We start from the raw sequence: 288,358 nt of genomic DNA, 5'->3' as shown, positions 1-288,358 counted from the left end.
TCTTTTCCCCAGCTCACAACCATATTCATTCCTTAGCCACCATAGCAGACACAATTCCAGGAAATAGTCAAGTGATGGCTGGATGGTTCAATGGGTAGAGTGCTGGACTTCAAGTCAGGGGGAGGGGCAGAGCCAAGATGGCGGAGTGAAAGCATCGACTCACCTAAGCTCCTGGACAAATTCCTCTGGATACCTCTGAAAGGAGAATCTGACCAAACTTTGGAGGTGAGGAATCCAGTGGGTGACAGGCTTTGACGGATTCGGAGCCCAGGTTAGACTGGAAGGTCCACGGGAAGGATCTGTTCCGCGGGGGTGAGCCCCCAGCGCACAGCGCAGCGCGGTCAGCACAGCAGGGCGGAAGGGACCTGAGAAGCCCGAGAGTGGTGGGTGAAACCAGCGGAGCAGGAGACAAGCCAAACCGAGCCGGTGAGAGCCGCTGAGCGCCAGATATCAGCACAGCAGACCTTGAAACCTTCAGCCTGAAGACTAAACTTCGGTAAGTCACCTACTTGAACTTCCAGGAGCCAGGATGGTGGAGTGATCAGTAAATGCTCTCTCCTCCCCACTGATGACCGTGAAAGAACCATAAAATATTTCCCCAGAAAAATCCTGGATCAGCGGGAACAGCAGAAGGGGGCAAATAGTCTCATAACACCAGAGGCTAGGAAAATAGCAAAAGGGGATTTTTCCTACTGTGGCGGAGGCAATCTGAAAGGACAGAGGACCCAGGGCAGAGAAAATTCAAACTGAGACCCAGGCAAGCCTCAGCGCCAGGAGACAAGCCCCAGGAGGGGTGGGAACACGCATTAGCATCTAGGCATGCCTCAGCCCTCCAGTGGAAAAGGGAAGACAATAGGGAAGCTGGGATCACCATCCCCTGACCTTGCCTTTGCCTCAGGTCAGCTGAGGAGATCTCTTGTGACCAGACCACTCCTTCCACACACCTAACAAGCTAACCCCAGGGTTGATCTGGGAAACAAAAAACAAAAACCTGCTTTTAGCTTCTTCACACATCAGCTCAACACAAAGTTCTGTACCTTCTGACTGAAAGAACCAGAAGCTACAACACTCAGCCAACATCATGAATCGGCAAAAGCAGACGAAAAGTGAAAAAACCATAGAATCTTTCTATGGGGATAAGGACCAAAACACAAACACCAAAGAGGTCAGAGCTGAGACTGTACTTCCATCTGAAACTTCAGAAGGGACTATGAATTTCTCACAAGCACAACTAGCTTACCTGGAACATCTGAAGAAGGAAATAGAAGAAAAACTGGCCAATGATTTTAAAATTATAAAAAAAGAATTCACTGATGAGAACATCACTTTGAAAAGGAAAATTGAACAAATGGAAAAGGAAGTTCAAAAATTAACTGGAGAAAATAATTCCCTAAAAGGAAGAGTTAATCAAACGGAAAAGGAAACCCAAAACCTAACTGGGAAAATTGGTCGAATGGAAAAAGAAGTACAAAAATTAAATGGAGAAAATAGCTCCTTAAAGGGAAAAATTGGTCAGATGGAAAAGGAGATGCAAAAGTTAACTGAAGAAAACAATACGATGAAGATTAGAATTGGGCAAGTAGAAACTAATGACTCAATGAGGCAACAAGAATCAGTCAAACAAAATCTAAAGAATGAAAAGATAGAAGAAAATGTAAAATATTTAATTGGAAAAACAACTGACCTGGAAAATAGATCCAGGAGAGAAAATTTAAGAATTATTGGCCTGCCAGAAACCCATGATGAAGAAAAGAGTCTGGACAATATCTTCCAGGAAATCATCAAGGAAAACTGCCCAGAGGTACTAGACTCAGAGGGCAAAATAGTCATCGAAGGAATCCACCGTTCCCCTCCCGAAAGGGATCCCAAACTCAAAACCCCAAGAAATATTGTTGCCAAATTCCAGAGCTATCAAGTGAAGGAGAAAATACTACAAGCAGCCAGAAAGAAACAATTCAAATATCAAGGACATACAGTCAAGATCACACAGGACCTTGCAGCTTCTACATTAAAAGATCGAAAGAATTGGAACCCAATATTCCGTAAGGCAAAGGAGTTGGGACTTCAACCAAGGATCAACTACCCAGCAAAGTTCAGCATAACATTTCAGTAAAGGAGAAAGTCATTCAATGAAATAAGGGATTTCCAGAGCTTCCTGACCAAAACACCAGAACTCAATAGACAATTTGATCTTCAAATGCAGGTCTCAAGAGAATCATAAAAAGGTAAACAGGGGGGAAAAAACAAAAACAAAAACTTGCTACTCCATTAGGGCAAACTGTTTACTTCCCTATAAGGGAAGATGATACCTGTTAATCTTGAGAACTGTGCAGCTATTATGATAAAAGGGATATACGTAGAGGGAACGGGTATAAAGTAAATGATGTCATGTCAAAAATATGATTTAAGTATGAGAAGGGAATGTAATAGGAGGTGTGGAAAGGGGGAAGCAGAAAATGGCAAATTATATCACAGGAAGAAGTACAAAACTATAGTAGAGGGAAGGAGGGGAGGGAGATGAGCATTGTTTAAGAGGTACTCTCATCTGATTTGTTCAAAGGAGGGAACAATAATCTTAAGTAGATAATCCTAACTAGCTCTATAGGTAGTAGGAGGGGAAGGGGGAAGAAAGGGGAGGGTGGCTAAAAGGGAGGAAAGAAGCAATAAGAGTAAAGGGGACTAAAAGGGAGGGGGGCTAAAAGAAGGAGGGGAAGGCTGCAGGAGGAGGGGGAGAAAAGTGAATACTATTGAGGAGGGGAAGGGAGACGGGAGAGTTAAAAGCACAAATGGTGGGAAAGAGGGTGGAGGGAAATACACAGATTGTAATCATAACTGTGAATGTGAATGGGATGAACTCTCCCATAAAATGGAGACAGATAGCAGAATGGATTAAAAGCCATAATCCAACAATATGCTGCTTACAAGAAACACATTTGAAACGGGGGGATACACATAGGATAAAGGTCAAAGGATGGAGCAGAATATATTGTGCCTCAGCTCATGTAAGAAAGGCAGGAGTAGCAATCCTAATCTCAGACAAAGCAAAAGCAGAAATAGATCTAATCAAAAGGGATAAGGATGGAAACTATATCCTGCTAAAAGGCACCATAGACAATGAAGCAATATCATTACTAAACATGTATGCTCCAAGTGATATAGCATCCAGATTCTTAGAGGAGAGGTTGGGGGAGTTGAAGGAAGAAATTGATAGCAAAACTATACTAGTGGGGGACCTCAACCTCCCCCTCTCTGAACTCGATAAATCCAACCTCAAAATAAACAAGAAAGAGGTTAAGGAGGTAAATAAAACTCTGGATAAGGTAGATATGATAGATCTTTGGAGAAAATTAAATGGGAATAGAAAGGAATATACCTTTTTCTCAGCAGTACATGGAACATTTACAAAAATTGACCATGTACTAGGACATAAAAATCTCACAATCCAGTGCAGAAAGGTAGAGATAATCAATGCATCCTTCTCAGATCATAATGCATTAAAAATTACATGTAATAAAAGGCCATGGAAAGAGAAACCAAAAATCAATAGAAAACTAAATAATCTAATTCTAAAGAAGGATTGGGTTAAAGAAGAAATCATAGAAACAATCAACAATTTCATTCAAGAGAATGACAATAGTGAGACAACATACCAAAACTTATGGGACACTGCAAAAGCAGTTATTAGGGGAAGTTTTATATCTCTGAATGCTTACATAAATAAAATAGAGAAAGAGGAGATCAATGACTTAGGCTTGCAGTTGAAAAAGCTAGAAAAAGAACAAATTGAAAATCCCCAAGTAAATACCAAATTAGAAATACTGAAAACCAAAGGAGAGATTAATAAAATTGAAATTAAGAAAACTATTGAATTAATAAATAAAACCAATAGTTGGTTTTATGAAAAAACAAATAAAATTGATAAACCTTTGGTTAATCTGATCAAAAAAAAGAAAGAAGAAAACCAAATTACTAACATTAAAAATGAAAGGGGTGAACTCACCTCCAATGAGGAGGAAATTAAAACAATAATTAGAAACTACTTTGCCCAACTTTATGCCCACAAATTCGATAACCTAAACGAGATGGATGAATATTTTAAAAAATACAAATTGCCCAGATTAACAGAAGAGGAAGTTGAATACTTAAACAACCCTATCTCAGAAAAAGAAATTGAACAAGCCATCAATGAACTCCCTAGGAAAAAATCTCCAGGGCCAGATGGATTCACAAGTGAATTCTATCAAACATTTAAAGAACAGTTAATTCCAATACTACATACACTATTCTTGAAAATTGGGGAAGAAGGAGTCCTCCCAAATTCTTTCTATGATACAAATATGGTTTTGATACCCAAACCAGGAAGAGACAAAACAGAGAAAGAAAATTATAGACCAATTTCCCTAATGAATATAGATGCAAAAATTTTAAATAAGATTTTAGCAAAACGAATACAGAATCTTATCATGAGATTAATACATTATGATCAGGTAGGATTCATACCAGGACTACAGGGCTGGTTCAATATTAGGAAAACTATTAGCATTATCGATCACATCAACAACAAAGCTAACAAAAACCACATGATTATCTCAATAGATGCAGAAAAAGCTTTTGACAAAATACAACACCCATTCCTACTAAAAACACTGGAGAACGTAGGAATAAAGGGAACTTTCCATAAAATAATAAGCAGTATCTATCTAAAACCTTCAGCAAGCATTATATGCAATGGGGATAAGCTAGATGCATTCCCAATAAGATCAGGGGTGAAACAAGGTTGTCCATTATCACCACTATTATTCAATATGGTACTAGAAATGTTAGCTGTAGCAATTAGACAAGATAAAGATATTCAAGGAATTAGAATAGCCAAAGAAGAAACTAAGTTATCACTCTTTGCAGATGATATGATGATCTACTTAGAGAATTCCAGAGATTCAAGTAAAAAATTACTTGAAATAATAAACAACTTTTGCAAAGTTGCAGGTTACAAAATAAACCCACACAAATCCTCTGTGTTCCTATATATTAGCAACAAAGTCCAACAGCAAGAGATAGAAAGAGAAATCCCATTTAAAGCTAGGGTAGACAGTATAAAATACTTAGGAGTTTACCTGCCAAAACAAACCCAGGGATTATATGAACACAATTACAAGACACTTTTTGCACAAATAAAGTCAGAGTTAAGTAAGTGGAAAAACATTAGTTGCTCATGGGTAGGCCGTGCTAATATAATAAAAATGACAATTCTACCTAAATTAATTTGCTTATTTAGTGCCATACCAATTAAACTATCAGACAATTATTTTCTAGAGCTGGATAAAATAATATCAAAATTCATTTGGAAAAACAAAAGGTCCAGAATATCAAAGGGACTAATGAAAAGAAATGCTTGGGAAGGTGGCCTAGCGCTACCAGACTTCAAACTGTACTATAAAGCAGCAATTATCAAAACCACTTGGTATTGGCTAAGAAACAGAGAGGTAGACAAGTGGAATAGACTTGGCACTCAAGATGCAGTAGGCAAGGAATATAGCAACCTTCTGTTTGATAAACCCAAGGACCCCAGCTTCTGGGATAAGAACTCATTGTTTGACAAAAATTGCTGGGAAAACTGGATAACAGTGTGGCGGAAATTAGGCATAGACCCATACCTGACACCGTACACAAGAATAAAGTCCAAATGGGTACATGATTTAGGTATAAAGATTGATACCATGAATAAACTGGAGAAGCAAGGAATAGTGTATTTATCAGATCTATGGAGAAGGGAAGAATTCTTTACTAAAGGAGAGATAGAATGCATTATGAAATGCAAAATGGATAACTTTGATTACATTAAACTGAGAAGTTTTTGCACAACCAAACCCAATGCAACCAAAATCCGGAGGGATGTAGTAAATTGGGAAAGAATTTTTATAGCTAAGTTCGGGGATAAAGGCCTCATTTCTAGAATATATAGAGAACTGACTCAAATGTATAATCATACAAGTCATTCCCCAATTGATAAATGGTCAAAGGATATGAACAGGCAATTTTCAGAGGAAGAAATTGAAGATATCTATAATCATATGAAAAAATGCTCTAAATCACTATTGATTAGAGAGATGCAAATCAAAACAACTCTGAGGTGCCACATCACACCTATAAGATTGGCAAACATGACAGAACAAGAAAATGATAAATGCTGGAGAGGATGTGGGAGAATTGGAACACTAATTCATTGTTGGTGGAGCTGCGAGCGCATCCAACCATTCTGGAGAGCAATTTGGAACTATGCCCAAAGGGCTACAAAAATGTGCATACCCTTTGACCCAGTAATATCGCTACTAGGACTGTATCCCCAAGAGATCATAAAAATGGGAAAGGGTCCCACATGTACAAAAATATTTATAGCAGCACTTTTTGTAGTTGCCAAAAACTGGAAGTCAAGGGGATGTCCATCAATTGGGGAATGGCTGAATAAATTATGGTATATGAATGTAATGGAGTACTATTGTGCCATAAGAAATGATGAACAAGAAGACTTCAGAGAGGCCTGGAAGGACTTATATGACCTGATGCTGAGTGAAAGGAGCAGAACCAGGAGAATTTTGTGCACAGCAACGACCACAGTGTGAGAGAGTTTTTTCTGGTAGACTTGGAATTTCGTAATAACGCAAGAACTTCTTAAAAAAAAAAAATTCCCAATGGTGGTTCTCAAGGCAAAATGCCTTCCACACTCAGAGAAAGAAATATGGAAGTCATTCGCAAAATGTAGCAGATCATGTTTGTGTATGTGTATGTTTTTATGTATCATGTTTTGATTTGTTATATGATTTCTTTCATTTATTTTAGTCTGACTCCATAGCATGACTACAGTGAAAATATACTCAATAGGAAAGTATATGTAGAACCTATACAGAATTGTATGCAGTCGTGGGGAGGGAGGGGGGTAGTGGGGGGTAGGTGTGGGGGGGATAAAATCTCAATTGTATGGCAGTGATTGTTAAACATTAAAAAATAATAAAAAATTAAAAAAAAGAAAAAAAAAAAAAAGAAATATGGACTTCAAGTCAGAAAGACCTTAGTTTACATCTGGTCTCAGATACTTCCTCGTTGTGTGACCTTGGATAAGTTACTTAATTTCTCAGCCTCAGTTTTCTTATCTGTAAAACAGGGACAATAGCACATCTCTCATGGGGTTAAGATGAGGATCAAATAAACCATAAAGTGCTATGTAAGTGCTAGCTATCAATATTTGGCACCAGAGCTATTGAGTAAGGTACATAGTCAACTTGATAATGCCAGTTTTGTCTTAAGACAAGATGTGACATTAAAGTAATGAGACTAACCCCAAATGACAAAAATACACTTACCCATCCAAATGATTGTTATTTCTTTAGAGAAAGTTCCTTGGAAAACCCTATATTATTTGCAACAATAAGGCCTTCATGATGCATCTAAGTGGCTCGTGTATAGAGCACTGGCCCTGGAGTCAGAAGGACTTGATTTGAAATCTGATGCTTGACACTTACTAGTTCTGTGACCCTGGTCAAGTCACTTAACCCAGATTGCGTTGAAAAAAAAACAAAACAAAAAACCAGTAAGGCCCTCACTTAAAGTCTTTTATTGGGGGGAGAAGGAGAGACCAACTTCTGAACCAATGACACGTCCCTTTGAATTCTTTGATTCATTTGGAGTCATGCGTAGCATGGGTGGTCAAAATGAAATGCATTTGGGATCTGCAAAAAGATGTGACTATAAGGTCCGGAGTAGACTTATAAGGGGAATTCCTCTGATGTTCATGAATAAATGTAGTTAAGTGGAGGCAGTAAGGCAAAGGAGGAGGACAAAGCTGGGGGTGGGGACAAGAAGTGAAAGAGCAACCTTGGTAGTTCACCTTAGGGACAAACCATGCTGTGCTTTAAGGGGAAATTGAGATGCCACATTTCCTCTCTATGAGCAGGAAGAATTCACAAGTTTCTGCCATGAAAGGCTCATGTCACTAGGATGGTTTGATCCAAGTGGGCACAATCATAACTCAGAGAAAAGGTGGCCCCAGACAGTGTATGGGGGTGTGAAGGCTACCCAGGACTGTTAACAGACAGGAAGCTCAGACCTCTGATGTCTGGCAGAGCATTCCATCATAACTGTAGCATGAGTTATTAGCAGTTCTCACTGAGAAGTTCTACTATGTTTGAAACAATGGCCACATCACTGGAATAGTTTATAACCTCCCAAAATATGCAGGACCACATGAGTTTCAGCAGTAAGCTGTGGTTTCTAAAAAGTAAAAAAATATGTATTATTTGATAGTCATACTTCATATGAAAAAGATAATAATCTTTTTCCTAGACCATAAGTTCATACAAGTGTTTATTAAGTTCCTACTAAGTGACAGGCTATGGGCATACAAATACAGAAAAAGAAATAGCCCCTGCCCTTGAGGACATTACATTCCACTGGGTGTTTCTATAATGTTTAAGGACATTCTGAAGCACGTTATTTTTTAATCAATTTAAACATTGCCTCTATAAATTGTGTTTATGTACTCTACTGCAAATTCACCCTTGGCCTTAGAAAATTCCAGATTTTTTGAATGTATTTTGCAGATTCATTTTTATCATGTTCTAGCTTCAAATAGAAGCATTTTATGGAAAGGACTTTCTGTAGTTCGGGATGTTCCCAAAGGTACAAAATAATAGAGAAGTCAAGATTCATCATTCAAGCAAGAACAAATGATTTCCTCCTTCAATTTTGCAGTAAGAAAACTTTCTGAGGATAATTCTTTCCTTTCCAGATCAATCTGATATATTTTAATCTCTTCAAACTATATCATAGTTATGGAGATTTTAAAAAGAAGACAGAAATTGGCCACAGGTAACTTCTAAGTAACTACATTCAAGGCATAAATAGGCAAATTAAAGCAGCATGTTCTTCCCCTTAATGTAAGACAAATCCTGAGAACTGTGCATGAAAGTAACAAACAGGCAAAATTTCTAAAAGCAGCTAAGGTCATGAATTCATTTTTGTAATTGGCTTCAAGTTTTACACTAATTGTACATATTTCCATTTGAAAATTCCAGTTAAATTTTCACATCTAGAAGAGTTTTCTTTATGTGTACCTGCCCAAACTCTCTCTCCTCCTGACTGGAGAAAGTCTCCAGGAAAGAAAGAACCGTCCAAAACAAAAAGTCTGCAGCCATTTCAAAGTTATTAAACTTGAGTGGTACTTACTGTTTCATTTATATAAATGAATTACTACTGTAAAAATTAATTTTCATGTCAGAAGTAGTTGATATCAGATAGTTTTTACCCAATTGTTTTGTTCAGCTATTATTTTCAACAAAATATTCCTTTGGTCAACATGTTTTCAGATGTAATTTATTCATAGGGAGTGACTTTTATCAGATTGGGCACACTCTGGAATTAGACTAAAAATGTAAAAATACTGGGTCAAACCTCTCAGAAATATGTAACCATCTGGTTGATGAAGTGAGGCTTGGGGGCAAAATATGGACTTAATTATAGGTAACTCATGTGGAAGTATTATTTTAATGCAAAACATTTTGAAAAACATGGAAGTTTTGTTTTGTTTTGGATTATTTTTTAAATAGTGCCTATGCTGCAGGGTATTAAAGCCCTCATACAGAGACAGCAGCTATTACTGTTCAGGTTAAAAAAAATTCAACATTTTAAAACTGTATTTATTTTTCAACAATATGTATCCAAGAAAGAAAAAACTTAACCAAGTAAGGTATTTATTTGTGGAGTGTGTGAAAATGAATTAGATACTAATGAAGAGCATTAGAAAAAACTGGATCTTGCAATTGACTTAATAACTTGGCTTCTCATGAATTCTGTCATCCAGAATGAGAGCCTAGGAGCTACTAAGGGATAGTATACCTGAAATAATTGTGCACTCACAGACTTGGCTGAATGTTATTGCCTTGGCTCATGTTGGCAATTGGATGGAAAGATAGATGTTTTAAATGCTTTAAAAAGAATCAATGAGGATATTTATTTTCTTTTAAATAATGTGTTAAATCTTGAAGGAAAACAAAATACACTGCAATGGCTGCCAACTTATTTTTCCTTGAATGAAGGGAAGAGAAAGTGAGGCTGGTGACTCTGCACAGCCTTCCCTCACTTAAATCCAATTGACTTCCATGCCATGGCATCAACTCCCTGATATCATGGTCCCCTTTAAAAACAAAGGACAAACAACACCTGTGAATGAGTCAGCTAGGGGTGGCATGGGTGGGGGTGGTGGACAGTGAGGAGGACATCAGAGTTGGATGAGACTCCAGAAGCTGAATGAACAGAAAGGACAACATGTTAGACTTAACATCAGGAAAACCTAAATTCAGACCTTGATTCTGAACTTACTAGCTGTGTGATCTTGGAGACATCATTTAACTATTCTCAGTCTCTGTTTCCTTACCTGTGAAAAATAATAGCACCTAACTCACAGGGTTGCTATGAGGACCAAATGAGATTATATAAATGAGCTTTTGCAAACTTGAAAGCGCTATGGAAATGCTTAATATTGTCATTATTAAGTCATCTTGTTCAACCCACACTTGAAGTATGAATCCCCTATACAAATGCCGAAAAAGTGGTTATCTCCTCTACTGGAAGCTTTCCAGTAACTCACTCCTAAGACAAACATTCCATTTTCAGATACCTCCAGTTCTTAAGAAGACCTTTGGACTTATTCTAAACCTACCAGTCTGTAGCCTCCATGCATTAATACCACACCATAGCTTCAAAAATACATGAAATATGCAACCAGTATCATCTTTGTGTGGTGTGATGGGCTCTTCTTGGTTATCTCCTCACTTCCCTGCAATCTTACAAAACCAGCCTTGCTGGCTCTCTGGTCATGAAAGTCAGGTGCTTCATATTGGAGCCTTCCATCCTCGGTGTGTAGGTGAGTTTTTGCCTTTTCTTGCTAGCGTCTAGGCTTCCAGGTCACTTTCTAGTCCAGTGTGAGTAAATCTCACCTTCCCAACTGCTTTCTAGTATTCCTTTATGTATTATCTTTTCCCATTAAAACAAACTCCTTGAGAGCAGAAACTCTCTTGCTTGCTTTCTTGCTTACATTTGATTTCTCAGAACGCAGAGTGTCTGGAACATGGAAAACTCTAAAACGTTCTTTGTATTTATCCCAAGGCTACCTTCCTATAGCTCTGTGCATTGGTACCATGTACCATGACTTTAAAAATATATGAAATAGGCAATCATCATCAGCTTGTTGTGACTTGATAGGCTTTGGGGAAGATTTCCTTACCCCCAAAATATCACCCACATCGTTCATTCAGATACAATTTGATGTTGTCTTGGAAGGAGGTGTGTGTGTGTAGGGGGGAATTCACTAAGCCATAATTTATCCGAATTAATTTTCTAGATTAAGTAGCATCATAGAAAAGAAAAGGGCCTTGAAGAAATGGGGAGTTAATTTTGATGAAGTTGAAGGAGACATCTGATGGAGGAGTCCTTGATTTAAGGAGGGAATGATTGCATGCAAGGATGCAGTAATACTAACAGCTAACATTTATGTATTGCTTACTATATGCCAGGCACATTGCTCAGCACTTTACAAACATTATCTCACCTCATTTGATCTTCATAACAGCCCTGGAAAGGAAGTTTATTATTATACCCATTTTACAGATGGAGAAACTGAGACAAACAGAGGTTAAGTGACTTTCCAAGAGTCACACAACTAGTACATGTCAGAGGGCAGATTTGAACTCAGGTCTTCATAACTCCAGGCCTGTTGTTCTTTCTACCATGCCAATAGCTACTCCAGTAAATAGAGTACTCTCAGCATCAGAAGAGGGGCATGAAAGCACTGGATGCCTGTTTGGGGGATAGCAGTACCTAAGAGGATAAAGAAAATGTTTAGCAAAGTGCTGAAAATAAATTTCATTTGCCAATTCTGCCAAAACTGTGAAAGATACTATGTTGTTGTTGAGTCATTTTTCATTTGTATCCAACTCTTCATGACCCCATTTGGAGTTTTCATGGCAAAAGTACTGGAGTGGTGTGCCATTTCCTTCTCCAGTTCTTGTTACAGATGAGGAAACTGAAGCAAACAGTCTTAAAATGACTTGCCTAGAGTCACACAGCTAGTAAGTGGATTTAAACTCACAGATATGAGTCTTCTTGACTCCAGTCCTGGGCCCTATCCACTGCAGCACCTAGCTGACTGTAAGATACAATAATGTGGTCCCTAACTACACAGAACATATACTTACATCCAGTGACATTGGCTTCCTTACTATTTCTTGTACCAGCCCCTCCATTTCCTTACTTTGGACAGTCTCATCAGAATCTCCATTCCTGGAATTATCTTCCTTTTCCTTTCATCTCCTATTCTCCATGGCTTCCTTCAAGTCCCAGATAAAATCCCACATTCTAATTTTCCTGATACCTATTACTACTAGTACCTTCCCTCTGTTGATTATTCCCAACTTATCCTGTATGTGTCTTGTTTGTATGTAGTTATTTACATATTGTCTCCCCATTAGATTGTGAGCTCCTTGAGAACAGAGGCTATTTTTTTTCTTTTCTTTGTATCTCCAGTGCTTTGGAAAGTACTTTGGAAAGACACACAGGAAGAACATAATAACTGTTTGTTGACTAATTGACTTACTTTCCAACATCTCTTCAATAGGCATCTACTAAGTGAAAGTCACTACGCCAAGCTCAGAAATCTTTTTTTGCAAACACACACACACACACACATACACAGAGGCTATGCCTTTAAAAATAAATCACACTCTACTTTGTGCTATCCTTATTTGTATACCTATAGTATTTCCTGTATTAGATTGTAAGCACAACCTATACAGATAGCTTTGCATCCTTAATTCTGATCAACTTTTTGTATTCAGTAGGCATTTAATGTTTCTAAATTGAATTGAGTAACAAAATCAATAGGTGATATTTCAGGATAAAAAAAAAAAAAGCCCCATGAGAAAACACTGGGGAGTGAGAGAAAAGAAACTGAAAGAAGTGAATCACTTTTGTCTCAGCACCTGGGACAGCGCTTGGCACAAAACTAAATACTTAAGAAATACTTTCTTGATTGATGCAATCTTCCATTAAGACCCAGCTATGTCATTTTCTGTCTCTGAAGGATCTGGAAAAACAAACAAACAAAGCCACCTTCTCTTCCCATGAGATTCATGGTTCACTTTCCCCCTCTCAACAATCAGAGTGGCATGAAGAAAAAACTGGAGAGGAGAGAGTTAAATTACCCAAGGCCTGATTTCCCAGACTAAAGTAGACTGCAGGAGCAATTTCTGCATGATGTCTGGGAGCAAAAGCCATTTGTTGCTCTGACAGTGACAGTTTAAGCCCATTGAAATGGCCAGATAAAAGTGAATCCTGTTCCAGCAATTTGAATGAGATGCCAATCCTGTTTTTCAGGGTTAAGTTAGGCTCCATACATATTTTTTTAAAGACACATAAAAGAGCTCTTTAACCTGTCACTGAAGCAAATCTTAATAGATTTAGACTTAGGTATTCATTTATTCCTCCCTTCACCTCCTCTTAAACATATTCTATTGAAATGGAGATTTTGACTTTTAGAAGAATAGCGCATATAAAAAAAGTCTTTATAAAAGAAATTAGCAGATTAATAAAATGGTATCTCTCTATTTTCATCAGGAGAGTGTATTTTTAAATGTTTCAAGCCAAATTGTAGTGCACTTGCTTTCATCAGTAATGCAGCTTATCTCTTGGGGGTTGTTCCTTAAAAATATGCCTTTATTTTATTCTCCATTAATCACTAATTAATTATAGTCATAATTGTATGATTCTTGAACTCAGGAGAAACTTTGAAGCTTTCCTTTGTCTTGGGTTAAAATAGAGTTGGCATTGCATTTCTGCTACTTTAAACAGGCTCATTCCTTGCCCCCATTTTCCATCTCTACCAGGAACTCTTTCTATCTATAAAATGAGGAAAATACATAATTAGCTATATAAATTCAGAACTTTTTGTTTAACTAGTGTATCACAAATCCTTCTAACATCATCAGAGAAATGTTTGCTTTCTTGTGGCACTCTGACTAGAAAACCCTAGGAAGCAAATGATTTATTTAGTCTTCTGTAAAAAGATTTTTGTGACCACAGCCCAGTACAAAGAATTCTGGGCATACCTTGCCTTCCTCTTGGTCTGCTCCAATGCCTCATTCCCTCATGCACCTCATTACCAAAAGGCATCATGGCATCCCTGCTATGTCCTCATCACAGTGTATCAATACCCAACCTCAAATGTTGTAGATCTCATCCATCCATGAGCCTTGGTCAATTGATTTTTTTTGTGGGAATTCAGGGGTGATGATACGTTAGTTTCATGACCCAAATTTCCCTAGGATCATCTTACCAAAGAAGTTTTAACATAAGTCAATTTTTTTCAGCTTCAAATGAAAATAGTAATACTCTGAGAAAATAAGGGAGTTTTTTCTGTGCCTTTTCTTGCACTCAACATTCCTTTTCTAGGAAACACAATGTCTTCCCAAGAAGGAATTATACAATATAAGTTATCCAAAATATTCATGTCCTTTGATCCTGCAATTCCATTTGTAGGTAGATACTCTAAGGAAGTTACTAACAAGGAAAAGACCCATTTGAAGAAAAATATTCATAATAGCACTACATGTAATAACTCCCAAAAGAGAAACTAGGTGCTCAGTGACTGGAATATCAATGGGTAAGTGGACTGTCACACATAAATATAAAGAAATATTATTGTACCATAAGGAAAGGCAAATATGAGGAAAACAAAAAATGTTGAAAGACTTAGAAATATAAGAAGTGGTGAAGAAGGTGGCATTGGACAAATTGATGGCTCTTCTAGTGCCTCTTTCCTCTGGAATCAGAAGATCTGGATACAAATCACCACTATGTAACATACTACCCAAGTAATCTTGATTAAGCCACTTCCCTTAGCCTCCTTGGGATTCAATTTCCTTACTTGCAAGATGATGTTATTGGAATGGGTGGTTTTTCAGTTCCTTCTAGCTCAAGATCTACATACATACATATATACATACATGCATACATACAAACATATGCAAGCATTTATCAAGCACTTATATGGCGAGCTCTGTGCTAAGTACTAGGGATATGAATGCCAGAAAACAATATAGGATAAATAAAGGGAGTGGAGGTTCAAAAAAAGAGTACCTGCATTTTGTGATGAGAAGGTGGAGCAATTTGGAGAGTAAGTTGAGCTGGGCATGTGAATGTGACTGGGGTCTCTTATGAAATGGAAATCCCAGCCAGGAATTCACCAGTCAGGAGTTCGAGCCCCAGAATTGAGGCATTTCAAGTTGTGTAGATCTGTGATTCTAAGTAATTGTCGGGAGTGTGTGTGGTGGTGGAAGGGCTAGGGGCAGGGGGATGAGAATCCAAAGAGTAATACAAAATCTGACTTGTAGCCATATAAATGAATACAACATCAGCCAGCAGCAAAACACTCAGGAAATACGATGGCTTCTTAGTAGTACTCCGTTTAAATTACTTGGTTCCTGCCCATATATTTTGGAGATATTATGCATTAGTAGAAATTAAAATAGAATTTATCAATAAAAATTATTTTGAAAAAAAGAAATTTGAGGTGCCTTCTCAATAAAGCCAGCTCAGTGAGAAGCCCTGATTTACTGTCACCCTCTGCTTCCCAAACTAAATACAGTCTAGTTTTGCTTTGAACAAAACAGGTGCACCAGCTTTTCTGTTGTACATCTGTTGTGGAACATAATTGTAGCATCTGATGTCGATTTAATCTGATTGGTTTCCATTGTGAAATTGGCTGTACTCATCAGAGATCTGGTCCCTAATTATTTTACTAGTCAGTCAACCCTGCTCCATTTCAGTGACAAAAGTTTGCTTTATTTTCTCCATTCCTTGGTCTTGCTTTTTATCAGATGACATGATAATACTTCACTATAATTTCTTTCTATTTTGTGATAAAAAGAGGTCTAATTTTTTTTCTCAATTTAGTTGAAACTCAGAAGGTATAATTGGGGTTAATCTGTCAGGCTCTTTTAAGTGTATCTCAAATGGAACCAGTTTCCTAAACCAAAAATAAGAAGAAGAGATTATAATTGGAAATAAAATTATAGTTACTCAGTGACCCTTTTTTTTTTTTTTTTTTTACAATGACATTGCTAGAGAATAGTCATTTGAGTGACTGGTATATAATTTGGTAATCATAACATACTTGTACTACTGTGCCATACCCTGCCCCTACAAGTAAGAGAAAAATTCCATTGATATGCACTTCCTGGTTATAAGTGAACCACTTCTAATAGAAACAGGGAGGCATACCATGGGGTTGACAGGTCTTGGAAACATAACTTGATATTAGCTATGGGATCCCCAGTATATAAGAAGATCAAAGATGAGTAAACCTAAAACCTTGGGTCATCAATGCATAGATCCCTTCTTGACCAGAAGAGAACCCAAAGGATTTCAGTTTAAGTACAGTGAAGAAAGAACAGTTGGACAGTGGGGTGGGGAGCTACATAGGGACTCTGGGAAGAGAGAGCATGCTGGGAGAAAGAGAGAGAAAAGCCAGGCTCAAGGAGTGGGGTCACAGAAGGTGAGCCTCATGATCACAGACCCCAGGACCAATACTAATCTAGAGTAGCAAGTAGAATAGGAAATCTCACTACATAAAGCAGAATCAGCTGCAACAATATGGACATGGAATTTGTTTTTGTTAGACTGAACAGAGAGAAAGAATTTGTAGGATAGGGTCACAGTGGGAGTATTAATATGACCCAAGAAGGATGAAGGAGGCAAAAATCACAAAATTACAGACTCTCTATGAGTTGGAGGAGACTTCTTTGGTCATCTAGTAATTAGTCCAGCTAGTAACTGCAAAAATACCCCTTTGATAATAAAAGTAACAAGTGGACATCCAGCCTTTGTGCAAAGACCTCAAGTGAGGGAGAACCCACTACTTCCCATGGTAATCCATTATACTCTCAGACAGTTCTAATTGGTAGAAAGTAATTTCATTCTATCCAACCTAAGTTTGTCTCTTTGCAGCCTCCAGGCATTGCTTCTAACTCTGTGTTCTGCTCCTTGAGAGAATAAGTCTAATCCCTCTTCAGATTCTGGAAGACAGCTCTTGAGTCCCCACTAACTGAACATTCTCATTCCCTTCAACTACCCCTCCTTTGGCATGCACTCAAAGCTCTTCATCATCCTGATTACACTTCTTTAGATATTCTTTGGATTCTCAATATCCTTTGTGATAAGCCAGAATGCTGGAACCTTAGGGGCAGAGAGCTTGGAAGATCACATGGGAAAGAGGCTCTCTCACCAAGAGAAGGAGAGAGCAGGAACAGGGCTTCTTGAGTTGTTAGTGAATTTAGGGGTGAGATAAGTACTGCTAAATCTGGGCAGAATTTCTGAAGCCAAGTTGCCTATATCTGGACTCAGAGATTGGGGAGACAATCTGTAAGGATAAGACACCAAACATACTTATCAAACTGAATGCATTAGTGAAAGAACCAGAAATAACCTAATGTGAAGGAGAAGACCTGGTGGAAAGGGGTAAGTCAAGAAGAAAGATGGTACTGAGAAAGAAAGTGGCACTAGTTCTCTACAATTGGCACACAGGACCAGAATTAACTCTGAGCATCATAGTAAGCCTCTTGTTTTATTTATGCATTCTCCTTAATAGATGTTATCATTCACAAAATCCCTAAAAAAAGAACCTGAAGGAACTGTTTGCTATTGTCACGAGTAGAGTAAGGGAAAAAAGGGGAAAATGACTATGTCATCATCTGTAGTCAAAACTAGAAAATGGGAACCCATTCAGTCAGTCAACACATGTGGTAAGTGTCTGGTATGTGTGAGGCACTACCCTGGCCCCTGAAAATAAGTGAGGTAGGCCCTACTTTCAAAGATCTTGTAATACTATGGGAGGAGGAGACAGGACAAGGCACAAAGAACCCTGATACAAAGGAAAATGAGATAAAGAAAGGCCCAGGAAAAAGGTTTTAAGAAATTTGAAGAGGGAATTATTACTTTCATCTAAGGAAGGGGTTCATAGAGGGGGGATGAGGAGAAATTGGTTGGGGAAAGTTCTATGACAGAGACAGTATCTAAGGTGGGCCTTGAAAAAGAGAGGTGGGCTTCAATAGATGGTGAAGGGAAGCAAGAGAATGGAATGAAAAGAAAGGTGGTAACAAAAAAAATAGGCAAAAAAACCAACAACAACCAAGCAAATAACCAGCCAATTAGGGTTTGCAATTAGATTTAAGAATGGTGATAAGCATGTTGCAAAATTGTAATGAACAAGCTTGGCTCTAAAAAAGAGATATGAAAAGATACCAGGCATGTAGAACATTGAATTTATTATCAAATATTAATATATATATATGTTGATAGGTTTTGTGCGTTTTTCCCCTCTTGTTCTTTTTTTAAAAATTTTATTATATATGAGATGACTCACAGCAAGGGACAAGGGAGATGAATATGGGGAACCTTTAAGAGATACAAAACCTAAAGATATCAATAAAATTTTATATAAAATGGCATCAATCAGTTAGTAATTCTGCAAATGTGTCTCTGTACCAAAATTATCTTTGCCCCCATTCTGCAACAATATCTGTTTGAATGAAGCGTAATATATTTTCTGGTACCATAAAACTCTCTTCTGCTAATTCTGATATAAGATAATATTGCCAATAACAATTACTCTGTTTTGTTCCTTGGTTTTTGTTTTCTCTTTTCTTACAATCCAGACCCCAGAACCAACTTTAATGAGATTTTATCCCCCAATACATGGCACCAACTATTTGTCTAGAGCTTCTATGTGGAGTGGTTTTGGGGTTTCCTATCATTTGGCTCATATTCGGCTCAGAGCTGGAAATACAGCACTCGAAAACCTCAAGCACGTTAGATTTCAGGCACACTTTTTTTTTAAGCAAGGACCTGACTATCTAAACTGCACATGCCCACAACAACAATACATGCTACAAACTACTGGTAAGACCCAGGTTTTCAGATTTGTCTTTATGTATTCATTTGAATACAGCATTCTTTCTGAACAGAAAAGAAAAAGATGCTGTGGTTTGTTTCCTTGTGATCTTTGCCACACACTCTGAAAAGACAGGCTTCCTCTTATGAGCTAATACAGCGGACAGCTGAGTAATTTATAAACCTAACAAACCCTGCCAACGCTCCACAGTAACTGAGTTTTCTGATTTCTGTAAAGCAAAAAGGTCAGAAGACAGATACAAATAACCTGCAGGTAATTTGGCTGAAGAGAGTTTGGCTGGTAGAAGAAAGTAAACAGCTCCTCTGCTAATGTAGACCATTGGGCTACCACCTCAATAAATTTAACACGTGAGTTGGGTTGAACAAATGGGATAAGGATTAATGTTTAGAAAGAAACATGATTTTCACATTAAAAAGATTAGGGAAATCCCAACCTTTATTATAAAATACCCGTGAACCTATAAAGATGATTTATATTACTGAAAAAGTCTTAGCCATTGCTTTTGGCTAATGCTCATGGGAGCCTCTGAAAACATAATCCAATTTACTAGGGGTGTACAAAAGAAACATGTTTTAAAATAATTGCTGTTTAAAACTGTAACTTTCAGGGGGCTATTGGCATCTCACCACAATAGAGGGATTAACGCAAATTGTGAAAATGCTAATTGTCTCTGATGGCATTTCTGTGTCGTGCCTTCTATAGTCTACGGCGTGAAAGAAAGAACAAATAGAGTAAAATAATTTTTTCAAGTAATGCCCAAACTGTACTAAGGCTGAGTCACCATGGAGGGGAGAAAAACTAATGCGAAATCAGAGAGCACCTGAATTATTAATTAAACTTTTTGAAATCCTCAAACTGACATTATCAGGAAAACAAGCTAGACAGCATACACAATTTTATGTTTCTTTCAAGCATGCTTTTTTCCTCCGGCATTTTCCTCTCAAGGACCTTAAGGAAATTTGGAGTCACTATGGTCCCAGGATTAATTTTAGGACTATACCAGAGCAATATGGGAGATGTATTTACCTGTCTGGCTCTTCAGACAGTCTTATTTATTTCTTAAGCAGTGGGATCACAGGTTTCTTGGAGACTTTTTTAAGCTATGAATTATGTCTTAGGGAGAAGGGAGCTCCCAGAACTTGACTTACATCTGCTTTGGTTCTAACTTCTTATCAGTCCTTGGGGTATTTTCTTCTTTGCCAATGGCTGCTCAGATAGCTTAGTCTACCATCCCAGACCAAAGCATTTGATTTACACAATAAAGGGGGATCATAAAATGGTAGATTTAGAATTGGGCAGGACCTTAGAGGTCAATGAGTCCAACGCCCTCAAATTACAGTGGAGGAATCTAAACTCCAAGTTGGAGCCAGGTCATTCTTGTATCATCTCACCCTTAGTAGGAATGACTTTTTCATATCCAATTTACAGCATGATCAAGCAAGTGCCCTGTGAGACCATTACAGCCACTATATTTACCAAGACAGAATACCACCATGATTAAATCAGAGTATTCAAGAGCTAGGAGGGGCTGTTAGAGGTCACTTAGTCCAACCTTTCCATGAGTGGGTTGAGGAAATCAGAGCCCCCAAAGATTCTGTGATTTGCGGAAGGTCATACAACCAGCAAGAGGCAATACTGGGCGTCCTCTCCAGGTCCATTGACTCTCTGTCCAGTGCTCTTTGGCTTTTGTATCCAAATGAGCTCCAGACAGAAAATCCTGGCAAGCATTCATCTGTTGCTAATTGTTCCAATATTCAATGACATCTAATTTCATTGGGGAAGGTTCTCTCTCCACAGATGCAGGGTTGAACTTAGTAGAAATCACTGAGAATTAATATGGGCAAAAAAATCACCACCCTAAGGATAATCTGGTGAGAGGATTCAATGAATTTAACTAGGCTGGGCCTTGGAGGGCAGATACATAATCTTTCAGTGAATCTGTATGCTCTGCCTTCCTAGCCCAGGATCACCTCTATACTACAATGGTTGCAGCAGAATTGGAATTCAACTGTGGCTGGTATTTATTAGCTTAAAGGCCATTAGGTTGTGTAGGGGATAGAGAGTGTTGACTTGGATTGGAATTCTGCCCCAGATACTATTTATATGTCCTCCTGTAAAACAGGGATCATAATAACATCTGCCTTCTAGAATTGTTGTGAGGATCAAATGAGATGTCATAAATAAGGCATTTTGCAAACCTTCAAGTTCTCAGTCACTACCGTCATGATTTTTATTATCCTTAAAGTATTGTTATTTTTAATGACATTTTAACACAATGGGTAGAAAGAAGATTCCAATGCAAAAGTTAATAATATTCTCATTTGAATTTACTAAAAAGGTTGCCCTCAGCAGACTTCCTGACTCAAAATAACAGCCTGGTTTGAGAATAGAGTGGAATGTAGATATAAACTAGGAATATGGAAGGCACAAAAGCAGCATCGAGTGTGGGATTTAGGTCCCTGAGACCTGGGTTCAGATCTCAGCTCAGACTTTTGTGTGACCCGGACATGTTCGCTTCTTTCAGTTTTCTAATATATAAAATGAGGTTAGTAATACCTCTATTCCTAATCCCATAGGATAATTGCAAGGCTCAAGTGAGAAAAAATATATAAAGCACTTTGCAAACCACTGAGAAAACTGTGAATATGAACGTTAGCTATTATTATCAACATCACAGAAGTTTTGAATCATAGAGCTTGAAGACAAGGATTATTTGGTCTCTCCCTTTTCCTGAATTTAAGCCATTCCAGACGACTGGAAATCTATCTATCCATGAAACAAGATGAAAAGACCAAGGTTTATTAAGCCAAGAAAACAGAAAGTTAAAGACAAGACAATTTAATGTCTTTAAGTATAGGAAGGACTTATAGGATGAAAATCAATTCTCGATGTCTGCAACAAAGAGAAGACAGGGTTAAGAACTTTGAGGTGAATTAAGGAAGACTTCCTTGACCATTGGATTAATAAACTAGTACAATGGGCATCTCTGTGGAGACTGAGTGAAGGACAGTGAAAAGAATCTTGGTTCTGGAGTCAGAGGTTCATATATATTCAGTTGTTTTCAACTCTTTTCAGTTGTTTTCAACCCCATTTGAGGTTTTATTGGCAAAGATATTAGAGTAACTTGCAATTTCCTTCTCTATCTCATTTTACACAAAAAGGCAAACAGGGTAAAGTGACTTGGCTAGGGTCACACAACTAGTAAGTATCTGAAGTCAGATTTGAACTCATGAAGATGAGTCTTTTCCACTCCAGGCCCAGCACTACCCACTGCACCAAATAGAAGCCCAGAGTCAGAGGACCTGTGTTAAAATTTAGACTCTAAGGCTTACTTCCTGTGTGAGCTTGGACAAATTATTTCCCTTCCTCAGACCTGTTTTCTTGATTTTAAAATGAGGGGTTTGAACTAAATGGCCTCTGAGGACAATTATCTGGGCAAGAATAGAGCTTTAGGAGAAAAGGAGACCATCTGTCTGGGACAGTTTAAACATTCACTCCCCAAAAAGGGGCTGGGGAACGGATATGAGGGAATGATCTGCCTCTATCCTCTTAACTGTTTATTTCTTCAGGTTTTAGCATGTGTCTTCTATGTCTCTCCTGAAGGGAGAGTACATCCTTATGCCTTTACAAAATAATCCCGCACAGACCCAGGAATCCAAGGCATCAGAAGAACCAGAAGGTGGCTTAAAAGTAACTGATCAGATTCTGAAGGAAGGAGTGAAGGTAAGAGAGATGATTTCTTAAAGTGTATATCTGTGATTAAGCCTTTCTTTCTCCCTTCTCCCTTTCCCCCCCCCCCCCCCCGCCCCAGCCTCTGTTATGTCCCAGCCAGAAAGATTTACCTGGGGAACAAGAGGAAGATTTACAAAGGATCTGAAAGCTTTGGAAGTTTGCCATCCCTTGTCTATGAAAGGTCTGAATGGACACTCCCACGTTTCATCAAATAGAAAATGTAATTGGCTATCATCATCCATATGCGTACAATTTGCTGCTAAGATGTTCTTCCTCCAATGGAGAAAAAATTTTGAGGATAGCATTAAATTTGATCCTCTCTCTCTCTCTCTCTCTCTCTCTCTCTCTCTCTCTCAATGTGCTGCATTGTTTCTGCCCACAGCTTTAGTCCCAGCAATTCTCCTGAGCTTAAGTGTGGAAAATCTTAGAAAAAATTTTTTTAGACTGTTCTAGCTGGGCACTCCATGTTACCAGGAGACCTTCAAGCTGGAAGGAGCCTCCAAATTCATTCCATTCATTCTGTCTCTCTGATTTTGCTTACTTCAGTCTAGACTGATTTAAGTGTAACTTTGGGGGCATTTACTTGGAGGAACATTTTGAGATTTATTTCTATACTGTCTGACAAGTTGGACATTCGTGAGTGAAGTCTTATGAACAGGCAGCTCTCTGTCCTGGCAAGTGTAGACATTCACTTGCCCAGAGGTGAGAAGCACACCACATGATCTCAACAGGTCCCTTTTAAATCTGTTACACTGTAATTTAGTAAACTAGCTACCTTTGCAAGAGCAGCTGATTTCTGAGCTGGAACAGACTTCAATAGAAAGAAGCTCAGAAAATATTTTTCAGGAATATCATCGATGAAACAAAGTTCATGCCAATATCTGGCCAACTTTTCCCCATATTCTTGTTTAAAACTGATTAAAATCTTTTTAGGAAAATAGTACTGTTTAAAAATCATCACTACCACCTTTGCAAAAGTCTAAAATACATTTTCAGTTTAAAGATTATTGTCTTTTAACTATTAATCAAATTCTCTCCTTTTGATTATTACTGATCTTAATATAGAAGGCTATGTAATCAGAAAAGTTTAATAGCAGAAAAATGATTAAATCCCCTAAATATTGCTGTTGCTAAGATACACTGATACTTCCGAGCATGTGCTAAAGACATGTAATAGTTAAATCAAAATTAAACACATGAAGTAATTCAGACTTTTAAAAAATGACAAAACTATTAAAACAAATTTCAAGTGCCATTAAAATCCTTTATTCTAAAATTCAGTAATCACTTATTAATCACTGACCATATGCAAAAAAGTATCTTAAACACAGTAGGTGCTTAAGAAATGTTGGTTAGATTTGTTGTTATTTTTCAGTCCTGTCTTGACTATTTGTGATCCCATTTGGGGTTTTCTCGCCAAAGATACTGGAGTAGCTTACCATTTCCTTCTCCAGGTCATTTTATAGATGACCAAACTGAGGCAAACAGAGTTAAGTGATTTGCTCAGGGTCACCCAACTAATAAGGATATGAAGTTGGATTTGAACTTAGGAAGATGAATCCTCCTGACTCAAGGCCCAGCACCCCATCCACTGTGCCACCTAGATGCCCTGTAGGTTGGATTACATTTTTTAAAATGTGCTAGACTTTGGGCGAAACAGAAAGTAGGAAATTATGTTTAACCTCATACTCCTTACTATGTGGTAGGAAAATAAAGACTCTCACAAATATCTTCACAATTAATCAGTTCCCTGGTTGTGTATATTTCTTCCACCAATGCAGATCGTTGGACTTAGTAGATACTATCATGAGTTGTTGAGACCTGAAAAGTTATCACTTGATGGTGATGAGCCTCTATGAACTTATAAACCTGGTCCTCAGACAAGAGATAATCCTGACTTTCTAGCTTGGAATGATCAATCTGCCTTCTGGAATTTATATTCTGATGACATAACATATACTTCAGAAATGAAGAATTCCCCTCATGCCACAATGAGAAAGCAGAATAGGACCTTAGTGAAAACTGAGTATGAAAAAAATACATCCCAGGTAAATATGATAAAAAACGGCTAAATAAGTTGTAGCATATGGTTGTGATGGAATACCACTGTGCTATAAAAAATGATAAGCTCAATGACTTTAGAAAAACATGCAAGGCTTGCACAAAATAATGAAGAGGGAAATAGTCAGAACCAAGAGGATGTTGTATACAGTAAAAGGAATATTGCTTTAAGAAAAACTTTGAGAGATTAAGTCATTTTGACTATTCTAAATACTCAAATTAACTACAAAGGACATATGAAGAAAAACACTACCTGCATCCAGAGAAAGAACTGATAAATAGATGTATAGAAAAATTTTACATGAATATACCTATTTGTGTCTAATTGTAGTCATTTCTAGGCCAGGGGGAAAGAAGAAAAAAAAGGAAATTTACATGATAGCTTTATTATATAATTAAAAGGAATAGCAAATTGTGCATAATAGATTTGCAGTTTCATGTGCAATCATCTTTTTTTAATTATACTATATTAGGGAAAAGCTTGTTTTATTCCTCAAATTAAAAAAAAAATTTAAAATAACACATAATAAACAGATAAGATGCCCAAACAAAATGCAAAAGAGATATGCTGGTAAAGTTTATTTTTTAGGGAAATTAGTAAGACTTTTTTTGTTAAAGACTGGAATGATCATTCTACACAAGAGGAATTTTCCAGATAACTGAAGTTCCCTCATAGTAAGCTTTTTCATTTCTTTTCTCATTTTCTTTTCTTTTTCTTCCTTCCTTCCTTCCTTCCTTTCTTTCTTTGTCTTTTTCTTTCTTCCTTTTTTCATTTCTTTTTTTTTCCATTTTAACCATTCTGGCTAGAACTGTTTCTTATGTGTAGCAACACTTTCTCACTAGTGCATTATGTAGTATTTATTATGTAACTTTCTTGAAATAGAATTTTATTGCTATATATTTTGAATCCTTTACCTTCTGCTATGCACATGACATGCTTTTTTTCTTCTCTTATTTTGTATTGAAACTGCAATATTTAAGTTTATGTTTCTTTTTTCTTATTGTATATTTAAACATTAGTATTTAAGTCCAAAATAATTTTTAAAAATATTTTATCATCTGAAATAGAGTAGACTGAACATTAAGCCATTAAATTCCAAGTCGTTATTTTGAACATCATACAGATATAATACAGTGATACCTGATGAGAGAAGTGGGGCTGTTTGTCTCATTAAAACTGCCCTCCAGACAACTGGGTTTTTGGAGCTCTCCATCTGATTTTTTAAGTCTTTTTCCCCATGCCTTCTCTGTGTTAGCTGCCATTTTGAGTTGAGGAAAGAACACAAACTGAAACTTTTCATAACTGTATGCAAATTGAGAATAAATAGGTTTAAATGAGGGTGTAAGGATCTTCTATCAGTAAAGTTCCTGAGTTTTATTCGGTGCATTGCAAACAGTAGATACTTAATATATGTTTGCTAAGTGACTAAATAGCGCCCAATGCTTAGCACAGTGCCTAGTACATAGTAGGCATTTAATAAACGTTTACTGAATGAATGAACGAATGAATGAATGACTGTGTGAAACATACTTTCCTGCTTAGAGTTAGGTATTTTTTTTAATTAATTGTTTCTGGCTGACCTTTGGAATTCTGGCTGTATTCTACATAGATGAGGTTGCCATATAAATAGTGCTCTATTTTAATTTATGAAGCACCTTCAATTTAATAACCTCAGCATGCCTTACAGGCAGAGATATATAGACCCACACATTGTTCCCCACCCACCCTCCCAACATAATAACAAGAATGGGTTTTTCAGATTGACAAACAGAGGCATGGAAAAGTTAAATGACCGCCCAACACATAAGACCGTTCAATTTGTCCAAAAAATGCACATAAATTGATGCTAGCCAAAAGCAAGCAGCTGCTTGACAGTGGGGAGTTTCCAGTGGAGCTAATGTAGCCTATAGTTCTGCTAATTAAGACTCTGTCCTTGGTGAGAGCACAGCTACGCTTGGCTACCACTTCTCTACACTGTTGAATCCAGTTTCCATCAACAATAGGGATGAGGATTTTATTCAGGCTTCATAGGGACCAAAAAGTTGAGTCCTTCCTTCTTCCACCCCATCCACATAGTTTGTAATAAACTTCTTCTGGGAGATCTCCGAATCCTTACCTCTAAGATTAACCTCCAGTCTACCCTACATTTATATGTATGTAACACTTGCATGTTGTCTCTCTCAGAAAGCAAATTCATGGGCAGGAATTCTTAGCTTTTTTTATATTCCTAGTGTTCACCCATGTTTAGCAGGACAGTGGCATGTGGTAAGTACTTAATAAATGCTTATTGATCTAATTTGACTTGACTTTCCTGATGATGTCCAAGTTAGGAAAGTAGATGGTGATAGATTAGTCCTCAAAACCTTGGGAAAGAAACTAGCATCCCATGGTATACAGTATCCCTTCTTTTGAATAATGAACAAAGAATAGTTGTTAATTACCAAATTGTATAAGTCAATTACTGTGCTCATTCCTTGATGGCCTAAGAAGCCACAAAGAAGATTCCTTTTGTGCCTTTGCTGAACTGTTTGTTGGGGATTGAGCTACCATCCCTGAATCAGCAGATATTTTTCTACAGAGTGGATTTGTGGGCTCCTATTGTCCCAGCTTATGTTGTAATTCATCTTATGCACACGTTCAATTACTTATCAGAGAAAAGGTTCCAGAAAGTTCATAGAAGGTCAAAAACAAAGCCGTGAATTTAGAAACAACGTACACTCTGGTTTTGTTCATTTCCTTTCTAAATTGAGTGATAGAGGAAGAAAGCTCAGCCATGCTACAGTAACCATATTTGTTCAGGCTTAATGGTAGTTGTATAATCATTGTTTTAAAAGTTAAGCATTGGACTGGATATCTTTGTCCCACATTTGTGGAACTGTATAATACCTTTCAGGAAAAAAATATTTATTGTGTAAAAGAATCATAGAATGCTGGAGATGGAAAGGAACTGGAAAATCAAAAGATATGCCAATATACTTTACAGCTACAACAATCTACTTTACAACTAAGGATAAACAGAGGCCCAGATGAAATAATATATCCAAGGTCACACACCTACTAAGCAGTAGTTGTCCTTCCATGTCACTTTAATATATTATTTTGCTGAATATTTCCTACCCAAAAAAAAAAAAAAAGTAAGGTCTTGATTTAGTATGAAGTAGTCAGAGGTTATGTCAGGGACCTGAAGAATGAATTACCATTTCCTAGTAACTGGGTAATCGGGATTTAGGTTAGAGTAATAAACTATAGATTATTATAGGGGTCAGCAGCCCATTTATCCTTGAATGTTAACAGCATTGCAACAGGTCTGAGGTATAAGGGATAAGGAAGGAGGAATGAAGAATAGAAAAAAGAATAATTCTAAGAGGTTGAGAAAGGAAATAAGAAAAGGGAAGTAGCAGGAGGGGTGAGATGGTGAAATACTATAGGAGAAGATAACCCTCATGATTTCAGGGCTGACAGTTACCTAGACTGAAGTCAAATAAGGCTTACATAGCAGAGAGAGTTTGCGGCTCAGTGTTCTCAAGCACCTCCAAGCCTACAGTCAGAAAGACCTAAGTTCAAATCTGACCCCAGATACTTACTAGCTGTGTGACCCTAGGTAAGTCACTCAACATTTATTTGCCTCAGTTTACTCAGCTGTAAAATAGAAGAAATAATAGCACCTACCTTGAAGGGTTGTTGTAGGAGTGAGAGGAGATGAGATTTGTAAAGTACTTAGTGCTGGCGCATAGTAGGTGCTATGTATAAATGCATATTTCCCCTAAGATCCTTTGTGCAAATATACTAAGTCTTTCAGAGTGATCAATTTGTAAGCTGTAGGTTGTCCTACGATGCTGCCTGACACCATTAAAATGTCATTGGAACTCCTTGTCTAATTGCTTTCTGAATGTATGGCACATTTTTTAAAAGATCATCAGTAGGATCAAATCAATTATCTTCAGGAATGTCTTGTAATTAACTACTTTATATTTATTCCGCATATTCTTATATATGTTGTTGCTTCTCCCATTAGAATATAAGCTCCTTGAGAGTAGGATTTTTTTTTTCTTTCTTTGTCTTTTTATATCTAGTGCCCAGCACAGAGCCTGGCATATAGTAGGAACTTTATAAATTATTCTTGATTGATTAATTGAATTTTATGATTTTTGGAAATAGTCAAAAGTAAATTTGTTTCTAGGATGGATGAATAAGATGGATGACCAAGCATGCATCAGGTTGGGAATATTAAAAGCAAAGTATAATTATAAAATAAAGTGATTTTCCCAGACCAGTTGGAACTTTTCTCTGAAGGCAATTATTACAAAGTAAGAATTCTAATAATATAGCTCAGCTTCCTTGCTGGTAAACTAAAGGTGCGGGACCAGAGGATATCTGAAGCTCTCTCCAGTTCTAAGGTGCTACTCTCTGAGGGTAGGAGTAGGGACATGGTGGTGGTAAGAGATGCCTCAGTGAAACAGGGATCTAAATGCACTGAGCACAATGGAGGGAAATAGGGAGGCTGGAGTCACAGAGTCCCATGGAAATGTTCAGAAGTAGTGGGACTCAGTGCCTCTACATGGTCATGGAATTTCATAGTTAAGAAAAGGGACCTCAGAAGCCATTGTAAAGCTAATGGGATTAAAGATTTTCCCCACCCATTAATGGGCCTGCCCATTAAGGTGAGTTGGATTAGGAGAGATTTGTGGAAAAGTCCACACCTTTTGTTAGGAAGGCACTGGTTCTCCAGGGTTGTGATGCCCTCTGGCTCTGAAAAATGTATAAAAATCTGAGGTGAGGTTTTACTTTGGGGCTCTCTCATTGGAAGTGTTTGGCCAGAGGAGACACTGAGTAGCTGCTAAGGGGCTCCCCAGCTTTGAAAACCCAGAGGTTGGTGCTTCTCTCTCTGGTAACTATGTATGTATGGTCAGACAGCTGTCTCTCTGTTGATCTGTGATGTATGTATTGCTTATGTCTGACAGTTCGAAGCCTGTCTGCTGATGCTGATTTCTCTGTATTTTCTCTGAAGTTGAGTGCCCACTTTTTCCCCTGAACTAAGTGAATGATACATGTGCTTGATTAAAATGATTGTTGACCCCTCAAAAACTGCTTTGCTTTTAGAAAAGCAGATCTAAGAACCTGTACAGCAGGTCATCCTAGATGTGTCAGGGTACTTGCTTATACAGCCATTCAGCCCAGCCACAAAGTGATTAATTCCCTCTATAATATACCTGACAACTTAAAAACAACTAGAAAAGGTTAATGCAGAGCATAAATGCAGAGCAGCCCTTTCTGCTCTCAGACCAGTGGAATTGTTAGGAAGCAGTTCCTTACATCAAAATGAAATCTGTTTTTTCAGCTTCTCTTCATTGTTCCTAGTTCTGCCCAGTTAGGCCAACTAGAATTTACCTAAAACAGCTGTAATTCCCATCTAACCTCCTTCAATCCCACCAAGTCTTCTTCTCTAGGCTAAATGTTCCCAGGTCCTACAACTAAATGTTTATGTGGCAAGATTTAAAGTCCTCACCCTCCTGGTCACCCTCTCCAGGATGACCTCAAGTTTACCAATATATGTATACACACTCACACATGCACACAGATAGACTGTCCCAAAAGTCTTAGTACAGTTCAAAATTTTAATAGGGAAGGGAATAAGTACTTATATAGTATTTACTATGTACTGGGTGCTGTGCTAAGCACTTTATAAATACTGTCTTGCTTGATCCTCACAAAAATCCTGTGAGGTAGGTGCTATTATTACTCCCATTTTACATTTGAAGAAACTGAGTCAAACAGAGATTGAATGATTTGCACAAGGTTACACAGCTAGTAAGGTTTTTTTTTGCACAGCTTGAGTTCAGGTTTGAACTCATGTCTGCCTAACTCCAAGCTAGCACTTTATCCATTACACCATCTAGCTGTGTTAATATTAATATTATTAATAGCTTTTAATATTAATAATAATAGCTATTAATTAATAGCTATTAATATTAATAATTAATAATATTAATAGCTTAAGTAAACTTTAAAAGCTAAAAACTATACTAAGAATTTCAGAATACTGTGTGTTTGTGTTTCTGTGTATATATACACATATATTATATATACACACGTGTGTGTGTGTGTGTGTGTGTGTGTGTGTGTGTGTGTGGTCTTACCTGCAGGTTAAAAAAAACTTTACAAGTAGAAGACAGGGAGATGAGTATATGAATATATATATATATATATATATATATATATATATATACACATACACACACATATATAATGTATATATATACATATGTATGTATATATACACACATTCATATATGTACATATGTGTGTATATATGTGTGTGTATAGCTGCATATACACATACACACACACATACTCTTACCCTTCAGTTAAAAACATCAACTTTACATGTAGAAGATAGGAGAGATGTGTGTGTATATATACATTTATTTGTGTTTACATATATATGTATATGTGTATGTGTATAAACATATACAAACCTACACATATACATATATACATACACACATTACTCCTACCGGTTGGTTGAAAAAAACCAACTTTACGTGTAGAAGCTAGTGGAGGCTTAGCTAAATAACAGTCTATCTGAAAATGATCTGGGGATTTGAGTGATCGTCAAGTTAAATATTAATCCACAGACTGATAGGGCAGCCAAAAAAGAGCTAATAAGAATTTAGGCAAATTTAATTGAGTTGTCAAATCCAGCCCCAGAGAGGTGGTAGATAAACCCAGTGAACTCTAACCTTGTCAGACTAGAGTATTTTATGTTCAGTTCATGGGGCCATAGATTTGAAAGTACAGACAGGGTCAGGGAATCCCACAGGTGAATCAAATGATGGAAAACACCTGCTATAGCTCCTAAATCTCTTCTCATGACTGAGTCTTAGTCAGCAGTGCCAGGAACTAGTTTTTAAACAATCTCTTTTCTAGATATTCTCATATTAACCCTGATAGAGTACAGGTTCTACCAGCATCTCATTTTTCTTTGGGAATTACTCCATCCATAAAATCCAACATGAGACTGTAGAGGATGGAAAGTTCTATCCTTCTCTTTTGGGGGGGGTGCATTCTGACATACTACCAAATATCAGCAGTCCTCTGATAAGTACTTAATTAACAACAACTTCATTAAAAACCAACAACTGCAAACCCTTCCACAACCTTCAGAGATACTTCCAAAGCACATTATTCTTACTTACAGAGGGTGTTCCTACTGATGAAAAACTGTAAAAAATCAAGCAAGAAATACACATTATAATAATATGATATAATAATACGATAAATACACATTACCCAATTAAGAAACACAAATTACCCAATGGTTTCATTACATATCTTCACAGATAATAATCAAAAGGATAAACTCCAGAATGCCATTTGGAAAAGCAAAATTATTCAGAAACTAAATTTTAAATGGGTAAGTTGATAAGTAACTGAGTCAGTGCTACTGACCACAGCCAAACTCAGCTAAGTCTGAACTGGGGGGGTCATCACCACGTTCGCCTCAGGATGATCAATTTTGAAGCACAGTAATTTTAAAGACCAGTTACCAAGTCATGGAAAGATTGTGATAAATGAAGTAGCCACAGCAGTGAAATAAAAGATTCTTCTTCTCTTTTCTCTAAGAGAATTTTATATATCATCATCTAATGAATAAGGAAGTTATAAACAGTTTTGAGCTATTAACATGGAGATTCTGATAAAACTCCTGATGACCTAAAAGGAATAGTTTATATGGGGACAGTGATGGAAAATTAATCAATAAACATTTGTTAAGTGTCAACCTACTATGTGCTAGGCACTATGCTAAGTACTGGGGATATAAAAAGAGGCAAAAGACAGTCCCTCCTCTCAATCTAATGGAAAATTAGGTGTTGGTTTGACTAATACAACTTCAAGGACCAAAGTTTTTTGAGACTCTCAGAGCTTCTCTTTCCTTTTTTACTAGTTTCTTGCATCGCAAAAAACAGCATCCAGAAAAGCATGACCTTATTTATACAAAAGAGATAGCTTTTCTCAGGCACAAGAATTACAACAGTAAGTTGTTTTTGCAACTAAGATACTAGGGAGCCTTCTGGTACTCCCTATTCTGTCCTCCTGCCATTATCATCACCCTCCTCCTATTCACACACCTCCCCCAAGCACCCCTATCATTTTTGCTATTATCTCTCCCACTATAGCCAATCCCTGGCTTTGATTGCCACACCCAAGGAAACCGTTGGTACCAGTACTGGTGGCAACCTGTCCCCCACTCCCACCCCTGCTCACTGTACTCCAGAAGATGAGGCTATATCTAGCTTCAGCCATTTTCATCTTGATAAAGTGTGGTAGGATTTCTTTCCTACCTGGTTATATTCTCTGCTTCTCCAGTTCAATCTTTTGTTATAATTACATTCATTCTTTCACAATATGGGGGACAGGACAGGAGGGGAATCCATTCTATGAAAACTATTCCTAAGGTGAAACTCCAGATAACACAAACCTTATTTCCACTCTTGTGAAAGAGGAAAAATATGGCATGTACTTGAACCACCTAAAAGCCACTCCTTTCACACAAGTTTGCCCAAATAGTAAACATCCGAGTAACTGTCCAGCTCATTGCAACTGGTAAAAGAAGAAAGAGATTGTATGTCGGGTTGGCGAGGGGAAGAAAGCTGAGTGAGATTCAGTCTACTACCTGTGGTGAGGTGCACTGCTTTCCAAGGAAAACTCCATAGAATCATCATCTTCAGTTAATTCCAGTTATAACAGGTAAAAACTGAATGAAAATAAGACATAAATAAGACATAAGTTCATATTTTATCAAGTAAATGAATTAGCAGCAGACTGAGAAACAGAGGTACTCGGCAAGGTGTGCTATGTTCCTACTTGTAATGTGTCTTGTGCCTTCTGTACAGAGGAATTTAGCCATAACCAAACAATCCACAATCATTTATAAAGTACTTACCATATGCCTGGTACAATACATACTAAATGCTGGGGACAGCAAAAAGACAGCGAAAGTCTCTGCCCTCTGCCCTTAGTGGGAGAGACTACATGGGGATAGTCAGACGCATAGAATAGATGGAAGGTAACCTTGGAAGCATTGCAGGCATGGTAGACAGTTAGTGTAAAGGTGTAGAAATGGGAGATTAACAGCAAGAAGGCCAACATGGCTGGGTTATAGAGTATGTAAAGAGGAAATGTAGGAAAACTGGAAAGGTAGAAAGGGACCAAGTTGCAAAGAGCTCTAAATGCCAGACAAAGGACTTCATATCTGATTCTTTCTTTTCCTTTTTTTTGAAAGAAATCAGGATTAAGTGAGTCATCCTCACACTCATAGCTAGTAGGTCTCTGAGGCTGGATTTGAATTCAGGTCCTCTTGACTCCAGGGCTGGTGCTCTATCCTCTGTACCATCTACCATGTCTAACCCAACTTTTATATTTGATTCTAGAAGTAATTGGAAGTCACTGGAGTTTTTTGAGTAAGCACCCAGTCACTTACAGATCTCAGGATGAAGTGCCATTGCTTCTCCTCTTAGGCAAGTTATTTAATCTGAGATTGAATTTCCTCTTTAAGAGTGGAGGGAAGTGGTGGAGGTGGGCATATGGGATAGTGGGTAGTGGTGGAGTATCTTTCAGTCTATATGATTTTTCCTTATCTACAAACCAGAATTCCTGGTTATACTACAAAATCAACACATTCTCACCATCTTCCTTTACTCCATCCCAATAATAAAGGAATGGGTCATTTTATGACAAAGATGCTAATTAGCATTATTATGAAGCAATGACAGAAAGGGAGAAAACTGGAGAGAAAGAATGGGAATAGCATGTTAAATCAAGGGGAGGGTCAGTTACTTCCCACCCTTAAATTCACACCCACCCACCAAATTCATTCATCCCTGAAATATTTAATGTTCCTTTGACTCCAGGAAAACAACACATCCCCAAGCAGCTTCAAAAATTTCATTTGGTGGACCAGGCTGTCTCTATACTTGACTCAATAAAAGTCCTGACCATGAAAAATGGGTCTGTTGGGGTTCAGACTCTGGGAGCCTCCTTGAGCTCCCCTTGAATCTTCCCACTTAGTCTGGCCTTTCTTACTCAAATCTAATCTTCCCATTTGTTCCGGCAGTCTCAGGAAGCCCATGGGCTTTTCATTATCATTCTACTCAGGTCTCTGTTGCACCCACCACCCTTGATCCCATCAAAACCCCATTCCCTAGGCTGCCAACCACTCCCATCAAGATCTGTATCCATTCCCATACTGCCAATATCAAGATCTCTGGATTGCCCCACCTGCTTCCCACCCAAACCCTCCATTGTCTCATATCTCCTGATAGCTTCCAGCTGCTTCCAGCCTTGGACCCTCCTTGGATTCCCTCCTTGGACTTCTCCTCCAGACCCTTCCTAAACCCCTCCTCCCATCACCCTGGACTACCAGACCACCACCCCCCCCCCACCCCCCCCCCCACCCCCAATCCCTCCTATACTCTTTTCTGTATTGAAGTTCCATCTTGCCTCCATGAAGGCGCTCAGATGCAATCCAGATCAGTCAGGCTCTGTATAGCTGAGATTCTATCTGGCCGGCTTGTGAATACAAGTGTTACAAATGCTTAGGCTCCTTAAGAGGCAACCCAATTTGGCAAATCTTTAATAAACTTTGTTTTCTTTGGCTTTAAGAAGGCTTGAGTCAAATTCATTCGAGCACGACCCGGACTGTTGGTATTTTGGGGTCCACCATTACCCCTGAACCTTGTCAAGTCCAGCATATTCCTCTGTGGTAGTCTCATCCTGATAACACATGATATTAAAATTATGAAAAGAACTGGAAAACATGATTGTTTAGGGGGTTTTGTGTGCCGTATTTGTTTGCCATGGGTTGGGTGACTGTGAAAGGAATTCAAATCCCTTGAAGTAGCAGACTAGCTACTGAATCTTCCAGACCATAGGTCTGCAGCCCTGCAATAAAAATAATCACAAACATACTTGAAAACTCTGTTGACATTTTTAATTATAAAAATGCACAACTGAATTATGAATACTTTAACTATACTGAATCCTAGACAAGAAAACTCTTATTGGATGATCTTATTATGTATAATAATAATAAATCACAGAAGGTAATGATGGAGATCTTATATTTTCGAGAGACTTGGTTGTTTTCCTTAACCTTCCTCTCCAAAAAAAGACCTTTTAAATTTTAATTATTACTTTAATGCTGTTTGGGTCCTACAGTTATTGGTAGGATAAAACCAAAGTGATTGGAGAGAGAGCAGGAGGGTGGAGGTGAACAAAACAAAAGGTTTAATGATGTCTAAACTTTAGCCCAAAAGAATGGTTTCATTCTTTGCATCTGCTCAAGAATACTTCCTTTCTTCAACTAAAGGCACAAATAGACACGCGATTTCCTTTTTGAGTGACTTAACATAATAGAAATTTATAGGCAAGAATAAATGTTTCTTTCTGCTTTATTTCACCCTGCAATATTCCTTGTATGAAATTGCTACTTCTTGTCTAAATGCTCAATTTGTGATTGAAACCTGAATAAGAGTAAAGGCATTTTAGACTGCATAATAATAAAATTGCCTCCATTTTATATGGTGCTTTATAATTTTTGAAGCTCTTTTATACATCTTATTCTCTCCCAAAAACCAATACTATGAGATAGTTATAATTATCCCCATTTGACAGGTGAGGAAAGTGAGCCAGGAAGAGGTTGAGTGATGTCTCAAGGGTTACACTGAGATAGCGAGAGGCCAGGGACCATAACTAAGGTCTCTTAATTCATAATCCAATTCTCTCTCCACTCTAACAAGCTAGCAGCATAATATAAGGAAAAGAGGATGGCTCTCTGGGAAGGGAAGGAAGAATACAAGGAGAAATTTAAGTAAAAATAAAAGATATCCATAAAAATATTGTTTAAAAAAAGGAATAGGGCATAGTGGAACACTCTCTGCTCCTAGGGAGGCTACGGATGATAAATCTCTTGAGCTAAGGAGCTCTGAGCTGCACTGGGACTGAAGCTGAGGGTCTACACTAAATCCACCACCCTTATGGTGAACTCCTGGGAGCAGAGGGTCACCAGGCTGCCAAAGAGGGGAAAACTGATCAGGTTGGGAAAATGGCATTCATTAAGGCATTTGCATTGATCACTATTGGGGTGGGCTCACCCATGAGTGAAGATCTGGGTTCTACTTCAGGGTCCTTCACTTGTCCCTCAATGTGTGACAATGGGCAAGCTTTAACTTTCATAAGCCTTTTGTTTCTTTTTCTGCAAAATGGAGATATTAATGCTTACCTCAGAGAGTTATTATGAGGGTCAGAATAAACTATTACAGTACTAAATAAATGTAAGCTGTCTCACTATCTTGTGAAATGTTACCTTTTTTAAAAAATGGAATTTTGAAAAAGAAAGTTTCAAAGGAATATGGTTCAAAGATACAAATGAATGAACATTTTTGTAGTACCAAGGTAAAGGAGGCTAGCTGAAACAACAAAATTTAATGTTTAATAAACAGTATTGTAAATGGGTTATCAAATACTTAAAAAATTAAAAGCCATCTCTGGAGAGGGAGGAAAGAAAAGAGGAAAAAAATTACATGATAATTTAGTTATGTATTGAAAAGGAATAGCAAGTTGTGCTAATATCTTTTTTATTATATTACACTATATAAATGCTTGCTTTATTCCATAAATTAAAAATAAAATAAATGAAAATTGAAAAAAATCACTATCAGTCATAATTTTACCATCAGAATCTTCTGTCCTCTGTAGCATTTCTTATTATAATCCCATCTCTTTAGTCATCAAGACATTCCAGTCACAGAAACAGGGATATGCTTTGCTTAACCTGCCAGTCCCATTCACCACAGAATTTAGTACCTACCATACCTTGCTGAACCTAGTTTTACCTGGCTCAAGTCCAACCCTACAATCATACAATAATTTTTTAATATATACCACATTAATAGCTAATATTCCTATATGGCTTAAGGTTTACAAAGTTATTTTCTCACAACCCTGTGAGGCAGGTAGTACAACTAAAGGCAGAAACTGAGATACGAAGAGGTTATGAGCTGTCCAAGGTCCTACTCGCCAAAAGTGACAGAGCTGGGTTTTGAACCCAACTCCCTTCCCTCTAAATTCAGCATTCTTTCTGCTGTAACACACTTTGTCTAAATGGGAAAGAACAACTGTGAGAACAACAAATGTGATCTCTCTGGGTGATGTAATTGAATGGCTCACAAATTCTAAATGCTCACCGCCAGTATAAGATTTCAAATTAAATGCAGCTTTCACTTACAGGCTCAACAAATTTTCATTGAAGATCTTCCCATGAAAGGCTTCATGATTAGTGCCCCAAAGATAAAAATTCTTAACTAGGGTCCGACCTATTTCATTGTCTTTTGTATGATGAGATGTGAGGGGTAGATATCCCAAGCCCCACTGCCTATGATATCAACCTCTACCATTACTCACATAATTGATTAAAATAATAATAGTGGGATAATTATCTCCAGACTGCTTTGCTTAGTTGGAAGGGAAGAGAGGTTATTTGGAAAGGGAATTATCTAGCTTCTTCACCTCAACAAACTAATTTATTAGTTAAGTTCAGTACCAAGATGAGATACAAAAGATACAAATACTAATGTAGAGGTAAATCAGGGGAGTCACAACTTAGGGGCCATTTATTAAGAGCAATCCTGAGGATCATAAGATCTTAGACCTTACAAGTCCAATATCTTCATTTTATGGATTAAGAAACTGAGGCCTAGGGAGAGTAAGTGATTTGTCCAGGTTCATACAGTATCACAGGCAAGATCTGAACCTAAGTTTTCCTGGCTATAACTAGTAATAGTAGCTAGCATTTACATAGTGTTTTAAAGCTAGCAAGAGTCTTTATATATGTTATCTCACTTTATCCTCACAACAACTCATGAGATAAGACAGTCAGTCAATAGGCATTTATTAGGAGCTCTTAGAGTTTGATCAGACATCAAAGACACCAAGGTCATCCACTGTACTTTGGGCATTGCCAGTAATCTTGACTTTTTCTTGCCACAGGACTCTGATGGCTCTGGAAGAGAGAATGATGACTTTGCACGGCTCTGCCTCACTTAAATCCAATTCATGAGCAAGTCATCATCTATGATGTCATTGTTTCTCTTCAAAAACAAAGGGTGAACAACAACTACATCCTAGGCACTGTGCTAAGCACTGGGAATACAAAGACAGATAGTCCCTGCTCTCATGGAACTCATAGTCTAATGGGGGAGACCTGAAAATAACTATGGGCAAACAAGGTATATGCAGGATAAATAGGAGATTTGTACTAGCATCACCATTTGTTGTTGTTTGGTCATTTCAGTCATGACTGACTCTTTGTGATCCTTTTTTTTTCTTGGTGGGGAGGTTGGTTTCTTGGCAAAAATACTGGAGTGTTCGCTATTTCCTTCTCCAATTTATTTTACAGATGAGGAAACTGAGTTAAATGACTTGCCCAGGGTCACACAGCTAATAAGTGTCTGAGGCTGGATTTGAACTCAGGAAGATGAGTCTTCTGACTTCAGGCCTAGCACTCTATCCGTTTCATCACTTAGTTGCTCATACTACCAAACTAGCATCACCATACCATTTTATAAAAGAGAAACTGAGGCTGAAATAGGTTGAGTGACTTGCCCAGGGCCACATGACTTCTAAGTATCAGAGTCATGATATGAACTATGGTCTTCCTGACTCTAAGGCCGAGGCTCTATTTACCAACCTTTCCGCCTCTAGGTGAGGCAGAAGTCACAATTCACTGGAGACGCTGTGTGTTTCCTTGGGGCAGCATAGATTAGGCTAGATGGATTAGGCTAGACCCAAAAGGCACAAAATTATGGGAGAATGCAGTCCTCCCTTGAAAAGAGGAAAGAACAGTGAAGACCAACTTGGAATATTTTGCAATTTTATCCAGGGCCAGCCTTACTATCAGCAAAAAAGGACTGGGGCAAGTATGAAAAACAGGATTTTAAAAAAAACCTTACCACTTCCTTCTGAGGCCACTGTAGGAGAAAAGATAAGACTAACAACCACTTTGTAATGCCTAGATTAGGATATCACATGCATTGTGCTGGAGGTTGGCTAGCATGAATTGGCTACTTGATTCTATTGAACAATAGCCTCTAAATTCTCCAACTATCATAGGCTGGTTCCACTTGTTAAAGTCAGTGGGAGGCCCAGGAATCCACAGGTGCCCTGGAAATGGTTGTTGGATTTAGGGAAAGTGCAGCCACCTGAGAGCAATGCTATAAGCAATCAGTCCTGAAGAGAAGACTGGTGTGGGGAGTGGGTGGACAAAGATGGGTTAGGTGCATGCAGGCTTACTAATGAGCAAAAGTCTCCCAATCCCCCAGAGTGCAGGAAAAAAAACACTAAGTACTGTACATTAAGTAGAGACATGTGAACAGATGATGTCCTTTGTCTCACTGACTGAGGGTGCTTCCTTGTCTCATATTAGATGCAAAGTAGGCTGATGTCTTTTTCTGTGACTAGCACTCAGGTTTAGTCAAGAATTACCCTTGAATTTTCTTTTAACATTTAGTAAGAGTTATTTAGCCTCTCAAACATCCAGTTTTCTCATCCATAAAATGGAGATAATCCAGATGTAGTGCAGAAAGTGTTGAGCCTGAAGTCAGAAGAAAGCCAGGTTCAAATACCACATCCACTATTACTAGCTCTGTGACTAGAGGCAAGTGAATGAATCTCTCTTAAGCTTCGGTATGGCAGCTGGGTGGATCACCGATAGAGTACCTAATCTGGAATCAGGAAGACTCACCTTCCTGAGCTGAAATGTGATTTCAGACACTTAACTAGTTGGGTGGTCCTGGGCGAGTCACTTAACCTTATTTGCCTCAGTTTCCCCATTTATAAAATGAGTTGAAGAAGAAAATGGCAAACCACTCCAGTGTCTTTTCCAAGAAAATCCCAAATGTGATCACCAAGTCAGGTACAACTGAACAACAAAGCCTCAATATATGCAGTGAAAGGGGAATCCTTCACTAGGTTGTTGTGAAGATCAAATAAGACAATGTATGTAAAACATTTTATAAAACTAAATGAACATGTCAGATTTATTACCTTAAATGTCAATATTCTTTTCATGAATAAATGTGACCATTTATTATACTAGTAATATGTATATTACGAGGACACATATATATGTATAGTATATGTGAGTACTTATTACAGTAATCTTTATTATACTAACATTTAATCTTGAAGATGTACATTACAAACACACAGATAATTTACAAATACACAGATAATCAATTCTGCATTAAGAGGAGGACCATTTAATGGTGACTGATTTGTAAACTGCCGCAGGAGAGATGATCAAATTAATTGAAAATGTTTAATTTGGAAAGGGGAGCAAGAGGATATGTCAGTTCTCTACAAATAGGAAGGAACAAGGCATATTAAACAGAGAGAAGACAATGATGACATGAGAGCTGTCTTCAAGTATTTGAAGGTCTCGCGTAAAAAAAGAATTAGAATTTTCCATTTGGCCCCCCAGAGAGCAGAACGAGGTGAACACTGCAAAAATTGCAGCTGCTTTAAGCTTGATGGTCAAGACAAAACTTCCTAATAATTAGCGATGTGCAAAACTGAAACGGACTGCCTCCAGAGGTAATGGACATTCATTCTTTTGAGGTCTTCAAGCAGAGACTGGACAACCATTGCTTGGGCATTTGTGATAGTGAGTATTCCTTTCATGAATGAATTGGACCAGAGAGCTTTTGTTATCCCTCCCAGATCTCAAATTTTTTGATTCTATAGTAGTCAAGCTGCTTCCCACATGTAGCTTGGGGTTGTCATTGTGTAACTCTGAGGGAAGCAGAATAGATACCTCTAACAGAATAGATAACTCCAAAGGATAGCTTTAATTCCTGCCTGAAGGGGAAGCATGAGATCAGGGCAGGAGGCTACCACTTTATTCTCCTCAGAGAGATGGACACTGGGTTAGAATTATTTGTATCTGTTCCCTTAAACGTTATTAGTCAGAGGAATGTAGTTTTCAGATTCACGGTAACTTCTAATCATTATTCATTAACACTGAGAGGATGGCCTCAAGTTTTATTGCCAAAGCTTGACTCACCACTAATGAACACAAAGAACAAATAGCAAAGAAACCTATTCATCCAAGTTGATGGCAAAATAGAAACCAGGGAAAGTATACATAGGAGAATATATACCAGAAAATTCAGAGTGAAAGAGTTCTCCCATTTGGAGTGAGGTAACTCAGTTCAACCAAGAAGAGAGACCTGAATCTCATTCAAGGGGAAAATTCCATGAAGTCTCTAGTGCAGCAAGCTGGGACGTGATAGAGACTGTCAGCTCCTCTCATGTCAGCTTTTTCCCAGAGTCTTTTTTTCCCCCTTTTTTGGCTAAAGAGAGAATGTGGCATCATACATATTTCTCTTAAAATGAGTAGCCATAAGAAACCAAAGAAGGATGAACTCAAAGCAACTAAAGAGTCAATCCTGTCCTGACAACGTCTTCCAGTATTGATCACCAATGAAGTGAGTCTCCCACCAATGGGCTTTGGAACTCAGTCCCCAAAGTCTTAGTGCAGGGTTAAGCCCCTACAGTTTGGGGTTCTAATAGCTTCAACCTTCAATGAGACTTTGGGGAATCATTGTATTATAAGAGTTATTCTAAAGAAGAGGAAGTAGACTTCTATGCAGCTCCAAGAAGACAGAATTAGGAATATTGTCTAGTGGTTGGAAGAATTTGCCCACAACTGAAGTTGGTGCAGGACAAAGTGAAAACTGACTTCTTTAAAGTCTATCTGGACTCACTTCTTACTAGAGGAGTTTTTAAGCAAATCCAAGAGACAATGGCTTGCCTGTCAGAAATGCATAGAGAAGATTACTAAATGTAGTAGAGGCATAGGATCTATGAGATCTAGCAAGAATAGGGACCTTAAGAAATCTAATTGAAGCTCTTCATTTTGCAGACAAGAAAACAATGTAAGTGACTTGTTCAAGATCACACAGGTAGTAAGTGGTAGTGCCTGTGATTTAAACTCAGTTGCTATGACTCCAAAGTCATTTACTGGAGAGGATCTTGAAGGGTGACTTTTAATTCTGGGGTTTAGTTTCTAAAACATTATCATTCCTGAGCTGGCCTTCTTGGTCCTTTGTGAAATGAAGGTTCTGAAGTCTTGTCTCAGTGTGCTCCTCCCAAGATCCAACCTGTAAAATTTCAGTATTTAATAGGGTTCCCTAACCTATTACCCTTCTCCCTATCCTCCCACATGGGTTGGGCTAGATTTTCCCAAAGGATGACAAAGGTTGGACTTCATCGTCTTAGCCTTGTCTCCCTCAACACAGCCTTCTAGTAGCTTCTGATTGTATTGATAAGGTTTCCTGGTCACCTAAGGCCCACCCACATGAGGTCAGTAGAGGCAGCCTGAGTTCAAATACATCCTCAGACACTTACTAGCTGGGTGATCCTGGACAAGTCACTTCTACCTCTGTTTGCCTCAGTTTCTTCAACTGTAGAAAAGGGAATAATAATGTCACCTGTTGCTGTAGGTCACTCATTTCAGTACCGTCCTACTCTTCATGACCCCATTGGGGGTTTTCTAGGCAAAGATACTGGAGTGGTTTGCCATTTCCTTCTCCAGTTCATTTTACAGATGAGGAAACTGAGTTAAGTGACTTGACCAGGATCACACAGCTAGTAAGAGTCTAGGTCACATTTGAACTCAGGTCCTCCTGACTCCAAGTCTGGAGTTCTATCCACCTAGCTGCAATAAAACCTTCTAGGATTGTTGTGAGGATCAAATGAGAGCATATTTGTAGAGTGCCCAGCACAGTGCCTGGCACATTAATAAACACTTAATAAGTGTTTATTTCCTTCCTTCAGACTTCTTAGATGTCCCAAGATCATGTAAGTTTCCATATCCTGCCCTGCCAATTAAATGCATTTCCATCTAGAGACTACCCAAGCTAAATGCTATTGTATAGCCTTTCTCTGTTAAAGATGAGGAAACCTCCTTTGGTTAACTGTTCAATGAATTATATGAGTGCATTATTTCATCCCAACATTAAATCTGAACTAACAGGGTATAGGCCTCCAGCCTCTAACACAGCCCTATTCAATAAGACACATTATTCCAATTTGCTGGTGAGTATCCCACAGGAAGATTAGATCTAATGCCAAGATAGATTCATTCCTCTGACATAAATTAGCCTCTGCCTATCAGGTCTCATGAGGTCAGGACTTGGTCCCAGTCCAGGTTGGACTAGGTGATGTTGAAGGCCTTTCCAATCCTGCAGTTCCATGACTTTCCATCACTGTTATTCTAATAAAAGCATGTACTTGTATTCAATTCCTTGAGACAGGACCCTTTTCTTAGTAAATCTCAGCATCAGCACAGCAGTGACAGGCACGCGCACTCTCACTCAAAACTCTTGATGCATACCATGAGGGAAAAAAAATCACAGTAATGAAGCTTAAGTAATCTTTAGAAGTTGAGACAAGCAAGATCTTACCAAAGCAAGCTGTATAAATCAACGTATTGCCGGTAGAGAGGCAATATTTTCCCCTCGTGGTTTCATGACTAGATGCAGACAGGTATGTTTTCACTTTTTAAAAAATCCAATGTAAAAAATCTCAAACTTACAAAATAGGTCAATTAAGCCATAATTTACAAAATGCAAATTATTACTTGGGAAAAAAAGTACTTCTTTTGGTGCAGGCTTCCCTCCTTTGGATGGGACTTGTGATTTCATTGGCATAGGATATTCCCTTTAAGAAACTTCCTTCCCATACATAAGATATGCACCTGTTCCAAATTTGCCTTGGATATTGAGAGGTTATACAACTTTTCCAGAGTCATGCAACCAATATGTGTCATAGATAGGATTTAAACCCAGGTTTTTCTGACTCTGACATCAGTTATCTGTCCACTATGCCATGGTGATTTTCTCTTGGGGTACTTAAAATATAATTTAAGTTTTTAAAAAATTAGTTTACATTCAAGTTTTCAGGAATTAATCTATTAAAATAAAAATGTAAATAAGGTGACCTGACCCATTGGGTCCTTATCAAAACTGATTATAAGGCCAAAAGGGGTGTGATTTCCCCTTTTCCTACACAAGTTAATCATAGGAAGCAAAGAGTGGATAACAGATGCAATGACATGTTAATAGACAAGTACCAATCATTCCTAGAAAGTATGAATACTCCTCTGATTAAATTAGAAGGGAACAAAGAGATTAGCTGAGGAAACAAATTATCCATCCCTCTAGGAGATTTAACTAGCCAAAGTCTAGGGGCAGGTAGGTGGCATGTGGTTAGGGTTATCAGACCTGCAGTCAGGAAGACCTGAATTCAAATCCAGCCTTAGTCACTTCTTAGCTGTGTGACCCCAGGGAAAGTCACTTAACCCTGTTTGCCTCAGTGTCCTCATCTGTAAAATGAGTTGGAAAAGGAAATGACAAACCACTCCAGTATCTCTGACAAGAAAGCCCTAAATGGGGTGAAGAGGAGCCAGACAGGCAGAACACAAATAATAACAAAGTTTAGGTATGCAGGCTTAAGATCATTGTGAAAGAGAAGTGAGCAAGCAATAACATGGTGTCTTACAGAGATTTAAGTCCTCAGTTCTCAAGAGTACAAGATGCAATTGAGCAAGCAAAGACATAGTCCAGATAGATATGTTTACAGAAATGTAGGAAGTCAAGAAAAGAAGAAACTTGAAGAAATGGGACTCCTTGGCAACAGAGAAGAGAGAAAATATGGATTCAAGACAGAATTAACCCCGGAAGACAAGAGTCAAGCTATGGAGACAAGCAGACCCTTTATAGCCCAACTAAGAAACATACCCAGCAGAGATGTGAGGAGTAAAAGAACCAAGCCTTCCACTACCAGGAGTGGTGAGTTGCTCAGCCACATTCCAAATTGTGGGGCTAACTAGTATTGTACTTTCCATTCTTCAGTGTAGTTGCTATATTTGTGGGAGGGCACAAAATTTTAAACAGGACTTAGAATGACTTATAGCTACTGGTTTTTGTTTGTTTTTCCATCTTAGTAAACACTTTTTCTAATAGCTAATTGGGTCTACTGGTTGATTATTAATTATAAGAACACAGATAAGGGTTTGTCTGTAAGCTATTGTATTGGGGGTGTAACCTCACAAATTTGTTCCTACACTTCAAGAACAGTAGTGCTATGTATAAATTGAGTCTACTTTGTTTTCATCAGCCAATCATAAACTCCTTGAGAAAAGAGACCATCAAGTTGGTTTTTGTCTCCTCCCACACCAAACACATTGTTGGGAACATAGTGGTCCTTAATAAAAAGCTCTACTATCAATAATTTACAATTTGTCACTGTCCAGCTTTCTCAGAGGGTAGCTACATGGCACAGTAGTTAGTATGCCAAGCCGGAAATCAGAAAGACCCATTTTCTTGAGTTCAAATCTGGCCTCAAACACTACTAAGTATGGGACTTGGGCAAGTCACTTAACCCTGTTTGCCTTGGTTCCTCATCTGTAAAATGAGCTTGGGAAGGAAATGGCACACCATTCCAGTATCTTGGCCAAGAAAATCCCAAATGGCATTGTAAAGAGCCAGACTTTACTGAAAAATGACTGAACAAGTGCCCCAAATTACAGGCACTTTAAACTTGTAAAATAAAAGTCTGTTTCATGCAGGCGATGGGAAATTATCTTGCCTTACAAGAAATAGAGGGGAAAGGGATAAGAGAGAAGGGGTTGTGATAGAAAGGAGGGCAGATTGGGGGAAGGGGTAATCAGAATGCATACTGTCTTGGGGTGGGGGAAGGGGAGAGATGGGGAGAAAATTTGGAACTCAAAATCTTGTGGAAGTGAATGATGAAAACTAAAAATAAATTAGTTTTTAAAAATAAAAAAATAAATAAAAGTCTGTCTCTTCCTAAGAGGATTTCGGATTCTAGTCAGCTAGCAAAGAAAAGGTTTTTGTTTGTTTTTCAACAACTTGTTCCTAAATAAACTTTTTCAGTTAGAGGACTATTCTCTTGCAGGCCCATCTATTGCTAATATATCAATTAGCCCCCTGGTGATGATTCCTCTGCAGTATATTCTGAATTAAGGAGAGGTTACAGTTTTTGCTCCTCTTCTGGGATAGTTGATTAGTTCATAAAATAAGTGAGTGAGCAAGCATTTTCTTATTCCAAGTAAAGAGGCACATGGGTCTTTCAATGATTTCAAAGTGGGTGACTTGTATTTTTTTGCATTCATTTGAAGAGGTATCTCCTGAGTCTCTCTGTCTTGTGCCTTGAGCAGGCATTTTATTTTTCAAGGAATATAGGACTTTTTTCAGACCAACTCAGGGATTGATATTAGCCTCTTCAGTTAGCTATGACATTTATTTATTAGAATTTTTTGCTGCCTGCATTCTGTCACTGCCATTAATTTTTAAAAATATGATTTATTATTAATTAGAAAAAATATTTTTACTTTCTGTCATAGGTGAATTATATAATTATTCAGCTGCATAATTCACACATATCACTGCATCTTTTTCCTTTGATCAAGTATTAAAAATTTGCATGATTAAAATCGCTAGACACAATTTTACATTTGTCAAAATATTGCAAGAATTTTAAATATCCAGTTGAAAGTCTATTGCATTTCCTTCTCTATTCATAATCATAGAATTATCTAAAATGGTATGTAATGAATTCTACTAAGGTAATTTTTAAGGAAAAAAATCAATCTTTTAACTTATTTTCTAGTCTAGTAATATACAGTGTGTGTATTGGGGGAGAAAGGAGTATGATCACTTAGCTGACAAGAAACAGAGGTGATTTTCAAGCAAAAAATGGAACAGTTCTATGAGGAAGTGTGTGGGATGGTGAGACCCCTACTCAAATTAACTACTTGGAGGTGTCTCAAGGTACAAACAGAAAGTCCTTTATTTGGTTCTCTCGAGAAGCAGGTGTCACCTTCACTAGGTAGTCTAGAGAAGGGAGGCACAGTATAGAAGCAGAAGCATGGTTATATAGCCCAAAATCACAAACCTACCGCCCCCTTACCCTTTTGGTCAAGAGCCTGAGCAAGCAACTTATTTTCAGAAATTTGCCCCAGATACAAGGAATAAGGAAATGGAACTAAGCAAACAATGCAAGAGAGATGGTAAGGTGGTTTCACAATTTCAAGTTCCCCCATGTCACTTGATTCCCAAGAAATTGAAATTTAGCCTAGGGTCAGATCTATTTTAGACTTATGTCCCTGAGAAGTCTTCAGTATCACATTCAAAAGGTATGTGATAATGTAGAGAGGATCAGAGTATCTAGGCTGAGGCAAAAAGAGGAGAAGGGAAGTCAATAAAAATATGGAAATTGTGAGAACAAGAGGAGAAAAAATGAATGGTAGGACTGGCCATTGGTGTCAAAACCAATGGAAAAGTTAGTAAAGATCAGACCAAATATAAAGCCTGCTGTACAGCAACCTCAGTTAAATAGAGCTTCAGAGATCTTCTGGTCCAATCCATACCTGAGTTGGAATACCTTCTACAATAATTCTGACAACAGGTCATCTGTCCTATGCTTAAAGACCCTTAATGGAACTACTCCTTCCTAAGGTAGTTCATTATACTTTCAGACAGTCTTAATTGTTAGTCATTCTTTCTTTCTTTCTTTGAGCTAAAACCTACCTTTCTGTACTCTATTTAAATGGAAGATCACTCAATAATGAAATAGATTTCATTAATTACAGATTAAGTTATCTTAAGTTAGGAGAAGAGTACTTATATGTAATAAATATTTATGGCAGTATTTTTATAATAACAAAGAACTGGAAGCAGAGTTGTTTCCCAGAGATTGAGAAAATGTCCAAGCAAAGCAGGGTGCATACTTATAATAGAATATCATTTAGTACAGAAAAGTATGGGAAGACTCAGAGTTGGAAAGCACCACCATACCAAATTTACACATAAAAAAGGAATGCTTGGCAACATACTGAACAAATGGTCAACCAGTATTTGCTTAAGAACCTCAAATAGGGGGTAAACACACTTAACTCAAACATTGTTCATTTGCTTAAAGAGCTCAGATTTCCATATACCTTCAAGAAATGACCCAAATCTTAATTACTAGCATACTTTATCATAACCAATAGTTGAGGTTACTAAATTCATTTTTGTTTAGATTTAACTGAACCCCACAAAAGTCACTATAGCTGGAATAAAAATAGTACAGTCTGGCTAGGTGTCTAAGGTAACTTGGATGTTTGCCCAAGTCACCTAGCTCCTCTATCCTCCATCACTCAAGGGTGTACTGGAGCCAATTGTTAAATTTTCAGTGTGAGTGTTTACAGCTTGAAAATAAGCAAATGTTACAAATAAGAGCTTGATTTATTGTTTTCTTGATTGTCAAGACTTAAGAAAGTGACAGAGAACATGTTAATGTTGTTGTTCAGCTGCTGCAGTCATATCCAACTCTTCATGACCACATTTGGGGTTTTCTTGGCAAAGATATTGAAGTGGTTTGCTATTTACTTTTCCAGCTCATTTTACAGATGAGGAAACTAAGGCAAACAGGGTGAAGTGACTTGCCCAGGTCACACAGCTAGTAAGTGTCAGAGGCCATATAACATGTATTAACATACATGTTAATAATGTAGATTAAACTTAAATGGTGTGTCTTGCATAGACTAGTTATTAAATCAGCTCACCCCCTGATCTTGCTCTCCAGATATCCCCTTGGGACCATGTTCTCTTGCTTGGTAGGAATTTACTTTAGCCACCCATCCTGACGTCATTACACCCCAATCATCTTTCTACCACACTGTCACAGACCCACTCTCCATCTCTTATCCGTGGAATAACAATCAATCAACACTACCATTTAGGGAAAGGTTATGTCAATCATCCTATGAATCCACTCATTCTTGTGACTTTCTATTCTAAAACACTTTTTTCTGGCTACCACTCCCCTTTATTTATATGTTGTATTTCCCTATTAGAATATAAGCCCCTTGAGGTCAGGGACTAAGAGACTATTTTGCTTTTGTATTTATATCCATGGCACCTAGCACAGTACCTGGCACATAGCAGGTGTTTAATAAACACTTTTTTATTCATTTATCTGTTCATTCATTCATTCACTTATTTCTATGAGTACTTCAACAAAGGTAACAAATAGCTACTCCATCTTATCTGGAAACAGTCGTCATTAAAAATGAGAAAAAGAAACTGTATCTGTATGCACAGGCTGACTTATATTCCTGTTCCAACCACTTTTTAGTCATTTCCTATTGGCCAGTAATAGGAACAACCACCAATACGTTTACATCTAAATGCAAAACAATTTGAGTAATGAAGATACTCCATCCAAATGCAGCTATTTTTGTGAAGCCAAGTGCTATGTGATATGAATGGGCCCATACAATGCATCATAATGATTCTCCTACTTTGGTGGTAAAGACGCATTATGTGAATCCCAAAGTGTGAACAGAATTTTACCAGATTCCTTAGTCATAATTACCACTTGGGGGAAAAAAAGAAATCAACTTAAGCCTGATATTCATTTTTATTATCTCAATTCACAGTGTAAGCTCAATATAAAAATTCTAACTAATAAAGACAAAGTTTCAGAGTAAATGGATACTTCTTTTTAGTAGAGTATTTCCAGAAATCCTGAGGAAGAGAGCTAGTTTAAATTATGATAGGTCAGGAGCTTCTCATCTCCTAGCAACAAGTCTGGGGCCAGTGCTCTCCTGAAAGCTGTAAATATGTATTACGTTACAAGAATAGAGTGAAATTTTAAATAGATGGAATTTATTGGTTTAATAGTTTGATTTTCTTTTTTACTTAAATTCATAGCAAAACCAAGTTTAACAATATACTAACTAGAAATTCTCACCAAATTTAGCCATGGTTTCAAGAGTAATTATTTTAACTGAGAAAAAAGCAATTAAAGTGGGAAGAATATTTTCTTTCTTGCCAAGAATTTATCTATTAAGCAACCACAAGCAGGAAAGAGGAAGCCAATTATTTACTCAGTTTTGCTTTTGTATTTAACATTTCAAAAGTATATTTATGCATAATATAATGACCTAGTGAAAAGGTGATTTGGAGTAAGAAGACTTAATTTTGAGATTGTGCTCTGATATTTAATTTGGTATCTGATCTCAAGTAGGTCCTTTCAGTCTTCTCCCCCTTAGTTTTTTCATCTACAAAATGGGGACAATAATGATTATTCCACCCACCTCATAGGGTTTTTATGAAGATCAAATGAGATCATTGGCTCTTGCCCCCTCTTGTAATTGCCCCAGAGATGCAGAATAACTCAGATAGTTTCTTACAAGCTTTTGGCTCACAGCTTTACTTGACTCTAGATGTACTTAAAGGGTAGGTTAGGTGACCTGGTGGAAGGAGCAGTGGGTTAAGAGACAATAAGTTATGTATTTGAGTCCTTCCTCTGGCACTTATTAACTGTGTGACCATGGGAAAGTTTCTTAACCTCTACTTGACACAGTTTCCTCATCTATTAAATGGATATAATAATAGCACCTACCTTAAAAGGTTATTGTGAGGAACAATTGAAATAATATGGGTGAAGCAGTCTGAAAATCTTGAAAAACTACATAATGGTTAGCAATTCTTATTTTCCTCAAGCCCAGTTCAATAGAGGAAATGTTAAATATGTTAGGAATCTCTGAAAAACATATATAAATTCCCCTACCCTTTTCTCTTCAAATGACCCAAACTTTGTCATCAAAATCATATTTTCTTTTCTAAAGATGTTAGGTTAAGCATTAAGACCTATACCCACATTTGGTCAGGTAAATTCTTTGTCAATGACTCAGTATTTATTTAGTGCTAAGAGTTGGATTTATATATCAGTTTCTGATATAGTCAAATTGGAAGATCAATGACCATCTTACAAGTGTAGTACTTGGTATGGACATGGCCACTATTCTGTCTCAGGGGCAGCTGACTTACCCCAGTTTGTACTCATATCATCACATATGGGTTCCAGATCTGAAATACCACCAAGGGGCTACACCTGAAACAATTCAAACTTTCTCAGGGTCATAGGAGTAACCCTATGGTGGTAAAACACATGCATGTGATAGGCAGGAGAAGGCATGCCTATTATTTGCCAGTCTAGCTCATGAGCCCCCATTGAGATAATTGCCATTTACACAAAATCAGTCACTATGACATCAGATCTTAAATATGAAATATTTATTAAGCAAGGCAAAAGCAAAAATAATTGTAATATTATAGGTACTTAAGATAAAGCAAGTGCAGTAGTAATCAAAACATCACAATCCACATGAAAGAATGTGTCATACTCTCCTACCATTATACCTATTGTCTGTGGGCGAGAATAAACATACACTTACAGAAGCCTAGAAGGAAGGTACATGAATAAGGAAAACCCAGACAGGCTTTGATGTCTTTGGTGTGTACAAGAACTGACAGTATGTGAAGCTCCTTCTTTACTAGCTGCTCACCCCAGTGGTCCTCATTCCCTCCTGCCGGACAACTCTTTTCCTCTTTTCCTTTCAAGTTGATGAAACAGGGACAAGCTCTTTTTACTCACATTTGTCCTTAAAAGGCCACTGAGAAAGTGTTATGACATTATAATGACAAGCAATTTCCCTAAACCAGAAAACTGCAAAGCTCCTCAAGTTGGCTCTCTCTCAATAAGTAACCCCAAACAACCAGTGAATTTGTCCAATCAGTTTCAGACTTTTGTGTATGACAATGTAGGTACTAAGCCTGTCTTCTCTCACTCTTTTTACTCTCAAATAAGAGAGAGTAGTAAAGAACAACCAGTCACCTCAGAGAAGTTTTACCTCTCTTATATTGTAAATGGGGTAAAAACATCTGCAGATTTTCCCAATCAGTAGGCTCCCAGTCCTTTCTTTTGCTCATCTGCAAAGCAGTGTTTCTCTTCTAATCAGTAGCCTTCAGACACAGCAGTTGAAGCTTTCCTATCAGTCTATTCTTTCTTCTAGTAATTTCTTAATTCCACTCCTCCTGGCTTCTTCACTGACTCTAATGGCTCAAATCAGAAACTCCTGGTGGGTGGTCTATGACTTATCTTTCCCTTATAAGTTAAAACTCACAGAATCCAAATTTCTGTCAGTTATGAAACCAAATTTTATTTAACCTTCCCACGGTCTCCAAACATCAACCACAAAATCACATTTAAAAGTCAGAAAATATGCAATAATCAATGTGGGCATTAAAATATATGAATCTTATTGACCCAAGCAGTTGTATTCTGATCTGGATCTATCTATCTATCTATCTATCTATCTATCTATCTATCTATCTATCTATCTATCTGTCTGTCTATCTATCTATCTAGAGATATCTATCAATCTACATACACATGTATATATATGTATCTATATATACACATTACAATCCACACATAAAAATTATATATATATATATATATATATATATATATATATATATATATGTATACACACACATACACACAGATATAGCCATTTCTCTTATTTCTTCTGAAACATCATAAATTGGTCATAGGTCAATGCTGCTAACTCTTTGGTGAGCTACTTCCTTTTAGGCACCTATGCCTGATCTACTTTATGCTATCAGCTGATTTTCAGTGTCATGAGACCTACTTGACTGTTTTCCCAAACCTGAGTTTGCAGATAGCAAGAACTGACTATCAGCATTTTCATACATCATAGATTGGCTTTGCTTCTGGTTCTCCTTAATCACAGATACACAAGCAAAAGCATTTTGTGGGTTAACTATAGCAATATAGTTCTTTACAAGAGGGAAAGATCAAGTTATATAGTTATATGTAAGGTGAATTTGTTTTCAAACACAGTGAGATAAAATGATGGATAATATAAACATTTGAGTTTAACTTGTAAACAGCTCATTGTGCTTACACTATGTTGAATCATCATGATATTTTTATTGCTAAAATTAATGTAAATTTGTGAGGCTCTTGCTGGCAAATTGCCTTCTTTGTGTGTTCATCTATAAATCAAGTAAACGCTGGTCAGTAAGTGGGGAATATGAATACTGTCCTTGCCTCTACCAGCCCCCACCAAGGCTTAGGGGGATTTGTGGAATGTGCATGCTTATCTCAAGTGGCCCCTATGGAGACTTAGGGGAATGCTGCAGGAGTTGGTACTCCCATTATCAGCAACCCCCTTAAGAAGAATAAAGAAATTAATTCCAATCAGGTCTCCACTGCTGTCCTGCTGGCTGCCCAGATCAAGAGTGAACCTTTTAGAGGTCAGAGCTTAAAAGCTCTGGTGTAACAATAGTCCTGTATATACTAAGTTCCACTCCACCCCTATACACACAAACATTATAGCCATAAAGCATTCAGATTTGTTCTGTAAAACTTGGACTCAGTGAAAGGGCTGCACTCAAGAATCTAGAGGGTCACATGTGGCTTTGAGGTCACAGGTTCTCCACCCCTATTCTAGACACTATGCTTAGACAGGGGAGAAAAAGAAAGACAAAAGACATTCCATGCTGGCAAGGAAATCATACTCTATTGGGGGAGACAAGGAACAATTATGTACAAACAATATATAACTATATATAAGCATATATATATATATACATACATATATATGGGATAAATTAGAGCTAATCAAGAAAGATGGCATTAGCATCAATAAGGATTGGGAAAAGCTTTGTGCAGAAGGTGGTATGTTAGTTGAGGACCTGAAGGAATCAAGGAGGAGAAGATGAGGAGGGAGAGTATTCCAGGAATGGAGGACAGCCAGGGGAAAAGTTTGGAATAAAGAGATGGAGTGAAGAGACATGTGCAAGGCTCAAGAAGGAAGTCAGTGTTATTGGATTGGAGAGTGTATGGGGATGAGGGGGAGGAGAAGATGTAAGAAGACTAGAAAAGCAGGAAGAGTTTTGCATGCCCAAGGATTTTAGATTTAAGCCTGAAGGTGATAGGGAATGACTGAAGTTTATTGAATATGGAAGTGACATGGTCAAACTTGTGCTTTAGGAAGCTGAGTGGAAGATGGATTGGAGTGAGGAGAGACTTGAAACAGGGAGACCAATCAGCAAGCTATTGCAATAATCCAAATGTGGAGTGATGGGGGCCTTCAATGGGATGGTGGCAGTGTCAAAGGAGAGAATGGAGTGTATGTAAAATGTCACAAAGGACTTATGACAAATTGACTCTGGGAGGTGAGAATGTGGATTCAAGGATTTGGAGTTGTGAGCCTGTGGGATTAGGAGGTTAGCAAATCCCTAAACAGTAATAGGAAAGTTTGGAAGAGGAGAAGGCTTGGGGATAAAAATGATGAGTTTAGTTTTAGACTGAACTGAACATGTAAATAATGAGTTTAATATGTTTATAGGCCATCCAGTTCAAGATGTCTAATAGGCAGCTAAAGATTAAAATCTGGAAGTTAAAAGGGAAGTCAAGGCTGGATACATAGATCTGATAATCTTTGACATAGAGATAATAGTAAAATTTGTGGGAGCTACTGAAGTCACCAAAAGAAATAGTATCAAGGAAGCATAGGCTAGCCCAGAATAGAACTGTGGGAGACACTCACCATTAGCCAGTGACCTGGAGCAAGATCCAGAAAAAGATAGTAAGCAGAAGTGGTCAGATAAGTAGGAGGAGATCCAGGATAGAGCAGTCTCATAAAAACTTAGAAGAGGATATCAAGTAGGAAAGGGTGAATGACAGCATCAAAGGTTGAAGTCAAGTCAAGAGCAATGAGGAATGGGAAAAGACCATTAGATTCAGCAATTAAGAGATTATTGCTAACCTTGGAGAGAGTAATTTCAGTTGAATGATGAGGTTGGAAGCAAGACTGTGGAAAGTAAAAAAGAGTCTTGAAAGGAAATAGAGACAGTTGTTGTGGATGGTCTTTTCAAGGAGGTTAGCCACAAAAGTGAAGAATGATATGGAATAATTGCCAGCAGGGATGATTGGATCAAATTGGGGGTTTTTGAAGAAAGGGGTGATGTGGGCATATTTGTGGGCAATAGAAAAGCAGTCATTAGACAGGGAGTGACAGAAGATTAGTGAGAATAAAGATAATGGGATCTGGGGAATGAGGGTAATCTCCTGGAAAAAGACAGGATGGAGTGGGATCATTTGTGAGGGTAGGGGGCTTGGCAAGGGGAAGGACCTCTAATATCTTTGGGATAACCTCTAATATCTTTGCAAGCTCTTAGATTCCATAATTCTTTTTTTTAAAATTTTTTATAATTAATTTATTTGTTTTCAGTTTTCAATAATCACTTCCATAAGTTTTAAACTTTTCTCCCCTTCCTTCCCCCAAGATTCTATAATTCTGTAAAGCCTGCATAGGCCACATCTATATAACTATGGTGAACTCCAACCAGGACAGTAAAATTTACTCAGCTCAGTTCACCTCAAGCCATCTAACACTATGAAAGTTGTAAAATAACTGCTCCTAGGTGCCCACCACACCAACTACAGCAAACCTGGTTGATCCAATTTTATAACCTTAGACCAGTCTGTTTTTTTCTTGGCACTGAAAGTAAGGTTTCATGAGCTAGTGGGCAATTTTTATGTCTACTAAGAGATAATCCTGGGAACAGAGGAGAGAATACAAAAGGAGATAGCATATTAAATATATTCCCCTTTCTAACCAAAAACAAAACAAAACAAAACTGTATAATTAAGGTTCACAAACAAAATGGGGAAAAATAAAGCTCACAATTTGTTTTTTCTTCCATTTACAGTAATTAACTCTGTTTAATGGTTCCCCCATCAGAGTTGAAGCTAAGCATGACCTACTTGTCTACCCTAATTGGATCTCGATCTTAAAAGGTTACAAGGCCATGAATATTATACAAGAATAAAGAAATGGAATTGGGTTGTGCAAATTACCTCTCTCAATTTCAGGAGCTGGGGATGTTGTGAGATGGAAGGGAAAGGCAGCTGTGTCCTGAAGCTGCAGGGGATACAGCTGCTCCCAGTTCTGTGGACTCATTTAATGTCAGGACAGAGCCTCAGGGCTGGTGTTGGTCAAGGGATTGGTTAGAGACCAGCGCTGATGCTGATTGAGAGACTCAGTAGAAGGACCTGGAAGGAGAGGGGTCTAGCTGAATGCTGCAGCAAGAACTGCAAAAGAGAAAAAAAGCAGAAAACAAGTCCTTGGTAATATTGGGGCTTTCAGGGGCTATACATGCAGAAGTGTGAACAGAGAGCTTGTATTTGTGGTCAGAGTACAATAATACTTGCTGGGCCATCTCCAGTCATCCTGATGAATATCTGATCACTGGACTGAGATGGCTCAGGAGGAGAAAGTGAAGCTGGTGACCTTGAACAGCCCTCCCTCACTCAAAACAAAGTCAAGTGCAAGCCATGTCATCATTTCCCTGATGTCATGGTCTTCTTTGAAAACAAAGAATGAACACAACCTGTGAGTAGACTGAGCTGCCAGAGTGGGGATCCAGCTAGCCAGGTACCCAGCTCATCCTCTCCCTTCTGTCCTCCTCCCCCCTTCCTTTGAGGTAAACTGACTAGATGTGTTTCCTTTTTTCCTTCCTTCCTTCCTTCCTTCCTTCCTTCCTTCCTTCCTTCCTTCCTTCCTTCCTTCCTTCTTTCTTTTCTTCCTTCCCTGTCGTTTCCAAAACCTTAAACCCAGAGCACACTGAAGGCCACAGGTTGGACACCAATAGGTCCCTGCCCAAGCTCCACTCAATGGCTGGCTTAGAGTGATTTTCAACAGTAACAGTTTCTCTTTCCCTCCCAGCATGATTTATTTCTTTTTCTTCTTTTGCTCATTAAAAGGGTCATTCCCTAACTACTTCTTAAAGAGGCCTATTCACTCCATGGACATTACCTCCCTCTAAGTCAGCACCTGAAAAGGCCAAGGTCTTCCATTGCATCCTGGGCCATCTCCAGTCATCCTGATGAATATCTAGTCATTGGATCCGGATGGCTCAGGAGGAGAAAGTGAGACTTGTGACTTTGCACAGCCCTCCCTCACTCAAAACAAAGTCAAATGCAAGCCATGTCATCATTTCTCTGATGTTATGGTCTTCTTCAAAAATGAAGGATGAACACAACAATAATACTAGAGGTTTCGACAACAATACATTTGAGGAGTGGGCTCAGTGTGAATCATAGTCAGAGATCTAAAGCCAGAAGTCATTTATCCCACCTCACTCATTTTACAGATGAGACAGTTGAGGCCCAGAAAAATCAAATGACATGCCCATGATCACTCAGTGTCAGAATAGGTCATGTAAACCTAGGTCCTTGGACTCCAGAGCTGGGTGCTTTTCCCTCCCCTGAATATGGTGATTTCAGTAAGTGTAGGAAAGAGAGTTAGTGATGGGTGCCAAGGTAAGTGCTAATCCAGGGAGCCTTGGCTCTTAATTTTGACCTGGCTCTGAGAAATATTGCATTTATGTATTTTTTTCTGCCTCATCTGGTATGAATTATCTGACATGGCTATCTCTATTGTTATATCTTTTAGGGGATATTATATTTATGTATATATTTGTATGTATATAAACGTATATATGTAAACACATACATGCATACATACCCACACATATATATGTGTGTATATATATATATATACATATATATATATACACAATAATAATAATAATTAAGGGATAAGGGCAATGGACAGAGTGCCAGGCCTAAAATCAGGAAGACTCATCTTCTTGAGTTCAAATTCAGCCTCAGACACTTACTAGCTGTGTGACCCTGGGCTAGTCACTTCACCATGTTTACCTCAGTTTCCTCATCTCTAAAATGAGCTAGAGAAGAAAATGGCAGACCATTCTAGTATATTTGCCAAGAAAACCCCAAAAGCAGTCATGAAGAGTTGGGACACATCTAAAACAACTGCACAAGAACATTAAGAGATCTTGAATATTTTTGATACATGAGGGAGGGAGAGGGAGAAAGAGAGGAAGAGAGATCTTGTTAGAAGAGAGAATGTAAGTTAGTGACCTCCTGAATCAAATGTATTTTTATAATCAATGAACATTAGGCTGCAGAAGAATTCCTTATTTGATAATAATTACTAGAGACCCTGAAAATCAGTTTGCTTGAAATTAGGGGTAGATCAGTAGCTTACACCATATAGTGCAATAAGTTGAAAATAAATACATGACCTAAATATAAAGGGTCACATCATTAAAAGAGAAACAGAGAGACAGAGACAGAGACAGAGAGAGACAGGGAGACAGAGAGAGAGACAGAGACAGAGACACAGAGAGAGAGACAGACAGAGAGAGACACACAGAGAGAGAGACAGAGACACGGAGAGAGAGACAGACAGAGGGAGAGAGAGACAGACAGAGAGAGAGACACACAGAGAGAAAGACAGAGGCAGAGAGAGAGAGAGACAGAGAGAGAGAGAGAAAGAGAGAGAGAGAATCGGATCCCTTTACAGCTATGTCTGGGAAAGAATTCTTAACTAAGCAAATAGAGAAGACATTGCAAACAAAGAGGTTATTTCAATTACACGAAATTAAAAGATTTTTGCATGAAGAAAATCAATATAGATAGAATTAAAAGAAAATTTGTCTATTGAGAGGAAAAATGTTCTATCAAATATTTCTGATAAAGGTATGATAATCAAGATATATAAGGATATAACCTAAACCTATTAGATTGAGTCATTCCCCACTGGACAATTGGTCAAAGGATATGAACAAATGGTTCTAAAAAGACTAAATTGCAAACTGTTAAGAATCATATGAAAGACTGCTCCAGATCATTAATAATAATAATAATATGATTTAAAATAATTCTGAGGGTTTACTTCATATTTAGGAAATTGACAAAGTTGAAAAAAAAGATGAAAAAATGCTGAAGAGATTGTGGAGGGAAACAGCCATGCTAATTTGCTGTTGATGGAACCATGAATTGTGACAACCATGCTGAAAAACAATTCAGATTTATACTTTAAAAAAAGTAATTGAAATGTCCATACCTTTTGACCCAGACTTCCTATTTCTAGTCATGTGCTCAAAGAAATCATTCAATTAATCAACAAACATTTACTAAGTGCCTACCATGTACTAGGCACAAGGGATACAAAGAAAAAAGTGATAGTTCTCGACCACAAAGAGCATACAGTCTAGCTAGGGAAGACAATATATACATAGATAGGTCTTTTAAAAATAATCAAAATAGATCGAAAGTGATTTGGGGGTGTTGCCCTAGAAACTGTCAGGAATCAAGAAAGGCTTCATATACCAGATAGTATCTGAGTTAAGCCTTGCAAGGATTCTAAGAAACTAAAGTGAGGAGGGAGTACAGTACATTTGAGTCTTGGGGGACAGACAAGGCAAAAGCATAGAGGTAGGAGTGTCATTAAAGGCATAGTAAGTAGAGCCTATCATATCCATTTACTATCATCTTATATCTTCCTCTCCTCAACTCCTTAAAAATTTCCTCTGCAATCTGGTTTCTGACATCAGCATCAATTGAAACTATCCTCTCCAAAGTGACCAATGATCTATTAAATGTGAAAATGGCCTTTTCTTAACACTCATCCTTGAATCCCCCCCAACATTTGGCAATGTTGACCAACTTCCCCTACCAGAAATTTCATTCTCTGTTGGTTTTCATGACAATGCTCTACCTCAGTTCACTTGTTACCTCTCTAACAATTCCTTCTCAGTCTTCCCTGCTGGATTTTCATCCATCTCATGACCACTAACTGTGGATACTCCCCATCATTATGTCCTCATCCTCTTCCCTTTGTGGTCTTTAGCAGATGGCAACCTACATGGATCAAATCAAGCCCACCACTTTTTTTTGTATGCCACGGGAGTATAAATGATTTTTACAATTTTAAATAATGTTTTATTGTATTTTTTAAAAATGTAAAAGTCATTCTTATCTCATAACTCTACTAAAACAGGTAGTGAGTGTGATTTAGCCCTTGGGATGTAGTTTGTAAAACCTTGCTCTCGCTTATTGATCTCATCAGCTCCTGTAGGTTTACTTGTCATCTTACTGAGATGATGCACAAATCTATATGTCCAGCCCTAGCATGACAGGAGCATTGGTCTACCTACATCCCATTCCATCTCTTACTTCTCCTTCCCCAACCCCATCCCAAACCAGATTCCTTGAAAGGTGAGATGTTGCTAAGGCTGGCTGAAACCATACCTTCTTTGAAGTTGTTTCCTGATAGTCTTTGGCCATAATGTGGCTTCCTGGTCACTGGGGAGCATTCCAAAGGCCCATTCACATGGTGTTATGGCTCTTTAGACTTGGTGGATATTCCAAGACCACATGAGTCATCACATTCTGCCATGCTAACCAGATTTATGTTTCCACATGAAAGTGAAGGAGGAAGGAGTCCCCTCTACCTAACAAACTTTCCATGTAAAGGCTAAACAAACTTGTTTTTCTTAGCTATTGAATGACAAGCTGTTGAGTGTCTCCTTTTGTTCCTACACCAAAATTAAAGTAAAAGAGCACATTCTTGTCTCAAGACTGCTCAATTATATCTAATTTTTCTCTTCATCTCCAGTCCTACATGACCACCTGTTTATCAAACTTTCAAACTGGATGTCCTGGAGGTATTTCTACCTCTCCATGTCCAAAGCAGAATTCATTATCTTTTTCCCACAAATCCAGTCATTATCTGACTTCCTTATATCTGTCAAGATTCCCACCATCTTTCTAGTCATCATCTTAGGGTCATCCTCAACTTCTAACTCTCATCCCACATATTCAATCCATTACTAATTCTTGTCATTCTCATATATGTTCCCTTCTCTCCATTCATGTAGCCACCACCCCAGTTCAAGCCCTTATTACTTCTCCCCTACATTATTTCAATAGCCTTTTGATCTCTTTGCCTTAAGTCTTAATCTTCCTTTGATTTGAAGTGCAATGGAAAGAGAACCAGGCCAGAAGTTAGGAAGACTCATGTTCCTGAGTTAAAATCCAACCTCAGAGACTTACTAGCTGGATGACTCTGGGCAAGTCAGTTAAACCTGTTTGCCTCAGTTTCCTTGTCTGGAAAATGAACTGGAGAAGGAAAAAGCAAATACCTCCAGTATCTTTCCCAAGAAAACCCCTAAATGGGCTCATGAAGAACTGGATATGACTGAAATGACTGAACAACAAGTTGCCAAATTGATTTTCCTAAAGTCCACGTGACATTGTATCTCTCATATCCTTTGTACTAACTATTTCCCATCATTCTCCATCTCTTCAAATCCTCAGCTTTCTTCAGTATTCAGCTCAGTTGACACCTTCTGCAAGAGGCCATTCCTGGTTGTCCTATTTGCAATTAACCTTCCCCTTCAAAATTACTTTGTAAGTACTTTATATTTATTTTGCGTATATATACGTACATGTGTGTGTATCACATTGTGTCATGATATTAGAAGACACCCTGTTTTCCAGAGCTATGGTCCAGCAAGCAAGCTACGCCCTGAGCTTGGCATAACAACAATCCTTTATGTTCAACCTCTAGGTGATCTGGCAAAATGTAATACTTTGACCAAGCACCAGGTGTTCCCTGAGGGATTTATGATTTTACTAGCTTCCCTATTTCCCAGGGACCTGAGAGCCAGAAGCAGTGGACATTCTGCAACAGAAAGACTTCAGTCAAACCTCTTGACATACTAATAATTTCTGTACTTGTAACTACTAAGTGAACAGAGGCAGGGGCTGCACTCTTGTTCCTGCTATGCTAACTCTGGTTCTGTACCCTGTTGAATAATCACGAGGCTCAACAACCCTAAATGCTTGATACAGTTACGAGGCTCAATGATTCTAATAGTTTGGAGACTGTTCCCACAGGACTCAGCAATGCCTGTATTGTCCCAAAGATGCCTGCACAGGTGGGCCTGCTGTGGCAACTGTTTACTCAAGATCTAAGAATGATGGTGTTGGATCCTACCTTTTTATGGATAAGGTTTAAATACCCTACCCCTGCCACAATGCCTTCTCAGGAAGGTAGACTTCCACTTGCAAGCATTTTCATCACTTTGAAATTAGACTTCTGTTTGATCCCTGTCTCTTCTGTCTCTGATCTGCTCTGGCCACCCACAGGTTGGAGACCTATTCTGGTCCAGCTGACAATTGTATTACATTACATTACATTATATTACATTATATTATATTATATTATATCATTATTATTATTATTATATTATGTATCTTGTATATATAAGCATACACATTTTCTCCCATGGTTAAAACAAACTCCTTGATGGCAGAGAAGGAACTGTCTTTGGTGTGTGTGTGTATGTGTATGCATGTGCATGTGTGTGTATACACACAGGGTCCTCCTCACTGCACTAGAAGTGCCTAATTTACATGTAATTTTTAGATGACTATAGCAATGTAAATATGCAGAATAATACAAAGAAACAATGCTGTCTGCTTGTAATAACCAAAGCTAACCCTTGTGAAGAACTGGGAAAAACATTTTTCATCCTTTCATTGCAAAGCTAAGAACAGGGGGGTTTGGTATACACTATGCTGCCAGGCACAGCTAACATGCTGATTTGGTAAATTTTTTCCCTCTTTAAAAGTTTTTATAACAAAGATTTAAAGAGATGTAAGACATGGTCCACTGCATGGGAAGAAGGAAAAGATAGTCAGAAATGAATGCGATATGGCAAAAAAAGACATGAATAAAAATAACATTAAAAATGGTCACGGTGGGGTCTTGTATTCTCTACATCTTTAAATTAATTATGTCTTGACTCAGTCTGTGATCTGCTGTGGAATATCACAAAAGTCTGCCTGAGCCCTACTAACACTCTCATTAAAAATAGTTTATTATTTTAGATGAGTCTCATCTATGGGAAAAGATTAACAGTTGTTGATTTTCCATGATCATTTCTTTTTGTATTTATAATGTCCCAGATTTTTTTTCACATCTTTAGTATCTTTCCCTCCTTGATCCCTCAATGTCCTCACAATTCTGTCACTCCCAGCACTGATCTCTCTAATATATATTTGGTTGAATCCAGATGCTTTTCTCCTCTTAGTTCTTTTAAGTGTTATTTATATCCACTCTAAAAGTAAATCGTGTACTATAATGTTAGAATCTGTGTGATGGTTCTACTGTCCTTGATAGTTGAAAAAAATGTGTTGTAAAAATATTTGCTATATAATAAAAATGACAATATTATCTAAATTATTTTATTCATTCAGTGTTATAGTAATCCAACTACAAAAGGATTACTTTAGTGAGGAAAAAAAACAATTCATTTAGGAATACAAAAAGGTAAAAAAATCTCAAAGGAAATAATAAATTTTAAAATGTAGAAAGAAAACAGGTCTGTCTGGCATTACCAGATCTTAAACTATACTACAAATCAGTAAGCATTGAAAAATTTAATACTGGTTAAAAATTGGAAAGGTTGATCGATGGAATATATTAGGTATACAACATACTGAAGCAAATGAATCTAATAGCTGAATGTTCAGTAAATCTAAAGACTACAGCAATTAAGGTAAGGACTCACTATCTGACAAAAAAAAGCTACTGGGAAAACTAGTCAGCAATCTGGCGGAAATTAAATTTAGACCAACACCTTACACCATTTACCAAGATGAACTCCAACTAGATACATGACCTAGATATAAAAAGTCACATCATCAAATTAGAGGAACAAGGAAGACATTATCTTGCAGAACTACTTAGGTAAATAATTTGTCACCAAACAAAGCATACCAAGGATTACAGAAGTTAACTAGACAGTTTTGATAGCATAAAATACAAAAAGATTTTGCACAAGTAAATTCAATGCTGCTAAGATTAGAAGACAAACAATTAACTGGGAGGAAAATCTTTGTATGAAGTTTCTCTAATAAAATCATTTCCAAGCCATAATGTAAGGAATAAAGTCAAGATTATAATCACAAGATCTGTCCCCCAATAATAAATGGTCAAAAATATGAATATGTAGTGTTCAACAGAATAAATTCAAGCTATCTAAGGTCACATGAAAAAAATACTCTAAATTAGTAATAATCAGAAAGAGGAAAATTAAAGAAACTCTAAGATTCCACCTACCTCACACCCATCAGATTGGCAAAGTTGACAAAAACGGAAAATGATAAATATTGGGGGCTATGGGGAAACAGCAACATTGATGCATTCTTGGTGGAACTGTAAATTAGTACATCCATTCTAGAACCTATACCCCCCAAAAGATACTAAATTGCATGTCCTTTGATCCAGTGATACAGTTTCTAGGCTGTTAGTCCAAAGAAATCAAAGAAAGTGGAAAAAATACTTTATGTATAAAAATATTTTTAATAGCTGTTTCATAGTGATACAGAATTAGAAACTAAAGGTGGGCCCATTAATTGCGGAATGGTCAAACAAATTAAGGTATATGAATGGACTACTTTTGCGCTTTAAGAAATTATGAAAATATGGCTTTAGAGCAACCCAAGAAGGTTTGTATAAATGGATACAAAATGAAGTAGGCAGAACCAGGAAAAAAATCTTAGGCAATAATAACAGTATTATAAAATTGAATAATTTTTAAAGACTTAATGTCTGTATGGCCCCGGACAAGTCATTTAACCCTGTTTGCCTTATTTCTCATCATACCTTTCTCATCTGTAAAATGAGCAGGAGAAGGAAATGGCAAACCACTCCAGTATCTTTGCCAAGAAAACTGCAAATGGAGTCACAAAGAGTTAGACACAGCTGAAAAATGACTGAACAACAACCCCAAAGTAGGAATAAATAAGATGAAAAAGTGTGGTGTACAATTAAAAAAACTTAATTCTGACATAATTAAGTTATTGATGGTAAAAAATAGGATCATGGCAGTAATTACCCATGATTCCAGAGATCTGACAAAGAAGAATTCTACCTTCCTCTTAACAGAAACAGACTAAATATGCAAAATGAGATATGAATTTTTGGATATGGCCAATATGAGAATTAGTTTTAACTGTGCATATTTATTACAAGGGTTTTTATTTTCTTTTTTTTTCATGGGGGCTGAGGAAGGGAAAAAAATGCTTAACATTTGAAAAACAATATTTAATTTTTTAAAAATCTGTTATTTCCACTTTTCTCCTGTTTGCTGTCCTTCAGTTCTCATCCTCAAGCCTTCAGGATGACTTCACTTAGTTGGATTTCCCATCCAGTTTCCTTCTAAATAGTTTTATCCTCTACTGCTTCTCACTGTATTATGAAGCAATACTGCTAATAATCTTCCATCATCCTTTTCTGTAAGATTTTATAAACAAATGTATATTCTAAACGGATGCTGCCTCAGGCTGTCATATCTCTCTGCTTAGAAAATAAGTCAGTGTTTGTTGACTAATGTGCTTTTTAGGCCCTTTGGGGCTCCTTGTTATTTCAATTGATTTATACCAATTAGACTTCTATATTAAATTATTGTGCCATTTGTCTACGTCCAGTGTCTACATTCTGTCCACATCCCGTTTTTTTACTATCAATAACTTAATTATGTTAGGATTAAGTCATTTTAATTGTACACCACATCTTTTCATCATATGTATTCATTCTTTTGGGTGTTTTGTTCAGTCATTTTTCAGCTGTGTCTAACTCTTCGTGACTCCATTTGGGGTTTTCTTGGCAAAGATACCAGAGTGGCTTGCCATTTTCTTCTCTAGCTCATTTTACAAAGGTATGATAAGAAATGAGGTAAACAGGGTTAAGTGATTTGTCCATGGCCACACAGCTAGTAAATGTCTGAGGCTGGATTTGAACCCGTGAAGATCAGTCTTGTGACTTGAGTCTTAGAGCTCTCTGTTAATTTTGGTCTTTATTGTTTCAAGTTGCTGATCTGACAGCACAGACAGATGATTCACAATTAACGACCGAATCCATAACAAATCATTTCCTGTGGGTTAGAATATAACATATTCCTTTTTAAATAATACTGGTGGTCACCAAGTCCAAAGTTTTCCATTTCTTTTCTCAAAGGCAGTATTCATAACATAGGGGCACGTGGCTGCTCTGTGGTCTGATGGTTATCTCATTCCTTATCCCCTATCTTATTTTCCAACATATTCCTTATCCTTCCATATTTCCACCTTTATAGTGAAGTCACCAAATTTCAAAGTATATGCTGATTTAATTTTGAGGGTCTTTTAAAGTTCTTTATAGAATTTCATTACCAGTTCGTCCTTGGTAACAGATGCTGATGCATAAGCTATTTTAATCCTTGCAAATATCTGACTAAATGCCTCATGGAATAATGTTTCTAGTTTCCTTTAGATGAGCAACAAAACCGGAGCTGGCAATTCAGTACAATGCAAAGAACAGTGGATTGGGAGTCCAAAGACCTGTGTCTGAGCCCCAGTTCTTGTATTTATTACCTTTGAGATCTTCAGCTAATCACTTTATCACTCCAGGCCTCAGTTCCCCCAGCTATAAAATAAGAGGGTTTGACAAAATGACCTCTAAGTTCCTTTCCAGCTCTAAATCTACGGTCCTATGAATGCCTCTAAAGCAATCCCCTGAGCTATCTTGCAATTTTCTTCTTTCTTCTTATATTTATAGCAAGAATGTCAAAATTTACATGATTCATTTCCTCTTGTAATATGCTCCTTACTACACTGGATAAGGATCTCACATTTATAATACCAATATCTAAGTTAAAGTTTATAGCTATTTTAAAAATTGTATGATTCTTGATCCCCTTTCCCACCATTTTCACTTCAGAAACTGAAGGGGGTTGCGTTGCTATGGGTGCCATTTGGGGGGAAAAAAGCAACTCCATTTTTAATTTAGTGATAACCAAAGAATTCAGCCCCAAGTGGGCAGATTGGTGATGAGCCTCTTTTCTGAATAGGAATTTGAAATAAGAAAGGAAAGAGGAACACAATTTTAGGTTCTCAAAGGTACCCGTTTGTCTTCCAAGTAAATAGAGGGAATTCAATCTAGCCCTCCTTTAGCTCACATTATTCCCAATTTATTTCTTCTGACCAGTCAATAGGCCCAGTGTTGTCTGGATTCTCAGACTCCTCAACTGAAGTAAATTTGGATTGGCAAGACTTCATTTTTAGGACCAGCTTCCTAACCTTAATGTGTGGAGCATCTCCAGGTCCCCCAAATATTTCTCCCATGAGATTCATTGTTAGCATTGTACATATTGCACTGCTTTTGGTAAAAGCTTTGTTCACTCTTTTGGAGGTTACCTGTTCTTAACTAACCTAGTCAATTTCCTTGAAACAAATGTACTGGTCACTTACGGCTGTTTTGATCATTTGGGTGATTTGGGTCACCTTCATTGGAGGTTACTTTTTACTCTAAGCTAGTATTTAGGCCCTAGGGAGGACCGAATGTTCAGGGCCTTTTTGGTCAATATGTCCCTCATGTTTACCTTCTGAGAAGAGGCCCCCTACCCCCAAATTGAACTTATCTCTCTATTTCAAATCCTACATCTCCCTTTTAGAACTTTCAATGGGTTCCTATTTTCAGACTGAGGAACTTTTCTACCTCAGGTCATTTGCAGAGATGACATTATGCTTAATATGCTGGGTCCTGAACCCAATGAATAATCAAAACTCAAATAAGCAACTCCATTCTTTTCCTAGTTTTTCATTTCTCATTAATAAAATGAGAATCTAATTCTCAGTAATTAAAGGTGCTTTACTTCCAGTGGTCCTTGTAGTAAAAATGTACTCTGCAAAGAACAATAATAATTGTAAACAATTCTCTCCACCAGGAAGAGGAAGGTGATTTTCCCATGTGAAGAAAGCCTCATGTTGATATGACTGAAATGCCTTAAATTGTCCTATGTGGCTACTATACTGATTTGTGGCATTTTGCCCTCATTTCTACAAGGATTATTTTTGTGAAGTTAATCTTGAAGAATAGATAGTGTGCTAAGAAATTGTTAGAGAATAGCTAGCACTTTCTTTTAAAAATGCACCCCTACTATGCAGCCACTACCCCATCCTCAAATCAAGGACCAAGAAGTCTATTTAATGAGTACTTAACACCTTCAGAGAAACAGATATTACTTTTTTTTTGAGGAAGTTCAAACTTTCACTAATTTCACCGCTGCTTCCTGGGGTGATCATTCTAGGTCAGTAATCTTAAAACTTTCTTGATGACACTTTTCTAGTCACAAGATGACCTGGGGGGACACAGTGGACATGCAGGGGGAGTTGCCAATGGCTCTTCCAGCTGCTGCTGTGAATGTGTAGGTAAGAAGTTAGGTTGTAACTGCCCTAAAAGGTTGATGCCTATAGCAGAAGGAAGGAGATTAAGAGTGTAGGAGTGTTGGGCCTTAATGGACAAAGGGTACATATGGTTGTGCTGGAGATAAGCACCATAGTTGGTTTTGAGGGAGAGTAAAACAGGATTCAGCTTCTCATCCTCCAATTTGTTGATCATATACCCCTTTGGATCTATGCCAGGCCTAGAGGCCTGAGGGCTACCCGAGTCTTACCTTACCTGTCCCAGGTCTTCGGTTGGCCAAACCGGATAAACGTATGAGAGAAGAGACTTTCCGGAGTCGAACAAGGGTTAGGCTTTATTCAGGGTCCTGGTTACATGTGCAGGGGGAGCTCTTCCTTAGGAGGGAGAGAGAAATCTCCCAAGGAGGCAAAGATCTTACGGTAAGAGATTGGAAGGAGAAGTGTAAGTGGGGAGAGAGGGGGAGGGGAGAGCGAAGAGAGGAAAAACGGAGCCTTCTGTCCTGTAACGACCCCTCCCGAGCTAAGAGAGCCTTCAGGCTTTCCTGATCCTAATTAAGCTCTCCGGCCGTGTAGTTTGCACCTGAATACCGTGCCTGTTAGATAACAATAGGTGTGCCCAGATCCGGGACAGTCTCGAGGGGGATGCTCCTCCCATCACGTTTCTCATGGGAAGAGGCGGAAATACACGAGATTGCTCGGTCTCACTCCTCGATTCCCTGGTGTTTTATGGGGGGCCTCATGAGAACTCTAAGATTTAGAAGTTCCCACCTTTACCCGCCCGAGACTGTCCACATGGAATTGAGCTTCCATCCCCAGCAGACCTAGTTATAACATTTTATTTTGGAGACAATGTTCTAGATACACTGAATAAAAAGTTTATAATAATCTTCCTTTTAAAAAGAACCTGTTGGTTATTTAAAATGAGGAAAAAAAGACGTTTGGATGCAGAGTTTGAAACCTGGGATATTATTGTTGTTACCATAAAATATTTACTACTGAAGGAATCATACCAAAGTAGCATAGATCTGACTATTCCTCTGTCTGATACTAATGTCTTTCATAATCTGGGTCCAATTTTTTTCTCTCCAAATTTATTTTATATTATTTCCCCTCCCAGTCTCTGTTTCATACAAACTAATTTTCATGATGTTCCCCATACAAGACATTCTATCTCTTTTTTAAAAAATCTTATAGACTATCTCCTATGCTTAGAAAGCTCACCCTCCTTACCCCTACATCTTACAATTCTTAGTTTATAATAATAGCTAATTTTTATGTAGCATTTACTATGTGCCAGGTACAATGCTAAACATTTTATGATTTTATAATTTGATCCTCACAACAACCCTTGGAGGTAGGTGCTCTTATGATCTCCATTTTACAGTTGAGGAAACTGAGGCAGACAGAGGTTAAATAATTTCCCCAAGGTTATATAGCATCTCTGCCAAGAAAATTCCCCAAATGGGGTCACAGAGAGTCAGAAACAACTGAACAACAACAAAACATCCACCTGGACAGGTAACAAAGACGGACACTGACTGGAGAACTGAATTGAATAGGATGACAATGATTGGCTACAGAAAATGATCCTAAATTGCTCTCTGCCACTGGAACCCACATTTTATTTTTTTATCAAAAATATCATCCCAGTGATGCAAGTCATAGAACCACATAGTTTCCAAAGAGTTAAAATAATAGATGACCCAACAGAAAATGAAAAGATACTTGGAGGTTGTAAGGAAGGCACAGCATATTTCCCTAGTTGATTTATGAGTGAGGAGTAACATAAATGGTGTCAATCAATTAGTCAATTAACATTTCAAGGTGCCTACTATGCACCAGGCATTGAGCTAAGCCCTGGAAGAAGGTAACATGGGGGAGGGGAAAGAATCCTGCATTTGGAGAGAGAAGACCTGGGTTTGAATTTCAGTTCTGTTGCTTACTACTTGTGTAACCCTGTGAAAGTAATTTCACCTCTCTGGGTTTCAGTTTCCTTTTTTTGTAAAATAAGGGGGGTTGGACTAGATGATCCCTAAGGTCATATCCATTCTCAACCTTTGATCCATTCTATGATCCCATAAATGACTACAAATACCTGCCTCCCAGGGTTGTTAGGAGGATCAAATGGGATCATAATTACAAAGCACTTAGCAAACCTTAGAGCACCATAGAAAGGTTAGCTATTAGACTGTTATTGTTCACAAAGTAGATACTACTGCCATAATGAGTGATCGACCAGAGTAGACAGATCCTGCTGTGACCTGGGTAGGCAGTCAAGAGAGTCTGGAGGAAGCCTTGGACTTCCCACTTGTCATTCAGTTCCTCAAGGCTTCAGCTTTCAACAGCAACGGCCCCCTTTTGTTTGAATCTGCCATGCTTACAGGTATCCTAAGAAAAGCTTTTGCCACAGACTGCATCAGAAGACAGGTCCCTGCAGGACCTGAGGAGATGTGGGTTCCTTCCAGGTACAAGGAGACTGAAGCCCCAAGGGAGACTTGTGTACTCTAAACAGCAGATGTATATTAAATGATTTGAAACTGCAGTGGATTACTGCAGTGGATTCTTACGACACTATTGCTGCTGCTTTGGATAGAAACCAATCTGTTGTCTCTTATTAGTCAGATTTGAGCCCAAGGAATTATTATTATTTTGAAAAATTGGAAGAGACTGAGAGATTTGGTCACTCTGATCAACCCCAGGGCCATTTGTGCAGAGAGGAGGGACTAAGAAATCTTGAGGTCTTCCCCTCGTTGTGCCACTTTAATAAGGAATGGACCACAATTCTTCAGAAGAAGTGAATCTTCTGATTGAACTTGATTCCACTGGGCTAACACGGACATATATCATAGAGGTGAATATTGTGCTTGGTCATAAAATCCTAGTTTTCAGAAGGTATCTCAGAAGTGATGGTAAGGGGCAATTATTAGTTACTGTATAATTAACATCAGAGTATAAATTGTTTCATAGGAACTCTTGGCATGGAAACTCCCTCCACTATTATAGATCTGTTGTGAGAAGCTATAATTCATACTATTGATTTCTGGGTCACCAACAGGTTAAGGAAAGTACTGTGGTTCCACAACTAGTGTGTGTTCAAGGTCAGTCATGAGGCCAGATCTTTCGGACTCCAGGCAGTTGGTAGTAATGTGGATGGAGCGCTGGACCTTGACTCAGGAAGACCTGAGTTCAGATGTGGCCTCAGACATTTATTAGTTATGTAACTCTAGACTAAAGTCACTTTTAACTCTATTTGCCTCAGTTTCCCCAGGTGTAAAATGGAGATTATAACAGTCTCTCCCTCATAGGGTTGTTGGGAGGATCAAATGAGATAGTGTTTGCTAAAAATACTTGATACAATCGGTACCATTCCATTCCCTTTCCCAGGATCTTTGAAGAAAACCTGATGATCTAAATACTAAGAAGTTGTTGCTTTATAAAAGATTCTTTTGCAATAATAATAATGCCTCTAGAATCAAATATAAATTCCATTTCATTTGACAACAGAAACCCTTCACAATCTGGCCACAACCTACTTTCTGGCATAATTATATATTACTCTCCTTTCTGCACTTAAAATCCAGCCAAACTGGCCTTCTTACTATTTCTCATACTTGACACTTCATCTCCCACCTCCATGTCTTTTCATTGGCTGTCCCCCATACCTATCATGCACTCCTTCCTCTTTTCCACCTCTTAACAGTCCCTAGATTTCTTTAAAGCCCTGCTCAAATATGACCTTTTACATGTAGACTATCCAGAATGCTCCTATTAGTGCCCTCCATCCCCAAACTATCATATGTCATCTTTCCTGATAGAACATAAGCTCCTTGAAGGCAGGGGCTGTTTCATTTTTGTCTTCATATCATTAGTGAGGAGCATAGTGCCCAGCACAGAGCACATGTGTAATAAATTCTCATGGGTTGACTAATGTTAATGACAAATGTATTTTAGGCTTTACAATTTCCAAAACACTTTCATATATATATATACATATATATATTACAAAAATTGATACTTAATTTGATCCTTAAATCAATACTGTGTGTTAGACAGGGCACATATTATCATCTCCATGTCACAGATAAGAAAATTAGCACAGGGATAAAAATATGGCTTATACAAGGTTCCAGGCAGCTAAGTGCCACAGTGGATAGAGTGTTGGCCTTGGAGTCAGGGGTACCTGAGTTCAAATTTGGCCATGGATACTTACCAGCTGTGTAAACCTGGGCAAGTCACTTAACCCTCTTTGTTTAGTTTCCTCATTTATAAAGTGACCTGGAGAAGAAAATGGCAAACCATTCTAGTATCTTTGCCAAGATTACAGTCAGACATGACTGAAATGACTCAAGGACAGCAGCGAGATCATAATGGTAGAACCAGAACAAAATCCCAGAATTTAAGGTTCCTAAGCTAGGGCTCTTTTCATGTTCTAGGATTTGTTCTCCAATAATAATGCATTATATATGAATGGCACTTTACATTTCTAATGCCTTTTCACGTACATTATCTCATTTGATCCTTACAATAATCCTATTTCATATTTTAAATGTACTAGGGGAGCTTGCCTATGATTCAGTTTATTAAATTTTTGGTTATATATTACTTTTCACAAACATATCACTTGGGCAATGGGTATTTCTCTATAGTGATTACAGACATTGGGAAAATCATGTATGAAATGCTCTTTGTTAAACTGTTAAATGCTTATTCAGAATATAATCAGCATGTTGAAGAAAGATGTCACTATTAACGCATGTGTCAAAAAGAGAAAAGACTAAAAAGATTTAAAAAAATTAGTTATCAAGAATGTTTTTAAGTTGTCATTTTGTACTGGTGAATACATCGGTTTTTACCAGGCTTTTTAACCCAATTCAATTCAACTGTTTATTGACCATTGTAGCAGTAGCTGTGGTTATGAAATTAAAGGGTTTAAGGTCAAATCCTGACTTGTTCCCTGTGGATCAGTGAATGAAAAAACTGATTAAGCCCTACAATGTGCCAGACACTATGCTAAGAGCTGAAAATACAAGCAATAAAAAAAGAGATGGTCCCCATCCTCAAGGAGCTGCAAATCTAATGTAGGGAAAAGAACACACAAAGGAAGCTGAAAAGGAGGGTAGGGGAGAGAAGAGCATGATGAAGAACACCAAAAATGCACATCTGGTTGTGACCCTGGGCAAATGGGTCCCTGAACTCAGTTTGTTTGATCTCCATGATCTTTAAGGTCCCTTCTCACTTCTAATCCTAGGATGTCCTCTATTTAATTCAACAGACATTTAACATTTTTGAACTCGTCTGTTTCCTCATTCTTTTCTACCATGTCCAGCACTTTACAACAAGAAAAATATTGTGTTTATGTTCCAGTTTTCTGGAGAAGGAGATTTTGCTGTTATCCTCTAAAAGCCCATTGCCTGCCTCCCATCCCTTCCCTTTTTTGGCCTTTTGTAGAATTGACTATGAATATGATTCCCCTTGTCTTCTTTGCCAGGAAGCATGGCACCATTTTTCAACTTAAACTTTTCTTTGAAGAACCACATTGTTGAGAATTCACATTACCAATCAAGCAAGGTTAAGATCATTGTTGGCTTGGCAAGACGTATTGGTCCTGATTCATGTTTGCATAGAACTAACTACTACAGTAGATCACAGCTGAGCTCAGACTCTTTTACTGGCTTTCTGTCACATTACAAATTGATTTTAAAATACTCATGCCTTACAAAGGCTGGAATTGCCTTGCCTGTGCTTAAATACTGCATAAACCAAATTTAGTGAGCTGTTTATTCTTCACTCCTCTGTTGTAAGCCTCGTTTGCTGTTCTGACCATCCAATTGTCTGTGGTAATTTACCGAGGGAATCTCTCTCTTTCCCCTATTTCTGGTATCCAAGACTCTTTAACCTTATAAATTTAGCAAGAATAAATCACTTTAATTTTATGTCCTGCCTCAATAAAAATATATACTTGATCCTAGCTATATCTTCTGTAGCTTGCCCTATATTTAACTTAGTTGTAAATTTTGCTAACTCTACAGATTATCTTTCTACACAACAGAAGCACACACATTGATACTGATTTATTGAGAAAGACTAAACATATTTCGGGTAGTGGAAGGGAAGATGATGCACTTATCTATTTTATTGTCCTATGCAGTCTATATCAGCATCTTATATTTCTTAAACGTAAACTCTAGTTTTGCTCAAAAGAAAAATCTACGGGTCTTCTATTGTTTGTAGTTTTTGCTCAATGTTTCAAAACTCATTTGTTCATTATTTCAAAGTAGCGCTTTTAACAGTTTGAATAATTATGAAATATCCTTAGCACTGCTAAGCCTGTCAAGATTGCTTGATCAGTGAACATAATAACACTATAATTTTATAAAAAAGGATAACTTTTTTACTGGGAACTGAATGGGACAAAAAAAAGGAGCACAGGGGCCTTGGTTCAGCTAGAATTAATATTATATTTAATCTTTATATAGAGAAAATTGCTATTTTAATGCAATCTTTAAAACAAATTATCTTTAGACTTAGGGTTCTTTGGTGTGTGTGGTACCCATGCCATATAATAAAAATTACCTAGAGCCTGAGGATCTTTCAATTTAAATTACAGGGCTTTTTGTCTACAATTCAGGCATCAGGACAGAAAAAGTTAGGTTATGTGATCTTCACCCAGTGCTTCACCTGTTTATTCTGACAACCTATAATTCCAAAAGGGAAAGTTAATTTCTACTTGGAGAGACAGAGGAGAAATTTCAAAGCATGCTACATTTGCCTACTGATTGTAATGAGAGTTGCATAAGCCACATTTTTAAAAGAGGGCGTCTTCTTTTGCAGAGCCAATTTCATACCCACAATTCAGTGCCTTAGCAAAAATTGCTGGTCTACCCAGTTCTATCTAATAATTGTGACTTATTTTAACAAATGTTGGGGCAGATGAGATTGTTATTGGAAATGTGGCCAACTACACATGTAGCTCCTAACAAGTCTTGTTTTTTGTTTTGTTTTGTGTGGGGTTTGGGGGGTATTCTGTTGTTTTGTTTGTTTGTTTGGATGTGCAGCTTTGACTGGCTTTTGCTTAACATAGTAGCTCCTTCCTCCTATCCCACCAAAGAAATATGGAGTCTTCTTTGAAGAATAAGACACAGACAAATTTCTTCATTTTAAGTTCTTATAAACTTTTCATTTAAGCAGGTAGAGATGAAGAAATTGATTTGTGGGATATGTTTTCTGCAGCACTAGTGGGCACATGAAGCTTTCCTCATTGCCCCAGAATGAAGAAATACATAACTAAACACAAACTTATATCAAGCAGTTAAATATGAGGTAGTTTGGCAGGGAGGTCACTAGAAATTAGGGAGAAGAGAGAGAATAGTAAGAAAAACTTTATGAGGAAAATGAGATGTTGGATAGTTCTTCTAGGGCCTTTTAAGTCCTTGCTTAGAACCTGAACATTGAGTCACTTTGCTTTGATAGCAGAATGTCTCCTACAGAGGAAAGAAAAAGTTCTTTTTTTCCATATATGCTGGGGATGGAAGCTCAATTCCATGTGGACAGTCTCGGGCGGGTAAAGGTGGGAACTTCTAAATCTTAGAGTTCTCACGAGGCCCCCCCAGGAAACGACTGGGAATCGAGGTGAACCGAGCTATCTCGTGTATTTCCGCCTCTTCCAGTGAGAGACGTGATGGGAGAGAGCTCTCCCCGCCCTCGAGATTGTCCCGGATCTGGGCACACCTAGTTACCTAACAGGCACGGTATTCAGATGCAAACTATGCGGCTGGAGAGCTTAAGTAGGATCAGGAAATCCTGAAAGTTCTCTTGGGCGGAGGGGCCACGTGTGAGGACAACAAGGCTCCGCTTTTCTTCTCTCCGCTCTCCCCTCCCCCTCTCTCCCCACTTACGCTTCTACTTCCAATCTCTTATTGTAAGATCTTTGCCTCCTTGGGAGATTCTTCGCTCACTCCTAAGGAAGAATTCCCCTGCACTTGTAACCGAGACCCTGAAACAAAGCTCAACCCTTGTTGGACTCTGGAACGTCCTTTCACTCATACGAGCATCCGGTTTGGCCAGCTGAAGACCTCTGATAGAGGTAAGGGAAGACTCAGGTAGCCCTCAGGCCTCTAGGCCTGGCACATATACATACACACAGAGAATATTCACTTAACTCCATTTGCTCTCTTCTGTCTTACTTCTGGGAACAGTATTATGGATTCACATACATTGTTTTATTTATAGTCATATAACTCTACTATTAAAGCTCAAAGTTTTTCTACCTCCACTACATTTTGTTTCCCTATTTTTAAAATTCTGCACCTGCCCCCATAAAAGCAACATCCTCTCTTGATTTTCTTGCATCTGGTAAATGTTACCAGTACTCTTCTGTTGACCCAGCAACAAATATTTGAGTTTTCATCAAGGCTTTCTTCTCATCTATGCTTTCTCCCTCCCTCTATACGGTCCCATATCCAGTTAACTACCAAAATCTGAGTATTTTCCCTGCATTTGTTCCAGCTTGTCCATCCCCATTGCCACTCCAGTCCAGGCTTTTGTTAACTTATGCTTTGAACAGTTTTCCATGTCTAAGCATCAACCTAATCTTCCTTATACACTGTTTTCACAATATGGCAGGGCCATTACATGACAAATTATTGGGGCATGACAACCCATTGTTTCATCTATTAGTTGTGATTCCCCTAGCGAAAACCATTCATGCCTCTCATTCTGCTTTATAAATCTAAATTTCTCTGCCTGGCTTTTAGGCCCTCCATTATCTGACCCTACCCTATCTATTGAACTTTATCTCTTACTGTTCCTGAATATGTACTGTCACTCCCTTGAGTCAGGCTGTTGTCCTACACACAACTAGCTTATTCTTGTCTCACTCATGCTGCTTCTCCTATTCTGGAAAATATTCCCTTTCCCTATGACAATCTCAAGGTCTCCCCTTCTACTGATTGGTTTATTTTATGGTTTCTCCCATTCATTTTAATTCTTCTATGCAACATGACTAAAGTGAAAATGTATTTAATAGGAATGTATGTGCAGAACCTATATAAAATTGTATGCCATCTCAGGGAGGGAGGGGGGAGGGAGGGGGGAAGGAGGGAGAGGGAGGGGAAAAAAAACCTAAGTTATATGGAAGTGATTGTAGAACACTGAAAACAAATAAAATAAAATAAAATAAATCATGGTAAAAAAAAAAAATATGATCTTGTAAAAAAAAAAAAAAATAGAATGGGGCTAGAGTGATAGTCAGAAGCAACTCTGATACCAGGACAAGTCAGGGCACTGAGAGAAATCAGTAGTTATGTCTGGGGGACTCTCTAGTTGCTTTGCTGAGAAACCAGGGCTTCTAAGACTGTGGCTTTGGTGCGTTTTCCTAGCCCCTTTTCATGAATAAGTAATGTGTCCCTCTTCTATATTGAAAAAGCAGGAGGGTTAATTGAGAGTGGAGAATAGTACTCTCAGGAAATAATGCTGGGGATAGCAGCTTCAGAGAATAGGTGCCACAAGTATTTAAGAACTAATTAAATTTCCAAACTCTCCCCTTTTCCAAACTTCCATATCATTGTAAAGACCACCACCATTTTCTCAGTCACCCAAGCTTGAAAGAAGGGTGCTATTTTTGACTTTTCACTCTTTCACCCTCCCTTCCCCTTTTCTAATCTGTTGACAAGTTCTGTCAATGATACCTTCACAGCATTGCTCCTATCAATCAGTCCTCTCTTCTCCACTCACACTGCTCTCTGCTTTGGGGCAGACCCTCATCACCTCATTCTTGACCTCAAGTCCCTCTCTACTCCTGCCCAGCCTCCTCCACTCAGCTGTCCAAGTGACCTTCCTGAAGCGTATGTAACTCCCCTCTCACTTCCTAGCCTTTACAGCATCTCTCTATAATCTCCAGGAGAAAATATAAAATGATCTATTTGATATTTAATACCCTTCATAATGTAACTCCTTCCTACCTTTCCAAACTTCTGACACTTCATTCCCACCCACTCCTTGATAATCTAGTGACACTGCTCTTCACACACAACACTCCCTCTCCTGATTCTGTATTGTCGTGGGCTTTCCCTCATGCCTGGAATGCTATCCCTCTTTATCTCTGCCAAAGACTTTTCTGGCTTCCTTCTAGTTAAAGCTAAAATCTCGACTTCTGGGAAGCCTTTCCCCATCCTTCTAAATGATGGTATCTTCCCTTGAAGATCACCTGAGATCTCTCCTGTATATATGTTTTTGATACTACTTTGTTTGCAAGTTGTCTCCCAATTAGAACATGAGCTCCTTGAGGACAGGGAATGTCTTTTACCTTTCTTTGAATCCCCAGTGCTTAGGTACAGAGTAAATGCCTAATAAATGTTTGTTGAGTAACTGATTTACAATCTTGCCAGCCTCTTTCAATATACTTCTCCTGGGATGCAGGTATGTGATGCAGAGACTTTCATATAGACTTGTTGACAACCACACAAACCCCCACCCTTTTTTTTTACTATTGGCTCATCTCATTCATTCTCTTTCTTATAGGGTTCAAAGGCAGTCTAATGGGCATGCTTTGGAACATTCTCTGAAATTACTAAAATTGAAGAAACTCTCTCTTTAATTAGTTTCAGGACTTACACTAAAAACAAAACAAAGCAAAACACTTCTCCATGGACCAGCTTTTCCTTTCTTAATCTCAAACTGGAAACTTATAGGCTTAGATAAAAGCATTGTTAATTGCCATATAATTTATTAGCAGTATGAAATAACAAAAATACAGATAAATACTCAAATAGCCTCTCAGCTACTTTGAAAGGGATTCTCGAAGAATGACGTTGGTATTTAAACTCAGAAAAGCAAAGGGAATCAAGAAACTATTTATTGGACTTCACTCTCACCAATGGCTACCATTGCTGGTTTGAGTTGGTTTGTGTTCCAGTCCACAACTCCTCTTCTTCTCTGGCCTCTGTTCTCTGTGTCTTGTTTTTGCCTCTTTGTCTCCTCTATCTAGTGCCCTGAAACCTGGCAGAAATCACTTCCTCAAGGTCACTGGAACTACCTCCACCCCAAAACACACACAAAACCCTTGAACTTTCCTTAATGCCTGCTGTCAGTCTAGCCAAAGATTCTCTATCTTTGAAAGTCCTTCCCAAATTTCTTATCCTAGGTCATCCAAGGCCTTCACAATCTCAAAGATATTTCCCTGAACCTTCCTTGGTTTTAGGAACCAGAGTTACAAATGAATTCATTTTTCTTTGAAATCATGTGTCATCCAGCTTGATCTGGCCAAAAAAATTGATGGATCACAGAATTTCAGAGTTGGTAGGGCCCTCAGTGATCATCTAACCCGACTTGAACTGGAAAAAAGAATTTGCTTTGTAAAACAATGGTCATCAAGCAGACAGAATGATTGCCCCATGAAGGCAGCCCATTTCTCTTTTGAATAGCTCTCATTGTGAGAGAGATTATCCATACTCAACCTAAATGTGCCTCTTTGCAATTTCTACCCATTCTTCCTAGTTCTTCCTCTGCGACCAAGTAGAATAAATCTAATCACTCTTCCATGTGACCATCTTTGAAGAACTTGAAGGACAGTTTTTATGTGCCCCCACCCTGAAGCCTTCTTTTTTTTCAGAATAAGCATCTCTAGTTTTCTCAACCAATCCTCATGGAGTCTTGAGGTCCTCTGCCATTCTGGTTGCCTTCTTCTAGCTTCTCTTCAGTTGATCAACGTCCTTCCTAAACTGTGTGCAAGAGCTGAACACAATACTTCAGGTATGATATGCCCTGGGCAGAGTTAGGGTGACTATCGACTCCTTAGTTGACATTCTAGGCCTTTCAATGCAAGCCAAGATTATATCAGTATTTCTGGCTTCACTCTCTTGACCTATATGGAGCTTGCAATTCATGAAAACCTCTACCAGGAGTGAGGAGCCTGCAAACTTGAGACCACATATAGCCCTCTGGGTCCTCAAGTGATGCCCTTTGACCAAATCCAAACTTCACAGAACAAATCCCCTCAATACAAGGGTTTGTTCTGTAAAACTTGGACTCAGTCAAACGGCTGAACCCAAGGTCCTATGTGGCCATATGTGTCTCAAGACCACAGGTTCCCCGTCCCTTCCAGACAGACTGCTGTTTAATCCTGCCTCATATTTGTAAAATAAATCTCTCAGACACCAGTGGAGGACTTTAGATTTATCCTTTTTTAAACATTATCTTATTAGATTCAGACCAATGTTCTCCCTTTTCAAGGTACTTTTGGATGCTGACTCTGTAATCCATTATGTTGGCTATCCCTCTTAGATTTGTGTCATCAGCAAATTTGGAAATGATACACCATTGCCTTTATCTAAGTCATCAACAGAAAAATGTTAACTAGCACCCGTCCAAGCACAAATAGATACCTGGGGTACTCTAGAGGGCAGCTAACTTCTTTCTTACACAATTATAGATTAAAGGCTCATAGAATCATAGACTTAAAGCTAGAAAGGACCTCAGAGTTACAAATGAGAAAACTGAGATCCACAAAAGTTAAATGACGTGTCTAAGGTTACATAGGAAATAAGTCACAGACAGACATTATGACCCCAAGTCTTCTGACTTGAAAACCAGTGTTCTCTCTACTGCCCTGTTATTTATCATATCCCTTCAATGTGGACTTGGAACTGAGTATTCTCACTGTATCATGATCCTAAGAATAACTAAGAGGGGGCTACATCCAGGGAAATCCTAGGCTACCCATATTTATTGTAAGGATGTTGCAGATCTGTGTATACACTGTAGTCTTCACACTAGTAAGGTCTATATAAGGTCAGGGAACCATGTCTTAATTATCTTTTTATCTCTTCCATTACTTAGTACAATGTTTTGCACATAATAGGCAATCAATAAATGGTTATGGAATGAAAAAATGAATGCCTACCTGTTCGTTGACTTTTACTAAAACTGTCTCCCTGAGCATCAAGCTTAACACACACACACACACACACACACACACACACACACACACACACACACACACACACCAACTACTTAAATCTTACTTCCTATTTACTCCATATATCTAGAGAATCATTATCATCTTAGTTTCTTCTAAGGATGTATAAACCCATCACTTTGAATCATTTCAATAACTGACTGGAAAGAAGTCAAGCAAGCAGAGAAGGTTTCTGTTTTGCCAAAGGCAGAGAGATCAAACTATCCTGGATAAAAGAGAGAATCAGAGAATGAAAGTAGAAAAAAGGCCATTTTCCCTTCACTATCTGGCTGGGAAATATGCATTAATCTCTTTGTTTAATGTTTTACTGAGTAAGAAGTCTACGTTAGATGATTTGAAGGCTGGTAGATGGCAGAAGGAGGTAGCTAGGTGACTCTGTGGATAGAGAGCTGGGGCTTGGAGTCAGAAAGACCTGAGTTCAAATCTAGCCTCAAACACTTACTGGGTATGTGACCTTGGGCAAGTGACTTAACTTCTGTTTGCCTTAATCTACTGGAGAAGAAAACGGCAAATCATTCCAGTATCCTAGCCAAGAAAACTCCATGGACAGTATGCTCCATGGGGTCACAAACATAACTGAATGACTGAACAACAACAAAAATGGTAGAATAGTTAGTGTCAGAGTCAGGAATACCTGATTTCAAATATGGCCTCAGACACTTACTGTTTGACCCTGAACAAGTCACATAATCTCTGTCCGCCCCAGTTTCCTTAACTGTAAAATGGGAATAATAATAGCAACTATCACCCAGAGTCTTTGTGAGCTTCAGATGAGATAATATTTGTAAAAGGCACAGTGCTTGGCCCATAAAAGAACTTAATAAATAGATATTCCCTTTCCCCTTTCTCCTTCGAAGAACACCAAAATAGATAAGATCTTTGTTCAGAGGATTTATAAGTGATAGGTATATGAATAAGACTACATAATGACTGTGGTTGTTATTTGTCTATTCTAAATATAATATATATCAATAAAAAAATATATGTAAATAATATATTGAATAAATAAATTTAAATAAAATATAGTACATATAATAAAAATATTAATACATACATATACATATACATATACATACACACACACACATATCTGCCATGATTAAGGGATAGTTCCTATTTCTTGTATAACACTCTTTCCAGGGCAACTTTCCCAATTCTTACTTGCTTTGAGGGTAGACGACTATTTAATTAGCTGTTATATAAAGGCATTTATCAATGCTGTGTAGTAAGAACAAAAATATAGATGGCAGAGTGGATAGGGCAAGGGGCTTAGAATCAGGAACCTGTGCTCAAATCCTTTCTCAAACACTTAGCTGTATCCCTGGACAAGTCACTAACTTTCCACCTCAGTTTTCTCAATTATAAAATGAAAGTCTCTTAAAACTTTAAATTGATGAACCTCCCTCCCTTCACTCAGCCTTCAAAAGATTGGGACACACTCTTCCACAAATCTTTACAGATTCTAGGCAAATGGCGGCTCAAGCTTGGAGGGTATATGTAGCAGAGGAGTAACTCACAGTTCTTGGTGACATGGAAGACCCTTTCCTCCCTTCCTGACATCCCTGGAGGTATGTGGAGCACTCTGCTGAAATCTAAGGGTCAGGGCTTTTGTACAGTCCTAACCCTCAATTCCTTCCACCTCAAAGATGTTGTGTTTCCTGAAGCCGCTTTTCCATTGTCTGTCTGGTTTCTCTTCTTTCAGCTCTTACCTGAATATAGTTTGTTTTTTTGTTTTTTTACTGGTCCAGCCTCTCCAATATGGCCAATGGGGAGGAGGGGTTTAGGGAAGAATGGCAGTGGGATTGTGGTTTACCTTTTCTACCCCTGACATCCCCCACCCCACCTTATTATAGAAGCAAACGTTCATCTAGCTCTTTAAAATGCTCCAAAAACTCCAAGTAGTCGCTAAAATATTCCTCCTGGAATCTTTCTGGTACATAGGTCCAGAGGTGTATCTAATTCTTTAAATCAATCCCAGTGTCTCTAAGCACTTTGCGCCTTCCCAACTTGATTAACTAGGTGGTTGGCATCTAATTTTTGACTCAATAGAAGTGTCTAGGAATTATTCACACCTATTTTATACCTTTGATTAATTGATTCTATAACTCAATCAAAAAGTCATTCTCACTCCATAGAGGTATCAGAGCTTAGAGAATCTTTCAGTTACATTGATTGTGTACAAACTCCCAACCCCCAACCCCAATTTAGCATTTGCTTCTCTCCTCAAATCTAGCAGAGTATGTTCAGATAAAGCCCTATAGTTCCAAATTCTAGACAACTCTCTAGCGGTGAGAGATTCAAGCCTTATTGTTTTTTCATTCTCTGTGTCAGGAAGTCCATGGGGCATGTTCCATAAATAAATCCTGAAATCCATAGCCTTCCACAGTTTCAAATACAGGATGATATAATTTAACAAACATCATTTTGACGACATTCTAAAAATAACTGTCTTGGTGCTTTTCAAAGGCCTTCCCCAACACAAAACTAATAAAGAAAAGAAAAAAAAGGAAAACAATGAAGCCTCTCTTCTCAGAGGGAAATCCTGGTCCTACAGAGTTCCCAGAGAATGTGGAGCTCTGCCCACAGGCATTGGGAATCTGAGATGGACCATAAGTCACCTGCCTCACCTCATCTCTGACTGAGACACCAGTCAGACCTGGCTTTGTGCTTATATGGCAACACTACATCACTGGCCTCAGGGAAAGGTAGCCTGTTCCCTCTCCTCCCACTAAGAGGTCCCTCTGCTGTAAGCTCTATTAGGTACCTAAATACTATAAGAAGCTGGCACTGGGTTCAGGAAAAACTAATATACTTACTCTCTCTCTTTCCCTATAAGAGGCCCTTCTATTCAGAATGTCCACAGACCAATTTTAATCCTTAATTAAAAGAAAATAAAGGCACCATTCTCAGAAGGAAAGTCTGGTCCCTCCAGAGCTCCCACATTTTCCCACAGGGATGAGAAATCCAGAGTCAGCTGGAAGGTACTCTGTCATCTTCAGGTGATAAACTAAACTGCCTTTGGTAAAAGCTGTTCTATGATTTTCTCAGTACAATACCATCCAAAAAATTAGAGCGGTGGACTAGGTGGTCTCCAAGATTCATTCCTATTCAGTTCGTATGAAAATCTAAATTTGTCTTAGAATTACAACTGAATTTTACTTATATGAATCTGAAACTTTACTGAAAATTACGTATAGGAATCACATTTTAATGTCTTTCAAATCTGTGAATGAATGATTGGAAAAGTACTTTTTATTAAGTACTTTTTATATGCTGGGGACAGAAATATAAAAGCAATGAATGTCCTTCATCCCTAAAGAAACTTTCATTCTAAAATGGGGAGAAAACACGTCAGAGAGTGGTGATCATAGAGGGTTAGTTTTGTCCATGTCACAGAAACAGTGAGTGGGGCCACAGAAGAGTAGACTGATGCACCTAATTCAGCAACAATTGCAGTATTGATTCAATCATGATTCCAGTATAGAATCACCAGGTGGGGCTGGGGAGAAATGAAGAGGAAGAAAAGAAAGGAACTCTGGTTTGACAAGACGGGAGGTGGTGATTGGAGAGGAAAGAGTGAAGTGAAACAGTACTTGGGCTTTTCTTGAAATGGTGGTCTAAGAGAGGCTGCCACTAATCAGCTGAAGGTAAAATTTCCTTTAGGGAAGGGGTCCTTAACTTTTCTTGTTTCAGGGCAGACCAATGAAGTCTATGGATTCTTCCAGAGAATACTGTTTTAAAATGTATAAAATAAAATACCAAAGATTATGAGGGACAGCATTTAGGTTGAAATATAGGTATAAAAAAATTAAGTCCATAAAGGCCAAGTTAACCACCTCTGCTCAAGGGCTTGATCTCTGGTGTGGGTGGTAAAGTAGTTGGTAAGGCCATGAAATAACGAATAGGTACTGGGGTTTTCTTGAAATACAGTGGTCCTGTGCAACATAAAATTAAGTGGACACTTTATATTACTATTGCATGAATCTGGGTGATGTAGATACTTTCTCTAGGAAATTTAGACCTACCAAATATTGTGGAATAATTTTCTCTTAATGATTTGGGTAATGCAGGGGAAGCAAATACCCTTGAGCAGACCTGGCCTGGAAGATTAGGATATATTCACCAACATGAAATACTATGCAATAAACATGCAGTTGTTTAATGCAGCCCAGGGCTCCCTGGATATAGGTTCCTCTTAGCTATACCCAGGTTCACAATACTATTGGGGTAGTCATCTGAAAAAGAAAAAAAGAAAAGATTGCCTATAATTTTAAAATTCTGTTATTTACCCTTCATTTTTAAATGACCTCAGGGTAACTAGAAAAAAACTACAACTAAAAAAGATACTTGTGTTTGTTTTTTTTTAAAAGGGAAAACACAAAAAATACTGGGTTCATTTTTGGTTTGAGAATTCATAGGGAAATAATTTTTTTTATCATCATTTATTACTTTATTCCTTCTTCTAGTAGAATCTTCAGAGCAGTGGCTTTTCTTTAAAATCCTGAAAATGACCTTTTAAGCAATAAGAAAAATAATTCAATTTAAAGGTATAGAGGCAACTACTGAGGCTAAATTTGAAGGTTAAAATGGACAGATCTCCTTGTCCAGCAAATAGCTCTATAATTATAATCTCAATTAAAGTCATCCTTCTAAAATTGAAGTGCCTTGAAAAAGATTTCCAACACTGTTAGGAACATTAGTGAAATTTGTTCAGTAAACAAAATATACTGTTTTATAAGATACATCAAATATAGCTGGCTCTATATGGATGAGAGTGGAAAGCTTACAAAAGCAACCTGAATCTACAATAGAACAAATTATGTTACCTCTCCCTTCTCTTTGGAAAGACATTTAAAATGATTGTCTGGATTTTGATGAAAATCATGACGAAATCTTTAAGTACAATGGAAACTAAACTGGGGCAATGCTTATTCCCTAAATGAATATTTTATGCCTACACAAACAGCTGTTGGAACACAGCAGAAATTCATAAACAAGCTGTTTGCAAATTTTACTGACAGCTGTTTGGGATGATTTTGTCAACAGAATTGTTGCTGCGGCTGCACATCCCAGGATCCTTTGCTGGCCCTGTCCCCTTCAAGAAGAAGGCAGGCTTGCTTTAGTCACATTGTCTGGGATTTATGGCTTGATGCTTACGCATTGGTAGAGCTTCTCAACACAAAATGTCAGTGAGCCTGTTATAAATTGCTTCTGGCATTCCTACTCTATCTTTTATTTGGCTGGGAGTATTTCCACCTGAAAGTGATAAATTCCTGCTATAACTGCTTTATGTGGTTCAGTAATTACACAGTACAAGGGGAAAAAGGGGAGGAGGGGCTCCTCCAAAAAGTATCTTTTTAAAAATAGCAAGCAATAAAAAGCAGTGCATTGGGTTGAACTCTGGAGTGTTATTGAGCAAAAAACAATGACCAGTGAAATATCTGTGTCAGACTGAATTTGATAAATGATCAGGAAATATAGGAGATACCAAAACCTTTTAGGAAACTGTTACAGAGGGACATATCAATACAACTATGTTCTTATACTTTTTCCCCCTTTGTCTAGTGACTTTTTGCTTGCTAGGAAAAAGATTCAAGCAGATTCCTGAAGAAATGGAGTTAAAAATCCCCTTCAAAAACACTTCTACTAAGCAACATACATCTAGTTCAGGTCATTTTTCAGGGCATTCAGGTTTACTTGACATCTGGGTTTGTGTCTATATGCACAAAGCAGACTGCAGAATGTCAAAACGGGTCAGTGTGGTCTGTGGCAGCCAAGCAACTTGATTGATACAGATGTACACAGATGTATTGATCATGTGGTGAACCAAATTAATCATGAAGACAGCCAGAGATGGACTATCCTGGCTGGTTCTGCCATGCCAATCAGATTGTTTTGCTGCATGTATTGATAAAGCTGATAGATAGAGAGACAGACATACATACATGCACACACACTCATATATATACGAGTGTGCTTATGTATGTATATGTATATATACATGTTACACACACAGAATTGAGATGGCACAATGTAAACACAGGTCGCACAAATTTGGGGTATTCACCCCAAATATTCATATGGACTATCTGTGCCCAACCTGTAGTAGAACATTCCGAGCTTGCATTGGTCTGATCAGCCACAGTTGGACACACTGAAATTTCACTTGACAATGGTGATGTCATTTTGGTCCTCTTGGAAGATGAAGGACAACAACCAACCATATGCATATAGTCACACACTACATGGTGTCTGTGATATACATATAGTGTGTATATGTGTATACATATATATATAATATATTTAAATGGCTAGATTTTTGTTCTTTTATTTTGCAAATTAAAAAAGTTGAGTATATATTTTTTTAAAAATTCCTGAATTATAGAGCTAATTGGATTATTTCAAATGACAGTGCCATTTCACTGCTTATTAAGAATGTTAGTGAAATGAGTTGAATACGTAAGAAGTACCACTTTACAAATTTCGTGTTATGTGCCAAAGGATATATGGATGGGGGAAAACAATAAGGCATCTACTTGGTAGGTACTGAGGTGTTCATCATTAGCCATTATTTTCATAGCTGAGTACAAAAATGTGGCATTATAGAATGTCAAACCTCAAAGGAGCCCCTACAGTATCTGCTGCCAACATGTTCCCAACTCACTCCATGGCTATTTTATATACTATTTACACAAACACACACATACTTTTTTTTTGTCCAGACTTATAATTTAATCATAAGAACTGATAGGGAAATTTCCTCTATTGATGAAGATGAGCACATTCTCCAAAATTTATAATTTGAGAGAGGTGCTTGAGGCACTATATCAAGAAGCTTTCCCAAAGTCAATCAATTGATAAGCATTTATTAAGGCATTAATAGGTACCAGACATTTAATAGGTGCAGGAGGTACAGCCCACAATGAAGCAGCCTCTGCCCTCAAGGAACTTACATGAACACATAAGAATATGAACAAAATATACAAAGTAAATATTTACAAGATAATTTTTTTAGAGGCGAACTGGGAAAGATGGAAAGGGACTCATTCAGGAAGTGACATTTGAGCTAAGTTTTGAAGGAAACTAGGTACTCTGAGAGACAAAGATGGGGAAGGAGTACATTCTAGGAATGAGGAATGCTGCACAAAAGCCTGGAGAGAGGAGATGGAAGAATGCCATATGTGAGGACAGGCAGGCTGGATTGGCCAGACTACAAAGGGTGTGCCATGAGCAGGGAAAGGGAGGTTGGAATGAGGTTGACTTTAGATGCCAACAGAGAAGTTTGCATTTGCTCCTATAGGCAATAGGGAGCCACTGCGGCTTTTCTGAGTAAAGGTAAGGATGTGCTCATTCCTCAGGGCTTTAGGAATATCACTTTGGCAGTTGAGTGGAGGAAGGATTAGAAAGAGACTCATTAGGAGGCTATTGTAACAGTTCTGGAGAGATGTGATGAGGACCTGAACTAAGGTGGGAACCATGTAAATAGAGAAAATAATACCAACATGAAAGACATGGTGGTGGTAGAATCAATAAGATTCAACTGAGAGAAATAATTATTAATAACCAATGATTTGACAAGATTCAGATTTCCCCTTTTTTCTTTTATTCTCATTTCAAGACCTCAGTCTCTGAAGGGTGAACTAATCTTCTCCTCTATCCAGACCCACCCAGGTGGGAAAGTCATTGTGGCTCTACTCAGGTTTGGGTAGGGATAAATTCTAGGAATAGACTGCCCAAGATTGGGGATAATCAAAGTTCAAGTCCAACCCCTCACCGTAATACTCATTCTCTCATTAATTGTTGACCAATCAGAGTTGATTGGCCCCCTTGGGAACACTCCTTGGCTAATATCCATATAAGCCTTGCTCCTGCTGCCATGATTGTCTTTGGTCTAATAGAGAGTCAGTCAAATGACCATGCATTTATCAAAATGCTGTTATTATTAATAGCATGATTAAATTACCCAGAAATGATGTTCTCAAGCCTTTTAAAACACCACACACTAATTGGCTATTTGGGGTGAGGTAGAATGGAGTTTAGGATGATTCTAAGGTTGTGAATCTAGGTAACTAAGAATAGTGGTGCCCTTGACAGATATAATGAGTTATGTTTCGGACACGGTGAGTCCAAGATGTCTACAGGACATCTACTAGGCATCTGATGATCCGACACTGGGGATCAGAAGATTGGGGCTAGATATATGGAGATTTGGGAGTCATTTGTGTAGAGATGATAACTGAACCAATGGAAACTGATGAGGCCACCAAAAAGAGAACTGTATAGATCGGGAAAAAAAGAAAAGGGTTCAACACAGACCCTGGGGTAATATACTCAATTATGGGGTGGGATATGGATGATGATCTTGCAAAGGAAACACAGAAGGAATAGTCAGACAGGAAATAGGAAAACCAAAACAGATCAGCAGTACAAGAATCCAGAGAGAAGAGACTATTTAGTAGGAAAGGGAGGTCAACAGTGTCAAATATTACAGGGAAGTCAAGAAAGATAAAGACGAAAAAAGGCCATTGGATATGGCCATTAAGGGATATGAAGAGAATAGTTTTAGTTGAATAGTGAGGTTGAAAGTATGTTTGTAAAGGGATGAAAAATGAATGAGAGGAGAGAAAGCGAGAGTTGATAGACTTTTCTAGGAGTCTGACAGTGAAAGGGGTTGTGTCTATGTGTACAAACTAGGATATAATATATCACCACTGATCAATGGGTGGTTTGCAGCAGCCATTCAGCATGATTGAAACAGATGCACACAACTATATTGATCACATGGCGAACAAAATTAATCATTAAGATAGTGAGAGATAGACTGTACAGACTGGTTTTGCCATGCCAGTCAGGTTGTTTTGAGGGAATGGCAATGTTAAATGACGATTTTTTTTTGAAGGATGGGGGAAACTCACATGTGTTTGTAAACATCAGGAATGGAGCCAGTAGAGACTAAAGATTATAGAGAGTGAAGGGATGACTGTCTGGTATATATAATTTATTTATTTTTGTTTATTAAGTATTATTACTTAAATTATTTAAAATAATTTTTATTTTTCCCCAATTACATGTCAAGACCTTTTCTAGCATCCATTTTACAAGATTTTGAATTCCAAATTTTTATCCTTCCCTCCCTTCTTCTTAAAATGGTAGGCAATTTGATATAGGTTACACATGTGGTACCATATAAAACATATTTCCATATTAGTCACAGAAAAGAAAGAAAAGACATATCAATAGGAAAAAAAATCCCTTCAAAAAAGAATAAAGTAAGTGAAAGTATTCTTTACAATGCATTCAGACTCCAGAGTTCTTTCTCAGTATGTGGATAGATTTTCCCATCGTTAGTCCTTTCTACTTCTCTTGGATCATTGTGTTGCTGAGAAGAGCTGACTCATTCATAGTGGGTGATGTTACTGGTGTTGTGTACAACGATTTTCTGGTTCTGCTTATTTTACTTTGCATGAGCTCATATAAGCTTTTCCGGGTTTTTCTGAAACCTGCCTGTTTACCATGTCTTATTGCACAACAGTATTCCATTACATGTTCAGCCATTCCCCAATCGATGGGCATCCCCTCAGTTTCCAATATTTTACCACCACAAAAAGGGCTATTATAAATATTTTGCATATGTAGGTCTTTTTCCCTTTTTTATGATCTCTCTGTAATTACAGACCTCACAGAAGGACCTTAGCAGGGTATGCCTCAGTGCAGCTCCATTGGCAAAGTAAATGTCCTGATAGTGGGTTCTAGCTATTATTATTTCACATGAAGAATAATTTGTTCTAAAGGACAGCATTATAATACACTACATTTCTGGGCACTTTGTGGCATATTTTGCCCCAATCTACTACCTAATTGGCTATGTAGTTGGTTAGATTGTTTTGATATCTGAATTCAGAAAGCATTTATTAAACATTTACTACATTTAAGATGGGGGCCTCTAGGTGTCTCGTTGGATGGAATACCAGGCCTGGAGTTGGGAAAATCTGAGTTCAAATCCAGTCTCAGACACTTACTAGCTGTCTGACCTTGGGCAAATCATTTAACCCTGTTTGCCTCAGTTCCTTCATCTGTAAAATGAGCAGGAAATGGTAAACCACTCCAGTACTTTTGCCAAGAAAACCTCAAATGGGGTCATGAAGAGCCAGACAGACCTGAAACAACTGAACATTTTTAATAATCTGTGCTAGGTGCTGCAGGGGATAGAAAGCATGGGATCATAGATTTAGAGATACAAGGCACCTTTGAGTCTTCAACCTCTCCATTTTATAGATAAAGAGGGTGAAGCCCACAATATAGCAAATAGCTCAACTGGGATTTGGACCTAGATCCTCAAGAATGGTTTCTATTGTATCATCCTACTCCTTAAGAGTGAAACATAACTGATATCCTTAACAAGTTATTGAATAAAATTTTATTTTTTCAATTGGCAAACGTTTATTTTTCTTCCTTCCTCCTACCACTTTCTACAATACACTGAAAACAACAGAAAAGGAAAATAAAATGCAAGTGACAGGTATACATAGTCAAATAAAACAAATTCCCAAATTTTGGCCATGATCAAAAATGTGTTTCATTCTGCATATTCAGTCCATCACTTCTTTGTCAGGAAGTGGGTAGCATATTTCATCACTGATCCTCTAAAAATGGATAGCATTTGGTCATTGGGTTGTTCAGAGAATGTACTCAGTTTCCTCTTCAGTAGAGTCTCCATGAAATGTAGTGCTGACACAAAAGGTTTTTGAAACAGTTGTTTTGAACAATCTCTTTGATGTTTTTGGAGTTCAGGGCCATCCATAGAAGCTAGGTGAATTTTTTTATGAACCCAAGACACGTAAGATTTATTGAAAATTATGACATAGATGAGATTTTTATTTGAAGTGAAACGTCAACAACTTCCACTATTTTCCTGATAGAATAATGTTCTTGTCATTGGTTATTAACAAAGCCATCAGTGCCAGAACTAAATTAACAAATGAAGCTTGTGTATGGATATTCATTTTAATACTTCTCATTCCCTCTTCTCCAACCTATTAATGGAGAGTGAATAGGTCAGACAACTTCTGAAGGCTATTCTAGGAAGAAGAGGGGTTAGTAGAACTGAAGGGAATGCACTCAATTCAGTTCAACATTTAAGCACTCACTTATGTGCTCAACACTGTAGTAGGAATTGGGAAAAGTGCAAAATACTACATAAATAATACACAACCCTGGATCTTATGGTCTAGTATATTATAATACTGCTTATACACACACACACACACACACACACACACACACACGTGTGTGTATATATATATATACCAAAAGGTACCAAAAACACGCTTTATGAAATCTAAGGAGCTATTACCTAAAAGGGGAAATGGGAATGTTTTTATGGAAGAGTTTGAACTATATGGGTAGGAAATCATCATGGGAAGTGGAGGAAGGTTATAAAGTGTACCATGAGCAAAAGAGAGAGGTAGGAAAGTGCAAAGGTGAAATGTACTCAAGGGATAGAGAAAAGACCTTTTGGTCTGCAGCAGAGAAACATGAAATAAGGCTAATAAGGTAGAATAATAGTTCAAGATTATAGAAGGTTTTGAATTCCAGGAGAAGAGATATGCTTTTTTATTTAGTAGATAACATAGAGCCACTTAACATAGTGATAGGTGGGGGGGGGGGGGGGGGGGGGGGGAAGGATCAGGGATAGCAACATTGGCAGCCGCTCCTACAATCTGGGTAGCATAAGAGTTTTTAGCTCCTGGAAGCCAGGACCCTGGAAAGTCAGATCCCAAAGCACATAATGCTCTAAAAGTCAAGGTCATGATACTCAATCCAAATTTCATTTCACCTTAAGAGTGGGGAGGTCACTGTGTTTATGGAAGTGACTTTCAAATTGTATTATCTCAGGTGCCTCTGAGGACTGTCTACAATGTCTTTCATTCACCCTCCATCAAAATGGCACACATCGTAAATTTCCCTCTTGGCAAGAGAGTTGGTCTTCAAGGCTGAAAAAGCAGAAGCAGAATGGTAGAAAAAGGAACTCCACTATCCTCCATTCACGTAATATGATTTACTGCATAAAATACAGGGCAAACCTTAAGTGCATATAAATATTAGCTATTATTATTATTAATGAATGAAAAATACTTGTCAAGTGCTTACTATGTACTAAGTACTGTGCTAAACCTTGGGGATGTAACTATAGTCCTTGCCCTCCAGGACCTTACATTGTGATGAAGGAAACAGTACCTAGGGGAATGGAAGCAAAAGTGGTACTTTGGCCTTGAAGGTTACAGGGATGGTGAATGGAGCCATGGGGAACTAATGCATCCTATCCAGGAACAATGGCAGAATCGACTTGATCATGGTTCAAGGTCTTGGAACTGTTACCATGTTGGCGAAAGGAGGAAAGTAGACAGGTGCATGTTTCATTCTAAAATGGATTGGGAATCAATCCTTTTGCTGTATTCCTGATTGAAGAGATGAGAGAGAAAATGGAAACAATTGGGGAATTATAAAGGCCCAGAAACATATCTGTAAGGTAGAATAATAAGGAAGAGGACCTGAACCTGCATATTAGAATCTTTACATGTGGCTTTTCAAACCCAGCACTTCTTACCTAACTGGAAGGACAGAAAGGGAAACCACAGAAGTAGAAAGACCAGGAGATTTTATTTTTTTCCTGGCCTGTAGTATTATAAATATTGAAAAGAGTGAAGCTCCAATTAAATTGGGCAAGCAATTGTCCTTCAGTGATTTCACTTTGTTTGTTACTCTCCTTCCCTGCAGGACTGGAATCAAAATTCTTAACAATTAAATTATGCCTTAATTAATTATGAAAGACAAGAGAGTTACGTTGTATAACAGCAGACCATTCAGATGTAGCTAAAACAATCATCTGTTGACCCACAGGTCATACTGAAATAATCTCATCAACACCTAATCTGTTAGTCATTGAGTACCTGCCCCTGGGATACAGACAGAAAAAGCTGTAGCTGGCATCATACAAAGGCACCATGGAATCTCACTGATATGAGAAATGCCCACAAAATAGTCATAATAAATCATATTTATGTAGCATATACACATCTGGGCACATACATACAAATGCTAAATTAATATTCTTAACATAGCAATCTGTTCACATCTCTTCCTTATTCAAAAATCTTTTGTAGCTCCCTACTGCCTTCAGGATGGAGTAGAAAATCCTTTCCTTGGAATTTATAACCCTGACTGTATCAGATTCCCTATTCAAGAAACTCCAGTGGCTTCCTGTTACTTCTAGGATCAAATATAAAATTCTCCATTTGGCTTTCAAAATCCTCAATCACTTGTTCCCTTCCTACCTTTCCAATTTTCTTATACCTTACTCCCTTCTTTACTCTTCCTTACACTGATTCTATGCAATTCTTTCTTTTTTAAGTTTTATTGATGTGTTTTGTTTTCACATGACAAATATTTACAGATTATACCTACTTTGTGAGAGGTCAAAAGTTAAGTAAAACTGACAATACTCAAAGGACCCATAGCAATTCACATCTATCCCACCCTTCCACCTCTTTATTTTTTAAATTAGCATAAATCTATTTTTTCTCCTTCCCTCCCACTCATTACTCCATTGAGGAAAAAAATCCTTGTTACAGATATGCAGAGTCAAGCAAAAACAAATTACTTCACGAGCTGCATAGAAAAATATATGTCTTATTCTGCACCCTAAATCTTTTACCTCTCTTTAATGGATGGCATGATTCATCATCAATAGTTTTCTGGAGCCATGAGTGGTCATTGAATTGATCATCGTTCTTACAGCTTTCAAAACTGTTTGTTTTTCATCCTTTTGGTTCTGTGCAATATGTTCATTAGTTTATGAAAGACATCAAAAGGGTCTTTTTTAAAAATTAGTGATGCTATAGTATAAATTGTTCTGCTGGTTCTACTCACTTCACTCTGCATCAGTAAATCTCTCCCTGTCTTTGAAATCTATTTCCTCATTTCTTATGGAACAAGAGTCCATTACATTCATATACTTCAACTTAGCCCCTGAGCCCTGGAATCCTCTTCTCTACCTTCTGCCTTTTTTTGGTTTCCTTCACAAAGTCTCAGCTAAAATCCTTCCATCTGTCACTGACCTTTATTGCTCTCCCTTAATTCTACTGCCTTCCCTTTGTAATTATCTATAATTTATCCCATCCAGCCAGCCATCCATCCACCCACCCACCCATCCATCCACCCACCCATCCATCCATCCACCCACCCATCCATCCATCCATCCATCCATCCATCCATCCATCCATCCATCCATCCATCCATCCATCCATCCATCCATCTATCCATCCATCCATCCATCCATCCATCCATCCATCCATCCATCCATCCAAAGTTCTTTCTGTTTATTGTTCTATGTATCTATTTCTTTTGTATATAGTGGCTTTCATGTTGTCTCCCCACAATTCCCACCCCCCACTTCTTACACTATGGGGTCCTTGGAGACAAGGGCTAGCTATTTTTGCCTTTCTTTGTATTCCTAGCACTTAACAGTACCTGGTACACAGATGCCTAATAAATATTGTTTGATTGACTTGATCTACTTACCTTTCCAGGATGTATTATTTCATATAATTTCCCCTCCATGCACTCTCTATTTTAGTCAACCTGGTCTGTTAGTACTCTAGCTCCCTTCAAATCCCTGCTCAGGGGCTACCTTATACCTGACATCTTCCTCAGCGTCTCTAGCTGTTAGTACTCTCTCATTCTTGAAATTACATTACTGTGCATTTACTTATTATGAACATACTGCATCTGCCCAGTAGCCTGTAAGCTTTAATTTTTGTTTTCTATTTGCTTATTAGCAAGCACAGCTTCTTATAGACAGTAGGTACTTTAATGTTTGAAATGAATTGAATAGCATGTTAAAGTTTGACAAGTAGTCAAAACATTAGCATCCCCTTTTTAAAGATCAGTAAACTGACTTGCTCCTGTTCACACACCTGGTCGACAAGGTCCAGTCCCAGGTCCGATGACTTCCATAGGTCCTGCACTTTTTCTAATGTGCCTAATGCCTCTCTGGCTGATAAGTAGCACAATTGTGGGAACTGGAGTCCGGAAGACCTGAGTTTGAATCCTGCTTCAAGTACTTAGTAGATGTGTGGGCAAATCCTGGGCAAATCACTTACTTTCTCTCTCAGATTTAGCTTCTTCATGTGTAATATAGAAATAATAGCCCCAACCTCACACATTGTTGGGGGTCTCGAATAAGTTAATATACATACAACTCAAAGTGCTATGTTAGAGAAGAAAATGGTGAGCCACTCAAGTATCTTTGCCAAGAAAACTCCATAAATGGGGCCACAATGAGTAGGACATGATTACACAACTTAAGAACAACAATGATGTTGAGGGCCAGGGTGAAGTGTGGTTGACAAGATCAGGATAGACCTTTGAGGAAACTGTTGAGACTGTGCTCATTATCATCTGGAATGGCTCTCCATGCCCCCCAGATATTGATGTCTCCTTGAGACAAACAAGAGAATTACAGAAAACAAGGGAATATGTAAAATAGATGCCCTCTAGGCTCACAGTCTTTAAGATAAGGCTGATTAAATCACTAGGGCAGGAGACAAGCAGAATGTCCCATAGGCTTGCAGTTTCTGTTTATAAATACCCTGACCCTCAGATCAATAAACGGAGTTGGTCTATCTTCTCCCACCTCCTGTGTCTTTCTTTTTCACCACATCACGGAGCCGTGTAGGGACACAGGCCATCTGCTACATCTGGAGCCCAAATAGGGACATGATCCAGGAAAGGGACTTGTCTTTCAGTGATAGTGGCCCCCTGGAAAGGAGCTCTGAGTTGTGACAAAGCAACTAAGGTAAGAGGAAGCCTTGAAGAACCCCTGCAGGGGCATTTCACTTTGTCCGAGGTTCTTGCAGGCACAGTAAAATCTCATCAATTACAGGCTTACAGGGAAAGCTTACTGTGTTAACAGAATCAAAAGGTAGATTCTGTTCATAAGAGGTTAACAATGGGCTAGATACTTTTTAAGGGCAGAAACTCAGGTAGAGGCGGTTGCAGAGAAGGAGGAAGGGGAAGAAGAGGTGGATTCCTGGTCAGAGGAAGCCTCAGCACCCCCAGAACCCTCGGCTCCCACAGAACAGCTGCCATTCTATACTCCTCCAGAAACCCTAGATCCCATTAACCCAGGAGGAGTTGTAAGAGAATTCACCCCTCTGGATTCTAAATTTTTACAGGAATTAAAGCAAGGGGCAATCAATTATGGACCAAGTAATCCTTACATCCAGTCTCTTCTAGACAGCATTTCTCAGACAGCCCTATGCCCCACTGATTGGTGTAATTCAGATGAAATCATTCTTGAAGGAGATTAATGTGGAAATTTGAATTTTACAAAGTATGTTTGGAACAAAGTAAAAGAAATCAAGCCATAGGTCTAATTTGCAGAGGATTTCTGACAATCTTTTCTCGGTTTTTTGAATTCTTATTGTCTGTATATGTATTCTGTCTCTATGTTCTGTGTGAGTGTGTGTGTTAGTCTCTTTCCCATGTTTTCTCTTTCCTTCCCCCTCGTCCCTTCTCTCTGATGACTGCAGCATCAAGGAGGAGTATGGGAGAAAGAGAGAAACTAATCTTATATTGCTAAAGGCAGTTTCGGATAAGGTATACAAGGAAATAACGCATGTATAGTTTTAAGGAAAGCATAAAAGTTTTGGAAAGTTGTTGGTAAAATTCTCTTTCTACCTTCTAACCCTGGCCAGGTTGTGAAGGTGGAAAGACAAGAAGAAATCAGGGAAGCTTTTCCCCTCATAATCAGAGAGGCAGGCTGACTAGCATTTTAATTATCTTATGCCTCACCTAAAAGAAGTTTTTGTATAATGGGAAATAACCAAAATAATTATTCTGGTCATATTTTAAGTGAAACATGTCACTCCTAAATGGATGTTTAAAACAGATCAGGATTTGTTATGTTATTTGGCACTAAGGCAAATTGGAAAAATGCATAGATCTAAAAAAGGCACCTCAGCAGAGATAAAGCTTTTGAACTCTCCAGTGGAATGGAGGGGACTTGATGCCACTGGATAGTTGTCCAGAAGTCTCCCTCACTTCAGCTGATAGATTCAAAAGCCCTCTCTTTCAAAGAAGTTCTTAAGGAGTGGACACAGAAGTAAAATTTACTTGAGTAAAGGTTAGAACAATTAAGATTTTTTTTTTGCCTTGCAGTCCCAACTCATCATCCAGCTAGAACTACAGTGAATTGCAACTCTTTATCATCCCAGATTAGATCAAGGGAAGAGAATGCTAAAGAAGAGTAGGGAATTTAATTTACCCTTCCCGAGGGTAGGGGTTGGGTCACAGCAGTATGAGATCACAAGCCAACCAGCCCCTACATTTAGTAAGCCCAGTCTTCTACTAGTAATATTTATATCTGATGGTTTGGAAATGTAATTAATGATATCTAAGGTTCACTATTTGTGTTACTGTTGTGCTTTTAAGGTGTTATAGTCTTGTACTGTAAAAATTGAGTAACCCCTGCAATCCAGAAACAGTGTTAGAGAAACCAATTTCTAATCTGAATTTTGTTGAAACTAAAAGATATTGGGAAAATTTTAAAACAAGTTATGTTATTTTAAATTTTATCAGTCCTGCTAACCTTATCTTATAATGTTTGGTTTTTGTAACTGTCATTTATAAAACCAGGTATTTTCACCTTTGCCTGTTAAAGAAGTTTCAGTTAAAACCATTAGGCTATCATTTCAAAAGTTGTAAGATTAATTTAAGTTATTTGAAGTTACTGTTTTAATGCTAAACCTAAAATTGTTAATTGATTGCTGTATGTAGAAAGAAAGTAATTGAATAAAAACTTTAGATCTGCCCATTCAGAACAGGCCTCCTGTATGCTTGGGGGTTGGCAGGCATGGGTGCGGTACCAATGTCCTTTATTTTGTAAAATTTCTAAGGCCCCTAGGAAACCATTCCTATAGGTACAGTCATCAGCCCTAAGAAAGAAACTTGATTGGCTTATGCAAATTGTAAACAATGAATAGGACTTGCTCAGAAGTTGTAATATATGGAGAAGATTTTTGGCAATTGACTTTTACATCTAGACAAGTTTTAAACTTGAAAAGGAAAGATCTTAATAGAATTCCCTTATGCATAGGAGTCCTGGTAAATCTTTATTGCTTACTGTAACTCCATGAGAATAGGAATGACTATCTGGGTCTGAGTTGATTAGTGAATTTTGCTGTTTAAGGCAAAAGACATTAGAGACCATAAATATTTTTGTTTTGAGTTTGGATTTGGGTGTGGTTGTTTGCAATCAGTATCTGAAAGAAATACCACAAGCTACTCAAAGGGAATATTTCCCACCTGACAATTCCTGAGTCTGGCTATGAAACAGATACTAGGTAATTGGAGAATGTTACTCTTCTCTGAATTCAAACAAAGTCAAGGATGTTTTATTCTGTCATTTGCTATGTCACATGTCTCTGCTTTCTCTTTCTATAGCAAATTTCTTTGATCAATAGTAAGTGACCAACAAAACCTGTAAGCCCCTTTTGTGTAATCTTACTGGGAAATCTAATATTATTTTTATCTGAAATTAGAACGCATTCAGCAATCTAAGTAAACTACTTAAGACTCACCTAAGATGTCTCCAATTGTTTAAAAGAATTTTATAAGCAGTAGTGTTTTTCTGTAATCAGTCTCTTACTGTTATCAATGTGAAAGTATGTATTGCACCTTTTTTGACTAAAGTATTTTGTATTATCTAGGCTTAAGGACATTTTCATACCAACTAAGCTTTAATCAATTTTAATTATAAAGGTTTATTTTTGTTTCAAAGTAAAAAGAGAACTTATCATTTTAAAGCTTTTCAACTACTTTCTTTATAAAAGTTTAGTGACTGTTATCAGGACAAACTTTAAACTGTTTTAAAACAAAAGAAAACACTTTTAGAAGAAATTTTAAAATGATCTCTTGTAAAGCCTACAAAATTTTCATTTTCAAGACAATGTACTAATAAATTAATATGTAATGATCTATAAAAGCAGAAAAGATCTTGGTCTTTTAATCTGAATTTGTAGTCATTCCATGGCCTAAGCAAAAGTTAAAATTAGTGTTTGAACTTATTAAGAACTTAATTTCTAAAAGTTTTTCTTCCAGAGTAAATGTAATCAGAAGGAGAAACTAGCCTATGAAACAATGCTGTGCATCTATTCAGTTGTAAGGTTCAAGTCTGAAATCTCTTTTGTTTAAGACAATGCAGTTATGCTAGTGAAAAGTGATAACTTGTGAGATATCTTGTCTGTGGTAATCTTGCCACTTAACCTGGCTTTTCATACTCAAATTTGTAACCAGGGCTTCCTGAATCTTCCCACTTAATCTGGCCTTTCATATTCAAATCTGTTGCCCTTGGCCTAGACTGGCCTTCTTTGTCTGTTATGCCAGGGAAATCGTCCTTTATTTATATTCCTTTTGTGCCTGTTTGGTCTTTGTCTAACCTCCATGCAAGGTTTGTCTTTTCCAGAGTGCAAGCCAGCAACTTCCAGATAACTGCTCAGGCTATGTATCCCTTGAATAGGACCCATTGAGGCAGGGACAGCTCTACATCAAATCTCAGCAGAAAACAATTTCAGAAGCTGAGACCTTCATCCCTTACCCCAAAAGATCTTGGGTCCCATCCCAAGCAGACACCTTGCTCACACTGACAGTTTTAGAAGCACAGCATTCCTGCAACCAGTTTCATCAGTCAGCTTCCATGCTTTGAAGGCAATTTCATATTACTAGAGAGCAAGCAAGAAGCATTGTAGTAAAGTCTTGTCCACATTGCATTCCATTTTTGCCATCTCCATCAAATACATCCATCAATCTTAGAGAGGATGCAATCCTCTTGAAATATGGCAAGTGGATGTCACATGTCCCAGAATTTGAAAGGAATAAATACCTTCATGTGACTAGACACATATTCAGGTCATACTATTGCCACCCACTGACTGGGGAATCAACAAAATTTGTTATCGATCATCTATTCAGGTGTTTTGCAACTACACACAGATAATGGTCCAGCTTAAACTAGTCAAGCCTTTACTAAGTTCTGTCATACAGAATACAGCATAGAACTGGCATCCCATATAATCCTACTGGTCAAGCCATTGTAGAACATCGCAATCATGACATAAAAACTCTCCTCAGAACAAAAGAAAGGGGGAGAAGAAGGCAAAAGAATAAGGAGAAGAGTTGACATAGTGCTGTATATCTGACACCAGGTAGAGAGAGGCTTACGCCTGCGCAAAAATTTCAAAAAGGCAAAACACACCTCACTGATTGGAAGAAAGTGAAGGTGAAATGGGACAACACAAAGACAGGCTTTGTGTTAACATGGGGGTGAGCGTATGCTTGTATTTCCACAGGAAGTGGTGAAGAAATGATCTGGAAACCAGAAAGAAACATTCGACCTCTGCCATACATTGGAGAAGATAAGGACTGAGGAAAAGAGGAAAGAAAAACAAGACAAGACCACAACGAATCCGTAGTCAGACTGACAAGACAACGGGGACACTCATTCTGCTTCTGGGCACCCTCCAGCTGAGCACTGCGGAAGGAACTGATTGAGAGGAAGATAGATGGACTTTTCGTACATAATCCTCGTTAGGTTACGGGTGGTGAAATGGGGAGGGAAGATAGAGGAGGTAATTATGGTAGCACATGGGTCTGAGGTTTTTGGGAAACAAATTGATATAGATAGAATTTTTGCTTTTATGATAGGGAACGCTAGCATTATATCTGTAATTATGTGTCCTAGGTTTGCTTTAATGCCTATCAAAAGTAAAGGCTGGTATCTGTCTGTATCTGATCAAACTTTTAATCAGTTAATGTTGAAAGTAAGACAGAATAAGATGTATAAATTGCATTATTTTAGGCTTTATAATGTGGCAGCATTGGCTTCCTCTGTATCAATTGGCTTATCTGTACACACAATTTAATGGATACTTTAAGGGAAACTATTGTGGTGGTGGGAAACAAAGTTGGTGTTTTTGAAACAAGATTGTTCACAAGATGTGATTATAGGTTCATTTCTATTTGTGTTACTCCTGTCTATTATAATACCACCATACATGATTTATAGATCAGGAATCCAAGGGAAATCTTGACTCCAAGGAAGCTGCAAGTGATTTGGGATTATGTTGCTAATACAAATCCCTTTGCATCCCTGTCCCATTGGCTCATATCTACTTTACCTCTATCCCTTTTTTTCTCTGTATGGCCACCTATTCTTAGGTGCCTAAGCTTTTCAAACCCAAGTACCTTATCTCTGGTTACAATAAAGAAAGGGGGAATTGTTGAGGGCCAGGGTGGAGGGCGGTTGACAAGATCAGGATAGACCTTTGAGGAAACTTGTTCTTTGACACTATGCTTGTTATCATCTGGAATGGCTCTCTATGGCCCCCCAGATGTTGCTGTCTCTGTGAGACAAACAAGAGAATTACAGAAAACAAGGGATATGTAAAATAGATGCCCTGTAGGCTCACAGTCTTTAAGATAAGACTGGTTAAGTCACTAGGGCAGGAGACAAGCTGAATGTCTCATAGACTTTATCTTCTCCTGCCTCCTGTGTCTTTCTTCTTCACCACATCACCGAGCTGTGTAGGGCCATCTAGGGCCGTGTAGGGATGCAGGCCGTCCGCTACACAACAAAATGCTAGCTATTATTGTAATTACTACACTTGTACAGCAGGCTGCTTCTCATAGGAACTACCCTGGTCACCTTAATTAATGCAGCTAATTAAATTAATTAGTTAATGTTGAATCAACAAAGTTTCTGAAAACTGCTTTACTCCTGACCAGAGAGTACATTTAGCAAGATCAGGAACCATATCCTAGGAGGTTCTTCAAGGACACCCAGGGGTTTCCTGTTACAGGTGAACAGAAGCATCTGAATAAAGAAGGAAATGAGAAGTCAGAATATTGTCACTGACTTCTCCTGGCTCCTTGAGGAGGATCCCATGAAGCATCATTTCTCTTTTTAAATGACTGAATTTCCTAGCACTTCAAACAAGCTTTTCCTTGTGGTGCAGCAACATATTCAGGGGTTATCAAATAAGGTGTTGGCAGAAGGAAGCAGAGGGCAGAAGGACAAACTCAGGGAAACCTAGGGAGCCCTAGCTGTATTATGCTTTTTATTAATACATTATAAAATTTGTGTTCCTCTCACTTTTGGGCCTCTGTGCTCAAAGAATATCAATAGTTACAGTTACAGGGTTTTGGAGAAACGCAGAAATTAGCAAACACATAAATCCTTTGCCAATTAAAAAAATGCTAACGTGAAATTTTTAACTAGCCTTCTGAATGCTTAATTGGTGTTACAGTCATCACAGAATCATAAAGCTGAAAGGAGACTTGGAGATTGGCTCTCCTAATACCTTGATTTGATACATGAGAAAATTGACTTTCAATTTTCTCAGCTGTAAAATGAGATGGTAGAATTATAGCTGAGAGGATCTTAGAAATCATTTTAGGGATAAGGAAATGGAAACTAAGTGACTTGTCCAAAGTCTCTCAGACCTTAGATTTGCTATAAATATCTTTGGCATTCAAAGCTGGATCCTTCCTACATATGCTCTACATTCCTGTACAATGCCTTTGCATTGGACTATTAAGACCAGAACCCCTTCTTTCAAAATTAAGCTCATTGACTAGAGGAGAACTTTCCTGGATTCTCTCTCAAGAAATAGTGTCTCTTCTTGAATCTTCATGATTTAAAAATAAAGACAAGAACAAAAATCAAGGGGGAAAATCCCCCCTTTTTTGAATGGATCCTCAAAACTTTTATTGGATCTCTGGCCCCCAGAAAGTCCAAGATATATATACATATATATACACACACATGTATATATAATTTTGAAAGGCTGTTTAAATATACGCCCTGGAAGGAATAATAGCTAGCATTTATATAATTAAGTCACAACCCTGGGAGGTGTCTTGTTATCTTTATTTTTCAGATAAGGGAAGTGAGGCTAAGTGACTTGTCCACAGTTCATGTAACTAGTGGCTACCTGAGGAAGGATATGAACTCGCGTCTTCCTGACTCCAAGTATAGATCTTTTGTCATTTTTCTGACATCTATCCCAGTCTCCACTCCAGAAGATGCTAGAGGTTATCCAAGTCTGAGGCCCTCATTGGGTTTGATAGATATAGACTCTAAGGGCTAGACAAGGAAAGTTAATTGTGAAGGGTCATACAACTAGTAAGTGCCAGGGTCAGGACTAGGTTAGTGGTAGAGATTTGGGGGTGATGAGAGGAACTAGTGATAGTGACGTCCTCCCCCCTAAAAAACAAGAAGAGGGTTGTTAAAGTATTTAGAAAAAATGCATAGAAGAGAAAAAAGCTAGAAATACCCTATGAGAGTGTTGGGCACAGTAAGATCTGAGTTCAAATGAAGTCTCATGCTTACTATCTGGGTGACCCTGGGCAACTCAATCTGTTTGCCTCAATCAATAAATACTTATTAAGTACCTACTACATGCTAAGCCTTTAGGATACAAAAAGAGGCAAAAAACAGTCCCTGCCCTTCCTTGTCTGTAAAAAAGAGATACTAATACAATCTACTTCTCAGGGTTTATTGTGATGGTCAAAGGAAACAATAATTGTAAAGTGTTTCGCAAATAGAAAGTGTGATATAAATGTGAGCTATTATTATGTTAGCTATTAAGTAAACAGAAGTTCACAGGGGAGACATAGACTGACCGGACAGCTTTGAAATGAGCATGCTGAATTTTTTATACTGGGGTGTCATAAAGTCCAAGTGAAATTTTAAGTTTACTAAAACTTAATTAAAGATTGCACATTTTAATTAAGCTTATTAAAATTTAGAAATCCATTAAGAGTTTTGGGTCATCCTGGTAAGACAAAATTAAGCCACAAAGTTTTAAGTGTATTAAAGCTTAAAGATTCTATTTTAATTAAGTATTAAAATTAGGAATTTTGGGGACACCCCTATGTCACAAATTCAGCCACAAAGTTTTCAAGTGTATTACAGGTTAATTAAAGATTCCATTTTAGTTAAGTTTATTGAAATTAGGAACTGCACTAAGACTTTTTGGGACACCCGTGGGTAACGAGTCAGCCACGCAGTTGTGGGGGTCTTCCAATTTTAATGAAAGACCACACATTGCAGCTAATCTCATTAGCATGCTCATTAGCATGCGGAGCTGCCGATTGGGGGCAGCCCGTCCTGGGCGGTTCTCCGCGCTCCCGGTAAGGTCCAGTTCGGGCCAATCACGAGCAGCGCGCGGGCGGGGAAACTCTCCCTAGGCCGCGGCGGGGCGGGGTGGGGTGGGGGTGGTGTCGGAGGCTCCCCCCCCCCCCCCCCCCCCGCTGTGCACCGCCCCCCCCCCGCAGCGCTTCGCCCCGGGATGCCGGAGGGCGTGGGCCAGGCCTGCCCCGCCTCCTCGGAGGCTCTTCCCGCGCTCCGCGCCCCGCCCCGCCCCCGAGCGCGCGCGGCTGCGGACACTTGGCGGGAGCCCCGGCAGGCCCAGGAAGTTTGCGGAGCCCGGAGGAGTCGCCTTGGCGCGGGGCCGGGGCGCGGGGATGCCGCGCGGGCCGCCGCTCAGGGTCCGCTCCGGGAACCAGCAGCGCCCCGAGCCCGCCATGCGGCCGGCCGGAGGAGCCTGGGCCCACAGCCGCGCGGCGCTGGAGCGCCTGGAGTCGCAGCTGCGCTGCTCGCGCTGGTAACTAACGCCGGCCCTCCCCCTCCCCGGCCTGACCCCGGGCCTGACCCCGGACCGGGGGCCGGGGGGAGACTGCGCCCCCCCGCCCTGACCGGGGCCCCGCGTCCCTGACTGACCCCCCCCCCCCCCCGGGACCCCCTTCTCGTTCCGTTGGGATTGCTTTTAGCTTGACCCGCAAACCGAGAAGCACGCGTGCCGAGTGCGTGCAGTCCCGCGCGTGGGGCGCTTGTGTGTCTCGAGCGTGGGTCCGAGGGGTGCCGTGCCGCGGGACTGGCCCTGGCCCCCGGGGCTCAATGGGCCGGCGGTGGTCTCCCGCGCTTGAGGGGCCGCCTCTGGTCTCATCTCCTGGACGCGTTTCTAACCCCGGGTCACAACGGATGGCTGAACTAAATAGACGTTTGCTTAGGACTTAGGTGTAATTACACTTGTATGTGTGATATGAACCTAAGTACAGGTTCCAGCGTTCGTGTGTGTGACATGGCAGCATATTCCCCATATTATTAATAAATAGATTAAGATGAAGGGAGCTGCAAAGGAATAGCAAAGAAATGATTCTATTCGTAAATACCATATTGGTAAAATACGAATAGACTAATTCCCAACAAATGCAGTAATTGCGTCGGATGTACGTTACAGTGTTTTCCTTCGGGCCCTTGGGTTTTCAGGTAGAAATTATTCACCATAAAATGTTGTGGCCCCAAAGAGGTTTGGTCAATGTTAGTTCTGCTTCAGTTTGGCTGGAAAGGTGCAGACTTGGGCTCTGCCAACAGAATTGGAAGCTGGAAACCTGGCGGTGTTAGACAAGTGACATCTGGGGAGAGAAGAGCTCCCTGGACAAACCTGTCTCCCTTTTCTGTTTGTTATGGGGGGGGCAGGGCTTGGAGAGCGGTCAAGTGTGTAAAATTTAAAATCCTGAAATTTCCTTCTCTGCACTGTTTTCCTCTGCCCATCACATCTTTTACTGGAAGGTAGAAAGGGAAGGACTTAGAAAAACTTCCTAGTCCCTTATTTTACAAAGTGGGAAACTGAGGCCCAGAGGTGAAGGGCCTTGTCAGAGGTCACACAGGTCCATAGGTAGAGTGAGGTTGTAGGTGGGTGAATGGAAGAATAATCAATTAAGGTAGATATAGCTAGATATTAGGTCAGTTGTTTAGTGTGTGTGCTAGGCACTGTGTTCATATAAATTTAAACAAGACACAAATATGGCATGGGTTATTATTGTTCTCCAAAAATGATGGTGACTATTGTACAGAATGGAGGTATTTACATAGATGAATGCAGTCCGCAAGCATTTATTAAGCACTTGATATAACAGTAGAGTAGGTGGGATGACTTCATTTTATATTCTTTTAGTTGGGCAGTCAGGAATAAATGAAAAAGGAACAAAGGCTGCAAGGTAGATGCTATCAGCTGGACAGAACCAGCTTGTAACCTGTTGGATGGCCAGAGCAGAACAAAGCAGGCCAGAGACAGGAGAGTCAGGAACCAAAGGGAAATTTAATTTCAAAGTGAGGCAAATGATTTGCAAGCAAGGGGACCTGTACACCTAGTGGGTGTACCCGGTTTAATGTGGCTAAATGTCAATACTGTGGCCCAGACAGTGAGGGTTGGCAGCAGTTTGATTCACAGAAGGATTTCATGTTGGGTTCTTGTCTGAGCTCAGAATACCTGGTCAAAGCAATACAATAATGGTGTAATTTTACCAGAGGGTGAGCACAAAGGATTGTTGTTATGCCAAGCTCAAGGTACAGCCTGCTTTCAGTGCCTTACCTTTAGAAAACAATGTCTCCTAATTGTATCTTGACAGTGCAATTATTTCTTATCTCCATTTTAAGGTCAGGGAAGTAAACATCAAGGTTTGGAATCTAGGACTTTTGATTTCAGATACATATGCTGCTTCTATCTGAATTGGCACGACTTGAAGCCTAAATAAAAGTAATTAGGTGAAAGTCAAGAAGAAAGACCTTCCTCTCCCTCTCCTCTTACCTTCATGGGATACTGAGGATGAATATAAAACACTAGTGTAGCTCTGGAGAAAATGATTAAGTGGCAAAATATTATCTCCATTGAAGCAGGAGTCTGGAGGATTCTTGAAGATATGTAATTTATCTCTGTCAGCTCCAAGCACTAATTTGGGAAAGGAGGGGGAAGTAGACATGCATGGATTTGGGGAATGAGTCCCAGCTAACTAGACAAATATGAATTTTCCTTAAAGTAGGGAATAGAAATTGTATTAGTTTATCAACTAGCTAAATGAGGCTATGGACAGTTTAGTGGGTGGAGTGCCTGGACTTAAGAGATGTGCTACTTCCTAGCTGTCTAAGTGACCTTGGGCAAGTCATTGACCCTCTCTGAACCTCACTTTGCTCATCTGTAAAATGGTAATAGTAATACCTCCACTGACTCTCCTGTGGGGTCGTTGTGAGATTCTGAGATGGTGTATATAAAGTACTTTGTAAGTTAATTTAAAATGTTATAGAAATCTCATTTTATCTCATCCTGTAAAGCCAAATGAGTGTAGAAGAAACAGGAGGAGATTTGGGGTTGGGGGGCTGGAAGATGGACACTCTGGTTTTGATTCTACTTATTGAGCTGTTGCTTTCCTTCTGTGGCCGTCAATTTCCTCAAATACAGAAGGGGGTGGGTTGGATTTCTTAGTTTCTAAAGGCCTTTTCTATCCCCAAATCCCATGATCCTATAAAACCTTTGTCTTTGAATCCATATTCATATGGGAACCTCTTGATAATTGGTTTTCCAAAGGTATTTGTTTAGCCATCAGTGAAGTCTCCCATTGTAAATAAGAACATTGGCTATTTTGACGTGTATATTTTTGGAGTTTGGCTAACAGGAATCAGGCTCCACTGACCAGTGATGGAGTTCTGTGGTCAAGCCCTCAAAGCAAAATCAGCCCTCCAGCCCTTCTCTCCAAACCACCTAATGAATGCGAAGGAAAAAAGGACATAAAAAGATACCCCTTCTCCTCCATCATCTCCTGATGGCCAACAGAAAAGAATGAGGAAGAGAAATAGGGAGCCTAGATAATTATCAAACCAGGTAATAGATTTCTGGACGCTTCTAGTCAACCAGAATTTATTTGGTACCTATTATACCAGAGGCCCTGTGGAGGTACAAAGATAATCCTTGCCCACATAGGACAGTTTGATAGCATATGCTTAAATTCTGCTGGGGAAAATAGACTTTTTCATCATTTCTGCTGAGAAGTTGGCTGCAAAAAAAGGACCTGGACAGAGATTATTTCTGTACTTTGCACAGCTCTGTCTTTTCTTAAATTATTTCACTCTTAAAGTCAAGGTATCAGCCTCATGATTTCACATTATAGAATGTAGGGTGAAAACAACAATAATGTTAACAAAAATAACAATAAAAAACCATGTTAATAATGCCAAGGGCCAAGCCTGGAGTTAGGAAGACCCGAGTACAGAGTACAAATTTGGCTTCAGATGTTCACTGTGTGATCCTCAGCAGGTCACTTGAACTCTGTTTGACTTACTTTCCTCATCTGTTAAATGGGAGATTAAAATAGCACTTACCTCCCAGGGTAATTGTGAGGATCAAATAATATTTTGGGATAATAATTGTGAAGCACTTAGCACAGTGACAGACACATTGTAGGTGATATAAAGATGATGATAATGACGATGGTCATTGTCATCATCATCATCTTGGAAAGTCATCCTTTTAGCTCAAGGCTCAAATTCTTACTTTTTGAGCTGTTTATTCTAAAGACTGTCATTCTCTAGGAATTTTGCAAAGATAATTACTTTTGTCTTAACTTGTTTCTGCCTTGGCTTAAAAGCTAGCAAACAAAAACAAGCTAAAGCTAATTAGAATGTAAAGAGGTTAGATAGTAATACTTGAGTTTTAGTTCTCAGCCTCTGCTGTCATCCACTGTATGTTGGACTCTCCAGAGAGATAATACACATTTCAATTCAGCAAATGTTTTCTCTGTAAGGCCTGGTGATTGCTTACTGGGGATTCAGAGATCAAACAGAATAGCCCTTGACCTCAGGGGTCTTTCATTCTCTTAGTCTTACTGAGCTCTTTACATGTACTGCTTCACTTAATCCTTAACAATTTCCTGTGAAATAATTATTATCTCCATTATATTGATGAAAAACGGAGACTCCTGGAGTTTAATAAGTAAAGGGCCCAGTTAGAGTGGTGCCCCTGGGACCTCCAGGAATTTAACTCCCCTACCAGTGTGCTGGAGGCTTCAACCCACTCACATCTGGTTGATAATTCTCCAAAGTAAAATTAATTTAGTGTACGAGGGGTGATAATTCTCATATACTTCTGCTGAAAAGCAGTGGAATTTCATTTTTTTTCCTAAAGGAGTTGTGTCAAATGAAGTCTTGTTTTGCATCAGGTTTTATTGTATTCTGTCCAGAAGTTTTAATCAAGGAGGCTATTTAGTGAATGGAGGGATGGGGTGGGTGGATGGGAATCCTTTATTAAGCACCTACTATATGCCAAGCACAATGCTAGCTGTTGGAGATAGAAAAAAGTGAATGAGTTACAGATACCCTCTCCCCACACCTAATAATGTGTCTGGAGAAATAACTTCTACATGTATACAAGGTAATGGGAGTGGAAGGTAGGAGGAGGTACTAGCAACTGTGTTGGCCTCATCACCCTTGAGCTGAGATTTGAACAGGGATAAGGATTTCAAGAAGTAGAGGTGAGGACAGAGTGCCTTCTAAGGTCTGTGGAAAGGTATAAAGACTGGACAGAGAGAAGTATCCTTGGAGGGAATTGATTCCCCTTTGTAGTGTATAAAAGGGAATAAAGTGTTGCTCAGCCCAGAAAGGGAAATTAGCTTCTTCTGGAGATCCTTCACTAAAGCTCAAGGTTTGTATTTTATCCTAAGGACAGAAGGGTGAATGGAGCACCAGGCATGGAGTCAGGAGGATCAGAGTTCAGATCCAACCTTAGACATTTACTGGCTGTGTGACCTTGGGCCAAGTCACTTAACCTCCATTTGCCTTAGTTTCCCCATCTGTAAAATGAAGATTAATATATTATCTATTGTCTGGTGTTGTTGTGAGGATCAAATGAGAAAATGTTTGTAAAACACTTAGCATAGTGCCTGGTACAAAGTTAGCACTACTCTAACAATTCTAACAATAGTCTAACAAATTCTAACAGTAATACTAATAATAATAACTATTATTCTTGAATTAGAGATAGTGTTGTTTAAGTGGAGAGAAAGGTATTGATATGAGAGGTGATGCCAGTTGTGCTTGGCAGCTGATTGGATATGGGTAGATTAAGAAAAGGAGTCAAGGATGACTCTAAGGTTGTAAAGTTTGGTGAGTATATGGATTGTGATATCTTCCACAGAAACAGCAAATTAATTAAGAAGGCGGGGGTGGGGAGAGCATGCTCTGTAAGGAACATGCTCACTTTGATACCCTTACTGCACATTTTGTGAGAATTGTTCCACAGACAGTTGATGATGTTGGGTCTGAGAGAGACTTGATCTATAAGTCATCTTGATTGAAACCATGGTAGCAGATGGGCTCATGGAGACAGTGACAAAGAGTGAAAGTGATAGAAAACAAAATCTGTATCTGTTGCTTTCAAGAAAAACACCTAAAAAGCAGAAACATACACAGAATAATAATTCGGAACAAGATTTACTATTCATCAGGTGAATAGTAAAAGTTGCAAAAGTGCTATCAGGGTAAACAAATGAAAATTTGTAGCACAAAAATAATTAAATGAAGAAGATACAATACTCTGAAAGGGACCATAGACCACAAATTAATATTAGTATTAAATTTATTCTACAAATGCCTTAGCATCCGAAATTATGAAGGAAAAATTTAATTGAGTTAGAATGACAGGCAGAAATACAATAATAGTAAAAGACTTTAATACTTCTCTCAATTTTAGACAAATTTAACAGAAAGATAAAAGGGAAAATACAGAACAAATTATTGGAGAAACTAGAGCTAAAAGACATGACGTCTTCTAAATGGGACTGCTAAAGAATATCCATAATTCATGGTAACTAGAACTGTTAGAAAAATTAACCACATGTTATGGCATAGATGTTGCAAATAAATGTGAAAAGGCAGAAATAGTAATCACTTCCATTACAGATCATAATGCAATAAAATTACTAATCAGTTCAGGGAGGTCATGGAGAGAGTTTCTAACATATAGACTATCACCAGTCTTCAAGTCTCTTGAAATACCTCTCTTTGCAATACTTTGTGACTTTTAAGGTGTCTGAGTTTTCTGGGGGTTTTTTTGAGCATTTTTTTTTTCCATACTACTTAGGAATTTGCCATTTGGAGATTACATTGCTGACTTTTTATCTGCACAAGTGTGGTGATTACAATTACAATGCATCACCATTGTACAACTAATCAGTGCTAACAGTAGTTGGGGCAGCTAGGTGGTGCAGTGGATAGAGCACCATTGCAGGAGTCAAGGAGGACCTGAGTTCAAATTTCACCTCAGACACTTGACACTCACTAGCTGTGTGACTTTGGGCAAGTCACTTAACCCCAGTTGCCTCTTCCTGGGTCATCTCCAGTCATCCTGATGAATATCTGGTCACTGGATCCAGATGGCTCTGGAGGAGAAGTGAGGCTGGTGACCAGCACAGCCCTCCCTCACTCAAAACAAAGTCAAGTGCAAATCCTGTCATTATTTCTCTGATGGCATGGTTGTCTTCAGAAATGAAGGACAAACACACACGCTAAGAGTAGTAATGGAAGGCAGTTTCACTGCTAGGCTGTGGCAGTATGTGTGACCAGTATGGTCTGGTGGATAGAGTGATGATGGGTGTGGAGTCAGCAACCTTGAAGATCCTGCCTCTGACACTTACTGTCAATAACAGTAATAGTACCTGTAATATGATAGAACTGTTAGGATTCCCTAATGAAATATGTCAAATACCTGGCATGTCAGTTGTTACTGTGATGATGATTATGATAGTGGTGGTGGTATCTGTGTCATTCAAGAAACATTAACTGCGTACTGTGTACTATGCTGTGTGCCAGGAACGGGCAACTAGGTGGTGCAGTGCCTGAAGACTTTTGTTTAAATCTGGCCTCATACGCTAACTAGCTATGTTAACCTGGGCAAATCAGTTAAGCCTTTTTACTTTAGTTTCCTCGTCTGTAAAATGAGCTTGAGAAGGAAAAGGAAAACCCCTCCAGTATCTTTGCCAAGAAAACCCCTTAGAGGGTGTAATAAAGAGTTGGTCACAGCTGAGAATAAATGACTAAAAAATGTTTCAGGTACTGGGCTAAGCACTGGGATACAAATACGGATTAAAAAACAAAGGAAATCCCTCCCTTACACTCTAATTAGGGAAGTTAGCACACAAAAAAGAAGTTGAAAAGGTATGGGAGGAAAGAGGATACCTGGCTTACTGGCATGATGGGGAGTTCCAAAGACCAAAATAATATACCCCCCAAAAAGAATACAAATTCAAAGTCCAAAATAAAAAGGAAGACTTCAATCAATATAGTTGGTGGGAAAGGGGGAAAAAACTCTGCTGAGACCTCTTTAAATAGAAGACCTGCTCTTCCAGTCCAAGGGGAATGATGAGCTAGCTGTGAGTACCAGATGTGATTAGCTGGCTGCATTACCGGACTTGGTTTTTTTTGACCTTTAATGATACATAAGGTTCCAAAGTGATGTTGATAATTCTACTAGGCCAGATGGCTATTGATATGATGTAGGTCCAGGCCTCCTCAAAACTTCCAGAGCTACTTCAAAAAAAAAAAGAAAGGTCAGTCCTGTTCTTCCTTTGAGAGGCTACAGACAACACATTAGTAAGCATCGGGGAAAAAAAGTAGTTCCTAAACGAAGCAGGAGTTGACAAGCAGCGTGGCAGTGTATAATCCCAGGTTTCATGTAAATTCAGATTGTGACAGCTACTTAGTGAATTATAATAATTAGGTGTATATTTGCATTTTTGATTGGCTTGCAGTGATTTGGGGAATTTTCCAGTGTTCTTTTGTTTGTCTTTAGAATAACAACATTGAAAACCGATGTTTACTTTGTAGCTTTGAGATGTCTTTTTGTTTTTGTGAGTTTTTCTTTCTGGCTTTTCTGAGAGGAATGGGATTGCAGGAGTCAGCTTTGACCTTTCTTGGAGTAAGTGTGGGGGACAGTGGAAAGACCCCCAACATTTGGAGTCAGAGTCTTGGTCCCATCCTGCATGACCTTAGATGTCACTTAACTTCTGGGCCACTGTTAACTCATGTGTTATCAATGAAAGGGTTAAACGGAATGGATTTTAAGCCTTCCATCTTTAAATGTTCAATTCTGTGATGCCTTAGAGAGCTTTTGGTGTTCAGAACCCTCCTTTTTGATGAAGAAGGATTCTCAGTCTTGATACTTGTCCAGTTCCCCTTCCTGATGGAGGATTACTAGAAAATAGGTGATTGACAGCTATTTTCCTTGCTTTTTGTGCTTATTACCATATTTGTTGCTATGCTTTATGTGTCTGAGATTATTGTAACTCTTGTGTGGATGAGTAAGGTGCTGTCTGTTATTCACCCAGGACCCATTTCCTTCTAATCCCTTCTCGACTTCTATCTACTGATGCCTTCCCTTTCTTACCATCTGGACTTCTTTCTGAGATATTTCTGGTGGAGCTATTCCTAAAGCTGGGGTGCTGAATGAAGGGATGAATAAATGAATGAAAAACTGGTAGTTGCTTAAGATGTGCTAAGCTTAAGGGCCATGAAAGATAGCACTTGAAGCCAGAAAGACCTGAGTTCAGATCCTTCCTCTTAAGCATACTGAATGACCCTGGGCAAAGCATTTTTAAAATTGCAGTGTTCTAAGCAACTCCCTAAGATTATATGTTACAAAGATGTGCATTGATAGAGTTTCAATGAAAAATCACAACCCCAATCCTTATCCCAGTGTTCCTAGCGTTTTGCTAGAATGAGGAGTATTTATAAAAGCAAAGACAATGCTTTTAAAGGGGTTAGTTAATTGGTGGTTGTCCTTTCAGTGGGGTAGACTATACATAAAAGGAGAGGGATGGCCAGTGAAGGGCACTTTGGGTTTGTGAAGTTTTTGAAAGGGAAGTTGAGTAAGGGCATAGATTAAATAGAATGATAAATCTCATCTAGGAAAGATGGCAAAGTTATTTTGATCATGTGTCTAGAACTGGAATGGAGGAGGGAGGAGATTAGGGTTAGGGAGGGGATCCTCACTAGGCAGTTGGGGAGTATCTTAGAGAATAAAAAGTGAAGTAGCCGAAGTAGGCATGCTGACTGGATAGAAAATATTTTTGGAATCCCGTTGCCTACTCTGTGGCTCTTACTCATTTAATGGAATATGTATTTCTTTAAGGTATAATAGCCTTGAGTCACTTAGCTTTGGGGATCATCTAGTCCAGTCACCAAACTGGAAACCAAAGTGACATGCTTGCCTAAATAATCAAGTAGAGGCAGAATTCAAGCCCAGTACTGACTGTAAAATGAAGAGGTTGAATTCTACCTCTAAGTTCCCTTACAACTAAATTTTTAATTTTCTATAATTCTGAGTCTATATTCAGTGCTCTTTCCATTGTATCACGCTCAAGTGTCTGAAGTCAAATTTGAACTCAGGTTCTGCTTTCAGGCCTGGTTCTTGGGTATATTTTTAGGATGTTTTCTATTTAAAAATAAAACCCATTGTATTTTTATACAACACATAGCACAATTCTCTTCATCTAAGTGGTTGGCCAGTAACATTAGAATGAAGTTTTAGGCCACTATAGAAATTTCGATGATGCTTATCTTTCCCCCAAACAGTCCATCCTCCCCTCAGCTGCCAAAATTATCGTTCTAAAGGTCAGGTCTGACCATGTTAACCTACCACTCAGTAAATTTCAGTGGTTCCCTATCCTTCAAGGATTGAATATAAAATCTTTGGCATTGAAAATTAATCATAACTGTTCCCCCTTACCTTTCCTGTCTTCTTATATCTTTCACCACTTCCCCACTCCTGTATTCTGATCCATGGATTGCCAGTCCTCAAACAAGACACCATCCCCCAACTCTGGGCATTTTCACTGGCAAGAACCCTCCTTCATCTCTGTCTACTCACTTCCCTGGCTTCCTTCACCCCCCAACTAAAATCCCACCTTCTGCAGGAATCCTCTTCCTATTCCCCCTAATTCTAGTGTCTTTCCTCAATATACATTTATCAAGTATCTCCCAGTAGTCTAGGCTCATGCTAAGCCCTTCTGTTGATTACCACCAGTTTATCCTGTAAGTGTCTTGTTTGTACCTAGTTGTTTACCTCCTCTCTCCTCCATTAAAGTTTGAGCTCTTTGAGGTCAGGGATTTTCTTTTACCTTTCCTTGCCTCCCCAGAGCCAGGCACATAGTAGATGCTTACTAAACATTCACTCACTAACTGACTGATTAAACAAACCAAATACCACTCTATTGTAAATTCTAAAGGAGAGAATAATATTTATTTTACTATATTGTATTTACTATATTACATACTATATTTACCATATTGTTACTATATTATTTACTAAAACGGTGAGGTGACAATTCATGTTCAGATAAACTTTCAGGTTTACAAAATGCTATGTTCACCACCTTGTGAGTTAGGTATTTTAATTATTATCTCCATTGTACAGATGAGGAATTTGATGCTGAGGTTAAATGACTTGTCCATGATGATGCAACTTGTAAAAGACTGAGGAGCACTGTGATCCCAGGTCTCCTGACTCCTAAGTTCAGTCAATCAATAAACATTTATTAATCACCTACTGTGTGCCAGGAACTGTGTTCAGTATTCTATCCACCATGGCTAACATGACTCATCAGTGAGAAAATGGGAACTTTTATTATGTTGTAATGGGGTGGATGTAACTTGTACCTAATAGGTTGTCCAACTACCCACAGCTTTATAATTAGTTGAGGATATGAAATTCAGATCCATGATGGGCAATACCCATGAACACCAGCTTCTTTAAATTGAACTGCTTCTGTGATCCCTCCCTAATCAAAGCAGCTGAACACTGCTTTTTTAAATAAACATTTCCTTGCCCTCACCAGTGCCATAGTCAGAAGCTGCATGTAGTGAGTAATCAAAGAGTATTTTGTGATAAGAGAGCCATGGAAATGTATTTAGTAAAAGTTCTTTAGGTGAGGACTTTTAGATATCTTGTTCTGCTTGGGAAGTCAGTCAGCCCTTACCCAAATGTCATCTCTTTCTACAGGAAAATCCTTAAGAGAGGGTGATAACTAAACCCTTTCTGATTTTCTTGGGTCTACTCTTTTGATTTTGTATCTCTTAGGAGACTGTTTAACTTGTCTCTAAAATGGAGATCTTTCTAAAATTACTTATTAATATAGGCATTCTTTTTTTAAAATTAATTTTTATTGATTGTTTTTACATCACCAAATCCTCCCCCAGGTATTCCTCTCCCTTCCCAGAGAGCCACCTCAAATAAAAAATAATATTTTTAATTAATAATTTAATAATTTTTTAAGTTTAAAAAAGAGAACAAGAGAAAAAAAGCAATACTGATTAATATACTGCAAAAATCTGAAAATATGTGCAGTGTACCATACTTGCAGACCTCCATTGTCTGCAGAGATGGAGTATTTTCTTGCATCTTTTCTTTAGAGTCATGTTTGTTCTTTGTAATTTTTCAGCATTCGCTTTTTACTTTTTGTGTGTTTTTCTTTGCATTTATGTTGTTATAGTCTGTGTGTATTGTTTCTCGATTCTGTTAACTTCATGCTGCTTAGTCATGTAAATCTCTTCGTGCTTCTCTAACTTACCACTTCATTATTTCTTAGAGTACAGTAATACTCCATCACATTCACACGACCACAGTTTGGTTAGCCTTTCCCCAATTAGTGGACATCTACTTTGTTTTCAGTTCTTTGCTATCACAAAAAAAGTGTTGCTGTAATTGTTTTGATGTCTTGGGGGACTTTCTTACTTATTAACTAATTAATTATTCCTTGGGTATAAGCCTAACTGTGGAATCTTTGGGTCAGAGGACATGGGCATTTTAGTCATTGCTTAGCAATGAAGACAAAATGGTCATTCTTAACAGAATCCTTAGCTTTTGGGCTGTCTCTGAAATACTTGTTCTGCCTCACTAATCTCCCCCTGCCCCCATTATTGGGTTTTTTTTATTGTCAAGCATTTTTAGTTTTAATTAACTTTTTTTGTATATTTCAGTATTAAATGAGCTTTTCTCCAGCTTTAAATACCTCGAGACCCTTTGAAATGGGAGACATTATGTAATCATCTTTCTTAGATTAAATGACATCTGATGTCTAACGGACAACTTTGCTTTCAGTTAAAGCAGAGTTTTGCCTCAATAGAACTTTTCTTTTCTTTTTTTTTTCCTTTTTTTATGTGTGCAGAGAATTTGCATATCATTAGGCCCTTCATTTCTTAAGCTTATTTTTGTCACTGCTTAGTTCTTCTAAGTCAAAGGATTATGACAGCAGAGACCTTTTCTCATCAGCTGCTTGTGATGTCATAGAATTATAATGGCAGAGAAGGGGAAAAAAGCAAAATCCTTGAATTTTCAAGGAACAGAAATCCTGTTATGAAAATGTCCTTTGTTATATAAAACCCAGCAGTGACTAAAAAAAAGAAAGAAAGAAAGAAAGAAAGGCCTGGAAAAATGTCTAGGCTAGAAGTAGAAATCATAGCAGATTAGAAGTAACCTTCAAAATCACCTGGACCATATCAGATCATAATGAGATTCTCTACAGTTGGTCATTTCATTCATTAATAAGCATTTGTTGACCAGTCACTATGGGCATAGAGCGCTCTGGTGCTAAGGGGATGCAGTGGAATTGTAAGACCTGACCTGGTCTAGTTAGGGAGATGGGCATGGAACAGTTTATGAGGAGTACTAGAAGTCAGTGCTTCATTTAGACAGACCTCCTGCTAAATAACCTAGAGGCCCAAGTAAGTGGTTTATGGGACTGGAACTAGATTCTGAAGGATAGGTAGGATGGAGGGAGATGGTCTGGTGTGTTGTACAGTTTTGAACTTGAAGAGTTGCCGGGCCTGTTTTCCCATCTTAGGAAGTCATTTAACTGCCCTGGGTTTCTGAATTCTCATCTGTAAAAGGGTGGGGGTGGGGTGCTGGGACCTCTGATGTCTCTTTGAATTCTAGGTTTGGTTCTGTGGTCCTGTTATCAAAGTGCGTGGAGGAGGAGGAAGAAAGGGCATTCTGGGGTAGTAAAATCCTGGAATAGGAAATGGATGTGATGGGTTTGGGAGGGATAGTAGAGAGACCAGTATGACTTAGAGGAGAAGGTTTATATTAAAAAGAAGTAGGAGATAATATTGAATAGGTAATATGGGGGTAGGTTATAGAATTCCTGAGTGCCAGATAAAAGAGTTTCAATATTATTATCCTTTAGGTATACTTACTATGTACCTGGCTCTGTATAAACAAGACATCCCCTTCACTCAAGGTGCTTACTATGTTCTAATGGGGATGTTTTTGTTCTGTTGTTTCAGTCATGTCCAACTTTTCATGACTCCATTTGGGGTTTTCTTGGCAAAGATACTGGAGTGGCTTGCCATTTCCTTCTCCAGCTCATTTTACAGATAAGGAAAACAGGGTCACACAGTGAGTAAATGTCTGAGGCTGGATTTGTACTCATGAAGATGAGCTTTTCCTTTTTCTAAGCCCAGTACTCTATCCACCATGCCACAGATAGCTCTTAAAGTAGAGCTAGAAAGTCAAACTTGTCTGGATCTGGGGGAAATCTCACTTATCTGAGCCCAGGGACCCAAACATAGAGTCCTGGGGATTCTGGTGGGAGGGGAATATGAGGGGGACTAGAGTGGAAGCATCTCGATCTGGTAATGACTGCTGAGAATGAAGGAATGAATTTATCAGGCACTTAGCTTGTGATCAGCTTTGTGTTAAGCCCACAGGATGAGTTCCCTTTGGTAGTCTGTCAAAGCCTATTGACTCCTCTGAATAATGGTTTGTTTTCAATATTTTCAATTAAAGAAATGCTAAATTTCACATAGAGTTTTGGACTCCCCTGAAGTCTACCCATGAGCCCTAGATTAAGGGAGGTAAGACACCAATACAGATAGCTGTTTTCCAACATATGTTAAGTGTGGGGCAGTTAGGAGGTGCAGTGGATAGAGCACTGGGCTTAAAATCAGGGACACTCAATGAGTTCAAATTCAGCCTCAGACACTTACTAGTTTTGTGACCCTAGGCAAGTCACTTCATTCTGTTTGCCTCAGTTTCCTTGTCAGTAAAATGAGCTGGGGAAGGAAATGGCAAACCACTCTAGCATCTTTGCCAAGAAAATCCCCAAAGGGCTCACCAGCATAACTGTAAAGGACTAAACCACAATAAATATGAAGACTGTCTTAAATCAGTGATCTAAAAAAAGCATACAGACTGTCAGCCTGGGAGAAATAAGTGGGGGAGTCTTACTTAGTCAGGACGACAAGGACATCTGGCATGTGCTACTCATTTTTATCAAGTGAAATGTGATAGAAAAAGTCAGGTATTGTGAGTTTTTAAAAAGTAATGGCTTGTATAATGCCAGTGAACACCCTTTTAGATCTCTTGAGAGCAAAAATGTGGTTGTATACTCTGCTTTTGTGTCACTTCTGAAAAGCTCAATTTCACTTTAATGCTTTTAGCTACTAAAATGTGCAGTATGACACTTTTGATCTTTCTAGAGATGCGGAAATATTTTTATTGATATGTGATGTGTATACACAGGGAATGGGATATAATGCTGTAAATACTTAAAGGGGTCTAGGGATACTGTCGCAAACCAAGCATGGAGCTTGGTGCTTACATAAATCCTGGCCTTTTCATATTTCCCCTCCCTCCCCTTGTGGCATATTATAACTTTTTACTTGGTTTAATAGAGCAGTTTCTTTAATAGAATTAGCTGATGCATTTAGGTGTTTTCAAAGTCCTCACTTCTGGGTTTTAGAATGACAGGTACACTAATGCATTATTGGTGGGGCTGTGAATTAGTAAAACTATTCCAGAAAACAATTTGGAACTATGCAAATAAAGTGGGTAAAATGCTCCTTCCCTTCTACCCAGATATTCTGCTTCTAGCCACATACCCCAAGTAGATTATTGACAAAAAGAAAAGGTCCATATATGTAAAAAAAATATTTGACAACATTTATTGTGGTAAGAAAGAACTAGAGATAAAATAGATAACCATTAATTGTGGAATGGCTAAATAAATTATGGTGCATGAATATGTAGTAGGGTATCACTATGCCACAAGAAATGACAATTTGATGACCATTGAGAAGGTTAAAGAGATGTACATAAAACTGATGCAATCCGTCAACATGCATTCATTAAATACTATATACCGGACACTGTGCTAAATTCTGGGGATATAAATAGAAGGGGAAATAAAGACTGACCCCTGCCCTCAACACTTAAAAGAGAACTGAAAAAGGGAGGAGGGGAGAAAGTGCCCAGCTTTTCTGGGGCCATGCAGAGTAGAGGAAGGCCAAAGATTTCTTAATCCCTTTCCTAGATGCATTGCTGTCTGTCTGTTGTGTCTATCTACCTACCTATCCATCTATGAAGCTGCCCTCCAAGCAGTGTTTTTCAAACTTAGTCTACTTACCCCTTCCCTCCCATGGCTGCCATTGGTCATTGTTATCATCCCACTATGATTCTTGGCTGCAATGAATGACTACTTCAGATGAGCCTCTGTTAGCATATATATGTGTCATATATAAACTGTGGTTGTTGTCCTGTGACTGACATGAACACTTTGTGATCCTATAGATTAGTTTCTCAGTTTTTCCAGCCCAAATTGTGTTTCTGATGCATAAAATAATGTTCTGTGGAATGTTCTCTCACCTTCTTCAGCCTTAGCACTATGCCTAGAAGCCATGCCTGGGAGGAGCAGAATGGAAGGAAAAGTGGTTTAAAAAAATTGTGTTTTAACAAGTGAAGGACCTCTTGGGAATAAGTTTTGTAGACTTGTAAAAATTCATATCATGTTGGTCAACATCCAGTTTCTGTGGAAAGGATAGAGCCTCATGGAGTGTGTGTGTGTGTGTATGTATGTAAGTGTGTAAGTGTGTAATAGAGAGAGATCTTCAAGAATCACTGTTTCAGAGATTTACCTTGACAGTTCAAAGAACTAAAAGACAATAGGTTTTAAGTATTAGTGTCAATTTATGGCATCATGCATATCATGTGTTTTCCTCTTTATCCTGGCATGGTATATATTTATGAAGAGATGGGCCAGTCTAGACTTTTGCTGGCATAATAGGTTTACAATATAAATCAGATTTGCCATTGGAATCCTATAGACAGGTTTTAATCCAACCTTTCATCAGAGAGTAATAAGCTGTCACCTGAGCAGTATACCTCATTAATATCCTGTGTTTAAAAGCCAGGGCAATCTAGGCTGGTACGATAGAGCCTCGGGTATATTTATACCTCAGGGATAAAAGTGATCTTCTTGCATCTGTCTGCTTATTGACATTGTTGTTTCTTCAAACAGCATCAACATCCTGAGGGAACCTGTGTGCTTAGGAGGATGTGAACATATCTTCTGCAGGTGAGTGACTAAGGCTTGAACCAAAAGAACTGCATTAGAATTGAGTCTCACAAAACACTCTCTATGGTATTTAACGTTTTATTGTCAGTATGGAACTAGGAAGTGTTAATAGGTTTTATGGCATGCCTAGAGGGGAAGAAAATAGCTGTCTTTTAGAGAATCTAAACAATTGTATCATGACTTTTTGTTTTATAGCAATAGGTATTTTTACTGTGGATCTTAATGATAGATGTCACTTTCTAGTAATTGTCAAATTTTATTGGTATAGGTGTTGAGTCTGGCCAGAAAATCAGAAAACAGTTTGTCAGTTTACCAAATTCCTTGCTTTGTATTCAGGTCATTAGGTTTTTGTGTTTTATTATACATATTTGTTTAATTTATCATTCACATATATAGATATATGTACATATGTAGTTTATGGAATACACTATATATATATACAGAGAGAGAGAGAGTGAGTATATGTAATTCTGCTAGGTATGGGTATGCAGAGATGTAAACAGGACAAATTCTTGTCCTCAAAAAGCTTACATTGTATTAGGGCAGGGGTTCTTGGAGTATATGAACTTGTTCTTTAAAAAAATTTTTTAATAGCTATATTTCTTTTTGAAATATATTTTTATTTATTCCATTAAATACTTTTTGATTACGTATAAACATTTTTTGATTTTCATTCAAAAAAATTTTGTGTTCCAAATTCTCTCTTCTTGATATACCCTTATCCTTTGAGAAGATAAACAGATATGATGTTGATTGTGCATGTGAAATCATGTAAGACATATTTCCACATTAGCCATGTTGCAGAAGAAAATACACATACACAAGAACCAGAAAAATACAGAAGGTGAAAAAGGTGTACTTCAGTCTGCTGTCATAGTTCATCATTTCTGTTCCTGGAGATGGATAGCATTTTTCATCATGGGTCCTTCGGATCTGTCTTAGAATATTGTCTTGATTAGAGTGTCTCAGTCTTTCACTGCTAATCATTGTTATCATGTACAATATTTTCATGGTTCTGATTATTTCACTTTGCATCAGGTCATATAAATCTTCTCAAATTTTCCTGAAATTTTCCTGAAACCATTCCCTTTATCAGTGCTTATAGGACAGTAGTATTACTTCACAATCATATACCACAGCTTGTTAGCCATTCTCCAATTGAGAACTGGAGAACTTGAGTTGAACTCTTCCAATTTTTTGCCACCACAAAAAAACAAAAAACAAAAAAACTGCTACAAATATTTTTGTACAAACATGTACAAATGTCCACTTCCCTTTTCTTTATCCCCCTTAGGATCCAAATCTAGTGGTGGTATTGCTGGGTCATAGAATATGTAATTTTATCACCCTTTGGGCATAGTTCCAAATTGTTCTCCAGAATGATTGAACTGGTTCACAACTCCAGAAACAGTGCATTAGGGGAATTTGTCCATATCCCCTTCAGCATTTATCATTTTCCTTTTCTGTCCTGTTAGCCAATCAGATAGGTGTGAGGATTTCTCTAATCAGTGTTTTAGAACATTTTTCCTGTGACTGTTGATAGCTTTGATTTCTACTTCTGAAAACTGCCTGCTCATTTGATAACTATTTAAATAAAATTGGTTTTCTTTGTAATCCTAGATATTTTGTTATGTAGTCAGAAATATTGTTTTGAGAAGGGATCCATAGTCTACTTCACTAGACTGCTAGAGGGCTCCATGACGCATGCATGCATGCACGCACACACACACTAAGTACCCCCGGCTATTGTTTGAATTGGGAGAAATCTAGCTCTAGGACATTTTAAGCCCTTCAGCCTTTAGGATTTTAGGGCTAGCTCTGGGAGCATGTAGTTTGGGGGTAAGGGAGTGGAGTGGGTGAAGGAGGAGAAGACTCATGTCTAGGCTGGGATGATTTGAGCAGATTCTTCATATGTGAGAAGTCAGTCCCAGGAGGCTTATTGCGTTTCGTATGTGTACATCAGTCAGTCAGTAAACATTTATTAAGTGCCTTCTATGTGGTAGGCAATGTGCTAAGTGTTACATAAAATAATGATGTAAGGGAAAACTGATGGGGACTACTGTACAAATGAGACAAGGAACTCACAGCTGGTTTAGCTGTGAAAAAGTAATGTGTAATAATTGATAAGAGCTGCTTGCCATTTATATCTAATTATCACACTGCAGTAACAGTTATTCAAAAGATCAAATTTTATTGTAGGTTTGATTACATCTCTGAACTTTGTTCATGGGAGTAGAAAATTAGGTTTAATTGTGACTCCAACACTTCTTGACTCGTGACCTTGTGCAAGTCAGTTAACCTTTCTGTGACTTGGTTTTCTCTCCCATAAAATGGGAGTGATAATTCTTGTGTTACCTATTTCACAGAGTTGTGAGGAAGAGTTTGGAAACCATTAGAAGGCTATATAAAGAGAAGTTGCTGTTATTCTAATAAAACAAATGCCTTCCTTTCCAAAAGAAAATAGCTTTTTGTTTATGTAGCATATTTTTCTTACCCCTTCTCTCTTCTGATGAGACACAATCCAATTGCTACTTTGTGTGTGAAACCTTTTCTTTTTCTCTGCTTCTTCATCCCAACTTCGAGTTAATTATCTTTTATTTATTTGGTGTTTTTTCTGCTTGTATTTTTATATAGCTGCTTGAGAGTAGATACTCTCATTCTCTGTTATTGTTTTGCCTCTGCAAAACTCAGTCTCTCTCAAGAACTTTGGATTTGACTGTGCATCATGGGAGACATTGGCACAATACTGTTCAGCATGGTGTGCCCACATCAGAAAGGGTACTGTGCTCTTTGAGCAAAGCAGAATTGAGACAGCACAAAGTAAATGCAGGATGTGCAAATTTGAGATATCCACCCCAAATATTCACACACGCTATCTGTGCCCAGCCTGTGGTAGACTATTCCGAGCTCATATTGGTCTAATCAGCCACAGTTGGATCCACTGAAATTTCACTTTACAATGGTGATGCCATTTTGGTCCTCTTCAAAGACGAAGGACAACCACCGCCTGGGAAATAGCATGGTGCCTGGCTCATTGTAGGTGCTTAATAAATACTTGATGAATGAGTGAGTAACACAGCCTTAGAAAAGTCCTGCTCCTTTTAAAAAGAGAAAATTAGAATTCACTTGTGCTATAGAGTTTACACAGTAATGACCAGCACTGTGAAATAGGTTAAATGACCTGTCCTTTTTCAAAGTTAGAGCTATCAGAACCAAGACGCAAGCCTGACTAGGTTTTACACCTCCAGGCCTCTGCAGTGCTCCTCTCCTTGCTGTCCTATAGTATTCATTTGCGTATTGCTTAGAAATGGTGAGCACAGGAAGGTACTGATGATTCACTACACCATCCAGTTCGTTGTCTTGTATGGTACTGAAACTTAAGGCCAGTGCTCAGATTCTTTGCATCTTTGGAATCTCTCCATCTTCTGAGTATTGTCTCTGTATTTTTTTTTTTTTTTACAAATGTTATAAATATTGGAATCCTCTACACCTGGACAGTGTATATTATGTATAAGCTTATACATGGTCTGCCATAGTGTAATGTACAAGTATATGTTATGTATAAGCTTATACGTAGGCTTATACAAAGCTTATAATAAGAGTTTAGAGTACCTAGAATCTAGGTATTCTAGTCTAGATAGTCTAGACAGTCTGATTGTCTGATATGAATGGCTCTCAGGGAACAGAAAAAAAAAGCCAGTGGTAACTGAAAAGACAAAAAGTTTTTTTGATTTTTGTTTTTTAATGAGCAAATTTGCTACTGATTGAATGGCATGTTTTCTAAAGGCTACATTTGGCATTTCAAACTATATTGAAAGGTAACATAGAGGTGGTGGTCACTGTGACAGTAAAACATCATGTTGCTACACCATAATTTTAAATTTTCAGAGAATTCTCCTAAGCAGTTTTACCATGTTGTCAACACTGGCCTTTTTGGGAAGGCTTGCCAAATTCCGCCATTGCTAGTGCCAATTCTGCATCCTTGGATCTACACAGAATGAGGATAGATGGACTGTTCTTGCATGCTGAAAAGGCTTTTGTAACAAAAGAGGAAAATCCTCTCATAAAAGCCTCAGGTATTGCATGCTTACCTTTGCTTTAAGAATCTGTAGGCTAAGTGTGTGGGTAAAACATGATGTCATTCCTATCTTCCTTTCTGTAGCTTCAGACCCTCGGCTTGCCAGATACTAGCCAAACAGTAGTATTGCTAAGTAGTGATGATTCTCATCCTAGGGAGCAAGGATTAATTTTCAGGACTTTTTCCCCCACAGTCTAACCCCCTCCCTCTCAGGTTACCACTGATTCAATATCTAGTCTAGATTTAAGATGTTATTCAGAAAATAAAATATTATTGGGGATTTTAATGAGCAAGTTGATTTGACATATAAACTATGTAAGGTATTCAGCATCATTAAAGGTGCTGTTCTGTTCAGAATGACTTGTGCTTTAATTGTCTAGAATCTCATTTGACTTGCAACCATGTCAACATTTTTTTAAAAAAATAGGCTTTTATTTGTATAACCTATATTGGGGATCCCTAAGGTTTTTTGTGTCATGGACACTGACAATCATTAGCAGTCTGGTGAAACCTATCAACCTCTTCTCTGAATATAAATACATAGGATTATGAAAAAAAATCAATTATATTGAAATATGGTTATTAACATGTTTTTTTAAAAAGTTCACAAGACTCCAAGTTAAGAATTCCTAGACATTTCATTTCATTTTGTATCTTTCTTCTTTCTTCCTTCCCCAACCCTTATTTAAAAAAAAAAATAAAGGAGACAAAAAAAATCAATAAAATCTATCAGCCTTAAAAACCTAAAAAAGCATGCAGTGAAAAACATGTGCACCCATGAACCCTCAGATGCTTCTGTCTGATAATGATGATGATGATGAAGACATTTTAAGCTTTGGAATCAATTTTTTTCCAAAGTTCTCTTGCTTAAACTTGTGGAATGGTAAGGGTTACACATATTTCTTTCACAGCCTTTAACACAGCCTTGCCAGTGAAATGGAAACTATTTACAAGCTGACCAGGAGGTGCCTTGTGTTAGTGATGTAAGCATAGTAGTTTATGTTAAGATTTTTGTGGGAAAGAGAAGCGGTGAATAATGTGTTTTACTGGGGATTGGTGTAGGAAAATAAGAAGAGGCTCCTTCAGTTTTTGACTCATTAATTAATTTTTCAGGAAGTCTATCTTGTTATAAGGGCTTGGCAAGAAGTCGTACCACTGCCAATCCTTTACTTTTCTAAGAAAGAGGCAAATGACCCAAAACCAAGGCAGGCAACTTCCAGGCCAGCTCCTTGGGTCAATACACATTCACTTCCATGTCTCACACAGTCTGTGTCTACATTCCACAGTGTAATAATAGATGGATAACTGAGAAGTACTAAGTAATAAAAGTTTGGCTTCAGTTTAGGTAATGTGGAGTTGCTGGTGGTAAGTATTTATTAAGGGTTTACTATGTAAAAAGAAACATAAACTTAAAGATAAAAATAAGAAAGAAAATGTCACGTTGCACTGCAGAACATAAGAGAGGATTCAAAGAATTTTTTTTTTTTTTAAGAAAAAGAGGAGAGGAAAAAAAACTCAGCAAAACCAATTAGCACCTTAAAGAAATAACCTGAAAATGCATGCAGTGATCCCCACCTGTGGATTTTCTATGACTGCAGAGAAGTGTTTTCTCATTTCTTCTGTGGGCTGTCCTCGTTCTTTATGATTTTGCAACCTTTACTTTTGATGGTTTTATAGTGGTAGTTCTTTGTTTACCTTGTTCTACTTGTGTGTCTCATTCACTTGGCTCTGCATCAGTTCCTGTAATTCTTTCCATACTTTTCTTGTCACTTCCTACAGCTTGGTAGGGTTCCATCACATTCATATAGCACAGTTTGTTTAGCTAGTCCCCAGAGTATACTCATTTTTTTCCCCACTTTTTGACTATCCTAAAAAGTGCTCTATAGTTATTTTTCTGTACGTGGGGAATTTTCTTTCTATCAGTGACTTCCCTTGGGGAATAGAAGGGTACATTCTAACAAGTGAGACAACTTGTAAATGAGATACATAACATAGATACAGATATATAACTATATATAGTTTAGAAAGGTTTGCACAGAGATTTTTAAAAAAAATTTCAATATTTAAAGCTATCTACCTAGAAAATTGTCTAGTACAGTTATTATCTTAGAATTGCAGATAACTAGGGTTGTATTTGCAAATGGTCACAGGGTTCAAATCCTTCTCTGGCATTTCCTATATAACCTTGTGCAGTCATTTTGGCATCTCTTGGCCTCATCTGTAGAAAGTGGGGATTCACCAAAATGTCTGGTGAAGTCCTTTCAGGTCAGAACTTGTGGTCCTGTGATTCTGTGACACCAAATATATCCAGAAGTAAAAAAATAAAAACAAAAAAGCATTTCTAGCTGTGTGATAACCATTTCTAGATTTTCGATAAGAGGGATTGGATGGACTATATGATATTGAAGTCTGTTCTGTTCTTAAATTTATGACTCTTTTCTCCTTTAGAGATGCTGGTACTGAGGGGCTTCATAGAATGAAATACCAGATAAAGAAAATAAAATTAGTAGTGATGTGTAGGGTCATTGGGAGTGGTAAAAGATTGGATACTATGAGACCCAACTATATGTTGCACATAGCAATCCACATGAAGTTTGAGGATTTTTGTACTTTTACAAACATTGCATTCCAAGTACCTATTAGATCCTAAGGGATGACTCCCGGCTTGGCATTTAAAACCCTCTGTAGCCTAACTCCAGTCTACATTTCTAGATTTATTATGTATTACTCTCCTTCATGTACTCTAGTGTCTAGTGAAGAGCCAAATTGGTCCACCTGCTGTTCCCCCAAATTAGTAGCTTTTTGGGGTCCTCCTGCTGGTTTTTAATTTCTCTGCAAAGTGCTTTCAACAATAACAACAACAGCAAAAATTTGTTTTGTGAACTCCTACAGTAACTTAGTATGAATATTACTGCTACTTAAGGCTCCATTAAGGACTTTTTAGCAGGAATCCTGTGGGCCATTCTGGAACCACTAAATGGGAGCCACCAATCTATACAGAAGCTCATCTCCTCCTCTCTGTTTGATGCTGTTATCTCCCTCTTCATATTACCTGGTAATTGCTTATCAGTCCGTGCTTACATGGATCCCTTCCAATGGAACAAAAGGACTGTTTGTTGCATTTTGTCTGTTTCCATTTTGAAATGGAAACCATTTTGTTTTCCCTGCTAACCATTTGTTTTATGGTTTGAATACCATTTGTTAACTCTGGTAAGTGCTTAGTAAGTATTTGTTGAATTGAATTTCAGGAAGGTGGGTTAGTCTTTTTGCACATTGTCCAGCCAAATAAAACTTAACCTATGTCAACGCTAAATAACTCCCCCAATACTGACAGAGGCAATGAAAGTCATAGGAATCAGTGCAGCTGAAAGACTCAAAGGTCAGTGATTCAAAAACTCCCTAAAGCATTCAGACAGAAAGGGGGAATAAACCAAAAAAAACAAAACCCTACTCTTTTCTAAGTCTCTTGAAATCACCTTTATGATAGCCATAAAATTTTCTTGTGACTGGCAAAAGTACCTGGCTGTCATTTGTCAAGAACTTGCCTTTCTCAGCTTTCGATGTGTGCAACAGCTGTAGTTCTGTTCCAGGGGAAATATTGATTCAGCCTTGAATCCATTCTAGTAAACCTTAAATACACACAGGTGGCTTCAGAGTTACATCTCCATCACTGCCTCATTGAAGCTTGATTACTTTCAGATGTCTGTGGCATCCATGAAGTCTTCTCTGATTTCCCTTCTTTCCTTCCCTTGTACATAATGACTTTCCGTCTTGACCCTCGCGTAGCATTTGGTTCTTTGGCTTTCCACGGTTTCACTTGAATTTGTGTCTTATCCTTGTTAGCGCTTTGAAAGTAGAGACAATTTTATTCTTTGTATAGATCTTGTATGTACCTAACTTTTTACATATTGACTCCTTCACTAAACCGTAAAGAGGGCAGATAATGTCTTTTGCTTCTTTTTATATCCTCGGTGCATGACACATAGTAAGAACTTAATAAATGTTGATTGATTGATCGTTTTTATTCTGCTCAGCTAAAGTCAACAGACACAGCTTTACTTCTGAAGGTCCCTGAGACTCTCTTCAGAGTTTAGACCCTACAGTCGACAGGTGACTAAATTAAAATTTGTGGATGATAAAAAGAAGTCTTTCTAAAAAGAGATTATTTGTGATTTCTCTCCTCAATCTTTGGTTACCTGGAATTCCCCCTTGTACTATCCCTGTAGGTTTACTTTTAAGAGTTAATTTATAATTAAGTAATTCCAGTCAAATAAGAAGTTTAGGGTTCTAGTTACTTAAAAAGAGAAGAGCAAATTAAACAATATAAGTAATTGGAAAAGCTTTGAGATGAGGGTTTGAACATCTTACTGACTTTTCTGTAATTAGACAAACACCAGTGTAATTTGAATGATGTAGCAACCAGATAAATCTTGAACTATTTTTAAAAAAATTTTTTTTCAGTTAGCAAGTATTTACTTTGTCTCCCTTTTATTTCTCCCTCATTGAAGGGGTAAAATAATGACAAAACTTTTGTAATAAATATATATAGCTTGACCTGGTGTAAAAAAAAAAAATGCCAATTGTCCTTTTCTATAAAGGTACCAGAGTTAGGAGTGGGGATAATATATAATGAGAGGGAATGGTTATATTGGAGACAAGCCTCATGCCTAGTTATTATGGGGGAGAATGGCGTGTGACCCATATTCCCAATCTCACACTGATTAATTACATACGCCTTGGGATTATGTTATGGTAGGGGCTCCCCCTTTGAAGACCACTGTTTTAGATCATTGTGGGCAACTCTGGGAAATTTTAAAACATTGCAAAAAAAAAAGTCTCAGCATCATTCATCTTTTCTTTTGGACTTATAACTTTGGGCTAATTTCAAAATGATTTTATTCTCTTAAGTGCATGCGTGGGTGACTGCATCGGTTCGGAATGTCCAGTGTGTCACACACCTGCCTGGATACAGGATGTGAAGATAAACAGACAGTTAAACAGCATGATCCACTTATGCAGCAAGCTTCGGAATCTGTTACACAACACATCGGGTTCAGGTGAGAAGGATTTGTTAGGGTTTCTTGGTAAAAATGGCTTGCTATATTTACATGGCCACTTTGTTTGGATCACATGGAGGGTTCACACAAAGAGAACTGGACGAACTTTCTTTTCTCCCTACTTCCCCTCTCACTGTGCCCCACTCTGAAAAAAAAAAGAAATTTGGTTTAGAAATTTACTTCAAGAGGCATTAGAATTCTACAGTTAGTTTCCTGAAACAAAATTATAGGATGGTAATTTTTTTTCTGTGACATTGTTTGCTTCATTAAAATGTACTTTTGAGCAGTTTTGGACAAAAACAATTGACAGTGTTCTAGATCGTTTGGCATTTTTGAAGGAGAAGTAGAATCCAATATTCATTGTCATTTTCTTCCCTATTGAAATTGTAGTTGGCTGGCGTTTTTAGAATTGGTTTATTAACTGAATGTACACCTTGCATGTTTTCTCCAAAGAACTAATTAGGAATGAAAAGAAGGTAAGGTGATTGAAGTTTCCCAGTAATTGAATTTTGGAATCCTTGTTTTGTGTTTTTTTCATTTAACCAGAATCACATCCTTCCTTTTCTCTGTGAGAGAGTCTCTTCTAGACTGACACCTGCTGTGGTGATTGATATAATGGCACAGGAAAGCTGCTCAAGGCTACTGTTAACTTTTGTTCTTAAATTCTCAATGGGGTGCTTTTGTCCAATGCAAAATAAGAGGTTTATTGGCCAAAATAGCTTGATACAATGGAAAAGGTGGCATCAGAAGACTTGAGTTCGGATTCTGGCTCTTTCATGAACTACCTGTTGTCATTACTTTCACTATTGTGAAATGATAAATCAGCTCTCAAGCTGGAAGAGACCTTAGAAGTTAACTACTAAAGTTATTAGACCTAGCTATACTTCTGTATATTCTTGAGATGTTTCTCAGAGTGTGGACTCTGCGGTCAACATATTACTAGGTGTTTTTTGGGTTGAATTTTTTTTTTTTTTTATGTATGAGGAAATTGAGGCCCCATGGAGCTTCAGAAATAGAATTTGAATCCCTGATCATCTGATCCTCAGTTTTCTCATCTTTAAATTAGACATAATAATATCCATAGTAACTTCCTCTCAAGGTTATTCCATTGGCACAAATGAATAATAATTATGAAATGTTTTAGAGACTTTAAATGTCAACCGTTGTTGGCTTTCTGTTTGTGTTTCAAGACCCTATGATTTCATCACCTTTACTAATGTGGATCAGAATTTCTCTGAACCTTTATTTTTTGTAAACTGTCTTTAATGTGTTGCTAGGGCTGAAAAATGCGTCACTGATGAACAAGCCTCTGGTGATGATTTAACTCAAGCAGGTTGGTTTTCTGACAGACGCATAGTTTGTCACTTAAGAGTTTTTCCAGTTTGGATGGGATGTGTCTGGATTTATATTCCTCTCATAGCCTGGTTATCTATATTGTTATCTGAAAAGAGATTTCCCCTTTAGTCATAGAGCTAGCTAGCTCCACTGATGAGCTAGTTTTTTTTAAGATAAATTTTGATACCTTTTGTTTTACCTTGCCTTAACTTCCTCCTGTGTCCTTTTTCCTCCTCATCCCAGAAAACCATCCCACACAACAAAGAATGTTTTGTTATTTTTATTCTGAAGTTAACAAACATCAAAAATATCAAACATTTTCATAAGAAGATGTAAAGATTATGTAAGAAACCCCAAGTTTTTACATACAGCTTGTTCTTTTTAAAAGATTGTATTTATTATAAAGGATGACTCTCAAGGAGGGCAAAGTGGAAGGATACTGGGGAAAACTGTTGTGATGTGAAAAAGCCAACACATCCATAAAATTTATTTTTAAGAAGTATAGAATAAGTCCAGCAAGTTACTTTTAAAAGCTTCTTATCTCTTTTTTCCTGAACTTCATTTTATTTTTATTTTTTAATTAAATTATATTTCTTCAATAAGGAAGTCTGTCTTTCACTCATGCTCAGGATGAGAAACAAAGCCCTTATTACAAACGTTGTCGGGTAGAACAAATTTCACATTAGCTGTGTTGTCCTGTGTGTGTGTCTGTATACACACATATACATACAAATATGCACCCACATACATATGCACATGCATAAGCATGCATATACATATGCACATACACATTTGTGTATATATACATATGTGGAGTCTGTAAAAAGGAGTCAGTAGAGTATGTGTGTTCACATACACAAAATTTTATATATAATTTTTTAAATTAAGATCTTTTTGATGTACTGATTGGTTTTGTTAATTGTTTTTCTTCTTTTTAAAAAAATTTTCAATAAAATAGTCTTTGTCAAACTATTGTGAAAGACTTAGGTTGTAAACACATGTACACATATATTTCACAATGTATCTCACCAAGTCGGTGCAGATAATGAATCGCTATCCCTGGTACTGACTGAATGAATAGGAAAATACTGGATGATTTTTGGAAATGGACTATCCTCTCAGTCTTAGATGGAAGGTCTTGGTATCAGGTGGAGAAGGCACACACATAGCATATGAAAAACACTTAGCTGTATAAATCTAAGAGACATATATAAACACATACACACATGCTCCTCAGTCTTCACTTTTGAATTCATCATCTAGTCAGAAGACGAATAGTATGTTTCATCATGAATCCCCTGCAGTCATGGTGGTCATTTTGTTGTTCAGAGAGCCTAATTTTTTCTGAATTCAAGAATAAGCCTTTTACTTTTTTAAAAAAGAGGAAGAAGAGAAAAATAATGAGCAAAACCAATCAATACATCAGAAAATTCCTCAGATCTTGAACATGAACATTGTAATGATGAGATTTAACTGAGGGTAATACATTTTTCTTTCCAAAAGATTAGATTATGTTGCCCTTAAACAAACTCATGTTTCCCTGCCCATTCCTGGGTTCAGAGAGACTGCAGGTAGAAATAATGTTTCAGGACTATCCCCAAAGTTTTATGGTTTTATGATGGAAAACACTATAAAAGTCCAAGGTGGTGATATTTTAAAATAAAAAGTGGGTTACTATATTAACTAGAAATGATATTCTAGATTTGACTCTTCCTGTGTAATTCAATACACTGGCCTTGATCCAGTCCCTTCACTTACCTGAGTTGCAGGTGTCTGCAGGTGTAGCTTGAAGTGCATTGGACTGCACAACATCTTATTGACTGTGCTCACCCTGTGAGTCTATCAGCAGTAGAAGGACGACCCGGAGCTGTGTACACCTTTACTAAAATCCTCCTCATGGGTGTCTTAACCTCAGGCCCTTGGATAGATATATTCCAGAGGGGTAGTGGAGGTCTGTAAACTTGTTCAGTGCCGTCCCTATATCTGGATTCAGCATGTTTCCCAAATCTAGGACTAGAGACTTGATGCAAAGACATTGCCAGTGATATTTCTTGCTGGCAAGAGTGGTGTGTGGCTGGTTGTTCTGTCTGCATAGCTCACGTTGATTAATGGCCCTGTTGTGGTCTGAAGTTCTGGTCCTTTGCTTTACAGACGCCACAGTATTTTTTTTATTATTGTTGTTCCATTCCTTACTATTTAACTGATTTCAGCGCAGCCAACTGTGTGGCGTCTGTTAAACTGACAAAAGTAATTGTCAGATCCACGGTGAAGTAAAATGACCCTTAATGGCATGACAGCCGTATCAGTCAGCAAGCTTTTGTAGCTACCCCATTGTGAGCAGCAGGGAATGTTTCTTAAGGGAGGTTCACCACAGATGAGGGGGAGCCTGACAAAGTTTGCTTTTAAAACTTCAGAAAAGCAGATATTGATGGATCTCTGGTGCCAGAAACCTTGTTGTGTGTGACTTCTTCCCCTGGTAGGAAGCCCTTCCATCTAAGACAGAGGGGAGAGTTCATTTTCAAAAGTCATTCAGTATTTTCTATTCTTTGAGATGGCCAGTATCAGAGTATTGATCGTTATCTTCACTGTTGTGGTGAGATCTCTTATGAAATGAATTATGCTTTGCTGTTTGGTTGCCTCCTACAGTAGTTAGAACTGGATTTTAAAATTACATTTTATGTATTTTTCAGTAAGCAGAAGTCTGCCTTTTTTCTCTCCCACCCAAATGATACAAAAAAACAAAGCTTGTATTACAAATGTGTATAGTCAAATAAAACAAATTCTCATATTGACCATGTCCCCCCTAAATGTGCATGTGTGTATATGTACATAATACAGTAGCATTAGATATTATATATGATAATTACACATACTATCTAATGATATATCATTATACATTAAACTATATTACATATTTAATATATTTAATATTACACATATGTATATATTACATATATACCTTATTTTCATAGTGGGAATTTAATAAATGTTTCTTTACTTACTGTAGGTGCTTAATGCATGTTATTGATTGACTACTATCTTTAAGGTCTCTTCTGGTAACCACATCCTTCTACCTACCTTTTGACAGAGAGGTAGGTGATACACTCAGGTACAAATTGAGACAGATACAAACAAACACACACCACACGCACACTCTCTACCATATATGTATATATTTATGCAGATGTGAACACATAGATTATGTACACGTATGTACATACACACACCTCTCTACTTCCAAATATAGATGGGACCTGCAGAATGAATCCAATGGGATGGTCAAGGTTCTCTCACATTTTCTCCATCTTAAAAAAAAAAAAAACACAACAAAAAAACCTGTATTTGACAATTTATCTTCTAAATGAACCTTATTACTTGCATTTACTATAAAATATATAATTTCTGTAATTAAGGTGGGTAATTAGGAAGAACTTGTCAAATCATGGACATAGTATATGGCAGACTCAAGATAAAGGAGCCTGATTTATAGCATTGCTTTCCAGAATGAGCTTCTAAATGCTCAGGCAGATTTTCCTTGGTTCACTGTACTTTAAAGAGAAGAGATTGTCTGTCATAAATTTTCCTGACAGCCATTTATGGATAATTTTACCTTATTCTTTATAACATAAGCTGGCTTCTTTCACTAATGGCATTAAATTTAAAGGTTTGTTGTTTTTTTTTTTTAAATAAAAAAGTTTTCACTTGCTCCCTCTCCTTGTTTTAAATCAGAACTTGCAGGTGTTGGTCAGTTTCTTTTAAGCATACATCAATGCTGGGGGACAGTAAAAAAGATTAACTTTGATTATGCTTTCATAAGATTGCAATTTTCCCCTTTTTCCCTACATTTTCTAGTATGGGGAGAGGGGCTGGTCTTCCTTTAATGAATGTTTCATGTGTGTTGTGACATTTTTCCATAATAGCTGAAGGTGAGTGTGGTGTGTGAGTATATGTGTATGTTTTAATAGAGCTGAATTTTTCTCGAGTTAGAAAATAATCATTCTTCAGTGAAGCTGTTAATGTTGCACAGATGGTAGCAAAGCGCTTCTCTTTGATTTTTAATAAAGGACTAGTTTGTCAAAGAGATTTCTCAACTTCTGTTGTGAAACTCATAATGGAGAGTAATTGGAAAGGCACACAATGTTCATCGTTATACCCCTTTGATGCAGATTAATGATAGCTAAGCCACATTTTCTAATTGCCTCTCTTTCTCTCTAGTTTGTTATTGCATTACAGGAAAAATTTCGAAAAGTAACTCCCTAGCTGTCTGTACATCTCTGTCTCAGTATTTGATGATCTACCGTGAAATGAGTAGATTCAAGGAGGGCAGTGTTGTTTTTCACATCAGTAGTAAGAAACTTTGTTTTGGTTTTATGAAAAGACAGAACACCTGTTTGAATGGAGACACAGCTGATGAATAATCATGTATATATTACATTATTGCATGAATATTTGCTTATAAACACTGGTGCAGCTGTGAATAGCTTTGGTTGTGCACCCATAGAGTAGACTTCAAAAAAAAAAAGTTTTGCTGTTTCTGTCCAGTGGACAGATGACTGCAGGCCTAACAGTCAGGTTTGCCAAGGTGTTCTCTCTCAAAATGTCAAGATACACTAAGGAAGGGAGCATTGTGTGTGGGTCTGGGTCAGCTATGTTTTGGGTTACTAGAAGGAGACCTTGAGGGACCTTAAGGGCTTCTCTTCAGTCCCTCATTTTATAAATGAAGAAACTAAGACCTGTGATGTGAAATGACTTCCTTGCCCAAGGTCATACAAGGCAGCAGTGGGAGAGTTGGGATTCGAACCCCGGTCATCTCACTGGCAATTTAGTGCCTTTCTAGTACTACTCTGCTTCCATAGTGTAAGGGAATTTGCTTAAGAAATCTTAGCATGTACATGTCAGTTATTCATAAAAAATCCCGCTTATTACCTGATGAGTTAAATTAGACTGTAGTCATTAGATGAGTCAATCAGTGAACATTTATTAAGCTCCTACTATGTGCCAGGCACTGGTAAGCCCTGGAAATTTAAATTTTACTCCTGCTTACAGTTCTTTTAAGAGCAGTTGATTACTGAGTGGAGAGAACCTATTGTCCTTGTGGATTGAGGCTTTGAGGGCCTTTTTTCTGTAGGAAGGTCTCATTAAGTCTGTTTTAAACACATATGCAGGACTTTGGATAAGTATTAAGTTTTTTTGCATGCATGCATGTATATACACATATAACCTTTTCTATGCCTTTTGTGTTTATATATGTATGTGTGTGTGTATAATATACATATATATAACTTTTCTATATGTGTATATATATAACCTTTTCTATGGCTTTTGTGTATGTATGCATATATATGTGTGTATGTATACATATATAAAACCTTTTCTGTCCCTTTTGTGTTTGTATATATAGGTATATAGTTTTTCTATATTGTATGTGTGTATGTGTATAAAACTTTCTCTATGCTTTGTGTATGTATACACATATATGTTTACCCACACTTATATGTACAGGATTGCTAAGGGGTTAAATTCAATCTTTATAATTCTAAATCAACCTCCCTACCCCTTTAAAAAATATCCCAGGAACATTCTGTGTTTTGACCTCTTTTAAATGGAGATTTTATCAGAAGAGATTGCTTTTAAAGTCTTCTTATCAGTGGTGAAAAGGCCTTGTTGAATCTAGACATAAAACCTCTGTCTTTGTGATTCCCAATCCTGCCCCTTCCATTCCCTCCTTATACTTCGAATTTCAGGTTTTTTCATCTTGATAATTTTGTTTCTGTACCTTACATTGTATATAAGATGTTGCATGATACTGTGAGTAGGAAGTTGGTCCTGGAATCAATAATGAAGCCTGTGGCTCCTTTCGCAGAGGAATGTATGAAATAAAATAAATAAGATTACATAGGAAACCAATTATATTGAAAGAGTTATTAATAGATCAATAGCAGTAGATAAATTTACAGACCCCAAATTGGAGCCCCTGATATAGAATTTGGTATTTGAGTTGAGACTTCTATGAAGGAGACCTGACTGAGATTCTCAGACTTTGTGACTTTGGGTAAATTACTTAACTTTGCCATGCTTAGGTAACTTGCCTAAGACTGTAAATTAGGGCAAATTCTGCGTAGGTAGACAGAGTTTCTACACTGGCAGACTCTGATATTAAATGAATCCATGCTCCCCTGCTCTCCTCCCAATATAAACATATAAGAGAGAGAGAGAGAGAGACAGAGAGACAGAGAGAGACAGAGCTAGACAGATACAAACAGACTTGAACTTACAACTTCTTGGTAGACTACATTAATTTCTTTAAGATTTGGCTCAAAAAACTGCCTTCTACACGAAGCCCTTCCCAGTTCCCCTTACTCTTAACACCTTCCCTCCCTACAGTACTCTGTATATGTTTAAATATGCACATATTGCCTTGCCTCCATCCCCTCCACCCCAAATGCAAGCATCTTGGGAGCAAAGACTATTCAGTGTTTCTGTATCCTCAGCACTTGGCACAATGCTGGACACATAGTAGGTCCTTAAAAAAAAAATGCCTGTTGATTTATAGATTCCTGAGCCCAAGGCCAGACCTTATAGGACAATGTAGAATCAGAAGTGAAATTTGAAGACAAATCTAGACATCAAAACATGGTATGCATGTAGGGAGGGGAGATAATACATAGCCAGAAGTTTTATCTCTTATTCCAAGAAGACTTTTTTACCACAGTGATAAGAGGATTTTAAAAGAAGTTTCTTCTGAGAAACTGTCCATTTTTTACACATGTATGGAGATTTTTATCATATATATCATGTTTGTCATGTCATTTACATCAGATCACATTCCACATATTACCTATGTAACATTTTAATATATAGCTCCTGTATCATGTATAAATATGGCCAGAGGGGCTCTGTTTCATTGGAAATGTTGTTAGAAACCAGTTAGTCATTTTCAGTTGTGTCCAACTCTCTCTGACCCCATTTGGGGTTTTCTTGGCAGAGATGCTGGAGTAGTTTGCCGTTTCCTTCTCCAGCCTTTTTTTACAGATGAGGAAACTGAGGCAAACAGGGGTAAGTGACTTGCCCAGGGTCACATAGTTAGTAAGTATCTGAGACCAGATTTGAACTCAGGAAGAAGAGTCTTCTTGACTTTAGGCTTGGTGCTCTATCCATTGCACCTCCTAGCTGTCCCTTAGAAATAAATGCATTATATTAGGAAGATTGCTACAACTTAAGGCCTTCATATTTGCATTTATCCAAGAAAATGTTTATGGAAGAATGGAGGAGACCTTGGGTCTAGTCGCATCTGCTAACTAGCTAAGTAACCTTGAGCAGATCACTTAATGTACCAGGGTCTCCATCCATTCATCCGTAAAACTAGGAGTATTGCTCTAGACCAGGGGCTGGGAAATGTAAGACCTGCTTCCAAGAATGGTTTTTATATTTCTAAATGAAGTTTTATTACATTTGAAAGTGTAAAAATCATCCTTGGCGCCATGACCCTAAAAATGAGGCAGTGGGTAGATTTGAACTAGTTATTTGTTGCCTGTTGTTTTAGATAAATAGGATTGTAGATATAAAGCCAGAAAGGACCTCAAAAGCTAATGTGTTCCATCTTTCCTCAAGGTAAGTTCATTAACACTAAAAATGACCAGAATTTAAGAATACTTCCTTGAAGGATCAAGCAGACTTGTGTCAGTTGACAATGCCAAGTCCTCTTTCTGTTGTTCCCCAAGGTTGCAAGTTCCAGAGATGAGATTGATCCCAGGGATTTTTTTGTTTGTTTGTTTTTTTGTATTACATTACCTGCTGAATCCTCTTAGAATTGTAAGGTTCAATGATACTGTGTCTCTGAGTTGTATTATCTTTCTCCCTCCTCTCTTTGTACTCTGCAGGGTAGACAAATTGCACTTCTGATTGCTCACACATGACAGACATTCCAGTTTCTCTCCCCCATACCAGGAATGCATGCATTCCTTAACCTCCTCCACTTACAGCCCCGTTTCCTCCAAAGCTCCACTCACACAATGCCTTTTCTGATTTCCCTACATGCTAGTATCCCTTGATCAACCTTGTTTTTTTTTTTGCCTATACTCAGATCTGTACATCTTGCCTCCCCTGATAGAATGTAAGCTGCCTTGAGTCTTAGACTGTTTTGTTGTTGTATCCCCACATCTGACACACAGTACAAACTTAATAAATGCTTATTTATTGAGAAATGATATGGGTGTATTTTTGGAGGATTTTTGCTAGGGTGAAGATTGAAATGTGATTTTCTTTTTCAAGTATAGGCTCAAGGTCTTGAGCCTCAAAATAAATTAAAGTGAACTTAAAAAAATGTTTGGGAGCAAGTAGGTGGTGGCAGTGGATAGAGCAGCACCAGGCCTGGAGTCAGGAGAATCTGAATTCTAATTTGGCTTCATACTCTTACTAGTAGTGAGACTCTGGGCAAGTTACTTAACCCTTTTTGCCTTAGTTTCTTCATCTTTAAAGTGAGCTGGAGGAGGAAATGGCAAATCATTCTAGCATCTTTGCCATGAAAACCTCAAATGAGGTCATGGAGAGTCAGACATGACTGAATTAACTCAACAACAACAAGCAAAATGTTGGGGAATTTTTTTTCTTTTTGGACTTATGGTATATGTACTAGGTTTCTTTAAGTGCCTGATGCTTGTTGTTAAGATTTTGATAAGCTTAGGGAATTTTTATGAGTTAGATTTTTTTTTCTGTTTGAAAAGCAGTGTGCCTTCTGTAACTTCATTTAGAAAATGAATACTGTCACTGATGTTAGAGCAGAGATCAGTTGTGGCTAGAAAGGTAATGTAGTCAGTTTAATTTATTTTCATCTTGTAAACATGCCATCCTTTTTAAAAATAAGCAATTTTGATGAAAGACCCTTGTCTGTAAAATCAGACAGCTGCTGTAGGTGAGCTCTTACAAAAACCAAGTGAATGATCTGAGTTCATAGCAGGAAGGACCCTGTTGTATAGGATAAAGAAATGGACTTAGAGTCGGTAAGACCTGGTTCTATCCTCCTGCACCAAGTCACATAACCTCCTTAGAGTCCAAGACTCTTCTGATACAGAAAAGGTATTGTATTGGTGGAGGAAGTTACCTCACCTGGAAGTTCCTTATGCCAATGAAATAATAGATTAGGATCTTATCATTTTGAAGTTATTGACAGTTTGAAAAGATGAGACTCATCAAATTGTCCCAGCATTTGCCCTAGTACATTAGATTTTTGATTCTTCCATATAGTAAGGTGATCCACCATGTAGGAAGAACATGGTGTTCACAAGACATTACGATGCAAAGGAAGAGCAGTAGCTCTGGAGGACCTGGTTTCAGATCTCCCCTTTGACTCCATGTTGGCCAGATCGACTGCCTCTTCTGTTTCATCATCTATAAAATGAAGACCTTGAACTGCATGGCTTCTGAAGTGCCTTCTACCTTTAGAGTCCTGATCCTGAGTTCCATTTTAAATGTGTTGTAATGAAAGCACTTTGTAAACCTTTAAAGGATTATATGCATGTAAGTGGTAGTGGTTTGGGGATGAGATCTATGATTTTGTCAGTGTGAGGGATTCTTGGGATGGAAACCTTTTCTACTAATACAGATTGGGACACTGGGAAATTAAGTGACTGGGCTATGACTCCATAGACTTTTATTAAATCTCCTCATTTGTTCTGTTTGTTTTTATTTTAAATAGGCAGTTAGGTGATCCAGTGGCTAGAGTGCCAGACCTGGAGTCAGGAAGAATCATTCAAATCTGACCTCAGACACTTACAGGCTGTATGACTTTGGGCAAGTCATTTAACCCTGTTTGCCTCAGTTTCCTCATCTGTAAAATGAACTGGAAAAGGAAATGACCAGCGTCTTTGCCAAGAAAACCTCAGATGTGGTCATTGAGTCAGATGCAACTGAAAAATGACTGAACAAGTTGCTAGGTTTTTTTTGTTTTTTGTTTTTTCCCATCTTCTTACATGATACAGGAATATTTAAGTTGATGACATTTAGATTTTAGTGTATCAAAGAATATTTGGAACAGTAGGGACTGTTTAGTCATTCCAGACAACTTAATCTCTATGCCTTTTCTCTTCTATCCCGATTTTATAGAAGTGAAGAAATGAAGATCATGATTTGTCCAAGTTCACAGCCAATAACGTGCCAGTGACACAGTCAGAGAGGCAAAATTTGAACCCAGATCTCCCAACACTGCTCTCTCTTAATCCCATTATGTTAGAGTTATACGTAGGGTCAGAAGTGCTGATGCAGGAGTAGCATAGTGAGAACTGTGCAATAATAGGAAGGGAAGAAGCCCTTTCTGATTATGAACTGATTGAGAGACTCAGTCAAGCTTAGAAACTTACAGAAAGTAAAAAAGTTTTCATAGATTAAGTAGCTATTTTCATAGAACTTCCATGAAAAGCCTTCTCAATAGGTAGATATAGATATATTTGTATACATATATATGTGTAGATGTGTATGTATGTGCAGATATATATATATAAATGAAGGCAAATATATGCATATACATATATACATACATATGTGAGTGTGTGTGGTTAGCTACAGACACACACATATATATGCATATACATGCACATATACATATATGTTGTAGGATTTATATCTGGGAAGGGAACTTAGAGGCCATCTAGGCCAATCTTCCCATATTTCAGATGAGGAAACTGAAGCCCAAAGAGAAGTAACTTACTTAGAATCACAAAGATAGTAAATCACAGAACCGGGATTTAAACTTGTGTCATCTGAGTCGAAATCCTGTGTTCATTTCCCCATGAAATCTCTTTTGGTTTGACCTGCCACATCCATGTTTTGATAGTGTGTCATCACATTGGAATGGTTATTTTCTTCATTCATGCAAATCTTGACCCATCCATGCCTTCTCCTCTTGAACCATTCTTGTCCATGATCCTCTATGAAGAGATTTTGGGGATGACTATCCAATGAGGCCTTCCTTTTTAGGTCTTTTAACATTTTATGCATTCTTGTGTAGCACTTAACCTGACCATCTCATCTCTCATCCATGCTTAGGATCAGCTTACCTCAATTCTACCATTAAAAATTTATCCTTTTCCTCTAGAACTGTGTCTCTCTAGCCATTTTTTTTTTTAAAGAGACACTCCTGGAAGAGTTAAACCTGAAGCTGTATATTTATGTGTATATGTGAGTTAATTTATAATATTCTTTTCTGTAGCACTTAGCTAAAAGCTTATCTACCATTTATATAGAACTGTAAGGTTTTCAAAGCACTTTTACATATATTGTCTTATTTGATCTAGTATCAACCCTGTGAAGTAGGTGCTGTTATTATCTTCTTTTTACAGGTGAAGGTACTGAGGCACAAAGAGGTTCATTGACTTGCCCAGGGTCCCATAACTAATAAGTATTTGAGGTAGGATTTAAACTCAAATCTTCAAGCACTATCTGCTTCAATAAAACTTACTACTTAATTGGTAGTGGGAGAGTTGGGAAGGGATCAATGAAGAATAGGATTGGGAAGGGTATAATAAATATGCTGAGTCTGGAAATATAGGTTTGACCAAGTTTGTGAAGGGTTATATAAACTTAGCCAGAGGAGTTTATAATTTGTCCTAGAGGCTAGAGTTTATTGATTAGGAAAGTGATATGGTAAGATCTGTGCTTAAGGAAAATCACTTTGGTGGCTGTGTGGAGAATGGATCGGGGTAGAGAGACACTTGAGAGGGAGAGAGACCAGTTAGGAAGCCATTGAGATAAGTTAGCAGGTGAGGGCCTGAACAAAGATGGTGGGTGTGAGTAGAGAGAATGGCCCAGACATAAGAGGTTTTCTGGAGGACATTGTAGCAAGATTTTGACAACTGATTGGCTGTGTGGGGTGATGGAGAAGAGTAGTTAGAGATAATTTGCCAACATGGAAGAATATTGGTTCCTGAACAGAAATAAGGGATGGTGGAAGAGTGGTGGTTTTGGGGAGAAGAGAACAAGCCCTATTTTGGACATGTTGAATTTGAGATGCCTAAAGGATGTCTAATAGGCAGATGATAATTAGGAACTAAAGCTCTGGGGAGAGACTAATCTGAATATATAGATTTATGAGGCATTTCAGTAGATGATAATTAAATCCATGATAGCAGATGAGGTAACCAAGGAACAGAATACTGAGAAAAGAGACCCTGGGACACTCCCAAGTTGGGGTGTGTGTGATGAGACTCAGGAGCCAGCAAAGGAGACTGAGAATGAATGGTCAGACAGGAGGGAGGAAAACCAAAAGGGAGTCCTATCAATATGCAGGTAGAGAAGGTAGAGTCTGCAGTGTGAGGCATAGCAGAGAAGTCTAGAAAGATGAGGACTGAGAAAAGACATTGGCAATTAAAATATTATTGGTAACTTTGGAAAGGTGAGTTTGCATCAAATGATGAGGTCCAAATTCAAATTATAAAGGTTGAGAGATGTATGTGTATGTATATGTATATGTGTGTATGTACACACACACATATACGTACACATATGTGTATGTGTACACATACATAATTGGAAATTATAAAAATCCAAATTACAGAGAACGAGTGAGATAACTTGAGGACATGCCAAAGTCAAATGAAGATTTTTTTAAAGATTGGGGTGACTGCACTTGTTTACTTCAAGGGAGTAGGGAAGGAACCAGGAGAAAAGACAGTGTAGATTCCAGAAAGGGTGGGTAGATGATTGAGGTTGCAATCTGTTGGACAAAGATAGAAAGAGATGACCTTAAGGATGCATGTAGAGAGGTTGGTGCTGACCAGGGTAAGGCCTGCCTTATTATCAGAGATTGGAGGAAAGGAGGAGGGAGAGTGAGATGACCTGGGGGGGGGGGGGTGTTTGAGATAAAAAGATGATGTGAGGGAGCTCCTAGTTTCATTGTTCTCATTGAAGTAGGAAGCAAGGTCCTTCATTGATTGAGGGGCTGTGGAAGGCCTGAGGAAAGAAGAGAAGATTTGGAATCGATGAGTAATCAGTTAGGAAGAAATAAAGGGACTACCTTGCTGCAAGGAAGACTCAGTTGAAGTTGGACCACATGACTTGATAATACACCTGGACAGGAGAGTTGTGTTAGTTCCTCTAGCTCCATTCAACCAGTGGACAGTCAACATTTGCAAAACACCTATTATGTGTCAGGCATTGTGCTGAGCCCTGAGGATATGAAGAAAAGGAGAAAAAAATCCAAAACCAACCAAAAAAAGTTTTCTCCTTTCAAAGTGTTCACATTCTGATTCAGCAGCTGAGTGGGTGGTGAACAGGGGTGGAAAAGATAGGATTTGAAATGGAGGCAGGGGATTAGAGAGTTGAATAGGTTAAGTATAGGGTGGAAATAGAGAAGGGAGGAAAGTAGAGTCAGAGGACCATGAATTCTGAAAATATATTGACATAGAGGAATCTAATGTCTCTATGAGGGTGAAAAATAAGTCTGAGAGGAATGAGTGATAGGGACAGCTGGAGGACAGATAGGAGACCCTGGACAAAGACAGAAATATCAGAGTTTTTTGATTAAGGAAGTGGGGGAATAGTGGTGATTAATGGTGAAATTCAGGGCACAAGTTTAAGAAGGGCATGGGAAAGTGGGAAGGCATGCTGTATAGAATAGTCTTTGTCTGGGCCTCAGAATATGTAGAAAAAAGCGTATGAGCTAACAAGCTGAAAAGGTAGACTAGTGTCTCATTGTTGAGGAGCCTGGAAGCCAGGCAGAGAAGGAAGCCTTGAAGGATTTTGAGTTGAGGAGCATCTTGGGCACCATACACTGCATTCAGCAAATCCTCTTGTAACTGGTCTTCAAGGTTCCCATTTGTTCAGCTAAGTTTTTGCTGGACCATTATTTGTCAATAGAAAAATTTTAATTTTCATTTGATTTTCTTTTCTACAATATAATACATGATATGATACAATATGATACGATACGCTATAATGCAATATGTGATATAATACAATGCAGTATAATATAATATACCATTTATAGAGCTTCTTAAGGTTTGCAAAGCACTATACATTTATCTCATTTGATTCTCATACAACCGTAGGAGGGAGATGAAATTATTATTCTAGTTTTATAGATAAAGCAACAGGCCGAGGGAGGTTAAGTGATTTGCTCCAGGTCGCACAGCTAATAAGTATCTGAGGCAGGATTTAAACTCTGGTTTCCCTGATCACACGTAGATTATATATTGCTAGAGAAACACACGAGACAAATGTTTCTGTTTGTGTCATAAGTAATTTTTGGCTTATTTCATTTTAATATTTAAAGGAGACCTTGGCTGTTACAGTGGCAGGGTGGTGTAGCGGAGATAATTCTAGAGTGGGAGTCAGAGGCCATGAGTTCAAATCCCAGCTCTTGACTCTTGCTACCTTGTGCAACCTTGGGCAAATCAGTTAACCTCTTTTGTTCCATATCTGTGATCATTTTCTTCTGTGCACTACTTGAAAACGTTTAGAAGTTATTCTAGCTTTAAATCAAGGTGAAATGAAAGGAGAAATATTAGCTGAAGCAGGAAAAAGAAAAACTGGTTAATTTTAGACTTTAGATTAGATTGGAGTTTCCAGCCTGCCAACCCAGATGCATTAATATTTTTTAAACAGGTAAAAAAATGCCATAAAATACATTGTGTATATATAAAATATCCAGAGGGAAATTAGAAATAACATCTCAACTCCTAATTCCCTTGCCAGCGTTTGAAAGGCAAGAACATATTGTAAAGAGGTCTCAATCCTAGAAAAGAATTAAATTAACTTTGTGTTATAGCTGAGGGAAGGGACCAAAGAGAAACTCAAGAATAAACACACTTGAGAATTTTACTTTGAATGAAATGGAGCAAAGTTCCATCATCTACATTTATTTTTCTCACACTCTGCTACTAGTTCCTAGAAGTAACAGGAATGAGACAGTAAATTTTTTTAAATTTTGAAGTCTACATGAGTGTGGTAGTAGGAGAAATTTTATTTAGTGTTCTTTTTATCATATATAGAAATGTTTGCAAAAAGCACCTCCTAAGAAGAAAAGGTAAATAGAATTTTAGAGGTGGGAGAGGCATTAGAAATCTTGGCCAACCCCCTCAGTGATGATGATGATGATGATGATGATAATCGCTAACATTTATATAGTGTTTTAAGGTTTGCAAAGTGCTTCATAAAGATTGTCTCATTTAATCCCCTCAGCACAGATTATTGCTATGTATATTGTCATGTATTAGTATGATATATTAATATTATAACTACTGCTATATACTATGCATGATATTATATAACATTAATGATCTCAAACAAATGATATATTATATAATCATTGAAATTAATTACTGATAATATATAATAAATACAATATATAATTATGTAAAATGCATAGATACTATTATATAATATATACTGTAATTATCCCTTCTTACAGATGAGAAAACTGAGGCAGATAGGTTAAGTGACTTACCAAATGTCATATACTTAACAAGTATCTGAGGCTGTTTTTGAACTTAGGTATTCATGACTCCAGATCCAATGCTCTGCCACCTGTCTCTTGTGCCTCTTAACTAACTTGTCTAAAATCACACAGGTAGTAAACACATGCAGGATTTGTTCCTAGGTTCTTTCTTCTATGCCATATAGGTAGTGGTCTTTGTTAAAAAGCTAACTTGTGCCCCATTAGCTCATGTAGAAGCATTGTGGTATGTGGTCAGGGGGAATTAGTGCTGACTTTGATTTCATTGGATCTGACTTCCTATCTGACCTCTGTGCTTGAGTGAGTTAACTTTTCTGGGCCTCATTTCCCCCCTTTTAAATTGAGGGGATTTGACTAGATGTTCTCTGAGATTCTTTCCAGCTTTCAATCTCTGGTTCTATTCATAGAATGTTAGAGGTGGAGGAAGGAACTTTGGACATCTAATCATCATCATTTGGCCGCAGAAAAGAATCATCAGTATCAGGGCATGAATTGATTTAATTGTAACAGGTCTTGGCAGAAAAATGATTTATTGTTGTGGTTGATAATGATCTTTAATTTATACAGCTTTCTTTTTTCCCCAGTTATTTTGCCTTTTCTTATACTTCACTTCTCAAGTAACAACATCTTATCAAGCCACTCTCTTCCCTTCCTCCAGATGCTGTCTCAACAGGAATTTTGCCTATGATAGTGGGTTGAGTCAGATTCTTAAGGTTCCCCCCAAACCCTAGTAATTTTCCATCCCTTTATGTTTTTTTCTTTCCATTTCTCTGCATGTGTTTGTTGGTTGTTTTTAAAGATGACTTGAAGGGAGAGGCAAGGAAGATGATTCACACACTATTTGGAAGGTGATGCTTACTTGGAGAACTGTCTTTCTTTCAAGTTTTAGGTTTGGTGTCTAGTTTTTTAGCTCAAGTGAAAAAGGACCAGGTAACTAGTACAGCTGTCTTGTTCATCTTTCCCTATGGGTTTAGAGAGTAGAGAGGCTGCTGAGGAAAATTGAAGTTAAGATTAACTCTCCTCCCTGGCACTCCAGCCTGGGGCTGGTAACCAGTTACCCCATTAATTTGCTCCTAGTCTGTTCTGTCAAGATTATATGATAACAGAGAGGAGTCACTCTTGGCTGCATTTGCTAGTTAGGAAAAAGTAAAATAGGGTGTATGGGAAGAACTTTGCAGGTGAAATGTTGGAAATGGTGTAAATCTCTGAATCAGCATATTGGGAAAGGTACATGCTAGGGGAAAATATATGCGTGTAAGTAATGGCAAGTAGATTGAATTTGACCATGTATTAACTTCCTGAAGTTTTTCCATGAAAGTGACAACAGTACTTCCTAATGTGGTTGCTCATTCTGGCTACCTGTTGTATTATTTTGGGGGTCGGGCACCCACCAAAAAAAAACATCTGCAGTTACAGATCCATTTGTTGTTTTTCCTCATAATAATTGCCTGTAGTTTTGCCTGTTTAATCTGACTTGTAGTGTAACTTGTGATTGTTATAGAATCTGGAACATAGTATTAATACATGCTTATTGATTGATTTTCTCTATTGTCAGAGTCTCTAATGGGTATTAAATCAAAGCTCACAGGAGACTGATATTTTAAAAGAATGGCAAGGTGGATAGATTTAGAAGCAAGTAGAACAATTTACATTGGAGCCATGTCCGTTGGCTGAACCTGGAATGTCATGTTATCTTTACGATCCATATGTTCTACATGTAACAGACTTTTTACCCCTTTATTTACTAATTTTCTTTTTCTTCTTCCTGTCAGGTCTGGAAGAAAGTACACCTGAGACAGGAACCTCACGAGGTGGAAATGAAAACAAGAAATTCATAGAAATGAGATTTAGCCCGCGTAGCAAGAAGGTCAGATATGTCCTAAAAAACACTTCAGTGCAGACCCAGCCTCAGCCAATTGAGAATGAGCAGGTTTATCAGGCCTTTGAATTTAGTTCCTCATCTCCTGAGCAAGACTCTCCTGAGAAACCTAAAAAAGTAACCAGGAAAACCAGGAAAAAGCAGAAAAAGAGAAGTCTAGCTGAAATTAATCAAGAGTGGGATTTGAAGGAAGAAAAGCAAAAAGAGGTCCAAGAATCTGATCAGCAGGTCAGAGAGAAGCTCAAAGAAAAGTCAGTCTCATTCTGTATCCAGCCCTCTGTTCTCGGGACCCCAGAACTCAATGGTGGTGTAGATTTACTAAGTTATGCCTCTGTCACGGAGGTCAGTCCTGCAGAAACGGTGAAGGAGATCTGCCCAGCAGTGGCCATGCAAGTAGAATCTGTAGAACTCGATAGAGATAGCGAGGTAGCAACGTCTCAGGGGGAATGTCTTGGTGAGAATAGTTTTACATCAGAGACATCCTTGCCATTGCATAATGGTGGAAGGAGTGAGAGGCAGCCCCCCAACTCCTTTGTGGTACCTGTTTCTAAAAGACCTAGAAGAAGTCATCAGAGAGCCAGAAGAACATCTAACAGTCAAGATGTCCCCATACAGTCATTATCGCCTCCTGAAGATAGTGCCTCATCTCTCACATCCAAATGTGTAGTCGATGACCCATTATTAACGACAAGAGTCAGTGATGTATTAAATGACTCTATTAGCTTTTCCCCCTCAAAATCTTCTGGTACTCCATCATCATCTGTAATGAGTAGCCCTTGTCGACCGTGGATGGTGTCTAGCCCTTCTGCTGTGAAGCTGTCTCCCACTAGCCCTATGACTGTCAAGAGAAACCATAGAGGAGAGACTCTGCTCCATATTGCATCAATTAAGGTAAACTTGCTCTGATGAACATCATTTTGGAATAAAAAGTTAAAAAATATGTTTGAAACATAAATGATACCTCAGGAATAATGGCTAATAAGACGATTCTGAAGTTGCACAATTACTTAGAAATGCAGAAGCAAAATTTATTGGGGTTTTTTCTCATATATAATATATACCTATGTATGTATGTGTGTACACACATATATACACACATGCATGCATGAGATGGACATATATACACATATATGCATTATATGTGTGTGTATGTATACATTAAGTTTAAAAAATTTTAATTTTTTTTTTTATATCGATCTGATTTCTCCTTTTCCTCCTTCCCTTGAAACAAAGAAAAATATTGAAGTAAAATCAAGGAACACAGTGACCTTATCTAAGCAGGTACACTGCCTTCCATATCTGTGGTCCTCCTGACATCTCTGCTGAAAAGAGGATGATTGATAGGAGCTGATCTGGTTCATTACAGTCCATCAGAGTTCAGCTGTATTTTTAGTGACGATCATGTTGTTCATGGGACTGTAGTTGTTATGTATATGACCCTTTTGTTTTTTTCTTCCCTTGCTTGTCTGAATTCCTCATCCTCTTAGTTTTTGATGTGCAGAACTATTCCACCATATTCATATGCCTCGTTTTGTTCTGCTTCAGTTTTCTCTCAGTTGACACTCCTATTTTATTTCTGTTTTTTTGCTACTATGTAGAGTGCTATTAAGACTATTTTATAGGAGCTTATGTTCTTGGCAAAGATACTGGAGTGGTTTGACATTTCCTTCTCTAGCTCATTTTACAGATGGGGAAACTGAAGCAGACAAGGTGAAGTGACTTGTCCAAGTATCTGAGGTCAGATTTGAACTCAGGACTTCTTGACTCCAGCCTGGCACTCTATCTACTGTGCCACCTACCTGTCCCCTGTACTATATTACCTTACATTATATGTTGTATTGTATTTAGTTACAAGAGTAGCAGAAAGAATCTTAAGTGCAGTCTCACCAACCCTGCATTTGATTTACTGGCCACTGGGTCGGGGGACAAAAATGTTTATGTATGTATACTCATAGCATTTTTCAGTATTAGCTTGAATCACTACTTGCTTCTTCCAGACCAGACACTGTGCTAAGCATCCAGGTTAGAAAGGAAAAGTAGAAATGAGTCTCTACCCTCAAGGCCCCAATGTTCTAATGGGGGAGATGGCATACATTAAAATCAATACATTCATAGTAAATTCAGGATAGATGAAAGGTCGCCATGGAAGGGGGAAAGCTGTTCATGTCCATTGACTTCCTCTTTCAGTTTGTAATACATCCCAGAGTGAGATTAGACTTTGTGCAGATGCCAGTTAGTCTCTGCCAGTCCCCACAGGGCGCTTCTGGAGCATGCTCTGTAGGAGAGAGAAGGTAGCAGCTGTCTTGTGCTTGTCCTTTGTGAGGTGGTAGCTCAGAGGGAGCAGGAACTATTCATGAAGTTATCCTGTCTTCAGTGTAAGCCCTTGCAGTTCCTGTTTTAGTTCCTCTGTTGACAGATGCTCCTGCTACCTTTTCATCATCTTTTGAAATATATATTAATTACTAGCACAGTATAGTCCTTAATTTGGTAGTATATATTATCATAGTAATTTTCCTCTCAGAAGGTTGATTTCACCAATGAAGCAAAGAGCATTGTTATTTAGTAATTAGTCATGGAAGGGATAGCAGCATGCTTTATTTAGATGATTTGAAAGTTCCGAGGATGGGATTGCTCATTTTTAAAAAAGAAAAAGAAGTGATTGTAAATTGGAGTTTTAAAATTGTCCTGCTGGTCTAGGTCTTTCAGTAGAGTGGCAGGTTTAGCATTTTCCACAGCAAAGTTAGTTTGCTTAAACCTTAACTTACCTGATCTCACTCCTCGAAGTCCTCTACTGAGGAATGGGAAACACAGTAGGATTTGTTTTCATGTACAAATTGTTTCTCCTAGGTAGGGTAAAGCCAATTTGCATGAATACGTAGCCTTTCCCACAAGGTTAATTTGCACTGTTTTTTGTTGAAAATGCTTCCTAGATATTAAAGAATTACTGCCATCTCCTGCCCCTATACTCCTGTTCCCCTATTCTTGGAGCTGCAGAGGAATTTTAAGTCCCCAGATCTGCTGTAAAGGTGGAATTGTTGAGGATAGACGGGTGTGTGTGTGTGTGTGTGTGTTTGTGTTTGTGTGCACGTGTGCAAGTACATTTCAACTGTGTAAATCTGTGGATTATGGCATATGTGTGATTATCAACCTAAAAAAATATGTGTGCAAGATTTGTAAGAGGCTTCAGATGTCAGAAAGTAAAATGATCCAAAATGTAGTAAATGTGTTCATGAGAAGTTGTGTGGGTAGAACTTCGGTAAATCAGATTTTATTCTCACTGCATTAGGTACTAGTACTACTTAGAGAAGCCCTGCAGTGAATATATTTTCGAAAAGAAATTTTGTATTTGTGAAATTTTGTATATGTGATTTACATAATGATAGTAGGTCACATTAATATTGTGGTTTCCTCATAATTAATGGCTAAGTGCTTGTTTGCACATCAGATTTGCTTCACTTGAAGTACGCATACAATAGTTTTCATAGTTGTCTAAAGAAGTATCTCTCTGTGGACCAGCTCGGCGGCACAGTGAATGGAGTACTGGCTCTGGAATCAGGAGGACCAGAGTTCAAATGTGGCCTCAGAACTTATTAGCTGGATGGCCCCGAGCAAGTCACTTAACCCTGTTTGCTTCCACACAAAAAGTGTCAAAAAAAATAAAGAAATAGTCATGAATAGTCAACATAGTTTTGGACTTGAAAGGGACTATACAAATGATCTTATCCAATTCTTTTATTTAGTAGATGCTGAAAAGATGAATGATTTAGCTGTCACTCTGCATTTAAGGATATGCTTAGGATTACAGCTCCAGTCTCCTGAGCACTGGCTTATAGTTCTGTTAGACTATATCAGTCAACAAATGTTTGTTAATCACCTGCTTTGGGCCAGAGAAAAGAGTCTGCTTTATTCTGCATTTATTCTGCATAGTTCTTTCTCTGGATGTGGATGGCATTTTGCATCAAGAGTCCTTTGGACATGTTTTAGGTCCTTGCATTGTTGAGAAGGGCTAAATCTATCAAAAGCAGTCCTCACACACTGTGGCTGTTACTGTGTATAATGTTCTCCTGGTTTTGTTCAGTTCATTTAGCATCAGTTTATATAAGTCTTTCCAGGTTTTTTTGAAGTCTTCGTGTTCATCATTTCTTATAGCACAATCCATTACATTCATATACCACAACTTGTTCAACCATTCCCCAATTGATGGGCAACCCCTTGATTTCCAGTTCTTGAGCACCACAAAGAGGGCTGCTATAAATATTTTTGTACACGTGAGACCGTTTCCCATTTTTATGATCTCTTTGGGATACAGCCCTAGAAGCTATATTGCTGGGTCAGAGGGTATGTACTTTTGTAGCCCTTTGATCATAGTTTCAAATTGATCTCCAGAATGGTTGGATCAACTCACAGCTCCACCAGCAGTGAATTAGTGTTCAGCTTACCCACATCTTCTCCAACATTTATCCACTTCCTGTTTTGTCAGTCTGATAGGTGTGATGTAGTACGTCAGAGTTGTTTTGATTTGCATCTCTCTAATCAATAGTGATTTAGAGCATTTTTTCATATGACTGTAGATATCTTTAATTTCTTCTTCTGAAAATTACCTATTCATATCCTTTAACCATTTATAATTGAGGAATGATTTATATTCTTGTAAATTCGACTTAGTTCTTTATATAGTTTAGAAATGAAGCCTTTATCATGGACACTAGTTATAAAAATTCTTTCCCAGTTTTCTAGTTTCCTCCTAATCTTGGTTGCATTGGCTTTGTTTATGCAGAAACTTTTCAATTTAATGTAATCAGAATTACCCATTTTGCATTTCATAACGTTCTCTATCTCTTGCTTGGTTATAAATTTCTCCATTCTCCATAAATATGACAAATAATCTAAAACTCTTAAATTAAAAAAAAAAAATTAAATTTAGAAGCCAACCCCAAATCTTTCAAAACTCTCTTTGCGTTTGACTTGTTGGTTCCCATCTGTGACATGTAAAGTGTATCAGGTACTTCTAAGTAATTATTTTACATCATACCCTGAAATATACATTATAAGCAGTTCATTGCTTGAAAACCTGTTATTATTTAAATACTTACTCTTTTCCTTTTCTGATTCTTTTGGTGGGTGGTTAATGTTTGCAGTTAAAAAGTGGGATACCTCAGAGTTTACTCAGTCTAAATCATTCTTCTTACTGCCCTGGACAGCAGTTGTTTCAATGCACTGCTGGTCAGGGTCCTTGGCACGTGAACATTTCACTCCCGACAGGGTTGCAGACTTTATGAATGCAGACAGCTGAGAAGTTGCTGCTGAGCTAGCTGCTTGCCACAGGGTAACTTAGTCCTGCCAGAGATGGACGTGCTTTTGTGTACGTTTGCAGCACTCAGTCAAATGCTCTACCTAAACCCCAAGGGGTTAGAAGATCTGGCATGCCCCCTTTTGAACTGACCTGGACATTTGACCAACAGGCCCACCTGTTACAAGATGACCATCTAGGACCTCCCTGCAAGAACAGCAACCTGCTATTTCTTTTACTTACCTCCCTAATGAAGTTAATTCTTGGTAATTATTGCTTGAACACATGAATTTTTGGCACTGTTCCTTATTGGAACCTGGCCGACTATGTGAAGAGTGTGAAGTGTAGTTACAGCTGTTAATATGCAGATAATTAATACAGATTTTGCATGCAAAAGGCATCAGACGATGGATAGAAAGATAGATTCCTTGACTTTAGTCTTTTGATTATTGCAAGCATTAGGAAAATACAGCATAGCCAAGACCAGCAATGAAGCTTTCTTTTTTTTCCTCTGTTGCTTTTAAAATGTTTATTTATCATTGCATTTTAAGTTCTGAACCCTCTCCCTTCCTCCCTCCCTACCCAAAGCTAGAGAGGGCCACCATTTGACATAGCTACATACAAAACCATATTATACATACTTCTAATGATCAGTTTTTACCTCTTGAGGTAGATAGCATCTTCCTTTATAGGTCATTTGTAGTTGATTGGAGTATTTATAATACTCAGAATAACTTGGTGGTTCTCAATTATTCTTTGATACTGCTTTTACTGTATAGAGTGTTCTTTTGTTCTGCTTATTTAGCTCTTCATTATTTTATGCAAGTCTTTCCATATTCTAAAATCAATCAGCTCATTGTTTTTTAGAGCATGGTAGTATTCCATACAATCATATACCAAGCAATGAAGCTTTCTTCTTGGCTTGGTCACTTTAATTTAAAAGCATATATGATGAATGCAGACTCCTTTGGATGAAGATAACTGTATGTGAATCCATGAGAAAGTTTTCTGAGGTCAAGTCTATGTTAATTAGGTATTTCAGGAAAGTTCACTATTTCCAGTTTCTTTTCCCTTCTAACCTGGCATATAGGATGTATGATGTGATCAGAGATACATGTTAGATCCAGTGTTCAGCAGTTTTCAGTGACTCTCTGTGATCTGTTGAATAAAATTCAGATTATTTAGTCTGGCATCTGAGGCTTTGCACACCCTAGTCTTTTCAAGCTACCTTCTGCTCAATTTAGAAAGCATTTATTAAGCACCTAATGTATATTTTCAGCCTTTTCTCAGTATTCATCTTCAGGTACTTCCTTCCAACCAAATTACTATCCCCAAAACATTGCTTTTTCCTTTCCCACCTTCCTGCTTTCTCTATGCCTGAATTGTCTTCCTTTCATCTCAAGGTGTTGAAATTCTGTTTGTTCCTCAACTAGCACAGTGCCTTTTGCCCGTAGACATTTAATAAATGATTGTTGAATTGAATTTTATTCTAAGCCCAGGTCAAATGGAATCTCTTCCATTAAGCCTTTATTTACTCCTCTCAGTTTCAAGTGATCTCTAGCTCTTTTGAACTACCCCTTCTCAACATTTTCATTGTTTTATAGGTTAGATATTTGTATACCTGTCTTGCCTCTTCTACCAAAATTTAAACACCATGAGGGCAAGGACTATGCCTTACATATATTATCTCATTTGATCCTTACAACAGCCCTGTGATAGAAGGTGCTATTTTTATGATCATTTTTTCAGATGAGGAAAATGAGGCCTAGCAAGGTTATGTGACTTGCCCAAGGTCACACACCTAATAAGTATTGAAGCAACATTTAAATTCAGGTATTCCTGCTCTCTATAGGTAGCTCTTTGTCCACAGGGCCACCTGGCTGATTCCTTATCCCTGGATGCTATGGGTCTTTTTTTTTTAATTTAATTTTTTTTTTTGAATAAGGAAAACCCATCATTTCTCACTCCCCCTTTCACTGAAAAAGAAAGAAAAACATACCTTTTTTTTTATTAATTTATTTGTTTTGAGTTTTCTACAATCATTTCCATATATCTTAGATTTTTCCCCCTCCCAATCCCTTCTTTCCTTCTTCCTTCCCGCTCCCTCCCCAAGATGGCATGCAATCTTACATAGGTTCTATACATACATTCTTATTAAATACATTTTCACCTTAGTCATGTTACATAGAAGAATTAAAATGAATGAGTGAAACCATGAAAAACAAAACATAACACAGGAGAAAATGGTCTGCTTCATTCTGCAATCCAATTCCATAGTTCTTTTTCTGGATGTGGAAGACATTTTGCCTCAAGAGTCCATTGGGAATTTTTTTGGGCCTTGCATTGCTGTGAAGGACTAAGCCTACCAGAAAAATTCCTTGCACACTGTGGTTGTTGCTGTGTGCAAAGTTCTCCTGGTTCTGCTCCTTTCACTCAGCCTCAGTTCATATAAGTCCTTCCAGGCCTCTATGAAGTCTTCCCGTTCATCATTTCTTACAGCACAATAGTATCCATTACTTTCATATACCACAACTGGTTCAACCATTCCCCATACTCATATTTTTTTAAACTTTAAAATTTTCCATTCATTCCTAATACATTTTCTCTTAATAGATATGGCCCAGCATTCTATTTTTAAAAATCTGATGATCATCCCTTTTATCCATATTGTTAACTCTCTCCCAGCTTTGTGTATGTTATTTGCATTAAAGTAAGAATACCTTCAATGCTTTTATTTAAGTCACCACTAGAAATCTTAACACAGATCTCTGGGGCATTAATGAGTGATTACTTCCTGGGTCTTGCTATTCAACATATTTTATTTCTAACTAATTGGTGGCCAGAGCTTTTTAGATGTTTACTGACCATGCCTTTAATAACGTCTTAGAATTTTGATAGGAATAGAAGGCCCCTCAAGAATTTGCAGCCTCCATTCGCTTCCTTACTTTATGAAAATCCGGACAGAATTTGACCTTCTCTAATCCTATGTTGTGCATTCTTTGGCTCAGCCATGGTTAAGTATTTGATTTAACTTCCTGTACACTGCATATGTATGTCTTTTGTCTGGTTCTGTTACCATAGGTTGATTTCATCCATAATCTTCCCCTTTCAGCTCCCCCTTCTTTTTCTCTCGTTATAAGCTCATTCACTGGTCTGTGTTTTGTTTCCTATAATTAATGGCATAGAGTTGCAGATGGATGTTCATTTTTCTCAATTCTTGTGAAAGTAGATTACTTCTTACTAAGTTGAAATGGAGTCATCTTTGTTGGCATTGCTTTCCAAGAAATAGAAAAAATCTCAAGGGAACAGATTACTGCATGAAATCATGTTGGGTTCTTTTCTCCTTTCTGCTGACACATTCAGGATTGCTTTATCCACATTTTGTTAGGTTGTCGGTTTAATATTTTGCCAAGATTTTCATAACGCATCTTAATTCTCTGTCATTTAATTATTTTTTTAATAAAAAAGTATTATTTTGATTAGTTGGCAGATTCTAATACAGTACATTTAAGAAAAGCTAATTGACTTCTACTGTAGGCTTTTAAACCACTAATTGGCAATATTATCAGACATTAATACTAAATGGGTTATTTTTACAGATCATTCTGAATTGAACCACAGAGGCTTTTTTTTCTCCAGTTTGAATAGAAGTATTCCCAAGAAGACATTTGGGAAAGTTTGTTTGGTAGTTGATGATTTTAAATTTGTGTAGGTTAAAAAAAAAGAGGAAGATAGCTTAATATCTTTTCACAGCAAGACTCTTTTAATTTCTTACTCATCTTGAGTCTCCCCCTTCATGTCCTTAGCAACCTGGAAAATTGCCTCCCTCTTGGTCATGGCTGATAGGAAGCATCCCCAAATAGAGAGAGGTATTGGTGTAGACAGCCTATACATGGCTCCTTTCTCCCACTTTATTTATAGGATCATATAATTAGAGCTAGAGGGAACTTTAGAAATTACTGAGTCCAGTTCCCTTTACAGTTGAGGAAATTGAGCCACATAGAAGTTAAGCATTTCATAACTGGTGGGTGTCTGGGTGAGTATTTGAACTCAGATCTCTCTAACTCTGAGTCCAGCACTCTTTCTTTCCTCTAGGCCACTTAGATCATATAGTTGAATGGTGGGAATTTATTCACAGCCTGCCTAGACCTAGTGACATGTTGCATCACAGATATTTTGTGAGCAGCCTTTCTGACTGATAATCTCAGAATGGGTGGGCTCAAGCATTATACTTGGATTTGTGACATGCTTTTTTGTGGATAATAGAGCAGAAGTTTATTATGCCATTCTATTCAAAGTACATAATTTACTAAAAAAGGAAATGTTTTGAGATTTCTATATTAGAGCTATAGTGCACAATCTCATCTCTCCTGCCCACAAAGAAAACAAAAAGAAAAAGAAATAATGAAAACTGTCTCTCCTGTAACAAATAGTTTCAGGTTATTGACTTTTGATCCTGAATTGTAGTGTTTGTTGAACTGGAAGTTATGTGTTGGAAACTGAGTAGTGGCTGAAATGAAATGTTTGGTGCATGAATTTTTTTGACCTTTTTGCTAGGTTGGAGTAAAGGAGGGAATAAACTACTGTACAGGTACCCCTGCTATGTTTTTCTTTTCTTTCCCTTTAGGTAGGCAGAAACCCTTAGACCTAAGGAAAGGTTTCCTGGAGGTACCCAAAACATTCTAGGAGTGCATCTGGAGGAAACCGTCCCCTCATCCTAGAAGACAGGGTTGACATGTCCTTACACAGTGATGTAATTGTACTAATTAGGGTTTAAGACAGTAGTCCCCCTTATTTTGTGAAGCTTGAACCTGGTCATTTGGGACTGTTGATCTTTGCTTTAGGGAAGGCAGAGTGACCACGCTCTATCAATGAATAAGCAGTTACTAAGTTCTTACACTCTGTTGGGCACTTGGGTTTATATAACTACAAGAGTACCTGTGTTGTCCCAAAATTCTATACCATACCATAAATTCTGTACCATAAATTTACTATTTTTTTGTTGGATTAAGACAGAGTTGAGGGTCAGGGAGCTCTGAAGTCATTAATGGATTTAGGTTTCCATCTTTATATCTCCCCTTTTGTATCATTGTAACTGCTTTCAATTTTCTTCTGCTGAGCTTGGAGCCCAGGTGTTTGGTCCCATAAATTTAAGTTTAGAGAAATAAGGTTTTTCATCCACTTCTTAGGATGTGGAATTTCATGGGTAATTATTACAGTGACCTCAGGTCAAAAGGAGAAATAGCCCATGATGCAGGTTCACTTAGCACCTACCTCAGTTCCTGGAACATAATGAGAGCTTAGTTAAATGTTTATGGATTTATTGATTGTTAAATAACAGGCACCCAAGATTGTATGTATGCCAGTCTGATCTGAGGCTTTCTTTCCCATTGGAATATAAAGCAGTATTAAGTAAGGAAGCTGGCTTTTTACTCAAACTTTGTTTAGACCACTGCCTGTCTTAAATTCTGTGGGAAGTATACCTATATAAGCAGGGCTGTCAACTGGTATGTCTTAAATCCCACATAGAATCATAAAAATTATGATTTAGAAAATCAACAGAAGTGAACATTTGCATGTACACAAAGGCCAAAAAATAAGGATTGTACACAAAACCATGAATCTACTGTAAGCAGCTTATTCCTTTAAATATATATATATATACATACATACATACATACACATTAAATTTAAAGTAGCACCAACATTGTCTTTCTTAACCCTTCTTTGGTCTTCTCTGTGTATTTTTTTAAATGTTTTATTGATTTCACACACGCACGCGCACACACACAGAACTTTCCCTTTTTTTCTTTTAAGTATAGTCAAGCAAAGCACATATATATCATCATAGATATCAGGAAATATATTTCTCTTTCTGTACATACAGGACATCACATCTTTACCAGGAAGTGAGGGACATATTTTATTATCAGTTTTTTTCAAGTCATAATTGGTCAGAATTCTTAAGTTTTGCCGTGTTGTCTTCCTTTAAAATGTGGTAGTCCTTAATAGAAATGATTCTCCTGGTTCTATTCATTTCACTCTATCTCAGTTCATACAAGGCTTCCTAGGTTCTCCTGATTCTGTCCCTTTCATTAATTCTTAGAGTGCAGCCTCAATCTCATTACATAGTCTGCCTAGCCATTTCCCAGTTGATGAATACTTCCTTAATATTCCCATTCTTTGCTGGGTTCTTCACTTTTTTCTCAGGCGACAGTAGGCTTCATGCCTGGCCTATATTGGTTGATGCACTTGATATCTACCTTGGGGGCTAAATCTTGTGTTTTCCTGATAAGAGATTCCTGCCTGAGTGATCTGCAGTTTGGAGCTTATATTTTACTGAGAAATACAACACCTATACCAATCAATCAATCAATAAATGCAATGACCTGGGTCAGGGGAGCCTCAAGTAGACTGTGGCTCCTAAAAGCTTGAGACCCAGCATTCTGTTTCTGCCTGTTAGAGTGTTACTTTTTGGAACAATTTACATTTTTCCCTCATTTGAATGATGAGCTTTCTATCAGAGAAATTCCAAATATTATTTTTTCCTAGAGATGTACAAGGAAACCTAAGATTCTTTAATCTCCAAATATTGAATTGCTCTAAATAAATAAAAATCAAAAGGAGTTTGCAGGATCATACTGAACTTGAACACCTAGAAGAGTGGATGGATTGGCTAAGGATTGATGACTGAACAGAGTGAATATTTTTTGCCCAAGACACGATAATCTACAAGTCACCATAGGGAATTACCATCAAGTTAAGAGAGAGAAATGGGTTCAGAAATAAGTGATCACAGCTCAGAATATTTAAGAGATGTTTTAGTGGAGAAAGAAAACCTAGTCTGTATAACTAATTCCTGTTATGTCAAGGAATTATTTTAATTTTTTAAATTTTTTTAAGTTCTTACTACAAGGTTCCTTTTTTTCTCCAAATTTATTTATTTGTTTTCAATTTTCAACAGTCATTTCCATAAATTGAAAATTTTCTCCCTTTCTCTTCCCCTTCTCTCCCCAAGATAGTATGCAATCTTATATGGATTCTACACATACATTCTTATTAAACACATTTTCACATTAGTCGTGTTGCATAGGAGAATTAAAATGAATGGGAGAAACCATGAGTAAAACTAAACAAAACCAAACATAACAAAAGAGAAAACAGTCTGTTTCATTCTGAGTTCTGACACTCCATAGTTCTTTCTCTGGATGTGGATGGCATTTTGCATCATGAGTCCTTTGGGAATGTTTTAAGTCCTTGTATTGCTGAGAAGGGCTAAGTTTATCCCAGTCAAAGAATTGTTTTTAGAAGGAAGTAGTGGACAGAGCCTTGACCCTGTGGGCATTGTGAGACTTTCAATAGATCCTTTCCAAAGACAATTTATATGGTTTTTGTCTTTCTTCACATCCCTAACCCTTAACTCTGTGCTTGAAACCTTGCAGGCACTTAATTAGTGCTTCTTGATTGACTGATTTACAAGGGAAGGGAGTGAATGAAGTTGGTATACCTAGTAATTGTATCAAATCAGTTTATTACAGAAATAGGAACATGCCCTGGGTCCCCCCTCCTCCCCTGCCATGTTATCACCTCTGATCTTGACATAGGTATTTTAGCTGCTATTAAGTATTTTTCTTGCATCAGAGAATAATTCTTTTCATAGGGATCATAGTCATTTAGGTATCATGTTTTGAATGTCTGTATCATTTCTGAATTTGTGCTGTCTTAGTGCATCTTTAAGTGGCTCTAAAACTGTGAAAATCAAAATTGGGCGAAGGGAAGAGTTGGAAAGGTTTTAAATTTTACCTGTATAATTTTTTCTGGAATTTCTTGGAGAACATGGGAAATAAGTGGGAATCTGTTGTGGAAGGACTCCTGTTTTGAGGGCACTGCTTTTCTTTTTCACTCAACATGTGTTGACAGTAGGAACCACTGGCTACTACTCTCATGTGCGTAATAACTAAATACTATTGAATTTCCCTATTTGGGTTTTAAACTTGTTTTATGGATTGATTTTTTTTTTTGTACTTTTATGATATCCTTTGCTTTTTTTGTTCTCAGGGACGTGATGGTGCCCTCACATTTTAAAAACACTCATAGTACCCCAGATATAGGGCCAGCCAACTCTGGTCCCCCATTTCTCCTTGCATATCAATGTCTCAGTTACTTTCTGCTTTGTAGTCCCCAACCCAGGGCTGTCCATACTGCACACTCTTCAGCTGTAGAGAAAAAGAAAATTTCTGTCATTTATGAGACAGCTGTGATTTTGGACATCAGGGAGGTGATGCCATGATTGCAAGTGAATTGGGTTGAAGTGAGGCAGGGCTGTGCAGGCAGCAGCCTCACTTTCTGCTCCAGAGCCCTCTGGGTCCAGTGGCCAGACATGAATCATGTGACTGGAGATGGCCCCATTATGAGACAGTTACTGGCACAGTGGACGAAGTGACGTAGTATCTCTCTGATTCTCCTGGCTCCTAAGTTTTATGTAGGAGTTTTCGTAATGATTCTGGACCAGAGGCCAAAGTCTATCCAAGTAGCACGTAGTTATTGAACTATCCTTGAAGGAGAGATATGAATAGATATGTGTATGTATATATACACACACTTATACATTCCCAGCATGTGAAAAAATACACACACACACACATATATGTGCATATATATATTCCAATATAATAAAGTCCTGGCATCTGGTTTCTTTGCTTAGAAACCAAACTTTTGATTTCACTTGAATAGGGAACTAAATGAGAATGATAAATGAATGAGAAAACACCATCTACTTTTTTTTTCAATTGCTAATCTTAGCTGCTAGAGCACTGTGAAATTAAGTGACTTACCCACAGTCTCACAGCCAAGAAGGAGAGAACTTAAAGCCAGTTCTTTTTGGTTCTGAAGCCAGCCCTCTTACTTTTTAAAATAGAGGTGTTAAATTTGCTGCCATGCCCAACTCTAAAGCATGACTGAAAAGAGTAATTAGGGAATGTTTGAAGAAATAAATAAAATAGTTGTTGTTATTGTTCACTCATTGTCAGTTGTGTCCAGCTCTTCCTGACCCCATTTGGGGCTTTCTTGGCAAAGATACTGGAGCAGTTTTCCATTTCCTTCTCTTAAAAAATGCAATACAGCACAACACAGTGAATATTAGTTTCTGCGTTTCTAAGTCAGTAAACCACTGGGATTGTTTCTTTTGAGTTTGATGTTATTGATTTACACTATGTCTAATGGGTTTGTCTCACATGTGCTCTTGTATGTACAAACACACATACATGTGTGATTGCCAGTGTGAGAAAATTTTGATAGATTAATTTTTGACTTTAAGGCCTCAAGTAAGAGTTCAGATTTTTTTAAGGAACTGAATCACATAAGAGTTTCTAGAGCATCAAGCAGCATGATTCCATGTGTATGGAGAATCTTGGTTATATGTTTCATAAGTTTTTGGTTTCAAACGGATTCCTCATTCTTGTCCTGTTAATTGAAAGGATGATTTTTCTTTTCTTCAAAGCAAATGAGGTTGGCTGAATTTTGTGTATTCTGTGATGACTGACTTTGATATTTCAGAATAAGTATTAGGTTAGATAGGGCTAGTGAGGAATGGGCAAAAATCCATGCATATATATAACAACCTGGTGACTTTTTTCAAAGAACTCATTTGTGAGCAGAATCTATCCCCTTGACAGTTTTGTAGAGTGGTTTAAGTGGTTCTATTAAGGAATTATTTGTGAAAATCTTCCCCTAGTTGGGAACATTAAATCATGTGCCTTGTCCAGCAGAGTAAGGACAAATTGGCTTGCATTAAGTCAGAGCTTATGGACATTTACAAGTGGTACTGTCCTTGAGATTTTGGTGGCATCAGATTCAGTTTGTTACATAGTGTAAGCCAATGAGTATTGGACAGAGAATTTCTTTTCCTCCTATTTGGCTTCTCCTATTTTGAGAGACAGTAGAGCATGTTGAGAGTGTTGCATTTGAAGTCAGCTGAGACGAGTTTAAATCCTGTCTCTGACATTGTCTAGGGGTCTGCAGAATAGTGAGAATCAAATAAGACAAGGCATACAAGGAACTTTGTGAGACTTAAACCTCTATATCATGAATATATAAATGCACATACCCTGTAAGCTTTGTTCACCTTTTGCTACTATATTGTCAGTGAAAGATCACTTCAGAACTGTGGGCTTCCTTAAGAATAGAGCTGCTGTTTAGGAGACAATTAGCTTTAGGTGGAGAAGTAGAATCATTCATTTATTAAACAACCCTTCCCCATACTGCTTCTTTCATTGAGTCGATCTGTGGTCCAGAGTGTCATTCTGAATATGAAATGCAATTATTACAGAAGAGATTTCATAAAAAAGTTGATTGGTCATGTAGGTAGTATGCAGGACTCATCTCATTAAAGTAGAGATATATAATGTTAATTGAGCCTGGTGTTCTATTCAAAGTTCATCATCAAGGAGAACATGTAGAATATTGTGGTTTGACATTTTGTATGCAGAAATGTTATTGTTGGATGACAGGAGATGACGTGTATAGGCTCCAGCAAAACATTCTAGTACAAATTGGTGAATTAGAATAATAGGTTATATTTATACATCAAAGTACTTTATAAATACTCTCTCTTGAGCTTTACCATAGCCCTATGAGGGAAGGTATTTATGGGTATTATGTAGGGGGAAACAAGAACCACAGTCATTTTGTGACATCTCGAAATACTACATCCTGCATCTGGTGGTCTTAATAGTTGAAATTTTTCAACCACTATTAAAGGAGAAATAAAATACAAAAAACTCTGTAAGGACATGTTAAACTGGATAGGCTTCTCCACTGTTGTAACAGCTATTTCTTGTTCTCAGATAAGAGACAGCTGCAGGTTTGTTCAAATGGACTTCTTTAACAATTGTCAAAGCATTTGGTGACCTTCCTTTTGTCTCCTGCCTTTTGTTGTCTCATTCTGATAACAGGCTTTGCCAGTTGTTTGGCATATATCCCCTCTATAGAAGCTACCCTTCTCCCTTTTCCCTTGGCTAAGCTCTCCTTCTTTACCCCTCCCTCTCCTGTGAGATGCTTTATTTTTCTGTTCTGATTTGCTGCAGAATATTGCTGATTGTCTGTACTCTAAACAGGCCAAGAAAAATCATAAAAACCAAATCAGTACTTAGAAAATTGAGGCTTTTATCAGTTAGCTGTCTTCTTCAACATGCTGATAAGTTTCTTTGCTCTCAGTTTGGCTTCCTGTATATGACCTACAGTCCTTATACCTCCACTGTTGGGTATGAAGTTCCCAACAAGTCCTAATTCCTCTCAATCAAGAGAATTCATTGATTATCATCCTTGTTTACATATGAAAGAGCTGATGAGGCTTAGCTGTGTTCCCAACTCCAGGTCAAGAACTCTATCCATACTGACACCAGTGTGTGTTAGAATATGTTAAGAAATGTGGAAAAAATGGTGGCTTCTTTGTATTGTTTTATACCTGGCACATAGTAGGTACTTAATAAATGCTTATTGACTGACTGAAATAGTAGCAGCTTAGTAAATCAATCAATAACAATCAATATACGAGAAAGAACCCTGTATTTACAATTAGAGCACATGCGTACAAATCCTCACAGTGCCATTGTGGAAGTCACTCTGTGCATCAGTTTTCTCATTTGTAAGATGAGGTTGATGGTCTTTAAAAGGGACCTTTTCTTCTAGCTGTGATACTGTGACCTTCCATAGTAGTCCATCCCATTATGGAATAGCTCATATTAGGTTTTTCTCTATATCCAAACTAAATGTGTCTCTCTGAAACTGACATGGATTGAACCTGTTCCTGCCCTCTGCCCTTGGGTGGTGCTAAGCAGAAATTTAATCTCTCTCCTGTATTGATACTTAAAGACAGGTGTCATGTTCCCCTTCTGAATCTCCTGTTCTCCAGAATAAATAGCACTGTCCCCATCACTTCAATTGATTGTCATTAAGGCCTTTCATTAATGCAATAGCTTCCACAGTCATTATGGTTTTAGAGAACCTGCCTTCTTGAGAAGTAAGTGGAATTGGTTGTTGGAAATATTTTTTTTAATTGTTAATATTTGATTGGGAGAGGCCATTTCCAGGATTTTTTGAAAGTTAAAAATGACACTGTCATTTAACAAAGACATATTTCAGATGTCAAGAAAATATTTCCTTTGAAGGGTTAGACTTAACATTGGATTGGGGAGGGGTGGGGAAGGAGAATGGGTAACCTTTTTCTTTTTTCTTTTTTTTTTAACTTTAAAGTCAGATATTTTTAAATCATTAAAATTTTCTTATAAATGTAGATATTTTCTGAGATGATTATTTTCAGCTGTGGTCTAACGACACCTCAATTATTGTTTTAAGTTGTCAAGAGCCGGAGAGGAGAGGAGAAGAGAGAGAGAGAGAGAGAGAGAGAGAGAGAGAGAGAGAGTGTGCGTGCACGCACGCTGAACCACAGTGCTTATTACTCAGTAAATAGCCTGACAGTAAGGAAAGTAATTTGAAGAAATCAGAAGCAGGAAAAGTTAATTTATTTCCTAGAAACTTCACATCAGTTAGAGCTTACCCAGTTACTGTGACACCTTTTGTCATTATCATAATCTTATTTATGCCCCTGACATTGCATCTGCATAAGAGAGAATATCTGGGAAACCGTTAAGTATAGGGAGGGAAAAAAAGATTGAGTTTTAGTAAACGTGCAATTTAATCTGATGTATATTTGGAAGAGGTTAAGGAGTGGGATGTTAATAAGGGGACATCTGTGATAATGTAAAAAGAAATCAAAGAAAATCACCAGCCAACTCTAAAATAGCTTAAGGACATTTTGTCTAATCCAAATTGTAATTTTAATCCTATGTGACAAAAACTGACTCCTCTCTCTTTCATTTCAGGTAGTAAGGAAGGTAACAGGTAATGTACATGGCTTTTCAAAAACCTTTTACTACCCTGTTGAAAATATCTTTTTGTACAACAATGTGGAATTTTAGGACAGGAAGAATTCTTATAGAAATGTTAGATGGATTATGTGTTAATGTTACCTCACTTTCTACTGAAAGTGAAATTTGTGAGGATGTGTGTGTGTTCCTTTGTTTTAGGAAGTGGAGTCAGAAACCTGTGGTAATCCCAGCTTTGATAAGTAGTACGAAATGAGAAGAGCCTTAGATTAGAAATCAGAAGACATAGGTTCAGATTCTCTGTTATTACTCTTTATATAATCTTGAGCAGCTCCATGGGGATAGATAAACCCATTTCCTCATCTGCAAAATGGAGGTAGATATAATTGTACTTCCTGTCTCTCAAGGCTATCTTAAGGCCCATTTTTTATTTTAAAAGAACCACTTCATTATCCTTGATATCTTGGGATGTGTCAAGGCATTCCCTGAGTTCTTTCTCATATGGAAGGAAGGCCAGCTTTTATCTGGAGTGAAAGTTATAGCAAAATTTTTTATGCTTTTCGTACTGATTGAGATTCTTGGCCTTTTTTTTCTGTAATAAATTGTGGGTGTTTTATGCCCCACCCCCTAAGTTTCCACTTAAGAAACCATCTTAGGACCTTCACAAGTCTTTCTTTGAACAACTTAACAGCCATACCTTTTCTTTTCTTTTTTTCTCAGCAACTTTATAGCAATATCCTACTTCCTCTCCATTTTCCTACTAAAGTTTTTATGTAGAATTAAATGCAAAATACATGCAGAATGATTTGAGGTGAGAAAGGCACAGGTATGTAACAAGGGCAATTTTGACTGCTTTTTCAAGACTCTACACACATTCCCTGCTTCATCTTTATTTTCCTCATCAATAAAATGGGTGTAATAATAGCACTGCCCTTACAGGGTTTATGAGGATTAAATGAGAAAATATTTGTAAAGTACTTTGCAAATCTTAAAACAGTTTATAAATTCTAGCCATCATTTTTTTTTGCTCAATAATGTACCAGTTGGTCTTCCCTGCCTTTCCTTATATAGACTACTCTGTCAACTCCCTTCTCCTTGAATTCTTTCCTTTAGGGACTTAGTCCTCCCAGAAGCAGACTTGAAGCATGGAGGTTGTTTTCCTTTGTTTCTCCTCCCTAAATACAATCTTGGACTATCATAATTCACACACCTTTCCAAAGTACCTTAGTGATTTCTTTATTCTTTCTTACCTAAAATCCTCATTCTTGCAGACTTTGAAAATATATCTGAAGGGTAGACACTGTGAAAATTTCAAATTTGTGTATTCTTGGAGACATAAATATGAGAATTTCAAAGCTTTGGGTAAAAATTTTTTAGACTGAAGTTTAGGGGAAATTGAAGTTCTAACATTGTTATTAAGTTGTTTCAGTCTTGTCCAACTCTTTGTGACCCCATTTGGAGTTTTCTTGGCAAAGATCCTGTAGTAATTTGATATTTCCTTCTCTAGTTCATTTTACAGATGAGGAAACTGAGGCAAACAAGGGTTAAATAAATTGCCCAAGGTCATTCAGCTAGTAAGTGTCTGAGGCCAGATTTGAACTCTGGTCTTCCCAACTCAAGGCCCCAGGCTCTGTCAACCTTCACCTACCTGCTCAAAGTCCAATACATATTAATATCATTTACATATTTAAAGCCACTTTGTTAATTTAGGAATGTAAAATATGTTTATGACTTGGCTTGCACTTAAAATATATGGAATCCTTTTAAAAACTTTTTGAGAACTTTTCAAATGTTGGAACAGAAGAAGTTAGCATTAGAATAAAAGATGTGAAAAAAATATTTTGAGAGATTGATATTTTCCTTACCTTGTTTTAATCTTTAATCTCTCCCTTTCTACTGACTCATTCTCTGTTGACTACCAATGTGCCAGAATGTGACTCCTTCAAAATCTACTCACTTGACCCCTAGCAACTTTTCAGGTTCTTATTTCATAACTCTTCTCCCTTTTGTGGCCAGATTTGAGTGTGTTCTTGCTGCTTCCTTTCCTCTCAGTTCCAGAGCCCTTGAAGTCTTGTCTTCCAAGCCTTTGTAGCTCCAGACTTCTTTCTCTCAAATTACCAGTGATCTCTTAATGTCCAAATCGATAGCCTTTTTCAGGTCTCATCTTTCTCAGCCTCCCTGTAGAAGTTGATGCTCTTTCCTCTTGGATGCTTTTGGTCCTCTCTGTCTTTATAGTACATAGCTGACTTTTTTTTTTTTCTGGATCATCACCCATATCATGCTTCCCAATTGTGGGAACCCAAGGTTCTATTTAGAGCTCTCTTCTGTCTATACTCTTTTGTGATCTCATCAGCTTTTGGGGGGTTGTCATTTCTTTTACAAATGGCACCCATATCAATATGACTAGCCCTTCATCTGTGGAGACAATCTATTGAATTCTTTTAATTGGCATTTTGTTCAGCAGTTTTCTTGTATTATTTCTTGCTTTAGAATGTTCAGTTTTTTGACTTGTCTTCTAAGAGGAGACTTAAAATTTCTACACATCATATTTTAGAGATTAATATATTTTGCTTGTATGAGGATCGTGTTTTCTTTCAATGTTATTGCTTTTTGCTTTTCTTCCTCCAGATTGCCCTTTTCTTTTGTGTATTTGCATTCCCAGTCAATTAATTCGCTTTTCTTTCTTTGATGAGTCTTGCCACTGGATTCAGGTTTTTCTATTCTGTGAATTATTTCTGCAGTACAGGCTGTAAATTCTGTTTTGAGAATTCTTATTTCTCTTTTAAATAATTCAGGAAAATCCTGCTGTTCTCTTGGGAATCTACAAGGTCCTTTGCCTCATCTGGTGTTCTTTTGTTTGTTTCATAATATTTATTCATAGGCGTGTGGAGTTGGGTAGCTGATCCAGTAACATACACAAACAAACATTTTTTAAAGCTTGCATTTATTAGTGCCTATTATGTTCCAGTCATTGTGCTAGGCACTTTATGAATATTATCTCATTTATCACCACAACAGCCTAGGGAGATAGGTGCTTTTATTATCTACATTTTTATAGTTAAGGAAACCGAGGCAAACATCAGATAGCTAGTTAGTGTCCGAGACTAGATTTGAACTCATGTCTCCCTGACTTAGTTGCCTCTCTGGAGGCCCTATTCCTTTCTGTTATTAATGTCTTCCCTGCTGCTTTATCTGCTGATACTCAGTGTTTTAAACTGAGTTTTCTCCCTCCTGAGAACTTTGATAATTTCAGTCTTTTTTCCCCTTATTTTCCTCCACTGCTGGTAGAGTGGACCTCAAAGCCTCCCTCCCTAAGTAAATCATGTTTCACAGGCTTCAGTCTCTTCTCCAAGTGACTTCTGGGGGAGAACTGGCCTTGGCTGAAAGCTGGGCACAGAGTGTTGTCTGTCCTGTGGCTGTCCCAGCCAGGACCCCTTCTGCCCTTTGGCTTGCCATGTTATAGGGAGGAAGAAGGAGCAGAGGTCAGTTCTCTTGCAAGCTTGTGGATCCTGTGGATGGAAATTACCTCTTTGTTTTTAGTTCTTTGGATCCTTACCTTGTTTAGGTTTTGTGGACCTTAATCCATGAAACCGACTGAAATTGTCTTGTCTTTTCCATAATTTGTATTTGAGAGAGGTTCTAGTTCTCCTTCCTGTGACACATGGCCCAGTGATCCCATCATTAGTCTCCATTTTCTATTTTAGTACTATATCACTATTACTTATTAGATTTCATAATCATCTCATTGTATAGTCAAACAACTCATTATCAACACCTTCCCTTTTCCCCTTGTTTCTGTAAGGGTGCCACCATTATTCACAAGTTCATAATCTCGACATTCCAAGCCTTGTTGATTCTACCTCCATAGCATCCCTGGAATCTGTTCCTTTCTCTTTGCTTATATGGTACCCTCGTATATAGGCCCTTATTACCTCCCTTATTACCCTTATACATCCCATAATACCAATTATAGTAATATTGAACCATACCGATAGCTTTCCAGTTGGTTTTCTTGCCTCTTAAATCCATTCTTCATGAGACCACGTCACTTCTTTGCTCTGTTACTTTGAGGATCAAACATAAATACTGTTTAGCAGTTAAGCCCTGTCCAATCTACCTTTCCAGGGTTATTGTACGTTACTCGCCTTTTCCGCTCTATAGTCCACCCCAACTGACCTCCTTGCTGTCCCCCACTTTGCACTTGCCCATTTTTGTAATTTGCTTTGCCTTGCTTGGATTCCTTTCCCTCCTTGCCTCTGCCTGGCATATAGTAGGCACTTAATAAATATTTATTGAATTAGATTTCAGATGCCCCAGTTTCCTTCAAAACTCAGTTCAGATGCCATCTCCAAATGAGGGCTTTTCTGATTCTCCTAGCTTTCACTACCCCCACATCATCTGGCATGCATTTTTATATGCTTATATTATTTATCTGTGTTTCCCCATGTTATATTGTAAGCTCCTTGAGGGCAAAACTTTTTGGTTTTTATCTGTTTTCTCAGTGCTTGACATGTAATAGAGGCTTAATAAATGCTTGTTGACTGAAAGACTTACAGAAAGCAAGTCAGAAAAGGAACTGAAGGCAAATTTAAGTTAGGTTCCCTTCTTTTGAATACAACTTTTAATTTTTGGAACATTTCCCCAAATTTCCCATTTCTGATGTTAATTTTTGGAGCTGTCATGATCAACAGTGTCTGCTTCTTTTGCCTAATTTTTGTTGTTTTTCTGCATTCCTGAGGACTTTTGAGTATCCCTATCTGATTCCCCTTTCTTCATCCCAGTTACCAGACTAAATCAGGCTTACTTGGATGACCAGTAATAAGAAAAGACTTAGGAGCTCCCCTTTCTTCCCTACTTTCTCCTTCCTTTCCTTACCCCCAAAGCTTACCCTTAGGGAGGTACCTGAAATTCCTTTAATAAAGGACAGATCCTTTCCATCTACAGTTTGAAGTGCAAGATTTAAAAGATGCATCTGCTGGCCACGCTAACATACTGATTTCAGATTCTTCAGTCTCTTAAGAATGCCTGTTACTCTTGATTTGTGGGGAGAGGGAAAAGACTGGAGACTGCTTGTCAAAAGATTGGGAAGGCATTGGGTGCTAGAATAATGAGAGGGGGAGGAGTAGTTTTTTACCTCAGTTAAGTGGTTAAGCTTAGTTGAACAGGAAGAAGCAGGGAATTGCAGAGGTCAGTCTTGTCAGACTTGACTATTTTTCCTAGGATTGATCCTTTTCACCTTTACCTGGAAGATTGCTGGAGTATTTTCCTCTAAACAGATCACTGCAGCCAGCCCTGCTTCCAGTTATTATGATCATTCCCCTCCCCCCCCAACATAATGCGGTGTTGTAAACTTGCTTTGTTCCCAAGGTATTTGTTAATTCTGGTATCACTGTATTCCTTTCTAGCATGTTGGCTGGCTGCCAAGCAACCAGCCATCCTTCTGGAGCAAGAGGTTAAGTTCTGACCTGCATGGTCTTACCTCCTCAGCAATACACTTAGGGAAAGGTTGGAATCCAACATAGGTACATGTGAAAATGTGAATTATTACAGAGAGGAAATCCTTATGATATCTTTTGTGTGCAGTCCTTTATGCTAATTTAAAAAAGCTGTTTATTGAACTAGAGGCCCATAAATTCTCTTTGTATTATAATGTCTTCATAATAAAAAGAAACCCTCTCCCATATATCTTACTCTTTTTTAAAAAAAAGATTTTATCAGTTATCAAACATTTTTTTTCTCCCACCACTCTTCCCATTCCCCGTGAGAAGAGGAGGGAAAAAAAACCCAAAACCTTGTTAGCATGTAATGCGTATTCAGGCAAAATGGATTCCTTTATTGGCCATATCCAAAAATGTCTTTTTCATTCTGCATATTGAGACCCTTGTCATATCTTCTTATTTTTCTTTTTTGTACAATGGATGAGTAAGTTTACCAGGCACTAGATATCTGTCTCCCTATTTCTCTCCCTCCTTCTCTCTCCGGGGGAATAGACAAGTGAGGGAAAGTCCTGGTGTGAGGAACAGAAGTCTGGATCCTCCTCTCCTTGGCTTCAGCAATTCAGAGGGTTTACTTTCAAAGAAATAGCAGCACATATAGAAGCTTAACTTCTTAATTGCAAAGTTTTATTTCCTCATTGTGAACATTTCCCCAGGAATTCTTAGGTTTTCTGTTTCAAAGAAAATTTATTGACCTAGTTCTTGGGCCTATGGAAAACATCCCTTCACTCATCTTCTGTTTGTTGGACCTTATTTTCATGAATTTCCCAGAATCTGTTTAGTCTGCTGGTTTTTATTTTGATACTGTCTTGTTTTCACCGTGGACAGCCTGGAATGAATGAAGATGCCTGCTCACTCTGAATTTCTGTTTGTGTATATCACCTGTGTCACATGACTTTTCTGTGTAGTGAACGTAAATGGGTAATCTAGTATTTAGTCACTTTGATGCAGTTAATAGTTAGCTTTGTACATTTATTGTAAAGTAATACTTGACTTTATAATACTACATCTGAGGTAACATAAGCTACTGAAATGCCTTTTGAATCCTCAAGGTAGGAATGATGCAATGTTGTTCAAAATATATTTTTGATGTTAAGCGTTTTTTAATGTATTGATGAAAAAGTATTGAAAGCTATGGTGGTCTGATGGTGGTGTGGACTTGAGAGTTGGAAGTGATCTTAGGGTAAATATTTTCCCACTACCATACTGAATTACCATTGCTTATTTCTATTTTGGTAATCCTTTCTGGTGAACAAAATTTTCAGGGTGCTTGGAAGAGATCTTTAATTTGTGGGGATGGAATTAATGCCATTATTCACCTACTTGAACGTATGCCTAGATAACATAAAAAAGTAGAATGAATTCTACCAACCCTTTGTTAAATGTTGTTCTCCCTTTTCTGCCTCATTTTAATACTTTACACCCAAATCAGGAGGTGAATTCTAATGCAGAGTAAAATATTGTCTTCTAGTAATTACTTCTGTTAATAATATGTAAGACTAGGGAAAAAATTATCTAGGGGAGAGGCTATATCATGGTTTTCACAGAAGCTCTGTTCCTCACAGCTCCAGTGGAAGATAATGGGATGATTGTTTTGGTCTTCAACTAGGGGGGAAAATTAAACGCTAATTCCCAAGGGGCTTTTTGAATAAGTTTGTACATATTCCTATTTCTGTCAGTTTCAACCAAGCAACTGCCTCTGCCCAGAAAAAACCTCCCAGCAAATAGAGAAGAATAAAAATGAAATTAAAGGACTGGGGTAGAGAGTCACTGTCTAGGAGATAAGGGGGGGTTGGCAGTTTTTACTTGGATTGTTACTGATTTAAGTAAAACTCTTCTTGGTTTTTTTGTTTCTGGTTTTGCAGTTTGGTTTTTTAATAAAACATTTTCATGTGTGTAATTTTTTTTTTTTTTGTCTTGGATGAATGAGGGAAGGAAAATTTTTTAAGCACCTGTGTGCCAAGGACTGAACTCAAACTAAGCACTAGTAATAAAAGTAGAAAAGCAAGACAGTTTTCAAGGAGCTCATGCTATACTTGAGGGAAAATCACATAAAAGATGGTTGCACTGCAGTGGAGATGGAAAGGTCCAGAAATCTGGGGGAGAAGGTTTGTAGCTGGCAAGGCCCAGGGGTCTTTAGGTTGTGTCATTAAATTGAATGGCTCTGTTGTGTGTCTCTAGGGCAGATGGTAAGGCCTGGAGGTCTTTAGGAGGCAAGAACAAGGCAAATGTTAAGGTCTGGTGGCTTTCCAGTAGAGTTGGTGAATCTCATCTCATCCAAACCATGGTAGCGTCAAGCAGCCTGGATGGATTCTGGGCACCCCTTGCCATGGGAGAGGACAAAAAAAGAGAAAGAAAGTGGGGGAAGGTGCCTCCTCTGGTAGCAGATTTTTCCAGCTGCCCAGTGGGAGGATTTGGGAGAAGGGGAATGAAATGATGTGACTTTTAAAACAGTAAACATTAAATCTTTGTCTTAGTATAAGAAGGATGCCTTTTTGGGAAGGACTGGTAGGATTCGTTCTGTTTCTTTGTCATCAACATTAGTTTGACATTTAATTGTGACCATTACAGAGACAGTAGAATGAATGCCTGATCTTGGCTGGAGGGATTTGGGTTTGAATACTAAGTTTCAGCAAATTACTTCCTTTTCTCCTGAGTCTCAGTTTCATCAGAGGTCCCTTCTAGTCCTAGATCTGTGATCCCATGATCTCTGAGATCCTATGATTTTTCATCTCCCTTCCAATAGGAATCCTTTAATTTTCAACAGCAGAAACTTGGAGCATGCAGCTAAAGATAGTTTGACTTGGTTTAGAGACAGTGTAATGATAATAGCCTGAGAACAGTACCTGGAGTTGGAAGACCTGGGTCTGAATCCTGATTTCTCCACTTTCTATGGGCAAGTTTTCACTTCTGTAAAGTAGGGAGAGGGAAATTCAGGGAGATAGGGCTAGATGACCTTCATTTTCTTTTCCAGTTTGAAATCTATGATCCTTTGCCTTCAGAATTTGGTTCTAAAATGAGTACAAATTCATTTTTAAGTAACAACCTTTGTTCCTTTCCCCAGAGTACAACACATTTTAATTTCACTTAAAATGATTGAATCACGAGATTGTGGCAACAGAAGGGAGAAGCTGAGAAGCTTTACCTTTTTATCTTTCTAAAGAGTAATAAGATATTTTCTTTCTGTTCCCATCCTGTTATAAATCTAATGTTCATGTATTGCTTTTGTATTTTTTTTTCCCTAGGGTGACATACCATCTGTTGAACACTTACTCCAAAATGGAAGTGACCCAAATGTTAAAGACCATGCTGGATGGACTCCATTGGTATTTTTCAGCTTTCTTTACTCTCTGATTACCTGACTCCCCTGTGGGACATCCCTCTCTGCCTTTTTTTTTTCCTTTAATGAAATTAATTCTTTAGTTATAAGGGAATAAATAGTTCCTGACCTGCCCTTCAGTGTTGTTGGTGTATTATCTAGGGCAGAGATTCTTGACCTTGGTGTCATGGATTCATTTGTCAGTCTTTTGGAGCCTATGGAATGTCTTCTCACAATAATGTTTGTTGCCTGTATTCATAATTAAAGAAAATGTTAAATTTCAGGTAGAAATGAGTAAAAGTAAAGCTGTTGTTTTTCTTTCTTATCCAAGTCCATGAACTCACTTGCAATCTATTCATGGACCCCTAGTAGAGATTATTTTGTTATCTTGACTCACTTCCTAAGGGTTTAGGGTGGTTATGGGTTGTTGTTGGTTTTTTTTGTTTTTTTGTGCTGCCAATTTCCTTTTTGGTGTTTGGGTTTTTTTTTTTTTTTTATTGCTTCACCCAAGAGCTAGTGGAGCTGCTGCTAAATTTAGGAAGGTCTCACCTTCTAAAGTCTGGTCCCATTAAAGGCTGACTTTTGCTGCTGGCCGTGTCAAGAAATATATGATGTTTTTCACAGGAAAGTAAGTCCCATTGAGATATTGCTATATATGGACAGAAGGAAGGAAACTGTAGCCCTGCTGCATTGTTATTCTGACAGCTCTTTAGTATTTTTTTTTTTCATTTATTTAGAGCCAATTTTTTTGTGGAGATCTTTTTGGCTTTTGATGCAGTGTGCAGCTAAAGATGTAATGTGAGGAATCCACAGGAAATAACAGTACAAGCTGCTTGCATTTGGAAACAAGTGCTTGCTATCTGGGCTAATTGCATTAGGACAATAAACATGAGATATGACATGTGCAGCTTCAGAAGATGTCAACAAATGAGGGAGATGCACTCATCCTGCAAACCAGAAATTCAGCACAGAAATTGGGAGTCTAATTAGCCCAGGAGCATGCAGGCTTAAAGTGATATGTAGTAGTGTCCCCACTAGCCAAAATATCGTGCCAGGAAGGTGTTCATCCAGCCCTGAGTCACGGATTGTAGAAACTTTCTTGGACTTGCTAATGTTTTCATGATTGATTTAATTATTTTTTTCGTGATCTGGAAAGCACACGAAAGCAAAAAGGAGTGAGTATTCTGTCTCACTGTATTGATTAGGGTTCCCTTTGCCAATAAAAAAGCAACTTTAATATGACCTATTTTCTGAATCAGACATACCAAGATGCATGTTAATTCCTAAGAGGGAATTTGTTCAGATAGGTTTATTAAAATGCAGAGTGATGGTGCGATCACATGTTAAAAAAAATGGGGACAAAGTTTACCTGGAGTATTTCTTTTCTCTGGAGTCTGTTTTGATATCTTCCATTCAGTTGTTAGTTCTATTTAGGTACCGTTGGGCTCAGACAATTTGCTAATGATAGTTGGTAAGCCTTGGCCACTTGCTGTGTCGGCTGGTAATACAGCTGCTTTGTAGACGTAGGAACTCATGTAAGTAGGTGTAGATTTTGAATATTTTTATGCTGTTCATAGCAGTTTGATCAGTGGAAAACTGCCAACTTTATCATAGGTGAAATTGTGGTATGCATTCAGCTCAGGTCACGGTTACTTCAGATAGTTACAGAATTTCCATCTGAAAGGATGGACCTTCTAATCTAAGAGTTTTCAATCTCTTTTTGTATCGTAGACAGTCAGGTGACACCTATGGACTCCTTAGGATGTTTTTTTTTTTTTTTAAATAAAGTGCATAACGTTACAAGGAAACCAGTTCTGTTGAAATAGTGATCAAAATGTATGTATTTTTTTAAAAAGTTCATGGAACCTAGGTTAAGAACTTTTGATCTAGTCTCATCCACACCCTAATAATATTTCATTCATTATCATGGTCCAGCCTTTACTTGAAGTCTTCTCCTAAGTCATAGACTCTCGCTTCTGTTTTGATATCCCCAGCATTGCATAATAGCCGCATGCGGTAAGCGTTTAATAACTGCTTGTTAAAAAGTCTCTTCTAGCTCTAAATCTGGGATTTTATGATTAACAATATTTTCTGTAAAATACATGTTCCCTGTATTTCTTCCATAAAGGACTTATCACTCAGGGCTCAAGTTAAAATCTTTTGTCTTTATAACCTGAATGGAGCAAATGAATGAAAAAGCATTTATTAAGATTACTGCTTGTCAGCTCTTTTCTGGTGGCAGAGAATTGGAAATTTAGGAGAATACCCCCCAGTTGGGGAATGGTTGAACAAATTGTGCTGTGATTATGATGAATTACTATTGTGTTGTAAGAATTGATGAGCAGAATCCTCTCAGAAAAACCTGGAAAGACTTCTAGGAACTGATGGAAAGTGAAACATATCATGTACAAAGTAACAGCAATATTGTAAGTTGATCACTTATGAATGGCTATAGCTATTCTCAGCAATACAGCGATCCAAGACAGCTCTGTAGGTCTCATGATGAAAAATGCTATCCATCCCCAAAGAAGAAATGATGATGTCTGAATACAGATTGAAACATAATTTTTACTTTATTTTTCTTGAGGGTTTTTGTTTTGTTTTTTTTTTGGTCTGTTTTCTTTCACAACATGACTAATAAATTAGGAAATGTTTTGCATGACTACACATGTATAACCTATATGGAATTGCTTGCCTTCTCAATTAGGGAAGGAGTGGAGGGGGAAAAAGAGAGAATTTGGAACTCAAAGTTTTAAAAAAAAAATGTTAATTGTTTTGGCATGTAACTGGGAAAAAATAAAATACTAAATGAAAATTTTAAAAAAAAAGATTACTGCTTACTAGGTACTAGGCACTGTGAATGTGAGGAATAGAAATACAAAAGTAAGACAGTTCCTGCCTATTATATTCTATTGCGGGAGACAATACATATATAAAAGTAGCGTTCAGGAGGAGTATCTGTAAGAGACAGTGATCTGATGTCAGGGAGAGCATTCTAAGAGCTTTTAGATTTGTGATTTTTTTAAGGCATAGAATAAGTACCTTTATTATGCCTATGAATGTTTGTCTGAATAAATTGAATCTAGACTACATAAAAGCAAAATTCTGAACTTAATTCAGCATCTTTTAAAAAAAAAAAGTTTTTTTGTGTTTTTTGCTATCTTTAGGATTTTGTTTACTTATTCTTTGTCACCCTTCTGTCTTCCCTCCAATTTGTATCAATTAGCACGAAGCCTGTAATCATGGACATCACAAGGTTGTGGAGCTGCTGTTAAAACACAAGGCCTTGGTAAACACCACTGGCTACCAGAATGACTCACCACTCCATGATGCAGTCAGGAATGGGCACGTGAGCATTGCCAAGCTGTTACTCTCCCATGGAGCCTCCCGAAATGCTGTGTAAGTGGGGTGGAAACGTGCTACTATAACTGACGGGAATTTCTAAATTGTCATCACTTGTGAAGTAAAGACCTTAATATATAGGTTGATGTGTTGTTGGGTTTTTTTTATCCCCTTATCTCTTCTGTCTCTCAGAATTAGATGTGATTTTCATAATGGTTTAAAAATCGGCATATATGTGCCTTTTTCCTTCTGTAGTTATAAGACGTGTATATACAGAGACAGAGACAGAGAGCTTTCTTTTGGTGATGGAACAATTATCAAGCTTATTTTGAAAGCTTTTATTCTTTTGGCCTTATTTATATCTTACAAGAACCAATTGTTTTAAAATATATGGAGTAATTTGAAATTGACCATTGCATTTATTTACCATCTTGCATTTTTCCTTATGTCCACTTGGACATAATGTCCTAGAATATATGCAAGAATTCAGATGTTAAGTAGAACCCTATGATTAACTTGCATCATAATGAAAGGTTTTGCATCTTTCAGATGAGACTCATGACTGTTGTTTTGCAGTGGCACAAAAGGGTGTTGGTGACTTTTGGAAATTGCCTTTTAAAATAGACACCATGGAACACGTCCCAAGTAAATGGCTCGTGTGGACTTTTTGTCTTAGTCTGTTGCCTCATCCTCTTAGGTTTGTAAGACTATAATGTTTAGTTTCAGTGTTGAATTAAATTGGAGTAAGCTGATATACCAGTTTCCCACTTAATCTCATTAAAGTTCTCCCAGAGGATGAGGATAATTCAGAAAGTTCAATATAAGAAAAATATTCATATTCCTTCTAAATTATCTCCCAAGTGTGAGAATTAAAGATATAAAAGAAAATCATTTATTGGAGATGACCGTGTACTTTGAAAAAGGTAGAAGCTAAAAATCAGCTATTGAAAGAATAATCAGTTAGTTAGCAGTTATGAAGTGCCTACTATGGGCTCAGCATTATAGCAGGGATTAAAAAGAAAGAAAAAGAAAGAATTAAACAATCCTATTTATATGAATCTTAAACCAGCTACTTATAATTATCAGGTTTGAAATGCTGCATTGTGGAAAATCTTGGAAGCTTTTCTAGATATGGACTAATTAACTCTGTGAGCCTTAGTTTCTTCATTTGTAATAAAACTGTCTTGAACTAGAGGACTTTTTAAGGTGCTTTCTAGTTATAGATCTAGGATCCTGTGAATAGAGGAATAGCCACTTTTGAATCAACACTTTAATATCTTGAAGTGTAACTGAGCAACAGAACTACATAATACTCTGTTGTTCAGATATTCTTGTTCCATCCTTTCAGTTGTATCTGACACTGTGACCCCATTTGGAGTTTTCTTGGCAAAGTTACAGGAGTAGTTTGCCATTTCCTTCTCTAGCTCATTTTACAGATGAGGAAACTGAGGCAAACAGGGTTAGGTGACGTACCCAGAGTCACACAGCTAGTAAATGTCTGAGGCTGGATTAGAACTCAGCAAGATGAGTCTTTCTGACTCTCATCCCAGCACTTTATGCACTGTGATGCCACCTAGCCACAGATGTGTTGAAACTCAGCTATTGTTGCAACAGCTACAGCTGTTTGTCATTTTTCTGTGTTATTCATTGGGTCCTTGCATATATAGTATAGCATATATTTTTACTACTGACTTCCAAAGAGAACTGTAGCCTTGGAAAACTAATATATCCGTGTTTACTAGTCACATTGAAGATACTGGACAGTCTTTCATTGCCTTGTAATAGCACAGCAACATATATCAACTGATGCTTGGACTGAATTTAGGGGAATCTCTTTGCATTATAAAATTTCCAAGATCACCAGAGCATTACTGAAATGTGACTTAATTAATGGCAACTTGTTGCTGTTAGTTTTAGTAAAGGTGTTCCTTCTGCCTGCCTTCTTAACATCTGTTGTTATATATGTGTATGTATGTGTGTGTGTGTGTGTGTGTGTGTGTGTGTGTGTGTGTGTGTGTGTGTATAACAGCTCTCAGCCTCAGTTTCCTTATTTGTAAAATGAAGATAATAAACCACTCAGTATCTTTGCTGAGAAAACCCCAAATGGGGTCACAGAGAGTCAGACGGTACTGAAATGACTCAGCAACCACAAAGCAACAGTAAGGCAAAGAAGGGCAATCTCTAAATGTGAAATTAGAGCCCCAGTGGGTTGAAGAAGAGGATTGAGATCTTTAGAATTTAAGATCTAGAAGAGAATCAAACACACTCGTGGTTTGTTTTTTTTTGGGGGGGGGGGTAGGGGCTTTGCTGCACAGCAATCCTTTTATCATCTCTGTCATCCATGCCATATTCTGGACCTCTTCTTTCTCTCTAGCTCCCTCTCCCCTCATCCTCCCTCTCAGCAGATGGCTCCCCTGTCTTCTGGGATTGAAGCCTTCTGACATGAACTCCCTCATCTGCCCTCATCCTTACCTCCAAACTTTCAGGATGTCTTTACCTATCCTTTCCTCCCTTCCCTCCTGTCCCCGAGAGAATGATATGGCAAGGTTTGACCTCTCCATCTGTGCTACCATATTTTCTTGTCTGTCTCTTTCAGGATTTTGTTCCGTTGATTGTGTTCTCTCTCCTGTCTCTCTCTCTCTCTCTCTCTCTCTCTCTCTCTCTCTCTCTCTCTCTCCCTCCCTCCCTCTCTCTCTTTCTCTCTCTCTCTCTCCCTCCCCCTCCCTCTCCCTCTCCCTCCCTCCCTCCCCCTCCCTCTCCCTCCCTCCCTCCCCCTCCCTCTCCCTCCCTCCCCCTCCCTCTCCCTCCCTCCCTCCCCCTCCCTCTCCCTCCCTCCCTCCCTCCCTCCCTCCCTCCATTTTTGATCTCTCCCTTTTACTAAATTCTTCTTTCCTTAGCAGCTTGGTCAGATATGGAAAAGGGTTTTGGGTTTGGTTTTGAAGGACCTGAGTTTGTACTGTGACCGATTTTTATCCACCAGAGTGAGAATGTTGGACTGGACTGATTTCCCAGATGGCCTCTGAGGCCCCTTACAACTCTTAAATGAATCTAACCACTCCTAAAAAACAACAACTCACAACACTTTCTCTGCTATCCTTCCAATAGCAGAGTTTTACAAAGATTATTCTGTATTTACCACCTTCTTCTCCTTCCCACTGAACTGTAGCTTCTAGCTCCATCACTGCCTCCTTAGTCTTCCTCAGTCTTTCTGTACTGATTGACACTATAAACTGCCCAGCTTCCTCCAGGCTACGCTTTTCTTCCTGGGCATCTTGGATATCATTTTCTCCCTGTTTTTCTCCTCTCCATCAGTCTACTTTGCTGGTTCTTTTACCTTGAATTCAAACCTGACCTCAGCCACTTACTAGATATATGACCCTGGGCAAGTCAATTAGTCCTGTTGGTCTCAGTTTCCCCATCTGTAAAATGGGAATAATAGTAGCAGAGGTTATTGTGAGGATCAAATGAGATAATTGTAAAGCACTTAGCATAGTGCATGGCACCTAATAAGCACTATATAATGTTATCTGCTGTTATTATTGGTGGTTGTTACTGTTATTTTATGTGCATGTGCCCCAGGGTTCTTTTGTCCCCTTTCAGTTTTTTTTAGCTATATCATAATGCTCTTTAGGGATAGCAGTCAGGTTGTGAGCATATCAGATATTTCTCAAGACTCAGTATTATAATTCAAATCAAACTGGTTTGACAGTGGGAAGGGAGTGTTTTCTTACTTAAGTTGTTAGCACGTATTTTTACAAGTAATATAAATATTTCTATAGAGACTGTTCAGAGATGGTCACCAGGTGGTGAAGTTCTCCAGACTCTCTTGTTTATGAATGACATTATGTTAATTACATTAAGCCTTGAAATACTACTGGACTTTCTTAAAGATGCCCATGGTCATTCAGAACAGATTGACCTAGCCCTCCCTGGGGGGAAAACCAAGGGGCATGAAGGATGCTTATTGCCCAGAGTGTAGCTTACGTTTGAATGGGCAACTCATTGAGTTGGTCTGTCAATACAGTTTGTCTTAGGCAAGCACTACAGATGGAAATTGTGCCTGGACTCAAAGTTGAATAAAGCATTTGACAAATTTGAGAGTGCTTTCAACAATCTCAGTCTAAACTGCTCCATGACACGCAAGGCCATATTTTTAAAACACCACTGTTCTGCTGAGGTTACTGATTATCTATGAATTGTAAAAAACATAGTCTCAAAAGAATCAAAATGGTAGATGACCCCAAGGACAATAGAAACTTGTGTGATGGCCATCAATAGGCTTTGGCCTATTACCAACAGTGCCCTGTGCTTCAGAAGCCTAGTGTAATTCATTTTCAGAGATGTATATGTGCAGAAAATGAGATGTTAAATTCCTGTAGCCACAGTAAGGGCTAGCCACTATATATCCTGACTGTTGAATTTTATCCGTGAAATACTAAAAGTAACAGAGGGTCGACTAGGACATGGAGGCTTTTTGGAGACTTGGATAAAAACAGTTTTACAAGATAATTAGACAGGGATGGATTGTAATCTGTATTGGTGGATAGGTTTGTAGTTCTTTTGGAGTATCTGGATTCATGCATATATGTGGAGGAAAAGGTTTATTTTTCTGCATAACTTGTTAGTTGTTAATTCACTTAATTCAGGTGAACCTGAAAACATTTTTCTGTGTACATGCCCCCTCGGTAGATAGGGTGGTAGGCCTAGAGTCAGGAAGACTTCAGCTATTTACTAGCAGTATGACTTTGGACAAGTTGCCTCATCCCTGTTTGCCTCAGTTTCCCTAGCTGTAAAATGGAAGATGATAATAGCACCAACCTTACAGGGTTGTTGAGAGAATATTTGTAAAGCACTTAGCATAGTACTTGCATGTAGTAGGTGCTTTATAAATGCTAGCTACTATTATTATCAAAATATTTTGATATTTCCAAGCCTTGATTTTCCTTTTTGGTAAAAACAGATAAGTGGTGTAAAGTAGTATAGTTAAGACTAATGATATGGATGAGTATACTTTATATAGAATTTATATGTTAGATAAGCATAATTGGGTTCCTGTCTGTTAAGTTTTCTGACGCAAAGGCTTATTTTTATTTTTCTTATCTTTATTTTTCTTATTGTTGCAATGTGAGTTTGGCCTTTAAAAATATCTCATTCTGTACAATTCATGAAGGTGGGCTTCATGTAGTATAAGATTAATTTCTATTCAGTTATTTCTTATCCTGTTGTACATAATGTGGATTGAGGTCGCTAATGAATGTGAACTTTTAAAAGTATGACACTTTTCCCCACAATGTTATCATGTCTTCAAGAACACCAATTTTGTTAAAACTCAATTTGCACCCCACCACCACCCTCTTTCTTTATTGTTGCTGTTAAAAGGTTGTTATTCCAACATTCACATTGGAGGAAGAGTCAATTCCTCCAGGACAACATAGTCTATTTTTACCCCTAGATCTCGGGAAGAAAATATTGAAAGAATTTTTGTAATACATTGAATTGAAGTACTAAAATACAATACTTTCTTTAGTTCAGATTTACTATCTTCCCTATTCATTCAGCTAATATGTTGTATACAAATGACATATCATTTTACATGTGATAATTAGAGTTTTTAATTGAAAGAATGGGTAGGAGTCATATATCTGTATCTGAGACCTGATTTCCTGCCATCTCTTCCTCTGTTGTATAAATGTCTGTATTGTTAACTGCTAAAAGCATGATTCCTCCCCCAACTTTCTCCTTGTCTTCTTCAGTTAAAGAAAAAAAAGCTCATAATGAGATTTGAGCTTTTATATAAAACATTATGTGGGTTGGCTTTATGAATTCTGCTGTTTTGGAAAGGCACACGATTTAGCAGTTAGAATACTTTGCTACTCACTAACTTTACTCTTACTAGGAAGGATATTGGGCTATAAATGGAAAATATTATATGGACCAATGGACCTATTAATTGTCCCTGTGGCCTAGTTAATTTTTTTTTAAGTTAATCTCCTGCTCAGAGATAATTTATATTTTATGGTCAGGTTTTTTTTTTTCTCATGTATTTTTCCTCTTGAATTCCAGTGTCTTTCTTGGTTCATGGGAAGCCAAGAGACTTGAAATATTAGATCTCTGTATTTGCAGTTTCACAGTGTTTCACATAAACACTCTCCACTCAGATGGACTGCCTGATCAGCTTGCTATGCACAATAAGCTCAGCATTACTACAAAACGGTCTTGCTGCTTTTCTGTTAGGTACCTGGTGGCCTGTAGTCGTCTCTGCAGCAGGTGCACGTTTAAATTTGATGATAAGCTCCTCCTTCCCTCCCTTAGTAATACTCATTTAGTGAACAGTTGTGAGCAGGCACCTGCTGCTCTGTTCTTGGGAAATAAAAAAGGTTATTCTGTATTCTGTACGGGGTGTTTCATTTAAAGTGAAATAGCAGTTTGTAGTGGGAAAATAAAGTGAAACATTTTAAGATACTCTGACAGGGCCCTAGGTGCGTGTTGTCAATGACTCTTTGAGTGTGGGCCTCAGAGCTTGCTTTTTGCACCATTTCCCAAATAGAACCAATGTCCAGTCAGCTTAGTGATGGCTGCCAGTGTAGTCAAGAGTTAGTCAACAAAATCTCCAACTTTATTCTTTACCTAGAGCAAGGTTTTTGCATATGAATAGGACGTTCTTCGAAAGATTATTTCAAGGAGATAGCAGGAAGACTTGAGTTCAGATCCAGCCCCAGGCATTTAGTAGCTGTATGACCCTGGGCAAGTCACTTAACTTATGTCTGCCTCAGTTTCCTTATTTGTAAAATGAAGATAATAATACCACCTACATCCCAGTGTTGTTGTGAGGATTAAATGAGATGGTGAGTGCTTATTAAGTCTCCCCTCCCTCTCTCCTTTCCATCCTTCTTTCCTCCCTTCCTCCCTCTCTCCCTCCCTCCCTTCCTTGGCAATCTGGTAAAGCCTATGGCTCTTCATAATATTGTTATTATTATTATTATTTCTTTTTAAATTATATATTATCCATTTTTAACATTAAAATTTTTTTGTTTCAAATTCATTTAAACAAATTTTTGAGTTTCAGATTCTCTTTCAAACCTTCCCCCACCCATTGAGAAGTCAGGCAATGTGATATCAATTATATATGTGAACTCATGCAAAACATATTTCCATATTAGTGATGTGGGGAAAAAAAAACAAGAAAAATAAAGTGAAAAAAAAATTATACTTCAGTTGGCACCACAGTTCAAAAGTTCTTTTTCTGGAGGTGGAGAGCACTTTTCATCATGAGTCCTTAGGAATTGTCTTGGATCATTACCTTGGTCAGAGTAGCTAAGTCTTTCACACGTGATCATTGTTAAGCATGTTTTTAAATGCAGGGGCAGCTGGGTGGCACGGTGGATAGAGCACTGGCCCTTCCAGGAAGACTTGGGTACTTCCCAACACCATATTGCAAAAGCATCCATACATGTTGGAATGAAAAGCAGGTTTACAAGATGCAGAGTTAATTACGTAACCGATATAACTCTGAAAGGACTCATGAGACTAAATATTAAGATATGACTTTTTCTTTCTTAGAAGAAATGATCATTTCCCATACCCTACCATGATGCTTAGCCCCTTGGATATAGCGAAATGTTCCACACGCAGTAGCCTCTCATGAAGTGTGAGACAATCGTAGAAACTACTAGAAGACTGGAAAATTGTGGGAAAATGAAGGTGTTTTAAAAAAAAAATACATTTCAGTGACTTTTTGATGTCAGGTGTCACTGCTTTCTCCAATGAGGCAGCTTTCTGCCCATCTATTCCTATTTTCCCTGTGCAGTTCTTGTTCATATCTTTCCATAAATTCTCCATTTTAGGTTTATCCAGTGGGCTGCAGTTTTTTTAAAAGAATATTTTGTGACTGTCTGCTCTGTGTATCTTATAGTCCCATTTATGCTTGTTGACTCCCCCATCAGAATATAAGCTCCTTGAGGACAGGTATTGTTGGTTTTTTCTATTTTTATCCCCAGGATTTAACATATAGTGTCTAGAAGATAAAAATGTTTAAATAAGTGTTTATTGATTGAGAGTTTTTATACCAGTCCCAGGCCATTTCATTCTATTATTACTCACTCTTAAATATATGTTTTACTTATCTTTTTATTTTTTACAAGTCAATTTTCAGATACATCTCCTGCCCCTAGCTCTCCTTTCCAGCAAAGAAAAATTCAGTAAACTTACCCAAACAGAGATTGTGTCTAACACTGTACACAACATTCTATAAGGGCACCAGGCCTCCACTGAGAGGAAAGATGAGTATTTCATCACCAGTGTTCTGGAAACGAGATTGATCATCACAGCGGATGGAATGCTGAACCTAGAGTCAGGAAAACCTGAGTTCACATCTAACTCCAGAAACTTGGTAGCTCTGGGACCCTGGGCAAGTCAGTTAAGCTCTGCCTCAATTTCCTCATCTGTAAAATGAGGACAATGTTAGTACTTACCTCCCAGAGTTGTTGTGAGGATAAAATGAAGTAATATTTAAGGGGAAAAAAATGACCCTGTAAAACGTAAAGTGCTATGTAAATGTCAGTTATAAAAAAATTCTGATCTTTTAATATTTTAATCTAAACTATTGGGATCAATATGCATATTATTCATTTCTCACTCTGCTGCCTCCTTATGTTTCTGAAGAATAATTGAAACTAGATCATTGAATTATCTGGCTTATTAACCTCCTGTATTATAAAATAGCCTTGATTCTTTCTTATGATTTGAAATATATTGTCTTTGTTACCTGCTAATTTCCGTCCTTACATGTGTTTTTTTCTCCTCTGTAACATTTGAGAGGTTGGAGTGCCTTACCCTCCTGACATAATTCTTCCTCTGTCATTATTTTTCTGCTGTAGGCAAATGGTAGAATAGCTAAATTTATTATTGTGTTATGTCTACATGAATACCTGAATTCTGGCTTGGGCAGAGGGAAGGGGGGAATTTTCCCCCCTCAGAAATGAAAATAATGTCACTGTTTTTTAAAGCATACCAAAGACATTAACATATCTGCTGCCTGTAGGTTATTACTAACATTTTAATTAATGTCTCATTTAAAAATTTAGAGCAAAGAAAAGAGAAAGCATTAACTTTTCTAACTTCAGTGTAAGAATTAGTGCATATGGAATAGTCCTGGGTATAATGCCATTTTAGAAAAATAATTTTTAAATGAGCAAATAAAAGGGCAAAGTAAAATACTAAAAACATCCCCAAGAATATTGTTAATAAAATTGATGATGATGATGATAGCAATTTATCTAACATGTATCTAGTACCTTCTCTGTGTCACTTTGCACTTATCTTACGTGATCCTCACAACAGCCCTAGGAGATTGATGCTATTATTATCCTCATTTTTGCAGAGGAGGAAGCTGAGTCAAATAGAAGTTAGGTGGGTTGCCCAGGGATACACAGCTAGTAAAGTACCTGAGGCTGGATTTGAATTTGGCTCTCCCTCACTTCAGGCTTTCCATTCTATCCACTGTACTACGTAGCTCATACTATGTTATATTTACTTGCTTAATATTCCCTTATTGAACCAGGATTCTAATAGTAAGAGCTGACATTTATATAGTGCCTTAAAGTTTGCAAGGCATATTACAGATATTATCTCATTTGAGCAACAACTTTGTGAGGTTGGTATAACTATTAACCTCATTTTGCAGATAAGGAAACTGAAGCTCCAAAGAGATCTTTGCCACTTTCCCAAGGTTATAGAGCTCATAAGTGTCTTAGGCAGGACTTGAACTCAGGTTTTCTTGACTCCAGTTCTAGTGTTCTATCCATTATGCCATCTAACTGCTGTGCTTCTAGAAAACTTAACGATATAGCAGAAGACTCTGGATACGTGAGCTTTTGCTACCCTTAGGATTTATGGGAAATTGTGTTTGCTGTCTTTAAGGAGAGCAGTAGAAGGCCCCTTTTTTACTTGGTATGTTTTCTTTAAGGTAAAATCTGCTTCTCAGAATATTCTAACAACCTCCACTTGGCCATTGAACCTCTCCTTTGCCTACCTCCATTGTCTCCCTCATATCACGTCACCCTTATTTAGTTTTTGTGGTTGCCCCCAACCTCCAGATTCTTTCAGCCTCACACAGTTTGGAGAGGAGCCTTTTCCCATCTCATAGATTCTGTCTGTAGGATATGATAATGCTGTGATGAATCACCAAAGCAGAGTGCTGACTCATTCAGTTCTTCAGCCCCTTTGGGGCACACATTTTACCAGTAGAATTAGGTGAGAGGTATGAAATAATGAAAAGTGAAATGAGCAGTACCGAGAGAAGGGTGTGCCTAGTAACAGAAATATTCTCCTAAGAATGACTTTGAGTGACTGATTTATCCTAGATATCATAATACTCAAACTAACTCCAAAGGACCTATGAAGGAAGATGCTGTCCACCTCCAGAGAAAGAACTAGTAACTGGAAGTATGTATAGTATGAATATATACATATATATATGTGTATATACACACACACACACACATACACATAGAGAGACATACATACACATAAAATATATCATACATGTACACACATACATACGTGTATGTATGTGTGTGTTTAATTATAGAGTTTTCTAAGGTGGGCCATGGAGGGAGGGAGAAAAAAATAAGAAGTGCAGAGGACAAAAGAAAACTTAGAAGGAAGCACAGAAAAGAAGGATAGTTTTGAAAATATGTAGTATTATAGTTTTTTCAAAATAAGTAAATGGTCTGAAATGGAAATGCATTATTTTATACTGAATCCTCTATGTTGTGCTTTGTACATGGAAGTATTCTTTTTTTGTTTTTGTTTTTGTCTTTTTGTATTTAAGTTTAAAATGAATACAAAGAAAAGAATTAGGTGAGAGGATATGGGATAATTGTGATGATTTCTGCTAAGGGCAGTGGAGACCTGACAACAAATGGTTCCTGAGAGGTTGGCAGCAGTTTCTCAAACTGAATCCCAAGGGTGCTTTCTTAATAGGCCTTTCTCTGTTTGCTCTCCTTCTGCACACCAAGTCTTTACCAACTCTCTGAGTTAACTGTCAGCAAATCACTTATCTCCTGTTTCACCTTAGACGTGCATGAATCCCATGAATTAGTGAATGAATGGAAAAACTTCTTTTAAGCATTTACTGTATTAAAAGTACCATATTAAGTTTTGGGGATATAAATAATTAAAATTAATTGAATTCAGTAAATTTTTAGTAAATGCCTACTGTGTACCAAGCACTGTGCCAAGGGCTGGGGATACAAATAAGAAAAAGATAGTCCCTGCCCTTAAGGAGCTTACAGTATAATAAGGGAAGACAAAACGCAAAAGGCAGCTGAAAAGTGTGTGTGTGGGGTGGTGTGCCCAGCATAAGGACATGATGTTCTCTGGAGTGGAAACCAAGCAGAGCCTCTGATGGAAAATGGGGAGCTACCTGCAAAGTTCTGAGCCCTCTGTAAAGGAAAGCTTTTGTACCCAGCATGTTCTCTGGAGTGGAAACCAAGCAGAACAAGAGATACCTGGAAAATGGAAAGACACCTACAAACTTCTGAGCCCTCTGTAAAGAAAGACTTTGGGAGGGGGTTATTACTTCACCCTCCAGTCAGAATGGAGAGGTAAACTGAGAGGGAATTGAGAAGGTTTTGAGTATCAAAGACTGAGTCATCTACTTGGTGATGAGATTTTAGGTGATTAGCTTATCCTGGGGGAGGCAGGAACCAAGCAACCAAGGTTGGAACCAAGCAGAGGGAACAATAACAAGAATGACCTTGAGTACTCAAAGAACTCAGGTTCTAATAGAAGGAAGTCACTGATAGAGATGAGGGTTTAGTTGCAGGTCAGTCTAGGGCACAGCATCCAGGCAAATGGTAATGCATCTTCTGTAACATTATTTTCATTGATTAAGTCATAGCTCTTGAGTTATTTAATGGTGATGAAAACTTTGGACACTTTCAAACAACAAAAAATTTATATTAAGGAATACAGAGAAGACAAAAACAATGGACACAAGCATTTAGAGCCGAAACTAAAAAGGTATCAACATGAGAACAAGAGAATAGATCTCTCTCAACATTTACCATTGTTTTCATCATCATTCACTGCGGAATCACCCCATTTGAACTCTGTCTGATACTTCTGTCTTTATTGTCATCTGTCCTTCATTTTCGAAGAGGGTCAATGATATGGAGTGATGTCTTGACTTAGGCATCTCTTGGATTTAAGTGAGGCAGAGTTGCACAAAGTAGTCAGTCTTACCCTCTCTTCCGAAGTTATTGAAGTCCACTGGCAAGACAAAAGTCAGGAGAACTGGCGATGGCTTGGGATTCATTGGATGACTTAGGCATCTTCAGTATTTGACTTAAGCACTCCACAACTCCTGCTTTAGGTGCCTTTGTGGCCATTGGAACAAATCATTCTCATCTGTCCATTCTGCTAGGGGAAATCTTCATATGTTTAGGGTAGAAACCCTCCTAACTCAGCAACGGCTTTGAAGCCTATTGGTTACTCTCAACCTGGTTTAACACATCTACAGAGATGGCTTACCTGGCCATCTGGCTACTTTGTATGCTACAGCTTCTTGGAGTCACAGGTGAGCATTAGGTGGCAGGTAGACACCAAAGGAGGATGAGTAGCCCAGCTTGACTATTGAAAGTTTGTGAAGCAGTAAGAAAGATAACTCTTCAAGGGTTGGGGTTTTCTTTTTTTTTTCTTCTTAACATTTTCATATGAGAATCCAACTACAAATAGAAGACAGATTTATTAGCTGATTTGTTTTAAGACTCAGAACAATGACTAAGAGCCAGACGGTACTAGGATGAACATTGGAGGTCTTGGGTTGAAATCCCTAACTCTGTCATTAATTGGCTATGTGTCCTTGGGCACAATCACTGCCCTTCTTGGTCTTTCAGTTTCCTCATCTGTACGGTGCTAGGCTTGTACTAGATGACCTCCAATCTTCCTTCTGCCTTGAAGTTTGTGAATCAAGCTTTTATTCCAGCTAGGTTATTAATGATCATTTGGAATGGCAGTATGTCAGGGATATTAAAAGATGGAAAGGGAGAAATCGAAGAGGGGGCTTCAGGGAGCATTTTTATAAAAATATACCACCAAGCCATAACCATAAAGAACGTGAGCCAGTTCTCCCCAGTAACTTAGGAGTAAAATTTTAAATCCTGACAGGCACTATTCTTTCTAATGCAGCTTTTAAAATCTGAGTCATATGTAATCTAAGTGAAATCTTTTGAATAGTCAGAGGATTTCTTTTAAAAAATGCATTAATAGATATGAGATCTTCAGAATGCTACATGTAAAAGGCATTGCTGGGTGTGAATTCTAAGCAGTTTGACATCTAAATTCAGTATCTCCAAAAAAAAAAAATTCAGATAATCTTGAGATTTGATTACCTGTGTGACCTTGGGCATTCAGTCACTTAACTATTCTGGGCCTTAATTTTCTTATCTGTAAAATGAGGTCTTTGAATTAAATGGGCCTCTCTTAAAGAAGCAGAACAAGCATGTATTGTCAGGCTCATGTTACGCATATCTCATTTATTCCTCACAACAGCTCTAGGAGGTGAGTACTGAGTTGAAAAAACTGAGACAGGCAGAGATTAAGTGATTTACCCAGGATTACTTGGCTAGTAAGTCTCTGAGGTGCATTTGAACTTGGATGTTCCTGACTCCAGCCCTGACCCTTGATCCATTGTACCACCCAGCTGTGTAAAGTCTCTTGCATCTCTACATCCAGGATACTATATGAAAAGTTTTTGAGATGTTTTATTTCACTTAATTTTTTTTAAAAATTATATTTTTTTCCCCAATTACATGTAAGAAATCATTTTTAACCTTTGTTTTGTTTTTTTGGGTTTTTTTGCAATTTTGAGTTCCAAATTTTCTCCCATCATTGAAAAGGCAAAAAGTTTGATCAAGGTTATACATGTGCAGTCATGCAAGACATATTGCCATATTAGTTGTATTTCACTTAATTTATTGACATCACCAGAGTTACAAGGCAGTGATGCTGCCCACGTGACTTTGAGCAAATCATTTAACCACCCTGGGTCTAAGCTTTCCTCATCCTTGAAATGAGGGTGGGGTTGAGCTAAACAATCTCTGAGGTCCCCATGTTCTAAATCTATAATCTAGGTTTGTGTAGGGCTTGTGAACTTGGATGGGAGAAAAAAAGACTTGTCTTTATTTTCCCTAATCTCTAATTGGAATTTAACATTTCTCTTAATTATAAATGTAGATAATGAAACATTAGTCTGAAGAGAGATCCATAGATTTGACTAGATCTCTAAAGGAATTCATGACCCAAAATGATTTCAGAACCCTTGCCTTGTACCAAAGACCACACACACCAAGCAGCTACCCATGCCTTATGTCCCCACTCCCCCCTCCTTTTCTCAGCTGATCCACTGAGCTCCAGTTACTCCATCCATCCATCCTATTCACAGTTCGAGTAATCCTACTTGAAAAATGACTGCTTGTTTGTAGTATATCATCCCCCCTACACACAAGCCTGTAGTATCTAAGCTGTTGCTTAGACTCCAAGCCATCTGCTCTGGACATCTCAACAGCATGATTTCTCATTATCAGCCCACACAGACCGACCCTGCTCACTCAGCTCATCTATTTGTTGTCCCCACAAAGCTTGTTATTTCTTCTTTAAGGCATACACCACCCTCTCAAACTCAAATACCATCCCTTCTACCAAAATGTGCCTCTAAGTCTGATGCTCACAACCAGTCATCTTGGGCTAGTGGATAGAGACCTGGGCTTGCAGAGTCAGGAAGACCCGACTTCCAGTTCAGCCTCAGCTGCTTCTTAGCTGTGTGACCCTGGGTGAGTCACTTAATGTCTGCCTGCTTCAGTTTTTTCAACTGTAAAATGGGGTTATAAAAGCATTTAACCTCCCAGAATTCTCATGGGGATTGAGTGAGGTGATATTTGTAAAACATCAAAGCCAATGTCTGGTACATAATAGATGTTTAAAAAATTCTTATTCCTCTTCCTCTCTTTCTGTGATGTAATAGAATGATTATGGGACCTCAAGTCAGGAGATCTGAGTTCACTTTCTAGGTATATGATCCTGGGCGAATCACTTAACTTCTGTTTGCCTCAGTTTCTTTAGCCATGAAAAGGGGATCATGATGATAATTATCTCCCAAGGTTGTGGTGAGGATTGAATGAGGTAATATTTGTAAAGCATTAAGCCCAGTGTCTGCTCACAGTACATGTTTAGTAAATATTTATTCTGTCCCCCACCCCTTTCTGTTGTATAGTAGAAAGGTCATAGGACATGAAACCAGGAGACCTGAGTTTGAATCCTGGTTGTGATACATTTCATAGCTATGTGACAATGATTTAAGTTCTAGAATCTCTGAGCCTCCATTTCCTCAACTGTAAAATGGGAATAATATCAGTACCACCTACCTTCAAAGGGTGGTTGTAATACAGGCATTTTGTGACTCCCTTATAAAGTACTCCGTCAATGTACATTGTCACCCTTATTTTTCAGCATTTATGTAAAGCACTGAGAAGTCTGACAAACAGGTGTGGGAAGGGATGAGGGAGAGCTGCTCAGACAGTCCTGCTCTAGCCATTGTTTGCTTAAGAGTGGACAAAAGACACTGAGCAGAACAGAGTCTGACTGCCTTCTGGGATTCCTGCCCCTGCTCCAACCTGCCGTCTGGTGCTAGGGTGATTAGGCAGCAACTGAAGTTATGATTAACAGAGGGAGATTTGAAGGGCAAGTTGACCAAAATTGCCCAGATGAATGGATAGATGGATGGATGGATGGATGCATGGATGCTAAGGCACCACCTTCTTGCTCTCATATCCAGTGATATTATTTATGAGGCATGTGTGGTGATGTCTCATTTTTCTTCTCAAGTTTCTAGTACGTGTAGGAGAAATTTGTGTAGGAGCAGAAAGAGACGTGGAAAAGTGGAAATTAGATTGAGTTTGGGAGGAGAAATTTGGGAGGTCTCAAAGACATGCTAATGAGGTGAGGAGTCAAGCTATAGAAAGATTTAGGAAGATCAGGGTTCAAAGCCTTCCCACTTTTCCCTTCCCCCACCAATATTTATTATCTGAACCCCTGCCATATTACTAAGGAGCAGAAGAGTGACAGATTGGCATTGGTAGATGTCATTTCCTAAAAGGGACTATCTAGTGTTTCAGGTCAATCACTGGTCTGGACTGAAAGGGGAAAAAAAAAATCAGGAAAAGAGTTGACCTAGTCACTTGACAACAGTTTAAGGTGACCCACAGAGAACATGTATTCCAGACATTTCTCCAAAATGTAAAAAATGACAGAACAACAATCCGTTAATTTGGTTTTTTTATTTTAATAATTCTATTTCAGTAGGATTGGTTTCCTTTGTAATCCTATATATTTTGTTTTATCCATTTAAAAACGTTACTTTGAGAAGAGGTCCATAGATTTCACCGAACAGCCAAAGGAGGTCTGTGATACAGAGGAAAGTGAATAATCCCTGTATTAAACACAGAGTTGGCCCCAGACATAGGATCACTTGAGTTGAGGTCTCACCACAGGCTATTGACATACTATGTATTTTATGACCACTAAGCAAAATTAATCTGACCAGTGGTGACTTCGTAGGAACTGGTCTCTTCAAGGAAAGACCCCATAGTGCAGGAGAGTCATTATTCTGACCAATAGACTCCTTCACTATTGAATTCACAGATGAAATATGTAAGCATATGTATACGCAAAGCACTGTCCTAGATACAGGAGATAGTAAAACTTGCTTTCACCATCAGGTTGGAATCATTATTTTCATTGTCTTCTCATTTTTAACCTTTCTCTTCTATCATATTAAATTTGACTTTGACTCTAAAGAGTCCATGATGTGACTTTTTGTAAACAACTCTTGCTGAAGTGACTTCCACTCTAGTAATCAATTATTTTTCTGTCTCTTAAACTTGAGGAAGGTCTCCAGGATGTTGGGTGGCCCTTTGGAGGATTTATCAGAGAACATAGGTGAAAATTGCCCAGAGTCAGAAGACATGATGGGGTTGTGGTCTGCACTGTTGTACTTTGAGAAATGAGATCACAGATTCTTTGAAGTTGGAGCGTTTCATGACTTAGTCAATAGTGAGGTAGAGTAAAGGACATTTTTCTTTCTCTGGCTAAATTGAATTGAAGGATTACTTTTTTTTTTTTTTAGCAGCTTGATTTAAAGATGCTTCTCCTTAGATGCCAAATTCTTTTCCTGATGGTACATAACAATGTAGGAACCCCATGACGGTGTTTAATAGGTTAGGTTTCCCATGATGCCAGTCTGAGGTTTGTCCAATTATCTTTTAATCTGAAGCATTTGTAATGTGCCATCTCCCGGCTCATTAGCAATAGTGAAGAGCCAAGTCAGCAGTTCAGTGAATTGAGTGAGGATGGCCAACAGTCATATGGAATCCAAGAGAAAAGATCCATGAGCCTGGAGGCCACATGAGCTTTGAATGCTAAAGGATACTAAATAGAGATTACAGGACTACTCTTTGTTTTATTTTCAGTTTCTTCAGAGCTAAATATCTTCTGAGTTAGGGTTATTTTTGATTCATGAACTGGCCTAGCCAATGATAGGAATTCAAGTGATGCTGTGAGTCTTTGGTGTGCAACCAAAGTGTTTACTTAGTGTTTTCTCCTTACTGGAAGAAATTCTCCTCCGAATGTCACCTTGTTATCATTTATTCAATGACACAAAGTTTTATTTCTTCAAGAAGCTTTGACTGTGGATCAGAATTCTGTCATCTCTGACACTGCCTTAACTTCCTGGCCCTCAGCTTCCTCATCTGTACAATAGAGTTAGAAGTTATAGTCTCTGTAATCTAGGTTTGTACAGTGAATTTCTGGTGGCATGATAATTTAACAAAGCTATTTTATTGTTCATTTTGTTTTTAAATTTTTTCTCAGCTTTTAATCTTGTTTAGTTTGAAACTTGGAATAATGATTATTTATCCTTCATGCCAGATTTCTGTTTCCTGATGTGAGATGGTGAGAAGGAAAGAAGGAAGGAAGGAGTGGAATATAGGTAGGAGAGAACCTAGAATGGGAAAAGGAGTCACTTAGCTTTTAGAAAGAAGGAAGACATTTCATTCAGTTACAGGGTAAATTAGATTTGCTGCAGTTAGACATTTTTATATCATAGACATATGTAGAGATACTTTTATTCCATGACCCCAAAGATAAATTCTAAGCTCATTAACTATGGTGGCACAGTATTAATTGCGAGCTTAAACTTTATCAATGTTTAGTCCATTACAAGCAACTGTTACTTTATATATTACATATACACATATAAAATGCAACTTCATTTGAATATGACTTGTATACTAGAGTGACTGGAACTTTTCAAATCTTTGTGGCTTAGTATGTCCTACTCTTCATGACTATATTTTGGGTTTCCTTAGCAAAGATACTGGAGTGGTGTTTGCCATTTCTTTCTCAAGCTCATTTTACACTTGAAGAAACTGAGGCAAACAAGGTGAAATGATTGCCCAGGGTCATACAGCTAGGAAGTGTATGAAGCCAGATTTGAATTCAGGAAGCTGAATCTTTGTGATTCCAGTCCTGGACTCTCTGCACTGTGGTGCCCTCTACCTGCCCTCTTCACATCCATAGGGTCTCCCCAAAAACTTTACTGAACTTTAAACCTAAAATAATGTAATAAGTTAATAAAATGAGTTTTAATAAGCTTAAAACTTTCCTGAGACTTTTGGGATACCCTATAAGATATGAAGAATTTCAGAGACTTTAGTTCCCTAGTCATATTTAAGTACAGATGAATTTTGTATATATATATCTCTGTGGTTATACATTTGCATATTTATCTAATAGCTGCATATAAGAGACTAAATACTGATAAAGTTTAAGCTCACAATTAAAGCTTATTAAAGCATTAATAAATTTTACAAGACACTAAAACTTTTGGGACACTCTGTCTAAATTGATTAATAGAAGGGTTGTGTGCTTTATGGCTTGTTATTGTGACAAAACAAGCCATATGTAGGCTAGAATGCTTGTCGACACAGGACTTTTTATACAAATTGTTTTTGAGTTCTTTTTACTTGCTTTGCATCAGTTCATGATAATCCAGAATTCTTTAGCTCTCTGCCTTGGTCCTGCCTGTCCCCCATACCTGGTTTGCTCTCCCTTCTTATCACCATTTCCAGAATTTAAAGCTTCTTTCAGGGTTCACCTTAAAAACCACCTTCTGCTTTATTTCTTTTTTCCTCTCTCTCTAAGGTTATCTTCTGTCTACTCTGTTTGTATCATGTATATATTCATTTTACACTTGAAGAAACTGAGGCAAACAAGGTGAAATGATTGCCCAGGGTCATATAGCTAGGAAGTGTATGAAGCTAGATTTGAATTCAGGAAGCTGAATCTTTGTAATTCCAGTCCTGGACTCTCTGCACTGTGGTGCCCTCCATTACAATGTAATTTTGCCCCTTTTTGTATTCATGTCAATTTGCAGATAGCTATAGTAAGTGCTTAATAAATGCTTATTGAATGATTCTAAGCCTCCATTCACTCATCTCAGAAATGAAATGGAGTTGAGCCAGGATAATCTCTAAATTCCTTCCAGCCTTAAAGTCTGTGGCTCTCAGGACTTAATTTATATAATTTAAAGTATGATTCATATCCATCTCTGACCCACATTTGCCCTTTTGCTCAGTGCAGTAAAAATCCCTGATTTATAATGGACTATAAAGAGTTAAGTCAATTAATTTAATAAGTTAAATTAAATTAGTTAATTTTTAAGAAGTAGCCTGGTCACTGTTTTATTTGATTATTTTTGTGTAATGTAGAAAAATTGTGCATCTGATAAATTTAAGTGCCTGGCTTATGAATTTATATCATTTGTATATTTGTTTGCATAGAGCTTGTCGTACATGGAATGGTTTCTATCTGTAATTAAAACTCCCTCCCCCTACACAGCACCCCCATGATTATGATTAATGATTAGCAAGCCATATTTTTTTCATAGCTGAAAAATACAGATTCATAAAAAGAGATCCATATGTAAGTAGAGCATCACATTGAGCAGGGTGTACAATCTTTTGATTTGGCGTGCTGCTGAAATTTCATTGTTGAATATGGCAGCTTGTGGCACTGGATCCATCTGCCTTGTGTGAAATTCTGACTTGTGTATTTTAGTTAAAACCACACATTAGTAAGGAGATTGAAAACATGACTCCACTAAATACATCCATTTCGTTAAGAACCAAGTCACATATTTTATTTACTTAAACCCATCTGTGCTTATTTTCCCAGAAACATATTTGGTCTCCGGCCTGTGGATTATGCAGAGACTGAAACCATGAGATCCGTATTGTTGCTGCCTGAGGAGAGTGAAACACACAAAATTAGCCATTGCTCAGGAGTAAGTATGGATTTAATTTCTTTAAAATTTACCAATGTTTGGGTGAATACCAAGGTCACAGCGTGTTTTGTGGATTTCTTAGCTACAAGTCATCCCCCACTCACAAACACTAAGGAAAAAATTTTTCATACATAGTAGAACACAGAAAAGAGAATCTGTATGAAATTGAATCTTCATTTCATGCTTGTTTTTTTAAAGCATAAGATAAATTCTGTGTATTACTTTTAAAATTGTCCTACTTGTCTGTGCCTCCTGCTGAGTTTTCTTCTATTTTGTGCATTTAAGAAAATGTTTGAGGCAGCTAGGTAGCGCAGTGAATAGAGCACCTGCCCTTGGAGTAAGGAGGACCTCTCAAACACTTAGTAGTGTGTAACTCTGGGCAAGTCACTTAATACTGATTGCCTCCCCAGCCCCATCCCCACAAAAACAAACAACCCCCCCCCCCCCACACACACACACACACATACTATGTGCCAATGGCTTTTTAAAAATCACAGTTGCTAAATGTACTAAACCCCTACTGCTCCTCCCCCCTCAACTAAAAACTGAAGGAAAAGTGAGGAAAAAACTTACAGTTCTTATAAAAATAAACATATTCAGTGAAAATGAATAGCAAAATGCTCTATCCTCAGTCATCTGGGCCAGTGTTGGTCATTGTATTAATTAAAAGTTTGCTTTTCTTTACAATATTGTTTTCTTTATATAAATTGTTTTTGAGTTCTTTTCACTTGCTTTGCATCAGTTCATGATAATCCAGAATTCTTTAAATCACCTCTTTTCTTGTTTCTTATGGAAGGATAATAATCCATGACATCCATATGCCACAATTTGCTCAGCCATTCCCCAGTTGTCTAAGAGGTAATATAAGACAACCCTTTAGATTTTACTTGTTGGCTTTCCTTTACTCCCTCCCTCCCGTCCCCTCTTCCTCTCCCTCTCTACTTTTTCCTTCCTTCCCCTCCCTCCCTTCTTTTATCTCTTTTAGAGTCAGGAAGCTTGTTTTTGCTTGCAATTCTTCCCTCTCTAGTATAGTAAAAATAATAATAATGTAATGATCATAATGTAATGGTAGTGATGATAATAGCTAGCATCTATATAAGATTTTAAGTTTTACAAAGTGCTTTATATAAATATTTCATTTTATCATCACAGCAACTCAAGGGAGTTATTATCTCCATTTTATTAATGGGGAAACTGAGGCAGAATAGTTAAGTGACTTGCCCAAAGTCACACAGCGAAGACCCCTTCCATCCCATCTGATCTTTTTTTCTCTTTTACATTGAATATATTTTTATAACAGATAATTTGTGTGTATGTATTCAGTCTTGCTTTGTCCTTTTCAGATAAGGGAAGTTCATCTGATATTTTCTGCATTTCATTTCCTACTCTAATTCTGAGAAATAGCAAATTCCATCCCTTTCTTTCTCCTTAGTTAGTTGGTGAATTCCTCCTTCTGCCCTTCTCTTTAAATCCGCAGGAGAAATCCAATCTATCCCCGAAGACCTCTTTTTCTTATTTAACTCCCTCAAAACACTTTGAAGACATTTATTTTGTAAAAGGACATTTGCTTACTCTCCTCCTAGATTAGCACTACATCATCATGAAGTTCCTTCTAAATGTTCAAATAAATTTCTTTCTGGATTTTTCTGTATTTATGGTTCTAAATTCCTAAAATGTTTGAAAGTTCTTGATTCTCTTGAAGATTCTTTTTTTCCACCATAGGATTATAATCAGTTTTGGAGGGTAAATTATTTTTGGTTCTAAGCTGCCGTAGTTTTTGCTTTGAGGTATTGTATTTTAAGATATCTCCTCAGTTTTTGTAAAAGCTGCTTATGTTTTATGGAATCCTAATTGTTCTCCTTTGGTACTTGAACTGCTTCTGTTTGGACACTTGCAATAGATTTACTTTGGAGTTTGGCTTTGATATTACCATAACTTTTCTTTTTGCAGGTTTTTTTTGGGAAATGATTGGTGGAGTCTTTCTGTCTTTACCTTGCTTTTTGGTTCTAATAGATATGTGCAGTTTTTATTTATTATTTCTTGAAATTCCTTGAAAAAACATAAGTGTCCAGGATTACAACACTATATCACTAAGATCATATATTATGAATAGGTGGGATTTATACCAGGGATGCAGGACTGGTTCAACATTAGAGAAACCTCAAGCATAATTGACTGTAATTGGCCATCTCATTAACAATAACAACAAAAATCATATAGGTGCAGAAAACCCTTTTTGACAAAATAGAACACTCATTCCTGTTTAAAAAACACACTAGAAAGCATAGGAATAAATGGCACCTTTCTTAAAATGATAAGTAGTACCTTATTTAAAATCCAGACCAAGTATTATCTGCAATCCTAGAATCCTATTCAGTAAAATCAGGGGTGAAGCAAGGATGTCCATTATCACTGCTATTATTCAATATTATACTAGAAATACTATCTGTAGAAATAGGAAAAGAAAAATAAATTGGAGGAATAAAAATAAGCAACAATGAGGAAACAAAACCATCACCCTTTGCATAAGATTCAGTAGTATACTTAGAAAACCTTAGAGAATCAACTAAAAAACTAATCGAAACAATTAACAATTTTGGTAAAGTTGCAGAATATAAAACAAACCCATATAAATCATGAACGTTTCTAGACATTATCAGCATAACCCAAATATAAGAGATAGAAAGATAAATTCTACTTAAAATGACTACAGATAGCATGTAAAGTAGTTGGGAGCCTGCCTGCCAAGACATGTCCAGCAACTATATGAATACATTTACAAAGCACTTTTCAAACAAATAAAAACAGATGCAATCATTTAGAGAAATATTAATTGCTCATGGGTAGACCGAGTCTATAATAAAAATGACAATACTACCTACATTAATTGGCTTATTCAGTGCCATACCAATCAGACTACCAAATAGTTATTTTATAGAGCTAGGAAAAAAATGACAAGATTCTTCTAGAAGAAAAAAAGGTCAAAATATATCAAGGAAATTAGTAGAGAAAAACTGAAGGAAAGCAGCCACGCAGAACCAGATTCCAAACTATTCTACAAAGTAATATTCATTAAAACAATCTAGTAGTAGATAAAAAATAGAGTGATAGATCAGTAAAATAGATTAGGTGCACCATATACTACATTGTAAGGGACCACAGTAATCTTGTGTTTGATAAACCCAAAGATCCACGTTCTGGGTGCCAGAATTCACTATTTGACAAAAAGTGTTGGGAAAGCTGGAAAGCAGTCTGGTAGAAATTACATGTAGACCAACCTCTCACACTATGTAGCAAGATATGGTCAAAACCAGTGTATGATTTAGACATAAAGGGTAACATGAGCAAATTAGGGGATAATAGAATGGTTTGCCTGTCAGATATTTGAACAAGGGAAGAATTTATGACCAAATAAGAGATAGGGAGGATCACAGGAAGTTAAATGGATAATTTTGATTGCATGAAATAAAAAAGATTTTACACAAACAAAACCAGTGCAGCTAAAATTAGAAGAAAGGCTGGAAACTGAGGAAAAGTTTCTCCTATAAAGGTTTCATCTCTTAAATATTTAAGGAATTGAGTCAAATTATGAAAATAAGAGCCATTCCTCAATTGATATATGGTGAAAGGATATGAATAAGCAGTTTTCAGAAGAAATCAGAGCTATCAATAGTCAAAAGAAAAATGCTCTAAATTCCTATTAATTACAGAATTGCAAATTAAAACAGCTCTGAGGTACCATTTCACACCCATCAGATTGACTAACATGACAGAAAAGTGATAAATACTGGAGGGGATGTGGAAAAATTGGAACATTAACACTATTGGTGGAGTTGTAAATTGGTCTAACCCATTATATAGAACAGTTTGGAACTATTTCCAAGACCAATAAAACTCTGTGTACTCTTTGACCCAGTAATGCCAGTGTTAGGTCTGTATCCCAAAGGGATCAAAGGAAAAAAGAAGGACTTGTATATACAAAAATATTTCTATCAGTTCTTTTTGTGGTGACCAAGAATTAGAAATTGAAGAGATGCTCATAAATTGGGGAATGACTGAACAAGTTGGGGCTTTATGATTGGGCTATAGGAAATGATGAGGGGGGGTGGTTTCACCATGACCTGATACAAAGTGAAGAAAACAGAACCAGGAGAACATTGTACACAGTAACAACAATTTTGTAACAGTGATTAACTGTGAAAGACTTAACTACTTTGATCAACATACTGTGATCCACAACAGTTTCAAAGAGGTGATGATAAAAACTGCTATCTACCTCCAGGATGAACAGTGCAGGTTAAAGAATTTTTTTTCACTTTATTTTTATTGCTTTTTCTTTTCTTTTTTTTCTTTTTTTTTTTTTTTACAACATGGCTAATATGGAAATATGTTTTACATGACTTCAAAAAATTAAGAATAAATATAGTGCCCAGGAATTTTTTTCTTCTTTATATTAGGTTATTTGGAAACTGATCATGTTTACACTCTCTCTCCTTGTTTTGTTTTCTAGGTCAGTTTTCTATTTCAGATAACTTGTTTTTTATTTAATTTTTTAATCTTTTGTTTTTGTTTTAAATTTCTTGCAATTTTGTGGAATAATTGCTATATTTTGACATCTGTTCTAGTTCTCAAGAAGTCTATTTCTTTGGGAAGTTTACTCCTTTATTTTCTAAGCCATTCAGTCTCCTTCCAAGTCTTTCCTCAAGAGCTTTGCTCTCAAGCCAGAGTTTGTCCCATCCCATTATAATGATTTATGGAATGAAATAATTGCTTCAAATTGTTCTGAAGTAAAAGCCTTTATGGTGATACTTTTAACTTTCCTTGACACATGCTTAATTGTGAATCAAATTACACCATGATGATATTAAACACTTATGAGATACATAGTATGATTCTAGGCTCCAGATATTGATTACCTAGACTTGACATTCACCATTTTCCCACTTAGGAAACACTTCAGAGAGAAATAGACTGAGGGAATACATGGTGTATTTTATTACCTTGAAAGTATATTTTCTTTTAATTTAACTGTGCAAGGCCTGATGTTATCATCTTGAAGCATGCCAGTACGATAGCTCCATCTATTCCCCATTTCTAAGCCAAGGGTACTCTTAGCCATTCCTAACTTTAATTGTTCATTGTTCCTGCCATTCTGGATATCTGTTTGGAAATGTGCCCCAAAACTTACTAACCTGTCTACTTTTTCTATAGAGATATCAGTTCATACCTGTGCCGTGCAAAAGATTTTTTTTTTTAAATGAGAGAGAAAAGGACTTTTATGTGCAAAAGGACTTATATCTGCAAAAATATTTATTACTAGTTCTTCTTATAGTAACAAAAAGTTGGAATTTTAAGGCATCTTCTCATCAATTGGGAAAATAGTTGAACAAATTATGATGTATAACATGCTATATGTGTGTTGATGTATAATATATAAAATACTATCTTGCTGTAAGAAATGATAAAGGTTATAATTTCAGAAAAACCTGGGAAGACATATATGAACTGATGTAGCTTAATGAGCAGAACCATGAGAACAAATCATAAAATAACAATAATTTAAAATAACATTTCCCACCTCTGTGCTTCGCCTTAGGCTGTTCATCACCTCTAGAATGCCCTCCTTTCCTTTTTTCTTAGAGTCCCTTCTCTTCTTTAGACCCCTTAGTTAAGTATAGCCTTATCTGTGACCAAATGAAACCATGTACATAAAGTATCTTGAAAACCTTTTAGCACTATTGAATCATAACTATCTACTCTTATTATTTCTATTGCACATATAGTTGCTATTTGTGTCACTAGTATTACATTTACTTTATTTTCTGTAACTTTCCCTCTTCATGAGGAGCTTATGCTCCCTTATGCGGTCAAAATTTTTTTTTAAACTTCTTACTTGGAAAATTATAATATAATTTGTATTTAATGTAATTGAATGTATTCTAAATTTCAAATAAATGAATTTCATCTTTATTCAAAGAAATATTATGCCAGGTGCTTATTCTCATTCAGTTAGAATGAGTTTCTTGAGGGTAGGAACTACCTTTTGCCTCTTTTTGTATCCCCAGGGCTTACAGTGCCTGGCATATAGCAGGTGCTTAATAAATGCTGATTCATTGATTGATTATTCAGTTCATACCATCATTGCAGATTAGGTTCCTTGTAGATATGCATATATTCAGGTTGCTTTCATCCTTTCTTTAATGGGTCATGTGGCTTTGACTGTCATTTGCTTTATACTCCACTATAACCTTACTATATAGTGACTAGTTATTACCAGCTTACAATTTTCTGTTATTTTTTTTCAAATTCAAATTAAATAACTATGACAAGTGAAATAAAGGAAGATATTTCTGGAAATTTTATTGGTTGACCCAATTTAACAGTTTCCTGGGGTTGGGAGAAATGTTAGTATAGGCTATATTTAGATGTCTCTTCAATATTACATTTCATGCAGTGAACTAATTTAGATAAAGATGAGTTACATAAATTGAGAAAGCATCCTTTTCCATTTAGGACTATTTTTGGTGGAAATATTTATTTTATAAAACACCCGGATGGATGTTAAACCTCTTGTCTTTTAAAATGAACATCATTATCGTCAGATGTTTTATTACACATCTTCAGAGGATGTATTAATATTTGCCAGATGCTGTAGGGTTTACTGAATTGAGGTTAGATATGATCCCATGAGTGTACAATCTAGTAAGTAGAAAAGCCATCTGAACACAGATATGTTTTAGTATACAAGGATGATGTTAAAAAGGGATGTATTACAAGACCTCTGCTGTGAGACCTTTGCAGCAAAATCTTAGCTATGTAACACCTTTAGGGAATTCATCATTTTAGATAGCTAGGTTTTCTAGATATGCCGGATGGCTAAACACCAGAATGTTTTTATTAAGGGCTTTTTTGTTGGGTCCCTTTACCCTGTACACCTCTCTGTCTTCTTACAGTGTTGTGAGCAGTAGGGCAAAAAGAGTTCATTCATAATTGTGTAGTGATCATGAGCGTTCATTACTACCACCTGGAAAAGTAGCATGATGTATCCATCACCCATCCCCAATTAGAATGTTAAACTCCTTGAGGGCAAGAACTAGTATGATTGTTTATATTTTTATCCCTAGAACTTAGTACAATGCTTAGCCTTTAATAAATGTGTTTTCATTCAACTTCATGATATTTTTTACTTCCTTTATACAGTGAGGAAGCTGAGCATTAGTAAGTGGAAACGAAACATTAGAAAAGTGAAGCATCTTACTCAAAGCCATACAGTTGGTTCCTAGCAATAAAGCTGTACTTGGACATGCACCAAAACCAACATTTTAACCTTTAAGCATAAGGTAGTTTATAAAACAAATGGCGGCCAAAGCCACATGGCCCATTAAAGAAAGGAGAGCAATCTGGGTCTGAAGTAAGAGTCTTGATTCCCAAATCCTGTGCTCTTTGCATTAAACTTCTTAAAATTTCTCACCAGTGGTCCTTTTTCTTAGCGCAGTGGTACATACTAGTCACTTAATAAATACTCATTGTCTTTCCTTCCCTTCTGCCCATTTATAGTGTTAGGTATAATCTTTGAGTTTTAGTACTTATTTCTGGGTGCTCAGAGGCCATTACTTCTCCACCAAAGGTTTTCTTTTGCCTCCTTGTGAGTTTGGAGCAGTTGTGGGATTTTTGGTGGCACTGGGTGGCTGAAGTTTTATTGTATAGATTTAAAGGTGGATTGATAATCTTTGGATTGAAAGATACAGTTGATGAATCTTAGTAGATCTATGTTTCTCAAGGTAAAGTTACTGGAGAGGGTTGAGTCCTAAAAAAACAACTCATTTCAGTATAGAGAAAACAGGATGCTCAAAAGTCTACAGAGTAATGTCAAGTAGAGTTATAGACAAAAAAAGAGAACTGATCTAAAATAAACTTGAGTAGTGAGGATTTTGGATTATAGCACAAGTCAGTTTGGATGGAAAGTAGATTAACTAAAGAGAAAGCTTCATGTCAAAAGGAGCTAATTTCTGCTTTCTTTCTGAGTATTAAATCCTACTGTTTCTTAGCATTTCTTCTGCTTTCCCTTCCCAGCCTGTGAATCCTAGTCAACGAAGAAATGACCCCCTCATACTCCTCAGCAGTGGTCTCACCTCATATCAGCAACAGTTGCTAAATGAGCTTGCAAAAGTTCTTAAGGCTAAAAAGTATACTGAGTTTAATAGCACAGGTAAGTATTTTTCTTAAGTTGGAAAGACCCTTTATACTGGAGAATTACTATGAGTCTGTGCCATTGAAATGGGAAGGTGTATTTTGAGTCTTGAATAAATCTGATCACTCTTTCCTTGTTTTTATTTTTAGTCTGTTGTTTAGTCATTTTTTAGTCATGTCCTACTTATCATGATCCTATTTGGGGTTTTCTCAGCAAAGATACTGGAGTGGTTTGCTGTTTCCTTGTCCAGCTCATTTTACAGGTGAGGAAACTGAGGCAAACAGAGGTTAAGGGACTTGCCCAGGATCACATGGCTAATAAGTATCTGAGGCCAGTTGTATATTCAGGAAGATGAGCCTTCCTGACTCCAGGCCTAGCACTCTATCCACGTACCACCTAGCTGCCTTTAGTCTATACCTATGATTTGACTGTTCTGAAGACTTAGCATGGAAACTCCACGTTCATAGAAAGCCATAATTATTCTGTAACCTTGGTAGTCTTCGTAGATCATAGGCACTGAGGAGTTAAGTAATATACATGATAGTTACCTAGCTTGTACATGGGAGGCTCTATGGCTATACCTCTTCCCTACAACAGACTTTTTCTCATATTCCACTTTAATAACGATGAAATCCTTATACTTCTGATAGAGTTCAAAGCTTCAGAGCTTTATGGGATTTAGTTTATATTTAACTCAAAGAAAACTGGATTTACTGTTGGCAAAATAATATACTTTTGTATATCATTTTGTGTGTTTTATTATAAACCTGATATTTGATTAGAATGAGGAACTCGGGGCATAGACACTCTCCTTACCAAGGCAGATCAACAACTAATTTGCAGTTTTTAATCTTAGAAAGTTTCTTGGTGCATGAAGAAATTAAATGGCTTGCCTTGGGAATTACATGGCTTGGAGGATTTGAACCCAGGCCTCCTTGATTTTTGAGACTGGCCTTCTATGTCATACTGCTCCTCTGCAGAGGCCCTAACATTTATCATTTTAAAGAAAGGAAAGGAAAAGAATGATGTTGACATGTCCCATGAGTACAAAAAGAGAATAAACTACCTTATGCTTAAAAGTTAAAAATGTTGGTTTTGGTGCATGTCCAAACACTGCTTTATAGAATGTGGAATGAGAGGGGATAATGAGCTTACTTCTTGGTAAGTCGTTTATTTTGGATTGTATTTATTTTTCTCTTCCTGTTTCTTTTCTATTCTAGTCACTCACATCATTGTTCCTGGTGATACAGTCCAAAGAACCATGAAATGTATTCTCGGTATCATCAGTGGATGCTGGATCCTAAAATTTGATTGTAAGTATTACCTCTGGTGGAATTACGCACCGAACTATAGTAGACTTGTATTTAACTTTCCACAAGAGATACACAGTCTGCGGCATGTTAGGTAACTACTTTTGAGGGAGCTAGTTGATTTTTCATACCTAGGGTTGCTACTTAGGGGGATTTCTTATAAATTTCCAAACACTGTTATTTAGGCAGAGGGCAGTGTGTGTCCTAATATAGTCCAGGGATCTCTTCCTCCTTCAAAGTTCAGTTTTACTGTCTCTGCCATTCATTTTGGCAACTTCTGTATGCTGTTCCTTACACATAATATTACTTTTCCTGTCTCTATACCTTGAACCTGGCTGTCCTACCTTCCTGGAATGCCCTCTCACTTTGCCACCACCACTTAAGAGTTCCTTTCTTCTTTCAAGACTTAGCTCAATTTCTCCTTTCTGCAAGAATGTGTTCTTCTTGGAGGTGCTATCTCCTGCCTACCCTATATGTGTACTTCACTGTATTTGCCTCAGTTTCCTCATCTGAAAAGTGAGCTAGGGAAGGAAATGGCAAACCACTCTATTAACTTTGCCTAGAAAATTCCAAATGGTGTCACAGAGAGTCATATGTGACTGAAAAATGACTGAACAACAAGTAGACTAAAAAAATAAGTAAAGATTACTTAGATTTATTTTTGTGATGAGTCCCTTATTAAAATGTCATCTCCTTGAGGGTAGGTATTGCTTTTGTCTTTCTTTGAATGCCCAAGGCTTAGCACAGTATACATTTGAGCACTTGATAAAAGCTGACCACCTGATAGATTGATTGAATTGTTTCATTTCAAATAAGATAGGTAAGCTAGTGTCTTAACATTGGAACTCAACAACCAAGCACGTGGATAAAGACTTAATTTTCTATCCAAAAGATAATCCAAATGATCATATCTAGTAGGGTTTTAAAGGATATATATTGTGTGTGTGTGTGTGTGTGTGTGTGTGTGTGTGTATGTATGTATATATGTATGTAGTTTGTGTGTGTATTTCGACACACATTTTGATCCAAACTTGTGATTTCATTGGTATATGGAACTCTCAGTATAAAAATTCCCTCTACAAATGGGATGTTTGATATTTATGATTTAAGAGTCCTAGAGACTTTCCTGGGGAACTAATGAGGACAGTCAGTAAGTGTCAGAGGCAGGATTTGAACCCAGGTTTCAAGCCAAGTTTTTCTGCCTCCTAGCCTGCCTCTGTCTACTGTACTATGCCACCTCTCAAAGCAATGACTATTATTACTAAGTATACTATTTAGCATCATAAAACCTAAAATATGTTTTAAAGATAGCTAAGGATCTCTTTTTACCTAGTCTGCCAGTGAAATAACAACAACAATAATGTGTGGTTACTTAGCACCTATTATGTGACAGGCACTTAAGCCCTTTGCAAAATATTTTCTCATTTGATCCTCACAGCAGCTGTGGGGGAAATGAGGTCAGCTGCTCTTTTTATCCCCATTTTAGAGATGGGGAAACTGAGGCAAAGTTTCACATGTGCATGACTGCACTTCTAGTAAAAATGTCTTGAGTTCAAATTTGAGCTCTTGTCTTCCCCCCTCCAGCCCCAGTACTCCCTGCCCAGTGGTGCCTCTAGTTGCTTTACTGATTTATTATTGTGCTTGATAGAGCGCTGGGTCAGGAAACTTGAGTTCACATTTCTACTTTGCCACTTTCTTCCTGTATCACCTTAGACAAACCTTTTCCTTTCTCTGGACCTCTATTAGTCAAGTGACCTAGGCACCATACCAGACAGAAGGTATACAAAGAAGAAACAAAAGCAACCCTGCCCATAAGGACCTTAACATTTTCGTGGGGAGACAGCATGTACATACAGCTACCCACAGAGTAGGTGGAAGGAAAGATGCTAGCACCTGGTGGGGTGGGGGATAGGCGTGGATCAGGAAAGGCCTGTCAAGGTAACATTTAAGCTGAAATTTGAAAGAAGGTAGGGATTAGGAGAAGAGGAAGTGAGGAGAGAAGAGCACTTTCTATTATTTCCATTTTACAGATGGGAGGAAAAAGATGAGGTGACTTGCTTTTGATTATACAGCTAATAAATGCCTGAGGCAGGATTTGAACTCAGAAATTCTGACCCTATGTCCAGCACTTGGTATTTGCAATACTAGTTGTTTGGTGGCTGGAGGATGATAGTGTTCTTGTTAATAATAGGGAAATTCAGAAGAGAGGTAGATTTTTGGAGAAGGATAATGAGGTGATTCGTCCAAGGTCCCCAAAACCTGATAATCATAGGGTGTTGCCATCAACCCAACCACAGTGGCAGTATTGATTTGATTATGCTTCTAGCACTGGAAAATTGAGGCAGGGTCAGGGTGAAGGAATCAGAGACTACATTCACAATGGCAAAGTGGCTAGGAAGTTCACGAGAAGGATGGCTGCTTAGATGTCATGGGCCTGGGAAGCATTTAACCAATCTGTGTCATGCACATGCAGTTCTGTTCTCAACAGCATGGGAGTCCTTTCCCCCCAAACTATTAGGGAAGCTAAAGTGTGGGTAAAATAGGTTGGGCCAGGATGTAAGTCTTTGATTCCAACCTTTTATTTAAAGAGATTCTTCGTGGGGTAGCTAGGTGGCACAGTGAGCAGAGCACTGGCCCTGGAGTTAGGAAGACCTGAGTTCAAATACAGGCTCAGACACTTGACACATTCACTAGCAGTGTGACCTTGGGCAAGTCACTTAACCCCAATTTGCCTTGCCCTGCCTTCCCCCCTCCAAAATAACAAAAAAAATTAAGAGATTCTTAGGCTTTATTGGCAACAACAAAAAAAACAAAACAACACCACATTATTTCAAGGTGTACTTTGTCAGTGGCTTAGACTCAACCTGAAATGGATTATTTATCCTATGTCTTTTTTTTTTTGGAAAGTTTCATAGTAAAATGACTTTTTTTCCCCAAGCTCTCAGTTGGAGTTTTATTTGACTTGTTTGTGAAATACTTATTTGTACACATGCTCAACTCTTGATGTGCATATACTTTTTAAATGCAACTACTTGTCTCCCCTGTTGGGAGACTTCAGTGATAACTCATGGGGCCTGATGCAGCTAAGTGGCTATAATTAACAACGCTGCTCCATCTGTTCCCACCAGTCCCCGTTATTAGTCTTCTTCAGAGTCATTACAAGTTAAGGATTGTTATAACAAATAATTGGACTCATGCTGGTGGAACATTTGTCTCAGAAAAGTGTTTCACCATGTCTGTATCTTTTCACTACCTTCTCTTATTTGCATATATACCTTCATATATTTCCAGACTGAAGTCCATTTGGCCTTGATGGAAAAAAGTTATCACTAGAAAATCATACGTGGATTGCTATCTGTAACTGTACCAGAAACTTTTTGATCTCAGAAGTTCTCAATTTTGGCCCATTCCTCATTCATGAATCTCTTGTACAATTTCTCTGATCAATAGTCATCTGCTCACCTTGACTGGGGCTCTGTAGGTGCAGGGAATTACCACCTCCTGAGGCATCTTATTATGTTTCTAAATAGCAATAATTATTGCAAAAATTTTCCTTCTGTTACTCTGGATCTGTTCCCAACTGGGTCAAAGCTGAACAAAGCATTTTTCTCTTCTTCATGGCAGTCTTTAAAATATTTAATGAGAGCTGTGATATCTCTCTGTCTTGTCTTACCTGTAGTCTTCCTTTTCTTTTAGAAATCTGTTGAATGCAGCTGACTTTAGCCAACCTTGCCTGATCCCAGAGCTATGAATTGCCTGAGGGCGATTGTGATAGAAAGGGGAAGAGATATTACCACCTCCCTAGCCCAGCGCCCAGTTGTTATGCAAAATAACTTATGTAGAGGCCTCCCTTGAGACTCCGTCCCTGTTGAAATGTATTTATCCCAGCCCCTCTCTGCTCCTTTTGGGCACTACTGTACCTTGGTGCTGCACAGTGACCCAAATTGCAATTCCATTCCCTGGATAAAAGATTTTAGTTGTCTTTACTTTGGTAGTCTGTATTTCAGATGGACACATCCTAGTCTTCGACTCCATTCTAACTACTGTCTTAGACATATTCTTCTTTGTTCTTTGAAAAAGATACTGCCAAAAATGAAAACTCGGTATTCCAGATAAGGCCTCACCAGAGCAGAGTGTGGTGGGATTATAGCCCTTCCTTGTACGCTACCCTTGTATTATTGCAGTTTCAATTGGCATTAGCTGCTTTGTGACACATATACTAAGCCTAGAGTCGATTAGAATCCTAACATCCTGTTTTTATGACCCATCAGCTAGCTTTGGCTCAGTGGTCCTTTATTTGTCTGGTTTGTTTTTTTGAACCCAGATTTGGTTACTAGATAAGAGAAATATAAATTTAAGCAACTCTACAAGTTGCTCTATACACAGAATAAATATAATCAAAGGCGGAAATAAGTCAGTGTTAGAAAAGCTACTGAAGAATAGACTGTGGCTGGAATCATGACTTGGTTGAACTCTCCTAGTAAACATTTGGAATTACTAGAAAAAAGTGACTAAACTCTTTGACTCCACCCCTCTTCTTGTATCCTGAGGAAGTTAAAGATCTCATGTTTACCAGGATCTTCATAGGATTACTTTTTGTGGTGGCAAAGGAAAACAGATTCTCTTTGATTGGGAAATGGTTAAATAAATTCTGGTATATGAATGCAGTACAATACTATACTCTTGATAATGGCTTATACCTAGAATTCAGACAAATGTGGTATGTGTGGTGCACAATTAACTGATACAGAATGAAACAAATGGAACCAGGAAAACATTACACCAAATGAGTACAATGTTGTAACTAAAAGAATAATATGATGAGCTTGAACATTGTGTTCAATAAATAAATCTCAGTCCTGGAGAAGAGATCAGGAACTGCATCTCTAATTAGGAGGCCAAGTATAATGCAATGAGAGACTAAACTTCCAATGATTGTAATATGAGTGAAGGTTATTGGACAGCTGGAATTGCTAAGACTTGGCAGCTGACTAGGTGGGGTGGAGTGAATGTGAGTGAAGATGCAAGGTTGACTTGTAGGTTGTGAACCTGGGTGATTCAGAAAGGTGATGACAATCCCAATGGAAATAAGAAAGTAAGAGAGATAGGGTCATAAGTAATAATGATGAGTTCAGCTTTATCCATGTTGAGTTTAATGCCTCTGTAACATCACAGGAAGATGTCTAGGAAGCACTTAGTTTTACAGAGCTATTAGAATTCTGAAGAGAGATGTAGGCTGGATTTATAGATTTTGGAGTAGTCTGCCTGGGCATGGTAGCTGAATGCATGGTACCTGAAGAGACGAAACAGTATAGAATAAGAGGGAAAAAGAGACCACGACAGCTCTCTGGATTAGACTGCCACTTATTAGTGGATGATGCAGGAATGATGTTCCTTCAGCGTAGATTGAGAATGAACAGGTAGAAAGAGAATTATGGGAGAAGTGTCATAAAAACACAGCAGAGGAGAGAGTATCTAGAACAGAAGTGTCATACATGCCTGCCGCAACCAGGTTCTGGAACCGGACTAAAATATTTATCAAAATAAATAAAAATACAGAAGAATAGAGAGAATGCTAATATTTGATTTTTCAAGTTATACCACCCACAGGGATCCTTATGTTCAATTTAGTGGCCCCAGTTTCTTATTTGAATTTGACATCACTAGATGGAGTCTAGAAGGAATGGGTGGTCAACAGACCCCCAAAGCTACAGAGAAGTCAGGGAGGATGAGGACTGAGAAAAAAGCCATTGGATTTAGCAACAAATACATCAGTGGTGACCTCAGAGGCAACAGCTGTGATAGAATGGAAGGAGATCACAGCAAAGTTTAGCCATGCATTGTAAGCTAGTTTTTATTTAAAAGCTAATGAAACCATCTTGCAAACTTAATTAGTCCAGGGGATGAAGTATATAGTATTTTATTTTTTCTAATTACATGTAAAGACAATTTTTAAGTTCATTTTTTAAAAAAATTTTGAGTTCTAAGTTTTCTCCCTCCCTCCTCCCTGCTTCCCCTTCCCTAAGATGGTAAGCAATTTGATATGGGTTATATCTGTTAGCACATACTTTTTGACCTGACTGCACCATGGAAAATAAGAAGGCAATAAAACTGCTCCCAAGTGTACCAGTGTTGTAACCTTGTGAATATTCATTCCATACTACTAGATGATCTCTGAGTATGTCATTTTGTGCTGAACCTGAACCACTAGACAAGTCAAAGGTAGACTTTTTCCAGAATAAGAGAGAAGCCAAATTATAAGGGAGTAGAAGTTGAGAAAGTTAAATCAACCAGTTTAAATAGGTCTTCCTTTAAAAAAAAGGTTTTTCTTAATTTTTTTTATTCTAAATTCAACCAACACTAATATAACATATGAAGTAGAACAGAAAAAGGGAATTATATGTGAAATCATGACCTCTATTATATATAGCTTGCCTTAAAAGAAAATTATTTGTATATATATGTGTATATATGTATTTAATGAATTAGACAATGCTATTCGTAAAGTTATCCAGTTATTCTCTTTGTATTTCGTTTTGAACTTCCTTCTAGATGAACTAAGAGTTTGATTTCGAAAGGGGGAGAGAGATAGTTTGAAGGGAAAAGGGAAAGTGAAAAATTTTTTTTAAGGATGGAGACATTTGGTTGCTATAAGCCAGTAGATAAGGAGGCCTTCAAAATTAATTAGAAAGATTTATGACTTATTAAAAAATAGCTCTTATGTCTGGGAAAACCTAATATAATAGATGGCTATTAAAGAGCCCCTAAATTGACTTAGACATAGAGAGGTATTCCAGTATTCATTTTTCTTGAATAAGACCCTTCAGTGAGACTAAATAGATTCTAAGAGAAAGTGCTTATATTGAAAATTCCCTGGAGTTGACATTATTTTTGTTTACTTTTTAAATAAAAGATTTCCTTTGGAATCAAATAAAACTTCCAGTGATGTCGTTTTATTTTAAAATATTTGATCTTAGGTTATTGACTTGAAAATTGATGGAACTCCTCTTTGGTAGAAAATTCACTGGAGTTGACATATATAGGATTTTTGTTTGCTTTTTTAAACAATACCAAGTAAAATTCCATTGGAGCCAAATAAAACCTCCAGTGATGTTTTAAAATATTTTGCCTTAGATTGTGGACTTGAAAATTGTTTCAACCCCTTTTTGATGTCTATAGAATATTGTCCAAGTAGGTTAAGGTGACAATTTATTAGGCACCGTATTCAAAATTCCTAAATGCAGAGCAGTGATCCTTTTTATTTTTTGTCAGGATAACAGCAAACATTTGTTAAGCCCCTATTATGTGCAAGGCACTAGAAATAAAAAGACAAAAGTGAAACAGTGCTTTAAGGAACTTATGCCCTCCTGGGAAGGATGCAACATGCACACAGAAGAGTAAATAAGGTGTATAGGGATGGGTGCTGGACTTTGATTTTCATTAATGTAAGACATTACCAGGTGAGGAAATTCTTCCTACCACTGCAGGTCAGCACAAATCTTAGAGAGTTGCATAGAGTAATGAGAGATCAGGTAAATTGCCTAGGCTTTTTATTTTAAGAGCAAGCCTTCTTGACTTTGGGACTGGCTCTCCCAAATACAATGTACATGCAAAGTCATTTCAGGAATGACAGTTGGTCTGATCAGAAGGGCATCCTATAGGAAACCAGGGATCCCTTAAAGTAGAAAAATATGGCATACTTACCTCAATGTATCAGTCAACATGTGTTTGTATGTTTCCATTACGTTTTATAAGTGAGCCTTGAGTTCAGGTGATGCCTCTGAAATGTTACCTATGTCAAGTCACCCAAACTCTCAGTGCCTGATGAAACTCTCTGAAGTCTGTAAGTTATAGACTAGCTGTGTTTTTCTGTACTGGAGCTGGGAGGGAATTTCTACATGTAAAAGTTCCTTTCATGGATGAAATTAGAAGTCAGGACCAAAAAAAACCCCAACATTTATGTGCATGCATGTAACTAAATAAGCAAGTGGTTGGTTACTGATGATTCATGACTTGCCTTTTCATCTGTTCAGCAGTTGTGATTTGTTTTTGAATCATGTTGTTTACCAGAACAAGATCAATTATTTCTGTTTCTATAAAATAGCTAGTTGCCTCAGTGTGGATAGAGCACTGAACTTGGGTTCATATCCCTCCTTAAACACTGACTAGTTATGTTACTCTGGACAGGTTAATTAACCTGTCAGGCTCTGCTCTCTCATTTATATATAGCATGAACATATTAATAGTATCTTGTTGTAAGGATTAAATGAGATAATATAAGGATAAAATGAGATAAAATAAAGTGCTTTGCATTCTTTGCAGTGCTGTGCTGTATAAGTAGTATTATTTTAAAACTCACCACTATAGTGGCAGCCATCCCATTTTCCCATCATTAGTCTACAGAAAAAGAGAGATGAGTTGGGAGAACCTCCAACCATCAGTGTGCCAGAGCCCACATTTATGATAGAGCACTCTAGAGATCAGTACTGCCAGTCATCAGTTTGGAGCAACTACTGGTCTGTAAGATTGACTTGGAGTGAATTCATTTGATTCCTTCTAGCCTGTAACTCCCACAAAAATAGGAAGCTACAGTTGCTCCATAGGATCACAGGCCAGAATTAAAGTTAAAAAGATCGTCTTTCTTATTCTCTTGTGTTATGCTAGGACTACAATTATAGCGTTCCACATAGATGCAAGTCTGTCGTTGATAAAATGATTCTAGCATTATTAACCCATTTCTCTGTCATGAAACTCTTGTGCTTTCCGATAACTCTAGAGGGAGCGGACATAAAAAGGAAAACCCCCAAATCAAAGACCGTCTCCGACCCCTAACTGCTCTTGTGTTCTTGGGCAAATGTCTTAACTAGCCTGTTTCCTTAGTTTCCTTACTTGTAAAATAGGTTAATAATAACACTTCGCAGCACTACTGAGAGACTCCGGTTTTGAGGTGTGTAAAAACACTTTGCAAATTTTAAGGTGCTACATAAAGGTTGTTTATTATTATCTAATCTCTTCCTTCCTCCCTTTCTCTTTATTTCTAATCCAGTTCTTCATTTCTTTATTGGAACTAGAGAACTCATTCACATCATTTGCTTTTTTATCAGATTGTTGGATCATGGGTTTAGAGCTGGAAGGAATATCAGAGGCCATCTAATCCAACATTTTCTGAGGTTCGAGGTTAGGTAACCTAATAAGAAGTTGAGATAAAGGTAGCATTTAGCATTTTCACATCAGAGTCAGCATAACATAAATCTGCTCTTTTTTTTTTGTAGGAAGTATGGATTTGTATGGAATAGAGCAAGGATGGGGGTATTTAAACTGCTAAGATGTGTGAGGAAGAAACATTACATACTTTACAGACCACCTCAGATCCAAGTTGACAAGTTTATACCTTTCCTGCAATGTTTTATTCTTAAATTGGAATGTGAGAACGCTGTGACATTTTTTAAAAGAGCATGATTCTAATTTTAACCAGATTTTGTTAAATTGTCTGAAAAGACGAAAACAAAAGTTGTTCCCTAAACCACAGCGTGACTAGGCAGCTTTAGGGTCTTGATGCTCACCCTGCAAATCAGTGTGGATGACTAATTGGACCAGAAGATCGCACTGAAAGGGCACTGGGAGCTCATCCGGCCCTGTCCCCTCATGGTATGAGGAGACTCTGCTCCTCAAATCCCCAAGTCACATGTGTACCCGTGGCACCCAGAAGCTGGATGGTGTAGTAGATGAAGGGTTAGCTTTCCCTGAGTCTCTAAAATATCCTGGCTATGATCCTCATGATCTGTGCCTGCTCAAAACCTTTCAGTACATCCAGGCAACACTCAGAGATTAGAAGTTGCATAACAGTAGGGGAAGTAGTCTAGATAAAATATGCAAATGTTTTACAAATATAATAATATAATAATATTACAATACACAAATAATATAAGTTAATCTGTACCTGAGATTTCATTGACACAGAGAACTTGCTTAGAAATCACCTGCATTGACAGTTCACTTATTTTTAGAGAGTTCTAGACTCCAAAGTTGGGGGCAGGGACCGGACTCCATAGGATACAGATTAAACAATCATCAGGGCGTTCCCTTTGTTAACTTGTCTGCACTTTATAACCTTGGAGACTTGAACATATGTTTAAAAGAGGCTAATTAGGTCACTTGGTCAGGGTCACATAGCTGGTAGGTGCCAGAGGTGAGATTTGAACCCAGAGCTCTTTGATGGCATTCATTTTGCCAAGCTCCCATAATGCTTATTGATACATAAGCCAAATCTTGTTGTGAACAAAAACACAAATATATGTGACAATTTTTTGAACATATCTTTAATAGATGAATTGTGTGTCAATGTGAGGAAGATGAAAAAAAAGCCTAAACTTGGGTTGTTGGTTTCAGTGCAAAGAACAATTAATAAATTCATTCATTATCTTATTATTCAGAAGGTTAATTGTATAAGACTTCTGCCTAAATGAGGGTCATTTCTTTGCATTTCATCAGTTTTTTGCACCTGATCTTTCATACCAGTTAGACTGGCCAAACACATTTTCATACAGTAATGATCCTAATTAAAGCAGTGGCTATTAACTCCTAAAGTAGAAGGCTCAGTAGAAATGGAGTGTGTAAATTTCATTTTACTTTTCCTTGATTTCAGACATGAATCTGAGTTTAATCCTAAATGAATGTATGCATCTATTTCTTAAAGGTACTCCTTCAAAAACAATCTTTTCTAAACATTAATGTGGGATAAATTTAATGAGCTTTTGAGTCACTTATTAATATTAGTAAGCTGTGTTTAGCTGGACTTTATAATTAATAATATCTATGATAGAATTTGGCAGCTTGCTTCATGGTAGTATTTGGTTTGCTTATCAATATGCAATAAGCTGACTATATTAAATGTATCCTATTGTGTACGGAAAGAGGTTTTCAATACACATGGATTAGTAATTAGAATTTTGGCTTAAAAAGTGAAGGAAGAGTACATAAACATTGAATGGGGTTTACATGCAATCATAAAACCTAATGGCCTATGACAATATTATTTTAACCATTTTCTGTGGTTTATAAAGCCTAGATACAAGTAAAGATATTATTGATGGACCATTAGCTTTCATTTTATATTTTCAGTCATTATTTTGATTTTCCTTTACTTTCAACTATGGAATTTTGTGACACTTGACTGATTTCTTTATCCTTTTACCCCCATCCCCACCCTCCCACAATTGTTTAAAATTATAAAATTGTCACATTTGTTAATGGCTAATTTTCTATCATCCCTGGCATTTCCTTGCTTGTTTTTTTTTCTTTTTTAAAACTGAGTGATGTCATCACAAAACTTCTGGCTACAAAATGAAATGTAATTTGATTGTGGCAAAATTTGGTGTTTCCATGTGCCAGGGACCATTCTTCATTCATTTTGAAGGAGGTTGGACCAGTAGTGAAAAATACATAATACTATATTATATATTTAAATTCTTTTGGCTTCCATGATAGCAATGCCTACAAGCATTCCAAATATGGTTTGATTAGGAAATTGAATTTTGGAGGGGAATGATATATATTTCAGATGTTCTATTCTGCCAATTCTGCCCCCAGCTTTTATGATTTGAAACTGCTACTGTTTCATTACTGCCACTTTTCAGATAACCAGCTTGGCCTTGTGATAGATAATTTGGGGGAATTTATAAAAAATTCCAATCTATCTGGTACTCTTACATTTGGCAAAAATAGCTGTTTTTTTGCTTTTCTTCCAATTTTTCAGTTTAGAGGTTAACTATAAAGTTTTTGTTTGGGTACAAAGAGCAGAGATTTCATTCTATCCTCTTTGTGTAATATATTGTACATTTCTACATACTGCCAAATTCTATATATTTCTGTCTTTCTTTTCCTACCTTAAGCTCTTCTTACTTGGAGAGTTCTTAACCATACAAAGAGCAGAATCAATTGTAAAGGATAAAATAGATACATTTTTGATTATATGAAATGTATTTTGAGATGTTAAGATTTTTTAAATATATAAAATAGGAAACTTTTACACTAAGTATCCATGCAACTTGGATAAGAAGGAAAGCAATTGATTAAGGGAAAATCTTTGTATCAGATATATGATAAAGGTGTGATATACAAAATTATACAAGATACTAACACAAATATACAAGAACAAGAAACATTCCCCATTGCATAATTGGCTAAAGAATTTCTACCAACAATTCTCAAAAAAGAGTTACCAACCATAAATATAAAAATTTCCCCAAGTAATTATTATTTAAGAGAAATTGTAATTCAAAACATTCCTGAGTTTTCAAAACTTTTCTCCCATCTAATTGGCAAAGATGACATAATGTACTTGTAGTCAGTGTTGGAGGAGATGTTGAAAGATAGGTACACTAATAATATTGTTGGTGGAGCTATGAATTGGTTAAACTCTTGTCCAAAGCATTTGGAATTATGCTAAGAAAATGACTATAATATTCATATATTTAGACCCAGAAATTCCACTTCTTAGCATGTGCTCTAAGGAGATCAGAAATAGGAAGTTTATTCTCATGATCACCAAAGTGTTCATAGCAACATCATAGCAAAAACTGAAGGCAAAGTACAAGACTCATCAGTTGACAAAGGACTAAGCAGATAGTGGTACAGGAATATAATGAAATAATTGGTGTGCTGTAAGAAATGATGAATACAAAGCATTTAGAGGGGCATGGGAGGACTTAAAAAGAGGTAAGCAGAACAGGAAAATAGTGTGCACAGTAACTGCAGTGTAAATGAAGAGAACAGAAACTCTCAGGGCTAAACACTGTATAATTACTGACCACTCTATCTTCCCTTCTACTCCCCCCCCCCCCCCCCCCCCCCCCAATAAAAAGAGATGAGAAAGTGTACCTCCATCTCTCCTCCACTGGACGTGTATGATGACTGCAGATGTAGACTATTGTGTTACTTCCATTTCCTAGACTAGAAAACTGAGATCTGAAGAGAAATTACTTGTCTCAAGGGGGGCCATCTACAGTTGTCCTGATCTATATGTGGCCACTGGACCCAGATGGCTCCGGAGGAGAAAGTCAAACTGGTGACTTTGCACAGCCCTCCCTCACTTCAGTCCCATTCATTTGCAGGTCATGGTATCATCTTACTGCTGTGATGGTCCTCTTCAAGGACAAACAACAGCAAGAGCTTGCCCCAAATTATATAGTTGATAAGTGGCAGCAAATGGGTCTCAGGACTCCCCAACCTGGATCTCTCCTGCCACTATACCCTCTCCCCCTTCTTAAGCAATTACCTTTCCGTGTGGTAAAAGCTTCTGGTAAAAAAAAATGACTGTGGTCTTTGCATCCATCCACAAGCTGCATTAGATTAGTATGCAAAGACAACTGTCATCACTGATGTGGGTAGGAATGAATTAATGACTTTGAATTAAGCAGTGTTTGGGGAATTGTGTGACTTACCTAAAAAGTGTTGTGATCAAAGGAAAGGGAAACCCAACATGAAAGAGGGTAGACATGATCAGGAATACATCTAGGCTAAAAGACACTCTTAGCTTTAATAGGGTAGGTAGGTCATCTCTGTTTTTCTGAAAAATGACAGCTTCTGTCAGCATCTTAACTTTTAATGGAAAATTTGAAAAGTAAATAGGCTAAAATAAAAAAAAATGCATTTTTAGAAAGACACTGACCCACTTGAAAATGTACAGTTGGCAAATTCCAAAGCCTGTTGTTCCTCTTTGAGCAGTGGGGCTTGTTCCTGTAAAACCTCTTATTTAGAGAGTATTGGCCAGTGACGCCAGGTAATCTGCAGAGGCAGTTATAGGACATGTCGTTGTGTTTTGGAGGAAAGGGTCAAGTTGGTCCAGTGAATGGATGAGCTTTGTAGGAGATGAAGGTGTACTTTGTTTCACTGAAATATATGTTTGGGTTGGGAAATAATACTTCAAGCAAAATAAATAAACCAAAAGTATTTATCTCAGCTACTGGAAATCTATTAAAAAATAATACCAGGCAGGCTTTCATTTTATTTCATGATTAAGGTGTAAGTATAGAAAAATTAAGGAGAAAAGCTAGACTTACAGAGAAATTTCATGATGTGATTGTGTGTATGTATGTGGATGAAAATCCTGACAGATTATATTTTAAAAACAGTTAAATTGTGCTTTGGGGCAGCTAGGTGGTGCCGTGGATAAAGCACCAGTGCAGGAGTCAGGAGAACGTGAGTTCAAATGTCACCTCAGACACTTGACACTCATTGGCTGTGTGATCTTGGGCAAGTCACTTAACCCCAATTGCCTCATCCTGGGTCATCTCCAGTCAACCTGATGAACATCTGGTCACTGGATTCAGATGGCTCTGGGGGAGAAGTGAGGCTGGTGACCTACACAGCCCTCCCTCACTCAAAACAAAGTCAAGTGCAAGTCATGTCATCATTTCTCTGATGGCATGGTCTTCTTCGGGAACGAAGGATGAATGCACATCAAATTGTGCTTTATCTTTCAGTATTTTTTCTTTTGAATAATAAAACCATTTTGATAATGATATGAAAATCTAAAAAGCTTTAGAGTTGAATATATATATTTTTTATTTATCTCATATTTTCAGATTCTGTTAAACAAGTCTTAATTCCAGTTGGGAGAACATAATCTTTCTGAGGATTCCATTATCCTAAGTTAAGAGAAGCACTCCTTTTCCAGCCAGTATGTTCCCAAAGAACATGTCAGAAGTTCTACATCTGTCAGTGCATTGAATGTTTTGACCTTCCAACAAATATGGAAAGTCATTCTTTTCCAGCTGAATTTACTAAAATGTCTCTCCTAACCCCTCCTTCAATAATCAGTTCCTTTTAGTAGTGATGAGATTATGAACTCCTTGAGGACTGGGGCTGTCTTCTGTCTTTTTGTATCCTCAGAACTTAGCACAGTGCTGGCACATTGCAGAAGCTTAACAAATACCTGTTAGTTGATTGAAGGGTTACGGTCAGTTATCTGAATTAAAGGATGTGCTGTACTTTTGAGATATCATTTGGTATCTTAGAATATTAACTAGTTAGTTTAGGTCAAAAAGTAATATATCCTCCCTACCCCCTCACCTTGTTTTAAATTGTTCTCAAAAAACTTCCATTTTTTTCACTTTTATATATGTGTGTGTGTATGTGTATGTGTGTGTGTGTGTGTGTATATATATATTTTCAGTAATGATGAGTGAGATTTTGTAGAGGAGAAAGTCTACCTAAAAGTAATAGAAAATATGTGTGTTGCTAGGAGACGTTCATGTTGAGTCAATATAAACCCAATGCATTAGACCATCACTGACTCATTAAGTGATTAACATTAATGTACCCAGTTACTGAGGGGGCCCTAGCTTTTATTGATGATATGTGTCAGCAGATCACTTCTAAGCATGGTCAGTATGCCAGAAGGTGCCTTACCTTTGTTTTTCTACCAGTCCATTCTATAATTAACATTGTTTTATTTTTAAATAAAACTGTCATTTGTCAAAGGAAGTTGATATATGTAGGTATTTTAAGTGTTGGAACTATAGGCCTATTCTCTTATAAAATATATTTTCTTATTCAGGAATAGGAGGTCACTAATACCTTTCTCATAAGGTATTTTGAGTTTTAGTCAAAATTTTTATTTTATTATTTTGTGAGTAATCTGGAACTTTGTTTTCAGGATTATTAGTTTCATCTGAAAATTATTATTTTTCCCCTCAATATGTCTATTTGTGTTTGCTTTGTTTTCTTTTTAAAATTCTTTTCTGTCCATGTATTGTTAGGAAAAGCACTGAATATGGAGCCGGTGGACCTGGGTTCAAATCCTACCCTAACCACTTTCTACCTATGCAACCTTGATCAAGTTCCTTTCATTTCAAGACCTGGGTAGTTTCCTTTGCAAAACAGAAGACTTGGCCTTGATGACAACCGTAGGCTCTTCCCATTCTCATATTATAAGTCACTTCTATTTTATTAATGCAGGATTCAGTAATTCTTTTTGTACTGAATTATAGTGGACATAAAAAAAAAGAGTCATTAAGGAAATTCAGCCAGCAAACTTGACTAAACAGCCACTTCATTCTGTGAAACCAGAAATCACTTGTTATAAAAAGAAAGAAAAAGAATGTTGGGAGTTAAGATTGACCTTCTCTGAGGAGATAGATACTCCTTAGCTTCCTGTTCAACTTATGAGTACCTAATACCTTTCCTCATGGTGGGAATATCCATTCTCTTGACATCATTTGTTTATTGCAGGAAAATAATGTGCAGGTGTTGAAATATTCTATGACATCTCTGTTGGATTCCTAATTTGGCAGAACCTAGTAAAAACCCACTTGAGGAAGCTTTAAACTTTCTGAGAAGTTCACATAAGGTTCCTTAAGCATCCGGCATGATAAAACAGTCGTCTTGTATTCTGAAGGGTCATCTCTTGGTAAAAGGGAGTGCTACTGTTCTCAGTCATTTAGGAAGCAGGATAAGAATGTTTAAAGATGAACAAGACTGTAATCAGTGCACTTTCTTCCTGCTTCATTTCCATTCTCTTCATCTAGTTGGAAAATGCAGATAAATAAATGATGTGGTTAAGAATTTTTGCTCCCTAAATTATCTGGCACTTCCATGCCCTTCATTTGGAAATTGTGATTAATTATCCTCATTTTATTTTATAATTATGGGAAATTTTTGTCTTTAGAGATCTGGTAGGTCCATGACAAAAATAAGGTTAAGAACTCCTGACTTAAATTGTAGTAATTAAATGTTTATGTATGTATGCTATCTGAGGATGCAATACAGAGAGAAATCAAATGTGACAATTTAAAAATTACAGTATGTAGGTGGTTTCTTTTAATGAAAATTGGTTTAAAGAAAGCATTTGATCCAGGTGGACTTAAAAACATAAATAGAAATGATGTATATTCCAGCTAGTCTTTAATATCCTTAAGTGACAATTTTTTTTATTAAGTAAACATCCTCTGTTGAGTCTGTTTTGTGCTTTGAAGTATCTATGCCCAGAAAAATGACTTAAGGAAAAAAGATGTGTTCTATATTAACTTTTAATAGCTCCTTTATCACATTAGTGTATAAATATCAAAAATGCAAAGTCACCTTTGGCATCCAATATCCAAATGATCACTTTCTTATACTTTTACTAATACTAAAGGATGTCACTTTAGTTGACAATTTTTAGAATGCATAAGGAACTATATTTGAACTAGAATTATTATTAACTATATTGGCCCCAGAGTACTGAGCTAAACTGAGTTTTATCTGAAAAAAAATTATTTACTTTTATTTTTAAAATTTTAGTTTAGTTTAATAATTTCCCAATGAACTCTTCCCTGCCCCCCACATAGAAGCTTATTTTCTTTTAAATATATTACTTATTTATTTTTCGGTTTTCAACATTCACTTCCACATGAATTTGAATTCGAGATTTCCCCCCATCTCTTCCTACTCCCCACCACATTCCACCCCTTGTTCCAGTCTGTCTTCCCTTCTATCACCCACCCTTCTTCTATCCCCCTTCCCTTCTATCACCCACCCTTCTTCTATCCCCCTTCCCTTCTATTTTCCTGTAGGGCAAAATAGATTTCTATATCCCATTGCCTGTACATATTCTCTCTCTTCCTCCCTCCACACCCACCCTCATTGAGAAAGCAGCAGTTCAATATAGGTCATACATGTGTAGCCATGTAAAACATTTCCATAACAGTTATGTTGCCAAAGACTAACTACATTTCCCTCTGTCCTGTCCTGCTCTCCATTTGTTCCATTCTCTCCCTTGACCTGTCCCCCCACAATAGTGTTTGCTTCTGATTATCCCTTCCCTCAAACTGCCATTCCTTCTATTATCTTCCTTCTCCTATCCCCTTCCTTCCAGCCTTCCTGCAGGGTAAAATAGATTTCCATATCCAATTGAGTGTGTGTTATTCTCTCCTTAAGCCAGATCCCATGAGAATAAGGCTTATTCCCTTTCATTTTCCCCTCCATTGTAAAAGCTCTTTCTTGCCTCTTTTATGTGAGATAATTTGCTACATTCTGTGTCTCCCTTTCTCTTACTCCTAGTACATTCCACTCAACAGTAAATTTTATTTATTTTGTTTATTTATATTGTATGAAGGTATTCTCCCTTCATATTCAGCTCACCCAGTGCCCTCTGTGTGTGCACACAACATATACATACCTACACATAGACATACACATATAGAATATACACACATCTACACATACACAGCTACATGCACGCGCGCACGTGTGTGTGTGTGTGTGTGTGTGTGTGTGTGTGTGTGTGTGTGTGTGTGTGTATTTCCTCTACCCTAATGCTGAAAAAGGTCTCAATGAGTTACAAATATCATCCTTCCAGGTAGGAATGTAAACAATTCACCTTAATGAGTTCCTTATGGCTTCTCTTTCCTGTCTACCTTTTCATGTTTCTCTTGATTGTTATATTTGAAAGTCAAATTTTCTATTTAGCTGTGGTCTTTTCAACAAGAATGCTTGAAAGTCCTCTATTTCATTGAAATTCTATTTTTTCCTTTGAAGTATTATACTCAAGTTTTGCTGGGTAGATAATTCTTTATCTTAATCCTACCACATTTGCCTTATGGAATGCCATATTTCAAGCCCTCCAGTGCCTTAGTGTAGAAGCTGCTAAAACCTGTTATTCTGATTATATTTCCACAATACTTGAATTGTTTCTTTCTGGCTGCTTATATTTTATCCTTGACCTGGGAACTCTGGAATTGGGCTACGATATTCCTAGGAGTTTTCCTTTTGGAGTCTCTTTCAGAAGGTGTAATCGGTGATTCTTTCCATTTCTTTTAGGTTCTAGAACATCAGGGTAGTTTTCCTTGACAGTTTCTTGGAAGATGATGTCTCCTTTTTTGATCATGATTTTCAGGTAGACCAATAATTTTCAAATGATCTCTCCTGGATCTGTTTTCCAGGTCAGTTGTTTTTTCAATGAAATATTTCACGTTGTCTTCAATTTTTTCATTCTTTTGATTTTGTTTTATAATTTCTTGATTTCTCATAAAAGTATTAGCTTCCATTTGCACCATTCTGATTTTTAAAGAACTATTTTCTTCAGTGAGCTTTTGAACCTCCTTTTCCATTTAGCCAATTCTGCTTCTTAAGGCATTCTTCTTCTCCTTGGCTTTTTGGACTTTTTTTTGCCATTTGTCTTAGTCTATTTTAAAGGTGTTATTTTCTTCAGCATTTTTTGGGGTCTCCTTTAGCAAGTTATTGACTCAACTTTCATGATTTTCTTTCCTCACTCTCATGTCTCTTCCCAATTTTTCCTCCACCTCTCTTACTTGATTTTCAAAATCCTCTTTGAGCTCTTCCATGGCCTGCGATCGTTGCATATTTTTTTTGGACCATGCTCCTCTCTCACCGAAGTGAAAGAGCTTTTATTCTGAACTTTCAAACTGTCTTTGGCATTTGAGAAATCTGGAAACCACAGTAGTTGCCCAAGATTCAGCACCCTGAAGCCTGCTCCTGTCCCATCTGTGATGGACAACCTATGCTGCGCTATGCTCCACTCCAAGCCCGGTGCAATAGACCCTTGCTGTTGGCCTTCCAGGTTGTCTTGGGTTGCACATCTATTTCACTCTGCCATTTTGTGGCTTCTGTTGTTCCAGAATTTATTTAGAGTCAATTTTACAGGTATTTTAAGGACTTGGGGGGGAAAGCTGGAGCAGGTTTATACTTCTACTCTGTCATCTTGGCTCCACCCCCCCCCCCCCCCCCCATAGAAACTTATTTTAAAAAAGATGATCAAAACCAACTGACAGTGTCCTTCTGATAAGTTATATAATATTTCATACCACCTTTCTCCCAAGAGCAGAGAAGTATGTCACCTGCCATCTGGAACCAAAATTGATCAATACATTAACCTCAATTTTCATTACTTTATCCTATATTTTCCTTTACATTATTCTTGTTAAATTGTATATCTTGTTTTCCTGGCTCTATTATCTCTGTTTCACATCAGTTCATACCAGTCTTCCCATATTTTCCTGATTCCATTATATTTGTTGCTTTTTATGGCAAGATAATCTATTAAGCATGTGTCACAATTTGTATGGTCACTCCCCCATGGTAAGGTGTTTACTTTTTTCTCCTCGATTTTTTACTTCTACAAAAAAATTGTTACTATCAATATTTTGACATCTATTTGGGTGTATAAATGGCCCCTTTCTGTCACCTGACCTCCTTGGACCTTCCATAAGGTAGCTTTGTTTCTTTTTTTGTTTAATATCCAAATTATTTTCCAAAATGGTTAGACCACTTTACAGCTCCATCAACTTACTTTTATTGTGTTTGCATTCTCATAATTCCAATGCCATCAGTTTCACTGGTGTGAGATGATACTTCATCATTGTTGCTTTCATGTATTATCTTTATGTGTTTATCATTATTAGTGAGTGATGTGGAGCATTTAATCTAAGTATGGTTGTAGATTGTATTGAAAACTTCATATTCTTTGAATGGCTTTCTAATGAAAAATGGCTCTTGGTCATATATTTGTCTCTATTTCCTGTATTTCTCAGGTATCAAGCTTTAATTAAAGATGTTTAATACCAAGAGTAGAGGCCTTAACTATACCTAGGAAGCCTTTTCTGATTTTTCTCCCCGATCCCCAAATAAGATTTCTGATTTTTCTCTCTGACCTCCAAATAGTATTTTCTTTATTTTGCCATATACTTATTTATGAATATGTTGTTTTCCCTGATAACAATGTAAGTTATTTGAGGATAAGGGATTGTTTCATGTTTGTGTGTTTCTCCAGTCCCTGGCACATAATAGGTCCCTTAATACATTTGTGTTGATTGTTCTTTTGATTCAGACTTGGAAATCTTCCATGATAGAGTGTTCTGTGCCTCCCAGGACAGCCCTAAATTTTATTTCTTCCAGTTCATTTTTTGAGGCAATTCCCAAGCCTACTCTTACAGCTATTGGACTTCTTGAGGAAACTCAAGACATGACGTGTGTGTGTGTGTGTGTGTGTGTGTGTGTGTGTGTGTGTGTGTGTGTGTGTCATATAGAGAGGTATATGTGTATATGATATATACACATGTATATATACACATATACATGTATATGTAGATATATACACATGTATATACATATACACGTATATGTAGATATATACACATGTATATATACACATATACACGTATATGTATACATACCCATGTATGTATAATTTTCTGTTGTAATTGATTCAGAAAACACCTGCAAAATGTGGACACTTCCATATACAGAAAAAGGATAAAAAAAGAGGATTTCATGAGAAACTATCCATCTCCATTATGCACAGCTGTATTTTTAAGAATATGCTAAATTCAGTGCATTAGACCAAAGCTCTCCCATTAGTCCCTTTGAACCTATTTCTGTTCTTTCTTGTTCATTTTTGAAACTTTTATTAATTCTCTTTTATTGGTATCTCTATTTGCTCTTCCTAAATATTTTTTAAAAAAATACTTTTCTATCAAGGTAGTACAGTCTGTTAAATCCACCTTCAAAAGTGTAAGTCTCTTTGTGCTAGACCATTGACTCAATCACATGGTGGGTTTTTCATCAGTGCCTTACAATCACAATTGCTCTTTGCATTGATCAACATTCCTGAATGTTTCACAGTTTTTATCTACAGTCCAACAGTCACCATGTTCTCTTGGTTCTGGCTCCCTTGACCTGAATTTCTTCATATAAGTCTTCCCAGATTTCTCTAGCTTTTTGTCCAGAATATTGTCAGTAATATTCCATCGTATTCACATGCCATACAGTGAAATGCCATCTCTTCAATTTCTAGTTCTTTGATAAAATAGCATCAGCAAAATGTTGGTATTTCCTTTTCCTATTTTCCTTTTTCCTGTGATCTCCATATATGCACAGTTTTTGTGGATATAGTTCCAAAATGCTTTCCAGAATGACTATACTGACTCATGCATATCTCCACCAAAATTTCATTAATGTATCTGTCCTCTGTCTTCCCCTCCAACAGTCGTTTTCATTTTTTGGGTCATCTTTGCCAATCTAAATGGCCATGAAGTGGAACCTTGGAGTTTTAATTTGTTTTAATTTGTTTTTATTTTGTTATTAAATGTTTTAATTTGTTATTATCACTGATTTGGAGCATTTTTTTCCCTTACATAATTTGCTTCCATTTGAAGAACTACTTAGTTCTCCATATCTTTTGACCTTAACTGCTAAAGTCCCAAAACGGTTACATCTCAAGGGAATCTATATTGCCAGAATGTATAGCCTTGGGAGTTTCCCCAGAAGTATAAAAACAGAATTCTCTAGTACCAATCTCTCCGTTCTTTCCTAATGGTGCTCTAAGTTAATCCTAGCCACAACTTGGATAGAAAGAGATAATAACATATGTAAAGCACTGCTGCCTTCGTCATCATCGATAGCTGTTATGTTACTATTATTATCCTTAGTTTCTGATTGAGTCCTTTACATTTCTAAGCCTCAGTCTTCTCATCTATAAACTGGGAGTAAACTATAGAGCCACAGAGTCTTGGCGTTTTGGAGCCAGAAATGTCAGAGATCATCTTAATAGGAGTGGCTGCTGATCATGGCGAAATAGGGGCTGGAGCAGCACCATTTTTAGGACCTTGAAGAGTCTGGCTTGGTTTTTTCCTGCAAGGCACTTTATACAAATTGACAAAACTTTCTTGGCCTATCTCAGGGAGACGGAATCTGAAAACTGCCTTTTTTTTTCTTTGTAGCAAACTATCTATGCATAACCTGTACTTAACCCACAATAGACTGAATCCTGGTTGTGAGATGACCTTTGATTCTAAAAGCACTTTTTTGGGGGGTGGGGAGGAATTGTTCTGTTTCTTTGCCGGTGGGGCTTCTCATAATGGATCAGGCAGCCTGTAAACCACCATCTGGCAGTCCTTTCTCCCTAGTGAGCAGCTTAGTGATGGCTGCAGTTGCCTTGGACTAATAATTTTCCACAGCTAGTTCAGAAGGCAAAGCCTTGCCAGATTCACAGATGACCGTCTCATCTTGCCAGCATAGATAGCAAAGACTTACATTATTTCTTAGAGCTGTCTTATCTTTGTTGAAGTATTTCTGAGGTAGAGGGTCTTTCCTTGGATAGCCCTCCATGTTCCAGGTCTTGCTGAGGGGTTTGAGTGTGACCAGATTTCGGCTAAATTAGGATTCAGTTTCATAGACCTTTTCATCATTGGCATTTTTCACTACAGGTTGTTTTCAGTCCAATAAACACACAGCCAAGGATTTCTCTTCATACTATAAATCAGTTGATAGCCAGTACATAATTCCAATTCTCTACCAGTCATGTGTTTCTTTCTGACTAAATTTAATGTCACTGTAAATCAGATGTGAGTTATGTAATTATTAGATTAGTCATTTGTTTTGATTTCTAAAAATAGATTAAAATTTTAAAAAAATCCATACTATAATTTTACCATCACAAGCATCTATATAATCATTTGATCAGATTTTATGTATATGCATATAAACCTAAATATTTAAAGCAAATATTTAAATCTATTCTAAATGTTAAATATTTAAATTAATGTTTTAAAAAAACAGAAATATCAAGTCATGTTCCGTTTTCTTGCTTCCTTTAAATCAATCAGTGAGCATTTGTTAAGTGCTTAATATATGCCAGATACTGAGCTACTACAGAAGCTAGGACATCTGAGTATCAGATGGGATCTTGTATCAATGGGACCTTGGCCAAGTCATATAACCTGTTGAAGTGTCAATTTCTTCATATGTAAAACTGAGAGCATTGGACTGATTGAACTTTGATGCATTCTAGTTTCATGAGTCTGTCTTATACCCTATTGAAATCTCAGTTTCTTCGTATCTAAAATTGAGAGCTTTGGACTAATTAATCTTTGCTGGATTCCATTTCCAAGTCTATGATGTCACAAATTGCATTGTTTAAGAAATATGCTCCAAACTTGTCTCTAATCTGATGTTAAAAATTGGTAGTAGATGATGTATTGGATCTCCCCAGCTCTTTGCCTTCACCCTCCAATACTGGTGATTGACAAATTGGCCCCTCAGTAGACAAGTGCCACTGTGTGCATGCCCACAACTCTTGCTGGTGAGTGGTAGCAGATAGGCAGTGCTACATTTGAAATCTGGCGCCACTTGGTCTAAGTCTTAGAGTGCCACATTTCAGCCACAGAGCTCTGCCAGACGTGGGTTGGTGCTAGCTGCGAGCAGATAGCATGCAAACAGGGAAAACCCCCTGCCTGCTGCCAGATCTTGGAGTGTTACTAATAATGACTAGGCTGGGACTCTTTCCGTTCTCTGCTTCTAAGCCAGCAGGAAAGCATGATTAGCTTGTGGGGTTTTTTTGCCCTTTTGAGAGGGATTTTTTTGGGGAGAGGGGCAAATTAGAGTTCACACTGCACAGTCATTGAATTTTGTAGTGAGAATGGACCTCTGGCTATCTAGTCCAGCCTGTAAGTAAAAACAATCACCTCGATTAGAATATTTTGATCTTTCTCCCCATTTCTTAGAGCAGTGTTGAGCACACAAGTAAACATTTAACACATAATTGTTGACTGATTGACTGACTACAACATCCCCAACAAGTGGTCATCTAGCTCAAAGGGATGGCGGGGAGGTTCAAGACCATATTGAAGACCCTCTTAAAGCCGGCTAAGGCCTCTTTTGAATAGTTCCTATCATTCGTTCCATTCATTAATCCTAATTTTGTGCCCACTCTCCCTGGGGGCAGAGGAGGCAAACAGAATAAGGCTTACCCTTCTTCCAAGGGCATCTTTCAAGGACTCGACAGTTCTGTTGTTTCTGCTTCTTTCCCTTCAGGTATCTCTTCTCTGTGCTAGATTAATACTAGCTCACATCTAGAGGGAACTTTACAGTTTACCAAGCATTTTCCTCAAATGGCCAAACAGCATCTCAAGCCCTATTGAACAAGAATTCATCAAACAACTATTCCATACTTGGCTGCAAAAGAAAATAACAGAGACCAATCTTCCCCTCAAATAGCTTCTCATCACAGAGATAAGACTTATAGACAGCATGACAAGGATATATGATTTACTGCCATGGTAAATATCATTGACTCTTAAGAGTTAAGGGTATTCAAGGAAGGGAAAGAGAATAATGTGAATCAAAGTAGTTTAGAGAATATTTCATAATTGATGTGGGAGTTTTCTTACTCCAATGTTGGTTTTATTAAATTCAAGCATTAAATGCCTGCTGTGTACAAGACCTACTGTGGTATAGTGTATGGAGAGCCAGCTTCAGAACCAGGAAGTCCTGGGTTCAGATCTCATTTTTAATATGTGTTGGCTGTGTGACCCTGGGCAAGTTACCTAACCTCTCATTCCTATGAGTCCAAGCAGTTCTTTAAGATTATAAACTGAAGAGGTGGTGCCCACCTCTGTTGATAGAGAGGCTGAAATCTCAGGACTGTTTCTTATTCTTATTTTGTATGAAACTGTACCTAGGCACTTTTGTGGTTACAAAGTCCAAGGGCTAGAGAAGGACACAGGTAAGACCTAGTATGGAAGCCAGGGATTCTGAGGTGGGAGTAAATTACAGACAAGAAAAACTTACTTTTCGAAGCCTTAAAGGTCAGAAGGTGAAATGTGTACAGAAAATAGTTAGTTATCTGACCATTTGACTGGAATGAATCAAGGGGAGAGAGAGAGAGAGAGAGAGTGTGTGTGTGTGTGTGTAGACATATATACATATCTATGTATATAAACACACACATACACACATATATATATATATATACGTGTGTGTGTATATATATATACATATATATATGTATATATATATATATACATATATATATATATATATATATATATATATATATATATATATATATACACAGAGAGACAGATGAAATTTTCAATGCCTACAATGTGCCAGTCCTTGATGTATGTATTTTTAAATGGCCTACTATATGCCAATACTTGCTGTGTTAGGAACTGGGGATACAAATAGGATCAGTGGAGTAATCTTACTTTCTTATGTGAGGGAAGATGAGAGAAAGGTACTTATGAGAGCACATGGATGGGAAATGGATTATTGTGGGTGAGGATCAGGGGAAAGGCCAGTTTATGCCAGAGCCTTGGGGATTACCCGTAGTTAGGGGATATGAACTGAGGAGCAGTCCAACAGTAGGCAGAGAACTAAGAAAAGATTGTCAGAAAAGGATAGAGTACTCAAGGGCTTATCAGCAGTGTCTAATGTAGCAGATAAGTGAAGGATGAAAATGGAGGAAAAAACCAGCATAGTTGTTTCATTTTGTCTCTCGTTAGCAGTGAAAGTCTTTGGGAGCAGTCACCACCATTTCTTGTATCCTAAAGGCTTGGCACACTGCCTCATACTAATAATAAATGCTTGTTGACTTGATTTGACCATCAAATTTAGCAACTGAGATCAGTGGTTACATTGGAGGGAGCAGTTTGAGTTTTGTGATTGAGTTTGAAAGCCAAATTACAAAGGGCTGAGATGTGAATGAGAAAAGAGGAGGTAGAGTGAGCGTAAATTTCCTTTTACTTCTAGGAGTTTGAGAAAGGCATGAGAGATATAATGCACATTATTGTGCGTTATTATTCGAAAACCTAGTGAAGGCTTTCGAAGGATGAGGAGACTTTGGCATGTTCGAAGGCAGTACTGAAGCCAGAAAGTGTATGAAAGGGGACTACTTAAAAAAAAATGGAAGTTATCATCTCTTATGGTTCTTTGTGTGTGTGTGCGTGTGTACATGCGTTCCTTTTAAAAGAATATTGTGGTTTAATTACTTTAGAAAAGAGACCCAATTTCAGTGTTTGTTTTACTGCTCTTGAGAAGAAATTCAAGGCAAGAAAATTGCTTCTCTCTCCAATCAGCTTTTTAAATACATAAGATTTCCGTTTCTAGTGTGGCAACAAACTAATAATATTGCTATAAAGAATAAATCTATTGACTCCTCCAGACAGTTATGTGATTTCTGTCAGACATCTGTGCTGAAGGCATGCCGTGCAGCTGATACGCTTGTTATTATTTTAATTCTTCTCTTTCCAGGGGTAAAAGCCTGTCTAGAAAGCAGAATATGTGAACCAGAGGAGAAATATGAAATGCCTGGTGGTCCTCAGAGAAGCAGGCTCAACAGAGAACAGCTGGTATTTTCCTTCTCATAGATTTCATCGTTGTTTTTGTTCTGAGGATGGTGTATATCATCATCATCGTTTAATATTACCATCACTGCTGCCATGAAAAATGGCCCTTGCCCTTTCCTCAAGTAGAGTCGACTGATTAAAATTTTAATTGTGCTTATTTCAAGCACTTGATTCTGAAAGATGATCACGATGTGCAGTAAAATCCAAAAAGGTAATAATTTCATACTGTTAATGGATTTCTGGCATCTCGAATATTCCCATAAACCTTTCAGAATCAGAGGTAAGTCTCAAATACAGGAAATAGCTCAAAAGAAGACTTACAGCTGCTGCTTGGATTTAACTACCATATGTCTTCTTCACCATGTGTCCCTGGTTAATAGGCAATCTGAAGTCACATTGTCCATTTGGTTTTATGTCTGTTGGAAAATTACAAGGGACCAACTATTAAAAACTTCTTTAATGAGGGAAGGTATCATAAGAGGGAAACGTAACAGGGCTTTTTTATGAACAAGTAGCGTTTGACAGCCTATTGAGTTCCAAGGGTTCTCTAACTACCCTAGCTATGGTTCCCATAACCTAGAAGGCCTGTTTGCTTCAGCTTTCCATTAAGAGTAACTCTGCATCCCCTGACTATAGCCCTAGAAAATGTGTGGAGTTAAGGATATTCAGATTTGATCACATTGCGGGAGGGTTACCTTCTGTCTTCTGTTCTAGTCATTTTAGTATATTTCCAGTCAACATTTCTGAATCCAAAGGACTGGATTAGGGCTCTGGGACTCAAGGTTCCATCAGATATGCCCAGTTCATACAGACAGACATATTGAATAAGCAGAGAAAAGTGTTTGGTTTGTAGTTTTTTTTTTTCCCCACATTTGCAAAACCTACCTAAGAATTAAGGAACTATAGATAAGATCTAAAAGTATGAATTGAGGTTAGCGAATTAGCTAATTTACTGAAATATTAGAATAAAATTTACAAACAAGGATTGCTTATCCATACATGCATTTTTCTTCAACCAGTAGTTGTGTGATTTAATGTATCTTTTTTACCAGTTGTCTGTCTCAATTGATTTCCTAGCTGACACTAATTTTTCTTTTATTCCCCTTGTTTGCCTAAAGCACATTACTCTGTGTGTTAGTTTCCCGTTAACAGATTTTTCCCTTCATTTTCTTTCAGCTGCCAAAGTTATTTGATGGCTGTTACTTCTATTTTGAGGGAACTTTCAAGCATCATTCCAAGGATGAGCTTATAAAACTGGCCAAAGCATCTGGAGGGCAGATCCTCAATAGAAAGCCGAAACCAGACAGCGATGTGACTCAGACAATCAATACAGTATCGTACCACGCCAGACCTGATTCAGATCAGCGGTTCTGCACGCAGTATATCATCTATGATGCTTTCTCTCATTATCACCCAGAGAGGATTCGTCAGGGCAAAGTCTGGATGGCTCCCTCCAGTTGGTTTATAGACTGCTTGATGTCATTTCAGGTGCTCCCTGTTAACAAGGGAAAGCCATACCTTTGCCCAGATGAACGCAGTTTCAACTAGAATTTGAGGCAAAAACATGGCAGCTGTAATTACCTTTGTTTACCAGTCACATTGTTACAAAGAAGTCGGCACCGTTCAAGATTTTTCTTAGTCAAATTTTAAAAGCCTGTTTTGTTGTTGCTTATAAGTGAACATTAGAATTCAGTCCATGTTTTCCATTTAGATACTGTGACTGATTTGAAAAGGTGTTTCTTTAAGAGACCTTTGATTTGATATTCATTATGTCATTCTATTAAAATCATCAGCTTTTGGAGATCAATGAAAGTATATCAGAACTGTTGGTGAAATATTTGCCAGTTGTATCATTACTGTCAAGTCACTTAATAGGTTTTGATGAAAAACCTACACCTGCCATAATGAGAATTTACTGTCATACAGGAGGCAGGGAGTTTCTGAAGAGAATTATTCTGAAAATGCAAAGAAAGTACATATTTGATCCAGCTAATCACAGATTTTAAATGCTTGGCTATTCCCTTGTGTCAGCTTTGGACTTCCATGTGTTCTTGCATTTGACTTTATTATTATTTACTTGGTTGTCTGTCTTCAGTATTTTACTATTGGGGGAAAAATCATGATGCTAAAACACAGTTATTTGTGTACTTGTGTATGTTGAGAAAATCAGCAGTGAGGTAGTGCCCTTTTGTGTAATGATTCATTATTGACTATTACATTATGGAGTTATTTCATACATCTGAAAAACTTGTTTTAATAGCCATTGGTGAATCTCATTTCAGTATCAATATTAATTTCTTGTTGGGTCTTTCACAGTGGTCATAATGTTTAGAGATGATTTTTATATAATAAATAGAATTGGGACTCAATCTTATTTGACTTCACAAATTATTATAAAATGTTTTTTTTTTAACTCAGGATATACTTTATGGTCTGTATGCACTATTTAATTCATAAGATCATAGGAGTTACAGTCAGAATCTTAGGAGGGGGTGCTCTAGTATGAGGATTTAGTGAAACTAATTACCCCCTTCTCAGAATACTGTTTTTAAATACATAAAATACATAGAATTACAAAGGAAACCAGATTATATTGAAATAGTTCTCAAAATATTAGGGGTAAAAGGTTCAAGGACCCCAGATTAAAACCTCTGACCTAGTCCACCCTCCCTTTTATTGATGAGCAAACCAGGGCTCAGAGAAAATGAACTGAGTTCCCCAACGCAACACAAATACTAAATAGCAATGCCAAAATTCAAACTCAGATCTTCTGACTCATTTGTTGGGGAAGAGCATTATTCCCATTTGCAAAATGAGGGGTTTCAAAGGTCCCTCCTGACCTTAAATGTCTATGACTCTAGCCATCCTTGATTTTATTTCTGTACTACTTTATAATAATCTGTTCTCATTTTATCCAGATCAACAACTTGTGTGGTACCTTTGAGGTAGATGGTGATTTTTTTTTTAAGTGAAAGTTTTAAGTGTATTTTCCAAGGTCATGGACATGCAGTGACAATTCCCATGTAGGACTTTGGACTCTTTGAATAGTGTTCCTTCTACTTCCACACTGTTGCATGTTGCTTAAGATAGATCTGTTTCTGCAGTAATCAAAGCAAGAACTATATATAAAGTCAGTGTTTTCTTATAAATATTAGGTTAGCCTTCCTCTTATCCATGCACACCAGGTAGGGAGACCTAATATATGCCCTTTCAATACAACCTGTCTTGAATCTTGGGTAATGAATCTGTTCAGTTTCCATATCTACCATCAGTGACATGTTAGTTTCCATATCTACCATCAGTGACATGTTAGAAAAGAAAATTCATTCTCATGGAGAATAATGAACACCACTGTGCTGGGTCAAGAGTGAGAGATGAGATCATATCTAGATTAAATAATTGAGGACTTTGAGGGATCTTCGATGTCACTTCTGATTTAGAGCTAGTTTTCTGTCTTTTCTATTACTTGTTAAGCTGTATTTCTGAGACAAATTTGCATCTCTTTTCTCCCTCCTCCACACCCCCAATCAAGCATGGTGCAATGGAAAAAGTAGTGACTCTTGGAGTTGGACCTGGGTTCAGATCTTCTGATATTTGTTTATGTGACCCCAGGTTCCTTGCTTATAAAAAGAAATTGACTCCTGAGACTCCTTCCAGCTCTATATTTTCTTATTTAGATTAATCATTTACTTTTTGAAGTCTTAGCGAAAGCCATTAATTCCTGGACTCCTTTTTTGTGTCTTCTCTGATCATTAATAATTAGCTTCATTTTCTAGTTTCTGTGATTTTTGTTTCAGTGATGCATGGTTTCTCTCAGCCTTTGAAAGCTTCCCTTTTACTGCCTGTGTCAGTAATTTTATAATTTAGGTGCATTCTTGAGCATCTCTTCTGTTTGCCACTGAGATCAGACTAGGGGACAGAAGACCTGGGTCTTAGCCCTGGCTTTGCTACTAACTAGCTCTCTGCCTTGGGCATTTCACTTTAAGCTCTCTGGGTCTCGTGATCAGTCAGATAAGGTCAGACTAAATGTTCTCTAAGGTCCTGTCCACTTAGAAAATAATACAACTATAAACTGTATGAAGGCAATGATTGTGTCTTACTCTTTCTATCATAGCACCTAACACAAAGCCTGCCCTTTTTGTAGTTTTGCTGAATAAATAATCCTAGCTCTATGGTTTATATCTGTTACAGTGTTAAAATACCTAACAGGTTCAGATAAAGTCCTTTAGATAAAGTCCTCTCTAGGTAGAGTTGGTACCAAGGACAGCTACAGGATATCAGACACACACTACACCATTGCTGGTTAGGGTACTGGGGAAGAGACATACATACTTGTGTCAAGGAATGGGAAATTGTGGTTGCATCCTTCTCATATCCTAAAGCCTTACCTGGAAAATATTCAAACAAAGTTACAAAAGGCAGCTAACCTTGTTAAATCTACCAGCATTAGTGTCAACCTTTTCCTTAAATATTCCACTGTATGCTTCCAACTACCCACATGGATACTTGGCAGCTCAGTAATATTGTATGTAGATGGAGTACCAGTCCTAGAGTCAGGAAGACCCAAGTTCAAGTGCTGACTCTGATACTTATTAGCTGTGTGAATCTGGGCTCATCATAGTCTAGAGTCTTAACCTCTTGGCCTCAGTTTTCTCTTTTAAAATAGAGGCAATGATGGTACCTACCTCTCAGAGCTGTCATGAGGATCAGATGAGATATTTATCAAGTGCTGTATAAATACTGAGGCACTTAGGTGGTACAGTGAATAGAGTGCCAGGCCTAGGGTCAAGGAAGACTCATCTTCCTGAGTTCAAATCTGGCCTTGACATCTATTATCAAGTCACTTGGCAGGTCACTTAACCCTGTTTGCCTCAGTTTCCTCATATGTAAAATGAGCTTGAGAAAAATGGCAGACGACTCCAGTATCTTTGCCAAGAAAATCCCAAATGGGGTCATGGAGAGTTGGACATGGATATAAAGATTGAACAACAACAAAATATAAATGCTAACTTTTCTTCCTATTCTGACAGTTTTGAAGCTAGTCCAAGTATTATGTCCACTTAATAAACAGGGAAAGGAAAGGTTTGAGAGCTTGTACCTTTATGCATTTGGTTGTCACACAGTCTTCCACAGAATTTGGGTTTTAGAAATGGAGAACTGGAGAAATGGAAAGACCTCAGAGATAAGAGGTAGAATGATTTACCTGTAGTCACAGAGTTATGAAGTAACATAGTTGGGATTTCCAGTACAACTGTTCTTACTCCAGACAAATACTCTTCATCATGCCAGTTCTAGGCATGTTGCTGAATACTGGAAATAGAAAAAAGCCAGACTCGGGTCCCTTCTCCCAAGGACCTTCTATTTTAATGTGGGAGAGGTATTTAGATGCATATAGACAACACATAAGGCATCAGGTAACCTTGACTGGGAAGGGTATCGAGAGAGGAATCAGGAAAGTTCCTGCAAAAAGTGATGCTTGAGTGGAGTCTTAAGGAAAACCAGGGTTTCCAAGTGATAGAGGTGAGGAGGTAGAGCATTCCAGGCTTGGAAGACAGGAAATAGACCAGTAGGGATTGACCATCCATCAGATGGATGGAGGAGAGTGGAGTATAAGAAGGCCAGATGGGTAGGAAGGAGCCAGGCTGTTAACAGTTTTAAATTCCTAATAGAGGTGCTAATATTGATCTCAGATAGATTATAACAGAGAACTACTGGAGTTCCTGCTTCTAGTGATCCCCTTGAGCACAGATGACATTAGCAGAAGCTAGAAATCATTGCTGAAAATTACAAAGTTTTAAATAAGAAATTAAAGGCCTTAAGACAGGGAAAGGGAATGAAGGAAGGGAAGGAAGAAAGGGAGGGAGGGAAGGAAAGAAGCAAGGAAAAAGATATACTAACTATATACTCCCTTTGCTGTGTTGACCCCTTTGGCAGTCTGGTGAAGCCTGTGGCCTCCTTTTCAGAATAATGTTTTTAAATGCATAAAATACTTGCATTACACAGGAAACCAATTAAGGTGTAATTTTTTCCCCATCTAAGTTCATGGACCCCCTGAAATCTGTCCTATCAATCCCAAGTTCAAAACCCCTAGTGAAAAATTGTCATTTTCCACCTGGCTGCAGTACTCTGGATCTCTTCCTCCTCCTTTCTTCCCTTACTTTTATATGTTTTCACCCTCTATTAGATTGTAAGCTTCTTGAGGGCAGGAACTATCTTTTTCATATGTATGATCCAAGCACTTAGCAGCATGCACTTATTGACTGACTGACCCATTATATCATCTAGAAATCGAGAGCTTGAGCTAGCAATATTTCAGTCAAGTTAGAAAGAAGGTGGGGGGAGGAGCCCAGATGGCGGAGTAGAAAGATACACATGTGCTACCTCCGAACTCACAGCCCATAAAATATCTGTAAAGAAGAACTCCCAACAAATTCTGGAGCAGCAGAAGCCACAGAATAACGGAGTGGAGGAGATTTCTGTTCCAGAGAGACCTGAAAAACTGACCCGAAAGGTCCATCGCGCACCAGACCTGGAGCAGAGCCCAGCCCTGCCTTGGCTGCAGGACCAAAAGGAGCAGATCCGAGCAGGCTTCAGGGACAGAATCTCCAGTGGCCACACAGGTCCCTCCACCCACAGGTTCCAAAGGTCAGTGAGAGGGTCTCTTTAGAAGGGAGTGGGGTGTCCCCCATAACTCAGGCCCCCTCGGGAGGCAGCAGTGGAGGCGGCAGCGGACTGGGGCTCCCAAAGCAGGCAGGAGCCGGGATCCATTGTTGAAGGTCTCCACATAAACCCCCTGAGGGAACTGAGCCCTGTGAGGTGGCCCTGCCCCCACCTGAGCACCTGAACTTAATCTCACACTGAATAGCAGCCCTGCCCCTGCCAAAAGCCCTGGGGCTGGGAAGCAGCATTTGAATCTCAGACCCCAAGTGCTGGCTGGGTGGATCTGGAGGTGAGGTGGGTGTGAAGAAAAAGCTCAGAAGTCAAGTCACTGGCTGGGAAAATGCCCAGAAAAGGGGAAAAAAATAAGACCATAGAAGGTTGCTTTCTTGGTGAACAGATATCTCCTCCCTTCCTTTCTGATAAGGAAGAACAATGCTTACCATCAGGGAAAGACATAGAAATCAAGGCTTCTGTATCCCAAACATCCAAAATTAATATTCAGTGGGCTCAGGCCATGGAAGAGCTCAAAAAGGATTTTGAAAATCAAGTTAGAGAGGTGGAGGAAAAACTGGGAAGAGAAATGAGAGAGATGAAAGAAAAGCATGAGAAGCAGGTCAACACCTTGCTAAAGGAGACCCAAAAAAATGCTGAAGAAAATAACACCTTGAAAAATAGGCTAGCTCAACTGGCAAAAGAGGTTCAAAAAGCCAATGAGGAGAAGAATGCTTTCAAAAGCAGAATTAGCCAAATGGAAAAGGAAGTTCAAAAGCTCACTGAAGAAAGTAGTTATTTCAAAATTAGAATGGAATAGATGGAGGCTAATGACTATGAGAAACCAAGAAATCACAAAACAAAACGAAAAGAATGAAAAAATGGAAGATAATGTGAAATATCTCACTGGAAAAACAACTGACCTGGAAAATAGATCCAGGAGAGACAATTTAAAAATTATGGGACTACCTGAAAGCCATGATCAAAAAAAGAGCCTAGACATCATCTTTCATGAAATTATCAAGGAAAGCTGCCCTGAGATTCTGGAACCAGAAGGCAAAATAAATATTGAAAGAATCCGCCAATCACCTCCTGAAAGAGATCCAAAAAGAGAAACTCCTAGGAACATTGTGGCCAAATTCCAGAGTTCTCTGGTCAAGGAGAAAATATTGCAAGTAGCTAGAAAGAAACAATTCAAGTATTGTGGAAATACAATCAGGATAACACAAGATCTAGCAGCTTCTACATTAAGGGATCGAAGGGCATGGAATAAGATATTCCAGAAGTCAAAGGAACTAGGACTAAAACCAAGAATCACCTACCCAGCAAAACTGAGTATAATACTTCAGGGGAAAAAATGGTCTTTCAATGAAATAGAGGACTTTCAAGCATTCTTGATGAAAAGACCAGAGCTGAAAAGAAAATCTGACTTTCAAACACAAGAATGAAGAGAAGCATGGAAAGGTAAACAGCAAGAGAAGTCATAAGGGACTTACTAAAGTTGAACTGTTTACATTCCTACATGGAAAGACAATATTTGTAACTCTTGAAACTTTTCAGTATCTGAGTAGTGGGTGGGATTACACACACACACACAGAGACAGAGAACACAGTGAATAGAATAGGATGGGATCATATTTTAAAAAAATGAAATTAAGGGGTGAGAGAGAAATATATTGGGAGAAGAAAGGGAGAGATGGAATGGGGCAAATTATCTCTCATAAAAGAGGCAAGCAAAAGACTTTTTAGTGGAGGGAAAAAGAGAGGAGGTGAGAGAAAACAATGAAGTCCACTCTCATCACATTCCACTAAAGGAAGGAATAAAATGCACACTCATTTTGGTATGAAAACCTATGTTACAATACAGGAAAGTGGGGGAGAAGGGGATAAGCAGGGTGGGGGGGGGATGATGGAAGGGAGGGCAATGGGAGGAGGGAGCAATTTGAAGTCAACACTCTTGGGGAGGGACAGGATCAAAAGAGAGAACAGAAGCAATGGGGGGCAGGATACGATGGAGGGAAATATAGTTAGTCTTACACAACATGACTATCATGGAAGTCATTTGCAAAATTACAGATATGGCCTATATTGAATTGCTTGCCTTCCCAAAGGGAATGGGTGGGGAGGGAGGGATGAAGAGAAGTTGGAACTCAAAGTTTTAGGAACAACTGTCGAGTTCTTTTCTTGCTACTAGGAAATAAGAAATACAGGTAAAGGGGTGCAGAAAGTTATCTGGCCCTACAGGACAAATAAGAAGATGGGGACAAGGGAAGGAAGGGATGATAGAAGAGAGGGCAGATTGGTGATAGGGGCAATTAGAATGCTCGGTGTTATGGGGTGGGGGTAGGGGACAAATGGGGAGAAAATTTGGAACCCAAAGTTTTGTGAAAATGAATGTTAAAAGTTAAATAAATAAATTTAAAATTAAAAAAAATTAAAATAAAAAAAAAAAGGAGCTAAAAAAGATTAAGGCTTAATTCTCTATATATATCCACACCCAGGTCCAGGATCAACTGGTAAGCCTCCTAAGAATGTGCAAACTTTCCTTCTTTGTTTTAATGTTTTCTGTCTCCTTGCACTCTTTAGTAATAAAACTTCTCAAAGGAACCTGAAAACAAAAGGCTGTGCCCTTTTTTCAAAGGGGAAGACTAAGGATAACAAAATCAGAATCATCTCTTTAGAGATGAAAGGGATCTTGAAGGACTTTGAGTCTTGCCTCCTAATGTTACAGATGAGAAAACTGAGGGTAGAGGTTAAATGACTTGCTTGGGGTTATACCATTAGTAAATTGAGGTAGGATTTGAAGGGAGGTCTTCCTGATTCCAATCCAAACACAAGTCAGTAAGCTTTTTTATTAAGTACATATGATTTGTTGGGCACTATAGCTCTGGGGTTACAAAGAACACACCCACACGAGTCCCTCTTTTGAAGGAGCTCACAATCTAATAGCAAGATGACATGCAAACCACTGTGTACAAACACAAAATAAATTGGAAATAATCCAAGAGAAGGCACCTAGATTGATAAAGACTGGGAAAGACTTCTTGTAGATGGTGGAACTTTAACTGAGACTTCAGGGAAGCCCGGAGGGAGGGATGAGGAGAGAGAATTTCAGATATAGAGGATTCACTGAAAATGTTTGGAGTTGGAAGATGGAGTACATTGTCAAAGGCTACAGAGATTAAGAGATCAATTGAAAAAACAGTTAGTTTTAGCAATTAAATCATTGGTAACTTTAGCAAGATCAGTTTTACTTGAATGGTAAGATCAAAGGCCAGACTAAAGAGAGGTAAGCTAGTGAACAGAAAGGAAGTGGAAACAGCAATTATAGATGGTCTTTTCTATCCATTACACCACCTAGTTGACTATGTATCACTTCCCAGAAACAAAGCTAGATGGTTAGAATGCTCCTAAAGAGGACAGATGGTAATGATAAGAACAGTCATGTTCCAGGGACATGCTAGTGAAGGAAAAGGGTAGTGAACTTATGGTGATATATATATAATTATACCTCTAACCTTTTAAATTTATTTCTTGGTAGTCATATCTTTAACTTTTCTTCATTACCCGAATCTCAATTCCATTCTAAAATTGCAAGTGTGAAAATTATCAAGTGCTATTTTAAGATGGGGTACTGAAACATCTGTTGACTTGTTAGTATATCTTTTTCTTTTTCCTTCCTTCCTTCCTTCCTTCCTTCCTTCCTTCCTTCCTTCCTTCCTTCCTTCCTTCCTTCCTTCCTTCCTTCCTTCCTTCCTTCCTTCCTTCCTTCCTTCCTTCCTTCCTTCCTTCTCTCCCTCCCTCCCTTCCTCCCTCCCTCCCTCCTTCCTTCCCTCCCTCCCTCCCCAAGGCCAGAAGTGCAAAGACTACTACTCATGGATCCAAAACCACCCTGATAACCTGTCAGTCTTGAGGGCTCACTCTCTTGGTGCAGAATTTAGTGAGGATAGCCAGTTGGCTTTAGCCTTGTTGCAGCTCAGCACTCTAAACCTCAGCAGTCCACCAGCCTCAACCTTCCTTAAACAGCAGAGATGATGGATGTATGGTATGGAACAAGTATAGGTAGACTAACAAAAAAAAAAACGAAAATGGAATTTTGGCTGACTGTAAGATCAGTGTTTTTTAGCATGATCTAGAAGCCACAAAAACTAATGTGATTTAGACTGTTTTGAGAGGCTTAGGATCCAGGACTTGAGAGGTAATAGTCTCATGGATCTCACTGGAGTACTGTGCTCCATTCTAGGTACCACATTTTTAAGAGCATCCATGAGCTAGATCCAGAAGAAAGAGGCTAGTATGGTGAGATGAGGAGAGACCATGCCATAAGAGAGCTGGTTCAAGGAAATAGGATTTTAACCAAGAAGAAAGAATGTTTATGGGCCCATGGTAAGCATCTGAAGTGTTGCTGTGTGGATGACAAATTGTCTTGTTCTCTTTAGCCCCAGAGAGAAGAACTAAAGTAATAGGGGAGGGTGGAAGTTACAAAGCCACAGATTTAGCCTTCAAAAAGCAAACAAAATTTCCTAATGATAACTTTCTGAAAGTGGATTGAACCTGTTTCAAGAGGTGGTAAGTTGTGCTTCCTTGGATGGAGGTCCTCAAGTGAAGATGATGTCAACTTTTCAGGGCTATTTCATATACGATTCCTATTCAGAAATGTGGGTTAAACCAGAGCATTAGACTAAATCTAATAAGATGAAGTTATGTAGGAATAAATTTAATACATTGGGGCAAAAAGAAATTTTACTTTCCAAATACAAGAAGAGAGAGAAAACTGTAAGTTCAATATGGGTCAGCAGTGTGGTGTGACAGCCAAAAACTAATATTCTTCATGGAGAGATGGGGATACATATGAATCAGGGGTGAGTGAAAAGAATGAGAAAAACAGTATTCCCAGTGATCACAGCAATGTAAACGGAAAGAGCACTGCCTTCACTAACAATAGCAAAACAAAACTCTGAAACTGAATGCTGTGTAATTATAATCATCAAGCTTGTGTCTGCAGAAGACATAAAAATGTGAACCTTGATGGAGTGGTGGGGAAAAAACAAAAGAAGCTTAGAATCCAAGGAGTTAATAATCCTACTGTACTCTGTCCTCATCAATCATCATCTGAAATTCACTCCTCTGGAATGTTGTGTTCAGCTATGGGCATCATGGTTTAAGAAAGACATGGTTAGAAGGTGGAGCCAAGATATTGGAGTATACTCTAGTGCTTCCCCCATAGCCCACAAAATACCTGTAAAATATGACTCAACAAATTCTAGAGCAGCAGAAGCCATAGAACAAGAGTGAAAGAGATTTCCAGCCAAAGGTAACCTGGAAGACCAACAGGAAAAGTCTATCCCATGGGACACTTGAGTGGGGCAGAGCGCAGCCCTGGCCATGCAGCAGCACAGTGAGGAACAGTACCTGAACAGGCCTCTGGGGCAGAAACCCCAATAGGGAAGGTCCCAGATCCCTCAACCCACAAGCAACAAAGAAAGCTTCAAAGGTCAGTGTGGGAGAGCCTTCCCAGCTGGGCAAGAGGGGAGCGGGGTCCCCCTTGCACTGGCCCCAGGTGGTGGCAGTGGTGGCAGCAGCAGCAACAGCAGGCAGAGGCAGCTACAGTGCCCATGGAAGCAGCCTGAGTCCACTGTCCAAGCAGCTCAGCTTAAAGCCTCTAGGGGAATTGAGTAACTAATCTGAACCTCAGCCCTGAGTGGCCCCCACCCAAAGCCCCTGAGGGATTTGAGCAGCTGATCTGCATCTCAGCCCTGAGCACAGTCCTGGGGGAAGAGGAGCACTAGGACCCTCCTCTTGACAAAGGATTCAGAAGTCAAGTAACTGACTGGGAAAATGTCCAAAAAGGGGGAAAAAAATAAGACTGTAGAAGGTTACTTTCTAGGTGAACAGGTATCTTCTTCCATCTTTTAGGATGAGGAATAACAATGCATACTGTCAGAGGAAGTCAAGGCTTCTGCCTCCAGTACCTCCAAAATGAATATGAAATGGGCTCAGGGCATAGAAGAGCTTGAAAAGTGAGTCAGTAGCTTGCTAAAGGAGAACCAAAACAAATGCTGAGAAAAATAACACCTTTAAAAATAGGCTAACAAATGGAAAAAGAGGTCCAAAAAACCAATGAGGAGAAGGAGGCTTTAAAAAGCAGAATTAGCCAAATAGAAAAGGAGGTTCAAAATCTCACTGAACAAAACAGTTCTTTAAAAGAGAGAGTGTAGTTCAGGGAAGCTAATGACTATACGATAAACCAAGAAGTTAAAAAACAAAACCAAAAGATTGAAAAAATAAAAGATAATGTGAAACATCTCATTGGAAAAACAACTGACCTGGAAAATAGATCCAAGAGAGACAATTTGAAAATTATGGGACTACCTGAAAGCCATGATCAAAAAAAGAGCCTAGACATGATCTTTCATGAAATTATCAAGGAAAACTGCCCTGAGATTCTGGAACCAGAAGGCAAAATAAATATTGAAAGAATCCACCAATCACCTCCTGAAAGAGATCCAAAAAGAGAAACTCCTAGGAATATTGTGGCCAAATTTCAGAGTTCCCAGGTCAAGGAGAAAATACTGCAAGCAACTAGAAAGAAACTATTCCAATATTGTGGAAATATAATCAGGATTATACAGGATCTGGCAGCTTCTACATTAAGGAATCAAAGGGCTTGGAATAGGATATTCCAGAAGTTAAAGGACCTGGGATTAAAACCAAGAATCACCTACCCAGCAGAACTGAGTATAATACTTCAAGGGAAAAAATGGTTATTCAATGATATAGAGGACTTTCAAGCATCCATGATGAAAAGAACAGAAGTGAATAGAAAATTTGACTTTCAAACACAAGAATCAAGAGAAATATGAAAAGGTAAACAGGAAAGAGAAATCATAAAGGACTTTCTAAAGCTGAACTGTTTCCATTCCTACGCAGAAAGATATTTGTAACTCTTAAGACTTTTCTCAGTATTTGGGTAGGTAGAGGGATTACACACACACACACACACACACACACACACACACACACACAGACAGCAAATACAGGTTGAGTTGAATCAGAAGGGATGATATCCATAAAAAATGAAATAAAATTAAGGAGTGAGAGAGGAAAATATTGGGAGGAGAAAGGGAGAAATGGAACGGGGCAGATTCTCATAAGAGAGATAAAGAAAAATCTTTTTCAGTGGAGGAGAAAAGGGAGGAGATGAGATGGGAAAAGTGAAGCTTAATCTCTTTTATGACTTGAGGGAGTAACATGCTCACTAAATTTGGTATGAAAATCTACCTTGCACTACAGGAAAGCAGGGGAGAAGTGGACAAATGGGATGAGGGGGATGATAGAAGGGAGAGCAAATGGGAGAAGGGAGTAACTAGAAATTAACACTTTTGGGAAGTGACAAGGTCAAATAAAAGAATAGAAAAAATAGGGGGGACAGGGTACGATGGAGGGCAATTAGTTAGTCTTACACAACATGACTATTATGGAAGTCTTTTGCAAAATGACACATATATAACCTGTACTGAATTGCTTTGCTTCTCAGTGAGGATGGGTGAGGAGGGAGGGAGAGAGAGAAGTTGGAATTCAAAGTATTAGAAATGAATGTTGAGAATTGTTATTTCATATAACTAAGAAATAAGAAATAGAAGTAATGGGGTATAGAAATTTATCTTGCCCTATAAGAAAAGAGAGAAGATGAGGATAAGGGAAGAGTGGGGTGTGATAGAAAGGAGGGCACGTTGAGGGAAGGGGTAATCAGAATGCAAAGTGTTATGAGGTGGGGTAGGGGAGAGATGGGGAGAAAAATTGGAACTCAAAATTTTATGGAAATGAATGTTAAAATCTAAAATAAATAAAACTTAAAAAATTAAAAAAGAGATGGATAAACAGTCTGAAGGAGATGAATAATCTTGAGTTTGTCATATGGGCATGGGTTGAAGGAACTGGGCATGTCTAGACTGGAGAAAAAAAGACTTATTGAGGACATGTTCACTGTCTTAAAATATTTGAAGTCCTGGGATTAAACTAATTCTGTTAGGTCCCAGAGGGCAAAACAAGGTGAGAGATGAATTATCCAATTAAAGTTTGATGTAAGGGGAGAGCTTCCTGATGAAATTATGGATGATCTATTGATTAGTTCAGAAGTAGATTGGGCTGCCTTAAGAAATGGTGACATCCTCCTCCTCTGAAGTCTTCAGTCAGGCTGGATGACCATTTGGCAAATATTAAGTAGTTATTCCTCTTGTGCCTGGAATGTAATAGAAGGCTGCTGAGGTCTCTTCTAAGCACAGAATTCTGTGATTCTATGCCCTGGTGGCCTCTGAAATCTCATGCCCATCTACATTTGTTTAATTCAGTGAAGAAGAGCACGGTACAGTGGGCAAGTCACAATCTCTTTGGGCCTCAGTTTCCTCATCTGTAAAGCAAGGGAGTCCCACTAGGTGATCTCCATGATCCTTTCCTGCTCTTTATTTTCATTGACTTGATAGGATTTTTAAGGTCCCTTCTTGCTCTGTGATGCATAACAGTGAACTGAATGGTAGTATTGTGATGAATATTTTACTATTAATATCCCTCCCTGCTTGCCTGCTGGCTCAAATGAAGTTAGCTGCATATTCTCTGCTGCCAAGATCAGGATGTAGGTCTTTTCCCTGTTTTTATACCTTGACTAGCTTTTGATCTTAACCTTTGGAGACAAAGGGTTTTCTGCTTTAGAATCCCCTGTTGTATTTGGAATATTTTCTGTAGAACTTCAAAGTACTCCCCAGGCCAACAGCTGTCATGCTACTTCGAATGATGGACTGTGTACACCGTTTAGAACAGTGAGTTCTGTAGCTTCTAGTTGGCTTAAATATTTAAAATATGCAAATTAGAAAATGAGTCTTAATTGATTGTTCTGATTTGCATATGAGCTGATGACAGACTTCAAATATAAGTTCTAAAATCCCCTGACTTTTAGGGGCCAGATATTAAAAATAGAACATGAGAGCTGGAAGGGACCTTTATCAATCCTTTAGTTCAGCCCCTCAGTCAGCAGTCTGCTACAACCCAGAGAAATTAGATCACTTGCTCAAGATCACACAGCTAGTTGGTGGCAGGGCAGGGCAGGGAGTAGAAATCAGGTCTTCCAATTCCAAGGCCAGGATATTTCCCACCACCATGCTGTTTCCCAGCAAGGAGGCTCTGCCCATTAGTTACATGAAAAGTATATACAGTCCTAGCTTTGGAGTTGATTTTTCCCTGTCTGCTTTGTAACATTTGCTACTGCTGCAGGTGGTTTGGAAGCCATGGGACAGTTTTAGCAGAGTGACTCTGAAATAGCCAGATTGGATTAGTTAGTCAGAGATAAAGAAAGAAAACTGTTAGCCCTTGAGTGATAAACTTCCAAGACCTAATATGCATGGAAATGCTCATGGTCCTGAAGGGATACTTCATCTCAGTGCTTGGAAAATTTGAATTCCCTCTGCTGAACACCATGGTACAAGCACCTCTCTTTGTATTGCATGAACCTAAAAGATATTTAGTGGGAGATAAATGAATTATGATTAGAACTCAACATGGCGAATAATGATCTGAATAAGAAATGTCTTGTGTTACCTTTAAGACTTAAATGAGTCTGCCCTAAAATATTTTTATGTTTGAACATGTTCAATGTGCCATCTATTTTTCCTTTTTCCCTAAAGTTGTGAAGTTTTGTCATCAGATGGCATTTTTAGGTCCTTTCCCCACCCTGGTAGATTGCAGTATTAATGATTAATAATGAAATAAGAAACATGTTTAGTGTTTTCATAAGTTACAAAAGAATTAAAATGTGCTTAAGAACCTTTATGAAAATATTTTTTTCAGATTTTTCTATAGCCTTGATTATAAATATTTTCCCTTTGGAAAAGAGCAGTGGTTTTTCTAATAGAGCTAAAGGCTGGTCTATGACATAACTTCAGAAACTACCAGATGAAGAAACTCCCTCTACTAATGCAGACCAGAAACATCTTGGAAAGTTACCTAGAATACTGAAAGTTTAAGTGACTTGCCCAGGGTCACACAGCTGGTGAGTATCTGAGGCCAGATTTGAATTCAGGAAGATGAGTCTTCCTAACTTCAGACCTATAGTTCTGTGCACTATAATGCCACTTAGTTGCTCTCCTGGTACATAGTAGGCCCTTAAATTTTTTTTGTTGTTTAATACTGCCAGAGCTTATACCCTAATGCAGAGCCTGCACAAACGTAAGAGTCATCTTGACATGGTAAGTGTAGAAATAGATACCTTATAATATGTGCAACTTTACCTACCAAAGTAACCTAGCAAAGCCTGTTTGCCTCAGTTCCTCATCTGTAAAATGAGCTGGAGAGGGTATCTTTGCCAAGAAAACCCCAAATAGGATCACAGAGCATCTGACACAACTGAAGTAAGTGTACTGAACAATAACAAATGTGCTAGCAATTGGGTAGGTGCTGGGGATAAAAAGACAAAAACTTGGTCCCTTCCCTTAGGGAGCTTTTATTCTAATGGTGGGTACGATATATACCTATGTGGGAAAAAATAAAACACACACAAAACAGATGCACAGTAATTCTGGGGAGAAGATACTGGGGGGTATGGGGGAGGAGGGACCAGCAAAAGTCCCTTGTAGAAAGTGTCATTAAACTTAGCTCTGAAGGAAACCAAGGATTTCCCAGAAGTGGAGGTGACAAAGGAGTATGCTATACTAGATCTGAGAGATAGCCAGTATAAAGGGTTACAGAGTGCAGATGGAGGATTGTGTGCAATGAATAGCAAGGAGTCCACTTTAGACCCTAGAATTTGTAGGAGAGAGTAATATGTGATAAGGCTGGAAAGTAGGATAGGGTCAGATTATGAAGAGCTTTATAAGCCAGACAAGAGTTTAAATTTGATACTAGAGGCAATACGGAATTACTGCAATTAATTGAGTAGGGATATGATATGGTCAGACTTAAGCTTAAGGAAAATCAATTTGATGGGGTCTAGGGGATTCATTTCTAGACTGGAAAAGTCTTATGCACAGACCAGGAGTTGGACTAAGTCTATTTCTGAGGACCTGCCTAACCCAGAAGTTCATGACCACATTGGTCCATGGATGGGGAATTATTTAACCACAGAGAAGATCATCTAATAAGTAATAGAGAAGCTGTGATCTGTGATGGAAGTAGTGGCTGTCCTGATGACCTCATGGCACCTTAAATTCTTAAGTATCTTATACACACTCAATGTCCGTCCTTTCAGGAACTACAGTCTTTCATAAAGCTTTTAATATGATTCTAAGTTGTTAAAGGAAGAATTACTGTATTTGTATCCCTAGTGCCTATCATAGTGCTTCATACATTGTAGACACTTAAATGTTTGTTGATTGATTGAATGACTAAAGATCAAATACATAAAAAGACAATAAGTTGAGTTATATGGTATCTCTCCCTAATGTTGCTGGAAAATTAGGGCTGGACTTTCCTATGGAGGACAAACTCTCAGATCAAAGACTCTTGAAATACTGAAGAATTCTCTTGGGGAGGAATTTACATTGTTACATCATGAGTTCCTAGTTATTATTATCACAAAAAATATCACACTTTCCCTCCAATTCAAGAAAACCACTCTCTAGAAGACACTGCCTGGCCCTTTCTATGTTCTATGAAGAGACAGCTAGATCATGCAGAGTGCTGGCCCTGGACTTAGGAAGATCTGAGTTCAAATCTGGTGTCAGACACTTACTAGCTATATGACCTTGGACAAGTCACTTCCTTAATCCACTACAGAAGGAAATGGCAAATCACTTTTCCAAGAAAATCCCATATGGAGTCACAAAGAGTGGAATTCTACTGAATGATTGAATAACATGTCTTATGACACACTGGGACAGAGGGAGGAGTGGACATGCTCCCTGCTCCCCATTGCTACCTTGAGACCTTACGTCTGCCACCATCAATCAGAAACCTTTCCTTTTTAAGGGTTTGCTCTATCTCTATAAATCAGCTGACACATATTCTTATTGCTGTAACATACTGGCTTCTAGGTCACTTCCCCTTTCTCAAAGAGTTCAGTACCTGATTCAATCATTTCCTCCAACCTTGACTTTATACTTAACAGATTTCAGTATACCCAGTAATTTCTCAAAACACCTTCCATTTCCTCAACCTGAATCCCTATCACCTGCCTCAGCCACCTATAGAAATGATCATATCATTACTTGTAATTGAGACACATACATAATTTTGAACTCTGAAATTTCTCTCTGATCATCATTCCTGTTTGTCTCTCCTGCCTTACTTCTAAACATATTCTTCATAGTTATTGTGATTTCTTGTGCATTGGCTCCTCTTTGCTCTTCCCCCATTTGATCTCACTTTTCTTCATCTCTCTTCCAAACTTGGCCTTTGTTGTTCATTTTAATGATCTACTGTTCTCCACCCTTAATTCCTTTGCCCTCTTGTCCTGCCATCATTCTTGGTGCTCAGCCCTGGATTCACCACCATCTTTCTTCCCTGCTTGTTCTCCTGAGGCGCCAACACTTCCAGAGGAAGGAAGCGATACATTCCTGGAGCCTCAAAAAGTCTACGTCATCTAATGACAACTAAGTTCTTACTACAGCACAGCAAAACTTTTCCATTTTGATTGACTCTTTTTCTACTCAGTCCCCACCTTTTCAAGATTCTGTTCCCTCAGATGCCCTTAGTTTGACATTATTAATAATCTTTTCTGAGCTCCCTCTTCTTCCATCACTTAAACCTCAAAACTATTCTATGTTTTCATCTATCCTTTCCTTTAATCCTATTTCTAAGGGAGAAATGACTTTTCTCTTTGCTAAGGTCAACTCTGCTATATGTGACCTCAGCTCTATCTTCTCCCTCTCTCATATGCTCTAGGAACTTCCTCATCAATCATTCTCTCTCTCTCTCTTTCTTTCTCTCTCTCTCTGTCTCTCTCTGTCTCTGTCTCTGTCTCTCATGCATGCACACACACACACACACAGATACAGAGCAAAAATAATGGGTATGAGATGGGACCTTTGAGTTGCTTTATTTTGAATTTCTCTAGTTTTCAGTGATTTGGACCATTTTTATATGGTTGTTGATAGCCTTCTTTTGAAAACCATCTGTTCATGTCTTTTAATCATTTATTAAGATATCATCCTTTATCTCCTGTATTACATCATCAACTATCTTCAGAACATCTACATTTGGCTTTCTCATACGTATCCCATAGGAATCTGAATTCATCATCTCTAAAGCAACTCATTGTCTTTCCTTATAAACCTAGATGGATATCCCCCTGCCATCTTGAATTCAACATATTCAAAATATAACATGTTATAGTATCCCCTCATCTAACCCATCCCTACATCTTGTCCCTTTTGTGGACTTCCTATGTCTGTTAATGGTACTCATCAGTCAAGTCAATAAATATTTACTCAATACTATATGCCAAAAGCCATACTAATCACTGGTAACATGAAGTAAGACAAAAACAGTTCATGTCCCTATGGAGTACAGCTCTTCTTCCCTCCCCCCTGCCCCATCACCCCCTTGTATGTTTTCTATTTTATTCTTTTTTAAAAAAATTTAATTAATTTATTTGTCTTCAGTTTTCAACAATCATTTCTGTAAGTTGGAAATTTTCTCCCTTTCCCCTCCCTCCCTGAGATGACATGCAATCTTATACGGGCTCTAAACATACATTCTTATTAAACACATTTTCACATTAGTCATGTTGCATAGAAGAATTAAAATGAATGGGAGAAACCATGAGAAAAACAAAACAAAACAAAATATAACCCCAAAGAAAAGAGTCTGCTTCATTCTGCATTCCAAATCCATAGTTCTTTCTCTGGATGTGGATGATGTTTTGCCTCAAGAGTCCTTTGGGGATGTTTTAAGTCCTTGTATTGCTGTGAAGGGCTTAGTTTATCAGAAACAGTCCTTGCACCCTGTGACTATTACTGTGTATAATGTTCTCCTGGTTCTGCTCATTTCACTCAACATCAGTTCATATATGTCTTTCCAGGTTTTTCTGAAGTCTGACTATTCATCATTTCTTATAGCACAACAGTATTCTATTACATTCATATGGCACAATTTGTTCAGCCACTCTCCAATTGATGGGCATTCCCTTGATTTCTAGTTCTTGGCCACCACAAAAAGAGCTACTATAAATGTTTTGTAAATGTGTGGTCTTTTCCCATTTTTATGATCTCTTTGGGATACAGTCCTAGAAGCGATATTGCTGGGTCAACGGATATGCACATTTTTGTAGCATAGTTTCAAATTGCTCTCCAGAATGGTTGGATCAAGTCAGAGCTCCACCAACAATGAATTAGTGTTTCAACTAGAGTACAACACTTCTTGACACCCAGGACCCAATGCTTACGGTCATTCATGACTTTTCTTTTTCTCTCACATTTCAAATCCAATTATTTTCTAAATCCAATATTCATTCCATCTCAATATCAGTTTCACCCTTTCCTTCTTTCCCACTCCCACTACTACCACCCTAGTTCATGTCCTTATTACTTCTTACCTAGAACATTATAAATACCTATTGCCTTGTTTCTTTGCCTCCAATCTCCTTTTTCCAATCCAGTCTTTACAAAGCTATGAAGAAAAATCTTCCCAACATACAGATCTTATCTCACTCCTCCCTCATATAAAGATGATTAGTAATTCTCTGTTTCCATAAGATAAAATATAAGCTATAATTCAAGATTTATTTATTTTCAGTTTTCAACATTCACTTCAACAAAATTTTCAATTTCAAATTTTCTCCCCATCTCCCCCCTTCTGCAACTCAGGACAGCACATATTCTGATTACCCTTTCCTCCAATCCACACTTCCTCCTGTCACTGCCCTCCATCCCCTTCCCTTCTATTTTCTTATAGAGTAAGATAGATTTCTCTACCCCATTGCTTATATATTTTATTTCCTAGTAGCATGTAAAAACAATTTTTAACACTTTGAATTCCATATTCTCTCTCTTCTCCCCTCCCCATTCACCCTCATTGAGAAGGCAAGCAATATGTAGTCATGCAGAACACTTCCATAACAGCCATGTTGTGAAAGACTATATTTCCCTCTATCCTGTCCTGCTCTCTATTTATTCTATTCTCTCCTTTGACATGTCCATTTGCAAAAGTATTTGCTTCTGATTACCCCTTCCTCCAATCGCTTCATATTCAGCTCATCCTGTGCCCTCTCCACTGCTCTATCGTATATATATATGTATGTATATATATGTATATGGATGTGTGTATACATACACACACACACACACACATATATATTCCCTACAGCTATCCTAATACTGAGAAATGTATCATGAGTTACAAATATCATCTTTCCATGTAGGCATGTAAATAGTTCAGTTTTAATAAGTTCCTTATGGTTTCTCTTTCCTGTTTATGTTTTCATGCTTCTCTTCATTCTTGTAGTTGAAAGTCATATTTTCTATTCAGCTCTGGTCTTTTCAACAAGAATGCTTGGAAGTCCTCTATTTCATTGAAGTTCCTTTTTTTCCCCCTGAAGTATTATATTCAGTTTTGCTGTGTAGGTGATTCTTGGTTTTAATCCTATCTCCTTTGACATCTGGAATATCATATTCCAAGCCCTTTGATCCCTTATTGTAGAAGATGCTAAATCTTGTGTCATCTTGATTGTATTTCCACAATATTTGAATTTTTTTCTTTATGGCTGCTTGTAACATCTTCTTCTTGACATGGGAACTCTGGAATTTGGCTACAGTATTTCTAGAGGTTTTCCTTTTGGTGTCTCTTTCAGGAGGTGATTGGTGGATTCTTTCCATTTCTATTTTTACCCTCTCGTTCTAGAATATCAGGGCAGTTTTCCTTGATAATTTTATGAAAGATCATGTCTAGGCTCTTTTTTTTGATCATGGCTTTCAGGTAGTCCAGTAATTTTTAAATTATCTCTCCTAGATCCATTTTCCAGATCAGTTGTTTTTCCAGTGAGATACTTCACATTGTCTTCTTTTTTTCTCATTCTTTTGTTTTTTTTTTTTATAACTCTTGATTTCTTATAAAGTCATTAGTTTCCATTTTCTCCATTTTAATTTTTAAGGAATTATTTTCTTCAGTGAGCTTTTGGACCTCTTTTTCTATTTGGTCCTTTCTACTCTTTAAGGCATTCTTCTTCTCATTGGCTTTTTTGGACCTCTTTTGCCATTTAGGTTGGTCTAATTTTAAAGGTGTTATTTTCTTTAGCATTTTGGGGGATTTTCTTTAGCAAAGCTGTTCACTTGGTTTTTTTTTCATGATTTTCTTGAAATTTTGAAAATAAAAAAAATGAAAATTTCTCATTTCTCTTCCTAATTTTTCCTCTACTTCTCTTACTTGATTTTCAAAATCCCTTTTGAGCTCTTCCATGTCCCAAGACCAATTCACATTTTTCTTAGAGGCTTTGGATACAGGAGCTTTGGCTTTGTTGTCTTCTTCTGGTCGTATGTTTTGATCTTCCTTCTCATCAATGACATAAGAAAATACCTCTTCACTGAGAAAGTAAGAATTTAGTCTGATTCTTTTTCTCATTTGCTCATTTTCCCATTCAATTGTTTGGCTTTTGAGCTCTTTGTTATGTAGAGGGCTCCAGAAGCAGTTTGCTTCATCAGTGACTGCAGTGGCCATGGGATCAGGGCTGGGGCTGGTGCCAGACCCCACTCCTCTTTCAGCCTCTTTCTTCCCGTTGACCTTGGAAGATGTCTTTAGTATTTGTGGGTTGAGAAGTCTGAAAACTGCAGCAGCTGCTAGTGATTCAGTCTCCCAAGGCCTGTTCCAGCTCTCTCCATGCTGGAGTGGCCCATACTAATCTGTGCTCTGCTCCCAGCCCAGTGTGATTGAGCCTTCCTGTGGATCTTCCAGATTGTCTTGGGCTGGAAATTTGCTTCATTCTGTCATTTTTTGGGTTCTCCTGCTTTAGAATTTGTTTAGAGTCATTTTTTTACAGGTTTTTTGAGAGGTTTGGGGGAAGAACTCTAGTAAGTCCCTGCTTCTACTCCACCATCTTGGCTCCACCCCTCCCCCCAAGATCTGACCTTAATTTTCCTTTTTGGGCTAATTTCATATTCCTACTCTTCAAATATGCATTGTTCTAACCAAACTTGACTGTTAGCTATTCTCCAGTAATGTCCTGTTCTCCCCCACCTTCACATATTTGTACCCAGTTCCCCATTTCTGATATGGGTTTCCTTTACATTTCCATCTGCTGAAATCCTTCTCTTCCTTTAGGCCCAGCTTAAGTGTTCCTCAATTTGACTCATTCTTATTCTCTTGTATTGAACCTGGCATCAGAGTTTTTTGTGTATAGTCTCATCCCCTACTAGATTTTCAGGTACTTTGAGGGCTAGGACTATGTTGTTTTCATCTTTGCTTATCTGTAATCTAAGTTTAATAAACATTTATTGAACTCAACTGATCCTGACTGAATTCAGCACTAGTTCTGAGCTACAATTGATTTCTGGAGGTAAGAAGGATATGAAAATGTAGATATTCATTTTCTTCAAAAACAAGACAATTTCTTTTCTTTATGTGTACCTATTGCAATAAAATTATGGAAGACAACTTGATAATAATGGATAGAGTGTTGGGAAACAGGAAGATCCATTCAAATCTTACCTAATAAGTACTCTGAACAAGTCACTTAAAATTTTTGGCCTCGGTTTCATCATCTGTCAAATGGGAATAATGATAGAGTCTTTGTGAGAATCAAACAGGATAACATGTGTAAAATACTTTGCAAACCTTAAATATGTAATTTATATGTAATAGTATAACATAACACATATATAATTTATTCTTAGGATCATAATCTGCTTAGTTAAAATTTGAATAATACCAAACAGTTAAGACTCCATTTGTACTATTATTGGTAAAGACATGTAAAGGGATCACAGCCCTTGATCTGCAGTCTTTATATTCTAAGTGGATAGGCTTTGGGAACTATCCAGGAATGATCCATCAGTACCAAATGAAGAGCAATCTCAATAAGATAAATCTAAAACTTCATTTTTTTTTTCCAAAAGCACTTGAGATATCTGAATTCCTCTTCAGTAACAACCCTGGTTCTTGGCAGGAGGGAATGACATTTTGCTAATGTTTCATCACACTGGTTTTTCTGTTGGGAAGTATATTCAGAAACAGGAAATATGCCTTACTGTTGGCATGAATGGGAAATGAGATTTTCCCATCAGTGTTTAATTTGCTAAGTTAGCAATTCAGTCTCCACATAATTTAAACAGTAGTTAAGTCTCTTTAGATTCATTTAATCTCCTGGTGAATTGCATCTCCTGCCTATTTAAAAAATGCATTTTGCCCTTTTTAATATTTATGGTAGTTTTCCATGCATTCAGATATAATTAGAAGGGAGACTATTTCTCTCAATCATAGCAGAAAAAAGCATCTAAAAATAAAATTCTGATCTTTTCTTTTGCTATTATAGTCCAATAATATTGGTATGCATCTCATTCCCCGTTTTGGAAATGATTGATTATCTATCTAGGTAATGCCTTTAAATGGTGTGAGTCTAACCTAGACAGAAACACGTCTCACTTTCGTTGATCTCAATGTCCAGTTATTCATTGAGAGTCTTGTTGAAAGCAAACAGAAACCAGATTAGTTCTATTTGCATTTCCCCAACTGAAAAGTGGACATTCTGTAAACAGGAGCTGAGCTGAATGTGATTTGAAATTTTCAGTGATGGTTGAAGATGACTGAATACATCTCTGCCCTGGTCTATTGTCTGTATTCTGTGCCTGAGGCATTCAGGAAACTCCTGGTTAAATATTTTAACAGCCAGCCTTTCTGTCTTATCTTTCCTGGAAAGGCTCTCCTCTTTGGAGATTTATAAATCATGCTCCAATAACCCCTAAAAGAAGGTGTCAGTGACAGGAGGTTAACTAAAATGCATATTGAGGGCAAGGAGTTATTTTGGCTTAGGTGAGATATGAGGACCCTGGAATTGTCAAAATGAGCAAGACATTTTCGGAAGAAATAGGTAAGGTCACCCTATATAATATAACCGATGAGATGTGTAAGAAGGATGTAAGGGAGAAGGAGCCATCTTAAGCCAATCAAGCAGAATCTATTAACTTCCCAGAAATCCAAGGATGAAGTTAGAGTAAAACAATCAGAATTATTGGAGCAGAGGAAATCACAAGGTTATTGCTGAATATGTGATATATAGTTTTCATAATTGCTTTATATTTCTTTATTCTTGAATCAGATAGAAGACCACAGGACACAAACACAGAGCAGATTGAATTTGGAATCAGGACCTAGATTCAAATTCTGCCTTTGCCTTTTATTCCCAATGTCACCTTTGGTGAATTGCTTAACTTCTATGGACCTTTATTTCCCCATCTGCAAAATGAGGATGTTATGACTAGATGAAAGCTCAGGCCCCTGTCTGCTCTAAGTCTGTGATCCTAAAAATTGGCAGATCACCTACAAATGATCTATTTAAGGCACTTAATCCACTTAACATTTTTTTGTTCTTTTGCTTCACAAAATTGATAGTCCCATTATTTTGGGTATCTCTGTACATCGTAGAAATCTGGCCAAACACCTCCTGTTGGTTTTTGGCAGAGAGGTAATCCCTTACAGAACAAATGGAAAATTTAAGGTCACCAAATATACAATTGGCAGCTCATCTGCCTAAAATCTTTAGGCTGCCGTGTGGGTTAAAAAGGCCTGGATTAAAGTATTGGCTCTGAGCCACTTCCTTCTCTCATTTTGGTCCCTTTCCAAAAATTGTGTCTTTTAATAAATCTGTTTTCAGCTGTAAGTGATCTTTAGCTTTAGGAAGAAGGAATGAAAGAAAGAAAGAAAAAAGGAAGGAAGGAAGAAAGAAAGAAAAAGAAAAAAGGAAGGAAGGAAGAAGGAAGGAAGGAAGGAAGGAAGGAAGGAAGGAAGGAAACAAAGATTCTGATTTAGTAATTTCCACTTACTATATATGTGACCTTGGGCAAGTGACTTACCTCCCTGGGCCTTGGTTTCCTCATCTGCTAAGCGAGGTTGAACTAGATGGTTTCTAAGGTTTCTTCGAGTTAAAAATCTATAATTCTATGATAAAAAAGGCTATACCAGAAAATCTTTACCATCTCTGCTTAAAAGCTGCAGACTTGGTACCCCAAGCTTCTCTCGCTGGTTTATGAGATTACTTTTTACCTTGTAGTATCTTATACTTGGAATTCTCTCTTGCCAGTTCTATAACAAAATATTTTCTCTGCTGCTTCTCTCTGCAGGAAGGGTGGATGACCTCATTCACAACCTTCAAATGGAGAAGAAGATAGCAACGTTTTCCTCTTACTTGTAATGTCCAGAATCTGCCCTCATGCTGATTCTGCCGCTGCAATTTTCCTGCTAGATCTAGAAATAGATCTCCATTTCCCTTCCCATTTGCTTTTCCTCTATAAACTTTGAACTCGAATCACAGAAGGCAGACAGCTGAACCAGATGATCTCAAGTGGTACTTTTCAGATCTATTTTTCCGGAATTTTTACAAGGAGAACACATTAGACAAGATTCTTAACATCACCTACTGCATAAAGCAGATTGGTCTGGTCGGACTCATGAATTTGGAAGCTGCCTTTCAAGTAGGATGCTGTGGCTTATTGTTAGTTTTCCAGGAGACTGACTGTTTCCTTCTCTGCTCCTTTCACAAGGCTTGCCCCAATGTTGCTATCAATACTAGGCACTATAACATGTTTTTTAGAGAACCTTTGGTTTTCTGTAATAATAATCATAGGAATATAGATCTGAACTGGAAGAGACCTTAGAATTCAAGTAAAACTGAAACTGAAGCTATGTATAGCACTTTACATCTCATTTGCTTTGATCCTTATAACAGTCCTGTGAGGTAGGTGCTGATATTCTCCCCATTTTACAGATGAGGGAATGGAGAGGTTGAAGTGACTTCCCCAGAGTTGCATGAGAAGGAAGTGTCTGAGTCAGAATTCTAACTCACATCTTCTTTCCTCTCCATCCAGCACTCTCTCCATTATATCACCTAGCTGCACCCAGGGATTGAGGGGCACGATAGAGATTTGAACTCATGTTCTCTGACTTCAAATGTAGATTTCTTTAAACTGTACCATACTGCCTCAAAGCATGATTTTTTTTTTTTTTTTGGTTCTTCCTCTTGTGCCTTCAAACATGCACAGGTCTTTATTTGCATAGTGTTTTGAGGTAAGAGCCCTTCATACACATTTTTTCATTTGACCCTAACAACACTCCTGTAAGATAAGTAATAATAGCTAACATTTTCATAGTACTTCTAAGTTTGCAAAGCATTTCACAAATATTATCTTATTTTATCCTTGCAACAACCCTTGGAAGTAAGTGCAATTCTTATCTCCATTTTACAGTTGAAGAAATTGAGAAGTCAAGAAAGTTGTCCAGGGTCCTACAGCTAGTAAATGTCTGAGGCTGGATTTGAATTCAGGTCTTTCCTGAGACCTTGGGGCAGCTAGGTAGCACAGTGGAAAGTGTGCCAGGCCTGGAATTAGGAAGACTCACATTCCTGACTTCAAACCTGGCTTCACACACTTCCTAGCTGTGTGATCCTAGACAAGTCACTTTAACCCTGATTGCCTCAGTTTCTTCTTCTGTAAAATGAGCTGGAGTAGGAAATAGTAAACCACTCCAGTATCTTTGCCAAGAAAATCCTAAATGGGGTCATGAAGAGTAGACTACCACTGAAATAACTATACAACAACTTCCTAAGTCTAGGTCTAACATAGCATCCATTGCATCAGCACTGCAGGTCTAATCTCCATCATACAGACAGGGAAACTGAAACTCAGAGAGACATGACTGGCTCATGGTTGCACAACTAGTAAGTACCAGGGGCAGAATTTGAATGAGGACTCTCCAGATACCAAGTTGGGCACTCCTAGAATTACACCAAATTGTTAAAAAACAAAAAACAACAACAAAAAAAACAAAGTCTACTGAAAATCTGGAAACAAACAAAAACCTTAATTCATCTCCTATTTTAAAAAAGTAAGTAATGCTCTTCTAATTTTGTCTTCATTTGACATAGGAGGTTGGCCTGTTAAATTTATATCTCAAAATGATGAATTTTATTCAAGATCTTTTCCTGAAATTGCCCGTGAGGTGAATGCATGCGTGACCCTGATATTCAGCAAAGAGGCAAAATTTCCTTGTATTTTGTGAATTAGTCAAATTCAAAGGTAACCTTTAAATGTAGCTTATTTCACTCATAGGATATGTTTTTATTCTGTTCCAAATCTGGCACAATACCTTTTTTTTAAAATTAACAGTTCCATTTTAAACATCTCCATTGTCCTTGGAAGCAGAAGGAGCATATTTGTATCCTGCACCTGTAGTTTATAGTGAAGCAAATGTCACTACAGCATTGATGGAGTTGGCTGACTTCAGGTGCTGGGTTCCTGCCATCATGGAGCTGATGAAATCTCAGGGACCCCTAATATTTACGTTGATGTACAATATATGATTTGGAAAATTCCTCTGCTGCTTCAGATTTTAAAATTGCTGCTAGGCGTGATTGGACCAGAGCAGTGTTACTCAATTTCATGTTGCTTCGCCCCATATTTCTGCCACTCCATGAAAGTGAAGGATTTATTGAATATCTTACCTCTGGTTGATGTAATTTGGGACTGCTGTTCATATTCCAGGGCTCTCTCCTAGACCAACAATTTGTCCTGTTTGGGATTTCTGCTGCTATCAGAATAAGTTCAAGTATTTCAGAGCCCTGCTTTAGTCAAATATAATACAATGCTAAGTGGGGGCATTTATTGTATCGAGTATTCTGCTACCTTTTCAGAAATCAAGAAGCATTCACCCTACCTTGTACGTGATTGCCAACGATGGGGATTCTGAAATCAGAACTTAGTCGGCAGTATTTTTGATTCATGATGCAAAATGGAGTATGGCTTGCTCTTCCACTGGAATATTGGTTCTGCAGAGGTGGCCATGGTAAAAATTTATTCTTCAGGGTAAACTAAGCAGACTTGAATCAAAAGACACATGGAAGAGAGATATATGTTCTTGAGAGGGGCTGTTTTTACAGAGTCACTTTTTGAAATAATAACCATACTTTATAGCTCTGTCTTTTACAATATTCTATGATTTTGGATATGGCAGAAAATAAATTTACATTTTTTTCCTAGTGTGTGAGCAGTTCTTGATTCTACTATCAATCCCTCAAGTTTGTGTATGCTTTTTGGTACTATGAAACTTCATACAGGTAGGGATTTTGACATTTTGGCATTGTTTTGACAAAAAAAAAATCCTTTTAACATAGGGGTTATTATACATTCGTCTCTAAGAGAAATAAATATATGCCTTAAGAGACTTTTCTTATTTTTCCCAATTGTTAATATTATTTTTTCTTGAAATTACTTGATATTTTTAGTATATACTTTGTATTTACTTGTGTTTTCCCAATTGAATGTAAGCTCTCTGAGGGCAGGGACTACTTTTTGTGTTTTTATATACTCAATACATAATGTGATAAATATTTGTTGAGTGGACTGCATGACTTTTATAAATAATAAAACTCATTTGTTCAATGTGATTGACGATAAGTCTGGAAGAATTCTCATATTCTTGCCAGAGCTGGTGCTATCCAAAATGGTATATGGATGACTGCAGACCAAGAGAGCTTCATTAGATGCATCCAACTCTACTAAAACTTTGGGATCCTTCTGTTGTTTTCTAGCAGTCTTCTAAGTCCAAGGACAAATCTTAAGTAGGCTTCCTAATAGCTCAAGGCTTTTTATCTTTCACTTCTTTTACTTTAAAGAAATATACTTTTTTTTCTTGAAAAAAGAAGTGTATTAAAAACATCAATACATTCTGACAGAGAGGAGAGAGACTCAGAGTTCAGACTGAGACATATATTTTTTAACATGGACAACACAGGAATCATTTCACCTGACTGTGCATTTGCTACAAGATTTTTCACTTTTTTTCCAATGGAGGAGGTGGGATGGAGAGAAATTAGATTTTTGTACATAAAAAAAAAATAAAAGAATATTACCAACTAAACTTTGTAATAATTCACTCCCTTAAACCTGAGTTAAAATTCTGCCTCAAATTACACACAATGTGACCGTGCAAATCACTTAAGATCTTCTAACTTCAATTTCCTCATTTGTAAAATGGGGATAATAATAGCTCTTGCCTCAGAGTGTTGTTGTATAGGGCAAGTGAGATGATATATCTAAAGAACTTTGCAAACCTTAAAGTGCCAAACAAATGCAAACTATCATTACTGTTGTTAATGTAATTTTTAGTCACTCCCTCTAAATCCCTATCAGATTTCTGTGTCCATTCATCGCCATTTACGTTTCCTCTGTTATAGTAGATAGTAAATTTCTTTTAAAAATTCACTTACATGGACAAAAGAGGTAATTTTAGATGAAAATCACCTTCATTCCTAAACACAAGCTTTTTTTTACTCTCCACCAAATTGTTTTTGTTTTGCCAATGTGTGCTTTATAATTATATGCTATTAGTGGTTTAGGAGACTCATAAATTACAACCAAGATTAATCTTTGCATTGGATTTTCTGCTGTGTACTAATCTAGCCTTGCTGCTAAGGAAAGAGGTAGAGACCTTTTAAATGGCTTAGATGTGTCAAATAGGCCAAAGATATTCAGCAGCATTCAGACTGGCCACATGTATCCAAGAACATTCCCAAATTTAGCCCAAACTAGATTAAAATGAAACTGGGAAATATGTAACAAAATAAATAAAATTATAACATTGCATTTTAAAACTAAATCTACATGTAGTCTGCAAGGATCCTTATGTATGGATTAGTGGACCCCATTTCTATTTTAGATCAACACAACTGTTATAGATGATTTTTGAGAACTGAAAACATATGGTGATTACCTAGTAAGTACATAACACTTAGAGAAAACATTCATTTTATGGTATTCTGTGTCTTTTTTTGCAAGCTAACAATTGTTTTCGTGCATATGAATCTTGTATGTCTCTGAAATTGTGAAGTTATAACTGTCCCTCCTCATCCCTTTCCCCCATTTCTAAAGTTACTGTCAGTGAATCAATTTAGAATATTTACCTAAGATCACAGGTCAATCCAAAATGAGGAGTAAATGAGAAGGTTTTTTTTTTTTTACATTTGAAGGAAGGTATTCAATCTGTAAATGGTCTCCTAATTACAATAATTTGAAAATAGAACAATGATCTTTTGAGATACTTATAGTATTTTTCAAGAAAAGATACCCTTTTATGTTCCATATACTCTCAGCCTATTACAGTTAAATTTTTGTCTCTTTTTTTTTTATTTTAAGGAAAAGACAATCCCTAAATTCATTGGGTGATGATGACTTAATAGTTTTTAAGCATCTGTTTTGGGAAAACCAACTGTCCTATAGGTGTTGGTGAGATTCCCTACAGCAAGGGAAGACAATGAGAAGGTGATTTTCAACTACTTGGCTTGATTCTGCCGGTTTGAGTAGAAGCACCAATGTATGTTAGTTGACCACTTTCCATTGATGGAGAACATAATGAAGATATCCATTACCAAGAAATATTGGTGAACCTAGATGACTTCACAGTCATTGAGAAAGATCATGAGGAGAGACTGATGAAGGAGTTGAATTGGCTAGAGGAAAATTTTCAGTTCTAAAACTTTCAGTGGACAAGTGCCATTTTGACATGGTCTCTGTCAAGTATGAAGGTCAAGCATTATCTCTATAAGGTATAAATACTTACCCACAGAAGAATAAAGCCTTCCTGACTTGATTATACTCACTAAACCTCTCAAGATCTTATAGGATTTGGCAATTATTATGGCAAATTTTTAAGTTTGTTACTTCTATTGCTAAACCACTGAATGACCTCATTCAGGATCATGTGATTAAAGAGAATCAGGAGAAGGGTAAGAGAGATTGATTCCTCATAAAACTCACAGGAAACTGAAGGACAGAGATATGAACAAACTTTCAAAGATTTGGTCAACTGTCTCACATATGCACCAGTACTGGCCTATGGAGAAGCAAACAAGCCTTTTGTTCTGGACATAGATTTCAGACTGGAGGGCCTGGGAGCAGGATTGTAAGAGTAAGATGCCTAGTAGAAACCACTTGTGTCCAAGAAAGGAGAACTGATTGACAGTGAATTTTGATATCCCATTTACAAACTGGAATTTTTGGCTTTGAAATGGAACATCATTTAGAAATTTGAAGATTGTGTTAATGGAGCAAAGTTGCAAGAGAGGACTCACATTAATCCACTGACATATCTTGGCCATTGCCAAGTTAGATGCTTCATACCAGAGAAGCCTGGCGGCACTAGCTAACCATCAATTTAGCGTTCACCACTGGCCAAGGCAACTAGGTGACACAGTGGCTAAATGACTGGATCTGGATTCAGAAAGACCAGAGTTCAAATTTGACCTCAGAAGTTTACAAGTTGTGTGATCCTAGGCAAACCACCTAACTTCTATCTGCCTTAGTTTCTTCAGCTATAAGCTTTGGATAATAATAGTACCTACTTCCCAAGATTGTTGATTATAATGAGATGATATTTGCAAAGTGCTTTTAACTGGCACACAGTAGGTACTATAGAAATGCTTATTCCCTTTCTTCTCCTTTAATATAGATAGGTATCCTGTTCAAATAACCATCAAAGCTATTGTGACATCTCAGGAAAGAGTTAAGGCTATCCATGACACCTAGAAAACTGAGCTACAATAAAATAGCTGTACAGCTGAGAATTTGGGATTTCCACTAGACAGCACACCAGCAACATTTATGAACCTTGTTTCATTGAACCAACCTTTTCTACCTCATTTGAGTGACTGACAATAAAAAGAAATGGTTGATGTGGGACTGAGAGAAGTATTACAAGGCAAGAGGTGAATCAGTGATGCTAAAGGATTCAAGTCTTGCTCCTTTGAAGGCACTCAACTATTGAGACAATGTGAGAAGTCAGGGCTATGCAAGGAAATTTTGTACTGTCTTGTTGCTGAACTTACATGTAGTAGTAAGAAGCAATTGATGATACCCAGTGCATACTGCTCTATGGGTATAGAGGCTTTACTTAATGACTGTGGAATATGAGTTAAGAGAGGTACTCAGGGATAGTAAGAAAGAGATTTTACTGACCCCAAATGGCTGCTGATATGACTAAAAAAGTCCGAAATTTGTGCTTGCTGTGTGTGAAGTGCTAATGCCTTGTCTTGCATATTTGGAGAATTCAAGTACCTGCAACCCTTTGGAACATCTGCCTTGAATTTCTATCTGTAGAAAGAGGTAGAAGTAAGATAAATCACATTTTGATGGTGAATGACAATAGCACAAGGTTTATTCAGGCATATTCTATCAAGAATCAGAAAGCTTCCACAGTTGATAAAGTGTTGGGGGAGAAGTGTTATTACTCCATGTACAGATTTCTTGCTAGGATCCATTCTGACTGAGGCTAGAACTTAGAAAACATACTCCTTAAAGAGATGTTAGTTTTGGCTAGCTTCAACAAATCTAGAATTACACCATTTCCCCACATGTCTTTTGATTCACATCTACTTATACTCCAGAGTATAAATTTTAACCACTGTCACTTTCTACCAATAGTCCTACAAAAGAGAAAACTGTATTTTGTAGAGTGAATAAAAGATGCTGCCCTTTCTATTCTAAATTCAAAATCACCAATATTGTCAATCATCTATATTTTAAAATGAACACTTTTATTCCCTAGGAGACCCCATAGCCTGAGTATTTCAACTGTACACTGATGAAAATGTTAGGGAAACTGAGACTTAAGAAAACATCTCAGAACAAAAGGTCAACATGGCAGCATTTCTAATACATTTTTAATAATTTCTAATATATCGCTATCTCTGCTGCCATTGCCTTTTTAACACATTGGCTGATGTTTGGGTGAGAGTTACCCTACCTCTTTTCTTGTGCTTTGGCATCTGTGAAGACTGAAATACTGCAGACCTTGTTGTAACTTCAGCTCAGAAGAGCTCTGTCAGGAACAAACAATGGTATGATGGCTGAGTTCATTAATAATGCCTTCAATGCAATTAATGCAGTGAAATTGGTCGAGTTATTCTGGAAGACAATTTGGAACTATGCTCCTAAAGATACCAAATATCCTCCAGCCTAGCAACACCACTACTAGACCTATACTCCTAAACAGATCAAAGAAAGAAGGAACCATATGTACAGGATACTTGCAGCAGCTCTTTTTTTGGTAGTGTCAAAAGCCTGGAAATTAAGGAAGGTGCACATCTATTGGGATACAACTGAACAAAATATGGCACATGAATGTAATGGAATAGTATTTCATCATAAGATATGACAAAAGGGCCAGTTTCGGAAAAAAAACAACAGAGAAGACTATGAATGAGAAAAACCAGGAGAACAATTTATATAGTAACAACATTATAATAAAAAACAGCTCTGAAAAACTTTAAAACTCTGATCAATGTACTGACAAAACATGATTCCAGAGGACTGAAAATAGAACACGTTCCCAGTCTTCTGAGAGACGGGTGATGGCGTCAGGGTGCAGAATGAGATATACATTTTTTTTTATATGGTTAATGCAGGAATTTGCTTTACTTGACTAGGCATTTTTGTTACGAGGTTTCTGTTGTATTTTCTCTTGTTCAGTAGTGAGAGAGTGTGAGTAAGGTGGCAGAGAGTAAAAATAAATGCTTGTAAATTTTAAAAAAGACTGCCTATTAATTGTGCAAAGACTATGGCACAGAACTAGACAATGGCACAGGGACAGATATTTCAAGTGAGGAGGAACGTGAGTATTATAACCCAGTGACCAATCTGGACATGGAAAGAGAACTTGGCACAGAGACAGCATCTTTCTCGTCTAGAACTTCAGCCATAGGGTCTCTACTAACCAGCCTTACGCTCTACGAATTCACATTTGGGTATGCAGAACTATGGTTTTAAAGAGATCTATAATCTGCCCATACTTTTAACTAACTCAGGTATAGGAACAGATAGGTCACAAGAGAATAGGTATATTCAGCTTGTGAGTGAATTAATTTTTGTGAAAAAAGAGAAGTTATGGAAGAGTTTGCACATGTAGTCAGATGAGACTACTACTCTTTACCTATGCATTCTGGGACTTGCATGTAATTGCATGAATTTGTTGATTTGCATGTTCATCACTATATATTCAGATATACTTGTTTTATTATTTCATGTTTATTTGCTTCTATGCAAAGATCATCTATGTACTGTAGATGTGTGTTCGCTATGCATATTCTTCCTTTGTGTTTGCATATACTCTACTTTTTCCAAATGGGTAATTTTGTAGACCTATTAGTGTTATTGTTCTGCTTTATTTTTACTGTTATGTGTACTTGCTTGCGTTCTATGGATTTGCATGCAGGGTTGAGATAGGAGCATAAAATATACTTTTTGTGTAATGTAGACTTGTAGTCACTGAAGCAGCCTTTCAAGCAATAATGTACATTATGATACATCTTTCGATGTGTATTTGCTGTGAACCATATCCTGAGATGATGATGTGGGATTCTGAATTAATCATCCTTGTTCTGTTAAGGTACTGATGGGTTTTTTTTTTGATCCTTATGATGTATATTTCCAGATGTCCAGTAGATCTGATTTTGCAAGGGATAGCCAATTTTTCTTTCCCTAAGGAAGAATATAGTCTTGTCTTGGAGTAGATATGTATATATATTGAGTTGTCTCAGCAGTGTCCTTCTTAAGCTCTGGAGAGTTTTTCCCTGACCCTGGCACTATCAGAGATTTAATTTGACTGACAAGTTAGAGCCTACCATCTTAAAGCAATGTGAGAGGAAGAGATGTGGATTGCTGCACGGTGCACAGAGAGCACATGGAAATCAAAGAGGAGATCCCTATGGAGCTAGAGAAGACAAAGTACATGAGAACTTGAAAACAGAATCCAAGAACAACCATAACGAGAGCAGGCTTCAAGATCCTAGGACCTAGGCAATGTGATCAAATTATGCATATGACGTATATGGGGACAGATGTTGTGTTTGGAAAATCTCTTGGGGGTCTTCCAGCATATTTGACTGCTTGAATAGAGACAGACTATCTAGCTTACACATATCTACACCTGAAAAAAAAACCCCTGAAATTTGCACTGGCCTAAATAATGATAAAAATCCAATAAGAAACTACAGTAAGGGATTTCTTCTGCCCTACAGCTCTACAAAAAGTCAGCCAGAAGCCAAGAGGAGTTTTGTGTTCCACTGTAAGTATGGAAATGGGTTTTTTTGTTTGTTTTTGATATTTAAGTTCAGAATAAAACATTTTAATTAATAACAAATACCAATACACAACACAGTGATTTCTCATTTCCCTCCTCTTCTCAGGTTCCTTCTCTGTCTCTCCCTTCCCTTTCTCTGATATCTTTCTTAGAGGGAAAGTCTGTTTCTTAAAAGTCTTTTTCACTTCCTTTGTTCAAGTGTTTAAAATCCTGAGAGTAGATGCAGCTGGCTGAATGGGGACTCACCTAGCTGGGTAACTCACCTCCTCCTCTCCTGTCTGCCTCCTCCTCCCCTTCCTTCTCCTCTCCAAAGGAAGGTCATTTTAGATGGCCAAAAGATGCCCAGTTGACTTAGGTTTTACTGGCCCCTGTCCTCCCTTCCCTTTCTTTCCATTCCCTGCCCTTCCCTTTCTCCTGTTCTATCCTGTCCTGTTCTCACCCAAAACCTTAAACCTACTGCACTCTGAAACTGGGACGGCAATGGGCCCTGACTAAGAGCTCTTCTGGACTAGCTTTAGAGTGATCATCAACAGTAACTCTTGCTGTTTCCCTCCCAGCCTGACTTCTTTCTTTTTCTTGGCTTCATTAAAGGGGCCATGCCCTGGCTACTTCTTAAACAGGCCTATTCAATGAATGGGCGTTGCCTCATCCTAAGTGAGTACCTGCAAAGACCTTGGCCTAAAGGGTGCAAGGTCTCCCAGTGCATCCAGGGGTCATCTCCAGTCATTCTGATGAATATCTGGTCACTGGATCCAGATGACTCTGGAGAAGTGAGGCTGGTGACCTGCACAGCCTTCCCTCACTCAAAACAAAGTTAAGTGCAAGTCATGTCATCATTTCTCTGATGGCATGGTCTTTGTCAACGAAGGATGAATACAAATTTTGTCTCTTTAAGGCAGCAAACTAGATAAATTCTGTTAACCACTCACATCTATGCTAAGTGCCATTGTTGAAATCTGGCAAAGAAAAAATAATTGGAATAGTGTCCAGGAGCCAAGAGAGATGAATTGAGAACTAATATTTTGCCAGGGCACAACCTCTATCTTGGAATTCAGAACTATAGAGTTGAGATTCATTCTTAACAACTTTGCAAGACAGAGACAATGCTTAGAATAAGATCTCTTTCTAAGCAGTCATTCAGCAACCGGTAGAGTGGAGCTGTGACTAGCTAGGCTGTTACCAAGATGGGACTTCTGCCATCTTCCTGAGTTTTGTTTGAGAGAAAAGTCAGTCACTCCCAAAGGGAAAGAGCCAATGGATGGCTCAGAATAACACTTTATCAATCTTCACTGTTAGACATGTGAAATTTGAGTCTATCTCTGAGCTTGTGAACTTGTAGGATCCCTATCCATCTCTCTATTCCTAGAGGTACAATCATTGAATCAAGTATGAAAAGTAGTCCAAAATTACAGGTCAATCCAAAATGGGAAATAAATGAGAATCTATTAAAGGAGTTTTTTTATTAAATTTTACTAAACTGAATGACATTCTAATGATAATATTCAGAATCGTTGACAATAGAATGATGATCATTTGAGATTTTGAAATAGAAAAAAATAAGATGTCCATTATATTTCATTCATTTTCAAACTTGTATGCATGCATTTTTGTCTCTTATTCTAAGGAAATTACAGTCCTTGAATTTGTCCGTTGTTTATCTGACATTTTTTAGCTGTTAATTTTGGAAAAAAACAACTGTCCATCAGATATTGGTGAGCACAAAATTTGCATTGTGCCACAAAAATGCAACGTAGAGTAATCATTGCAATGATCTGATTGGTCAGTAAATAATGAAATTATTATCATGGCATTTTTTTTTTTTATTTTGAAGACTAGGACTCCCTATCTCACCCTGACTTGAAGTATACCAGTCACTCACAGGCTAATCCCTGTAGTGATTGCGGCTCCATTTCTGACCTTGGCTAGTTCCCTGCTCCTTAGATAATCTTTTCCCTATCTTCTACCCCCTCCCTCATTCCCACCCTGCTCCAGGAGGCTCACTGTATTGGTGCTAGATTTAATGTGAATACCCAATTGGCTTTAGATCACTGCAGTTGGGTAGAGTGCTAGACCTGGAGTCAGGAAGACCTGAGTTCAAATGTGAACTCAGACAATGACTAGCTCTATGACCCTGAGCAAGTCACTGAACCACTCTTTGCCTCAGTTTCCTCAACTGTAAAATGGGATCGTAATAGCACCTACCTCCAAGGGTTGTTTGTTGTAAACAGTATTTGTAAAGTTCTTAGTATAGTGACTGGAACACAGTAGGTACTGTATAAATGCTAACTAGTATCATTCTTATTACACTGCACATATGTGTGAATGCCTATTCCCCTAAGACTTCCACCAGTCTCTGCTTTCATGGTAACAGAAACCACAGAGGTGAGCCACCATGACTAGCCACAGTATTTAATTTGGTTTTGTAGTAGTGGAAAACATGTTGGGGGGCAGTAAGACTTAGGTGAAAAAACTGCCTAAAACACTTAACACAGCTCTGTGATCACAAAGAAGTCACTTAAACTCTCTGACCCTCAGTTTTCTCATTTGTAAAAGGGGATAATAATAACTATAGTACCTACTTCACAGAATTGTTGTAGGATTTGTATGTAATTAAAGTATATGGAGCACTTGGCATCCCTGAAAGTGCTATATAAATGTCAAATCACGTTGTTACTAACTGTATAGACTCAGATATCTTTCCTGGCATCTTGTAAGCTCTTTGAGGGGAGGAACTGTCTTTTACCTCTTTTTTTAAATATCCCCAGCATGTAATACAGTGCCCAGAGCAAAATACGTGCTTAATAAATGTTTATTAATTGATTCATTATTAATGTTGATTACAAGAACATGGTTTACTTGCATTGTTGTGTCTCTGTCTACAAATGTACTTCTTGCCACACAAAGAAATTTCAGAATGAAGTTTTATCTAATTGTCCAATAATCAATATTGTAAACATGATTGTTTGCCAAGTCTTAAAATGGGTGAGGAGGGCAACAATAGAAGTAAGTAAATAAATGAAATCACATATTTTCTTCTGCCTCTACAATCATCCCAATAGGAAATAATTATATCTTATGAAAATCCAAGAGGATGTTCAATCTTTTGGTTTTCATATGATTAATATATGCTTGTGGGCTATTATAGAAAAGCATGAAGTCTACAGTTCATAGATGAATTCAAATGAAGCTATGAAAATTGCTTTTCTTTATTAGAATGTTTTCATCACTTTGGGAGCATGTTATTGATGCCAGATGCTGCGTTTTTTTCCTTTAAAAGAGAAAGAAAGGAGTATTACCCAGTCGCAGTGAAACCCCACTTGAAATTTGGTCCCACTCCACACAAAGTTATGTTGCTGCTGTCCATTGCAACGTAACTCATTGTCACCTCCTTGGTGGTCCTTAGAACTACAAATTGTGAGGTCAGTGGAACACCCCAATCATCTTTTATCTATAAGGAGGAAATCTAGTTTGGTTGAGTTCTCTCATTTATTAACTTGTGATTTAAACAACAGCCTTCTTGTAGTTCTAATATAGTCAGAAAAAAATCTTTCTTAAACTTGGTCATGGGGATAAAGATTTTTTTCTTTGCCTTCCAAATTCAAAAATGAAGAACACATTTATATTCTAGAAACATTTAAGAATGATCGGGAGTTGGTAGGTAAGTTTTTGAACAAAAAGATCCAATTTATTAAGCTCTTACTTGAGAGGCAGGATCAAGCAATGAGTATTTATGAAGGAAAGAAGGCACCTACTATGTGCCTTAAAAATATTATCTCATTTGATCTTCACAAAAACTCTGGGGAGTATGTGCTGTTATTATTCCCATTGTGCAGTTAAGGAAACTGAGTCAGGCAGAGGTTAAGTAACTTGCCCAGGGTCACACAGTTAGGAAGTATCTGAGATTGGATTTAAATTCAAGTATTCTTGACTCCAGGCTCAACACTCTACCCACTGTGGCACCTAGTTGCCTTCACTGGAGTTCTGTCCATAGCCAGACACTGGGAACAGAGGTACAAATAATAACATGATCCCTACTTTCATATTCCGTTGAGGAAGACAAGTCCACATATAAATGCATATGTGTATATATACATATATATGTAACATAATATAATAAAGACTAGTTTGATGAAAATGATGGGGAAATTCAGAAGCTGCTAAACAAAAACAAGAACTTCACAGGATATACCAGCAGGATAGTTCATCCACTTCTAAGAAGGCAGCATTTAATTCGATCAAAAACAAAGTACAAGAAAAGTTTAGAGAGATACAGGATTTCTGGCTCAGTAAGAAGGCAGATGAAATTCAGTTTTATGCTGATAGTAACAATCCAAAATGCTTTTATGATTTTCTGAAAGCTATTTTTGTACCGAAAACCTATGGTGCATCACAACTACTCAGTGCTGATGGAGCTATATTGGTTAGTGATAAAGACATGATCCTAGAGAGAGGGGCTGAACACTTCCATAGTGTTCTCAACAGACCATCATCAATCAATGCTGAGGCCTTTGACCATTTACTTCAGGCTAAAGTCAGTCCCTCCTTAGCTGAACTTCCAACTGAAGAAGAGATTTTGAGGGCCATTAGGCACCATTCATGTGGCAAAGCACCTAGTGCCGATTCTATTCCAGCTGAGATTTACAAGGAAAGGGAACCACTGCTCACAGAAAAGCCAACTGAAATTTTTGAGATTATATGGCAAGAGGAGGTTATCCCCCAGGAGTTCAAGGATGCCTCCATCGTACATCTCTATAAAGGTAAAGGGAATAGATTGTCCTATGACAATCACAGATGAATCTCTCTCTTAGTCATTGCTGGCAAAATTCTTACTAGAGTCCTCCTTAATAGGCTGATCCTTCGCCTGGAAGACAGTCATATACTTGAGAATCAGTGTGACTTCAGAAAGGCCCAAGGAACAGTTGATATGGTGTTTGCTGCCTGACAAGTCCAGGAGAAATACTAGAGGTCTGTACACAATGTTTGTAGATCTGACCAAGGCCTTTGACACTGTTAGGCAGGAGGGATTATGGAAAATTATATCAAAATTATATCATCAGCATTGTATGTCAATTTCATGATGGCATGTTTGCCCAGGTTCTGGATAGTGGACAGTGCTCTCATGCCTTCCCAGTCATCAATGGAGTGAAACAGGACTGTGTGCTTGCTCCCATGCTTTTTAACATGATGTTTTCAGTCATGTTGTCAAATGCTTTCAATGAGGATGAACATGGCATCAAGGTCAACTACTGTACTGATGGCAAGTTCTTCAATTTGAAAAGGCTACAACAAGCCAAGAGCAAAGTGGAGGGACTGTTGGTGCATAATTTTCTGTTTGCAGATGATTGTGCAGTCAAGGCAGCCTCTGAAGCTGAGATACAACAAAGTATGTATCAATTCTCTGCTGTCTATGCTAGTTGTGACCTAATAATTAAAACCAAAAAAACACAGGTACACTCCATCAGCCACCACCACACCATCCATACATGGAACCATTGGTTACAACAAATGGAGAAGTTTTGAATGCTGTGAATAAGTTCACTTACCTTGGTAGTGTACTTTCCAGGGATGTACACATTGACAATGAGGTTGATTCATGCATTATCAGAGCTAGCTCAGTGTTTGAGAGGCTTTGAAGAAAAGTTTGGGAGAGAAGAGGTATTAGACTGACTACCAAACTGAAGGTCTACAGAGTCATTGTGCTGACCTCATTGTTGTGTGCCTGTGAAACATGGACAGTCTACCAGCGCCATGCCAGGAAACTAAATCACTTCCATTCAAACTGTCTTAGGAAGATTCTGAGGATCCCCTGGTAGAAAATGGTACCAGACACTGAAGTCCTTGCTCGATGTGAAATGCCAAGCATTCAAACTATGCTTTAGAGAGTGCAACTCTGATGGGCTGGCCACGTATTTGAATGCAAAATGTACACTTGACAAAAAGACTGTTTTATGGAGAACTCCCATGGGGCAGGAGATCACAAGGTGGTGAGAAGAAGCGATACAAGGACACTCTCAAGAACTTTGGATTTGACTGTGCAACATGGGAGACACTGTCCCAGGACTGCTCAGCATGATGTGCCCACATCAGAAAGGGTGCCATGCTCTATGAGCAAAGCAGAATTGAAACAGCACAAAGTAAATGTAAGATGCACAGATGTGGAGTATCTACCCCAAATATTCACATGGTGTATCTGTGCCCAACCTATGGTAGAGTATTTCGAGCTCCTAATGATCTCATCAGCCATAGTTGGACACACTGAAATTTCACTTTATCATGGTGATGTAATTTTGGTCCTCTTTGAGAACAACTAACCAACATAATATAAGGTGAATAAATACAAATATGTATATTTAATTATTAAATACAAGGTGATTTTGGTGAGTAAAATGTCTGATGGAGGTGTAAAGATAGATTGAGGATGAGCTTCTGTAGGACATTAAAAGCTAAATAGGGAAGTTTCTATTTGTTCTTAGTGGCAATAGGAAACCGCCAGAATTATTTGAGTGGGGGAGTCACATGGTTAGATCTATGCATAAGGAAAATTAATGTGGCAGCTCTGTGTAGGATGGAGGGAGAAGGAAGAGATCTGAAACAAGGCATTTGAAACTAGCTGTTGAACTGTATTGGTGGAGGGAATTCCCACAATGGGAATTTCCTACAATGATTAAAATTGAAGGTCCAGGTCATTCCCCCGTCCTCTCCTCTCCTTCCTGCCCCTCCTCCAACAAACCAAACCAAATCAGATAGCACTAACCTATTACATCTTTCCTTATGGATAGTATGTCTTTTGGTGCTCAACAGTGCCAGTGACTCAGAATCCACAAATGATTGGCTGGCTGTCCTTTGTAAAGGAAGCAATGTGGCACTGATCCTATCCATACCCTGTACAAGTCTTGAATGGAGCTCCCCTTTATTTCAAGTCAGTACAACCTTTAGAATGGTTTTCCTCTGCCATCAGCTAGAGGAAGTTTGCAACTGGTGTCTTAGCATGGTTTCTTCTTGACTCTGTTTTGTTGCATGTGTTCATGTTATTGTCTGGCTCATGGTACCGCGCTGTGTGATGGTTGAGCTTCTCTGTGTGCAGCAGCAAATGCCTACTCCTGTGGAGCGTTGTGCTGACCTGGATGGAGAGCCTTCTGTATGCTGGGATTGCCTTAGACTTTGAAGGGAATAGAATTTCGATTGCCTTTTCACTAAGTACTTTACAGACCTTTGTACTGGTTGACATGACTTTCCTCAGCATGAATACAGCAGTGCTCTCAGACAGTAGGGCAGCAGAGGAGGAGGATGTCTCACATCCATCCTTTTGAAATTGTTCCCATTACTGTCATTTCACATGAATCTCCTACATGAAATGTTGCCATGTTATCCCAGACAGCAATACCTTTTCTCCATATATACATATATATGCATGTACATGCATGTGTGTATATACATACATATATACATATACATACATATGTAATGCTTTGTATCTCCCTTATAATGGCAGTTAAGTGGCAGCACTGAGCCTGGAGTCATGAAGACCTGAGCTCAAATCTAGCCTCTGGCAATTACTATCTATGTGGTCCAGGTCAAGTCACTTAGTCACTTAACCCTGTTTGCCTCAGTTTCCTTATCTGTAAAATGAACTGGAGAAGGAAATGGCAAATTACTCCTATAACTTTGCCAAGAAGTCCCCAGATGGGGTTCTGATGAGTCACGCATAACTGAAACAACTAAAGAACATGAACAAATATCCCTTAAAGAAGCAATCAGATACTGGCTGGTATATATGCCATATTTCCCCTATGAAGAATTTTGGAATTGAGAAGCAGGAGACTGCTAAAAGAAATGGAAGCCAGAAGTTATGCCACATTCATCTTTTATCTCTCTTTGTGGCCTAATAAAAGCAACTCATATTTCTATTGCACTTTTAAATTTGGCAAAGCAATTTTGTCACACTAACCCTTGTGTAGCAGGTGGTGCAATTAATATTAACCCCATTTTATGAAGGAGAAAGCAGCATCTGAGAGGACAAGGAACTTACATATCATTGCTTACCTAATAAGTATTTGATTCAGGATTTGAGCTCAGTTCTCCAAACCTCATATCCAGAACTCTATATACCTTATTACACTGCCCAAGTATTTGGTGAAGGGAGGACAGCTAGCTGGAGAGTATAACAGGTGAGTATAGCTGGAGTAGAACTATTTCAAGAGTTTTTTCAGTTGTTTCAATCATGTCTGACTCTTTAGGACTCCATTTGGGGACTTCTTGGCAAAGATATTGGAATGGTTTGCCATTTCCTTCTCCAGCTCATTTTACAGATGAGGAAACTGAAGCAAACAAGGTTAAGTGACTTGCCTAGGATCACACTTGGATAAGCTACCATTAGAAAACGGCAGCTTAAATTTCTCGGACCTAATTACAATCAGTGTCTTGTATCATAAAAAGTTTTTGAACTCAAGTCTTTCTGGACTGAAACCAGCTTGCTAGCCACTAAACCTTACTGCCTCTCAAACTGGAGACATACTTCAAAGCTAAACAGAGTGGAGTTTCACAACTGCATAGACAGTACTCTTTTTCTCTTTACATAGCAAACTGTTCGTGTCTCTTTTCATTTGTAAAGTTTATGATAATAAGAAGGTGAAAAAATTAATCCCTTTGTGCAACATCTCTCCTCCCATCATAGTCTTCCAGTAGATAACATGGATTACCGAATACCAAAAACAGCGTTGCTCTAGGACTTAGTCCAAAATCCTTCTTACCTTTAGAAATTATAGGGATCCTGAACAATAGAAGCTACTCTTTCTGCTCCCTGGCACACATGAATAAGGTTATACCTATTTAAATAGGCAACGTAATGTTTCCCTTAGCCTAACATATTCATTGGAGTGCAGACAAATTCTCCAGAGGTTACAGATCTGCATGCTGTCCCTGAGGGCCTGAGCTGTTCACATTAACTGGCAGAGTTGTACAAGCATCTGATGCCAGACAGCTGCAGTGACTACAGAGTCACTGAAAATAGGAGGCACATGTTTATCTTCCATGACATCAGCATTCTATTATGGAGGAGATAGCAGAACAACACATGGGAGGGACTGGGTGAAGGTGGAAATAAGGGGTGGCTGAGGAACCAAGGGGAAAAGCAAGGGCTGGGGACATTCAGAGGTCTTGGGACGTGGAGAGATGTTTTAACTTTTATCAGGGTTGCCTTTTGGTATATAGCATGTGATACCTTTTAGGACTATATTAACATTTCTACTTCCATAACAGGATAATGATATTTGAAGGCAGAGTTTGAAAATATCAGATCTCCTTATTACCATTCCTATGTGTTGATGAAAAACTGTAATCAATCAATCCATGTGGATTTATTAAGTGCTTATAATGTGCCAGGCACTGTGCTAAACAGTGTGGAAGGTCCAAAGACAAAAATAAAGTAGTCCTTACCCTCCAGGACATTCTAATGGCAAGACAAATATATTTTTGAAAATATATAGATATGTACAAATACATGCAAAGTGACCTGGTGGGAATGGGATGGGGAAAAGACTAGCAAAGAGTAATCTTTAAGCTCAAGGAATTTACAGTGTGTGTGTGTGCGCACGCGTGTATGTGTAAAAGTTATAACATTCACAGAGAAGTAAATACAACATATATGTAAAATAAACACAATGCTGCATATATGTTAAATAAATAAATGGTGGAGGAAACAACACCTGGGGATATCAATCAGGAAAGGCTTCTTCAAGAAGGAAGGGGTGTAGAGGTTCTCAGAGATGGAGGTGAGGGTGTAGCGTATTCTAGACAGGGAGGAAAGCCCATGCAAAGGCATAAAACTGGGAAATGGAATGTTTTCTATGAGGAACAATTAGTCCAATTTGGCTAAAAGGTAGATTATATGATAAACAGTAATATATAACCATCCTGGAATGATGAACTAGATCTAGATTGGTAAGAGTTTTAGATGCCAAACAGAAGAATATGCATTTTAGTCAAAATAATGAGAAGTCATTGAAGTTTCCTGAGCAAGGTCAGAACAACACTTTAGGAATATCAGTTTGGTACTACATAGTGGTAAAGTGGCAAAGGAAGGTGGTTGTATATGCACCAGATGGAAGGCTTTTGAAAGTAAAGAGAGCTTTCAGTAGGGTGGTTCTGGTGGGGATAAAGAGGATAAAATCAGAAATATTGAGGAAGTAGATTATTTGATTACTGATTAGATATGGTCAATTATTCTGTCTTCTTTTAAATTGCTGTTACTTTTAGCTTTGATACCACTGACATTTCTCTTTAAAAATTCTCCCCTCCAATTACCTTCCACACCTTTCTTTGTACCAAAGGAAAATATTCAAGCAAAGTCAATTGACATGGCCACCATGTCTGGCAGTGAATAGTAGGAGGGAGATATGTTTCATGATCAGTTATCCATGATTTCTTTAGTTTTTCCCTACCTCAATCAAAAAAGACCTTATTAATTTTTACGTACTATTTGAGCACTGGATGTAGACAGGATGCAGGTTTTGCTTAAGGTCACTAAGTTAATGAGTACTCTAGTAGTGCTTCTAGTAAAGTCAACTTTACCTGGGCAATAGCTCTCCACAGCTGTCCCTTCCTCTATTCTCACTGCCACCATCCTAGTACAGATGTTCATGCTGATGTTTTATCAGATGCTAAATTCATTAGCCTTTCTTAGTTCTTGTCCCCATCCATTCTTTGAAGCTTTTGACACCGTTGGCCAAAGCCTCCTTTCTTACTCTTCCTTCCTTGACTTCTGTGACAATACTCTTCTTTTCTTGTACTTCTCCAGAATCCCTTTCTCCTTCCTAGTTGCTGATTCATCATCTTTCCTATACTTGGGAGTATTCCCCAAAGAAAGAAAGATGGAAACAAACATTGATGAAGTGTCTACTATGTGCCAATCACTGTGCTAATCACTTATACAAGTATTTTCTCACTTGATCCTCACAACCCCGGAAAAGAGCAATTATTGTTTTCATTTTCCTGTTGAGGAAGCTAAGATGTACAGAAGTTGTATGATTTGCCCAGGGTCACTCTGCTAGTCAGTGTCTGAAGGCAGAGTTGAATTCAGAGCTGAGTCTAAGACCAGAATTCTATTCACTATGCCACCCAACTGCCTTATAAACCTAAAACCTGGGTTCTCTACATTTTCTTCCTTTGTAATCTTATCAATTTTCTTGCAGTCAAGTATTATCCCCATAATTTCACAAATGTATTAAATTCACAGATCTTTATATCTAGTCCTAAACATTCTTCTTAGTTATCGCTCACATTACTAACTACTCTTCACCCAGAGCAGTTGAATCTCAAACTCAATATTTCAAAATGGAAGCCATTATCTTTCTTTCTAAATCCACCTCTTTTCCAAACTTTTTTCCTTCCTTTTTACTATTGAGGGCATAACTATCTTACTGGTTACCCTGATTCGTATTTTCAGAATCTTCCTATCCACAAATCCAACTCCAAATCCAATCATTTGCCATTAAATTTTGTTGATTCTCTATCCACAGCATCCAATTCATCCAACCTTCTCTCACCCCCATGCCTGAAACGAACTCTTTCCTCATTCTTGCCTCTCAGAATCCTCATCATCCTTCAAAATTCAACTCAAGTCCCTTCTCCTCTCCTAAGCTTCCCCTGATCCAAATCTCATTATCTTCTTCCCTCAAAACATCTTTCTTTTATGTCCTCCTCTAAATAAGATTGGAAACCACGAGGAAGAATCTCAACTGTCCATGACTCCTTAGCCACATGTAAATATGCCCCCTCAATCAAACTCTTTGTGAACCCTACAAATGTAGTTTAACTTGTAACCTGACTTAGTTTACTTATAAAGTCTGTTTATGTATGAGATTAAGACTCTGTTTAACTAAGTTTGTTTAATTTTTATGAATTGAAGAAAGAATGGATTATGGATCTGCCTTTTCTTTAACTTTTATGACCTAAGAAGCAAATATGACCTGATGAGTACAATATGTCAAAGATTCATTTCTTTGTCACTATGACATAATTTTCTTTATGAGAGGCCTTGTTAGAATTCTAATGAATGTTTAGATTTTTTTTTTGTCTGAGATATGAACCTATGTTTAAACATAATAAGAAAACATAGGTTTTGCTTACATCTATAATTTGTGAGTTATGTAAACCAATTTCAGCAACAGTTACTACCACATGAACTCAAAAAGGAGGTATTTCTCTCATAACAAAGGTAACCTTATTGAGGTTATTCAGTAAGTAATTAATGCTTGTTGAATTAAATTGAATTGAATTACCACCTGCCAGAACTATCTCAACAGCCTCCTAACAAGTCTTCCTACATGTCCCTGGCAGTAAATTGGCAAGCATTCTCTGGATTCAGAGCCCCTGATTTCTCAATCTCTACCCTCTTTTGTTCTCTCATGCAAATAGGTTGGGGAAGAAGAAGGCACAAGAAAAAAAACTAAACTTGCAGGACAAGGTCATTGTCTTCCTTCTGCCTTTCTGAATTCCTAGTCTTTCATGTATATGTGTATGTGTATGCATGTATAAGTGTGTATATATGTATAGACAAACATATACATGTGTGTCTATACATAGACATATACCTACATACATAACACATTTATTTATACATATACACATGTGTGCATACGCATACACATACACACATATGCACACACATTTATATATATATTATATATGTATATATATCTGTAATTGGCAAACTTTTCTGGTTTTGAGAGGCCCTCTTTGAAAGGTCATTCTGTGATTAGATTATATGAGCTTAAATTGCCAACAGAAAAAAGTCAGATAGAATTGTTAAACTGGATACTCTGAAGAACTAGATGATTTACAGAGCATCTTCTGTCCTCATTCTCCTACTCAGTAATCTCCAGCAGCTCCCTACTGCCTTTAGCATACATAAAGTTTAGCTTTTAAGACTGTTCCCAGCTTAGCCCCAATCTGTTTACATTATTTTCCTTTCTTGGACTCTACAGTCCACACAAACTTGCATCTCTACAGAGAGCATCTTTTGTCCTTATGTCTTTGCACCGGCCATGGCCCTCACCTGGAATGCCCTACCTCCTCAACTCTGCCTCCTAGAA

The 288,358-nt window shown here is 37.8% G+C and overlaps 1 protein-coding gene across 2 annotated transcripts; it reads left to right on the top strand.

Moving 5' to 3' along the window:
* The first annotated feature begins 106,377 nt into the window (after positions 1–106,377).
* Positions 106,378–240,730, top strand: BARD1 (BRCA1 associated RING domain 1). 2 transcript variants are annotated; one of them, XM_072617501.1, is made up of 11 exons: positions 106,378–106,640; positions 123,154–123,210; positions 132,197–132,345; positions 150,898–151,895; positions 177,919–177,999; positions 181,219–181,391; positions 201,627–201,735; positions 209,809–209,944; positions 211,147–211,239; positions 238,267–238,364; positions 239,538–240,730. In XM_072617501.1, the coding sequence occupies exons 1-11, from the start codon at positions 106,501–106,503 to the stop codon at positions 239,907–239,909; spliced, it is 2,406 nt and encodes an 801-aa protein (XP_072473602.1). In that variant the 5' UTR covers positions 106,378–106,500; the 3' UTR covers positions 239,910–240,730. The 2 variants fall into 2 exon arrangements, with proteins under 2 accessions (XP_072473602.1, XP_072473603.1); XM_072617502.1 differs by lacking the exons at positions 106,378–106,640; positions 123,154–123,210; positions 132,197–132,345 and adding an exon at positions 145,019–145,081.
* Positions 240,731–288,358: the final 47,628 nt, after the last annotated feature.

This window comes from Notamacropus eugenii, chromosome 6, assembly GCF_028372415.1.
Source record: "Notamacropus eugenii isolate mMacEug1 chromosome 6, mMacEug1.pri_v2, whole genome shotgun sequence".
Taxonomy (NCBI): domain Eukaryota; kingdom Metazoa; phylum Chordata; class Mammalia; order Diprotodontia; family Macropodidae; genus Notamacropus; species Notamacropus eugenii.
The sequence above is the reverse complement of the archived record's forward strand: the minus strand, read 5'-3'. Positions and strand labels throughout refer to the sequence as shown.

Coding starts and splice junctions, on each gene's coding strand:
- BARD1 (XM_072617501.1), top strand. CDS start 106,501: ATGCCGCGCGGGCCGCCGCTCAGGGTCCGCTCCGGGAACCAGCAGCGC. Junction 123,211..132,196: donor TGTGAACATATCTTCTGCAG/GTGAGTGACTAA, acceptor TATTCTCTTAAG/TGCATGCGTGGGTGACTGCA. Junction 209,945..211,146: donor TACTGAGTTTAATAGCACAG/GTAAGTATTTTT, acceptor TTTCTATTCTAG/TCACTCACATCATTGTTCCT.